General features: G+C 43.5%; 3 protein-coding genes and 2 pseudogenes across 3 annotated transcripts; 2 read left to right on the top strand and 3 right to left on the bottom strand.

The window, feature by feature from the left end:
* Positions 1-33,384: 33,384 nt before the first annotated feature.
* On the bottom strand, positions 33,385-34,842 carry LOC121145795 (zinc finger protein OZF-like). The gene has a single exon (XM_040964907.1). It carries the CDS (start codon positions 34,840-34,842, stop codon positions 33,385-33,387), a length of 1,458 nt encoding a protein of 485 aa, XP_040820841.1.
* Positions 34,843-42,907: 8,065 nt separating this feature from the next.
* Positions 42,908-43,655, top strand: LOC121145919 (annotated as a pseudogene).
* A 106,434-nt stretch (positions 43,656-150,089) lies between these two features.
* LOC121145773 lies at positions 150,090-150,854 on the bottom strand (annotated as a pseudogene).
* Positions 150,855-156,064: 5,210 nt separating this feature from the next.
* Positions 156,065-257,420, top strand: LOC121145794 (zinc finger protein 271-like). The gene is made up of 5 exons (XM_040964906.1): positions 156,065-156,149; positions 156,764-156,824; positions 158,074-159,499; positions 214,244-214,251; positions 256,346-257,420. Exons 1-5 carry the CDS (start codon positions 156,065-156,067, stop codon positions 257,418-257,420), a joined length of 2,655 nt encoding a protein of 884 aa, XP_040820840.1.
* Positions 217,074-217,668, bottom strand: LOC121145774 (small nuclear ribonucleoprotein Sm D1-like). The gene is given in 3 exon segments (XM_040964873.1): positions 217,074-217,198; positions 217,201-217,326; positions 217,587-217,668. Coding segments are annotated over 3 exon segments (333 nt in total).
* Positions 257,421-288,358: the final 30,938 nt, after the last annotated feature.

Below are 288,358 nucleotides of genomic sequence, written 5' to 3'. Positions count from 1 at the left end.
GCCAGGTATTCTGATGTGAAAATTCAAGTTTTTAAAGTATTGGGGAGATCGGCAAGATGGCAGCATAGGGTACAGACACGTTTGATAAGACGGAGAATCTTTAGACAGGGTGAAGTACCATAAGCAGCTTACAGGGAAGAAATAGGGTTCAGACAATAAGCAGGGCATACCTGGAGACCCCCTGGACACAAAGAAGCTGTGGTGATGGGACAGCAGTGTTGCAGTGGACAGAAAAACCCACCAGCAGTCTGTGTGCAGCAACTCAGACCCCAGCTATCCAGGCTCTGGTGATCCAGGATCCGGAACCCATTTCCAGTTCCAGTGCCATTTCAAGACATCCAGCAGTGGCCTCCACAGCTCTTGCGACCACCAGGTGGGAGCCTGGGTCCACATGATGAGCTAGAGAGGTGAGTACAGTCTGGGACCTGCCAATTGACTGGGGACTGGGACCAAACATAGGCAGAAGAACAGTAGGAGACTCAGGGCACCATCTTTTGTGGAGAGGCAGAACACAAAGTTGACAGAACAGCACAGAGGAAGCTTGTTTCTGGCTGATCACATGAAACTGATCCAAGTGGGGAGGGTAGTACCAGCTTCATTCCCTGCTGGGTCAGTGTGGTCCCTAGAACTAAAAGCCAGCAGCTGCAATTCTGTAGCAGTGTCCCGCCTGGTGCCATCTCATGTAGCAGGGCAGCAAGTGCGGACTTCAAGTGAAGGTCCAAACTGGGCTTGTTACTAGCTAATTGCACTGAGCGGAGCCCACAGCACCAATCTTGCAACCTGCAGGGTCTGTGTGGTTTCTCTTTTATATTTATTTATATAGATTTTTTTGGATGAAGGATCTATACAGAGAAGGAAAAGGAAAGAAAGAGAGAGAGAGAGATCTTCCAATTACTGGTTCATTCCCCAACTATCTGTCATGGCTGTTATTGAGCAGGTCTGAGCTAGAAGCCGGGGGCTCCTGGGTCTTACACTTGGTGGCAGAAGAAACCCAATGATCTAGGCAACCCTCTATCGCGTCCTCAGGCCACAAACAGGGAGCTAGATGGGAAGTAGAGCATCTGAGGCACAAACTGGTGCCCATATAGGATCAAGGAAAGGATTTAGCCACTGAACTATTGTGCCAGGCCCCAGTGGTAACATTTTAAAAGTATTGAGGTTGTATGTGTTGGCCAAACTGTGGGGGAAAGAGGTATCATGTACACATTCCTGCAGGCATGCAGGAGTACAAGAGAAAATCGCAGGTGGAGAAGTTTATAACATTGAATAATATGATATATGCATTGAGTATTAAGACAGAAAACAAGTTTAAATTAACGTGGTAGAACTAAACAGCAAATAGCAAAAAAAAATGCTCACACATACTTATTTGTAAGAATAAGTTGTTATAATGTGGCAAAGGTTATGCTCGAAATTGAAAACTGTATAGCTTTCAAAATTAAGATATCCGCATAAAAATACACAAAGTAATTATTATCCAGATGTAGTTTTAAAAACTGTGATGCCCTCTTTGAGGCACATAGTTTGAACATTTTTTGTAATTATTATTTCTATTTTTACTTTTATTATTCTTATGATATAGTTCCTTAGGCTCTGGGATTTCCCTTACCAACTTCACAAATCCCTTCCCTCTGCACACTGATTTCCCCTATACTATTACAATAATACAGTGCTTTGTAAATAGTCATAAGGTGTTCCAGAGGCAAAACTATGCCATCTGTGTCATTAACTTCAGATTCTATTAGGCTTACAAGCAGTGCTACCAGAAACCCTATTCTGTCACTTCTCTTCTAATGCCAATGGAGATTCTTTCCTCTATTTCATTAATTCTACTATTGAGATTTTAAATTAGTTTTTAGGGCCCGGTGCGGTGGCGCAAGTGGTTAAAGGTCCTCGCCTTGCACGCCCGGGATCCCATATGGGCGCAGGTTCTAATCCCGGCAGCCCCGCTTCCCTTCCAGCTCCCTGCCTGTGGCCTGGGAAAGCAGTCGAGGACAGTCCAAAGCTTTGGGAAAATGCACCCACGTGGGAGACCCGGAAGAGGTTCCTGGCTTCGGATCGGCATAGTATCGGCCTGTTGCGCTCACTTGGGGAGTGAATCATCGGACGGAAGATCTTCCTCTCTGTCTCTCCTCCTCTCTGTATATCCGCCTTTCCAATGAAAAAAAAATAATAAAAATAAATCTTTAAAAAAAATTAGTTTTTAATTTGCTCTATTGCATCCTTTATTTCCAATAATTCGGCTTGATTTTTTTCAGTGTTGTTATTTCCTGTGTGATATATTCCTTAAATTCCTTGAACTCCTGTATGTGCTTCTCATTGTTGATAAGAAAGTTCATAATGAGATTTCTGAGTTCTGTATTCCCATTTTCTCAATGCAGTCTTCAGTTAACTCATAGGTTGGCAAATGCATTTGTTTCTTTGCATGGGGAGTCTTCAGCAATATTTATTATGCTTCTGTCCTTTCTTTTGTTTTTGGTCAGTGTACATTTTTTTTCTCCTTAGGGCAGATTTCTAAGCTGTGTTACCCACTGGTATACACTTCAAATTTACTTATTGTGGTTGTTACCCAGTTCTTTGTTTCTGTAGCTTTTGCCATTCCCTCCAGTGAGTTTCAGATCAGGGCTCTTGTGTTAGGCTTCCACAATAGTCTCTGTAACTGCAGCTCTGGCATCAAAACTCTCCATCTCTGGTGATTCTGTGCTGAGGTTGTATCATTGTCTGTACAACCTTTCCCCCACTTCTGGTTCTGGCAGTTCCAAAGATTAGAGATACACCAGGTGTCCCAAATAACTAGGTTGGTGGTGGTAGTGATCTTGCTGGAACTGCTGGCCCTTAGGTCTGAGGGCCATCCAAACCTGCCCCTGGTTGAAGCAATCAAATCAGTGAAATGGCAGCTCTTTGCCTTGGTTCACCTCCTGAACTCCTGATGAATTCCACTCCTCCCCGCCCCCTGGCTGTTGGTGGAATTACAGCTACTAGTGGAGCTCAGATCACTGCTTACTGATTGTCACTAGATATCTGATCACCAAAACACCACACCATTGTCTCTGCTGCTTTCCCATGTCTTTTAGTCTCCATGTGCTCCTCTGTCACTGGCCTAGCCTCTCTTAATTCCTGAAATGTACCTTCTCTGCTTCACCCTAGCTTATGATTCTCCAACAGTTTAAACATCTCCTTACCCTAATCATCTATTTTGTTTCTCCATAGTTTGAATTTTTAAACAAAAGGAAATTGTATGATAGTATTTTTGACAACATGAAGGGAAATAGAATATGCGTAATTATGTATAATTCCATTACTTATTGCTGCAACAAGAAATGAAAGGAGTGTAAACTTGGCCATGACTTGAATATTTTGCTCTTGGGGTGAGTGAATAGCACAAAGAGATTAGCAAGCTGCTTTGAGTATAATTTTTTGTTTTAAAAAGTTACTTAAAAAACAGAGTGATAGTTAGAAATCAAGGAAGAAACAGGAGAGAAAAGGTGGGGTGAATGGAGAGAAGAAATAGAGAGAGGATGAAAGAGCCATAAAATGCTGGCTCACTCCTACAGCCAGGCTGAAACCAGAAGTGAGAAACTGGCTTCACTACGTAAGACTAAGGGCCCAAGTACTTAGGCTGTCATCTGCTTGCCTTCCCAGCATGCCAAAGTTGTGGTCTGGGAGAGGGCAGGCCAAGGATGCCATTGGTCCCAGGCATGCTGCACCAACTCACACCAAGGCACAAGTCTGGGAATGGGCAGACCAGGTTGTAGCAACAAGGCCCTAGGTAGGCCACACCCTCAATGCACCACTGAGATTGGCCACGGGTTTAAGAACAGAGTCCTGAGGTGGGTACACTGATGACCTTTGGCAGCACGGATATCAGACAGGCTCTTGGAAGACCCTGGCCATTGCATGGCACTGTGTTGGTTTGGGAAGTGCAAAATTGTGACATGGCAGCTTCTAGGCAGATGAAATTGTGATAGACCAGGGCCTGATGATCGAGAGCTGGAGGACATTCACACTATGGCCATTGGAATTGCCAAGAAATCTTAGCTTTTCTACTCTCTATGGCTCATAAGATGGATTCATTAGATGAGATAGGGACATATTTCTGAACCCAGGACATGTTAAGGCTTATAGCTCTACTTAGCAGGAAGTAGCTTCAGAAGATGAAAAGAAACTGCATCCTTCAGCAACTCTGAAGGACAATGGCTGGGAATTTCAGTAGGCAGTGAAATGGGACAAGCAGATAACAAGTTTGGAATCACAAAATGAAGCCAAATCTCCCCCATGCTATGTAATACAGTCTGCCAGCTTGTCAATCACATGACCCCTTCCCCAGGTGGCACTCCCCCCTTAGTAGAAACTAGACAGTCATGTAACTGCTCTCATTCCTAGGCTCATGAAAGGTCAGGCAATGGGGAGGGGCATCCTCTCTTTCCCCATGTACACAAAATGAATACAGAAACAATTCTAACTTTTGGCCCATCTACACACCCTACCACTCATTGTGTTTGTGTGATTTCCTCACCTTTTAAATTTTAAATTTTTCTCATAAAAAAATTGTCTTATGATACTGTTCCGCAGATTTGGGGATTTCCCTCTCCCTTATTATGGCTTCCCCTCAATTGCTTTCTGCTATTATACTATAATAGTATAACCCTCAATAGCAGTCAAAAGTTCATCATTTTGATATGTAAGTATACTGTGCAACTGTAGGTACAGACAATGTTAGAAAATCCAGCATGCAATTGTCAAGATATATGTAACAGTTTCATTTGAAAGTCCATATTTTATCCAGAAAGAGAGATGCATACTGCAATGTATCTCCAATTCAGGTATACTTACCAACACTATACAAAGCCTCTGGATAAATACATGCATATATGTGCTTACCTACACATCTATTCATGCCATATTTTACAGGAAGGTTGTCCTACATCACAGAGAACATATGATATTTGTCCTTTGGGATTGGCTTATTTCGTTTATTTCGTTATTTCTCTAGTTGGAACGATTTGGTTGCAAATGCAAAATTTCATTCTTTTTAATGGCTAAATAACATTCCATACAGATGTACCACCGTTTCTTTATCCATTCCTCTTTGTACAGGAATCTGGTTTTTTCCATGTCTTTGATATTGCAGATTGTGCTGCTGCAAATATAGGATTACTTTCTCATATGTGGATTTCATTTCTTTTAGATATATTTTGAGGCAGAAGGATAGCTGGGGCATATGGAAAATCAATGTTCAGTTGTTGTCTTAGCAGTCTTTATGCTGACTTCCACAGTGTTTACACTAGCCTATACCCCCACCAATAGTGAAGGATGTTACATTTCTTCTCATATTCACAGCAACAAGTTTTATTAGTTCTGAATGTAGGCCAGTCTCACAGGAGTAAGGTGGAAATTCAATGTAGCCGATATGAAATGGCCAAGCCTGGCTTGCCCCAGAACTGAGCCAAGGTAACTGTGGGTACCATAATCTGGCCTTTCTTGGTTCTTGCGCTCTCTTGCAGGGCTTTTGCCCTGTTAGAAGAACTGTTATTAGAGCATCTCCCAATACCATATCTTGCGTATGCCAGTGGGTTTATATGCCTGAACCATTGAGTCTACCTCCTGTTCTAGCAGGAACAGCAGCCTTTCATGTCCAACCTCCATACATTCTGATTCTATTGGATGCTATAGCCCAACCAAGCATGGTCCACAACCAGACATGGTTCATTCACAGCTCAGCAGGGACAAAGGCCTTGCCCAGACAGTCCTAGCCCCATGTTGATTCTCATAATAATCAGAAGTTGCTGGAGTCTAGCCCTGATTTCATGCCCTATACCCAGTCCATATAAATGCTAAGGGAGATTGCATTCATGTCCAGGCTAGACATGGCCCCTGTGCTCACAGGTTGGCATAGCCAATCCTCTGTCTTAGCCTTTACATTGAGATGCTGCAGACTGATTTGGCCCACCCAGCCAAAAGTCCCAATTTTTGGTGGGTGCTGTACATGGCTCTGTTCCATCTCTCATATCTGGGGCTTATGCAAAGCGGTAGATGTGGCAGCCTAGCTCAGAAGGACCTACACTTCCTGCTGTTTTCTGAACTTGCCAGTGAGCTATGGTTTGCTCAACCCCACCCTGGCCACTCCCAGACCCAGATCTTACACATGCCAGCAGGTGTTTGGCCCTTACATGGCATAAGCTGCCTCATCAATCCTAGCCTTTGTATGAGCCAGTGTTGTCTAGCCCACCCCACACCCTGTTTCAGGGTTCTAATGTTGGTGCTGCAGCCTGGCCCTGCCATGTTTGTTTCCAGCACCAATACAAGTGAATATTGGTGAGTTCCATTGTTTCACCTAGTTCAGCCAATTTTTCCAAACTCTCAAGCTAACCAGCAGGACTTGTTGTTCCATAGGGTTGAGCCCACATATCTCACTACATAATTCAATATCTGTAGGAGGCAAGATGGTGGTATAGGGTACAGACATGTTTGATAAAATAGAGAATCTTTAGGCAGGAAGAAGTACAATAAGTAGATTATAGGGAAAATATAGGGCTTGGTAGTAATCAGGAGGTACCTGGAAACATCCCCCCCACCACCGGGCACAGAGAAGCTGTGGAAATGAGACAGCAGTGTTGTAGTGGACTTAAGATAACCACCAGCAGTCGGCAAGCAGCAACTCAGACCACGGCGATCCAGGCTCCAGCGATCCATTTTCAGCACCAACCAGACATCCAGCAGTAGCCTCCACACAGATGTTATGACCGCCAGGTGAGAGCCTGAGTCCACGTGGGGAGCTAGAAAAGCAAGTATAGTTTGAGAGCAGACAATCAAGCTGAGTGACTGGAACCAGCCACAGGTGGAGTGAGTAGGGGACTCAGGGCATCATCTTTTGTGGAGAGGAAGAATACAGAATTGACAGAGAAGCACAGAGGCTCATCTCTGGCAGTTCACATGGAACTGATCCAAGTGGGGAGGGTAGCACCAGCTTCCCCCCCGGCTGGGTCAGTGTGGTCCCTGGAGCTGAAAGCCAGCAGCTTCAATTTTCTGCCTGGCACCATCTCTAGTAGAAGGGCAGCAAGTGTGGACCCCAAGCGAAGATCGAGAGTGGACATGTTACTAGTTAATTGCACTGAGCTGAGCCCACAGCACGAGACTTGCAACCTGTAGGGTCTGTGTGGTCCCTGGAGCTGATGGCTGACAGTCCCCTGATCTTTGTTGGTGTCACTACAGAAACCATATTGGACACTGAGGCAAGTGCTCTGAAAACTGACAAACTGCAAGAGGAGGAGTGGTAAACTGCGCATGCGCTAATTTGGCAGCTCTCTGATAACAGTGTCACGGGACCAGGCACTGTTACACTGAAGAAAGGACAGCTGAGCTGCCCAAGAACTGACTTAGGGACAAAAATACCACAATCTTAGAGCACTGCACAGGCTCCACAGGGAAAACAGCCCCTAAAAGGCACACTACCAACTCCACACAAAATAACCCCAGGAGGTAATCAGACTTATTGGCCAATAGGGGGCAACAAGCTCAGTGCTGCCTACAAAATCAGTACTTCTGACAAAGCAATTATTCAGGACAGCTATGTTTCCCAAATCCAGGGCACTGATTGAACATAAAAATCAACTTGTAGACCTGTAGGTAATACACGTTAGAGATGATTTCGTCAAACAGATTGGCAACTATTAAAGGTAAAAGAAAAGACAAAAGCGCTATGAATGTTACTGAAGACTCTCCAACAGAGGAGCAAAAGCTTCACCCACTCTCAGAGTTAAATGAGGAAGACAATGAGAAAATGGGGGACAAAGAATTCAGAAAACTTGTTATAAAGCTGCTGATCAACAATGAGAAGTACAAACATGAATTCAAAGAAGAAATAGCAGTAATACATCAAATTAAGGCTAATATATCAGAAATTAAGAACACAGTAGAGCAAATTAAAAATACAGTGAAGACTCTCAACAACAGAATGAGTGAGGCAGAAGAAAGAATTTCAGAATTAGAAGATATTTCCTGTCACCATGAAGAAACAAGCAAAAAGCTGGAAGCAGAACTAGGTCAAGGTAAAAAATATATATATACCCAAGAATTAAAAGATATGATGAAAAGGTCCAACATAAGACTTATGGAAGTTCCAGAAGCTGCAGAAAGAGAAGTTGGGATCAGAGGTGTATTCAAAGAAATAATAAAGGGAAATTTTCCTAATCTAGGCAAAGAAATGGAAAATAACATACAGGAGGGCTACAGAACTCCAAACCGAGTTGACCAAAAACGAACTTCACCATGACACATGATAATCAAGTTTCTTCAGTTCAACAAAAAGAAAAAAATCCTTAAATGTGCACGTTAAAAAAAAAAATCAAGTGACATATAAAGGAACCCCAATCAAATTCACAGCTGACCTTTCAGAGGAAACATTACAGGCCAGAAGAGACTGGAGTGACATATTCCAGATTCTAAAAGAGAAAAATTTTCAGCCCAGAATAACTTACCCTGCAAAGCTCTCCTTTGTCTTTGAAAAAGAAATAAAATTCTTAAACAATAAAGAAAATGTCAAGATTTTGTCTCATCTAAACCTGCCCTACAAATGATACTCAAGGATGTTCCCAAGAAAGAAAAAAGAAATAGTAACCACCAGAAACAATGGCAAATCTGGAGAACATCCCACTAAAAACTAACAGAAGACTCAATCATAGAACAACACATCACCAAAATGACAGGACCAAACTGCCCCTTATTCATAATAATGCTGAATGTAAACAGCTTAAACTCATCAGCCAAATGCCATCGATTGGAGGATTGGATCAAAAAACAAAACCCAACTATCTGCTGCTTACAGGAGACACATCTCACCAACAAAGATCAGAAAAAATTGAAAGAGAAAGGATGGAAAAAGATATTCCAAGCAAATGGTAAGGAAAGAAAAGCATCTGTTATATCAGATGACATAGATTTAATGTAACGAGCTGCAAAAGAGATGAAGAAGGATACAACATAATGATCAAAAAATGCATACAGGAAGAAGAGATCAGAATAATAAATGTTCACGTTCCAAATGCCAAAGCATCTAGCTACTTGAAACAAATATTAATGGGTGTAAAGGGAGAAATAGACTCTAATAAGATCATAGTGGGAGACCTGAATACCCTATTAACATCAATGGACAGATTTAAAAAAAAAAAAAACTTCAGCAAAGAAACAACAAAACTCATCCAAACTCTAGAGCAAATGGACTTAGTTAACATTTATCAAGGGCCCGGCGCAGTGGCGCAAGTGGTTAAGGTCCTCGCCTTGCACGCCCAGAATCCCATATGGGTGCCAGTTCTATCCTGGCAGCCCTGCTTCCCTTCCAGCTCCCTGCCTGTGGCCCAGGAAAGCAATCGAGGATGGCCCAAGGCTTTGGGACCCTGCACCTGGGTGGGAGACCTGGAAGAGGCTCCTGGCTTCGGATCAGCATAGCATCGGCTGTTGTGCTCACTTAGGGAGTGAATCATCAGATGGAAGATCTTCCTCTCTGTCTCTTCTCTCTGTATATCTGCCTTTCCAATAAAAAAATAACAAAAATAAATCTTAAAAATAATAAAATAAAATAATAAAAAACAAGAAAAAAAAAATTTATCAAACCTTTCATCCTACACATAGAGAATACACATTTTTTCATCAGTACTTGGATCTTTCTCCAGAATTGATCATGTTATAGGCCATAAAACAAGTCTCAGCAAATTTAAATCAATGGAAATCATACAATGCTTCTTCACAGACCACTAAGGAGTGAAGCTAGACACCAAGAAGTCGAAACACCAAGGAAGAATTACAAACTTATGGAGACTGAATGAGCAAGGTGTTAGAGAGGAAATCCAAGGGGAAAGTCAGTGCTAAGAGGAAAGTTCAACTCAATCAGTGTTTATGTCAAGAAACTAGAAAAACACCAAGTAAATCAGCTAACCTTATAGCTGAAAGAACTAGAAAAGCAGCAACAAAGCAATCCTAAGATTAGTAGGAAAAAAGAAATCATCAAAATAAGGGAGGAAATAAACATAATAGAGACCAAGGGAACTATACACAAGGTAAATCAAAGAGTTGGTTCTTTGAGAAAATCAACAAAATAGACTCCCCATGAGTTCAACTAATTAAAAAAATAAGGGAGAAAATACACATCGATAGCATAAGAGATGAGAAAAGAAATATAACAACAGATACCTCAGAAATACAAAGAATCATCAGTAACTATTACAAGCAAATATGCAAACAAATTGGAAAACCTGGAGGAGATGGAATAGATTTTTGGACACATACAATCCAGCAAAATTGAATCAAGAAGCAATTAACAATCTAAACAGCCCAATAACATGCACTGAGATTGAATCAGTAATTAAAGCCCTCCCAACCAAGAAAAGAGCTGGACCAGTTGTATTCACTGCTGAATTCTACCAAACAGTTCAAGAGGAATTTACCCCAATTTTATACAAGCTTTTTCAAACAATACAAAGAGAAGCAATCCTTCAAAGCTCTTTCTATGAAGCTAATTTCACCTTAATACCAAAGCCAAAGAGAGAAACAACAGAAAAAGAGAACTACAGACAGATATGCAAAGATCATCAATAAAATACTAGCCAACAGGATCCAACAACACATCAGGCAGATCATTCACCTGGACCAAGTGGGATTCATCCCAGGCATGCAGGGATGGTTCAACATTTGCAAAACAATAAATGTGATACATCACATCAAAAAATTGAAAAATAAAAAACATATGATCCTCTCAATAGATGCAGAGAAGGCATTTGATAAAATCCAACACCACTTCATGCTAAAAACCCTAAGCAACATAGGCATAGAAGGAACATTCTACAACACAATCAAAGCAATTTATGAAAAACCCAATGCCAGCATCATACTAAATGGGGAAAGATTGGAAGCCTTCCCACTAAAATCTGAAGCTAGACAGGGAGGTCCACTATCACCACTACTCTTCAATGTAGTATTGGAAGTCCTTGCCAGAGCTATTAGGCAAGAAAAGGCAATTAAAGGAATATAAGAGACTATTGGAACTCATAAAAGGCTTTGGCAGAGTAGCAGGATACAAAATTAATGAACGCAAATCGACGGCAGTAGAGTACACAACTAATTCCTTGGATGAGATAGAAATTGTAAGTACAGTCCCCTTTAAAATAGAGGAGAGGAATCTTAACTACCTAGGAATTAAGCTAACTAAATATGTGAAAGTCCTCTATGATGAAAACTATGAAACATTTAAAAAGGAAATAGAAGAATATCTTGAGAAATGGAGAACCTTCTCATGTTCCTGGATTGGCAGGATCAACATTATCAAAATGACCATATTACCAAAAACAATATGCAGATTATGTGAAATCCCAATCAAAATCACAACAACATTCTTCTCAGAAATAGAAAAGATGATACGAAAGTTCATCTGGAATCACAAAAGACCATGAATAGCTAAAGCTATCCTGAAAAATAGAAACCAAACTGGAAGAATCACAATTCCAGACCTCAAGACATACTACAGAGCAGTGGTTACCAAAACAGTCTGGTACTGGTACAGAAACAGAGAAGATCAGTGGAACAGAATAGAAACTCCAGAAGAGAATCCACACATGTACAGTCAACTAATCTTTGACACAAAAATGAAAACAATCCTGGTAAACACACACACACACACACACACACACACACACAAAGCAAGAAACAAAACAAAACAAAACAAAACAAAACAAAACAAAACCCTGGTCTATTCAACAAATGCTGTTGGGACAACTGGATAGCAGCTTGCAGAACAAAGAAGCAAGAGCTGTACCTTATACAAAATCAGCTCTAAGTGGCTCAAGGACCTAAATCTACATCAAGAAACCATCAAACTATTAAAGGAAAACATAGGAAGCACACTCCAAGATATAGGAACAGGGCAAGACTTCTTAGAAAAGATTCCTAAAGCAAAAGCAGTCAAAGTCAAAATGAAGAAATGGGACTACATCAAACTTAAAAGCTTCTGTACAGCAAAGGAAACAATTAACAAAGTGAAGAATCAATTGACAGAATGGGAGAAAATTTTTGCACATTACACAAGTGATAGGGGACTAATATCCAGGATCTAAAAAGAGCTTCAGAAACTCAGGGACAGAAAAAAAAAATGCTCACGCTCCCTAGCCATTAGAGAGATACAAATGAAAACTACGTTGAGGTACCACCTAACTTCAATGAGACTGGCCTACATTCAGAAATCGAATTACAACACTTGCTGGTGTGGATGTCGGGAGAAAGGCACCCTCCTTCATTGGTCGTGGGAGTGTAGGCTAGTACAACCACTCTGGAAATCAGTAGGGAGAGTGCTTGGAAAATTGGAAATAAACCTGCCATATAACCCAGCTATCCCACTCCTAGGAATATATCCAAAAGGAGTGTAATCTGCATGTGAGAAGGGGATCTGTAATCCTATATTTACAGCAGCACAATCTACAATAGCAAAGACATGGAAGCAAACCAGATGCGCGTCCAAGGAAGAGTGGTTAAAGAAACTGTGGTACATCTACTCCATGGAATATTATTCAGCTATTAAGAAAAATGAAAAAAAACTGGGCCTGGCATGATAGCGTAATGCTTAAGGTCCTCGCGTTGAACACTGCCAGGATCCCATATGGGCACCAATTCTATTCCTGGCAGCTCCACATCCCATCCAGCCCCCTGCTTGTGTCCTGGGAAAGCAGTTGAGGACAGCCCAAACCCTTGAGACCCTACACCTATGTGGGAGACCCAGAAATAAATTCCCTGGCTCCTGACTTCAGATCGTCCCAGCACCAGCTGTTGCAGCCACTTGGGGAGAGAATTATCTGATAGAAGATCTTCCTCTCTGTACATCTGCCTTTCCAATAAAAATACATTTTTAAAAAAAATCGTAACTAAATAAATAAAAAAGAAAAATGAAATTATTCTATTTACAACCATGTGGTAACAACTAGAAACCATTTTGCTCAGTGAAATGAGTCAATCGCAAAAGAACAAATACCATATATTTTCTTTGATATAAGGAAGCCAACATGGAAAGTGTAACTCCAACATTCCAATCTATACTGGTTTTTGTATTGTTTATTTGCTTTTTTGATTGAATCTCCTGTGTTTTGATGTTTTTATTTCAGTTTTGTTGCTTCCAAATAATCTCTTTTCTCTAGTAGAATTCATCACGTGCTCATGAAATATCTGATGGCATCATTTTCCCCAAGAGACTTCTGTGTTCCCTTTTTGTCACACATATGTTGGTTACTTAGTGGTGCATTATTTTACAGGGGGATATAATTTGTTGGTGATGCTTTTGTTGTTGTTGTTGATGATGATGTGGCTGTTAATAAATGATGGCAATCCAAAAAAGGGTAATATTATTTCTGTATCTCATGCAATAAGATATTGTGAAGTAACCAAGGAACCAACAATCGATATGAGTCAGACTGCTACTGATCTACATCAAAGAATTGTAAAACCTAATACAGTTGTAAGGTTCTATGTTACTCGGAAATGGGGAGGGAGATCAGAGAATTTCTACATCACCCTAGAAGGTGTGAGGAAGACGGGAAGTGTAACCTATCAGGATCATAACTGGTAGCTCATAGAAAATAGACTCAAGTCAGCATTAGACAATAACGAAACTACAAAGGCATATGGGGGGAATCAGGAGCGATCCTTACAGCCTCTTAACAGGAGCTAATATGTACAGAGCAAGAGAGACCCCAGAGTGGAGCAGGCAGACAGGAGGAGGCTTGTGTCCCAACACTGAAGATTCCCAGATCCTCACCATGGACTATCAGTATGAGCACCAAGGTCTACATCCCAACCGCCAAGGAGACCATGAGGAATTGGAGTGTCTTCAGAGGCTGAGAACTGTGAGGTCACCCACCTCCATTTGGATCTACCACGTGGGATGGAAGAAGCCCATACCCTGCCTTGCAGGATCCAAGGTCGTCAGAACAACAACCAGGAGCACTGAGCAGTCCGCAGAAACAGAAGAACAGTAAACTTTCTTCAGGACTAGGGAGAGGAGTTTTCTCTGGTCCTTGCCTGGTTCCAACTTTGGGTCCCCACCCTCTCTTGTAATGACCATCAGAAACTCTCCAGAAACCCCTCAAAACAAACAAACAAACAAACAAACAAACAAAAAGTCTAGAACAGATAGAGAACAACAAGGAATGCTTGGAACAAGACAGGAAATGGTCAGTAGGGATGCACTTATACCTCACTTGGTGGGACACAAAGATTAGTTACTCCTCACTGGGGTATTGAAGATTTCTCTGCACACCCCTTTTAAAACTGTTCACCTAAACTGTTGACATATGTCTTGTTAGAATTATAGAGTTGGACTACCCAAAAATCAGCTAGTTTCAGCAAAATCATGCCTCAATGCTATAAACTGCTAAATACTAAAATTAAAATAGACATGAAACAGCTGAATAGTAGTTTACATCCATTTTAAGGTGCATAGAACCTGGTTGTATATAAACTACTAATTGTAATGTCAATGTAAAAGTCACAGGATGTGGTTCAGAACTTGCATTTGTTTTTCTTCTCTCTCTCTTTTAACATATTGATTACTCAATACTATCTCAGCTAATAATTCCATAATGTTATAAATTGTTGCTGATGTAATATCAGGGGCATTTAATTGATTGGGATGATACTGTGCTCTCCCCAAGAAACCATTGAACTTATCTCGACAATAAGATGGTGGACTTTATGCTTGGTAGATACTTGCAATGAGTGAATCTCAACTGAATTTGAACTGTGGTAATGCAACAAAGTGGGGGAATCCACCACGGGGAGGGGGTATTGGGGAGGGATGGGGGAATCCCAGTGCCTATAAGACTTTGTCTTATAATGCAATGTAATCAATTAAAAAAAAAAGAATTCAATACCTAATCTGGTTCTTTTGCCTGCTGCTTGGTGTCATGGCCCAGTTTGATGTGATCCATCACCTTATCTGACATTCACTGTCAAGCACTAGGATTTAGCACTGACAGACAGGCCCCCAGCTGTAGCTTTCATGTTGGCTGGTGTGTGGTGGTCAGTCATGTTGCATCCTAACAAGACCAACCTAGGTCTTCCATGTAGGCTGGTGTATCAGTCTTACCCATTAAGATTTTCAGGCCTCTCCTCTCCAAACCACCAGGTATTGGTCCCCTCACTTACCTGCAAGTACAATAGTCCTGTTGTTGGGTATCCCTTAGGAGTCATTCTTCACCTACACATACAGTGGTCTTATCCATGGATGTCCCTAGGGAGAAATGCCATAACCCCAAGAACCCAGAGCTTGCCACCAGGTGAAGAGCTGATAGAGATCAGCACCAGTTGGCTCCCTGGCAGCCCACAAGCCCAGGACTATTCTCCTGCCTAGTAGCAGTGCATGGGGAAGCTAGATTTCCCAGCAGGAATCCAGACCAGAACGTGTAAGCCCCAGCCATAGCCACATTGATGGCATATCCTATCCCTAGCACTGCTATTCAGACTTACCTGGATTCTGTCCACTAACATGGCAATGGTGAGTGGAGCCATCATCCTGAGCATATGAAGAATTGTCCAAGATCCGTCCCCTGTATGGTCGCTGTGGGCAGAGGAAATCTCCAAATCACAAGGTCTTTGTCCCATCACTTAACAGCAAGTAGACTGGCTCTGTCATTTGGTGTCTCTCAGGAATCATTCCTCACCTGCACATACATTGGCCTTAACCATCAATGTCCTAAGGTCATAATTCCATACCCACAAGACTCCAGAATGCTTCCCTGAGTGGATAGCAGGCAGAGCCTGATGCCAATTGGAACTCTGATCACCCTCAAGCCAAGGATTCAGTCACTGCTTGGCAGTGGTGACTTTGGCTAGAGCCGAAATTAGTCCAACCTGGCTCAGGCACTCCAAGTAGCTTACACACTAATGGCAGCTTCAACCATTCAGCCCTAAGGTCCTACCCTCATATCCTTAAAAAAAAAAAAAAAAGAAGAGTAGACAACTATGCAGGCACATTGGTATAGTTAACACATATTTGGCATAAATCAAGACCAGGAAGCCCATCAAGTATTAGCTGCTTTTCTCCCAGCTGTGTGACACTTACCTAGGTACAATGAAGCCTAGGCAGTTGCCTCCTTTTCCATCTCTTTATTGTTTTTCACACTAAAGTCACTAGGATCTAAGAATGGTTGCATCAGCTTGCTTCTCCTTTGCATTAGCCTGGAGTCCCCTTTTACATCTGTTCATCTGCAGTTACTGCGTATCTTCTTTGCTGAGATGTTTCTTCGGCAGACAGCAGATGGATGGGTTTTATTTTTTCATCCAGTCCACTAATCTTGGTTGTTTGGTTGATAAGTTTAACAGATTTACACTCATACTTAATATTGATAAATTATAATTTGGTCCTGTCATCTTAGTAACAGGTTGCTTATTATTTGACTTAGTTTTTTTTTTTTTTTTTGTCATTTTATTGGGTTGTTCTCCACATTTGTCTGGTTTTGGTGAGTGTGTTATTTCTTTTCTCTGTCAATGGGACATCATTTAGTAGCATTTGCAGGTCAGGTCTGCAAAAGGTGAATTCTTTGGGTTTGGGTTTTTTTTTTTTTTTTTTTTGCTGTGGAAGTCTTTTCTTTCATTTTCAAAGAGGAAACCTTTTTCTGGAAAAATAATCTGGGCTGACACATTTTTCCTTTTATAATCTGGAATATTTCACCCCATTCTTTTCTGGACTGTAGTGTTTCCTCGGAGAAGTCAGCTGTAAGTGTGATTGGGATTTCTATAACACCGAAATGATTTTTTTCCACATGCATATTTAAGGATGCTTCCTTGTATTCAACTAAAAAGAGCTTGATTATGCTTTGTTATTGCAAACATTATTTTTGGTTGACCCTCTTTGGATTTCTGTGCGAATTCTGCATATAGTTTCTTAATATTTTCTCCATACCAGTAAAGCTCTCAATTATTGTTTCACTGAATACATCTTTAAACCCAGCTTCTCTCCCTCTGCCTTCTAGAATTCCCATACATGTTGTATTTGATCTATTGATGGTGTCATTCAATTCACACATACTATTCTTAGCTTGACTCAGCTCCTCATTCAGGGTTTGGGCGGTTTCTTTGTTATTGCATGAGATGTCTTCTAATTCTGAGATTATTTCTTCTGCCTCACAGATTCTATCATTGTGGCTTTCCACTAAATTTTGTTTTGTTCCATTGTGTTCTTCATTTCAAGTAATTCAGCTTGATTTTTGCTTCGGTGTTGCTCTTTCCTGTGCAATATATTTCTTAAATTCCTTGAACACCTGTAGATGCTTCACATTATAATGAAGTCCACAACTAAGAAAAAAAAAAAAAAAGCTTATTAAGCTTATTATCCCCCAGTGCTTCAATATCTTCCTGGGAAAATCATGATGTTGACAAAGCTTTTAATCCTTTGTGAGCTGGAGACATCAGTAATATTTATTGTGTTTTCTGCCTTTGTTTTGTTTCTTGCCATCTCAAGTTTGATTCACAGATTCCTCTCCTTTTGAATGGTTTTTCAATTGTGTTGCCCACAGGTCGACAGGTTGACTTTCCTGATGCTGTTCAGTACCTCATCCTTTTGCAGTCACTCATTCACTCCCTGCAGCAAGTTTCCATCCCAGGCTCTTAAGCCAGGTTTCTGTCACAGACTCCATAGCCCTAGATTCTGTCTAACCTCTCTCCATCCAATGTGATCTCATGCTGTGGATGCAGCAATCCCTCTTCAGTCTTGTTCCTCTTCCCACTTTGAGCAGCACCTGGGGTTGTGGAGAAAGAAGTTGTCCTAAGTAAGAGGGTTTTCATTGGTGCTCATGTAAAATCCTTTTGCCTTACTCTGTTTGTTTGAGCATGCTGACCATTAGGTCTAGGAGCCACACAGACATATTTCAGATAGAATTAACAATATCTTTTGAGATTACAGGCAGTGACCCCATGGTTCCATCACTGAAGGCTTGATGGAGCAGAGAATATATGGGGCATTATCAGCTTGATCTTGTCTATGCAACCAAGAGCTCCCCGTGCCCATCCCCAGTAAGAATCTGAAAAGGACATAGTATCAGAGGGATAGGGGAAATTAGAGTCCACAGGTTTGGACAATTGTTCTTGATTTTCTACCTATTTCCTGGTGGGTATGACATAGAACTTACCACCCCATGACCAAGGAAAAGCTTCCAGGTCAACATGTGGAGTGTGGCCAACAACATGACTAAAAGGTCAAGGGAAATACACGTGGAGCATGATCTCTGACATAATTGAAAGATTAAGGGAAATAGAGTTGTCTTCTAGCCAGTTGCTGTGTCTTTGATGGGTGAGGGTCTGCTATAAGACAACCTCCTGCCCTCCCCTTCCTTAAGCTTTAAAATTTGTAACTTGTGCATAATAAAGTGGGCGTTCCTTACTAGCTTGTCTCCAGTGGTTCTTATGGAAAAAGAACACTGTTGCCTCACCCATGGTGATATTGGGGCGAGCTGGCAGGTATAAACCATGAACACATGAACATGTTTGGTTTGTGTGTTTTTTATTGTTTGTTAAGTAGATGAATAATGAGTTTTTCATCTTAAATATCTATTGCAGATTGATTCCTTGATTGGCCATAATACAGGGAGAGAGCAGACAGAGTGAGAGAAAGAGAGAGAGAGAGACAGACAGACAGACAGAGAGACAGAGCAAGAGCAAATGTGAGAGATGAATTTGACATTCTGTGCTTTAGGATCAAATGGCTGTATGAGAAGAGCTGAACCAACACAGCCAGGAATAAGAAGATTCTCCCAAGTTTTCCACTGGAGCCTGCATTGGATTCCAACTCTGCAAGATTCACCATTATGTGACAAATCATGTTTCCTCCAGAGACTTGTAAGTGAGGTGCTTGTGCCTCTGGATATTACCAGGGATACTGCTGGGTGGCTATGACATGGGTTTTCCACAGCAATGTATCTTCACCTTAAGGTATCAAACTAGAGAGGCAGAGAAACTCAATGTTTGCAATAAACACTATGGCTTCATTTGGTGGCCAAATCTCAGTGCAGAATGTGTGGAGACCATGGACTCTAGGGGTACCTGAAGGCAGAAAATGAGATTTGGAGTATTGCCTGGCTCTCAATCTGCCCCAAGGTGGTCCTGTCTGCCCCATTCTCTCCTGTCCCCTGTGGAACATAAGACTCCACTTGCAGTCCCCGGGCTATTTTGAATGTGATGCATCTTAGCTGCTTCCACAGCCTCTGGGTTACATGTGTCAAGTACTAAGAGGCATCAGCAGCTTAGAGTGCTCACTCTCTGCTGAGAAGCAATAGGGTGAATTGTCTGTGAAGACTGAAATGTATCCTATATATGGGGAAAATGGCCATTTTCCTAGTCCATGAGGATTAATGCTGTTTGAAATTACATCATTGGAAGAGCTTCAGGATGGTCAATCATGGAAGACAAGAATATTGGGACAGCATGCAGCCAAGCAGATAGCTGAAAGAATAGAGTTGTTGTGTTAAGTGTCTGAATCCTAATGGGTTCCACCAGAGTGAGGCAGGCAAGGAAAAGCCACTGAAAATGCTTAAGACTGTAACCTGCAGCCTCAGAAAGTGAATGTGGACTCCATCCAGGGCAAATAGTGACTCCTTTGAAGCCTGGGACTATTGAATGAATGCAGAGAGATTCTAGATCAGAGTCTTCATCTTCCCAAAGGAAACAGATGGAGGTGGAAGAACAAATAGGACAGAACACTGGTGAAAGAAAGCAAACCAGGGATGAAATACACAGACACTGAACAAGGTGACCCCTTTCTGGGAGATCCCACTGGGGAGATGGCAGTTAGGAACTGGACCATCTAAAACAGAGACACTTGGGACAAGATCAGACTCCACCTGTACCTGAAAGTTCTAAATCCTGAGCCTCTCAGAGTGATACCAGAATCATCCAAGAGGGAGATGCAGGATCCGTTGGGGTCAGAGGATCTCTCAGACACCAAGTGGGGAAAGTGTGGCTCCCAAGAGTGAACAAAATGGTGACAGAAGCCAATTTCAGGCTTCATTTAACTGTCAAGGGTGGGGAAAGGTGAGGGGCCTGACTGCAAGTATTAAGTGGCAGAGAATATGCATGCTGGTCACCCATAAAGCAGTAGCACATAGTAAACATTCTCGTTGTTTGACTGGCAAGTGAGAAATGAAAAGCATCGTGGCTCATTTGCTACCTTAGCAAGGCAAGTCAGAGAGATGTCCTTATTCCCCTTCGAAGCAGGGACACAACATATTTTCCTCTGTCTTAGCAGCCTCCAGGATGTCAGACAGGTACATCCCAGAAAACTGTAGCAACACACCAGAGGCTAAAGGCACAAAGTGACAAGGAAGCTTACAGGTATGGCAATAGGTAGAAGAAAAGGAAATACCACATATGAAGGAGCCAGTGCTTCCCCGGCAAGTTGATCAAATGATCACATCAATCTCAGAGCTCAAGATGAATGCAGTGAGGAACTTCCAGATACAGAATACCAAAAAAAAAAAATATATCTTTACAGACAATGAAAAAAGTTTGAAAGAACTCAAAGAATTTAAGAATTACATCTTCACAGAAACAGATTCAACAAAAGAGATCCAAAATGAAATGCTTGGGCCTAAGGCACAGTAGAAAGAATAACCAACAGATTGGATGCTGCAGAGGAAAAAAATATCAGAAATATAAGATAACCAATATGAGAGCACACAATCAATTAAACATCTAGAAGAAAATCAGAACAAAACCAAGACATCTATCCAAGAAATAAATTACACCATCAAAAGGCAAATATCAGAATTATATGAATTGCAGAAGGAATGGAAAGAGATGCAGGATTTCAGGAGGAATCCAAAGAAATTACAAAGAACTTCCCACATACTGTGGACATTAGTGGGAGTTAAATTCAGGAAAGTCAGAGAACCAAAAACAGATTCAATCCAAGAAGATGCTCACTCATACACATCATTATCAAGCTTCCCTCAAATGAACATTAAGAAAGAATGCTGAAAAAAGCACAGCAAGAGACCAGATAACATTTATAGGAAAACCAATCAGAATCACTGCTGACGTCTCAGAAGAGACCCTTGAGGCAAGAAGAGAATGTAGCAGCATTTTTCAGATCCTAAAACAGAAAAATTCTCAGCCAAGGATAATATACACAGCAAAGTTGTGACTCATATATGATAATGAAATAAAATATTTCCACAGTAAATAGAAGAAGCTAGAAGAGTATGCCAACAATAAGCCAGCTTTAGAAACGCTCTTCAGAAATGTGCTAAAGTCAGAAAGAAAGGTAGCAAGTCATAATCAATGATGGCAAAGGGGAAGATATCCTCATTAAAACCCATAAAGAAAACAAAATTAAACACACACACACACACACACACACACACAAACACGATAGGACTAAAATCAATATCAACTCTCAATATCAGCTCTGAACACAAATGCCCTAAAGGTATCAATCACAAGATATAGATTAACAGAATGGATTTTAAAGCAGGAACCAACTATCTGTTGCTTAAAAGAGACATATTTAATCCACAAAGATGCCAAAAAGCAGAAATGGAAAGGATGGAAAAATAGTTTTCATGCTAACAGAAATGAAAAAAAGAGCTGATGTAGCCATTCCTTTTTTTTTTTTTTAACAATCTGGACATAATTAGGATAAAAAGTTCAAGCACTACAGGAAGATGGGCAAGACAATTAGTTCCATATTGTTTCCTTAAGTTATCTGATGTAAAAGGAGATTTTACGGGAGAAGCCCTACCTAGTCTCCCACCCACCCCAGGTCCCAGATGTGGGGCATGCTCCGAGGGTCTCGCTCAAGTGGTTTCAATAATTCAAAAGTTCTCAACTGCTGCCACTCTCACCACCCCAAGCACGATGAGGTTTTTGGAGACTCCACTGATCGACATAGTCCATCATAGCCTCTCCATCCATCCTGTATTTTCACTGCCAACATATAGCTGAGGTGGTTAATTGATTTGTTCTGTCCTGTTGTTTGATGGGTAGTGTTCTGAGTCTAAAAGCTCACTTGGGGGGATCCCCAAAGAATCATTGTCTGAGGTGTTCCCAGACCAGATTCTTGTATGCGCCAGCAAGAACACGGCCCAGTACAATACATCGCCCTGATCAGCTGGTGGTTACAGTTGCTGGGCTGGCTCTGATTCCATCACTGCCTTCCTCTGGAAACAATTGGTGCTGCAGTCCAGCCTGGTTCCACCCAGCGCACACCCGGCCCCCACATAAACCAGTGGGAGCTGCACACAGTAACCCACAGTAACCCCAACCAGCCCTGTCCTCTACCCTGGTTTGCCAGGATGTGTGGCAGACTAATTCAGTTTGTCCCACATTCCCTTCTGCTCTCATATATGTCGATGGGTATTAAAACCTTGTTCCATCTAACCAGCTCAACTGTCCAGCCTTCACGGATGTTGTTGAGTGTCTGTCTAGCCACCACTGCCCCTATCCTGCTTTTTGTGCCCTCCTGTTGGGGGTGGAATCCCAAGAGGAAGGAGCCCACTATTTTGCTCCCAGAACACTCTCATTTCCAGATTATGCTCTCTCCAGGTGGTTCTGACTCTCACTTCCAGATTATGCACTCTTCAGGTGGTTCTGTTGTTTAACTTGACAGAACTAGCCCCCAGCGCCAGCTTCTGCCAGCTGATTTTGTGGCTAAGCCCCGACAATTGAACCAGTAGGAATAATCAGCCCAGCCTGGTTATTCGCTGATCTGGTCCACATGAGGCACACAGGTGACACAGCCCTGCCTAGTCTGGTCTACCCCCATCCCAGCCCATGCTCTCCAGTGGGAGTAGCTGATTAGCAAGAGGACACTCCCTTATTTATCCTGCCAGCTCCGCCCCCTCCCTTCTTGGTTCTCATGCGTGTGCTGGTTGGGTGCTGCGGTCACATCTGGTACAGGCAACCCACCTTGGCATTCCATATTGTGCACTGGTTTTTGTCACGACTGAACCTGGCTCGACCCACACTCTGTTCTGGCCTTCAGATTTGCCAGTGGATGATGTGAACTGATTCAGCTTGGTCTGCCCCTGACCTATGTAAAATCTATGCCAGTGGGACACTTTCCATGACCTCTTGGCTGTTTCTTTCCATGCTTCTTGTGCTTACCTGCAGGGTGTGTGTCCTGCCAGAGGAGTTGCCCAGCTCCTCCATCAGAACCCCTCCAAGTGCCAGCTTTCGTGCATACCAGTGGGTCTGTGAGCCAGTACTACTCAGTTCATCTCTTGTCCTAGCAGAAACAGTGGCTTTTCTTGACTGACTGTCAACCCATTCTGGTTCTTGCTGTAGGATGGTTCAGCCCAGCCACTGCTCATGCATACTCACATGCAGCTCACATAAGGCTCAGTAGGGGTTGAGACCTTGCCTAGTCCATCCCACATCTACCCTGGTCCTCCAGAACACCAGTAGGTGTTGTGGTCTGGCCCAGCCTGGTGTGTCTTGTCCCAGTCCACACTAGTGCCAAGGGAGACTACAACTGTATCCTGACCAGAACACAACCCCATTCCAGCTCTTGCTCCTCTTGGTGGGAACCTCCACCCAGTTTGGGTGTCCCCTTAGCCCCCCAACTGGGCCTTTTTCCAGACTTAAATTGCATACATGCCGGTGGTTGCTCTGACTTAGCTTGGCACAGCCCCTCACCTGTCTTGACCCCTGCTTTAGACACTGTGACTCAGCATCTGTGGCTCATGCACACCAGTTGGTATAAAAACCTAGCTCGGCATGTCCTATGTTCCACCCTGGTTTCCAGTCTTACTTGTGGGCTTAGGTTTGCTCAGTACTGCCCTGTGTACCCGTTCCGTTGCCTTTTCACATGTTGACATGCCATTGGTGTACTTTGTCCAACCTGTCCAACCCCCAGGTCCGGACCACCTGTTCACCAGAGGGAGCTATAACTCAGCAGGGGAGCTATAACTCAGCAGGGGAGCTTCCCAAGTTTCTTCCCTTGATCTCCCCAAGACCTAGTTCTCATACATGCCCCTGGGCTTTAGACCAGTGCATGGCACAATGTGGCCTTTCCCTTGACTTTGCATGAGCTGGCCAACGTTGCAGTCCAGCCCACCCTACACACCCCTCAGGATGCACACTCGAGTGCTGCTGCCCCAACTAGTCTAGACTGCCATCGGTTCTCCAATCTGTGCTGAATGGCAGGCTCTCTGGTCACACCTAGCTTAGTCCACAGGGCAACTCCATCTCTTGAAGTAACCTATGAGGCTAGAATTTCCATAGGGTTTGGCGCACACATCCCCCACAGAATCTTTCCCAGGGTATGGTTCTCTAGTGTGTTTATTAGTGTCATGGCCCTGCTGAATGTGACCAGTCTCCGCTGAGTCAGTTCTGTTTTGAGCCTTGTTGTCCACTTGGACCAATGGGTATTGTGGTCCAGCCTGAGCTTACCCACTTCATACTTGGTCCTCACGTAAACCAGTGGGAGCTGCAGCTCAGCTGGGGTGACACTCCATAACCCCCACTTGCTCCATAACCAAGTTCCTATGCACGTGAGTGTGTACGGCAGGCTTATTCAGTCTGTCCCTAGTCCCTTGCCACCCCAACCTACGAACTAACCTGCGGGACCTTCATTTCCACAGGGTTAGGCCCACACTTCCCCCATAGAGCTTACTCCTGGAACAAATTCTGTCGCTTGCTAGTAAGTGTCTTCACCCTGCCAAATGTGGCCAGTCCACTGTTCCACCACCCAGTCAAGTGATTGTGCCCAGCTAGACAGGCCCCCATCCATAGCTTTGGTGTGGACTTGTGTGTGCCAGTCAGTGAACTCTACACTAATAGCCATTCTCAGGGTTCCTAATTTGGCTGGTGTTTCAGTTTGGCTCAAGTAGATCTTATGGGAGCCTCCCTCCAAACCTTCAGGTCTCAGTCCCATGCTTGTCCTAAAGTTTCATGCCCCTGTTCCTGGGAATCACCAGGAATTCATGTCTCACCTACACTAAAGCCGGCCTTATTCATGGCAGCTATTTCATATCATAAAAACCCCAAAGCTCGCCACTGGGTGGCCAGCAGGCAGAGCCTGGCACCATTTGGTGCAGTGGCCGCCCAAAGCCAAGGACTCAGCCACCGCCTTGCAGTGGTAACTTTGACCTGAGTCCCCAGTCAGATTCCACCTGACCAAGGCGCCTCCCACAAGTGCCACCCTATAGGTGGTTTCAGACGAGCCCCCGGCCCCAAGACTGAAATCCAACTGGCTTGTCCTCCCACCAGATTTTGGTGGCAGGGCAGAGCTAGGACGTTAATCCAGCTATCCAGTTTCCCTCATGGCTACTCACCCTGAGGGGATGGTTGCTCCTGCGCCAGAAGAAGCCAGGGACTCAGCCATCACCTTGTGGCAGTAGCTTTGGCCTTGATGTAGCCATTCTAATATCAGATGATATATACTTCACCATGAGAAACATTAAAAGGGATAAAGAGGGACACTAAATAATGATAAAGGGAACCATCTACCAAGAGTATGAAATAATTATAGACAGACTTAAGAGGAGACATAGATGCCAAGACAATAATAGTGGGGTAGCTTAACACCCCATTAACACCGATAGATCAATGGGACAGAAACTCAGCAAAGAAAAAAAGAGCTCACACAGACAATAAAACAAATGGACAGTTTTAAGAGGTAATTTTACTGTGATTGCTGTTTACATCAAGAAACAAGAAAAACGCCAGATAAACCAGCTAAGTATACTTCTGAAAGAACTAGAAAAATAATCAAAATAATCCCAAAAACAACAGAAAGTAAGAAATAATCAAAATAACCAAAATAGGAGAAAACAAGAATTAATAGTGTCTGAGATGAAAAAGTAAACATAATAGATACCATAGCCATACAGAGAATAATGAGAAATTAATACAAACAGCTATATGCATGAAATCAGAAAGCATCCATGAAATGGATCCATTCCTGGACTCTTATCATCTTCCAAAGTTAGTCATGAGGCAATAGAAAACCTAAACAAACTTATAGTGGAGGACAAGATCAAATCAGTATTTAAAGCCTCCCATCCAAAACAAAGAAAAGCCTGGGCACAGATGGTTTCACTGTAGAACTCTACAAAGCATTCTAGTAATATTGACTCCAATTCTCCATTAAATTTTCAAAACAATAGAAGGTAAGGCAATCCTTCCAAAGTTGGTGTATGAGGCCAATGCCACCTTAATACCAAAACCAAATACAGATACGAGAGAGAAAGAAAACTATAGACTGATATTCTTGATGAATATTTACAAAGTTCTTCAACAAAATATGAGCCAACACAATTAATAAAATGCATCATATTGTTAATTGTGCCAGGTGGGATTCATTCCTGGCATGCAGGGTTGATTTACATATGCAAATCTATAAATGTGATACATCACATCAAGAAACTGAAGAACAAAAACAATATGATAATTTCAATAGATGCAGAGAAAGCATTTGATAAAATCCAACACCATTTCTGTAAAAAAAAAAAAAAACTCTCAGCAAGATAGGCATAGATGGAACAATTCACAATATAAAGAAACCTATGAAAACACTTTGTCAGCATCACAAGGAATGGGGAAAGATTGGAAGCCTACCCAGTAAGATCTAGAACTAGACAAGAATGCCCACTATCACCACTGGTATATGACATAGTACTGGAAGTACTCACAAATGCTATTACACAAGAAAAAAAAAAATCAAAAACATTCAAATTGGAAATGAGAAAGTCAAGATATCTCTGTTTGAAGATGACATGACTCTATACATAAGACAACAAAGAGACTCAATAAAGAGACTGTTAGGACGTATATGAGAGGTTGCTAAAGTGGCAGGGAACAAAATAAATGGAGAGAAATCAACAGCCTTAGTGAATGCAAACAACTCCAATACTAAAGAATAACAGAGACGAAAATGAAATACCTGGGAATAAATCCAGCTGAAGATATGGAAGATCTCTGTGAGGAAAATCGCAAAACATTAAAAAGAGAACTAGAAGTAGAGAAATGTACCATGTTTCTGAATGGGCAGTCAATATTATCAAAATGTTCATATTACTAAAAGCAATATGTAAATTCAAGGCGATTCTAATCAAAATACCAAGAACATTCTTCATAGGGCTGTAAAAGCTGATACAAAGGTTCATCTGGAAACATGAAAAATCCTGAATAGCCAGGATTATTATAAAGAATATGAACCAAGACGGAAGGATTCCAATCCTAGATGTTCAAACATGTTATAGGGTGGTAGTAATCAAACCAACCTGGTACTGGCAGAGAAAGAGAGAGGAAGACAAAAGAAGTAGGCTAGAAACATCAGAAGGGATCTCAGACATGTAGAGCCATCTAATCTTTGACAAGAGAATAAGAAACAACTCAGAGAAGAAGATCCTTGAATAAATGCTATTTGGACAATTGGACAGCAACCTGAAGAAATAAGGGATAAATCTACACCTTTAAACATACAAAAGACCAAATCTAAATGGATAAAGGATCTAAACCTACATCCAGGAACCATCAAATCTTTGGAAGAAAACATTGGAAATACGCTATAAGATATAGCTGCAAGCACAGATCTTCTAGGAAAACCATGTAAAGTAAAAGAAATCAAGGCCAGAATTATAAATGGGACTAACTTAAGCTAAGAAGCTTCTGCACAGCAATTGAAACAATTAACAAAGTTAAAATATAACCAAAAATATGGGATAAAATATTTTCACAATATAAAGTGAATAGGGGGCTAACACACAGAATATACAAACAATTCAGATCAACGATACAATAAAACAAACAAACCAGTCAAGAAATGGGCAAATTAAAAGGGCAGACACTTTCCAATGGAACAAATCCAAATAGCTAACAGGCATATGAAAAAATTCACAAGTTCCCCAGCAGTAAGGGAAATTCAAATAAAGACAATACTGAGATTCCATTTAACTCCAGTGAGAATGGCCCACATACAGTAAATATCAACAATATTGCTGGTAAAAATGTGGGGGAAAAGGGACCGTACTCCATTGTTGGTGGGAATGCACGCTGTTGCAGCCACTATGGAACTCAGTATGGAGAATACTCAGATAAACTGAAAATTAATCTACCCATTAATGTCCATTAACAGAGGACTGGATAAAAGAACTGTGCCTCATCTACTTATTGGAATAACACTCAAACTATTATGTTAAGTGAAATGAGTCAATCCCCAAAGCTCACATATCATGGGTTTGCTGTAATATCAGATGACATCCATTAAAACTGAACAAGAACAACAAAAAGAGGAGAACAAAATAATACATGTAACACCACATTTGAACGATGTAAGAAAGACTAAACAGACTATGTGGAATCAGGGGATATCAACGGAATGCACTTCTACTAAGGAATGCAGAGATAGATAGATAGATAGATAGATAGATAGATAGATAGATAGATAGATAGATAGATAGATATAACTTTAAGAGATTGTGCCCTGACGATGCTCAATGCTCACATGACTTGGAAGTTTTGCACATCATCTCAGGGAATGGGTCTTTCTTGTTTCAATCCGCAGTATTGATGTCAAATCTAAGAATTTTCTCGGTTCTCACTTCATACTATTTGTTACTTTCCCAATAAGATCTTCTGATGTGATACATTAATTAATCATTCTTCAGATTGATTGCTTGTAAACACCTGCGATTGTTAATGTCTCTTTTTTCACTATTATTGTTACTTCTCATGAGTAATGATATTCTAAACTTTATTATAATTTCTTTAGTATTGCATTGGTTACACGCTGACATCTATTATTATATGAAGATTCTTGATGCTCTTTTTCATCACAATAGCAACTCATTGGTATTTTTGTTGCATGTTGTAAGCTGCATGTGGATAAAAGCTCTATCTTTCTCCCCATTGTGGACTGTGTACACTGGTTCTGTATTTAAAGGAAAGCATAATGAAAGTGTAGTGGAAAATGGTATATTCAGAGGTAGAGACAGAGAATGGCATATCTCTATGCATACAGTAGAAGAATGGACTCCAGTGAAATGGCTGATAATGTCCTGACAATTGAATGTTGAGCTATCCAAAATTGTGCATGCCTATATTGTTGGGAAAAACTTCATTGGCAGTATAATGGAATTATGAAAGTTTATGAAAGACACCAATGGTAAAAACAGAGAGGAAATTGGTGGGGAGGAATATTGGGGATGGGGATTTAAAACCCCAGTGCTTATTAAGCAATATAATAAAGCAAAGTAATTTTTTAAATGAAAAAGGAAATTAAATCAATAGAGGAAATAGTTTACTTTGGTATTAAATTATCAAATAAACACATATATCAGCAAGGAAATAATAAAATATAATGCAGCAAATGAATATATACAAGAATTGAAATATGTTTTTGCTACGTGCGCTGTCCTGAATACTTGGACATGAGACATTACTTGTCTTCTCAGAATATGGAGCCACAGGAGTATAGCCTCTATGTTGTCCTTGTGCACATGGGCTTGAGTTGTCACAGAGGACATTACTTGTGCTACATCAAAGCTGGTAATGGCCGTTGGTATCAGATGGATGATGCGAAGGTCTGCTACTGGGTCCTGACATTGGCCTTGAAATGCCTATGTGATCTTTTATATGCTCAAGGGTGGATGAGACAGGATCAATCCTGACCATCACTAGGCCAGGGAGCACCAGTATACCAGGAGAGCCTGAAAACCATTCCAATCTGGGAGCCAAAGAAAGCCAACAGGACTTGGGGCAGAGAACTCAGAAACTCAGCTTAGATGAGTGGAAATACCTGCTAGAAATCAAGAGTGCCTTCAACCTCAGGAAAATGGAGCCCAGCCTGCTGACCACAGCAGTCCTGATTCATCAGGCATGATCTAGCATGCAGCTGAGCAGCCATCTTCCAAAACACAAAAGCTCCCAGCAGTGCAGATCAGCTGGACACCTACACATCAGCTGCTCAACAACTCTAGCCAACTCCCTGGTCTGGCAAGCAGAGGCAGAGCCAGAGCTCCCAAAAGGAAGCACAAATATGCAAATAGCCCAGTTCTGCATATCTAGTCATTTTCCTACAGGACTATTTCAAATACTTTGTTTGGTGGGAGGGAGTGTACAGCCTCATGGGGTTGGTGAATACCGGCAAAGAGATTGTGGGTGATGACCTCATCTCTCAAGGAAGGACATGCTTTTCATTCTTTTCATTCTTTCATGCATTAATAAGGAGAGACTCTTGGTTTGTGTGTTTGTTTACTGATTTCTTGGTGGATTGAACACACATACATAGCTTTGGTTGGGCCCGCTTGAGCTCTAAAGGGCATTACAAATATTTTATTGAGTGTACAGGCTTGGATCCCCACAGCTCCATCACTGAAAGCCTGATGGAGCTGAGAATATATAGGAACACTCACTGGTTCCTGTCTTTGGAACCAAGGACTTCCCATGCACATACACAGTGGGAAGTGGAAAATGACAAGTTGTGAAGGAGATGAAAGGAAATCAGTGGTAGAAGGGATTTGCAAATGGGAGGGCATGTGAAATTCCTGCTTCTGAGGAGCTGTGTCAATGCATGAATGAATCAATAAATTGATATTTTAAAATAATAATAATCAAAAAATAACCATGACTCATTTCTAAGTCAGAGTGAAGATTAGTGTTTCACTTTGATCATTTATTGATTGAGTGATGGATTCAACATTAACAGGGAGACAGAGTCAGAAACAGAGAAAAACATGGAGACATGGAGTCTCCCAGACACTGGCTCACTTGCCATATCCCATCACCAGCTGAAGCCAAATGGCACTGAAGCCTCAGCCAGGATCTTCTGGGTGTCCTACCTGGTTTCCGGGAGCCAAAGCTTTGGACCATTTTTCATTGCTTTCCCAGGCCAAAGGCAGGGTGCTGTGTGGAAAGATGATTAGTCAGGATATAAACCAGCACCTGTGTGGGAAACCAGCCATGGAAGGCAGAGGATTTGCTAGTTCATTGATAGTGCTAGCCCTCAAACCCTAATAAATGGATCTTCAGCACGAGATGTTAACCCCTTTTGGTGCGACTTGAATGGAATCAATTCCTCCAAAATTTGCATATCTCCAAACACTCTCTATGTCCCATTTGCTCTCTTTGTCACACACTCACACACATGCACGTGCAAATAATGGTCTGATGCCAACAATATTTTAACTACCCTGGTAGTATTTGTTAGGGATCAATAATTTGTAAATGTTTCGTAACACCAAACATTCTTCTTACACACATACACACATATATGTGGCCACATCTACATTAACCACACACATATAGGCACTGATGTGAATTTCCACACAAGCAGACTGGAGAGATTTTAAAAATTAGAGAATAAATCACACATTACAGAGTAATGCTTCAAGAATACAAAGTTTAATTTATTCTTTCCCGAGTTTTTCCCTAATATTGTCATAAAACATCATTGTCTCAACCAGTTTTCAAGGGGAGCATTTCTGCCCAGACTTTCCTTGAATGGCACAGCAGACAGAAAGGAGTTATTAGTTCCACTCTACTCCTCTTCCCCATGAGGTCTCCATTTTACAAGGCTGACATCACACCATCAGATCTCAGGCACTTGTTGCCAGTAAAATTCCAATAAAAACCACATTTAATTTGAAAAATTGCAAGTTGTGATAACTGTGTCTTCTTTCAGAATATTCTGAGGCTCAAAGAATGCTCTTATTTTAATCAACACATGAAGACATTCTGTGTCAATAGGCATTGCCTGCTCCTTGCCTCTTTCCCTTGCCTAGATAGATCACCATGCCCAAGTCACCTTAGAGTAGAGCCTGAGTTTTCCCTGTTTTTGTGTCTCACTCACAGTCACTCTGCTCAGTTATACATTTTTAGGTCCAAGTATAGAACAGTAAGTGGAAATTGGAAACAGCAAATCTCTTCTCTGGCCTGGGAGTGTTTTGAGAAAGATTCAGAATGTGAGTAAACTGTTGTAGTAGCCCAACCATGGTTTGAGTACTCCAATGGTTACTATACAATCAATCATGTGAAGATCATTCTGAAAGAGGAATAGCTTCAGACATATTGGTGTGGTTGGCCGTGAATGGCAGCACACGACTGGAAAGCATTTTGGTGAGGTCTGGTGCTTGGTGGCTGCATGTCAGTCTCGAACTTTTGGGCTGGTGGGCCCTGTGTGTGAAATGTTCCTTCCATGTACTGTTACAATTGGTAGTGTCTGCAAAGTCTGTATTTTCCCTCGCTCAGAGGTCTGAGTTGTCTTCTGAGGAATTTCAAAGGGGCTGTCCTGTTGCTTTAGCTGTATTGTCAGGTATGGATGGCATTTTTACTAATTCATTTTCCTGAGTGCTACTGCCAAGTTTGGAATCTGTACTCCCTTTCAGTTCTTCAGAATGTAGACCTGACTGAGGTTGAACTTTAGAAAACCTCATTTGTCCCTGACAGCTTCACATTTGGCTTAGGTCAATGTATTGTGAAGATCTTGTAATAAGGCTGGACCATCAGGACTGTGATCTGACTCACATAGGAAGTGGAGTCCCAGCCAAATAAATTCAGTCTAGGCTAGATTTTGTCAGTGTTACTTTACTCTTGGCATTTCTTCTGGTGAAATCTTGAGAAAGAATCACAGTGAAGTGTTATGAAGGAAAATGTAGGGTCCAGGGGCAGATTGCAGGAGTAGTGGCTGTCTTTTAAATACAGGATATTTTAGACCAAGGTTTGCAAGCTGTGTTTCAGGCCACATGCAATTAGGTCAAGATAATATATCACCTGGAATGAAAGTTATACACTGGGGCATGTTCATTAGATATGACTGGTAAACAGGATGAGGGTGGCATTTAAGTACTTATTAGGGAAGTTGTTCCACAGCTTCTCCAAGGACAGAGATTGGGGCATGCCCAACATTCTAGCTGCATGCACAGTGAACAAGTCAGGTTGGAGTCTCAGTTAGCCAATACTATTGTCATGGGATTCTCCAGGGACACGGTATGGTTATGGACTTCTGCATAATTTAAGCTGGCAGAGATACAGGGGTGATGTCCTACACTACAGTGTTAAAAAAGACAGAAGCCAAATGGGATCCACATTTCGCCAAATGACACGAGAATCTTCACTTCGGAAGATTCATCCTTCACAGCTGAATCTTTGGGGCAATTGACACATGCTTCATTGTCTCTTATTCCAATATTCATTTGTAACAGATTGTGGAACTTTGAGATTCTAAAAATGCTGTAGTAGATAAATGTGTAAATGATAACCACAGAATACCAAACAATTGCTATGCACTAAACATTGATTATCAACATTAAGATCTGAACGCAGAACTCATTCACATTTTTCACCTCACAATAGAACATGAAATCACATTTGAATTATTTTAGCAACACATGTTTATCATTTGACACTTGCTCACTTTTCCTAGGTGTGGATCCTCTGATGTGAATTGAGACCTGAACGTCTGGCAAAAACTTTTCCGCACTTACTACATTCATATGGTTTTTCTCTTGTGTGGATTCTCTGATGTGTTGTAAGACTTGACTTTTGGGTAAAAGCTTTTCCACACTGGCTACATTCATAAGGTCTTACCCCTGTGTGGATTCTCTTATGAGTTATGAGATATGAACTGTAAGCAAATGCTTTCCCACACTGGCTACATTGATAAGGTTTTTCCCCTGTGTGGATTCTTTTATGTGTTCTGAGACATGAGCTTTGCATAAAAGATTTTCCACATTCACTACATTCATATGGTTTTTCCCCTGTGTGGATTCTCTGATGTGTTATGAGACATGACTGGTGGGAAAAAGTTTTTCCACACTGGGTACATCCATAAGGTCTTTCTCCAGTGTGGATTCTCTGATGTATGATTAGGTGTGACTTCGCAGAAAATGCTTTTCCACACTCACTACATTCATAAGGTTTTTCCCTGGTGTGGAGTCTCTGATGTACAGTCAGACCTGAGTGGCTGGCATAGGTTTTTCCACACTCGGCACATTCATAAGATTTTTCCCCTGTGTGGATTCGTTGATGCCTGATTAGGTGTGATTTTTGAGAGAAAGCTTTTCCACACTCACGACACTCATAAGGTTTTTCCCCTGTGTGAATTCTCTGATGCTCGATTAGGTGTGACTTCACAGAAAAAGCTTTTCCACACTCACTACAATCATAAGGTTTTTCCCCTGTGTGAATTCTTTGATGCTGGGTTAGGTGTGACTTCTGAGAAAAAGCTTTTCCACAGTCTCTACATTCATAAGTTTTCCTCCCTGTGTGAATTCTCTCAGGTCTCTTGATAAACAATTGCTCATCAAAAGCTTCTCCAGACTTATTGCATTCATATTGCTTCTCTTCAGTGAGAAGGATCTGATCTCTTCTAAGTTCTGGCTTCTGGTACATGTTTTCTTTACATTCATTACACACATAGAAACGTTCTCCTGTGTCAGTTCTCTGCTGGGTGGAAAGGCAAGATTTACAACTAAAAGATTTTGTACAGTAGCTGCACTTATAGTAACTTTTTGCTGTCTGGCTTATCTGATTTGTGTTGACATTTGTTTTATACATAAGAGATTTCTCATTATTGCAATGTCCATGGAGTTTCCCTCTTGATTGTGTTTCCTGATTCTTGCCAAAATGATTGTTGTGGAACATTTTCTTCTCAACCTGAACTGTTTCTCCCACATTGACAGGTTGCTGATTACATGGCTCTTTAGTATAAACTGGCCCACACATAAGGGATATCTTCTTCCCACTGAACGCTTTTTCTTTCCCATCATGTTCAAAAGACTTTAGACAAATGTCTGTCTTGTCCTGCTGAGTGAGACTTTCTTCACTCTGGAGGCTATTCTCAGGGACATTAGAAGCATGCTTTTTCCAAAATAGCATTTCATTAGGCTTCCTATAGAAAAAAAAAAAAAAAAAGAAAGAAATTATGGAGTCTCTCCCTCTCTCCTTTCAAGAGTCACCTCTCTCTGAGCTCCCTCCTGGGAGCTGCTTTTCCAATCCCTTTTCCAAGTTCACCTGTTCATTTAGCAATTAAAACGTCTGTCTACAATGATTCCTACGTTCTCTGTCTATAAGATCATGAGAGAAAAACTGAGTGTTCCTGGTAACACTTGCTGGAGTGTACAACATGGCATATGAAAAAGACTTTGTTTCTTAGACCACAGATATGTGGCTTGACTCAGCAGGAAGAGAAGACTGCGCAAGGTTGGTAACCCATCAGGTGGGACTGAACCTGTAAAAATGACCCTTGGCACCCCATGGCTCTGCATAAACCTGCAGAATGCACCCACACACTCACCCACACAACCACTACCACTGCTAAAACTTCAGATGGATTGTACTTTCAGGTGGGTGCAGATAGGAAGCAGAGCAATTTAAGACTTAAGACGCTGTAATCAACAACTACTGGGTCTCCCAAGAATGTGCCAGGTTAAAATGTTTTGGGATGTTTGACTGCTTTCCTGGGCCATAAACAGTGAGCTGGGTGTTAAGTAGGGCCACTAGGATGTGAATCAAAGCTGATAAGAGATCCCAGCAAGTGCAAGGTGGAGATTTACCTGCTAGGCTACCATGCGATGCTCTTGGGTGTGATCTTTTGCAATGACTTATTTGTGCCTTTGCGTTATACCCACTACACTTCCTAGATGAATTGAGAAAAAAACAGTCTCTTTACTTTCTCTTCTGTCTCAATTTGATCACACACATGGCTTCCAATCTTAGAGACCCAAACAGCCATAGCATTACAAGTGTACATTTTGAGATGTGTATCAGGAGCTATTTCCTGGCTGGTTGAACAAATGGGAAATGTCTTACGAACAGGTTCTTGCCTAGACAAGGAAGGATCAGGGACACTTAAAAGCCTCATTCAAGAGGCACAACATCTCCTGGGTCTCTCCCAATAAATGTTATTCGATTCTCTCTGCTTTATACATTCAGTTGGTCACTTTGCAAATAAAACTTCTATCTGCAAATATGCATAAATAGAAACAATGAAATCATTTCTCAAGTTGTTTTTTTTTTTAATGTACAATTTTCCTTTCAGTTCATGTTTCAGTTACGGCCAGAGATAATACTAAGCATCTTTGGAAATGACTTTTTCTTTGGAATTATTATGTCATTTTTGTGATTACACCTTACCTGAGGAATATTTCTTGACTTTTCTGATTAGCTCCAAGCAGCTCATTCTTTCTGTAGGCATCTGAAATGAGGAAAACAGTAGCCATATGCATGAATCACACCAAAGTGTTTCTTTTCCAATGCTCAAGGAAAGTCAAAGACACTTGTTGCCATTGTAGATACAGCAGATTTTAATATTAGTAAAATGTGGACATTTATGAGCATTATTTATGAGTATTACATCTTTTTATTAATGCATTCATAAAATAACTTTTTAAAAAAATTCAAGTATTTGGATTTGTGTGGTATTAGTTGATACAGGACAATACAGAAAATGTGGTAGATAAATTCACAATAAAGTTTGGGTATCTTATATCCCATAACAGTGCCAATTTTTCTCATCTTGGCTATTCTGCTTCAAATAAAACTTCTTGAAAATGTATCTTGGGAGATGGCAGATGATAATTTAAATGCTTGGGATCATTGAAAAGACCAATATATAGTTCCAGCTTTATGGTTATAGACTGGCAAAGTTTGAAAGGTACTGCTAGAAAAAATCTAAATATGGAGACTGTAGAATGTCTATGTCTCCTCAGCTGTCCTTTAGGAATCACAGAGAATCACAGAGAATCACAATCAACGTGTACTGAGCTATGTGTCAATTTCCTGCCCACTATGTGCTGACCTACCTGAAAGTCCCTGGTTGACAGATTTTTCCACCATCTCTGGTGCTGATTCCTGCTCCAACTTGAGGATCACATCAGGCTTTGTCATGTGGTACCCTGTTCATGGAAAATAATGTAAACATTGTGAAATGACTACCAGTCCCACCAACTACTAAACTTGATACACTCTTCTTTCATTTGTCATCTATGCAGAAGTATTCTGCTTGGGCAGGACAGAATTTCACTCACCCACAGACAGCAGATTGTTATAGGTCTCAAGCATCACCTCTCTGTACAGGGTCCGCTGAGCACTGTCCATATTCTGCCATTCCTCCTGGGTAAAGTCCACAGCCACATCTTCAAATGACACCAACACCTGTAACAGCACATGTCTCCTCAGTTCTGGATCACTAAATAGAAATACTGACAGTGCTTTGTATATATATTTAATTTGCAACTCTTATGGATGTAACTTAAATCACAATCAATACAGCATCGTAGAGTAACAAATTGAAAACATCTTGTCCTGTATTACTTTTGCAATTCCAATACTTCAATGGAACATTCCTTATCCTCTTAAAGGTTGATTTCTCTAAACATTCAGATTCTAATGAATTGTTGAAGGCACTGCTAGAATACACCTTCAACCAATTCTATTTAGAAAGTCATCTAGATTGTTTCCAAGTCTACTACTGTACATTGTATTGCTGTAAATATAGGATTACAGATACCATCTCATATGCAGTTTTCATGTCCTTTGGGTATATTCTAGGAACAAGATAGCTGGGTCATATGGTCACATGGCAGGGTTATTAGCAATTCTCTAAGTACTCTCCATACTGATTTCCACAGTGGTTATACTAGCCTGCACTCACACCAAGGTTTGGGAATTTGGGGAATGATCCCAGACTATAATAATTGTACCATAAAATTGAAATTGAAAAAAAAAAATATGAAAAAAACAATACACTTTTTTTTTAGATTTATTTGTTTATTGGAAAATCAGATATACAGGGAGGAGGAGAGACAGAGAGGAAGATCTTCCATCCGATAATTCACTCCCCAAGTGAGCACAACGGCCAATGTTGTGACGATTCGAAACCAGGATCCAGGAACTTCTTCCAGGTATCCCACACAGGTGCAGGGTCCCAAGGCTTTGGGGCATCACTGCTTGCCCAGGCCACAAGCAGGGAGCTGGATGGGAAGTGGAGCTGCCAGGATTAGAACTGGCGCCCATATGGGATCCCGACGCATTCAAGGTGAGGACTTTAGACGGTAGGCCACGCCATGGGCCCAAGGATACACTTTCATGTGAACACATTACTCTCAGCTTGTCCCTATTATTGCCATTCTGCTTTTTAACTAAATTAAAATAATCATAAACACTGAGGCAAAATACTAACTCAGGAACTGTAATAGTAAACTGAGTGTAATTCTTCTGTGTGCAACTTCTATAGATGCAGTCTAATTTACAACCTGTATAGCAACATAGAGTAAAAACTAAATAAAATATCTTGCTCTGTACTATTTTCACAATTATGAAGTTACAATTCCCTTATTATTCTGTAACAGATTATTTTCTGTAATAATTATGAGTTCACTGTAATCTGTAGACATATATAAACGCATAAGCTAAATAACATGTCAGATAAGAAAGACACATATTTAATATTGCACAGAAGAATGAGGAAATCTTTGAATAATTTATGAGTGTTTTTCTCACACATCCAGATATTTAAAAATCATATCAAGCAATAATGCAATCCAATTTTGTTATTCCAACATGAAGTGATAAAATATTGGAAATATTTTTAACTGATTTTGCATAAATAAGTATATATTTCTTACAACTCAGAACTTTATATATATATGTATCCAGTAATTTAAAAATACATATATAAGTATCCCATAATCCTTTTTAAATTTTGAGTCTGTACATACAAAAATTCATTCTACTTTCTATTTTCCTTTTTACAGCTGGAGAGTTCTGGGGGTTTGGGTCGTTGAATCGCTGTTTAGGTAGTTCCAGTTAGAACCCACCGTGCTTCTAGGATGTGAGTCAATCCTATAGATTCCCAATGACAGTAACTACTTTTTTGAAGAACTTGGAATCGCATATCAATTCTGAACACCGAACACCAGTTAATGCAAAAGCTAAAGGTTGGGGCTTGTCCAGCAGGATATCCTATTACCTGATATGATGATGGATCAGCAGATGCTTCACATTAGGCATTAGGCAGGGCCATGACATTAACTAGCACTCGAGAACTATATCCATGGGCGATATGTGGGCCACACCCTGTGGAAATTCTAGCCCTACTTGTTAGCTCAAGAGATTGGGTGGTGATGGACTAAGCTAGGTGTGACCAAGGAGCTTGCCATCAATTACAGGTAAAGGACCCCGCAACAGTCTGGACTGGTCAAGGCAGGAGCACCTGAATGTGCATCCTGATCAGGGTGTAGGGTGTTCCAGGCTACAGTATTCACCTGCTCATACACAGCCAAATGGAAGGCCAGACTGTGCCAAGCACTGCCCTAAAACCCCATTGGCATGTATGAGAACTGGATCGGAGAGTGGATCAAGTGGAGGAATTTGCGAAACTCCCTTGGCGAGTCATAGCTCCCACTGGTGAACATGTGGTCCAGACCTGGGAGTCAGACAAGCTGGGCTAAGCAGCTCCAACAGTTGGCTAATGTGTTAATTGGTAATGGAACAGGATGTACTGGGCAGGAATGAGCAAACTTTAGCCTACAAGCGAAACTAGAAACCAGCATGGTGCACAGATCATGCCGAGTTAGGCTCTTGCACCAACTGGTCTGCATGAGCCAGGAATGCTAAGCCACAGTGTCTAAGGCAGAGGCCGGGACTGGTGAGGGGCAGTGACAAGCTGAGTCAGAGCAACCACTGGCGTGCGCATAATGTATAGCTGGGTACAGGCCCAGTTGGGGAGCTAAGGGGACACCCAAACTGAGTTGAGATTCCCATCAAGGGGGCGCATGTGCCGGAATGGGGCTGCATTCTAACCAGGAAATGGTTGTGGACTGGACTGGATGCAGTGGGCCGGGCCAGACCCCAACACCATCTGGTGTCCTGGAGGACCAGGTTAGATGTGGGATGGAGTAGGCTAGGCCTCAACCCCTACTGAGCCATGTGTGAGCCATATGTGGGTATGGATTAGCAATGGCTGGGCTGAAATACCCAACAGTAAGAACCAGTTTGGGTTAAAGGCCATTCAGGAAAAGCCACTGTTCCTGCTAGGACAGGGGGTGAATTAAGTAGTTCTGGCTCATGGACCCCCCCTGGTATGTGCAAAATCTGGCACTGGGAGAGGTTCTGATGCAGGAGCCTGGGCAATTCCTCTGGCAGGACACAGTCCCTGCAGGTAAGTGCAAGAAGCATAATAGGAAGCAGCCCAGAATAGGCCATTGAAAGTTTCCCACTGGCATACATTTGGCATAGGTTGGGGGCAGAACAAGCTGAATCAATTCACATCATCGATTGGCAAATACAAGCACCAGAACAGAGTGTGGGTTGAGCCAGGTTCAGTTGCGACACATACCAGTGCACAATATTGAACGCCAAGGTGAGGTTGCTTGTATTGGATGTGACCGCAGAACCCAAGCAGCTCACGCATGAGAACCAGGAAGGGAGGGGTCAGGGCTGGCAGGAGATATAAGGGAGGGTCCCCTAACCAGACAGCTACTTGCACTGGAGAGTGTGGGCTGGGAAGGGAAGACCAGACTAAAAGCAGGGCTACAACACCTGTGCGTCTCATGTGGACAACATTAGGGAAAAGTCAGGCTGGGCGTTTTTGATCCTACTGATGCAAACATAAATTAGAGTGGTCGAGGACTGTTTGGGTTTAGCTGCAGCATCAGCTGGCAGAAGCTGGCACTGGGTGCTAACTCTGTCAAGTCAAACTACAGAACCACCTGAAGAGTGCATAATGCAGGAGAGAGAGAGACCTGGGAGCAAAACAGTGGGCTCCTTCCTCTTGGGTTACCACTCCCTCAGGAGGGCACAAGTAGGATGGGGGATGGGGTGACTAGACAGAGAGGCACTCAATAACATCTGTGAGGGCTGCATTATTGAGCCAGTTAGATGGAACTAATCTTCAATACCAATGGAGATGTACGACAGCCAAAAGGGATGTGGGACAGACTGGACTAGTCTGCTACATATTCTGGCAAACCAGGGTAGGGGGAGGGCCTGGTAAGGGTTAATGTGGGTCACTCCAACTAGGCTGCAGCTCCCACTGGTTTATGTGAGGGCCGAGTTTGTGCTGGGCAGAACCAGGCTGGACTGCAACACCCATTGGTTCCAGTGGAAGTCGGGGCTGAAAACAGAATAGACCCAGCAACTGCAACCACCAGCTGATCAGGGTGATGGACTGTGCTGGGCCCCGTGTTTGCTAGAACACACAGGAATCTGGTCTGGGAATACCTCAACGTTTCTCTGGGGATCTCCCCAATTGAAATGCCAGACTCAGAACCCTAACCAGGAAAAGAAGACAGAACAAATCAATCAACCACCCAGCTATATGTTGGCAGTGAAATACTCGGAAAAGGAGACTCTGATGGACTCTGTCAATCAGTGGATTCTTCAACGACCTCATTGTGCTTAGAGTTACAAGATTGGCAGTGATTCATAACTGGTGAACTATCAAAACCACTGAGCAAATGTCTCAGAGCATTCCCACATCAGGGACTTGGGGTGGGTGGAAAAATGGGTGGGGCTTCTCCCTCAATATCCCCCTTTACCTCAGATACATGAAGGAAACAATATGGAAATAAGCCTTACTCACTTCCCTATAGCCCTTGAACCTTTTTACTCTAATTAACCATGTAAAGATGTCAAAAAAAATAGTAAAAAAATCAATACACATTAAAAAACATTAAACGAAAATTTTAATTACTACATAGAGAACTACAGCATAGCAAGGAAACAAACTGCAATCTCATACAGAGCTATCTTTTTATAAGCAGCAGGGAATATCACACAGTCACAGCCTGCCCGTTGAACAGAAAATATACACATAAGGCAAATGCCACAATGTAACAGATCTGTTTTTTTAAATGTGTTTTAGAAATCCTTTAGGATTAACCACTTCTCTGGTTTTTCTTGTCTTTTTGCCTAGTTACTTATATACTGATTTTAATATAAAAACAGAATTAATGTAGCCAATATACACAATTATACTTCTTTTGTATCTTCTATTTTTTCCTGTGTAACAGGAAAAAAATGTAATTTTTAAACATTTATGTTTTAAATGCACATTGCAGTCAAGAACTTAATTTTTCATTAAATGATTCAAACAAATGTAAAATGATGAGTTTAATAGGTAAGGGCTACAAATATGAAATGAAAAGATATGTTTCAATCATATAGTTTACAAACATAGATCATTAAAATGAGAGTAGAATATCATCCTTCACCATTTGTTTGACAAAGATATAAATCAAAGAAATCAGATCCGCTTTGCATCAATAGTGAAAGACACCATAGTTTCTTCCTGTTTTGTTTTTGTTGCTTGTGATTCTTTAAGCTACTTTGCATAATGGAATATCATATCTGTATATCTGCAGCTAAGATATTTCATTAACAGCTTGCCCTCTAGTTACACCAATTTTGATGAAATCCACAGAATTTTATTTTTCATAGCTGAGTAACATTCTACTGTATATATATATCATGTTATATATTGTACATATATACTATGTTATATAATGTAGATATATACTATGTTTTTGTCATCTAATGATTGACAGCTTGATTCAGTACTATAAACAAGATAGTATAAATAAATCGGTTATAGGTATCTCTTTCACATCATATGTTCATAACTTTCAGAACATACAACTAGCACTTAGATTGCTCAATCATATACCAAGCTAATTTTTAATCATCTAAGAAGTTTTATACTATTTCCCACACTTACTGAATTAATTTATAATCCTACCAACACTGTACATAAGTTCCTATTTTCTACATCATCACCGGCATTTGTTACCTTTCCTCGAAATATTAATAGCCATTCTTTAGGATTGAGACACTTCATGGCTACTTTCTGAGAACTATCTACGGAGGCCCTTTGGTCATTGCTCTCTAAAACTGGGGAGTTTTAGGTTGTAAAGGTCACATGGACTTGCCCTCAGCCGCCAAGATGTCCAAAGGGAAGAAAGCCAAGGGCAGGAAGGTGGCCCTGGCCCCCACTGCAGTGAAGAAACAGGGAGCCAAGGAGGTGATAGACCCGCTGTTTGAGAAGAGGCCCAAGAACTTTGGCATCAGACAGGACATGCAGCCCAAGAGGCAACTCACGCGTTTCATCAAGTGGTCCTGCTACATCTGCCTGTGGCAGCACGCCATCCTCTACAAGCAGCTCAAGGTGCCTCCAGCCATCAGTAAGTTCACACAGGCACTGGACCAGCAGAGGGACACACAGCTGCTCAAGCTGGCCCGTAAGTAGGCTGAAGACAGAGCAATGGAATAAGCAGCAGCTGCTGGCCCGTGCAGAAAAGAAGGTGGCCAGCAAGGGAGACATGACGACCAAGCGCCTGCTGGTGCTGCAGACAGGCATAAACACAGTGACCATGCTGGTGGAGAACAAGAAGGTGCAGCTGGTGGTGATTGCACGAGACATGGACCCCATCGGGTTAGTCCTCTTCCTGCCTGCCCTCTCTAGCAAGATGGGTGTCCCCTACTGCATCATCAAGGGCAAGGCCCACCTGGGCCACCTGGCCCACTGTAAGACTACACCACCGTGGCCTTCACACAGGTCAACTCTGAGGAGCTGTTGAAGCCATCCGGACCCACAACAACGAGATCTGCCGCCACTGCGAAGTCAATGTGCTGGGCCCAAGTCCAAGCTGGAGAAGGCCAAGGCCAAGGTGCTGGCCATGAAGCTGGGATGAGCGTGTGGCCTGGTCCTTTGTACATCATCATCATCATCATCATCATCACAATATAATGTCGCAAAAAAAAAAAAAAAAAGGTCACATGGAGATTGAAAGATCAAACTGTCAATTTGAACACATGGAACTTCTTGTGTCATGATATTTGACCAATTTTTCAGTGCACTGTAGAATCTGAAATCAAAGATCAAAAGGGGTGAATACTAGAATGAGATTTCATTTCATCTGGTTTAGAGTCCAAAACTGTGCTTTTGGAAAGGACTCCATTAATATGATACACTCTGATGAAGCACTGGAGATTCAGTGACATGTACAGTGCTAGCAAATAGCTTGAAATAATGTGTAATTGCAAACTTCAGTGGAAATTTAAGACTGTGAAAACCAAATACTCCCCAAGCTAGCTAATGCTATACTCCTACTAATCCAAGAAGCATATACTACAAGCACAATCTCTTTAAGAAAAACAAATAATATTACCTAATGAAATATGACTTCCTTTCAGATTTGTGGATTTTCTGTCTTCCTGTTTTTGACAGATTTCTTATTGAAAATCACAGACAGAAAGTTGGAGAAGTGGGCCAAGCACAGTAGCCTAATGGATAAAGTCTTCACCTTGCATGCACTGGGATCCCATAGAGACACCAGTTCATTTCTCAGCTAATCCACTTCCTATACAGCTCCCTTCCTGTAGCCTGGGAAAGTGGTAGAGGACCGTCCAAAGTCTTGGAATGCTCCAACTATGCGAAAAACCCAGAAGAAGCTCCTGGCTTCTGACTTCTGATCAACTTGGCTCCAGCCATTGCAGCTACATTGGGAATGAATCAGCAAATGGAGAATCTTTCTTTCTGTATCCCCTTCTCTCTATATACTTGTCTTTCCAATAAAAATATAAATCTAACTATATGAGCTTTTTCATTTTTATTTTTGATGATGGTTACATAGACGATCAGGATGGGAACATTCAAGGGTTGGGGAAAAGTGGGTGTGGTCTTCAATTCCAAATTTTTCTATTTCTTCTTCCTGTAGAATCCTTAAAAAAGTTTCAGGCGCGTGCACATGAAGACTACAAGACCTTTTAAAAGCCAAAATACTAAAAATCATTAGGTAGCATCTCTGTTCACATGGGATTAAGTTAGAAACCATTTACAAAAATAAATTTAGTGGATTGCATTATAGCCTATCAGCTAAAGGAGACACAAAAGAGGCTCCGGGCTTTGCTGGGATACCATATGGGCACTAGATCATATCCTGGCTGTTAACTTCCCTTCCAGCTCACTATTTGTTGCCTGGGAAAGCAGCAGAGGTTGGTCCAATACCTTAGGAACCTGCATCTGTGTGAGAAACCTGGAAGAAGCTCTTAGCTAATGGCTTCAAACTGGCTTGTCTCTGACAGCTCCTTTTTTGTGGCCACTTGAGGGGTGAACCAGTGCATACAAGATCTTTATCTCTCCTCTCTGTAAATACAACTTTCCAATCAACACAAATTTAACAAGTTATATCTTAACAATGGCATTATAAGTCAATTTGTAGTCATCAAAATTTCACTCCTATTTATTTACACATTACAACACTTTCAGTGTGGGTTGGTTTTAGGAATTGCTTCACCAACACTAAACAGAGTTGGGACATAGAAAAAATTATTAAGGTCAATGGATGGTAGAGTTGCAGGACAATCTCTAATTTATGCATCAGTTGCAAATTAAATCGTAACTGTGTATTACAATATAAGTACAATTGTCAACTTAAATGCTACCCGGTGGGCGTGACTAACAGTCTACCTGCCAGTGACGTGAGGCATGGCTTGCAGCTTTGCATTCAAAACTTGACCTGTGAAATGATGTGAGGGTATAAAGGAATAGACATTCCTTCTACTCAATTACAGTGTCACTGCTGGGTGGGAGGGCTGTTGAGGACTGCTCCTCTGCTCTCTCTTTGGTAGTCCATAAGAGTTGTGCTCACTTTATGAAAATGGACATGTCCCCAGTGGTTCCTGCAGCCAAAGAACACTGACGCTTCATCCCTCATTGGTCTCATTGGTCTCATCCCCTCATTGGTAGCATGAGAACATTCTCAAGCATGGTTTATCATTAAGTGAACGGAAACAGCAATTACAATGAGATTCCACTGTATATGAATTGCATTGTTTTTCACTAAAAAGTGTTCACAAAGACAAACTGAAATTAGGCATTACTGATCTAAGTGCAAAATGATGAAACTAATATTAGAAATGGCACTACAGAACTGCTTATGTTGTTAACCTTCTCACAAACTTTGGAACCAGTACAGGGTATCATCTGGAAGAAGCAGGGAACAGGTCAGTGTTTTCATGGTCTGCCTGTATTTCCTTTTAAAGCTGTTAGTATTTCTGAACTAAATGCTGGCAAGGTGGGCCGAGCTTCCCATATGTGTGCAGTTGATGTCCCGAGTATTCCACTTTAAATCCAGGTTCCTGATTTAGCCCCAGGAAAGCAAGACACGATGGCTCAAGTCTTCTCACACCTGTACCCATGTGGGAGACCCAAAAGAGGCTCCTGGCTGTAGGTTGGCATAGGTCTTCCCATTGCAGCTGTGTGGGCAATAAAGTTACAGATGTAAGATCTCTTTTTCACTCTCCCAACTTTCCTCTGCAACTTTGCTTTTCAAATAAAAACCAAAGAGAATGCAAAGGTGGCCCAGCCCTGTGCAAATAAGAACATGGGCATCCCATATGGACACTGGCCCATATGCTGTACGTTCCACTTCAGATCCAACTCCCTGATCACAGGACTGGAAAGGAATTGGAGGATGGCTCAAGCAAGTTGGAGACCTGGATAATGCTCCTGACAAATGGCTTCAGACTTGCTCACCTCTGTTCATTCTGGTTGTTTAAGGAGCGAACCAGAAGATGGGAGATGTCTCTCCATCTCTCTTTCTTAGAAGCTCTGCTTTAGAAATTAAAAAAATCTTACAAAAGAAAAACAAACAAACAAAAACACCCTGCAATAAGAAATGGCACAGTGGCATAGCAAACTAAGCTGCCCTCTGCCTCACTTCCAATCCAGCTATAAGTCAACGTAAATTGGAAACACTGGAAGATGGCTCAAGCCCTTGAGTGGGAAGCTCAGATGGAGCTCGTGGTTATTCTCTGACATGATGCAGCACTGACCACTGTGATCACTGGTGAATCTATCAGCATGTAGCACACATGTCTGTCTCTGTCACTCTCCTTCCCTTTCTGCCAGTTTGTCTCTAAAATAAGTAAATAAATAGATTCATTTAAATCTTTAATAAACAAACAGGTAGTATATATCACCCTGCACACATTCCTCTAGCAGCTCATGAATACAGAACAGGCTGCAAATGCTATTGAGTATCACGCTATTTCAGCAATTTCAATAAAGCAAAACTAGAAAGTTAAAAGTATTATTTTTCATATATTTGAAACTCTTACTACTCCAAAATGTTGAGTGGTCAATTTCAGTTAGGTATGAAATAAGTTTCATTTTATCATGTATAACATCAGTAAATACCATTTCAATGCTGATACCGTACAATCATTAGCAAATTTTTCATTTCAATATGAATCATGTAATAATAATCATGCCTTGTTGTCACATCAGAAAACATGGAAAGTTTCAAATGGCGTTTACAGGTCCAATGTCTTTTTTTACTTTCTTTCTCTCATACTTACTTTTTCACTGTAGTTTAAAAACCATCATAAAATTCATAACGTTCAATGTAAAGCAATCTGGGAAGTAAAGAACTTACTGAAGGTGCTTTTGTGTTCTCCAGCCTGGGAAGCATGTGGCAGGCTGCAGGGCTACACCTGCAAGAGAAGGTGGAGAGAAGGAGTTATGAATTGGTCTTGCTTGTCCCTAGTCTCCGGAATGGTTCTTACTGGCCTAAACAATGTCAAGACAGGAGCCAGACACAATGGCTGGAGACACAAAAGCCATCAGCTTCCCTGGGTGAGAACAGTGCTTCACCAGTGTCAGGAAGGCTAGCCTTGAACAGTAGCAACAATGTCAATGACTGGCAGTAGTTATGTTCAAGTTCCATTTGGTTAGTGCAAACAACTACTACTTAGATTTAAATAATATTACTGGGTCTGGCAGCATAGCCTGGTAGCTAAAATCCTCACCTTGTATATGCTGGGATCCCATATGGGTGCTGATTCATATCCAGGCATCTGCATTTCCACTCCAGCATCCTGTTTAGGACTGGGAAAATAGTCAAGAATGGCCCACTGCCTTGGGACCCTGCATCTGCATGGGACTTGGAAGAACCTTCTGGATCCTGACATCAGACTGACTCAGCTCCGGTCATTGTGGCTATCGGAGTGAACCAGCTGATGGAAAAGCTTTGTCTCTATCCTCTCTTTAAACCTGACTTTCCAATGAAAATAATAACAATAAAGTTACTGCCAAGTCCTAACTTACTTTTTCAACAGCTATTCTTCAAAAAGGAAAATATCATAGAAAAATATTACATGTCACTAAAATTTATGCCACAGAAAAATGCTTGCATGGTATTAAGGAATCTCTATTTCTACAGATGTGTAGGACTACATGTAAGGCCTCACATTAAAACAATTCTTGTGACCCGGCGCCGTGGCCTAGCGGCTAGGGTTCTCGCCTTGAATGTGCCCAGGAGACCATATGGGTGCCGGTTCTACTTCTGGCAGCTGCACTTCCCATCCAGCTCCCTGCTTGTGGCCTGGGAAAGCACTCCAGGATGGCCCAAAGCCTTGGGACTCTGCACCCATGTGCGAGACCTGGAAGAATTTCCTGAACCCTGGCATTGAATTGGCATAGCACCGGCCATTGTGCTCACTTGGAGAGTGAACATCGGACGGAGGATCTTTTTCTCCTCTGTCTCTCCTCCTCTCTGGATATCTGACTTTACAATAAAAATAAAACAAATCTTTAATGAAGAGAAAAAAAAAAAGACACTTCTTGCTATTAACACTAAAGATGCTATAGAAGGCACAGAACTTTTAATCAGAGTAATTTTGTCTGAATCTACATGTGAAAAATGAATATAAATGCACATTTATTCTATAGAGCTTTCCAATAATTGATCTAAAGAAAAGTTCTTCAGACTTCAATGACACTTCCCAGTTCCTAATCCTTCAATGACACTTCACTTTGCTATTTTACTTGCTTTAGCCCATAGAACATTCATACATATGACAGCAACAGTTTTTTTAACAAGAGTTTTCACTTTACATCATTAAATAGCTGTGTTATGGAAGCAGCCAGAGAAAACCACCAGACATGGAAGAGTGAACATCATGATACAGGAGGTTGGGCTGCTGCTTGGGAGCCATCACGTCTGATCCCCAAATGCCTTGATTATGTCGACTGGCTGTTTACCACTTCCAATGCAGTATCCTGCTAGTATAGCTGGAATGCAGTGGGTGGGTTGCAGGAAGCCCCTGTGAAACCTAGATGAATTCTTGTTACTGAACTAAGCATGGCAGAGCTCTGACATCTTGGGAGTGAATCTCATGGAAACAGCTCATGGAACATCTCTCTCCTCCCTGCAATCTGCCTTTCAAACAAATATCATATTTCTAAAAATGATTACAAAAAATACACTGTATTTAAAACTACATATTTTACCTGGATTTGTGGAAGCATCTTGGTAATACAGAATTAAATTTCAAATTAAATTAAGAGAACTTCAAAAAGGCACTTTTACAATTCATATTTCTGCAGGCATTTTGGCACTCTACTTCCTCCCCCCACTGTCATTTGTAATTTTATGATAAAATTCCATGGGATTGGTGATTTCCTTTACCGCCTGCAAGAGCTACAGCAGTATGCCAACAGCTGTCTAACACACTATACTACAATGCAAGCCCCAAACGTTAGTCTTTTTGACTCATTAGTACCAAGAATATTCTTGTGTACCTTTGGTGTTTGACTGTAACTTTTTAAAAAAATTAATTCATATTATAATCCCAGTCTTAAAAGAAAAACACATGATATCACCTTCCTCCAAAACTCTTGGACCTGAAACAATCATTGGAATTCAGGTCATTTACCTGTGACCAACCCTTATTGTTACATTTGTATTCATATCAATGTATAAATATGTAAAATAGCCTATACAAGAAAATTAAGTTTGGTGCGGAGTTTGGCATATTAAATACAACTGAAATTTGTGAAATAATTCATTGTATCATTGTACAATGCCAAAAATCATTTAAGAACTCACCAGAAAATTTATAAATTAAACCCATTGTGTTTGCATTATGATCATCACCACCATCAACTTTCAATTATTTCTATCTTCTAGAAATGGTTATAATGACCATAGTCATAAAGTTTCTGTTTGTGATCAATGCAACCCTGAGTGGTTTGAATCAATCACCACACCTGATCCAATTAGACTTGTATGAATCCTGATATGGCACTCTGCTTTTTTTTTTTTTTTAAGATTGATTTATTTTTGTGGGAATGTTAGATATGTAGAGGAGAGACAGAGAGGAAGATCTTCCATCCACTGATTCACTCCCCAAGTGGTGTCAATGGCCAGAGCTACACCGATCCTGCTGCAGGGTGCCAGAGAGATCACTCTGACCCAAGTGTAGGATGTCAGCAGGGGTCTGTATTTCCGTTGCTTTGTGACAGTTGTTCCCACTACACTCCAGGAACTACGGCATTGAACGGGGAAAGTTAAGAGTTTTAAAACTCTCATCCTCCAATCAGATTGAGAGCCGCATGGCACAAGCACAGTTTTAAGCAGGAAGGGAGTTACCAGAGCCCAAACTTTGTTAACTTAGGTAGCACAAGAGGCGGCAGCAGCGGCCAGGTGAGCAGAATCTAGGGAGTAATTTCTTGGGTGAGGTGCACCTTTCTTGCCTTCAAATAAATTCAATGGGACTGTCTGCTGTCAACTAACCTGATTAACAGGTGTGAGCCATCAATGGCAGCACCACATTACAATCCGAAGTCAGAGGACAGGAGCTTCTTGGGGGACTCCCTTGCGGGGGGCAGGGTCCCAAGGCTTTGGGCTTTCCCTGACTACTTTCCCAGGCCACAAGAGGGAGCTGGATGGGAAGCCAGGATTCTGGGGTTAGAACAAGTACACATGAAATCCAGATGAGTCCAAGAGGTGGACGACTTTAGCTCTCTTGAAAGCAAACACGGGTATCCAAATCTCTTGCTAAACTTGCTCTGCTGCCATATCTGCCTCATTACCTCCCAGCTTTAACCTAGCCTAGTGTGCAACAAGAAATTGGGTAGTGAACCACCTTCTGAGAGTATTCTCTCTCTCCATGCTCTATGTCCTTGCCTGTATACCAAAACACATAAACAGATGGCATTAGCATCCTGTGGCTAAGCATCCACCATCAGTGCTGGCATCCCATATGGGTGCTGCTTTGAGTTTGGCTGCTCCACTTAAAATCCAGCTCTCTGCTAATGGCTAGGAAGGCAACAAAGGATGGTCCAAGTCCTTGTTCCTCTGGACTCATGTCAGAGCACTAAGAGAAGCTCCAAGCTCCTAACTAGGTCCAGCCCACTTTCAGCTAATGAGGACATTTAGGGAGTGAACCACCGGATGGAAGATTCCTCTCTGTCTCTGCTTCTTTCCCTGTACTGCTACCTTTGAAAAGAGAAAAAAATACATTTTAAAAGAATTTATTTCAAAAAGTGCAAAAAACAAAGTATAGAGACCCAGTCCTCTCTGAACTTCTCCCTAATACCTTTAATACTTTCAGTCCAAAATCACTGCAGGTGTGTGCTTCTTTAGAGATTCATCCACAGTGGACACTGCATATGGTCAAGATGAGATCTAGGCGTCCTCATTTTCAACAAAGAGCCTCATCACCCTTGTAGGCTCAGGACCCATATCTCTCAGCACCACTCAGCAAGAGAGTGGTTCTGGCAACAGGCAACTGAGGACAAAAAAAGCAGAGATCTGCTGGCAGTGAGCAGGAGGTAGAGATCTGTGTTCTCAGCTGCCGTTGCCTGGAGTGCAGTTCAGACATGTCCTGGTCATGATGGCGGAAGGAAGCACCTATTCCAGTTTCAAATAACATGAGTCTCCCTGCCTTGATCAAATCTTGATTTTCTTCAAATACGTCTCCATTCGCTATCTCACTGACACCATTTTGAGAAACTTCATAGGACTTTTCTTAAGAAATCTTGTTTTTAAAATCATGGTTGTCACTGAAACACAACAGGTGGCGCCCTGGAGTTGTAATGCTGACATCCTGTTGTCAGAGCACCAGTTTCTGTTCCAGCCATTCTTCTGTTCAATTTTTGAATAATATGCTTGAAATGGCAGCAAATGATGCCAGGGATCAGGACCCTGATACTACATGAGAGACCCAAATGCTATTCCTTATTCCTCAGTTGAACCTGGCCAAACCTGGAACTGGAGACCATGGGATGCTGGAGGGCATGAACTGGTAAATGGAGGGTCATTTTGTCCTTTCCACTCTCTCATGGGTTCTTGCATACTGAGAATGTACATGTCTCTATTTGCCACCCAAGTAGGACACACTAACTAAAAAAGGATTAACATCAACGATATGTTTTCCATTAACGACCCACATTACTTGTCTTTTCACAGGCTTTGGATATATTCAAACTATAATTTTTGTTATTTTTCTTTGAAAATTTGAAAAATTGAGCATTTTGCTTACTAAAGAGTTTAAAACCAGCTTTGATTTTACATTGGATTTGTTTAGTAGAAAATGTAAGAAAACAGGCAACATTAGTTAAAATGGTGCTACGGTGGGTTTAGGTTTATTGTTTTGGAAATGCATCAGTCCATGTTACATTTAGTCTCAAGTACTACCTTCCAAGAACTGTGATTTAACATGTCAACAAACATAGGGAAACATTCATCATGCTGACTGTTCATTACGACAGTAATGTATGGGTTTTGCATTCCTTAAGTTCTCAAATTTCAGTTTGTATCTTAGAAACCACAAATACTGGATAGCACATACGTTCATTTTGATCATGATTTCTACTTCATTTGTCTTATGCATTGCCATTTGATTACCTGCACACAAGCATCAATCCTTTTCATAATGGTATATATATGAATATACAGGTGTTCTTTTTGTGTCTAGGGGTATGCAGTGATCATATTTAAAATGAAACTAAGAGGTTCTGGCATGTGCCAGTATCCCAGTGGGCACTGGTCCATATCCCAGCTGTTCCAACTCCCTGCTTCTGGCTAATGAAAGCAGTAGAGGATAGCCCAAAGTCTTGGCACCCTACACCCACATGGAAGAAGTTCCTGACTCCTGGCATCCGGCATTGGATCAGCTCAGCTCCAGCTATTGTTGCCACTTGGGAAGTGAATAAGGAGATGAATGATCTTTCTCTTTGTCTCCCCTTCTCTCTGCAAGTATGACTTTACAAAAACAACAAAAACAACAAAATGTTAAAAAAAAAAAAAAACAAGAAATGTACATAAATAAATAAATGAAATAAAACTAAGGGCAATCATAGCACTAATTTAAAACCACAGTCTCCTCAGAGATGGTCGTTGTCTTCGAGGCAGATCACCGCGTCTCTTCGAACTGCTATGGACAGAAGTGCATCTCCCCATATTTTCTATCATAAAAGGTAGATCTCCAATGTGACTCTATAGTAGGACAACACTTTTAAGAAGATAATTAGCTGGGTCTGGTGTGCTAGCCTAATCGCTAAAGTCCTTGTCTTGCATGAACTGGGATCCCATGTGGGTGGTGGATATTGTCCAAATTGTCCCATTTCCATTCTAGCTCCGAGCTTGTTGTCTGGGAAAGCAGTAGACATGGACCAGGTCCTTGGGACCCTGCACCTACAAGGGAGACCCAGACGAACCTCTATGCTGCTGGCTTTAGAATTACTAGGGTTTGGCTGTGGCGACAACTTGGGGAGTGAACCAGCAACTAAAACATCTTTCACTCTGCTCTCCTTCTCTGTAAATCTGACTTGCCAATAATAATAAAAAAAAGAAAGAAAGAAAAAGAAAAAGAAAAGAAGGCAATTAGCAATAAGAAATACCCTGACTGTGAAGCCCTACAGCAAACTGACTTGGTTTGCTTAGGAAAGAATGCACAGAACAAAGAAAACACAATGTGAGGGTACAGAAAGATGGAGGCTGTGAGTTGGCCAGGGAGAGACACCTCAGATGAAACCACGTCTATTATCAGCTTGCTTTTAAACCTTGAATCATTAGAACCATAACATGGGTGCCTGGAACCCTCCACCTCTGAACTTCACCAAGGAAAGTGGGCTTGTGTGGGCCTGGATGAGCAGGCTTGCAAGTGACAGAGGTCGACACTGGTGGGGGATTATGCCCATGCAGACAGAGCAATCCTGGGGATTTTCTCATGTGCCTGGTCCCAGGAGCTGTGGAGCAGGGGAAGAGAGAGCCCTGGTTAGCATGCTGGCATGGTCTGCTGGTGGACTGGGTCTGAAGAACTTTCAGTGGGCTTGGATCTTGGTTTGGTGGAAAGGCAAGGTCTCAGGTCAGCACACATGCCAGGAGCTTGGAACCCTACTGGGTGTGCAGAACTCCAGGAGCGAACACCACCCACTGGTAGACTGGCCTTCAGAAGAGTAGGCTATGGAACCCATGCACTCCCATGTGCAGGGACTGTGGGTTGCTCAGGGAGGGGAGAAGGGGACTGTGGAATGCAGGACCACTGAAGGAATATGTCGCAGGTGAGGAATGACTTCTGAAGCAGTTATACTCACAAAGCCACTGTATTTGCAGGAAAAGGTGGGGGTGAACACCTAGCTTCTTGGATCAGGCAACTGAGGATCTTTCTGGGTCAGCCCAGTGCACCCACCCCTGTGGGAGACCTGACCTGGGCTGGTTAACATGAATTACCACTAACCACCATCCACCAGTGCACAGTAGGGCTAGGGCTGGGGGCCTGTCTGGCAGGGACAGAATACACTACCTGTCAGTGAGTTTCATAGAAGGGGCAGATAATGGCAGGCTGGGCCATGATACAGACAAACATGCAAAAGAACCCAATCTGGGGGCAGATTCTGTGGGGCACATGTGGATGTGCCTTGTGGAACTGCAACTTCCACTGGTTTGCTCAAGAGCTGGGAGCTGTAAAGAACTGAACTAGACATGACCATGGAGCCCTCTGACACTTGTGGCATTTGGAGTGTGAACAGGACACACTGGTCCAGGTTGCAGCATAGAGCAGTCTGCCTCACACACAACAACAACACACAGGAACCATGGTGAGGGGCAGGCTTAGAAGGGGTTACTGGGTGTCACTGTGATTGGGATGCACTTCCCAACTGGTGTATGTGAGGGCTGACTGTAGGGAGGGCATGGTTGGAGTCCTCCACAGCATCCATTGGTTTGCATAAGAGATGGGACTGGAGACAAAACTGATCCAGCAATTGCAACCACCAGTGTGTGCACAGCTGATGTGGGTGACTGAGCCGGACCCTGTACTGCCAAGTGCACACAAGGGTCAAGTCTCGGAGTACCGCAGACTAAATTTTATTAGGGATCCATTCAACTGAACCGATGTACTCAGAACTCCAACCGTGGGGAGAAATATGAGATCTGTGCTCTGACCTTGGAGTGCATGTGTCAGAACTGAGCCTCCACAGTTGCTGAAGATGGAGCAGTACACAGCACGCTCAGATGCAATGGGGGATATGGCAGTCCATTGGGACCTGCAGAGGACAACTATTATCACAGCAGATGATGGAGGGCAGAAAAAATTGGACAGCTACACCAGCCAAGTAATGCTGGAAAGATCTGGGTGAATGGAAACTACAATGTGGACTATGTCAACCAACAGACCTTGGAAGGATATTGTATGGAAACCACTTGAACAGAAACCTCAGAGCACGCTCTACCACGGGGATCCTGGGAAATCAAATGGACATTCCCAGGGTTTAGAGGTGTTGGGGATGCTAAGAGTGAGTGCTCTTTCTTTCCCCATCCCATGGAAAGAAGAAGAAGAAATTTGGAAACAATAGTCTCAGCTACCTTCCCTGATTTCACGACCAGCATGCACCCTTCTCAACTGTGTAAACATCATCAAAATTAAATTTTAATGAGAACCATAAGAAATGAATTACTGTGATTCAAAGCACATATTCAACAGTATAATTTTATGGTAACCAAAACACACTCTTATTTTCAACTATACTTTCTTTTGCCAAAGAGAAAGAACTGATCATCATTGCAGAAATGTAGAAATCAAAAATTCTCACTTAAGACTGTCAACACCTAAACAACAACAGCAGCAAAAATATCCAGTAAGCAACCTAAGCACTAATTTGCAAGTCACTGAAAAACAAGAAGCCGAATCTGGGAGTAGCAAAAGGAAATTCAACATAAAAATCAGTAAAGATGGAATAAAAACTATGCCAAGCAATGCGGAAGATAAATTACTCATTTTTCTTAAAAGAAAAACAAAATTAATAAATCTTCTGCTAGATTAAAAAAGTGGCCTCAAGTACATAACATCAAAAAGAAGAGGAACATATGAAAACTGCTGTCACAGAAGTACAGTGGATCAGGGCTGTCTGTGACAAAGTGGGTTCCGCCACTGCTTGTGACAGGAAATTCCTGTGTAGATGTTACCTCAACTCCTGCTTGCTGTATTTCTCTATTTTTTTTAACAAAGATTTATTTACTTTTATTGTAAAGTCAGATATAAAAAGAAAGGAGAGGATGATCTTATATCGACTGATTCACTCCCCAACTGGCCACAGCAGCCAGAGCTGAGCTGATTTGAAGCCAGGAACCCAGAGCTTCTTCTGGTTGGGTCTCCCACACAGGTACAGGGTCCCAAGGCTTGGGGCAGTCCCCCATTGCTTTCTCAGGTCACAAGCAGGAAGCTGGATGGGGGCTGCTTGGCTTAGAACGGCCATCCATATAAAATCCTGGCACATGCAAGGCAAGGACTTTAGCCACTAGGCTACTGTGCCAGGCCCAGCTGCTTTATTTCTGGTCCAGTTCCTTCCTAGTGCACGTGGGAATGCAGAAGTCCCAAGTGTTTGATTCCCTGTACTGATGTGGGAAAACTGGAAGAAGCTACTGACTCCTGGCTTCACCCTGGTGCTGCTTTAGCCATTGTGGTCACTTTGAGAGGGATAAAGCAGATGGACATCTCTCTTTCTGACTCTCCCTCTTTCTCTATAACTCTGCCTTCTGTAGAGATTAAATCAATCTTTACTGAAAAAAATAAATAAAAACAGGAAATGCAATGGCTCACTAGGGACTACCAACAGTAATTATAAACAGTAAGTTGCTAGAAAAGCTGAATTTATGGATACTTAGTATCAGACTACCAAACTGAATCAGAAAGGCACAAATACCTGACAAAACCAAGAGTAGGTTACAATAACTCAGGAATAAAATCTCTTCAAACCAAATGTCAACACCAGGTATCGTCACTATTAAATTCTAAAACAATTTTTTCTAGAATTATTGTAAAAAATTAAAAGGGGGAAAATAGTTCCAAATTTATGCTGACCCTAACAATACATAAATTCCTAAACTAGACTGAAACAACAGTTGGGAAATACTCATCTATATCTGTTTAAAATAGAAAAAAAAAAAAAAAAAAAAAAGACAGGGGAATTACTCAGTAAAAATGCAATTTCCACTGCTGGACATTTGGATTTCTGCATGTTCTTTTTAAATGTTTCTTCCAAAACAATTTTTCATATTCCAGAAATCTAGTTAAAAAATCATTACCAAATCACAGACCATAGGGCCTGGTTCAGTAGCCTAGTTGCTAACATTTTAACTTTGTACATGCTGGGAACCCAGAGGAGCACTGGTTCTAATCCTGATAGCCCTGCTGCTCATCCAGCTCCCTGCTGTGACCTGTGAAGGCAGTGGATGTCACAAAGCCTTGGGACCCTGCACCCGCATGGGAGACCTGTAAGAGGATTCAGGATGTGGGTTTCTTTTTTTTTTTTTTTTAAAGATTTATTTATTTATTGGAAAGTCAGATATACAGAGAGGAAGAGAGAGATAGAGGAAGATCTTCTGTCCGATGATTCACTCCCCAAGTGAGTGCAATGGCCGATGCTATGCTGAGCCAAAGCCAGAATCCATGAACTTCTTCCAGGTATCCCACACGGGTCCAGGGTCCCAAAGCTTTGGGCCATCCTCGACTGCTTTCCCAGGCCACAAGCAGGGAGCTGGATGGGAAGTGGAGCTGCCGGAACTAGAATCGGCGCCCATATGGGATCCTGGCGCGTTCAAGGAGAGGACTTTAGCAAGTAGGTTGCCACGCCACCGGAACCCACGCTGTGGGTTCATACATGCACAGTTTCGGCTCTTGTGGCAGCCAGGGGGAGTGATTCAACAGAAAAGAAAAAAAACTTAGCCTCTCTGTCTCTCCTCCTCTTTGCATATCTGACTTTCCAATGAAAAATAAAATTATTAAAAAAAAATATTGACCAATATACCTGATAAAAACAAATGTAAAATCATTAGCATAACACATGTAAAACAAATGCAAAACATCAATAAACCCAAACAAAATAGCCAAGCTGCACCTAACCTGGATAGTGGAGCTGGTTGAGTTGGACTATGTTTCATTGCCAACTGACATGTATGAAAGCCGTATGGGATGCGGGACAGAATGGAATAGTCTGCTGCACATAATGACAAGCATGTGAACCATGAAAGGGGCGTGCCTGGTGGGGGTTGCTGTGGGTCACTCTGACTAGGCTGCAGCTCCCACTGGTTTATCTGAGGGCCGAGTGTGTGCAGGGAAGAATCAGGCTGGACTGCAACATCCATTGGTTCCAGTGGAAGACAGGGCTAGAAACAGAACCAACCTAGCAAATGCAACCACCAGCTGACTGAGGGGATGGACAGCACCTGGCCCTGTACTTGCAAATACACACAAGAACCTGGTCTAAGTTCACTTCAGACAAAGTTTCATTAGGGATCCCCTCAATCAAACTGCCAGACTCAGATCCCTAGTCATGAAAACACAGAACACAGAACAAATCAATCAGCTACCTCAGCCATATGCCAGCAGTGAAAAACTAACTGAAAACTCTAAGATGGACTATGCCAACCAGTGGATTCTGCAACATGTTCTATGTGCTTGGAATGGCGAGATTGGCAGCAATTCATAACTATTGAACTAGCAAAATCACCTGAGCAAGACCCTTGGAGCATGACCAACATCAGAAACCTGGGATGGGTGGGAAACTAGGTGGGGCTTCTCCCTTTACCTCCCCCTTTACCGCAGATACAGAAAAAAAAATGTGTGGAAATCATAGTCTTTCTTGCTTTCCTGTAACCCTTCAACCTTTATTTCTTAATTAACTATGTAAAGATTGCCAACAATATAATAAAAAAATGGCAAAAAAAATGTAGAGCTCTCACCCAGCTGAATGACAAAAAAACCAAAAGCATTTCTTCTAAGATATGAAGCCAAATTAGAATGACTACTTTTTACTGTTACGTAATTTGATATATATCCATGTGAAGTAGGCAAGGGAAGGAAATAAAAGACACAGAAGTAAAAGTGAAGATTCTCCATTCTTTTTGATCCTAGATTTCATTTGTTTCTCCTGATTTCATTAATAGTGAACCATAATGAATGCCAAGAGACTGCATTCAGCCATTAAAAAGAATAAAGTACTGTTATTTGCTACAAAATAGATGAAACTAGATGTAATAAAATGAAATAAGGCAAGCAGAGAAAAAATCCAACATGTTATCATATGTAAGTGTGTAAAAACAGTTGCAGATTTACAATTGTGATGCTACAGGTTGGTAAGAGTGAAGACCGGGGATAGGAAGGAGGTAGAAGAGGTAGCAAAGAAAGTGAGAGAGAAGGAACAAGATCCTGTGCTCCATCCCAGTGTGTGTGACTACAGTTCACAACAGGGTAAGCTTATGCAGGACACTGGAATGCAGGACTGGGTGTGCTGTAAAAGCACACACACATGGAAAGCCTGCGCACCTGATTTACTCAGCTTATGCTGTATGTGTACTCAAAAACCACACTGTACCTTATAATAGTATTCAAGTACATGGGGATCAAAATTCTCTAGAATTTAAAAAATCAGAATCATCCCTTGACACAACAATGATCTATTTAGTAGAAATTTAACAGTCACTCTTGTACAGATCATACTTTTTTCTGTTTATTTGCTTACGAGAGAGAATTATAGAGCAAGAGTCAAAGCCAGCCAACCAGAGAGAGCTTCCCTCCACTTCTTTACTTCCTAGGTGGCTACAAGAGGCAGCAAGGTCCAGGCCAAAATCAGGAGCCTCAACTCCATTCAGGTCCTCCACAGGGGTGCAGGTGACTAAAGACCTGGGACAGTTTGCGCTATCTTCCAAGTACACCAGCAGGGAACTAGATCAGAAATGAACACCAGGGACTTTAACTGGTCCTTATGTGGAATGCTGGCATTGCATGCAGAAGTGAAACATGTTATCTCAGAACATGTCACAAGGATTGTTTAAATTACAAATCTGGCAATCAAAAGTCAGGCTTGCTTTTCCCATCGAGCCTCCTGCTCATCCCATATATGATTTACAATGATGTTACCTGGCATTTCGCATGAAGTTATCTGACATCTTGTAAATACCACTGCTGGAAAATTGACCTTGAACCTAGATAGAAAGATAGTTACACTGCGTTAATTACAATGTCTCTATTCACTTGAAAGGACTAATGACAGAAATACAGATGTTTCATTCACTGGCTTATTTCTGAACGCCTTTACTAGCTGTGGCTGTGTCACACTGACTCCAGGTGCCCCTCTTGCATCTCCCATGTGGGTGGGAGATATGCAAGCACTTATGCCACCACCAGATGCTTCTCAGATGCATCAGTAGGAGGCTGGAATGAAAGAGCAGAGTAGCCAGGACTTGAATTATGTGCATTGAAATGAAATACATTCATTCAAGCATACACATACTCCCCAACACTGCTTTATTCATTTTAATACTGCTGGCAAATTACAGGCAACATATTCAAACTCGGATCAATGTACCTCAGTTAACAACAGTGACAAAACAACACATGATGAGTGTTAGCCTAGCACTTAAGAAACTTCCAGCTTCCACTGGAGAAACTGGGCTCCAATCCTAGTTATTACCCTGATTCCAGTTTCCTCTTAATGCACACCTTGGGACGCAGTGGTGATGCCTTAAGGCACTGGGGTTCTGCTACCCATAGGAAAACCTGCATCGAGTTCTCAGCTCCCAGCCTATGACCCGGCACACACTTGCAGGTCGTGGATATTTGGGAGGTGAACCAGTGAATTAGAATTCTCGTTTTCTATCACATTATCTTATACAAATAATGGACAAATTAGTCAAAAAATACAATGTGATTTAGGATGTCAGATTATTGAAAGAAAAGTGTTTGACATCACATGAGAGTACAAACATTCAGTTTCTCTGTTCCCATATAATTTGACATATAAGTCACTTTCAAAGTGATGGTACCAACAATGAACGAACTGATACAAGTTACAATAAATAAAAGAAATCACAAAAATGATATACAGGATGGGTAAAAAAGAAACTCTGACTGTAACATACCTGGGCTTCTTACAAAATAGTACAGTGTTATTTAAAATTGAGATTAAGACCAGGAACGGTAGCCTAATGTTTGAGGTCCTCACCTTGCACACACTGAGATCACAATATAATTACCAGTTCATATCCCAGCTGCTCCACTTCCCAAATCACCTACCTGTTTGTGGCCCAAGAAAGCAGTAGAGAATAGCCCAAAGTCTTGGGGCCTTGTACCCATGTAGAAGACCTAGAAGAAGCTCCTGGCTCCTGTCTTCAGATCACTTCAGCTGTGGCCATCGAGTCCACTAGGGGAGTGAATCCGTGAAAGGAAGATCTTTCTGTCTCTCCTGTAAATCTGACTTTCCAACAAAAATAAGTAAATCATTAAAATTTGTTTTGGATTATTTGCAAACATTCATTGCAGACACTAGAGAACCTACCCAAACAAAAATTTAGGAGACACATATCCTTGGTATCTTAATCAAGGACAGAAATGCAATCCGATAAGATATTCAGTAAACATGAGGAAGTGTGGGCATCTGGGGGAGTGGCTGAGAAACTGCTTAGGAAACTGTCACCCTACACGGGACTTCCGGTGTGTTTGCTAGGGCTCCACAACAAATTCCATCTTGCTGCCAATGCACTCCCTCCCTGGAGGCAGGCAGAAAACATCTCAAGTATGAGAGTCTTTGCAACTGCTACCATGGACACAGATTTAATTCCCGGCTCCTGTTTTTGGCCAGATCTTGTCACAATCTTGCAGGACTTTAAGGAATTAACCACCTGATGGCAGATCACTCTGTCTCTATGACTTGTAAAAATAAAATAAATTAATAAAAATTCTTTTTAATAAGATAAGAGGAAAAGAAATATTTTAAAAAGCAAGAATTGGAAAGGATGTTTGGTGCATCTTTTCACACACAATTTTGAGGACCACATGCTTCTTCACAGTGTTTCTTAATAGAGCACCACATTATGTGAAGGAAAATCTTACAGAACAGCAAGGGAAGTTACACACCCACAGGCCAGTCATAACTGGGACAAGTTAATGCTGCAGTGTCAGTGTCCAGCCAGTGGGAACTGCTACTTAGCAATGTGATCAGAGATCTCAGTGAACACTAGATGAAGAAAATAAAGTCAATCCAAGTCCTAGAGAATCAAAAAATAAATAAGTGCACATGGAGGAAATGTTACACTGCAATCCTTCTACCCTACCATCACCTCATATACCATCAGAAAGTATCCACAATTTGTAACCTAAGAATACTGTCCCATAAGTGAAACACTTGCCACAAATTAGTGTATGAAAATTAAAAAGCAAGAAAAAAATACTGTTACCCGCATCAAAAACTAAAGCAAAGGCCAGCATACTGGTTTATAAAATTTAAAGGTGCCAATTGAACCACAAGCACCTCATATGGAATCAGCTGTTCCACTTTCAACCCAGCTTTTTGTTAACCTCCTGGCAAAAGTAGTGGAAGATCATCCAAGTGTCTGGGCCTTGATCACTCACACACATGGAAGACCTGGAGGAAGCTGCAGGCTCCAGCACTGGTCATTTTAGCTATCTGGTAGTGAGCCAATGGGCACAAGATCTCTGTCTCTTATGTTTAAACTCTCACTTGAATATAAACAAATACCACAGACAACAAATAATAGATAGAGATTTTTAAGGTTTATGTATTTATTTGAAGGCAGGGAGAAAGAGATCCACCTTCTGCTTCACTCCATACATGGCAGCACTTTCTGGGCCAAAGGAAAGCAAGGAAATTCGAGCTTCTGGGTGTCCCACAGAGGGGCAGGAACCCAAGCATTTGGTACATGTAAGGATGTTTTCTCAGATTTCCTAGTGAGGAGCAGAATTGTAAGTGAAGCAGCCAGATCTTGAACCCATATGCAGATATCAGCTTGATTTAATGTGATATCACGTTACTGAAAAATACAGATTAATGAATCACAAACTTCAGTCATCAGGCAGTTCTGGGATTTAGTACTTCCATCTGGGAGCGGAAGACCAAAGAGACCAAGACCTGAATTGGCAAAGGCTTTTTCCTCAATAGGTATAAAGTTTATATTCTTTGGTCTTACTGAAATTTGGCAGAAAATAAAGTTGTTAAGAATTTACTTTTGTTTCTCTGAGACCATTGCATAAACTCAGCTTCCATGCAAGAGAACAAAGCTGTAACATCAAAATCAGGGCACAGCATTCCTGCATAAGTGAGCAAACTCTGCATCAAAGCACCAGGACATGACAGAGAATGAGCTCTGGGAAGCAGCCTGCTTACACTTCACAGGGAGACCCACACTCAGCAGCTTCCACACGTTCCCAGGCCTTGGGGACCATTTTCATTGAGGACACAGTGCCCAGGGGGCTCACTGCACTGATGGAGAGAATCCTAAGCAGACAGAAATGTGCCAGTGTGGACCTGGGAACTCCTCACAGCCTGCAGTGTCTCCTCCAGAATCTCAGCTCTCTGCGGCAGCCACACAGCCTAAATCAAGTGAAGGTTGTGGCCTCTGTGACTTTGTTTAACACCAGATATGTTAGGTTTGTTAAACACCAATTTATTACTAAGAACTAATCACAAAACAATTCAATTATCTCATCATCTGCAGGTAGTAGAGGACTCAGGGCCAAGGCTCCCTCTCTATACACAAGTACAGGTTCATTCAGTGGATGGCAGGTGTCAGATCTTTCTGGTCTTTAGTCCCCATTAAGAAATTATCTGGGTGCCCAGCACAGCGTCCTGGCAGGCAAAATTCTCCCTTGCAATGGCCAGGATCCCATGTAGGTGCCAGTTCTATTCCCAGCAACCCTGCTTCCCATTCAACTCCCTGCATGTCGCCTGGGTAACAGTTGAGGACAGCCCAAAGCCTTGGCACATTGCACCCATGTGGGAGACACAGAAGAGGATCTGGGCTGCTGGCTTTGGGTTGACATAGTTCAGGCTGTTGCAGTCACTTGGGGAGTGAAACAATGAACAGAAGATCTCACAAGTTCACTTACACTCACAGGTTTTAAGTGCTCCAGCCACCAAAATTTTACCTTCACAATGATTCTTTGCTGGTACAAATTATTCTCTGACTAAATCAACTTCTAGGTGCAAAATGAAAGCTGCTCTATCCCAAACACACTATCCCTGGATCTACCCTGGCCATTCCGAAAGTTTTACTCCTTAGCAGCCAAGGCTGAGAGGAACCACAGTGCATCCATCATTCCTTTAGGTGATATAAATATGGCACCAAGGAATGGAGCTCTGGATGGATAAAGAAAATATTAGGGGCCCGGCGTGATGGCGCAGTGGTTAAGGTCCTCGCCTTGCACACCCAGGATCCCATATGGGTGCTGGTTCTATTCCCGTTCTATCACCGGCAGCCCCACTTCCATTCCAGCTCCCTGACTGTGGCCCGGGAAAGCAGTCCAGGATGGCCCAAAGACTTGGGACCTTGCACCCGCGTGGGAGACCCGGAAGAGTCTCCTGGTTTCAGATCTGCATAGTACCGGCCGTTGCGCTCACTTGGGGATTGAATCATCGGACGGAAGATCTTCCTCTCTGTCTCTCCTCTCTGTATATCTGCCTTTCCAATAAAAAAAAATATATATATTAAAAAAAAAAAGAAAATATTCATGCTCCAAGGTTAGCAATATAAAACAGATGGAACACAAGAGATGCCCTCAGGCTTTAGAGCAGCAGCTGCCACTCCGATGGCAACACCCATTCTACTGCTCTTTTTCAGGGTGAATGAGTGAGCCAGAGGATAAGTTAGTCATATTTGTTTGTTACAAAGTGTTTTGAAACTCAGAGAAACAAAAACAGTGTATTGAGGACCATTTAAATGTTTCAATGGGGTGTAACAAGTTGAGGACTTTAGAACAAAATGCATGCACTTAAGTTAGGTAAAAGAGGATCTACTAAGACTTTTGAGGCTTAACTTATTTGTTTTTTAATTTTTTTTTTTAAACTGGGCAGACCTTTTCATCCACATACCTGCAACAGCCTCGAGACCAAAACTAAGTCAGGTTTTCCACACTGATACCCAAGCCTCCCAGCCTGGGCATTAGCTGCACACTGCATTTGCACAGAACTGAAACCCAGGCATTCTGATGGAGACACAGGAGTCCCAATGTCATCGGAACCACTGTCACACACCCACACAGGGCAGTGACTCCTTCCTGTGCTGTGTCAGGTGGGCATTCACTGCTTTCCTGCCCATGCCTACTGTTCGCATCAAACAGTTCTTTTAAAGTGCTAATGCTGATTTTCTGACAGAAAAAAAAAAAAAAAAAGACAACTTACTGAATTGTATCTTGGAGGAAACAGTGGTTGGTGTGGTGATTTTCCAGGGCAGAGAGCAGCACTCGGCACTGAGGTGAGAGTTTTGAAAGGTCAGGGGTTTATTCCCTGCCTTTATGCTCTCTGTTGAACCTGACTTATTCCCCCCACAATTCATGGGGACATTGAATCCCAATTATGACAGTTAAGGCAACGGGTGACAACATACCAGAAGCCATCAGGATAAATCAGTAATGCTGCCTTAACAGCTCCTTTGTCAGGTTCTTCTAGAGAAGCCCCTTCATCTGAGTCCCCATGCACTCTCTTCGCTCGTGTGCAAGGGCGCTGTGCCACCCCAGGCCTCTGCCAAGCACAACGCCAGCACCACATGCTGCCCCTCAACCTGGCAGCAAAGCTGTGAGGGAAACAAGGCTGTGTTTTCTAACTGCTGGAGCCTGCGCTGCTCTGGCGTCAGCAACAAGAAAACTGCCCCAGACCCTCAGGAGGAGCGTCACTGCGGACTGCGCTGGGGGCTGGAGACGCTGTGTCTCAACTCAAGAAAATCAGGCCAACTTAAAACCTCAAGGTGGGGGCCCGGCGCGGTGGCGCAAGTGGTTAAAGGTCCTCACCTTGCACGCCCGGGATCCCATATGGGCGCCGGTTCTAATCCCGGCAGCCCCGCTTCCCTTCCAGCTCCCTGCCTGTGGCCCAGGAAAGCAGTCGAGGACGGCCCAAAGCTTTGGGAACCTGCACCCGTGTGGGAGACCCGGAAGAGGCTCCTGGCTTCGGATCGGCATAGTATCGGCCCGTTGCGCTCACTTGGGGAGTGAATCATCGGATGGAAGATCTTCCTCTCTGTCTCTCCTCTCTGTATATCCGCCTTTCCAATGAAAAAATAATAAAAATAAATCTTTAAAAAAAAAAAAAAATCTCTTTAAAAAAAAAAAAAAAAAAAACCTCAAGGTGGAACGGTCCCCGGCACTCTCCCCTCCTCGCTGCACAATGTGTCGAAATGTGAGTCTTAGTGTTCAAGGCCAGCGCTGCAGGGTGAGGACCCCAAGGTGCCGCCACCAGCGCCCTCCCGCCCCGGGGCCTGACGAGATGCTCGCACACTCACCCTTCCAGCTCCTGAGGGGTCGGGCGTCCTCCAGGGGCTCCAGCGGGGAGGGAGCTCACAGGGCAGCACCGGCTCAGCCACCTGCACCTTCCCGGGAACTGAACCAGCGACGCGGCAATGGCGGCGCTGGAAAAGAACTTCCCGCGTGCTTCCACAGGCTTCCCAGGGCGCGCGTGATTGGACCGCTCGCACAGACCTGGTATGACGTCAGAGAATGCGCAGCCAATCAGAAGTGCAAGGAGTAAGGGGCTGGGCTTCACCTCAATCTGGGCGCGGCCTCCTCTGTTGCAGTTTGAGCCTTCCAACAGCAGGGGCCGCTGCTGCCTCTCCCGTAAGTCCATCGTCCCCTGGCCTCTGCTGTCTGCTTCATGTTCAAGTCTGGAAACAAAGAAATTGAGTCTCCAGTTACACTGAAAATAAAAGTAAATATAAGTTAAATAATAGTTAAAATAAGAGTCTAGAGTTACAGTTCACTGGATGTTCAATAGATTCTCGGACTGTTCTTATATCGTATTTCGATATACGATTTTAATTAATATTTTCAATCTTCATTTCTCTTGGTTACCTTGTCTGCATTTTTGTTTTCATATTGTTCCATATCTGTTTCTTATTAGCACGTAGTAATTTGTATATATTGATCTCCTGCCCAGAATTCGTGCTTGATTCTCTCATCAGTTTTTGGTTTTCCACAAAAGGGAAAACCAAAGTGTTTTTTCTAACTGCTGGAATCTGCACTGCTCTGGCGTCAGCAACAAGAAAACTGCCCCAGACCCTTAGGAGGAGCGTCACTGCGGACTGCGCTGGGGGCTGGAGACGCTGTGTCTCAACTCAAGAAAATCAGGCCAACTTAAAACAAAACCTCAAGGTGGAACGGTCCCGGCACTCTCCCCTCCTCACTGCACAATGTGTAGAAATGTGAGTCTGTGTACATTGATAGTTTTGATGCTTAAAACTTGATCGTTCTGCTATAGTTTCCTTCCTGTGTTTAATCTCATGATTACACATTCACAACAGTGTGTCAGAGACAAAGTGACAAGAGGGCTGTCCAGATTCAACCTAGAGGAAAAATTTGTTGTGTTATATGTTATAGATATATATTTATATTTCCTATGTTATGCAATATATGTATTTCTGTAACTTGGTTTCCATAGCTTGTGGCTTTTGGTTTCCACAGCCTGTGGCTTTTGCTTTCTGCTTCAAAGCATCCCTTTTTTAAGGATTTTGAAAAATTTTCTATTGGAAAGTCACATATACAGAGAGAAGGAAAGACAGAGAGGAAGATGTTCTGTCTACTGATCCAATCCCCAAGTGGCCACAATGCCCAAAGCTGTGCCAGTCGACGTCAGGAGCCCAGAGCCTTTTTCAGGTCTTCTCACTGCAGCAATGTCCCATGGTATTGGTGTGTCCTCAACATCTTTCCCATGCGACCAGCATGGTGTTGGATGTGAAGTAGGGCTGCCGGGATTAGAACTGGTGCCCATAAGGGATCCCAGCGTGTGCAAATCTATGAGTTATGTCACTAGCCTACTGCATCAGGTCCTGTTTTAGAACATCATACTCCTAAGTATTTCAGAAAATCCTCTCACAAGCTCATAAAAAATTAAAAATTTTATAAAGGATGATATTTATATTTCTGGAATTGATTATATATGTAGTATTTTCTCTTATTGACTTTTCCTATTTGTTATTTTGATATTTATTTTTTTATTGGAATGAGAGATTTACAGAGAGAAGGAGAGACAGAAAAATATCTTCCTTCCATCTGCTGGTTCCCTTCACAAGTGGACCCCGTAGCCTGAACTGAGTTGATCTGAAGCCAAGAGCCTCATCCAGGCATTCCATGTGTGTGCAGGGTCCCAAGGATTGTGCCATCATCTGCTGCTTTCCCAGGCTTTAAGCAGGGAGCAAGATGGGAAGTGGAGCAGCTCGCACTTAAATTGGCGCTCATATGGGATCCCAGCACATGCAAGCTGAGGATTTAGTCACTGAGCCATCATGCCAGACCCCTAATTGTTGTTAATTTTGTTAATGGATTGCCACAGTGGCTGATTTTTAGTATACACAAACACTCACTTGAGGCTATAAATGGATCCCCAGTTCCTGGGCTGGTTTATCAGATATCTATATTTCATCCTGTGTTTTAGAAACTTATAGAAGCTTTGTCTGTCTCCTCATGTCTCAAGCCCTATATGTCTTTTCCTAGGCCTGATTTTGTATAGCTCTGATGTTGTTCCTGGGGCTATAGGTTATCTGCAGTTTCAAAACCTCATATGAGTGTAGCCCATATTCATCCTTGCATTTTGTCATTATAGAAAAAAATCTGTCATTTGGGCCTGGCACGGTAGCCTAGTGGCTAAAAGTCCTTGCCTTACATGAGCCAGGATCCAATTTGAGCAGTGATTCCTGTCCTGGTGGCCCTGCTTCCCATCCAACTTCCTGCTTTGGGCCTGGGAACACAGTGGAGGATGGTCCAAAGCTTTGCAGCTCTTATCCACATTGGAAACTTGGAAGAAGTCCCTGGAGCCTGTGTTGAGATCAGCTCAGCTCTGGCTGTTGCAGCCACTTGAATATTCCCTGTGCCTACAGCATAAGCCAACTGCCTGTAATGCAACACTATTCACTCAGATCAACAATCACTATTTCCATCCACTCCCTCCACCCCCTAAATCACACTGTACTCCTCGTACTTCTCACATCTCACTCCTTCCTTCACCCTCCTCTGTGTGAAGTTCCCTAGCTAGCTTTACTTAGTGGGAATCTGAGCTGCCACAATCACTTCTCCCCCCCAGTCCTCCTTTTTCTTTCTCTGCCTGAAACTGCAGTATTTCCAAGGTTTAAGCTTTTTATTTATTAATTTATTGTCAACTTCACCCACCCCCACCACTAATCCAAAGGGATGGGATACTGGATAAGCTAAGTAACAGCTACTTACAAACAAAACAGAACAAAAAGATACTTGCCAAACATGTTCAGTAACTTGCTATAACAGAGCTCCCAGTAGCAATGAGTGTTCAAGCAGAGATTTCTACGCCTTACATTTTGATGTAAGTGAGATAAATATTTTCTAAATATAAACTTAGGAATACCTAGTTTTGTATCCTATGAACAATGTTTGTGTCTGATTAAATACAACTCTTGATATGATCTCTAAGAGTAGCCATTTTGTCAAGGATATAGAATTAAAATCTAGGTATAAAATTAAAATCTAATCCAGTGTCTGGCCATGGGGCTGGGGCAAATGGAGTCTCCTAAAGCTGTGTGCTGCAGAGGGTACCCAAGACAGGCTGGACTCAATGATGGGGACTCAGGCCATGATCACTGCTGTCAGTGGTGATGAAGTCCTAGGTGAATCTAGGCAATCTCCCTTGGCACAAGTCTGAACTGGGGATGGGAGCACCTAACCAGGCTAGACTCTAGCACCATCTCATAGTACATCTACCCAGATTCTCCAGAGCAGATGTAAGACAAACTAGGCTAGGTCTTTGACCTTACTGAGTCATGTGTGAACAGTGTCTGGGTATGGGCAAGGCTTGGCTGGGCTGAAACATCCAATGGTATGAACTGGAAGGGATTGAAGGCCAGCAAGGAATGACCACTGTTCCTGCCAGCATAGGAAGTAAGCTAAGTAGGGCTGGCCCATGGCCATACCAATATGTGCAAGATCTGGAATAGGGAGAGGTTTTGATGGAGTTGCTTGGGAAACTCCTCTGTTGAGACACCATCCCTGCAGGTGAACATAAGAACCACAACAGGGAACAACCCGGGCCAGAGAAAGGTACCCACTGCCACACATTTGGCATAGTTCATGAGGAGACCAGCCTGAACCAGTTTACATCACCTGGTGGTGAAACTAAGCACCAAAACAGAGTGTGGGTCGGGCCAGGTTTGCTCACAACACATACCAGTGCATATTACGGAATGCCAAGATGAGATGAGCTGTACCAGATGTGACCACAATGGCCAACTAGCATACATGGGAACCAGATTGGGAAGGAGCAAAGCTGGTAGGGGAATATGGGCTCCCCTACTGGACAGCTTTCCCACTGGAAAGCACAAGTTGGATATGGGCAGACCAGACCAGGCTGTGCTACAATATCTGTGGGCCTCATGTTCGCTAGATCAGGGAAAAGTCAGACTGGGCTGACTGTTCTGACTGGTGGAAACAGAAATTAGAGTGGGTCACCGTTGGTTGGGCTTTGCCACAGCATCAGCTGGAAGAAGCTGGCATTGGAGGCTAATCTGTCAAGGTAAACTCCAGAACCACCTGGAGAGTGCATAATCCTGGAGTGGGAGTGGCCTAGTAGTGAAACCATTTGCACCTCCCACTTGGGTTCCCACTCCCACTAAAGAGCATGAAAACCAGGACAGGACAGGGGTGGCTAGACAGAAGGGCACCTGCCAGTATGTGTGTGGACTGGATAGGAGGGCTGGTTGGGTTGATCTAGGCTTCAATGGCCATTGACATGTAGGAGAGATTTAAATGGGATGTGGGACAGACTGAACAAGTCTGTGGTACATGCTGGCAAGCATGGGAACCAGGGTAGGGGGTTAGGCTTGGTGGGGGTTATGGGAATCATCCACACTAAGCTGCAGCTCCCACTAGTTTCTTCAGGGCTGAGTATAAAGCAGGCCAGATAGGAGCAGACTGTAAAAACCATTGATTTGCGTGAAAGACAGGGCTGGAAACAGAACTGACCCAGCAATTGCAATGACCAGCATGTGCATAAACTGATTGGGCGATGGACTGTGCCTGACCCTGTACTCACAAACACACACAAGAATCAGGTCTTGGATCGCCTCAGACAAGGTTTCTTTGCAGATCCCTCCAACTAAACTGCTGATCTCAGAATTCCAACCATGAAGAGATTATGTCAGCCAGTGGATTCTGAAGAGATTTCATAGTGCTTGGAATGGCGAAATTGGCAGCAATTCAGAATTGTTGGACTATCAAAACTGCTTGAATAGGACCCTCGGAGCATGCCCCACATCGGGGACCAAGGATGGGTGAGAGACTGTGTACGGTTTCTCCCTTTGTTACTCCTCTTACCCGAAATACAGAAAAAAGATAATATTAGTGTTCAAACAATGGTCTTACCCACTTTTCTGTAACCCTTGACCATTTGTACTCTAATCAACTATGTAAGATTATCAAAATTAAAAAAAACTATATTAAAAAAATACAATCCACTGTTACATTGTTTCAAGGTAAGAGGGTTTCCATGCTCTCTACCTTCTAGATTTTATATTAGCATGCAAAATGGTTGATTACAAACATGTACATGTATTGTTGATGAGGAAGATTGTGAAATAAAAATCTATACATAATACAATTGATCATAGTCCTTAAGGTATAACTCACAGCATTTTCTAAAGATTTATCACTGATATATGGGATTGAAAACAGGTCATCTGATAAATAAGCTAAGTTGTACAATGTACATGTAATTTTTTATCTTTATTGTTATTTCAAAATCAGTTAAAAGGACAGGAGAAGAAATAGGAAGATCTTCCCTCCGAAAATTCACTCCTCAAAGAACCCCAATGACATGAGCTGAGCCAACCTGAAGCCAGGAGCCAGGAGCTTTATCCTGGCTTCTTACGTGGGAGCAGGAAACCAAGGCATTGGACCAACATCAAATGCTTTCCCAGGCCACAAGTATGGGAAGTGGAAATGCCAAGACTAGAACTGGAACCCATAGGGGATCTTGGCACGTACAAGGCATGGACTTTAGCCACTAGGCCGCTGTGCCAGGCCTGTAAAATGTACATACTATTGTAACATCTCATTTTGAATGCTCTTCATCTAAGAACTAACCTTTCCAGCCAGCCCCAAGTAAATTTGATTCCCAATATTGAATTGTCTCAAAATAAGAGATTAGTTAAAGTACTACCTCTCATCAGAGTTTTTTTTTTACATCTTAACATAATTTTATGTTTTCTTTCATTAAGTTTTCATTACTTAAGTTCAGCAAAGGTTAAGCATTTGTTTTAAAAGTATTTGGTTTTTTTATTGTTAATTTTTTTTCACATTTTATTATTATTGCCATCATTTTACAATACAATTCCATATTCCCTTATCCCCTCCCCAATTCTCTCCCACCCATCTAGTTCCTTTATATCATTACTAAAATATAGTTCTTCATACTCAATCATATGTTCATCATTGCAGGCACGGACAATGGCAGAGAGTCCAGAATCCTGTTGTCAAAACACAATATACACAGTTTCACTGTAAATCCATCTTTGTCTGGAAACAGAGATGCCGACCACACTGCATCCTTACATCTGGTTGTTGGTCTCCATTACATAACTACTGTACATTCCCTTAAATGAAAAGTCATGATACAAAATCAACAATAGAAACAAAAATAGAAATTTACAATGCCATGAAGTTAAATGACATGTTACTAGATACAATAGACTCCATTACACAACTACTATACCTTCCCTTAAATGAAGAGCCACAAAACAAAATCAACTTCCAGGGGGAAAAAAAAGAAATTAACAACACCAAGAATTTAAACAACAAGAACCTTCTTGAAGAAAATGATGCCACTGTATGATCTACGAGTCATTGAATGATTTAATCAGAAGAAAGTGTTTTGAAGAGATGAAACCAACAGAAAACAACAAAACCCATGTGATAGAGCTTCCACTAACCTTTGTTGTAGTGTGTCTCCTCTAGACAATAAACAGATGGGTTTGGTTTTTTAATCCAGTCTAATAGTCTATGATGTTTGATTGAGTTTAAGCCATTTACATTTAGAGTTAAATATACATAGGTGGTACTTTGGTCCTGTAATTTTAGGAATGAGTTGTTTATTGAATTAGTGTTCTGTTGTCATTTTACTGCGATGTTTTTCCCGTTTGCGTTTGGTTTTGGTAGGCGCTATTCCTCTGTCAAGAAATGAGCTCACTCCGTCTCAGAGCATGCTCAGTCCTTTCCCTTGCCCTTTCTTCCTTAGGCAATATGGCACCCAATTCAGCTCTAGAGGGCTGACTGGGCTATGAAATCCACCCTGTTCTCACACTGCCCGCCTGGGATCTGGCTCTGCCTCTGCTCCTGGTCAAATCAAACTGACCAGCAGGACAGACAGTTTCCCTTCTGGATTCACCTCCCAAGCTCCCAGTGAAAGTCCCTTCCCACCTGGTTGCTGTGCTGGAATATCATTCACTGCAACACCACACTGCTGTGCCCGCTACTTTCATGTGTCTGTCAGTGTCCAGGTACCCCTCTGCTGTTGTTCTGTCCTTTCGTATTTCCTGAAATATGTCCTCTCTGCTTCATTCTGGTTAAATGCTTCTCCGTCCATTTAAACGTGTCCTTACCCTCTTCTGCCATCTTGATTCTCCTGTTTTAAAAGTATTTGAGTGATCACTTTATGTCAATAATTAAACCTGATCTATATTGTATTATGCAAACAGGTTCTATTTCAACCAGATAATTTGAGCCTTCATGTCATCTTTGATAGACACTCAGAAACTTAAAAGTTTCAAATTCTGGTACTTAATATTTAACTTTTTTATGAGATGAATTGTGGGATTAGGAATTATAAGAATCATTTTTGAGTGAGGTGTGGTGCCTAGTAGCAGAAGTCCTTTATTTGCGCACTTGCTGAGAACCTGTATGGGTATCAGTCCATGTCCCAGCTGTTCCACTTCACTACCAGCTTCTTGCTTGTGGCCTGGGAAAACAATGGTTCCTAAAGCCTTGGAACCGTGTACACAAATGCGAGACCTGGAGGAGGCTCCTGGCTGCTGGCTTTGTATAGGCTCAGTTCTAGCTGATTTGCCACTTGGGGAGCGATCCAGCAGATGGAAGAACTTCCACTCTGTCTCTCCTTTTATCTGAAATCTGACTTTCTACTAGTAAGTAAATAAAGCTTTTTAAGAAATAAACTTTTTGGGGCCCGGCGCGGTGGCGCAAGTGGTTAAAGGTCCTCGCCTTGCACGCCCGGGATCCCATGTGGGCGCCGGTTCTGATCCCGGCAGCCCCGCTTCCCTTCCAGCTCCCTGCCTGTGGCCTGGGAAAGCAGTCGAGGACAGCCCAAAGCTTTGGGAACCTGCACCCGCGTGGGAGACCCGGAAGAGGCTCCTGGCTTCGGATCGGCATAGTATCGGCCCGTTGCGCTCACTTGGGGAGTGAATCATTGGACGGAAGATCTTCCTCTCTGTCTCTCCTCTCTGTATATCCGCCTTTCCAATAAAAAAATAATAAAAATAAATCTTTAAAAAAAAAAAAAAGTAAAAGAAATAAACTTTTTATGGTGTACCTTAAAAGGACTTTGAAGTATTTGCAAATATCTGTGATGCTGGAAACATGTGAAACAAAAATGTGTACATGCATAAAATACATAAATAGACTCAAATAGGTGAAATAATATAGACATTTATTCAGTGTAAATTCTAAAAGATTTATTGACAGGTACACTTTCAGTCAAGTATAATGAGTCTGAATAAAGCAAGCAGAAACAAAATCATGTTGTTCTCAGTGCTGACTGAATGGCTGGGCTAATTCTCAACTCCAACTGATAAGTATGGCTGTGGCTATGACAGTACCCAGTATTAGCTAATAGCACTGCTATGGAAGAAGTCAGCACCCAGCTGGGTCAAGGAACCAGGTGCTGCCATGCCCACATCTTACCACTAATGCTGAACAAGCAAGGCACTGGCCCAACGATGGCCAGTCAAGTGAAAGGCCAGGAGCGGGGAGGAGGGGAATCCAGGATATCCCCAACACTGATGGAATTGGAAGCTCAGACATCCTTTCCTGGATGTGAACTTCATGACAAATGATACAAAGTGAGCATAGGGTTCATTTGTTGAAAAGGTTTCTGTTGCGGAGAATCAAGATGGCAGAAGAGGGTAAGGACACGTTTAAATGGACGGAGAAGCATTTAACCAGAATGAAGCAGAGAGGACATATTTCAGGAAATACGAAAGGACAGAACAACAGCAGAGGGGTACCTGGACACTGACAGACACATGAAAGTAGCGGGCACAGCAGTGTGGTGTTGCAGTGAATGATATTCCAGCACAGCAACCAGGTGGGAAGGGACTTTCACTGGGAGCTTGGGAGGTGAATCCAGAAGGGAAACTGTCTGTCCTGCTGGTCAGTTTGATTTGACCAGGAGCAGAGGCAGAGCCAGATCCCAGGCGGGCAGTGTGAGAACAGGGTGGATTTCATAGCCCAGTCAGCCCTCTAGAGCTGAATTGGGTGCCATATTGCCTAAGGAAGAAAGGGCAAGGGAAAGGACTGAGCATGCTCTGAGACGGAGTGAGCTCATTTCTGACTCGGTGAACTGCAACGACGTGGCATCGTGGCAATCTACGGGTTCCAATTGGGGCAGGTCTGGGTAACCCTCGGATCTGACAGCCAGCAGATCAAGAACTGTTCTGGTAGCATGTTGGGCGCCATTTTGCACACTCTGGCAATAGCTTTGGGACTGCAGGGGACAACAGTGAACTGCGTATGTGCTGAGATCAGGAGAATTCGCTGAGATCCCGCAGGAAAATGATAACAACTGTGGCATCCTACCGGTCAAAACAGGTCCGTGTGGCACCCAGACCTAATATCCAACAAGTTCGGACAAGATCAGCGCCACCAACAACCTAACTAGATAGGACAGCTGGTGTCTCTCTAATCCTGGAACCCACTCCAACCAGAAGAGGAAGAAAGGTTGCAGAGACAACAGTGCAGCCTCAGCATGGAGGTGGAGAGTGATGAGCCAAGAGCTGAGGCTGTGGAGACCACAGTGGATATCTGACATAAGAAGGAAGACCTGGAACTCGCTGGAGGTGGTGGCACAAGTGGCTGCCAGCAAAAAGTTGTGTACCAACTGCAATAAGTAAAATCGCATTGGAGACCTGTGGGTTTCACAGCTTAGAACTCTGCCCCAAGGAGAAGACTTTGCTAACCAGAAGTACAATGATCAAGAACAAAAGAAGAGACAAAGGCACAATGAATATTACTGAAAACTCCCCTGCAAAGGAGCAAAACCCTATGCCAACCTCGGAGTTAACTGAGGAAGACATCGAGAAAATGGGGGACACAGAATCCATAAGACTCATTTTAAAGATTCTGGTCAAAAATGAGAAGCTCATGCAAGAGTTCAAAGAATTTAAGGAAGCAGTAAAGCAAATCTAGGCTGGAATATCAGAAATTAAGAACACAGTAGACCAAATTACAAGTACAGTGGAGAGTCTCCAAAATAGAATGAAGCAAGCAGAAGAAAAAATCTCAGAATTGGCAGGTATTTGCTGTCACCAGGGGGAAGCAAACAGAAAGCTGGAAGCAGAGCTGGATCAGGCCAAAAAAAAAAAGTATTTAAGAATTGGAAGACACTATTAAGAGTCCAAATATGAGTTATGGGAGTCCCGAAAGGCGCAGAAAGAGAAGCTGAGTTTGCAAATGTGTTTAATGAAATAATAAAGAAAAATATCTCTAATCTGGAGAAAGAATTGGGAAATAAGATCCAGGAGGGACACAGAACTCCCAACAGGCTTGATCAAAAGTGATCTTCACCAAGACATATGATTATCAAGCTCTCTTCAATTGAACATAAGGAAAAGATGCTTAAATGTGCACGTGAAAAACATCAATTGACATATAAAGGAAGGCCAATTAAGCTCACAGGAGATGTCTCACAGGAAACTCTACAGGCAAGAAGAGAATGGAGCAACATATTCCAGATTCTAAAAGAAAAAAAATTGTCGGCCTAGGATAACATACCCAGCAAAGCTTTCCTTTGTCTTTGAAAATGAAATAAACTTCTTCCAGAGTTAAGAAAAGCTAAAAGAATTTGCCTCTCCCAAACCTGCCTTACAAATGATGCGTCAAGATGTTCTCTTGACAGAGAAGAGGAATAGCGCCTACCAAAACCAAAGGTAAACGGGAAAAACATCGCAGTAAAATGACAATAGAAGACTAATTCAATGAATAACTCATTCCTAAAATTACAGGACCAAAGTACCACCTATGTATATTTAACTTTAAATGTAAATTGCTTAAACTCAATCAAACATCATAGATTATTAGACTGGATTAAAAAACCAAACCCATCTGTCTATTGTCTGGAGGAGACACACTACATCAAAGGTTAGCGGAAGCTCTATCACATGGGTTTTGTTGTTTTCTGTTGGTTTCATCTCTTCAAAACACTTTCTTCTGATTAAATCATTCAATGACTCGTAGATCATACAGTGGCATCATTTTCTTCAAGAAGGTTCTTGATTTTCACTTCTTCAGCTACACGTTATACATTTAATAGCATGTTGTTTAAATTCTTGGTGTTGTTAATTTCTTCTTTTTCCCCCGAAGTTGATTTTGTTTTGTGGCTCTTCATTTAAGGGAAGGTATAGTAGTTGTGTAATGGAGTCTATCGTATCTAGTAACATGTCATTTAACTTCATGGCATTGTAAATTTCTATTTTTGCTTCTATTGTTGACTTTGTATCATGACTTTTCATTTAAGGGAATGTACAGTAGTTATGTAATGGAGACCAACAACCAGATGCGAGGATGCAGTGTGGTCGGCATCTCTGTTTCCAGACAAAGATGGACTTACAGTGAAACTGTGTATATTGTGTTTTGACAATAGGATTCTGGACTCTCCGCCATTGTCCATGCCCGCAATGATGAACATATGATTGAGTATTAAGAACTATATGTTAGTAATGATATAAAGGAACTGAGTGGGGGAGGGAATTGGGGAGGGGATAAGGGAATATGGAATTGTATTGTAAAATGATAGCAATAATAATAAAATGTGAAAAAATTTAAAAAAATAAAAAAAAGAAAAGGTTTCTGTTGTCACAAAATAGGAGCCTGAGATAACACACTGTGATTCTACCTGGGCCCGGTGCTGTGGCTGGAAAAGAGGCTATGAGTGTGAAGAAGCTGGTGGCTGTCTCCGCCTGGCCCTAGAGCTGCAGCCCAGGAGGGCATGCTACATGCTCAATGTGGATGGGACAGGGGCTGGGCACAGCCTAATGGCCTGGTGCTGGAGCACCAGGCAGGTTATCAGGATGTATCTGTTTGTATAGCAGGTTACTCTGACCAATCCGAACTGGACTTAGAGCAGCCTGTGTGGTGAAAGGGTAGGATAAGTGGCATAGTGAATGCTGGCAAAGCTACCTTGGCCATGGAACAGGTGATGGCGGCTGTGAGCATATGGCATCTCTAACACGATGCGTTCTTCCCCAATTACCAAATCAAGGACAAGGCTCAGTGAGCCAGCACCAACATGCCTCTAGCCCAGGAGCATGGCCACACCATCCACGGTCTGCAGCTCAAGGACCAGTTCAGGCTTAGCCAGTGATCCTGCTCCCTCAGCAGGCAGTGTGCTTCCCAGCTGCTTCAGGGCTGGGCTCCTTCTAACAATGACCCTAGCCCCAGCCTGCATGCCTTGATTTCCTAGAACCACAACAAGCCCACCCCACTGCCTCACCTGACCCTCCAGTGTCATCTCCCACACCCCTGGCCTGCTTGGAAGTTCCTCCAGGATCAGGAGAGCTCAGTCCCACAACACTCATTTCTAAACTGCCCACCCCCGTAGCTGTAGTACAAAGTGAGCTAGTGTGGTAGGGAATTCAACGAGAAACACTGCAACGACCTATTTTCTGTCTCACAAAAAGATGTTCATGTAGACAACTCTAGTTTGCAAAGCAGAGTTTACTTAAGAAGCAGAAGGAAGGTGGCCTGTCCTAGTGGCAGGAGGGGGCCCAAGGGAGGAGAAGATGGAAATTGAATTATGCACCATCTCAAGGAGAGGTTCACATGAGTCAACCTGAGGACAGAGAGAAATGTATTCACAATATGCAGTAATGTCTACCATCTTGCCCAGAAAAAAAAGAGCTTTCTTCTCGCATTGTGGTTTGGTAAGGAGCAAGTTCAGGGCCACAAGCTTGGAAGCCACACCCCTCCCCACCACCTAGGTGTTCCCTCCTGCCCACCTATCATCACCTGAAACCTGAAAGGGGGCGGTGTTGCATTGTTGTGTAACCACTCTCCTCTCAAGCCCCCATCATGGCCCTTGATAGCAGGGCCTGGCTCCCTTGATCACTGGCTTCCTGGCTCTGGCACTCCTACCCTTGGTCTCCCTAGTAGCTGGTTGATCTCTGGCTTCCTGCAGACAGACTCTGAGGCCAGGTAGCCCCTCAGCATGGCCCCTGTATGTCTGCATTCCTCACTCTGTTCACTGATTGGGTGGGACAGTAAAGATGTTAGTTCTAGGATGCCTTACATTTCTAACTTGTGTGCTTTCAAGAGTTCCAGGAGAGATGAGGCCTGGCAGTAATGGAATGTGGGCGGAGAAACCAGAGAAAGCTGGATGTCTGCAGCTTGAGCCTGTCTTCAAGAAGTGCAGCCCTGGGCCTGGCCCCTTCCGCCTGTGACCCTGTGGCTGCAGCCTGTTTTCTAAACAGCAAAGTTTACAGAAGAGGCAGGTGAACAGACCAATCATCCTGCATTAGCTCTCCCTTTTTTCAGAGAGTGACGTCAACATGAGAATTAGATGGGTTTTTATGGAAAGAGTGAGTTATATAGCCAAAGGGACCAGGTGAGTTTGACAGACACAGGAGGCTGCCATGTTGACAATGGGTGGACAATGGGTGAGGTACAGCACTGCAGGAGGCAGGTTGGTCTAGGCTGGCTCTGCCAGGGATATTGCCACCCATGCCCTCCATGCTGTTGCTCAGGGCTAGGCTCACTCTCCCTGGTTCAAAGCACCTTTAGCATTTCAGCTTTGGCTTTTGCAGCAAGCACAGGTCTTATGGTGCAGCCAAACCTATGCTTCTAGCCCACTTGTAATGCATCCCCCTCAGTCTACTGCAGGAGCTCCTCTTGCTCTTCCTGACTCTCGAGGGAAGACTGGCTTGACCAGAGTAGCACACCTTGCCGCACACCCAACCCTCCGTCCAGCCTTGGCATTGCCAGGTCAGTTGGGACAAGGTGCACTTCCTGTGCCCCCAGCCTGCTCACGAAACCCTCCAAGATTCGGAACACTCAGCCGCAAATCTATCAAATCCACACATGCCCTTTCTGCCTGCCATTCTCCTCAATTCAAGTGCCAGGTTGGATCAGCCAGAAACCTGCTGCCTCTGACAGCCGATGACCCACAAGCCACATTTGAACCTGGGAAGTCTTTGCTACTGCTCTCTTTGCACCCTGTGCTTCTGGCTGCCAGCCCAGCCACCATACTCACTGCTCTAGTGCCAGGAAAGATCAGCTCACCCAGCACAGAAGCACTCCATCCCACAGGCACCATGCTCTGCCTGCAACTCTAGGATCAGCCTTGCTTGCCCTGCAACCACAGTGCCTCTAGCATTCCTGACAGTGCGTCTAGCAAGCCCCCATGAGGCCCCTCCAGTGGCATGCCAGTTCCCCCATACTCCCATCCAGGCTGACCCTGGCCAACTGCTCCAAGGCCACATTGACTCTTCCAGCATCCCCACACACCCAGCAAAAACATCCTGCTGGCCTGCTTGTTGCTGCAGAATCAAGCCAGCTTGGAGGGCAACCCCAGGTCCCAGCCTGCCTGCCATCCACTCTGGGGCCAGACGTGCCTAGTCAGCCATGTCTCTCCAGCACTCAACACTGTTTCAGTACCTTCAGGGCCTCAATGGCACCCCTCATCATTGAGCCAGTTAGCCCTTCCTCCCTGCTGGCTGCCCCAGAGTCAGGTGTGCTTGTGCTCTGGCCAACCTGCCACTTCCCCTTTGTCACCCACACATCGAGCTTGCCCGCCCTGCCTATTGCTATAAGGACAGGCTGCCTTGCACTAGTACCCCAGGACTCTATCCTACCCACTCCACTGTGAGAGCCTCTGTTCCAGGATCAGGCTGAATTGAGTGGTTCTTCCTCTGATCTCGACTTCAGGGCCAGGCCAGCTCACTAACACTAATAAATCCCCCAACCCAACTAACCCCAAGTTCCTACCCTACCTGCAAGCCACTCCAGGGTCAGGCAGCCTTAGCTCATGCCCAGTCCACTGCTCTAGGGCCAGACCAGTTCCAAGGGTGCTCCACTAGCCCCCAGCATGCACTACATCTGCTTTAGGACCAGGGGGCACAGTTGGGGTCTCAGTACCTCTAGTCTTTCCACCACCTTGCCAGGTGCTCTAGAACCATGCAGGCATGGCCAGTTGCATGGTGTCTGCATCATACCATTCGCCTACCTACAGCACCAGAGCCAGTTCCACTTGCCCTGCACCCACCATGCATGCCTACCTCACTGCTGTTCCAGAGTTAATTCGGGGGTGGTGTTTTTCCAAGGCTGTATCCTTCTTCTAACCACCCTTATCCTGGATGAGGGACTGGTCTTCCAGGGTCCCTGCTGTTTCCCTCCCTCCTTTCCCCTACCCCTCTCTCCCAGCCCCTGCATGTCAGTGCTATAATCTTTTTTTTAAAGATTTATTATTATTATTATTATTATTATTATTATTATTATTATTTTATTGGAAAGGCGGATATACAGAGAGGAGAGACAGAGAGGAAGATCTTCTGTCCGATGATTCACTCCCCAAGTGAGCCACAATGGGCCAATACTATGCCAATCCCGAAGCCAGGAGCCTCTTCCGGGTCTCCCATGCGGATGCAGGGTTCCAAAGCTTTGGGCCGTCCTCGACTGCTTTCCCAGGTCACAGGCAGGGAGCTGGAAGGGAAGCGGGGCTGCCGGGATTAGAACCGGCGCCCATATGGGATCCCGGGCGTGCAAGGCGAGGACCTTTAACCACTTGCGCCACCGTGCCGGGCCCAGTGCTATAATCTTAAAACATGGATCCAGCTTCCCTGTGGGTATTTTCCTGTGTTTTTGCTCCATGCTCCCCTCCCCATTGCCTTTGCTGCCTCTGTGCATGACTGGATGTGGAGATTTGTCATCCTTACTCTGTTGGTGTTTGCAAGATGGACTCCTGGTGCCATTTCCTTCATGACTTCATCCCACAACCTGCTGTGACCCAGCACAGGGTTTGATCCAGAGCCAGCTGCATGCTCCTCACTGCATGTTTCAGGCCATGTAGGTGGGCAACTGCATCTTCCTGGAGACTGCAGTACAGGGAACAAAGGATCCTCCACTGAAGACATGGCAGTATTATTGATTGGAAAATCAGAGTAACAGAGGGAAAGAGATCTTTCATCAGCTGATTTTACTCCCTGGTTGACCAGGACAGTCAGGTTAGGCTAGGCTAAAGTGAGGAACCAGGTGCTTCATCAAGGTCTCCTACATGGGTGCATTATCAGTGAGTTGGACTGGAGGTGGAGCAGCCAGGACTCAAACCAGTGCTTTGATGTGGGATGTCGGCGTTTTAGGCATTGGCTTGAACCAGGGCACCAGAATTCCAGCACAACATCTTAGTGGAGGAAAAATGAGCAAGATTTTCTTAATCATTTATTTTTATATTTTCTAAAAATTATTAGAATCGCATATTAGATCTTGATAATCTGGAAAGAAGTGTGGATTTTTACACTTTTTTTTTTTCAATGTAAGAGATACTTTGAAAAGTGCTGTTGCAAAATTTTCTAGTCTATCTGTGTGGTCAGATGGAGCAGAGTTTTCCCCCAATGCATTCAGGGCACTCTCTGACTGTAACTCATAATGGATCATTTCCTTGTGTGCTTCCTCAAGTAGTTTTCATTATTCCTCAAGATATACTGTTTAGGACCCAACATGGTAACATAGTACCTAATGTATTCAATTTGCATGTGCTGGTCTATGTTTCAGCTGCTGGATTTCACATCCAGTTCCCTACTTGTGGTTTTGGAAGGCAGTTAAGGATGGCACAAGGTCTTGCAATTCTGAACCCATATGGAGACCTGGAAATTGTTCGTGGCTCCTGGCTTGGATAGGTTCAGTTCTGGCCATTGCAGCTGCTTAATGATTAAGAAAAAATCATGAAAAGTGAAGATTTCTGGGATATCTTCATAGTGGAACAAATACCATTACACTGATTGACACAGTGAAAGATAATAGCATGGGCCCAGCACAATAACTAAGTAGCTTAATCATTCCCTGGCATGCCTGGAAACCAATATCTGTGCCAGTTCATATCCCTGCTGCTCCATATCCCTTCGAGCCCCTAGCTTATGGTCTGAGAAAGAAGTAGAGGATGGCCAAATACCTTGAAACTCTGCACTAACTTGAGAGACCTGGAATAGGCTCCGGGCTCTGGCTTCATATCAGCTCAGCTTTGGCTGTTGTAGCTACTTGAGGAGTGAACCAGAAGATAGAAGACCTTCCTCTTTGTCTTTGCCAAATATGTCTTTCCAATAAAACTAAATAAATCACTCTTTTAATAAGACATCACCTTTTGTGTTTGAATATATAAATAATGCTGATTATAAGCAACTTTACAAGCTCCTCACAGACTTTGAAGTCCAGTTTCCTGATTATGAGCTACTTACAGCTCTGGATTACAGCCACCACAAGAGAATCATGCACAGGGATATGAAACCTCATCATGACATGATAGAGCCCCAATAAAAGAGCCACGGCTGATAGACTGGGACCTGGGTGAGTTCTATCATCCTTCTCAGGAATATGTTGTCTGCCATTCCTTGTAGATTATCAGATGGACACCTAGCTGCATGGTGGCAAGCATAATCTTCTGAAAGGAGCCTTTCCTCCAGGAGCAAGATATCTGTGGCCAGCTTACTCATATTGTGCTGGGCATAAATGAAGTGTATGGCTATCTGAATTACCATGTAGACCTAGATTCACACTTCAATCACATTCATGGAAATGCTGGGAGAACTCGACCATAGTAAAAACAGACACCTTGCCAGCACAGTCTGAGTTGGCTCAGTGAATTCCCACAGTTCCTTTCTGCTGGATTATCAAGCAGGTTAACAATAATAGTCATTAACTCTTCCAGTGGATCCCAGACCTTCTCAGCAACTGATGACTCATTCTCTAATAAAAGGTGAGCAGTCTGGGCCTCCTGCTGTGTTCTCTCCTTAACCTGCACAGACTGCAACGTTATCAGTCATCTGTGAGTAAGGGGCTGAGTCTCCAGGTAGCAGAGTGTCTAACAGGGGAGGATGCTCTATCCCTGCTACTCCATTTTGTTGGAGACTCACTGTTAACTTTCATGAGGTTTCCATCTCGTTAATGACTCCATATCATTCCAAAGGTTCTGGATGAGATGCCACTGGAGCAGGGATTTTTGCCCATCCATTTCCTTTGGAAGTGAACCCTTTTCTTTGGAGGTGCAGTTGCCTTTGTTGGAGCAGCTATTGATTGTTTGGCTCCTTAATACTGCTCAGTGAATTTCCCATTTCTGTCCCCTCCTACTCTCAGCAAAAATGCAATTAAGGCAGCCTGGAATCCCACTGAAATCCCAACCTTGGCTTCATTGGATTTGATGCACATTTTAAAGCATTAGTTCAGTAAACCCTCCAGTTTTTCCTATCCCTGCCTCAGTCTCTTCCAGGCATTGCCATCCAGACAACCATCTTACAGGCTCAGAGATGCAACAAGACAGATTAAAAGCATCTCACTTCAGCTCATAAATCATTTGATTTAAAAGCAGACAGAAACCAGATTGGCTGCAGCAGTTCTCTGTCTCCAAATAGGAGGTAATTGGAGAAGTGCCCTGAGTAACACAAACAGAAAACCAAAGGGAGCTGTAAAAGAAGGGAGCGGAGGAAACTGAGGGAATGGGTGGGTGTAAGAATAAGAAGAGAAGAGTGGATAACAGAAGGGGCCAAGTGAGAAGGCAACATGGAGGAAGGAGAAGAGCAATATCAGGGGGACTAAGCAACCAGCTCGCGTGGTACCAACCAGCAGAGGAAGAGAAGGGCCAAGAAGAACCAGGGCAAAGATGCAAAATAATGACTGCACTAAGTTGTTCAAAAAGCAAATATCAAACATGTTACATATTTCGTAATGTTTTAAGTTGGATGACAATGCATTTATTAAAATCAAGTAGTAATCAGAGAAGAGAGCAGAACATGCTGCTAGTGCTTAAGGAAAGGAACACAGCCTTTGCTAGTCTCCTGTATCATTTATTCCACTTCTTTTAAATAAATAAACAAATAAATAAATACGTAAATGATGTTCACTCTGCAGGCAATAAGATATTGGAAAACCTTGAGATCGGTTTCAGGTGTAGCATGTGAGAAATTGATATCAAAGACAGCACTTGCAAATACAACAGAGAAACAGGGTCTGCAATGAACAATAGTGGACAGAATTGACCATCAGTGATTCCTGCACCTGCTGTGGATATCTAACATTTTCCACACATATATGTGCCAAGGTCTATGTGCTATTATATGACTTAACTCATTTAATGCAATAAGTTCCTGAAATTGAAGCTGTATTTTACATTAGAAAAACAGAATTTGAGGCATCTGACACCTCCAAAATGTGTCCACATCCCATATTGTAGAGCTTAGTTTGACTACATGCTCTGATTCTAGCTTCTTGCTATCACACACCCTGGGGAGGCAGACCCAGTGTTCAAAATATTAGCTGGTGGACCACTCACTGAGATTAGTTCTTGATCAACTCTGGCCAGCTCTGGCATGGCAGTCACTTAAAATGTGAGCCAGCAGGTGAGGATTCCATTGTATTATCTCTTTTCTCCTATCATGTAAATATGTAACAGATTTAAGAAAGATTAGTAATGTGCCCAAGGTTATTTATTCAGTAAATGGTAATGTGAGATGAACTTACACTATTAAAATTTCATTTTATTCCAGTATCTACAGTACTTTCTAATCACTGAAGGAATGAAAACAGTAACATAAAGCAAAAAGGCATCACCAACACACACACATGGCTGTTATGAAGGAACATCCAGACTACACAGATCAAGAGGTCAAACAACAAGGTGGGAGATCCCGAGGGGTGCGCATCTCCTGGTTTCTGGAGTCAGATCACCTCAGCTCTGGGTGTTGCTGCCACTTGGGTAGTGAACTAGTGGATAAAAGATTTTTTTGGTCTCTCTCTCTCTCTCCTTCTCTCTGTAAATCTGACTTTCCAATTAAAACAAAAATAAATATTTTTTAAAAAAATCATGTACACAAAAACTTGTGATGTGTGATGTCACTAGAATGCTCCCCTAACACACACACACACACACACACTCTCTCTCTCTCTCTCTCTCTCTCTTTTCTTTCACTCTCTATTTATTTATATATTTAGTAAGGAGTTTGACTGAAAGAAAACACTTTGATCCAAAGAGCTTGAATGGAATGGGAGAAGAGTTACTTGTATTTCTTCCCTGTTGTAGATGTGCATATCATAAAGATCCAGACTGGACAGCACCAAGTGGCCCTTGAAGTCTACAGTAATGGTGGGTAGTGCTGTGCCAATGCAACGGCCAACACAGAACCCGATTCCTTAGAGTTGACTGCAAAGCTGCAACACCATCTGGTGGCCATTATAAGTCATAGGAAAAAAGAAGAGGAGAGGTTGTATGGGAGAGAATCTCAGATTGTGGCAAATCACTTAATCAGCGAAGTATCTGATGCTAGAATACTCCATACTCTAGGCAGCCACTAGGCTCCACTCCCTCAGTGAAGAAAACTGTAACTCAGCTACACACTTTAGGACCTGGACTTAACAAAACACACACAAGCCAAACTCCTTAACTGGTTCAAGAAGAGACAAGAGACAATTACTTAACAGGACTATTATTGCTATAGAGTTTCTCTAAGAAAACAGAGAGGACTTAGCAGGGTTTGCTGCTGTTGTAAGCTCAATCTTTTTTAAATATCTGCATGTGCGAAACAAATGATGCTTCACATCCTTCTGCAGCAGAGCAAAACTAGACCAAGGGAAGGAATTAATATTTCAGTAAGGTGCATTGAGGTCCAAATTCCCAGCTCTAATAATGTACAAATCAGTTATCTAGTTGCTAGGCAATTCTGTTTCTTTAATTATCAATTAGGGGTACCATCAAATATTTAATGTGGTTATGGATAGAGTGAATGGAATGATACCAATAAAGTACTTGGCTTGCTGCCTGCTTTGAATTAAGTTCTTTTTCATCTAATTTATTATTCGTGCCTCCAGGGACATGCACTATGGCACACCGCGTAAAGATGCTGGCTGCTTGTGGCACCGATTTTCCATATGAGCACCTGTTCAAGTTCTGGACGTTCCATATTTGATGTAGCTCTCTACTGGTGTGTCTAAGGAAGCAGTGGAGAATGGTCAAGAGCTTAGGCACCTGCACCCATGTGGAAGACCAGAAGAAGCTCCTGAATCTTGGTGCTGGACCAGCCCTGTTTCAGCCACTACAGCTACTTGGGGAGTGAGCCAGCATATGGAAGACCCCTTTCTTTATCCCTACCTTCATGTTTCAAGTACAAAACAAATTTTGAAATTTCAAAATATGTAAACTCTAAAAGGGCTCTTTTAGAGGAATTGAAATCCATGCACAGTTTTTCATAATACCCATTTCCATAAAAATTTGAAGACCCCTCATATGTATTCACTTAAAATTAAAATCAGCTTATAATTTCCTTCTTCACAAACATATACTATATTACTACATACCATATTATTTTTGTTGACAAAGAACTAAGGAAACTTGATATATTCCAAGGTCCAAAGTATTAGAGGCTATTTCCACTATTTAAGAAATCACAGGACTGGGCTCTAAGCAGGTGGCCTGCTGTCTCTAAGGAGGACAGGATTTTGGAGTCCACCTATTCCTCTTGTTTTTCCTTTTTTCCCAGTTAACTCTTCAATGCCCGTAGTTCTCCACACAGACAGAATAAATGACTACAAAATGAAACAAGTTCATTCATTCATTCCCTACACAAACTATAAATCTTTGAATACACCTTGAAGTGAGTTTTCACAAAGCCAAGAAACAAGAATTTTTATCATTTACCCTCAGGGTACCTCAAAATAAGTTGGTCTGTGTCTTATGTTCTTCATCGAATTAACAGATATATACACACACACACACACACACACACACATAGCTCACAGAATTAAGATCAAATTCATGAAATAAGAATAAAAATAAGCTGTAAGCCCTCTTAAAAATTGTAGCAAATTGCTACTAAAAAGTGCTGGATTGTTGCAATCTCAATGCACTCCATCCCTCTGTGCTACACAGGCTTGATTCCTCTCACTGTCCTGAAATTGCAGTCCAGCTGTAAAGTCTCGTTCCACAGCTACTTCACTCAACACTAGTGCTCAGCCAACATTTGAGCATTTGAAGAATGTATTTTTTATGCATACTAAAGCCACAGAAGACACCTTTCCCCACCTGCTGAGGTGACAACATAAAGACAGACAACCAATGTCAACAAGGATGTGGAAAAGCAGAAATCCTTACATATTGTTGGTAGGAATGCCCAATATTCCAGTCACTTTGGAAGACAATTTTGCCATTTCTTAAATATAAGCATGTCATGCAACTCAGAAATTTCATTGCTAGAGACATATGCAAGATAAATGAAAATGTACATCCACATAAATACTGCCCCAAAATATCCATATCGACATTATTTGTGAAGGTCAGATTCACTTGCTGCCTTCAACACCAACATCACATATTGGAGGGTTGCTTTGAGTCCTGCTCCACTTTCTGTACAGGAAAAGTAGTAAATGTTTTAACTATTTGGACACCTGTTACCCTTGTGTGGGGGGGTATCATGACTGTAGGCCACCCACCAAGGTAACATGATGAGGTCAGTGCCTTCTCAATGGAGTGATACTAGAGACAGTCATGGTGAACTTGTTTTTTTATTGATTACCAACCACAAGTATTTATAAGAAGTGTCCAGGGGAATGGGCCTAAGGGTAGTAGCAATATTTTTATTGGATATATGCATCTATTTCATATTATAAGCCAAGCCAATCAGCACGAATGCCATATACTTTGCCAAATGACACTGTGTAGTCCACCACAACATACTTAACCCACCCACAACCTGCACTTTTTCACATGACTATCACAAGTTTACCACCAGATGGATATGGGCTGGGGTAGGCAGGGTGTGGAGGCAACCAAGCTACTGGAAAGTACCCAAATTACTGGAAGAGGATGAGGAGGAGAGAAATACCAGGATGGCCTTGGGCCTCTTGCCAACACTATGGGTTCTCAGGGGTCACAAGGTGCCCTTGAAACAGAAGAAGGATCTCAAGGCTTTTGCCAAAGCAAAGAGGAGGGGCAGGGTTCGGTATCTTGAGTCTACACATGCATCCCAACCTTGTTCCCACTACACCTTGCATTGATTAAATAAGCCAAGACCCATCCCAGCACCTGCTAACCCACTCATGTGGGAGACCAGAATGGAGTTCTATTTTACCAACCTTGGCCTGTTCATTGCCGTCATGTGGGGAGTGAAGTGGTAGGTACCAGATTTATTTCTCAGCTTCAGATGAGGTTCCAAAGTTTTAGAACCCTTACTGGCATTGGAAGCTTAGATGAAGCTCCTGTCTCCTGGCTTTGGATCAACTCAGCTCGAGCCTTTAGAGCCATTTGAGGAGTGAACAAACAGACAGAAGATCTTTCCCTCTCCTTCTCTCGGCAAATCTGACTTTCCAATAAGAATATGTAAATCTTTGAAAAAAAACACTTGTTTCTTTCTTTTTGAGATAAATCAGTTTTAAAAACAATATTCCTGATAGTCAAACAACGAAAATGCTCCATATTTCCATATACCACTGCATAAAAATATATGAGATAGGGCCTGGTAGCATGGCCTAGTGGCTAAAGTCCTTGCCTTGAACGCCCTGGGATCCCATATGGGCATTGGTTCTAATCCTGGCAACTCCACTTCCCATCCAGCTCCCTGCTTGTGGCGTGAGAAAGCAGTTGAGGACTGCCCAAGGCTTTGGGACCCTGCACCCACGTGGGATACCCAGAAGAAGTCCCTGGATCCTGGCTTCGGCTCAGTATAGCATCAGCCGTTGCGCTCACTTGGGGAGTGAATCAGCAGATGGAAGATCTTCCTCTCTGTCTCTCCTCCTCTCTGTATATCTGACTTTCCAATAAATAAATAAATCTTTAAAAAATATTTATGAGATATCTATAAAACATTACTATTCAGCAATAAAAAGAGTAAACTGCTGATGCAAACTACAGCATGAATCTTAAAGTAATGCAAGGCAAAATAAGTCAGATATAAAAGACTGTACATCATATCTATTACAATATGTATTACATGAAATATCCAGAGTAGGTGAATGTATAGAGATAAAAAATAGATGAATGGTTCCCTGAGGTCTGTGATGAATGAAGAACAACTATAAGTGGGTAAAATAGACCTGATTAGGATGATAAAATTTTCAAAGCCAGATGTGGGTTTTAATTGCATGTCTCAGTAAAACCATTGAATTTTGAGGGTCCTCCCAACTGAAGTACTAGACTCAGAGCTCCAATCATGGGGAGAATGGCAGGATCTGTAATCTGACACTAGAGTGCATGTGCCTGAATGGGGTCACCACAGTTACTGAGGATGGTGCAGTGGAAAGCATGCCCAGATGCACAAAGAGGGTTAGACACGTCATTGGAGCCTGCAAGGGACTGTAGGTACTGTAGCAGAGAAAGGAGAGCAGAACAAATTCCTCAACTACCACAGAGAAGCTAAGCAGCAAATTTCCAGTTGAATGAATCATCCAGGATGAACTGTGTCCACCCATGGTCCTTTGATGGAGTGCCTCATCCTTGGATTCTTGAGATTGAGCACATGTCAGAACTATCAAAAACACTTGAGAAGAACCCCCAGACCATGCTCCACATCAGGGACCCTGGGGTGACATTGGGCAGCTCTCCCCCATCCCTGGTTATTGGGACAGTTGGGAGGCTGGGTGTGCTTCTCCGCTTGTCTCGCTCTTCCACCCAGAAATAGAAGCTAAGGAATGTGAGGAAATATTGGTCTTGCCTGCTTTCCCCTAGTCCTCGACTCTTCCCACCTGAATCAAATATGTAAACACCATCAAAAATGAAATTTAAAATAAATAAAGTCATTGAATTGTACAGTAAGATGGATTAATAGTATGGTATTAAGTCTCAAGGAAATATTTTCTAAAGATATGTACTTTTTCCTAAACAGCAATGATAAGCAAAGAGACATTTTAATTGAAATATAGGTAAAAGGAACATAGGATGGATAGTATGCATAAAAATTTTAATGGCATTTTTGATGATGTATACACAGTTGGAAGGAATGAATGCTCATGTGAGCCACCTATTAGGGTGGGAAGTGTCAAGGATTAGGTGAAAGTGGGTAAGACATTTTTTCTAAATTTTCTTTGCTGTATCTGGGGGAAGAGTGGAGAGAAGGCAGGGAGACACATCCAGCATCACAGCCATGTGGTCGATCTCACGAATCCAAGCATAAGGATCTTCTTGCAAGGCCCATTAACTGACATAGAGCATCCATGCCAGTGCAGGGTCTCAAGGCTTTGGTCTCTCCTCTACTGCTTTCCCAGGTCACAAGCAGGGAGGTGGGAGGCATGTGGAGCAGACAGAGTATGAACCAGTGCCCATTTGGGATCACTGTACATGCAAGGCAAAGGTTTTCACCACTAGGCTACCATACAGAGCCTCATGCTAATTTTTTAAAGAAAGAGCAAGATAAAAAGAACATTTTCCTGACAAAGTTGTCCAGTGCAGAAAATGTCCCAATACTCCCACCTCTGTTGTAGCAAAGTTTTCATTAACTAATTATTTTATTTATTCTACTTGAAAGATGGGGAGGGAGAGACGGAGAGACTTTTCATCTTCTACTTTATTTCACAAATGGCCAGAATGACCAAAATTGAGCTAGTCCAAATGTGGGAGCCAATAGCTTCTTATAGGTCTCCCAATTTGGTACAAGGGCCCAAGGCTTGAGGCCATCCCACTGATTCCTCAGGCCATTATCAGGGAGCTGGATCAAAGGTGGAGCAGCACAATTTTAATTGGTGCCCATATGGAATGCCAGTGCTCACCCACAAGTGGAGATATAGCCTGGTAAGTCACTGTGCAAGTTCTCTTTTTTTTTTCTTTTTTAAGATTTGTGTATTTTTATTGGGAAGTCGGATATACAAATAGAAGGAGAGACAGAGCGGAAGATCTTCTATCCACTGATTCACTCTCCAAGCTTTTGCAACATCCAGAGCTGAGCCACTCCTAAGAGAAGAGCCAAGAGCCTCTTCCAGATCTTTCATGTGGATGCAGGATCTCAAGGTTTTGGAACACCCTTGACTACTTTCCCAGACCACAAACACAGAGGTGAGTAGAAAGCGGGGCAACAGGGACATGAACTGGTGCCCGTATGTAATTCTATCATGTTCAAGGCAAAGACTTTAGCCACTAGGCTACTGACTGGGTCCCACATTGCCAGTTCTTATGTTTCCCATTTTAAATGAAAGTCAGTTGTTGCCAGGATAGCAGGGGACATAGTAGGTAAATTCTTAGCTCATGCTTATGATTCTAACACTGGGCTTTCCATCAGGTAAGTTTGTGGTGAAAGCTTTCTCCTAAATCCTTCCCTGTCCAAAAGGATTCCAAGAGAGCAACTCTGGTCTTAGAAAAACTCAATCAGTTCTTATTCTTGACCTTTAGGGAATCCTCACCAAATAAATGCTCCTTGGTATCCCTATGCCAAAAGCTTGCTAAGGTCACCCTGTGATTCTGCAAAAATACTTCGCCATTGCTCTTACCTACAATGCCAGGATACACTTAAATATCAGAATGACGAACTTATGACTGTTTTTGCAGGACTATACTATTGCAATAATGTAGAGGACATCAGTGAGAAGAGGTGGGGTTTAGGAAAGGTGAAACAGAGGAAGGAAGAAAGGAAGACCTGTGCTGTGATTTTTTGAGTGTTAAGGAATCCAGCACATCTGCTGTTCTACCTTCGGTCAATAGGTGGCGCTAACTCCGCACACTGACCTCATATGTGGATTCAGTGCCTTGAGTTCTTTCCCCACCTGCTGAGGGAGCACTACCTCTACTTTAGCCTGGGTTAAACGTTACTTGAAATAACTATATCTATGAAAACAGGACTCTTTCATTCCAACAGCAACCCAGACTTTGAAAAGTTTGGCTTTTTCAGAAAGGGAGAGTTGAGATGGCAACAGGAAGGCCAAATAATCGTGTAAATACTCTTTCAGAGGCCATTGCTACAACACTGTGCTTATCAGCACAATTATAACCCTGCTAGCTATGCTGTTACAACTTACGAGGCTGCTGAAATCATTAAAAATTATTTAAAAGAAAAAGAAGCCAGGCCCGGCACAGGGCGCAGTGGTTAAGGTCCTCGCCTTGCACGCCCGGGATCCCATATGGGCGCTGGTTCTAATCCTGGCAGCCCTTCTTCCCATCCAGCTCCCTGCCTGTGGCCTGGGAAAGCAGTAGAGGACGGCCCAAAGCTTTGGGACCCTGCACCCGCGTGGGAGACCCGGAAGAGGCTCCTGGCTTCGGATCGGCATAGCATCGACCGTTGCGCTCACTTGGGGAATGAATCATTGGATGGAAGATCTTCCTCTCTGTCTCTCCTCTCTGTATATCCGCCTTTCCAATAAAAATAAAATAAATCTTTTTTAAAAAAAGGAAAAAGAAGCCATTTTTTCTGCTTTTCCATTTGTAAAACAACTTATCAAGATCTAAGGGTATATAAGAATATATATGCCTGGTCCCTGGCATTCTACTGGGCCTTCCTTCCCTGCAGAAGGCAAGACTCGTTTTTTTTTTTTTTTTTAAGATTTATTTATTTTATTTGAAAGTCAGATATACAGAGAGGTGGAGAGACAGAGAGGAAGATCTTCTGTCCGATGATTCACTCCCCAAGTGACCGCAATGGCTGATGCTATGCCAGTCTGAAGCCGGGAACTAGGAACCTCCTCCAGGTATCCCACATGGGTGCAGGGTCTCAAAGCCTTGGGCCGTCCTCAATTGCTTTCTCACACCACGAGCAGGGAGCTGGATGGGAAGTGGAGTTGCCAGGATTAGAACCGGTGCCCATATGGGATCCCAGGGCGTTCAAGGCGAGTACTTTAGCCACTAGGCCACGCCGCCGGACCCAAGACTCTTAACATATCCTTAGGATTTGAGAACTTGTCCTATGCATTGGATGCCATAAGCTATTCTGGGACCTAAGCCTCAGTTATGGGTATATAATATTTGTAAAAGTCTACCTCTAGGATTGTTTGTGGCTCTAACATTTATTATTCCAAAATATCTGAACTATAAGCATGTTATAGGGAGTCAGATATATATTATTAGACAGCCCAATGAGACAGTTTTGGAAACAGCCACTTGGAAATGCTATACTATTTCTAATATTCATTGGTCCACTTGCAGAGCATGAATAGGAACAGTTTCCATTCATGCAGGATATAAATTTGTTGATTGAGTACATCATGATGTCTTTGTTACAAACTGTATTGATAACTCTCAGCTATTACACTGCAATGTTGATACTGTCTCATTTAACATCTCTAATTTGAATTTTTGGAAGAAGGACACAGAACTTCTTGTGTGGCATGGTGTGAGGCTTGCCCCAGGTAGGCCATAAGCAGTCTTTTATAAATGACTTCTTGGACCTGAAAAAGGCATCTTTGGATACGCCTACAGTTTATCTCCACCTGGACAGAAGCAACCTCAGTGTGGACACTGACAAATTATACTTTTCCTCAATATTATACCAAATATTTACAAGCCTGTGTAAAACTACCCTGTGTTATAGCTGTTGGTCAGGTGAAGTTAAACCTTACTCTTAACAGTCTGAATTGTTATAATTGTTGCCTTTCTACCTGTCTTAATGCTTCTGTGCCTGTTGGTTTCACTTTTGATACACTTTTTTCTCCTAAAGAGTACTTGGGATTTGGCTGCCAGTAAACCTTGTCAATCCTTGGGAGGAGGGCCCCATGGCAAGACTCACATAACATATCACAGTAAATTATTTTTTGAATGAATTATTTTGGTACTAACTGCATTTTTTGCTATTAGGGTGAAGGCTTTTGGCTATTAGGGTGATCCCTTGAGTGGCACTTCATTTATTGATTCAGAAACATCAATTTGTGAAACAATAGCAAAAGGACTCTCATGCAATATGGACACATGTAGGCTCGTATTGACAAGCAGATAGAATCAAAGTTTCGGGATGTTCAAACCACCGTACAGTGGTTGGGAGAACAAGTCTTAGATTTACAAAAACAGGTATCATTGTGAAGTGATTGGAATGTGATATCTTACTGTGTTACCCCTGCTCTTTATACCATAGCCAATATGCCTGAGAAATGTTTAAGTATTATTTCCAGGACCTTTGAGAGAATTTATCCTTCAATGTCCATTTCTTGCAGAAAGAGATATTTCAAACATTTGTAAAACAACTTCCTGCCATAACAAGCCAGGGGTTGGCTGATAACATTGCTAATGCCCTTCAAGGGATAAATCCTAAAGACTTGGTTGCAAAGTGTTACTCATGGTTTCTTTGCAGCTATTGTAGCTGTTCATATTTGTCTCCGCTTTCTGTTTATAGGATGCAGATGGTTCCAAAGATGAGTAATTTCTCAGAATGTTGACAGATTGGACACCACACTGATGTTGATGTCATTAAAAAAATACAAAAGAGTGAATGTTGGAATACAGCCAACTGTACACATTGGACAGCAGAAGTCTAAGTGATTCTGTTCAGAAGCAGCATCATTGCTGCTTTTTAAAATTTTTTTAAGATCATATTCATTTATTTGTATATATTTATTTATTTTGAATTTTTGTATTATTGTGGTACACTTTTGTATAGATTGGAATTTCCCCACAAACTCCCACCCCCCAACAGATTTTTCCCCATTTTACTACAGTGAATAATCCTTCATAAGGAATCATAATTCCATCAGTCTCTTATATAAGTGTACCTCAACATTGCTGGTACAAACAATGTCAGACAGTCCAGCATTCCATTGTCTACACAACTCCAACATTTTCATTGATCCTGGTGCCTTTTTAGCTTTCCTGGAACTCCCTGCTTATACACATGTGACACGTGTTATATATCAAACCTGATCATTGTAACAGATGTCTGAGCTGAGCTACGTTTGAAGTGCTGTTTCCAGAATGTATATAAACTGGAAGAGTGGAAATAAGCTTTGTCAGTTGCCCAAGAAAGCACCTGTCCCTCCATTTCTTTTCAGTCACATCTCTTCCCCAGAAACTCCCAAGGTAAACTTGCAGCAATTATGTTCATGGAAATTCCAAGTGCACATCTTTCTTGTTGCCTGTAGACATTTGGCCCTGCAGGTAAGCTGCTTCTTAGAATATCAGCATCACGTGTTGGGATGCATGGATTCCCTCCACTTTCCATCTCAGCTTTCTGCTAATGTGCATGTAGGCAGGAAGCAGAAGGCAACAGAAATACTTGGGTCTCTTCCACTCACATTCCAGATTCCAACTGAGTTCCTCCTTCCTGGATTCAACCCTGCCCTATTGTGGGCACTGGGAGAGAACACGAGAAAATGGGAGGGATCTTTTTCTCTGCATTCAAAATATGTAAAATAAGGTGAAATATGAGAGAGGACATTGGGAAAGGGACAACTTCAACTTGAGAGAAAAAAAAATAGATACTATATGCTTTTTTTGGCATTGCTCTTTCATATAAGTAATCTTTTTTTTTAAAGATTTATTTTTATTATTTTTTCATTGGAAAGGCAGATATACAGAGAGGAGAGACAGAGAAGATCTTCCGTCCAATGATTCACTCCCCAAGTGAGCGCAATGGCCGATACTATGCTGGTCCAAAGCTAGGAGCCTCTTCCGGGTCTCCCACGTGGGTGCAGGGTCCCAAAGCTTTGGGCCGTCCTTGTCTGCTTTCCCAGGCCACAGGCAGGGAGCTGGAAGGGAAGCAGGGCTGCCGGGATTAGAACCGGCGCCCATATGGGATCCCGGGTGTGCAAGGCGAGGACCTTAACCTCTGTACCACCGCACTGGGCCCCATATAAGGAATCTTATCTGGCCCTCTCCTTTGGTGATTTCCTCTTTAGCTGTCCAACATCTCGTCTCCACTACATTCATTTTCATCCTGATTTTTTTTTTTCCTGTCAATGTCCTAAGATAGGTTTCTAACACCTAGTGTATTCCTTCATTATATATACCTGTACCATCCAAGTGTCAGATTTAGAGACATATACACATCTGCTTTGTTTTTTCCCAGCATTTTCATCTTAATGCTATCATAATTTTTTTTCAATTATTTTAGGGAGCTAAAGAGCATTTTAAAAGCAAAAAATTAATAGTAAGGACACATAAGCCATTATTGCAATGGTGAGTGTCATGGATGTAAACTATCACAATCCAAATCAGCGTTCAGCAATGAAACCAGTTATTACTCTACTGCTCATTACCCTAAATATGTGTTAACTGACATTAAGCACTTTAAAGGTCAAAATCTGTAGTTTGAATTTAATGAGAAATAACTGATTTAAAAGCTACAATTTGAGATCATCATATTGCACTATTGCATAAGTATAATGCTGTACCCAAGCAAGCCAATGCAGAAAAATATTGATAAGATTTGAACATCTTTTATTGCCAGCAGTGGAGAGTGAAATCATGTCCCAATGACTTCTGGATTCTGACCTACAGTACAGCAGGGTTCATAAAGACAAAAGCCCCAACCCAGAGGCTGGTTCAGGAAGACTGAACTAACACTGGACTCCCTTAGGTATGAATAATTCCTAACTTTGAAATTTTTATTCTGAGCCAAGTGAATCCCATTTTTCTCCCAGTAATGTTTGCATTGCTTAGCCAGAGATTTGAGCATTTTTGCCATGCTAAATACGGTTCTCTCACCTGGGCAATAGTCTCTTAGATGTGGCCATGTAGGAGGGAAACCTCACCTAAGATGGAGCCCAGATCAACATGGTTGCCCCCATGTGAAACCCTTTATTTCAATATTATTCAAATACATAGTGCTTAAAGCGTACTGAAGCCTTCAAAATTAATTTGATAGCTCTGTAATTGGGATATCAAAAGATGAAATAGCCAAGCTTGTGGCAAATAATAGACTATCACTGAATGATTGGTTAGTTTGAGATTTCTATGTATGGAAATCAATGTAAGGATAAAGACAGGCAAGCCACTCATAACCTTTTCTGATTCCCAATGCATAAATCTCAGGCTCAAGAGGATTCCTTTGAATAAGGTGATTTGGGAGAAGATTCCACACACAGCCCCATATTTACTCAACATTTACCTTGCAGAGAAAACAAACTCTTTGTCTCCAAGCAATGTGGGAAATGAAGCAGTGGCCAGTCACATCGCAATTGCCAGAAAGGAAAACAAAGCAGAGGTCATTCTTATGTGTATCAGCTCAATTGGAAATCCTTCAGCAGCTGCTTTAGCCTCAGACAGCATGAGATGGCTCACACCTACCAGAAACCTATGTGTGCCCTCTGTGTCTTAGCCTTTATTCAAAGATCTGATCTTAACAAGTACAATCTAAGTCACACTGGAGATAAGCCATGTGAATGTGAGCTATGGGGCAGGGCCTTCACTCAGTCTTCTAACCTCAGACAGCATGAGAGAATCGATACCGGTGAGAGGCCATACGTGTGCTGAACATGTGGGAAGGCCTTCAGCAAAACTTTCCTCCCCAGGCCAGGCATGACAGCTTAGCAGATAAAGTCCTTGCCTTGACTTTACCAGGTTCCCATATGGGCACCGGTTCTAATCAGGTGGCCCTGCTTTCCATCCAGTACCCTGATTGAGGCCTGAGAAAACAGTCAAGGACTGCCCAAAGCATTGGGATCCTGCACCCTCATGCAAGAACCGGAAGAAGCTCCTGGCTTCTGGTTTCAGATTGACACAGCTCCAATTTTTGCAGCTACTTGGTAAGTGAACCAATGGACAGATCTTCCTCTCTGTCACTCCTCCTCTCTGTATATCTGTCTTTCAATTAAAGTAAAATAATAAACAAACCTTTTCTCTCTGAAGACATGAGAGGACTCAACTTGGAGCCTCCACATGATGTCCTCTTTGTGCAATGCTCCCATGTTCATCCTGCCTGAGACAGGAAGGACACCATGTGCACTAAACATTGGTAACACCTTCAGTCATTCTTCTCGCCTGATGACATGTGCTAGCAATGCAATTTCTGTTTTGTTCATGTATATTTTCCTAATTTGAAAATAAACAATTTGATAAGGCTTTACATTCACCAGTAGTCTTTCCATGCTACTTAGGCCTACTTATTGTGGCAAAGGAAAGATCTTAAACATATACAAACATATGTAAAAGCACATGTATATATAAAAACATGAAGTATGCTTTATAAAAAATATACTTTGTTGGAGGTATTTCCCGCAATTTCTAAATGTCATACCACAGCAGTTTTCTGATTTAAAATGTTGTTATCCTTGTGTGTGGATATAATTTCAAGTTCAGACTAGCGGCAAAGGCAGGAGTGGCATTCAAAATGGAGGTGTTTGCCATAGCACAGAATTGATGACAGAAGCTAAAACACAAAGAGAAAGAAGAGTCCTCTATTAGCAATACTGAAATGCTGTGCTAAGACCAAGGAATCCATGCTAGCAGCAGCTGCAATTCAGGGATCTGAGTGTTCATCAGTGGCACCTGCCTCTCCCCAACAAATTTTGAAGGAAATTTTTTTACCATTCCTCTAAGTTCCACCTATAGGTTAAGTTAGGTGACAGGTGTCATGGGAGAAAGTGATTGCCACCACTTCTGTGACTGGAAATATCAGGAAAGGCAGGGAGGGCACCCCAACAGATCAAGACAACCTATCAAAGAAATAAATTATACATCCAGAGAGAGGTGTGTCTTCAAGAGACTCTCAATCTTCCCTTTACCATTAATACACTAACTCATTGCTTGCACATGAAGAACAGATTGAGAGAAAAGGGAAGTAATGGTCCCAATACATATTAAGAGTGAGTTTCTGGGATTCTTCATGGGCTTCTCTTCTATTCCTCTGATTCTCACAGTTGTTTAGGCTAGTTATGTCCACCGGCTCCATGTTGATGGTGACAGAGGTTCAGGAAAGAGCTGTCAGGTCAACTGGGATCCAAGCAGATGCTGGGGCTGACAGACACTGCCCATCTCCCTCAGCTGCCCCACCCCCCGAGTGTGAGGCCTCCTGGGTTCTTGAGGTGCCCATGAGGATAGTAAAACTGCCTCAGAGATATGTGTACTCATGAGGTACTCTGGGAAAACCTGGAGCATGTTTTCAAATGGGAAAAAAATGCCACGGATAGGGACTCCTTGGAGCAAACTCACACACCGGCTGGTGTTTGTTTGCTCTCTCTCTCTCTTCTAATTTCATTTTTTGAACACTGTTTCATAAGCACTGGGATTCCCTCAACCCCTCCCTTTGCCTCTCCCCCATATTGAATTCCTCCATATTGTTACAGTAGTACAGTTCATAACCAGTCATGATTCCTTCATTATGGGCATGGACCATGCAGAGAATCCAGCATTTTATTGTCCAGATAAACTCAACAGTTTCAGTGGGAGACCTTCCTTGGACTGAAAATAGAACTAGAAGTATATCATCCCCTCTAATGAAAAGCTACATCACAACTGCAACAACAGGAAGAAACATGGAAATTTACAACATTATGAAGTTTAATTAACATGGTACTGAGTGACCAATAAGTTAGAAAATGGAAGTTCTTAACCACATCCTGTAACTAACTCATTGACATCTCAATTTTAGTATATACACACCGGCTGCTATAAACTGTAAAATAGTTATAGGGTACTATTCAGTTGTTTTGTATCTATTTTCACTTTTATATGGAGCAGCTTATAGCATTCAAGCATGATTCTTACTGAACTTGGTGAATTTTAGGATAGTCCAAACAGGTTTATAACTCTAACAAGCCATATGTTAACAATTGAGGAGCAGAACAATTTTAGGAGGGACAGCCTGGTACTGGCACATAGATGTAGAGGAGATCAATGGAGTAGAATAGAAGCAGCGCAAGGGAACCCATACAGATACAGCGAAATAAACTTCGACAAAAAAAAAAAAAAAAGATGACAATCCAGGAAAATTGGAAGGTCTCTTCAATAAACGCTGTTGGGACAATTGATTGATAGACTACAGAAACAAGAAGTTAGACCCACATTTTTCACCATATACTAAGATCAAATCTAAATGGATAAAAGACCTAAAGCTACATCATGAAACCTTCAAACTTTTGGAAGAAAATGTTGGAACCACCCTGCAAGATTTAGGTGTAGTCCCTGACTTCCTGAAAAAAAAAAAAAAAAAGCATACCTATAGTAATCAAAACCAAAATGAACAAACGGTACTACATCAAACTAAGAAGCTTCTGTTCAGCAAAAGAAACAATACAATCAACAAAGTAAAAAAGCAACCCACAGAATGGGATGATATTTTTGCACACTACATAGGAGCTAAGGGGATAATCTCCAGAATATACAAAGATCTCCAGAACAACCAAAACAACAAAACAAACAAACCACTCATTAAATGGTCATGGGAAATGGGCAGACATTTCACAAAGGAACAAACCCAAATGGCAAACAAACTATGAAAAAATGCTGAAGCTCTCTTCAGCAATAAGGGCAATAAGGGAATAAGGGAAATAAGGAAATAAGGGAAATCCAAATCAAGACATCACTGAGGTACCACCTAATGCCGGTAAGAATGGCTCAAATACGAAAAACCATCAACAACACTTGCTGGTGAGGATGAGGAGAAAAGGGAACCCTACTCCACTGTTGGTAGGAATACATGCTGGTGCAGCCTCTATCGAAATCAGTGTAGAGAACACTCAAACAACTCAAAATCTGCATACTATAAGATCCAGCAATAGTACTTCTAGGAATATATCCAAAACACCTGTTACACGAGAAACCAACATGCACCCCTATGTTCATAGCAGCACAATCAATAATTGAAAAACTTGGAAGCAACCAAAATGCCCATCAGCATAAGACTGGAAAAGAAAGTTATGGTTCATCTACTCCATGGAATACTACTCAGCAATTTAAAAAACCCAAAAAACAAACAAACAAAAAATGAAATGATTTTTTTCATGGCCAAATGGGCCCAATTAGAAGCCATTATGCTAAGGGAAATGAGCTAATCCTAAAATGTTAGACACCACATGTTTGCCGTAATTTAAGAGGAAATGATGTCAATCCTAAGAATAATACCTGTAAATTATAACATTATTACACCCTCAAATAGCCTGTATCACACACAATAAGATTGTGATGTAACCAGTGAACCAATAATCAATGAGAGACAGACTGCTTATGAGCTACATCAAAGAACTGAAAAGTCTGATAATATGCTTTTAATACCCTATGTTATTCTGCAGTGGGTTGGGAGAGCAGAGAAATAATCCACTTTCCTATAGTGTGTGAGGAAGATGTTAAGTATAATGTATCAAGATTGTAACAGGTAACTTACAGACAGCAGACATGAATCTGCATTTGGCATTAGCAAAAACTATAAAGACATACAGTGGGACCCAAGAGCAATCCTGACAGCCTCTTAACAGGAGGTCATATGCACAGAGTAGGAGGGGACCCAATAGTGAAACAGGAGGACAGGAAGAGGCTTATATGTTAACCCTGGAGATTCCCGGTACCTCACCAAGGACTATCAGTATGGGCACCAAGGACCATATCCCAACTACTTTCTCTTTTTAAAAAAGATTTATTTTTATTGGAAATGTATATTTACCAAGAGAAGAGAGACGGGTTGAGAAAAAGCTCCTCTCCACTTGATCACACCCGAAGTAGCCACAGCAACTGGTGCTTAGCCTATTTGACGCCAAGAGCCAGAAATTTTTTCCAAGGTCTCTCACATTGGTGCAGAGTGTCAAGGCTTTGGCCTATCCTCCACTTTTTTCCCATGCCACAAGCAGGGGTGCTGGATGGGAAGTGGAGCAGCTGGGACATGAACCAGTGTCCCCAATGGGACCAGGTAGTCGCAAAGTGAAGATTATTAGCCAATTCAGCCAGCACACCAGGCACAGAGGTGTACTTTATATATATATATATATATATATATACACTTTATATATATACTTTATATATATATATATTTTGACAATCTTTACATAGTTAATTTGGGTAAAAAGGTTTAAGGGCCACAGGAAAGTGGGTAAGATTATCATTTCCATATTGTTTCCTTCATGTATCTGAGGTAAAGGGGGATATTGAGGGAGAAGCCCCACCCGGTTTCCCATCCACCCCAAGGCTCACATGTGCGGCATGCTCTGAGATACTCGCTCAAGTGGTTTCGATAGTTCACCATTTATGAATCGCTGCCAATCTCACCTCTCCAAACACGATGAGGTCATTGAAGAATCCACTGATTAACATTGTCCATCACAGTATCTCTATTTGCCCGGTATTTTGTTGCCAACCTATACCTGGGGTGGTTGATTCACTTGTTCCATTTTCTGTCCTTTCATGGTTAGGGTTCTGAGTCTGGCATTTCAATCGGGGAGATCCCCAAAGAAACTTCGTCTGAGGTGTTCCCAGGCCAGATTCTTGTATGCACAAGCAAGTACAGGGTCCGGCACAGTCCATCACCTCAATCAGCTGGTAGTTGCAATTGCTGGGTCAGTTCTGTTTTCAGCTCTGATTTCCACTGGAACCAATGGATGTTGCAGTCCAGACTGGTTCTGCATAGCGCATACTTAGCCCTCACCTAAATCAGTGGGAGCTGCAGCCTGCCCAGAGCGATCCACAATAACCCCCACCAGGTCTGCCCCCTATCCTGGTTTGCCAGTATGTGAAGTAAACCAGCCAAGTCTGTCCCACATCCCCCTTGGCTCTCATACATGGCAATAGGCATTGTAGCTTAGATCAATCTAACCAGCTCAACGATCAAGCCCTCATGCATGTTGTTGAGTGCCTCTCTGTCTAGCCACTCCAGCCCCTGTCCTAGTTTTTGTGCCCTCCTGTGGGAGTGTAACCAAAAAGGGATGAGCCCACTATTTCCCTGCCAGGTTTCTCACTCCCAGATTGTGCACTTTCCAGGTGGTTCTGCAGTTTAACCTGACAGAATTAGCATCCAGTGCCAGTTTCTGCCAGCTGATGCTGCGGCTACACCCAAACAACTCTCACCCACTCTAATAGTACGTTGTACCAGTAGGAATAATCAGCCAAGCCTGGCTTTTCCCTGATCTGGTCCACATGAGGTGTTCAAGTGTTGTAGCCTTGCCTAGTCTGGTATGTCCCATCCCAGTTCATGCTCTTCAGTGGGAGTAGCTGTCCAGCAGGGGAACCCTCCCTTATTTCACTGCTGGCTCTGTCCCCTCCCTTCCTAGTTCTCATGTGTGCTGAATGGGGACTGCAGTCACATCCGGTACGGACAACCTCATCCTGGCATTCTGTACTGTGGACTAGTTTTTATCGTGACTGAACCTGGCTCGACCCTCACTCTGTTCTGGTGCTCGGATTTGCCAGTGATGATGTAAACTGATTCAGCCTGGTCTGCCCCCAATCCATGCCTAATGTATGCCAGTGGGAAACTTCTTGGGGCCTCCTCTGGGCTGTTTCCATTCAACAGCATGTGTAGTGTTGAAGGCAGAAATTGGTGAATGCTTTCCTGAATGTAAACAAGTGTTGTGTCTGGGAAGAGAAAATGCTGGGGTACTTTATTGTAAGTGGTCCTCATATGCCTTGTCCTGGCATGACAGGTCTTTCTGAGCTGCCATTCATGTCAGAATGACAACAGCTGTCACAAAGACCACTGGCTTCTTCTCTGCCTCTGTACTGTGAGAAAAACTAAGCTTCCGTCCACTTCGCTCAAGATCTTAGTGTCCTCCAGCACTGGTACTCCCAGTGCAGGCTAGGGACACCTGAATAGACAACAGTGCCCTGAGCCCTCAAACTGCAGGGAGATCCATTGTGCCCCTGGTGCAGCCATATAGGTTTCCAGGATTCACTAACCACTGGGCATTAGGGTGGTGTCCAGTTAGCTGGAAATGAACATTAAAATCAGGGTCTTGAAAAAATAAATCAGGGCCTTGAATGCAACTTGTAGATAAATGGCTAAACTGTCAGCATGGACTATAAGTTTAAAAGAGCTGCTAAAAAGGCGTATTCAATATAACAGCCCATATTTTTATATATCTGTAAATGTTTATGTATAGATATGATTTACCAGCAGTATTGTTGTATCTATACAACTTAATCAAGTTTTAGAGTCACACAGAACATGACAAGAGATTGTATTTCATCATAAACATTAGCATAAAAGTGGGTAAGTTTGGAAATAAACTTTAAAAAATAAGAATTTACTTAGGGTTGGGTGCTGTAGCCTAACAGCTAACGCCCTCAACTTGTACACGCTGGAATCCCATATGGGTGCCGGTTCTAACTCCAGCAGCCCTGCTTTCCATCCAGCTCCCTGTTTGTGGTCTGCAAAGGAATAGAGAATGGCCCAAAGCCTTGGGAACTTGCACCCACATGGGAGATCCAGAAAATCCTCCTGGCTCCTGTCTGAGATCAGCTCAACTCTGGCTGTTGTGGCTACTTGAGGAGTATCCAGCTGATAGATCTTTACTTCCTTCACTCTGAAGATCTCCACTTCCAATATAAACATATAACTTTTTTTAAAAGTAACTTTTGCTGTAATATACATGCTTAACAGATTTCCATAAGATGAAACCTCTGCAAATGCATACTGAGGAGGAAGGTGATGAGAGGTGCACCTCACTCCCTAAAGTGGTCCATTCAAACTCCTCCACCACTATACCTGCAACACTAAGCCTAACCCTAACCCTAGACCTAACACTATCCCTAACCCCAACCCTAATCCTAGCTTGAACCCCAACCATAGCTGCTTCACCTTGCAGATATCTACAAAGAATCAGAAGCTTCTTTTGGGACTCCCACATGGCTGAGGCAGACCACAAATGGAACAGCCAGGACTAGTACCATATGTGATGCTGCCACCCTAGATGGAGGCTTAACTAGCTAATCATAGCACTAGCCCAACACAGGTTCTTATGTAAGGTGCCCCTTCTGGGCACTGATGTCTCCTCCAGAGAATAAAGCTGAGCTCTGAGGTCACACAGCAAGCTGTGTATCCCTTGCATCTGCTTATACACCAGTGCTTCAGTTTAAAACATATTTTCCAGCAGCAATCAAGCCATACATTAAAATTTAAGTATTGGAAATTAGTGTACTTTAACAAATGCTCCATCTTTTCTTTTTTAGCCAAAGGGATTCCCACAGTGTCTGAGAACATCTTGAGTTTTATAAAAATTATTTCTGAAACAGCAGTGTGGCACATGATTGTGGCTGGGGTACCCATGCCAGCCCAGGCTTCCTGCAGAGGAACCTAGCTCCCTATGTGATGCTACTATAATGGGGAGGGTCCTGGGCTTGTCCAAACCTGGGGTCAGAGAATTTCCTCCATCCACACAGACCATGCTAGGGATGGACCATGGACAGGTCTGGGCATGCCAGGGACATGGTTCTGCCTACTGCCACCATCTCAGTGGACAGAGATTAGCAAAAGTAATTTGATATAGAGTGGTCCAAATCTACTGTTAAATTAACCTAAAACATGAGATGAACCTATGTGTGCTTGCTTTACAAAATATCTCCAGGTTAAAGTATTCTGAAGAAGAGGTTGAAAGTCACAACAGGTTTGAGAGTTATGTGTCCCTGTTCTGGCATGTTTAGTGTTTGTTTGTTTTATCAATATTGTTGGTGTTCTATTATTTTTGTCCGGACAAAAACTGAATTTTGTTTTAATACTCTTTCTCCAGTTGTGTCTTTGTCTTGAATTGTTAAGTTGTTCTTGTTCTGAATTGGGTATGCGTGTGGCTGACTGACAGACGAAATGGGATGGACCACGGCTAACCCCCCTTTTTCTCTCCTGGTAAATAATTTTAGAGAGATCTAATAAATTTAACAGGACCTGACCAGACCAGACTCCCCATCTCCACTGGAGAAAGGTTCGTGTGTCATTTTCTTACTGTTTGGTCTTCAGTTTACAGTGTTGTTCTGGCATTGATTAGGTCTAACATATAATATTCGTTAATATGTTCAGTTAAATTCTAAAGGTACTTTTTGTTCTGTTTAACTCATTTCGACCTCTAAATTCTTTAGAGTTCTAAACCAAGTCTCATGACTTTGAAGGTTCTAGCAGGATCCCTGGAACTCTCAAAGATTGAGACAAAATCTGAATAATGTACTTGTCATTTAAAATAATTTGGATTATAATCTCACAATATTATAAAAGTCTGCTAAATTTGTTGCATCATATATGCTATTAAAGTAAATGAGTATTTATGCTGATTGGTTGAAATGTTCCCTACTCATAAAATTGATCCAGATTCTAAATTACTTGTGTTCTTATTTACAAGGAAGTATGTGAGATTTTGCCTTGCAGGAGAACAAATTATTTGAAGATGTATAGTAAAATTGGTCATAATGTGTATGTTTTCTGGATGTTTGCCTCTAAAATAATGGAATAGAAGTCTGATTCCTTGTGAAAAACAAAAGTATTTTAAATCTCCTTTTAAGTTTTTTTAATCTTATTAATAGCTAAACCTATTAACTAACTTCAGTAAATTCCAAGGTAGTCTCTCAAGATAACAGCCAAATTGAAGTTATTTTGGCTCTCTTGACTTTAATAAAGCAAAAGCTAAAGAGAAGCCCCAGGCCCATCAGCCATAAAACAAGGAAAAAGCAAGCTTGGAGTCTGCCCTTTGAAGAATTTGGGACTTTGTACCGGTTGTGGTGATTCTTATCTGCCTTCATTTTAAAAAGGGAAAATTCCCAAATCAGGTAGAAAAAGGTTGTTTGAAAAACCTTCTCTTTCCTGGTTTTGAGGCGGATTTGTGCTAAAATGTGTTTCCATCAATTAGGAGAAATGGTTGAAAATTGCTTAAAGCATTGTGTTTAAAAGTTGGTATGCTTTTATTTAGAAAATGTCTTAAGAAAATTTGAGGAATGAATCTTGTAAGCTTTACATATAATTGGCTATAATTTTAAAAACACTATTACAACATTGTTTAAGTCTTTAACATTAATACCTAATACATGCTGATGTTAGAATTGGTATCTGTTCAAAAAGTTTTTGAAGTGTGCATACATAGAAACACTGGTAAATATCCAAAAATAAAAATATCTCCAATTTTGAAAACTGTTAAAAAATTGAAGCACTGAACTTTGGATAGTCTCTGTTTAATTGGTGACTATCCAGCTTCAGTAACCTCTATTCTTGTTCCAAGCTTCAAATTTGTTAAAGTTCTTAAAAAGTTATGAGATGATTTTATGCACTAATTCCTGTTTAAGGTTATATTTCCCTTTTGAAGAGTAATTAAGAAAATATACATTATGCCTTTCAGTTAGGTAATCCCTTGCATTCTGTATATTGTCTTTGTTAAATTCTCATGACTTAAAAGATCTGTGTTTAAGGGTATTTTCTGGTATGTATTTAATTTGAAATGTTTGGGTGATCATTTATAAGTGCTAAAAATTTTTGATCTGTTACTGTTTGAATGAGTCTGACTAAATGAATGGATATTATAATGAAGAATCTTTGATCAGATACGTTATGGCCTCTTGGCATATTTAATAGGCTTAACTCTTGTGGTTCTGAATTTCTAAAAAGGTCCCTAGTAGTCTCAAACTCAGAAGAATGTGTTTCAAAGGCTGTATCTTTCAGTTAGTGAAATTAATTGTAGGACAGACAATTGATTAGATCTGTAAAAAAAAAAAAATGGGGGAAGGGGGAATTGCAAAAAAGACATTGGGAAATCTTGCCAGTGAGGAACCTTGCCAGTGGGGAGCCAGGACTAGATGCAATCCTTCTGGAAAGGCTAGGTCTAAAAAGTATAAGAGCATGTAAAATTCTACACACTGGTATCACAGCACTAAACACAGATACTTTGTTTTTTAGGGTTCCAGCAGACCTATTGTATCCATTAAAGCTAAAGTTTAATTGTAAACTATAGGTATGGTTTATTCAGACTACTAAGAGCAAAAAAAAAAAAAATTTCTAAAAAATTTGTGATTTTAACACACTTAAGAGAATTCCCAAGTATCTGTTACAAAAGCTGTTTTGTTTTATGTGTGTTACCTGATATGTATGTGCATATTTATGAATAAGAATCACTAAGCTAAATCCTTTTTGCATAATTGAACTCTTATAGAGCAATGTCTATTACTGTTTTCTCAGGACCTACAAGATCTGTTCAGCTCAATAGTTCTACATTATTTCAAATGCATTTACTACTAGGGTACAGTTTCAAGATTGGCCATGGGAGCCCAAATCCCATAAGCTAAATGGAAAATATATGGGTATATGTATGTAAGTGTTTAATGATAACTCAGATCTCAGAAAATGTTAAAATGCTCCAACATGGGAAGCAAATCTTACAGCAGATTCATAGACTGACACTGAGTAGCACTCAGTGGCCTCAGAATCAGCTCAAAGGCATTCTGGTCTGACAGGAAAGCCAGCAAGAGAGCAAACATATCAGGTGTGGAATGCCGGGACACTGGTGCTAAGAGTGTCCCCTCCATGAAAGACCTCAGTGGTCCACGCCCCAGTGCAAAGAAGCAGCCATTGAGGGCGGTTGTGCTCTTCTCTCAATGGAGGAGAGAACTTCCACTTTGTGACCAGGACTAATGGGGTTGTTTTTGATTCAAAAGGATTCCACAGGATAAGTACCACATGTCTGGAACCTCAGGTGATCATGGACATCACACATAAGAGTGCTAATTTGTTAAATCCACTAGAGTCACTGTGTACACTGTCTTTCAATGCAGGACTGTATATTCAGAGTCATAGTAAATTTAATAGTACACCTTGCTGTATTTTAGCATAAAGATTTATCATCTCAGTTTTGATTATGTCTGAATATTTCATTCTTTTGCTCTAAGAAGTCAGCTTGCATTTATCTGTCCTGTAATGGGCTTATATCCTAATGCTGTATGCTAATCCTTGTATTGTTACTGTGCCTTCTGATTGATCTAGGTTAGCAATTTTATGCAGCTCAAAAGATGTTTCATGTGTTCCATTGAGCCCATTGAGTATGTTTCAAAATTTGAGACTTAAAGAAGTTAATTTAGACAGATGTAAATTTAGTCCATAGTCTTAAGTTTACTCTGATAAAGATTGAAAACCTAACAATTCTTTTACATCTAAGTCTGAAGCTCAAGTATTCAAATGGCTAACCGAACTCACAAACTGCTAGGCTGGGAAGAGTTATACCTATGTTATATTTTGTTATTTACACACCAACAAAGAGAAACCTCAAGTGCCAGGATGTACATCAAATACCTGATAACTTCTGCCTTCTATCAGGAACCACTAGATGGACCCCATACTGCTGCTGCTACCCAACGGCGCCCCCTCTCAACAGGAAGTAGCTAAGAGCAGATGACTATGTCCCTTTTCCCTAAAAACAGTTGGGGTTAATTTCTCTGTTTGGAAATGTAAGAGCCAGATGGAATGATAGGCAGTTAGGGTCTCTGGTTCCTGGCAAAACTGTCTTGTATACATGTAACATCTTAGCACTACGAAATTCTGGAATGTTAGTATTTTCAACAATACCTGTACATTGTTAAGTATGTCTTTTTGAATCTCACCAGCCAGCTGCTTCCCAATATACCATCATATATGTGTCACCCCAGTAAAAGTTCACAGTATTTCAGCCAGAGTGATAAAAATCAATCAATACCTCTGGGGACAATGGTCTAGCACCTTCCTAAATTTCACCAGTTAACCACCAGTATAATTAAAGTAAATGAGACCCAAGTGCCCCCCATGTTGAGGAAAGTTATTCAAAATGGCATTAAGCTGGCAGCTTGCATGTTCAAGAAATGGAGCAGGGTTATGGCCTTAAAATCCTTGACGGTTGCTGCGATGGCTCCGGCTCCCCAAATGATAACCTCCCATATCATGCTGCGAGGCTCCAGTCTTCAAAGAGGCTAATCTAATATAATGAGACATGGCCTTTGCTGGATAAGCATTTAGCCAATGACAGGCACCTTTCTGATACCCCACCAACCTAAGACAGGGAGCTCTGGATTACTGGCAGGGCCACCCAGAGACGGATAAGTGTTGAGGGTCCCTCAGAATGAACCTAAGACAGGCAGTGCTTATCTTGCCTCAACGGACCTTTTTGTTTTCACCGCTTTCATTGATATATAAAAAAAGGGAGAGATGTCAGGAGCTGTGTACTATAGCCACACTGAAGCCATTTTGAATATAGAACTATGGGCCAGTGGAAAACCCCCGGCTGGCTAGATGCTTGGGAAAGAAGTTATGAAACTAATCACACGCTTAGCTTCAATTGTTTCTAGCAACTATTTCAGAATGTGATTTATGCTGTATCTGCCAACATCCTGTTACTGGTTACCTACACTATTGTTGATATGTTGGTTACTATTGTTGATATGGTGGCTGCTCAAGAACAATCAGTCTTGAGACCATGGTTTGCATCCCAGTTTCTCCTTTCCACCCTGAGCCTTAGTTACTGAAGAACATAAAAACCCTCCATTAAAATCAATAAATTGACAGCTTGATCAGGCATCCTGTCTTGCTGTCCATTCTTCGTGTCTCTTGTCTCCTTCATTCTCTCCTAGGTGGATGCGACCCCCATTGACTGTCCTGCTGGATGGGACAAACACCTGTTAGCTTCATGTGGGCTGAATCAGGGGAAAGTCAGATTGGGTTCAGTGTTCCTACTGGGGCATGCATATTTCACAGTGAGGGTGTGTTGCTTGGCCTTTGCTGTAGCATCAGCTGGCAGATGATGGCACAGGGGAAAAACTATTAATTTGAATTGCAGAACCACCTGGAGAGTGCAAGATCCAGGAGCGGGTCCAGTAGAGAAATATTGGGCATCTCCCACTTGGGTCTCCATTCTAACTGGTGAGAATGAGAGCCAAGACTGGGGCAGGCAAACCAGAGACTGGCATCTGCCAGCTCATGTGTGGGCTAGATAGTGGGGCTGTTTGGGTTGAACTAGGCTTCAATGCCTATTGACATGTATGAGAGCTGAATGGGATGTGGCACAGAGTGGACCAGTTAGCTGCAAATACTGGCATGCACAGGAATCAGGATAAGGACAGGAGGCAGGCCTGGTGGAGGTTATTTGGAATCACTCAGAGTAGGCTGCAGTTCCCACTAGTGTCTGTGGAGGCCATATGTGTGGGCAGATTTGGGCTGGGCTGCAACAACTATTGTTTTATGTAGAAGACAGGGCTGGAGACAGAACTGACCCAGCAATAGCAACCACCAGCACTGCATAAACTGATTGGGGTGACAGACTGTGCAGGATCCTGTATTAGCAAGCACACTCAAGAATCAGATATGGGATCTCCTTAACTGAATTGGTGGACTCAGAACCCCAGCCATGGAGAGAATTGCTGGTTCCATGGTCTGACTGGGAAATGCATATGTCAGACTTGGGCCTCTTCAGTGGCTTAGATGGACCAGTGGACAGCATATCCAGGTGCACATGAAGATATGGCAGTACAATGGAGTCTGCAGACGACACCAGGTACCACAACAGAGGATGGAGGACAGAACAAATAGATCAACTAACCAGTTCAAATGTTGGCAGTGAGTTTCCTGGGCAAACGGAGACTCTAAGGTAGAATATGTCAACCAATGGATTATGGAGAGATTTCATCATGCTTGTTATTCTGGCAGTAATTCAGAGCTGTTGAACTATCAAAACCTCATGAGCAGGACCATCAGAGTGTGCTGGGGTCCGTGCAGTAGGTTTGGATGACACGAAGGTGTGAAGAGAACAACTCCCTGCTTGGCGGGGCCTGGGGAGCTTCCAACTGTTTGGCAGAGCCCGGCGATTTCTCTCTGACCACCTTGACACAGTCTCACCCCCTGTTTGCATGGACACTCAAGTACCCCACTAAGAATTCTGTAATCTATTGAGGCATTGTTTGCCCCTGTGAGATGGCTTTGGCAACTACTGTGAGCTTAAGAGTTAATGTTATTGATGTCTTGGTGAGTGGGCCTTTAACTGTGCATAGGAGTACATTTAAACCCATGCCATTTCTGGACACCTTATTGTGTGTATACCCATTGCCCTGAAATTGGGCCCAGACATGAAGCATGCCTTCTGGGAAACGGCTTAACAAGAATTTTACAAACTAATGGAAATGATGAGAGTACAAGCTGAAACTGCTATGGCAAAAATATAGTTACTGTGACCTTAAAGGTTAACCTGTCCTTGCAACTCTTTAGAGCATAGAAAATGTAGCTGCTTTAGCCACTTTCATAATCTTTTAACTAGAGGAAATATAGGATGATTTTATTAACATCACAGAGATATACTTTTGATTATTGTTTGATTGCTTATGAGACTGTAGAGCCTGCAGTTGTAGGGGTATTTAATGTTTGAAACTTTTTGTCTTAGATCCTTATATTTTTTCTCTTTTGATGTATTTCTCCCATTATGTGATAGATAAAGTTGTAAAAATAAAATGTAGTAGGAATGTTTTATTAATTAGTAGGTAACCATCTGTGCCTTGGCCTTGCAGTTCTGGCTGTCACCTAGTGGCCACTTCTGAAGAATGAATAACGGCTTGCTTTAAAGAAACTGATTATAGTAACTTACAGAATTATCTTTAAGAGCACCTGGTTGACCATGAAGTAAAAATTAATTGAACATCTGTGCATGTTGTCTTAGTTCTAAAGTAAAAGATAAAAAATCAAACATTTGTGCAGAGGTTTATGATGTGTCTAAGAAAATTAAAAAGGACAGCTTCTTTTTGAAAAAGCAGCAAGCAGGCAGAAAAAACACAACAAGTGTCTGTGTCCATGTCTTTCTTTATCGCCGACTCCACGCACCCTTCCCGAGCTCCGAACTCAGCTGGAGCTGGACTCCGGCAAGAGCGTGTCTCACCCTGGAGGCCCTGGGGTGCTGTTGGATGGCTGCCCTCCATCCCAGAGTTCAGAGGGAGACATAGTGTGGCTTCTCCCCTTGTCCCCCTTCCTCTCCACCCACCCTCCTCCCCAGATACAGGAAAGAAAAAAAAGAAAATGCGGAAGTTGTGATCTCACCCACCTTCCTGTACCCTTTGACCATAAGCACCCTATGTAAAAATCATGTAAAAACTATGTAAAAATCATCAAAGATAAAAACAAATATTAAAAAGAAGAAATAATGAGTTATACAGCCATAAAAATTGGGTGAGTTGGACAGCCAGAGGAGGCTACCATGGAAATAATGTGTGGAGAGTGTGTAGGCTATAGCAACCACAGGACGCTGCCATGGGGAAAATGCGTGGGTTCGGGTAGCCACAGGTGGTGGTCATAGGAACAATGAGTGAATAAATCATACAGTATTGATTCCTGGAAATAAGAGTTGCTAACAGGGCATGTGAGTGTAGTGATCTGGTCCCAAAAGCAGGAAACTGGCAAAGCATTTTGTACAGAAGCATAAAGAGCAGGTTAGCAAAGTTACACAGGCCTCAACCAAAGTGAGTTCATTTTGTGACTGGATTTTACACTGTCAATCCTTGGTCAGGAGAGTTGTCCAATTTGTGTTTTGTTTTATGGCACTAGACATCCTCTGCAGGCCTCACTGAGCTGTAATATTCCCCATGTGCACCTGGGCATGCCATCCACTACACAGGCTTTAGCAACTGATGAGGTCCAGTTCTGAGAAATCCTGTGATTTTCCTCATCATTGGAGTTTTTTTTTTTTGTCCCCCCAAAGGTCTAGTTATGGAGGGTGTCCTCAGAGAAACCTTACCAGAAGTGACCCAGACCTGACTCTTGTGTGTGCTGGCCAGTGCTGGTTTTGGTTGAGTTTTTCTCCTACATCAGTCTATACACATATTGGTATTTGCAATTGCCCAGTTGGTTCTGTCTCCAGCTCCATCGCATAGGTGAACCTATGGATGCTGTAGCTCAGCCTAACCTTACCCACCTTGCATTTGATCCTTATGCACACTGGTGGAAACTATAGCCCAGTTGGAGTGAGCCCTCAGTAACCTCCACTGAACCTGTCCCAAACCCTGGTTCCTGTGCATGCTGGGATGTGCAGCAGAATGTACTAGTTAGTCCTGCATTCCATTCAGCTCTCATATACATCAATGTGTGATGTAGCCTGCCATATCCCATCAAACCCACTATTGAGCCCACACTTATGCCTGGAAAATACAACATATTCTGCTAGGCCCATCCACAGCCCTGCATCTCGTTCTCATTGGTGGGAGCTTCAGCCCTTCAGAGAGGTGCCCATAATTTCCCGATCAGGCCTAATTGCAGCCCTAGATCTTGCACATTCCGGGTGGTCTTGCAGTCTAGGACTGGACTTGCCCCCTGTACCACCACTTGTCTGGTGTTGCTGAAACAAATCCTAACCAGTATGTACTTATTCTGGCTCATGCATGTAGAGGTGCATACAGTCACTTAGCTTACACTCCCCCTAACCCACCTTGCATGCACCCAGTGGGTTTGTAGCCATGCACAGCCTGGTCTGCCCTCAGTCCCTGCTCTCATACTTACCAGTGGAAACAGTGGTCCAACAGGGGAACGTCCCAAGCCCCCTACTGGGTTCACTCTCATTTTAGGTTGTGATGTGTGCTAGTGGGTACTGTGGTCCAGTATGGCATGGCCCACCTCACTTTAGCATTTGCCAGCGGGTGCTACAGCCTGGCTTGTGTCCTTAGTCCTGGCCATAACATGAACTGGCTGGTGTTTCAGCCCAATCTGGTATGTCCAACACTTGTCCTGGTTCTCACATTTGTCAATGGGTGCTACAAACTGACCCAACCTGGCCTGATCCCAGACTCCAGACCTGAGCTTCATATGTGCCAGTGGGTAATATAGCCTGGCCTGTCTGGGCTATTCCTTGCCTTGGTTCTCACACTTACCTGGGAGGACTACATCCTTATAGAGGAGTCTCTCAAGCTCCTCTATCAGGACTCCTCCCAATTGTAGGTCATGCACACAATGCTGGGTTCTTGGCTCAGTCTGACTTGGCTTATCTCCTGTCCTGGTAGGTACAGCAGCCTTACCTAGCCAGCCCACATCAATTCTGGTTCTTACTGGTGAATACTACAGCCCAGCCCCGCCTGGCACACCCCAACCAGGTTCTCACATGACTCAGTCAGTGGCAAGACCTATCCCAGCTTGTTCTACACCCACTCTGGCCTCACCCCCAACAATATCTCTCACCAATCCCTGGGAGGACTAATGGGGTAGCACCCCCAACACAGCATGGTCACCACACAGAGCCAACCTAAAACCAGTGGGAGGGACATCACAGCGGGCTGTTTCAGGTCGTGACTGCTTGCTACCCACGTGCACTGACCCAATGGAGCATGAAGGCATGAGATGGGCCAAAGTCCAGCCCGGCCACTCAAACAACCCTGTTGGGGTAGGAGAGTGGAAGCCAGGCACAGAGGATGTAGCAGAGGGTGCACCGGCACCAAGGGCACCAAACACTAGACCACACTGTGGTCTCAAGAATCCCTTTCTCCATCTGGACTGGCTAGCAAGAGGCAAGCACTCATGGAGGAAAGGGGGCAAAGGGGCTAAGCCCAGAGCCCGGGCCTACAGTATTCCCCACACACAAAGCTTGCAGAGTGATGCCAAAACACTTACAACTTCATAACAGTAACAATCCTGAGGAGCCAGCCAACTGCAGCCTCAAGAATGGCCCTCTCACAGGCACCACCTGGTCTGGGAAGACCACCATAGCTGCCACTAGGAAGAAGGTGGGAGGGGAGTGCACACCAACCACCTTGCCGGCCCCACCAATCTCACCAACATCACACACAAACACATGCCACTTTAACAAGCAGACCCATGGTATCACCACCACCCACCGCCTGATCATGCAAGGTTGTACGACAAACAGAAGGGGTCCAAGTGTCCCCACAACAGTCACAGTGGGACCCAGGGTACAAAACACAATGGGGTCATGAGCCCAGGACTGGGAAGCAGACAAAGAGACAGAGAAGAAATGGAGGCACAGCAGTTGCTTGGCGAGCAAGGAAGGCATGAGGAAGGGTGGCACTGGCAACTAAGTACTAGCAAACCCCAGCACAAAGGGGCATTGGAAAGGAGGGCTTCCTTGTCATGGACAAATGAACTAGATGGCAGCCAGGCGACATACCACCCTCCACCACATGGGGTCTCATTGCCAGCACTGATCCCCGACAAGCTCTCACCAGCATGCCCAGTGACACAAAACCACAGTGGACACTAAGAGGGATATATATGGGGGGAGGAGGGCTACATTGGGCCATGAAGAAGAGGCACCAGAAGTGCAATGTGGAGCCGTGAGGGAACATCTTGGGTGAACGAAAGCCTGGACTACCCAGAAAATGGACATAGGATAACACCACTGCACACTTAGGTGGTCCTGTGAAGCCTGGGACACTGGAGCCCACATCTAGTGACTTCACATGTTCCCCAACACGGACCTGAGGGTCCCTCTGCCAGGACCCCCCCACACACACACCAGCAATGCTCACACACCGAGTGTGTGCCATTACCAGCTCTCAGCCTCCATGCACCAACGTCCAAGCCCCCAGAGCCGAGGGCCATTAACCCCATGTGAACACCCCCAAGGATGACACAGCTGGTGAGAGGCACAACAGTCCCAAAGCCTTAGCCCCACCACAGCCCTCACCAGCAATGACCAGCCAGTGAGCCGCAACAGCCCAAGGAAAGGAACCAGGCAGAGAGACCCTGCACCAGGGCCACACACCAGCATCAGTCAATTCCCACACTCACCTCCAAGCCCTGGGAGGCATACAAAAGGTCACACACTAAAGGTACACATGCACACAGGCACATGCAAACAACTGCAGGACCCCATGCCTGGCACAGCCAAATGGGACCCTTCCCCAGCACAGAGTGGGGAGGCAAACCCAAAGATGGGTGGAGGGGTCTGTGGTAGAGGTAAGGAAGCCACTCTGTCCCCAAGGATGCAGGGGGACAAACCTGGCAAACCACAGGCAGAGGCAGCAGCCTCCCTCTCTAAGAGTGAGGTGCTGCCCCATACCTCCTCTTCTTTACCACCATGAGCCCCCAAAGAAGACCCTCATGGAGCAGGCAGGACACACAGGTGGGCTGCAGTGGCACACCCAAGAGAGAGCACTGTGGGAGTAAGGGAGTGACCACCATTTAGTTTCAGGAGCATGAAAGGTGAGCGACCCGGACTGCTCCAGCAGCATCGCAGAGAGGCAAGCAGAGGCAAATTCTGCCGAACAAGCCCCACCAGCACCATGGGAGGTGGCCCACCCACACAATGACAATCCAACATGGCAAAGGACAAAGGATGTCTGCCATGTCTAAGGTCCCCCACCTGGACCCCACCAGTGCTTCCAGGCAGCAGAAGACAGAGAGAGTGGAGATTGAACAGGCTTCTGCATCCCTGGCCTTTACCACCATGTCGAGGCAGGGAAAAGCGGGACCAGGAGCCTGCAAGACAGAATGAGCAGCTTGGCAGTATTCGACATGAATGGCCATCCCTCATGTGTAGCAGTTTAGGCCCTGGCCCACGAGAGTGCCACATCACCGCATCCATCAGTTGGTCTAGGGCTATGACATCACTCAAGGCACAGAGGGTCATTCCTGACTAGGACAGCTGCCAGAGAGGGTCCGTTGCAGTCTTGCCAGCTCCTTGCCTGTTAAGAGCGGTGGTCAACCCCAGTGGAAGGATGCCTGACACGAACGTGCCATGAAGCCACTTCATCACTGCCACTGATCTGATTCTGAAAAGGTTTGTTGGCCACTACTACTCAATGGGACACCTGCAGCAGGGAGTGCACGCTGGTATAGGACTCAGCGCCTGACTTCACCTCTGCTGCTCTCAGAGCAACCATAATCAAGAGATAACAGCACCATCGCAGGACAACAAGGACGCACACCAAGCTGCTGAACGAACCCAGGAGGGGAGACGCAGTCCATCGTCAGGCCATGGGCAGCCCATCACACTGCCCCCTGTCCTCCAGACAGGCTTCCAGGAGCCCAGCCCTTCTGGTGACAATCACCAAGAGACAGCATGTCAGAACCGACCTGCAGATCCAAAATGGCAACCGTAGGAGTAGAAATGTCCTCCCAGGGGACAATGTAAGGGACACAGCTGCCCCTGAGATGGGGGCCCTGGACACAAGTTTGCAGAAAGACACCCATCTCTCATACGACATGCTTCTGTGGCCATCTGGTTGATCCCAGGAGCCTGTTGGGAGGGTGTCTGGGCAACAATGGATGACACACTATCATTGCCATCCGCCTCCATTCTGGAGTCTATTTTTCTGGAGCTATACTAGCATTAAAGAGGTTTATTAAAAAAAAAAAAAAGGAAAGCAAAAAAGACACGTTTGATGGTTCCCCAAAGAGGGACAGGGGTCAAGGGCAGCAAGAAGGAATGATTTCCACAGGAGGTTTGGTAGCAGTGACAGGACTTGGTAAGCCTCACACTATGGTCACTGTCCCCATCTGGTCCCCTAGTGTGGTGGCAGGGATATAGAAGTGCTGGTTGACCCCATGCACTCCAGGTCACATTTAGCCACAGCGAGCTGACACCTACCTACCCCTGCAACAGCCTGCGTGGTCACTTGAAAGCCTTCAGGCCCAATCTCTCACCAAGCAAGCGAAATACCAAGGTCCCAGGGCAGAGACTCTTGGGGAGCTTGTCACACCTTGCCTCGTGCTCTTCACTCATTTGCTTCTCTTGGCAGCTCTGGAGCACTTTACCGCTACAGCAAGGCTGCTACCAGGTGGCAGGTGCCACGTGGTGCTCAGCCAGCACCAAGGAACAAAGGGACAGCCTGCTGGATGCAGCCAGGCAGTGAATACAAGATAAACAGCCAATGTATGTCATTTCCTCACTTCCCTTGTAGGCCATTGTGGATTGCCACACTCTGGTAAGGGGTGTTGGTCCAGGCTGGCAGGTCGGTTGCCTTGTCTCTCATTCACGATCTAACTGTGTTGTGACTGTCACTGATGGAATGTTAACATTCTGTTTTAGTGGATAAAGTGGATGCAACAGCAGATCGCGTGGCTCAGCCTCAAGTGCCAAAAGCCTTCCCACCATGTCTCCCAGGTCTTCCCTGGCCAAGGACAGTGTGTTTTTCTGGTTTGTGACTGGGAGAGAGGAGGAGTGCTGGGGAGGGAAGGACAGGTGTGGTGGGTTGGGAATGTGGGCAGGAGTGAGTGTATATGGGAGAGTGGTCTGATTCTCTGATAGCACCGATCACATGTATATCACAACATCACAGAAACCAATATCCTCAGCATGGGGCCAGTGTGGTGGTCCAACAGGCAAGCACTGGCATCTCCTGTGAGTACCAATCGAATGAGCCCTGATCGGCTCATGTCCCAGGTACTCCATTTCTGATCTCACTCTTCTTATGGTTTGGATTGGGGAAAATCATGTTGTGGTAGTGACCATGCCTCTGGTGTGACCCAGATAAATCTGACCTATCAGTACCTTTTTGGGAAAGGAGGTACTTGGTCACACAAAGGTAAAGAAGAAACCAGACAGAAAATAAAAAGAAAGCATCAACACTGGAACAAAGTGAAAAGGGAGAGAGAAATCAAAGAGGGAGAGAGAGAGAGAGAACAAGAATGGAAAGGAAGACAAAGCTAAGAAAACAAAAAAACACATGAAGACAAAAACAGTAAGAAGGAAAAAAAAAGACAAAAGACAAAAACTAAAGAAAAAGAAAAAACAATGTAAACGGAGGAAATGGAAACATTAGGAAAAAATAGACATGAAAAAGTAGATGAGGGAAGATTGTGGACAGCACAAATCCTTGGGACATTGCTCCAGCATGGAGACCTGAAAGAGGCTCTGGGCTCCTGGATTCAGACTGGCGCACCTCCGGGCATTGTGGCCCCATGGGGATTGGATCAGTAGACAGAAATCTTCCTCTCTGTCTTTCTTTCTCTCTGTATATCTGACTTTTCAAAAGAAAATTTTCAAATCATCAAAAAAGGGATGTTTGGGAACAGAAACCTAAAGCCAGAAACTATGGAAACCAAAAGCCACAAACTATGGAAACCAAGTTACAGAAATACATATATTGCATAACATAGGAAATATTAATATCATATCTATAACATAACACAGCAAGTTTTTCCTCTAGGTTGAATCTGGGCAAGCCCTCTTGTCACTTTGTCTCTGACACACTGTTGTGAATGTGTAATCATGAGATTAAGCACAGGAAGGAAACTGTAGCAGAATGCTCAAGTTTTAAGCAGCAAAACTATCAATGTACACTAATAGCCCTTTTGTGGAAAACCAAAGAAACTGATGAGAGATTCAAGCACGAATTCTGGGCAGGAGATCAATATATACAATCAAATTACTATGTGCTAATAAGAAACAGATATGGAACAATATAAAAAATTTATATAGACAAGGTAATGGATATCACTAAGAGAAATGATGACTGAAAAGATTAATTTATATCATATTATCAAAATATTCTTCAGTTCTGCGTTTTAAAGTCAAATGAACTGATGGGAAAAAATCCAATGCAAAGAAAAACAGACGCAAAATCTATTGAACATTCAGTGAATTCTAACTGGACACTCTTCTCATATATTTCTCTGTTTCCACACTTGAACAGGAAGCAGAGGGAAGAGAGGCCAGAAGGTGGACTTCTGTGAGGCGACAGCGGCCCCTGCTGTTGGAAGGCTCAAGCTGCAACAGAGGAGACCGCGCCCAGCCTGAAGTGAAGCCCCGCCCCTTACTCCCCCTCCTTCCGGAAATCCTAGGAACAGCCCAGCACGCATTGCGCTTCTGATTGGCTGCGCATTCTCTGACGTCATACCAGGTATGTGCGAGCGGTCCAATCACGCGCGCCCTGGAAAGCCTGTGGAAGCACGCGGGAAGTTCTTTTCCAGCGCCGCCATTGCCGCGTTGCTGGTTCAGCTCCCGGGAAGGCGCAGGTGGCTGAGCCCGTGCTGCCCTGTGAGCTCCCTCCCCGCTGGAGCCCCTGGAGGACGCCCGACCCCTCAGGAGCCGGAAGGGTGAGTGTGCGAGCATCTCGTCAGGCCCCGGGGCGGGGGGACGCTGGTGGCGGCACCTTGGGGTCCTCACCCTGCAGCGCTGGCCTTGAACACTAAGACTCACATTTTAACACGTTGTGCAGTGAGGAGGGGAGAGTGCCGGGGACCGTTCGACCTTGAGGTTTTAAGTTGGCCTGATTTTCTTGAGTTGAGACACAGCGTCTCCAGCCCCAGCGCAGTCCGCAGTGACGCTCCTCCTAAGGGTCTCGGGCAGTTTTCTTGTTGCTGACGCCAGAGCAGCGCAGGCTCCAGCAGTTAGAAAACACAGCCTTGTTTCCCTCACAGCTTTGCTGCCAGGTTGAGGGGCAGCATGTGGTGCTGGCGTTGTGCTTGGCAGAGGCCTGGGGTGACACAGTGCCCTTGCACACGAGTGAAGAGAGTGCATGGGGACTCAGGCGAAGGGGCTTCTCTAGAAGAACCTGACAAAGGAGCTGTTAAGGCAGCATTACTGATTTATCCTGATGGCTTCTGGTATGTTGTCACCCGTTTCCTTAACTGTCATAATTTGGATTCAATGTCCCCATGAATTGTGGGGGGAATAAGTCAGGTTCAAAAGAGAGCATTAAGGCAGGGAATAAACCCCTGACTTTCCAGAACTCTCACCTCAGTGCCGAGTGCTGCTCTCTGCCCTGGAAAATCACCACACTAACCACTGTTTCCTCCAAGATACAATTCAGTAAGTTGTCTTTTTTTTTTTTTTTTCTATCAGAAAATCAGCAATAGCACTTTAAAAGAACTGTTTGATGCGAACAGTAGGCACGGGCAGGAAAGCAGTGAATGCCCACCTGACACAGCACAGGAAGGAGTCACTGCCCTGTGTGGGTGTGTGACAGTGGTTCCGATGACATTGGGACTCCTGTGTCTCCATCAGAATGCCTGGGTTTCAGTTCTGTGCAAATGCAGTGTGCAGCTAATGCTCAGGCTGGGAGGCAGCAGACAGTGGCTTGGGTACCAGTGTGGAAAACCTGACTTAGTTTTGGTCTCGAGGCTGTTGCAGGTATGTGGGAAGTGAGAGAGTGGATGAAAAGTATGCCCAGCAAATAAATAAATAAATAATAATAAAAATCAACTAAGCTTCTTAGTACATCCACTTTTACCTAACTTAAGTGCATGCATTTTGTTCTAAAGTCCTCAACTTGTTACACCCCATTGAAACATTTAAATGGTCCTCAATACACTGTTTTTGTTTCTGAGTTTCAAAACATTTTGTAACAAACAAATATGACTAACTTATCCTCTGGCTCACTCATTCACCCTGAAGGATAGCAATAGAATGGGGGTTGCCATCGGAGTGGCAGCTGCTGCTCTAAAGCCGAAGGGCATCTCTTGTGTTCCATCTTCGCTAGCCTTGGAGTATGAATATTTTCTTTATCCATCCAGAACTCTATTCCTTGGTGACATATTTATATCATCTAAAGGAATGATGGATGCACTGTGGGTCCTCTCAGGCTTGGCTGCCAGCGAGTAAAACCTTGGGAATGGCCCAGGTAGATCCTAGGACAGTGTGGGATACAGAGCAGTTTCGTTTTGCACCGACAAATTGGTTTAGTCAGAGGATAATTTGTACCAGCAAAGAATATTTGTCAAGATAAAATTTTGGTGGCTTGAGCACTTATAAATCTGTGAGTGTGTTTGTGCCTGGTTTCAGAAGTTGTTTCAGGGAATATTTGTGGTGATCCAACTCTGCTGGTAAAAAGAGTAAAAAAAAAAAAAAATTGAGTGTGACTGGTTTAATAAAAAGTATCATTTGTGCTCAATATCTGGGACAAAGGTGTTTTTAAAAAAGTGTTATTTAATTTGTAGGAAGGTAGATATACAGAGAAGAGACAAAGAGGGTGATCTTCTGTTCATTGTTTCACTCCCCAAGTGACTGCAAAGGCCTGAGCTGTGTGGATCCAAAGCCAGGAGCTCAGAGCCTCTTCTGGGTCTCCCACATGGGTGCAATGTGCCAAGGCTTTGGGCTGTCCTCAGCTGCTTCGCAGGCCACAGGCAGAAAGTTGAATGGGAAGCAGGGCTGCTGGAGTTAGAACTGGCACCTACATGGAATCCTGACCCTTGCAAGGAAGGATTTTACCTGCCAGGACACTGTGCTGGGCACCCAGATAATTTCTTAATGGGGACCAAAGACCAGAGAGATCTGACACCTGCCATCCACTAACATGAACCTGCACCTGTGTATAGAGAGGGAGCCTTGGCCCTGACGCCTCTACTACCTGCAGATGATGAGATAATTGAATTGTTTTGTGATTAGTTGGTGATAATAAATTGATGTTAAGTAAAAATAACACATCTGGTATTAAAAAAAAAAAAAATCACAGAGGCCACAACCTTCACTTGGTTTAGGCTGTGTGGCTGCCGCAGAGAGCTGAGATTCTGGAGGAGACACTGCAGGCTGTGAGGAGTTCCCAGGTCCACACTGGCACATTTCTGTCTGCTTAGGATTCCCTCCATCAGTGCAGTGAGCCCCCTGGGCACTGTGTCCTCAGTGAGAATGGTCCCCAAGGCCTGGGAACATGGGGAAGCTGCTGAGTGTGGGTCTCCCTGTGAAGTGTAAGCAGGCTGCTTCCCAGAGCTCATTCTCTGTCATGTCCTGGTACTTTGATGCAGAGTTTGCTCACTTATGCAGGAATGCTGTGCCCTGATTTTGATGTTACAGCTTTGTTCTCTTGCATGGAAGCTGAGTTTATGCAATGGTCTCAGAGAAACAAAAGTAAATTCTTGACAACTTTATTTTCTGCCAAGTTTCAATAAGAATGTTAGCAGTATAAACTTCATACCTATTGAGAAAAAAGCCTGTGCCAGTTCAGGTCTTGGTCTCTTTGGTCTTCCATTCCCAGTTGGAAGTACTAAATCCCAGAACTGCCTGATGACTGAAGTTTGTGATTGCTTAATCTGTATTTTTCAGTAATGTGACATGACAGTAAGTCAAGCCTCTATCTGCATATGGGTTCAAGATCTGTCTGCTTTACTTACAATTTTGCTCTTGACTAGGAAATCTGGGAAAGCAGCCTTACATGTCCCAAATGCTTGGGCTCCTGGGACACCCAGAAGCTCAAATTTCCTTGCTTTCCTTTGGCCCAGAAAGTGCTGCCACATATGCAGTGAAGAAGAGGTGGATCTCTTTTTTCCCTGCCTTCAAATAGATAAATAAACCATTAAAAGATCTATTTGTTTATTATTAGTATTATGATGATTTGTTGTTGTTGTTTGTGGTATTTGTTTATATTCAAGTGAGAGTTTAAACATAAGAGACAGAGATCTTCTGCCCATTGGCTCACTACCAGATGACTAAAATGACCAGTGCTGGACCAAGCTGAGTCCTGGAGCCTGCAGCATCCTCCAGGTCTTCCATGTGGGTGAACAGGGCCCAGGCACTTGCATGATCTTCTACTACTTTTGCCAGGAGGTTAACAGAGAGCTGGGTTGGAAGTGGAACAGCTGATTCCATATGAGGTGCTTGTGTTGCAATTGGCACCTTTACATATTATATACCACAATGCTGGCCTTTGCTTTCGGCTTTTTTTTTTTTTTAAGATTTATTTATTTATTTATTGGAAAATCAGATAGACAGAGAGGAGAAGAGACAGAGAGGAACATCTTCCGTCCGATGTAAGCGCAACAGCCGATGCTATGCCAATCTGAAGTCAGGATCCAGTAACTTCCTTCGGATCTCCCACACGGGTGCAGGGTCCCAAAGCTTTGGGCCGTCCTCGACCTCATTACCCGGCCACAAGCAGGGAGCTGGAAGGGAAGTAGAGCAGCCGGGATTACAGCTGGTGCCCATATGGGATCCCGGGCGTTCAAGGCTAGGACGTTAGCCGCTAGGCCATGCTGCTGGGCACTTTGCTTTAGTTTTTGATGCTGGTAACAATTTTTTCTTGCTTTTTATTTCCCATATGCTAATTCATGGCAAGTGTTTTACATTTGGGGCAATATTCTTAGGTTACAAATTGTGGATCGATTCTGATGATGTATGAGGTGTTGGTGGGGTAGAAGGATTGCAGTCTAACATTTCCTCCATGTGCACTTACTTATTTTGTGATTCTCAAGGACTTGGTTTGACTTTATTTTCTTCATCTAGTGTTCACCGAGATCTCTGATCACATTGCTAAATAGCAGTTCCCACTGGCTGGGCACTGACACTGCAGCATTAACTTGCCCCGGTTACGGCTGGCCAGGGGGTGTGTACCTTCCCTTGCTGTTCTGTGAGATTTTCCTTCACATAATGTGCTGCTCTATTTAGAACCACTGTGAAGAAGCATGTGGTCGTGAAAGTTGTGTGTGAAAAGATGCACCAAACATCCATGCCAATTCTTGTTTTTAAATCATTTCTCTCTTTTAAAAAAGAATTTTTATTAATTTATTTTATTTTCACAAGTCATAGAGACAGAGTGATCTATCATCAGGTGGTTAATTTCTCAAAGTCCTGCAAGATTGTGACAAGGTCTGGCCAAAAACAGGAGCCAGGAACTAAATCTGTGTCCATGGTAGCAGTTGCAAAGACTCTCATACTTGAGATGCTTCCTGCCTGCCTCCAGGGAGTGCATTGGCAGCAAGATGGAATTTGTTGTGGAGCCCTAGCAAACACACCGGAAGTCCCGTGTAGGGTGACAGTTTCCTAAACAGTTTCTCAGCCACTCCCCCAGATGCCCACACTTCCTCATGTTTACTGAATATCTTATCGGATTGCAGTTCTGTCCTTGATTAAGATACCAAGGATATGTGTCTCCTAAATTTTTGTTTGGGTTGTTTCCCTAGTGTCTGAATGAATGTTTGCAAATAATCCAAAACAAATTTTAATGATTTACTTATTTTTGTTAGAAAATCAGATTTACAGGAGAGACTGAAACATCTTCCTTTCACGGATTCACTCCCCTCGTGGACTCGATGGCCACAGCTGAAGTGATCTGAAGACAGGAGCGAGAAGCTTCTTCTAGGTCTCCTACATGGGTACAAGGCCCCAAGACTTTGGGCTATTCTCTACTGCTTTCTTGGGCCACAAACAGGTAGGTGACTTGGGAAGTGGAGCAGCTGGGATATGAACTGGTAGCTATATTGTGATCTCAGTGTGTGCAAGGTGAGGTCCTCAGCCATTAGGCTGCCGTTTCTGCCCCTAATCTCAATTTTAAATAACACTGTACTATTTTGTAAGAAGCTCAGGTATGTTACAGTCAGAGTTTTTTTTTACCCATCCTGTATATCATTTTTGTCATTTCTTTTATTTATTGTAACTTGTATCAGTTCTGTTCATTGTTGGTACCATCGTTTTGAAAGTGACTTATATGTTAAATTATATGGGAACAGCGAAACTGAATGTAATCTCATGTGATGTCAAAGACGTTACTTTTGATAATCTGACATCCAAAATCACGTTGTACTTTTTGATTAATTTCTCCATTATTTGTATGCGAGAGAAAATCAGAATTCCAATTCACTGGTTCACCTCCCAAATATCCACGACCTGCAAGTGTGTGCCGCGTCATAGGCTGGGAGCTGAAACTCAATGCAGGTTTTGCTGTGGGTAGCAGAACCCCAGTGCCTTAAGGCATCACCACTGCGTCCCAAGGTGTGCATTAAGAGGAAACTGGAATCAGGAGCCCAGGTTCTCCAATGGAAGCTAGAAGTTTCTTAAGTGCTAGGCTAACATTCATCATGTGTTGTTTTGTCACTGTTGTTAACTGAGGTACATTGATCCGAATTTGAATACATTGCCTGTAATTTGCCAGCAGTATTCGAAAATGAATAAAGCAGTGTCGGGGAGTATGTGTATGCTTGAATGAATGTATCTCATTTCAGTGCACATAATTCAAGTCCTGGCTACTCTGCTCTTTCATTCCAGCCTCCTACTGATGCATCTGAGAAGCATCTGGTGGTGGCATAAGCACTTGCATATCTCCCTCCCACATGGGAGATGCAAGAGGGGCACCTGGAGTCAGTGTGACACAGCCACAGCTAGTAAAGGTGTTCAGAAATAAACCAGTGAATGAAACATCTGTATTTCTGTCTTTAGTCCTTTCAAGTGAATGGAGACATTGTAACTAAAGCAGTGTAACTATCTTTCTATCTAGGCTCAAGGTCAATTTTCCAGCAGTGGTATTTACAAGATGCCAGATAACTTCATGCGAAATGCCAGGTAACATCATTGTAAATCATATATGGGATGAGTAGGAGGTTCAATGGAAAAAGCAAACCTGACTTTTGATTGCCAGATTTGTACATTTAAACAATCCTTGTGACATGTTCTGAGATAACATGTTTCACTTCTGCATGCAATGCCAGCATTTCACATAAGGACCAGTTAAAGTCCCTGGTGTTCATTTCTGATCTAGTTCCCTGCTGGTGTGCTTGGAAGATAGCATAAAATGTCCCAGTTCTTTAGTCACCTGCACCCCTGTGGAGGACCTGAATGGAGATGAGGCTCCTGGTTTTGGCCTGGACCTTGCTGCCTCTTGTAGCCACCTAGGAAGTAAAGAAGTGGAGGGAAGCTCTCTCTGGTTGGCTGGCTTTGACTCTTGCTCTATAATTCTCTGTCGTAAGCAAATAAATTAAAAAGAAAAATGTATGATCTGTGGAAGTGAGACTGTTAAATTGCTTCTAAATAGATCATTGTTAGTGTCAAGGGATGATTCTGATTTTTTAAATTCTAGAGAATTTTGATCCCCATGTACTTGAATACTATTATAAGGTACAGTGTGGTGTTTGAGTACACATACAGCATAAGCTGAGTAAATCAGGTGTGCAGGCTTTCCATGTGTGTGTGCTTTTACAGCACACCCAGTCCTGCATTCCAGTGTCCTGCATAAGCTTACCCTGTTGTGAACTGTAGTCACACACACTGGGATGGAGCACAGGATCTTGTTCCTTCTCTCTCACTTTCTTTGCTACCTCTTCTACCTCCTTCCTATCCCCGGTCTTCACTCTTACCAACCTGTAGCATCACAATTGTAAATGTGCAGCTGTTTTTACACACTTACATATGATAACATGTTGGATTTTTTTCTCTGCCTGCCTTATTTCATTTTATTACATCCAGTTTCATCTATTTTGTAGCAAATAACAGTACTTTATTCTTTTTAATGGCTGAATGCAGTCTCTTGGCATTCATTATGGTTCACTATTAATGAAATCAGGAGAAACAAATGAAATCTAGGATCAAAAAGAATGGAGAATCTTCATTTTTACTTCTGTGTCTTTTATTTCCTTCCCTTGCCTACTTCACATGGATAATTATTAAACTACATAACAGTAAAAAGTAGTCATTCTAATTTGGTTACATATCTTAGAGGAAGTACTTTTTGTTTTTTGTCATTCAGCCGTGTGACGGCTCTACATAATTTTTTCCATTTTTTATTATATTTTTGGCAATCTTTACATAGTTAATGGGGCATAAAGGTTGAAGGGTTACAGGAAAGTGAGAAAGACTATGATTTTCACACATTTTTTTTTCTATATCTGCGGTAAAGGGGGAGGTAAAGGGAGAAGCCCCACCTAGTCTCCCACCCATCCCAGGTCCTTGATGTGAGGTGTGCTGCAAGGGTCTTGCTCAGGTGGTTTTCCTAGTTCAACAGTTATGAATTGCTGCCAATCTCGCCATTCCAAGCACAAAGAAAATGTTGCAGAATCCACTGGTTGACATAGTCCAGCTTAGAATTTTCAGTTAGAGTTTTCATTTAGTTTTTCACTGCTGACATATGGCTGGTAGCTGATTGATTTGTTCTGGGTTCTGTGTTTTCATGACTAGGGATCTGAGTCTGGCAGTTCGATTGAGGGATCCCTAATGAAACTTTGTCTGAGGTGAACCCAGACCGGGTGTTTGAGTGTACTTGCAAGTACAGGGCATGGTACATTTCATCGCCTTGATCAGCTGGTGGTTGCAGTTGCTAGGTTGGTTCTGTTTTCAGCTCTGTCTCCCGCTGGAACCAATGGGTGTTGCAGTTCAACCTGGTTCTGGCCAGCACCCACTCGGCCCTCACATAAACCAATGGGAGCTGCAGCCTAGTTGGCGAGACCCACAACAACCCCCACCAGACCCATTCCTATCCTTGTTCCTGTGCTTCTCATTATGTGTAGCAGACTAGTCCAGTCTGTCCCACATCCCATTCGGCTCTCATACATGTCAATGGGCATTAAAGCCTACTTCAACCCAACCAGCTCCACTATCTAGCCCTCACACATGCTTTTAGATGCCCTTTTGTCTAGCTACCCCTGTCCTGGTTCTTGTGTCTTCCAGTGTGAGTGGTAACCCAAGAGGGAGGAGCTCACCATTTCCTTTCTAGGTCACTCCCACTCCCAGATTATGCACTCTCCAGGTGGTTCTGGAGTTTAACTTGACAAATTTAGCATCCAATGCCAGCTTCTGCTATTTGATGCTTAAGCAAAATGCAGCCAACCCTCACCCACTCTATTTTATGCTTGCACCAGGTGGAACAATCTACCCCGCCTGGCTTTACCCTGATCTAGCTCACATGAGGTGTACAGGTGTTGCCGCCCTATCTAATCTGGTCTACTCCCATCCCAGCACACACTCTCTAGTGGGAATAGCTGGCCAGCAGGGCAGCCCCCACAATTCCTCCTGTCGGAGTCCCCCCCCTTCTTCCTTGTTTTCACGTGTGCTTTTGGGCATTGTGGCCGCATCCAGTACAAGTCATCTCACCTTAGCATTGTGTAATGTGCACTGGTTTTTGTCGTGTCCGACTTGGCTCAACCCACACTCTCTTCTGATGCTCAGATTCACCAGCGGATAATGTGAACTGGTTCAGCCTGGTCTGCCCCCGACTCATGCCAAATGTATGCCAGTCGAACACTTCCCATGGCCTGTTGTGGGCTGTTTCCTATCAGGCGTCTTGCACTTACTGCTGGTGCTGTGTCCTGCCAGAGGAGTAGCCCACATTCCTCCTTAAGAACCTCTCCCAATGGACAGTTCTATTTTTGTCATCTGTAGATACTATTTTATTCAGGCCTATTTCTGGGTACCTCAATTGAGGTATATTGGAGTATAATTCTGCATTTCTAGGTTGGCTCAACTTATATATATGGAAGTTATTACGGAATAAATGTAGAATTTCACTGAGTGTTTTTTTTTTAAGATTTATTTTTATTATTTTTTTTATTGGAAAGGCAGATATACAGAGAGGAGAGACAGAGAGGAAGATCTTCCTTCCGATGATTCACTCCCCAAGTGAGCGCAACGGCCAATGCTATGCCGATCCAAAGCCAGGAGCCTCTTCCGGGTCTCCCGCGCGGGTGCAGGGTCCCAGAGCTTTGGGCCGTCCTCGACTGCTTCCCTGGGCCACAGGCAGGGAGCTGGAAGGGAAGCAGGGCTGCCGGGATAGAACCGGCGCCCATATGGGATCCCGGGCGTGCAAGGCGAGGACCTTAACCACTGAGCCACTGCGCCAGGCCCGAGTGTTTTCTACAACATAATTTTAATAATGCTTGTTCTTCATCGTGTTTATTTGTTTTGTTGATTTACATTTATTGGGCCATTTTATAATCCTCAGGTTAGGTGCAGCTTGGCTATTATGTTTGGGTTTATTGATGTATTGCATTTATTTTACATGTATTATGATAATGATTTTACATCTGTTTTTAGCAGGTATACTGGGCAGTGATTTTTTTTTAATATTCATTTTATTTTTTATTGGAAAATTAGATATACAGAGAAGATGAGAGACAGAGAGGCTAAGTTTTCTTTCTGTTGAATCACTCCCCCAAGCTCCCACAACAGCCGGAATTGCATGTTTATGAAGCCCACAGCCTGGATCCTCTTCCAGGTCTCCCACACTGGTGCAGGGTCCCAAGGCTTTGTGACACCCACTGCCTTCACAGGTCAAGGCAAGGAGCTGGATGAGCAGCAGGGCTGCCAGGATTAGAACAGATGCTCAGCTGGGTTCCCAGCATGTGCAAAGTGAAGATGTTAGCAACTAGGCTACTGCACCGGGCCCAGGTAAACTGGTCTATGATTTGGTAATGATTTTTTAGCTAGATTTCTGGAGTATGAAAAATATTTTGGAAAAAGCATTTAAAAAGAAGATGCAAAAATCCAGTTATCCAGCAATGGAAATTGCATTTTTACTGAGCAATTCCATTGTGTTTTTGTTTGTTTGTTTTTCTATTTTAAACAGATATAGATGAATATCTTCCAACTGTTAGGCTGAGCATAAATTTGGAACTATTTTCTCCTTTTCAGTTTTTTACAATAATTCTAGAAAATTTTGTGTTAGAATTTTCGTAGAATTTAGTTGGGAAGATACCTGGTGTTGACATTTGGTTTGAAGAGATTTTATTCCTGATTTATCATAATGTACTCTTGGTTTTGTCAGTAATTTGTGTCTTTAATACTAATTATCCAGAAATTCAGCTTTTCTAGCAACTTACTGTTTATAATTATTGTTGGTAGTCCCTAGTGAGCCATTGCATTTCTTGGTTTTTTTTTTTTTTTTTGTTTGTTTGTTTGTTTTTTCAGTAAAGATCGATTTAATCTCTACAGAAGGCAGAGTTATAGAGAAAGAGGGAGAGTCAGAAAGAGAGATGTCCATCTGCTTTATGCCTCTCCAAGTGACCACAATGGCTAAAGCAGCACCAGGGTGAAGCCAGGAGTCAGTAGCTTCTTCCAGTTTTTCCCATATCAGTACAGGGAATCAAGCACTTGGGACTGAGAGCTGGATCAGAAATAAAGCAGCTGGACCTGGTGCAATAGCCTAGTGGCTAAAGTCCTTGCCTTGCATGTGCCAGGATTTTATATGGATGCCTGTTCTAAGCCAAGCAGCCCCCATCCAGCTTCCTACTTGTGGCCTGAGAAAGCAGTGGGGGACAGCCCAAGCCTTGGGACCCTGTACCTGTGTGGGAGACCCAACCGGAAGAAGCTGTGGGTTCCTGGCTTCAAATCAGCTCAGCTCTGGCCGCTGTGGCCCCTTTGGGAGTGAATCAGTCGATATAAGATCATCCTCTCCTTTCTTTTTATATCTGACTTTACAATAAAAGTAAATAAATCTTTATTAAAAAAAATAGAGAAATACAGCAGGCAGGAGTTGAGGTGGCATCTACATGGGAAAGTCATATCACAAGCAGTGACGGAACCCACTTTGTCACAGACAGCCCTGATCCACTGTACTTCTGTGACAGCAGTTTTCATATGTTCCTCTTCTTTTTGATGTTATGTACTTGAGGCCACTTTTTTAATCTAGCAGAAAATCTATTAATTTTGTTTTTCTTTTAAGAAAAATGAGTATTTTATCTTCAGCATTGCTTGGCATAGGTTTTATTCATTTCTTCACTAATTTTTATGTTGAATTCTCTTTTGCTACTTTCAGACTTAGCTTCTTATTTTTCTGTAATTTGCAGATTAGTGCTTAGGTTGCTTATTTGATATTTTTGCAGCTGCTGTTGTCTAGGTGTTGACAGTCTTAGGTGAGAATTTTTGATTTCTACATTTCTGCAATGATGGTCAGTTCTTTCTCTTTGGCAATAGAAAGTGTAGTTGAAAATAAGAGTGTGTTTTGGTTGCCATAAAGTTATACGGTTATGTGTTTTGAATCACAGTAATTCATTTCTTATGGTTCTCATTAAAATTTAATTTTGATGATGTTTACACAGTTGAGAAGGGTGCATGCACATGTGGACACAGATTAAGCTAGGAAGGATCATGAGATCAGGGAAAGTGGATGAGACCTTTGTTTCCAAATTTTCTTGTTCCTCTGTCTAGGGGATGGGGAAAAAAGGAGAGCGGTCACTCCCAGCATCCCCAACACCTCTAAACCCTGGGAATGTCCACCTGATTTCCTAGGGTCCCTGTGGTAGAGCGTGCTCTGAGGTTTCTGTTCAAGTGGTTTCTGTAAAATATCCTTCCAAGGTCCATTGGTTGACATAGTCCACATTGTAGTTTCCATTCATCCAGATCTTTCCAACAGTACTTGGCTGGTGTAGCTGTCCAATTTGTTCTGCCCTCCGTCATCTGCTGTGATAATAGTTGTCCTCTGCAGGCCCCAATGGACTGCCATATCCCCCATGTGCATCTGAGCATGCTGTGCACTGCTCCATCTTCAGCAACTGTGGAGGCTCTGTTCTGACACATGCACTCCAAGGTCAGAGCACAGATCTCACATTTCTCCCCATGCTTGCAGTTCTGAGTACGTCGGTTCAGTTGAAAGGATCCCTAATAAAATTTAGTCTGCGGTACTCCGAGACTTGACCCTTGTGTGCACTTGGCAGTACAGGGTCCGGCTCAGTCACCCACATCAGCCTGTGCACACACTGGTGGTTGCAATTGCTGGATCAGTTTTGTCCCAGTCCCATCTCATATGCAAACCAATGGATGCTGTGGAGGACTCCAACCATGCCCTCCCTACAGTCAGCCCTCACATACACCAGTTGGGAAGTGCATCCCAATCACAGTGACACCAAATAACCACTACTAGGCCTGCCCCTCACCATGGTTCCTGTGTGTTGTTGCTTGTGTGGCAGACTGCTCTGTGCTGCAACCTGGACCAGTGTGTCCTGTTCACACTCCAAATGCCACAAGTGTCAGAGGGTTCCATGGTCACGTCTAGCTCAGTCCTTTACAGCTCCCAGCTCTTGAGCAAACCAGTGGAAGTTGCAGTTCCACAAGACTCATCCACATGTGCCCCACAGAATCTGCCCCCAGACTTGGTTCTTTTGCATGCTTGTCTGTATCATGGCCCAGCCTGCCATTATCTGCTCCTTCTATGAAACTCACTGACAGGTAGTGTATTCTGTCCCTGCCAGACAGGCCCCCAGCCCTAGCCCTACTGTGCACTGGTGGATGGTGGTTAGTGGTAACTCATGTTAACCAGCCCAGTTCAGGTCTCCTACGTGGGTGGAGGCAATGGTCTGACCAAGAAAAATCCTTGGTTGCCCAATCCAAGAAGCTAGGTGTTCACCCCCTCCTTTTCCTGCAAATACAGTGGCTTTGTGAGTAGAAGTCCTTCAGAAGTCATTCCTGACCTGCAACATATTCCTTCACTGGTCCTGCCTTCCATACATCCCCTTCTTCCCTTCCCTGAGCAATCCACAGTCCCTGTACCTGGGAGTGCATGGGTTCCACAGCCAAGTCTTCTGAAGGCCAGTCTACCAGTGGGGTGGTGTTGTCACCTGAAGTTCTCCCTACCCAGAAGAGTTCCAAGCTCCTGGCATGTGTGCTGGTCTGGGACCTTGCCTTTCCACCAAACCAAGGTCCCAGCCCACTCAAATTTCTTCAGAACCAGTCCACCAGCAGACCATGCCAGCATGCTAACCAGGGCTCTCTCCTCCCCACCTCTTCAGCACCTGGGACTATGCACATGAGAAAATCCCCAGGATTCCTCTGCATGGGCATAATCCCCCCAGCAGTGTCGACCTCTGTCACTTGCAAGCCTGCTCATCCTGACCCCCACAAGCCCACCTTCCCTAGTGAAGTTCAGAAGTGGAGGGTTCCAGGCACCGATGTTATGGTTCTAATGATTCAGGGTTTAAAAGCAAGATGATAGACGTGGTTTCATCTGAGGTGTCTCTCCCTGGCCAACTTACACCCTCCATCTTTCTGTACCCTCACATTGTGTTTTCTTTGTTCTGTGCATTCTTTTCTAAAGGAAACCAAGTCAGTTTGCTGTAGGGCTTCACAGTCAGGGTATTATTTATTGCTACTTGACCTTTTTTATTTTTTTTCATTTTTTATTGGCAAGTCAGATTTACGGAGAAGGAGAGCAGAGTGAAAGATGTTTTAGTTGCTGGTTCACTCCCCAAGTGGTCGCAACAGCCAGACCCTAGTAATTCCAAAGCTAGGAGCACAGAGGTTCTTCTGGGTCCCCTTTGCAGGTGCAGCTCCCAAGGACCTGAGCCATCCTCTACAGCTTTCCTAGGCCACAAGCTGGGAGCTAGAATGGAAATGGGACAATTGAGACAATATCCACCACCCACATGGGATCCCAGCTCATGCAAGACAAGGACGTTAGCGACTAGGGTACCACAGTATACCCAGCCAATTACCTTCTTAAAAGTGTTGTCCTACTGTAGAGTCACATTGGAGATCTACCTTTTATGATAGAAAATATGGGGAGATGCACTTCTGTCCATAGCAATTAGAAGAGACGCGGTGATCTGCCTCGAAGACAACCACCATCTCTGAGGAGACTGTGGTTTCAAATTAATGCTGTGAGTGCCCTTAGTTTTATTTCATTTATTTATTTATGTACATTTCTTGGTTTTTTTTTTTTTTTAACATTTTTTTGTTGTTGTGTTGTAAAGTCAGACTTGCAGAGAGAAGTTGAGACAAAGAGAAAGATCTTTCATCTGCTTGTTCTCTCCCCAAGTGGCAACACTAGCTGGAGCTGAGCTGATCCAATGCCAGGTGCCAGGAGTCAGGAACTTCTTCCATGTGGGTATAGGGTCCCAAGTCTTTGGGCTATCCTCTAGTGCTTTCATTGGTCACAAGCAGGGAGTTGGAGGGGCTGGAATATGGACCAGTGCCCATTGGGATACTGGCACATGCAAGATGAGGACTCTAGTCACTAGGCTACCATGCCAGAACCTCTTAGTTTCATTTTAAATATGATCACTGCATACCCATAGACACAAAAAGAACACCTGTATACTCATATATATATACCATTATGAAAAGGATTGATGACTGTGTGCAGGTAATCAAATGGCAATGCATAAGACAAATGAAGCAGAAATCGTGATCAAAATGAACATATGTGCTATCCAGTATTTGTGGTTTCTAAGATACAAACTGAAATTTGAGAACTTAAGGAATGCAAAATCCATACATTACTATCGTAATGAACAGTCAGCATGATGAATGCTTCATTATGTTTGTTGACACTTTAAATCACAGTTCTTGGAAGGTAGTACTTGAGACTAAATGTAACATGGACTGATGTATTTCCAAAACAATAAACCTAAACCCACCGTAGCACAATTTTAGCTAATGTTGCCTGCTTTCTTACATTTTCTACTAAACTAACCCAATGTAAAATCAAAGCTGGTTTTAAGTTCTTTAGTTTGCAAAATGGTCAATTGTTCAAATTTGTCGTAGGTTTATTAGTCAGTATGCATTGATATTACCAGATTAGTGAACTGGGGGTAACATTTACAAGATCTATAAAGAAAAATAACAATCATTATAGTTTGAATATATTCAAAGCCTGTGAAAAGACAAGTAATGTGGGTCGTTAATGGAAAACATCATTGATGTTAATCCTTTTTTAGTTAGTGTGTCCTACTTGGGTGGCAATTAGAGACATGTAAATTCTCAGTATGCAAGCACCCATGAGAGAGTGGAAAGGACAAAATGACCCTCCATTCACCAATTCACTCCCTCCAGGATCCCATGGTCTCCAGTTTCAGGTTTGGCCAGGTCCAACTGAGCAGCAAAGAATCCCGATGGGTCTCCCATGTAGTATCAGGGTCCCGATCCCTGGCGTCATTTACTGCCATTTCAGGCATATTATTGGAAAGTTGATCAGAAGAATGGCTGGAATGGAAACTGATGCTCTGATAATAGGATGTCAGCATTACAACTCCAGGGCTCAAGCTCTTGTGTTTCAGTGACAACCATGATTTTAAAAAGAACATTTCTTAAGAAAACTCCTATGAAGTTTCTCAAAATGTCGTCAGTGAGACAGCAAATGGAGACATATTTGAAGAAAATCAAGATTTGATCAAGGCAGGGAGACTCATGTTATTTGAAACTGGAATAGGTACTTCCCTCCCCCATCATGACCAGGTCATGTGGGAACTGCACTCCAGGCAACTGCTGCTGAGAACACAGACCTCCACCTCCTGCTCACTGCCAGCAGATCTCTGCTGCTTTTTTTGTGCTCAGTTGCCTGTTGCCAGAACCACACTCTGGCTGAGTGGTGCTGAGAGATATGGGTCCTGGGCCTACAAGGGTGATGAGGCTCTTTATTGAGCATGATGACACCTAGATTCCTTCTTGAGCATATGCAGTGTCCCCTGTCGGTGAATCTCTATAGAAGCACACACTTGCAGTGACTTTGGACTGAAAGTATTAAAGGTATCAGGGAGAAGTTCAGAGAGGACTGGGTCTCTATGCTTTCTATTTTGCATTTTTTGAAATAATTCTTTTAAAATGTATTTTTTTCTCTTTTCAAAGGTAGCAGTGCAGAGCAAGAAGCAGAGACAGAGAGGAATCTTCCATCTGCTGGTTCATTCCCTAAATGTCCTCATTAGCTGAAGGTGGGCTGGACCTAGTTAGGAGTTTGGAGCTTCTCTTAGTGCTCTGACATGAGTCCAGAGGACCAAGGACTTAGACCATCCTTTGTTGCTATCTTAGCCATTAGCAGAGAGCTGGATTGTAAGTAGAGCAGCCAAACTCAAAGCAGCACCCATATGGGATGCCAGCACTGATGGTGGATGCTTAGCCACAGGATGCTGATGCCATCTGTGTGTGGTTTGGTATAGAGGCAAGGACAATAGAGCATGGAGAGACAATACTCTCAGAAGGTCGTTCACTACCCAATTTCTTGTTGCACGCTAGGCTATGCCTAACATGGGAGCTAGTGAGGCAGATATGGCAGCAGAGCAAGTTTAGCAGGAGATTTGGATAACCTTATTTACTTTCAAGTGGGCTAAAGTCGTCCACCTCTTGGACTCACCTGGATTTCATGTGTGCTGGTTCTGACCCCAGAAGCCTCGCTTCCCATCCAGATCCCTCTTGTGGCTTAGGAAAGCAGTCAAGGAAAACCCAAAGCCTTGGGACCCTGCACCTACATGGAAGTCCCGGAAGAAGCTCCTATTTATCTGGCTTTGGATTGTAATGTGGTGCCACCATTGATGGTTCACACCTGGTGATCAGGTTAATTGACAGTAGACAGCCCCATTCAAGTTATTTGAAGGCGAGAAAGTTGCACCTCCCCCTAAAAATTACTCCCTAGGTTCCACACACCTGGCCCCTCCTGTCGCCTGTTGTACTAGCTAAGTTAACAAACGTTGAGCTCTGGAAACTCCCTTCCTAGTTAAAACTGTGCTTGTACCATGTGGCTCTCAATCTGATTGGAGGATGAGAGCTTAAACACTCATGACATTCTCCATTGCATGCCATAGTTCCTGGAATGTAGTCAGAGCAGCTGTCATGAAGCAACGGAAATACAGACCCCTCCTGACATCCTACACTTGGGTCAGAGTGATTTCTCTGGCACCCTGCAGCAGGATCGGTGCAGCTCTGGCCATTGTCACCACTTGGGGAGTGAATCAGTGGATGGAAGATCCTTCTTCTCTGTCTCTCCTTTTTATATCTAACTCTCCCACAAAAATAAGTAAATCTTTAAAAAAAAAAAGCAGAGTGCCATATCAGGATTCAATCAGCTATAAATTGGATCAGGTGTTCACCGTGGTTGATTCAAACCAGACACTCAGGGTTGCATTGATTACAAGCAGAAACTTTACCACTATGATCATTACAATCATTTTTAGAAGATAAAAATAATTGAAAGTTGATGGTGGTGATGATCATAATAAAAACACAATGAGTTTAATTTATAAATTTTCTGGTGAGTTCTTAGATGATTTTTGGCATTGTACAATGATACAATGAATTACTTCACAAATTTCAAGTGTATTTATATGTCAAACACCACACCCAAATTAATTTTCTTGTATAGGCTATGTTACATATTTACACATTGACATGAATACAAATGTAACAGTAAGGGATGGTCATACGTAAATGACCTGAATTCCAATGATTGCTTCAGGTCCAAGAGTTTTGGGGCGAAAGTAATATCATGCATTTTTCCTTTTAAGACTAGGATTATAATATGAATTAATTAAAAAAAAAAAGTTATGGTCAGACACCAAAGGTACACAAGAGTATTCTTGGTAGTAATGAGTCAAAAGGACTAACGTTTGGGGCTTGCATTGTAGTATAGTGTGTTAGATCGCTGATGGCATACTGCTGTAGCTGTTGCAGGGGGTAAAGGAAATCACCAATCCTATGGAATTTTATCATAAAATTACAAATGACAGTGGGGGGAGGAAGTAGAGTGCCCAAGTGCCTGCAGAAATATCAGTTGTAGAAGTGTCTTTGTGAAGTTCTCTTAATTGAATTTGAAATTTAATTCTGTATTACCAAGATGCTTCCACAAATCCAGGTAAAATTTTTAGTTTTAGATACAGTGTATTTTTTGTAATCATTTTTATAAATATGATATTTGTTTGAAAGGCAAATTGCAGGGAGGAGAGAGATGTTCCATGAGCTGTTTCCATGAGATTCGCTCCCAAGATGTCAGGACTCTGTCATGCCTAGTTCAGTAACAGGAATTCATCTAGGTTTCACAGGGGCTTCCTGCAACCCACCCACTGCATTCCAGCTACACTAGCAGGATACTGCATTGGAAGTGGTAAACAGCCAGTCGACATAATCAAGGACTTTAGGGATCAGATGTGATATATCCCAAGCAGCAGCCCAACCTCCTGTATCATGACATGCGTTCCTCCGAGGCTGATGGTTTTCTCTGGCTGCTTCCATAACACAGCTGTTTAATGATGTGAAGTAAAAATTCTTGTTAAACTGTTGCTGTCATATGTATGAATGTTCTAGGGGCTAAAGCAAGTAAAATAGCAAAGTGAAGTGTCATTGAAGGTTTAGGATCTTGGAAGTGTAATCGAAGTCTGAAGAACTTTCCTTTAGATCAGTTATTGGAAAGCTGTATAGAAAAAATGTGTATTGATATTCATTTTTCATACATAGATTCAGACAAAATTACTCTGATTAAAAGTTCTGTGCCTTCTATAGCATCTTTAGTGTTAATAGCAAGAAGTGTCTTTTTATTTCTCTTCATTAAAGATTTGTGTTATTTTTATTGTAAAGTCAGATATCCAGAGAGGAGGAGAGACAGAGGAGAAAAAGATCCTCCGTCTGATGATTCACTCCCCAAGTGAGCACAACGGCTGATGCTTTGCCGATCCAATGCCAGGATCCTGGAACTTCTTCCATGTCTCTCACCTGGGTGCAGAGTCCCAAGGCTTTGGGCCATCCTCGACCGCTTTCCCAGGCCACAAGCAGGAAGCTTCATGGGAAGTGGAGCTGCCGGGACTAGAACCCATGCTCACATGGGATCCCGGCGAATTCAATGTGAGAACCCTAGCCTCTAGGCCATGGCGCCGGATCACAAGAATTGTTTTAATGTGAGGCCTTACATGTAGTCCTACACATCTGTAGAAATATAGAATCCTAAATACCATGCAAGCATTTTTCTGTAGCATATATTTTAGTGACATAATATTTTTTCTATGATATCTTAGAATTTGAAGAATAGCTGTTGAAAATGTAGTTAGGACTTGGCAGTAACTTTATTGTTATTATTTTCATTGGAAAGTCAGGTTTAAAGAGAGGATAGAGAGAAAGCGTTTCTATCAGCTGGTTCACTCCGATAGTCACAATGACCGGAGCTGAGTCAGTCTGATATCAGGATCCAGGAGCTTCTTCCAAGTCCCATGCAAGACACTGGGACATCCTTGATTACTTTTCCAGTCCTAAGCAGGGTGCTGGAATGGAAATTCAGATTCCAGGATATGAATCAGCACCCATATGGGATCCCAGCATATACAAGGTGAGGATTTTAGCTACCAGGCTAGGCTGCCAGACCCAGTAATATTATTTAAATCTAAGTAGTAGTTGTTTGCACTAACCAAATGGAACTTGAACATAACTACTGCCAGTCATTGACATTGTTGCTACTGTTCAAGGCTAGCCTTCCTGACACTCACAAAGCACTGTTCTTACCCAGGGAAGCTGATGGCTTTTGTGTCTCCAGCCATTGTGTCTGGCTCCTGTCTTGACATTGTTTAGGCCAGTAAGAACCATTTCAGAGACTAGGAACAAGCAAGACCAGTTCATAACTCCCTCTCTCCACCTTCTCTTGCAGGTGTAGCCCTGCAGCGCGCTGCATCCTTCCCAGACTGGAGAACACAAAAGCACCTTCAGTAAGTTCTTTACTTCCCAGATTGCTTTACATTGAACGTTATGAATTTTATGATGGTTTTTAAACTACAGTGAAAAAGCAAGTATGCGAGAAAGAAGGTAAAAGAAGACATTGGAGCTGTAAACACCATTTGAAACTTTCTTTTCATGTTTTCTGATGTGACAACAAGGCATGATTATTATTACATGGTATTTACTGATGCTATGCATGATAAAATGAAACTCATTTCATATGTAACTGAAATTGACCACTCAACATTTTGGAGTAGTATGAGTTTCCAAATATATGAAAAATAATATTTATTAACTTTCTAGTTTTGCTTTATTGAAATTGCTGAAATAGTGTGATACTCAATAGCATTTGCAGCCTGTACTGTATTCATGAACTGCTAGAGGAATGTGTGCAGGGCGATATATACTACCTGTTTATTAAAGATTTAAATGAATTTATTTATTTTAGAGACTGACTGGCAGAAAGTGAAGGAGAGTGACAGAGACAGACATGTGTGCTACATGCTGATAGATTCACCAGTGATCCCAGTGGTCAGTGCTGCATCATGTCAGAGAATAACCACGAGCTCCATCTGAGCTTCCCACTCAAGGACTTGAGCCATCTTCCAGTGTTTCCAATTTACATTGACTTATAGCTGGATTGGAAGTGAGGCAGAGGGCAGCTTAGCTTGCTATGCCACTGTGCCATTTCCTTTTGCAGGGTGTTTTTGTTTGTTTTTCTTTTTTTAAGATTTTTTTTTTAATTTGTAAAGCAGAGCTTCTAAGAAAGAGAGATGGAGAGACATCTCCCATCTTCTGGTTCGCTCCTTAAACAACCAGAATGAACAGAGGTGAGCAAGTCTGAAGCCATTTGTCAGGAGCATTATCCAGGTCTCCAACTTGCTTGAGCCATCCTCCAGTTCCTTTCCAGGCCTGTGATCAGGGAGTTGGATCTGAAGTGGAACATACAGCATATGAGCCAGTGTCCATATGGGATGCCCATGTCCTTATTTGCTAAAGCACAGGGCTGGACCGCTATTGCATTCTCTTTGGTTTTTATTTGAAATGCAAAGTTGCAGAGGAAAGTTGGGAGCGTGAAAAAGAGATCTTCCATCTGTAACTTTACTGCCTACACGGCTGCAATGGGAAAAGCTATGCCAACCTACAGCCAGGAGCCTCTTTTGGGTCTCCCACATGGGTACAGGTGTGAGAGGACTTGAGCCATCGTGTCTTGCTTTCCTGGAGCTAAATCAGGAACCTGGATTGAAAGTGGAACACTCAGGACATCAACTGTGCACATATGGGAAGCTCGGCCCACCTTGCCAGAGTTTAGTTTAGAAATATTAACAGTTGCTCTCAGCAGCAGGTGGGTCGTGGGACAGGGCGTCTCATGCCCGGATCCCACACACCCGCCATCATGGGCACATGGTGAGCTGGGCCAGGGGTGCCTGGGCTCCAGGACTGCTCCCTTCGGGGTGAAGACGAATATGTGCTGTGCAGAACCAGGCTGGACTGCAACACCCATTGGTTCCAGTAGAAGGCGGGGCTGAAAACAGAACCAACCCAGCAATTGCAACTACCAGCTGACCGGGTGATGGACTCTGCTGGGCCCTGTGCTTGCTGGTGCATACAAGTATCTGGCCTGGAAACACCTCAGACGAAGTTTCTTTGGTGATCTCTGCAATTGAAATGCCAGACTCAAAACCCTAACCATGAAGGGACAGAAGATGGAACAAGTTAATCAACCACCTCAGCTATAGGTTGGCAACAAAATACCGGGCAAATAGAGACACTATGATGGACAATGTCAATTAATGGATTTTTCAACAACCTCATCGTGTTTGGAGAGGCAAAATTGGCAGCAATTTCAAAACTGGTGAGCTATTGAAACCACTTCAACGAGTATCTCGGAGCATGCCCCACATGCAGGACTTGGGGTGGGTGGGAAACTGGGTGGGCTTCTCCCTCAATATCCCCCTCTACCTCAGAAACATGAAGGAAACAATATAGAAATAATAATCTTACCCAATTTCCTGTAGCCCTTAAACCTTTTAACCCAAATGAACTATGTAATGATTGTCAAAATAAAAGAAAAAATTAAAAAAAAAAAAATACTAACAGCTTTAAAAGGAAACAGAGGCAAACTATGAAAACACTGACCTGTTCCCTGATTCTTCCGGATGATACCCTGTACTGGTTCCAAAGTTTGTGAGAAGGTTAACAACATACACAGTTCTGTAGTGCCATTTCTAATATTAGTTTCATCATTTTGCACTTAGATCAGTAATGTCTTTTCAGTTTGTCTTTGTGAACAATTTTTAATGGAAAACAATGCAATTCATATACAGTGGAATCTCGTTGTGGTTGCTGTTTCCGTTCACTTAATGATAAACCATGCTTGACAATGTTCTCATGCAACTTAACCTTTTGTTTATCTTTGTAGAGGTATCTGTCTAGTCGTTGTGTTTGTCTATGTTGGAATCTGTTTTTATTGCTTTTGAGTCTCCTGTGAACAGGCACTGAGACCAATGAGCGGGTGAAGCGTCAGTGTTCCTTGGCTGCAGGAACCACTGGGGACATGTCCATTTACCATAAAGTGAGCACAACTCTCATGGACTAGGAAAAGGGAGAGCAGAGGAGCAGTCCTCAACAGCCCTCCAAACCCAGCAATGACACTGTAATTGAGTAGAAGGAATGTCTATTCCTTTATTTTTTTTTTATTTTAAATTGTTTTAAATTGATTACATTGCTTTATGACGCAGTTTTATAGGCACTGGGATTCCACCCTCCCTTACCTAAAACCTGACCCTCCCCATGGTGGATTCTTCCACCTTGTTGCATTACCACAGTTCAAATTCATTTGAGATTCATTCATTGCAAGCATCTACAAAGCATAGAGTCCAGCATCTTATTATCCAGCTAAGTTCAACGGTTTCTTAGGGAGACCATCTCTGGTCTGAAGGTAGAGCTGGCAGAGTATCATCCAATCAATTAAAAGCCTCAGCATTACATCAGTAACAATTTATAATGTAATGGAATTAGTTAACATTTTATTGTGTAACCAGCATGTTAAAAGAGAGGGGAGAGGAAAAAAAAAAGAAGAGTGCAAGTTCTGAACCACATCTTATGACTTCTACATTGAAATTACAATTAGTAGTTTATATACAACCAGGTTCTATACACCTTAAAATGGCTGTAGATTCAGCTGTCTCATGTCTATTTTAATTTTAGTATTTCGCAGTTTATACCATTGAGGCATGATTTTGCTGAACCTAGCTGTTTTGGGGTAGGCTAACTCTATAACTCTAACAAGACATATGTCAACAATTTAGGTGAACAGTTTTAGAAGGGGTGTGCAGAGAAATCTTCAATACCCCAATGAGCAGTAACTAATTTTTGTGTCCCACCCAGTGAGTTATACGTGCATCTCCACTGACCATTTCCTGTCTGCTTCCAAGCCTTCCTTGTTGTTCTCTGTCTATCTGTTCTAGATTTTTGGTTTGTTTGCTTTGAGGAGGTTTCTGGAGTGATCCTGATGGTCATTTAGTGAGAGGGACCCAAAGTCGGAACCAGGCAAGGACCAGAGAAAGCTCCTCTCCCTGGTCCTGAAGAAAGTTTACTGTTCTGTTTCTGCGGACCACTCAGGGCTCCTGGTTCTCATTCCGATGATCTTGGATCCTGCTAGGTAGGATTTGGACTTCTTCCATCCCATGTGGTAGATCCAAATGGGGATGGGTGACCTCACAGTTCTCGGCCTCCGAAGGCACTCCAATTCCTCATTGTCTCCTTGGCAGTTGGAATGTAGACCTAGGTGCTTGTAGTGATAGTCCATGGTGAGGATCTGTGAATCTTCAGGGTTGGGATACAAGCCTCCTCCTGTCTGCCTGCTCCACTCTGGGGTCCCTCCTGGTCTGTGCATATGAGCTTCTGTTAAGAGGTTTTTAGGATTGCTCCTGATACCCCCCATATGCCTTTGTAGTTTTATTATTGTCTAATGCTGATTTGAGTCTATTGTCTATGAGTTACCAGTTATGATCCTGATAGGTTATACTTCCCGTCTTCCTCACATCTTCTAGGGTGATGTAAGATTTATCTGATCTCCTAACCCATTTTTGAGTAGCATAGAACCTTACAAGTATATTAGGTTTTACAATTCTTTGATGTTGATCAGAAGCAGTCTGACTCATATTGATTGTTGGTTCATTGGTTACTTCACATTATCTTATTGCATGAGATACAGGCTGTTTGGGGTCGAAATAATATTACTGTTTTTCGGATTGACATTTCATAACAGCCACATCATCATCAACAACAAATTATAACACCCTGAAAAATAATGCGCCAATGAGTAGCAAACACATGTGTGACAAAAAGGAAACACAGAAGTCTCTTGAGAAAAATAATGCCATTGTATACTTGATGAGCACGTGATGAATTCTACTAGAGAAAAGAGATTATTCAGAAGCAAACAAACTACATCAAAACACATGGGATACAACCAGAAGAGCAAACAATTTTAAAAAAAAAGTATAGATTGGACTGCTGGAGTTACACTTTCCATGTTGGCTTCCTTATATGAGAGAGAATATATGGTATTTGTTCTTTTGTGATTGACTCATTTCACTCAGAATAATGGTTTCTAGTTGGGACCACCTGGTTGTAAATAGAATCATTTCATTCTTCTTAATAGCTGAATGTATTCCATAGAGTAGATGTACCACAGTTTATTTAATTAATTAATTAATTTATTTATTTATTTTATTTATTTATTTAATTAATTTGTTTATTCTTCCTTGGACTCACATCTGGTTTGTTTCCATGTTTTTGCTATTGTAGATTGTGGTGCTGCAAATATAGGATTCCAGATCCGCTTCTCACATGCAGATTTCACTCCTTTTGAGTATATTCCTATGAGTGAGATAGCTGGGTCATATGGCAGGTTTATTAGCAATTTTCCAAGCATTCTCCATACTGATTTCCAGAGTGGTTGTACTAGCCTACACTGCCACCACCAGTGAAGAAGGGTGCCTTTCTCCCCACATCCACACCAGCAGGTGTTGTTATTCGAGTTCTGAATGTAGGCCAGTCTAGCTGGAGTTAGGTGGTACCTCAAGGTGGTTTTCATTTGTATCTCTCTGATGGCTAGGGAGCCTGAGCATCTTTTCATATGTCTGTTAGCCATTTGAAACTGTTTTTCTGAGAAATGTCTGTTCATTTTTATTGCCCATTTTGTTACAGGGTTGTTGTTTTTTCTGTGCCTGGGTTTCTGAATCTCTTTGTAGATCTTGGATATTAGTCCCCTATCACTTGTTCAGTACGCAAAAAATGTCTCCCATTCTGTTGCTTGCTTCTTCACTTTCTTTACTGTTTCTTTTGCTGTACAGAAGCTTTTTAGTTTGATGTAATCCCCTTTGTTTATTGTGGCTTTGATTGCCTTTGCTTTAGGTGTCCTTTCTAAGAAGTCTTTCTATGTTCCTATATCTTGGAGTGTGTTTCCTATATTTTCCTTTAATAGTTTGATGGTTTCTTGGTGTAAATTTAGGTCCTTGAGCCAGTTAGAGCTGATTTTTGTATAATGCGACAGGTGCGGGTCTTGCTTCTTAATTCTGCACAATGCTATCCAGTTGTCCCAACAGCATTATCAGCATTATCAGAATAAATCATTTTTTTTTTTTACTTGGAGTGTTTTCATTTTCTTGTCAAAGATTAGGTGAGTATACATGTGTGGATTCTCTTGTGGTGTTTGTATTCTGTTCCACTGATCTTCTACTCTGTTTCTGTACCAGTACCAGACTGTTTTTGATAACCACTGCTCTGTAGTATGTCTTGAGGCTATTCCTTTAGAACCTCCAATCAATTTACAGGTTAAGTCCTGAATGCACAGCTGGAAGCCATGCCTCAGGTCATTGGCAGGTAGACTGTTAGTCACGCCCACCAGGTAGCATTTAAGTTGACAATTGTACTTATATTGTAATACACAGTTAAGATTTAATTTACAACTACTGCACAAATTAGATATTGTCCTGCAACTCTACCAGCCATTGACCTTAATATCTTTTTCAACATCCCAACTTGTTTGATGTTGGTGAAGCAATTCCTAAAACCAGCCCACACTGAATGTGCTGTAATCTGTGAATAGGAGTGAATTTTTGATGACTACAAATTGACTTCTAATGCTATTATTAAGATACAACTGTTAAATTTATTTTCCCGTTTGTTTTAATTGGAAAGTCATATTTACAGAGAAGAGAGACAGAGAATTTGTATGCACTGGTTCACCCCTCAAGTGGCCACAAAAGAGGAACTGTCAGAGCCGGGCCAATTTGAAGCCATTAGCTAAGAGCTTCAGCCATGTTTCTCACACAGATGCAGGGTCCTAAGGTATTGGACCACCCTCTACTGCTTTCCCAGACGACAAATAGTGAGCTGGAAGGGAAGGGAACACCCAGAATATGAACTAGTGCCCATATGGGATCCCAGTAAAGCCCGGAGCCTCTTTTGAGTCTCCTTTAGCTACTAGGCTATAATGCAAGCCACTAAATTTATTGTTTTAAATGGTTTCTAACTTAATTCCTTGAGACCAGAGATGCTACCTAATGATTTTTAGTATTTTGGCTTTTAGGTCTTGTAGTCTTCATGTGTATGTGCCTGAAACTTTTTTAAGGATTCTACAGGAAGAAGAAATAGAAAATATGGAATCAAAGAACACACCCACTTTTTTAACCCTTGAAGCTTCCCACCATGATCATCTATGTAAACATCATTAAAAATAAAAATGAAAAACTCATATAAGAAGATTTTTTTTTATTGGATACAGAGAGAAATATTATCCATTTGCTAATTCATTCCCAATGTAGCTGCAATGGCTGGAGCTGAGTCAATCAGGAGCCAGGAGCTTCTGGGTTTTTCGCATAGATGCAGCATTCCAAGGCTTTGGACAGTCCTCTACCACTTTCCCAGGCTACTACAGGCAGGGAGCTGTATAGGCAGTGGATTAGCTGAAACATGAACTAGTGCCTCTATGGGATCCCAGTGCATGCAAGGTGAAGACTTTTCTCCCTTAGGCTTCTGTGCTGGACCCACTTCTCCAACTTCTCTGTCTGTGATTTTCAAGTAAGAAATCTGCCAAAAACAGGAAGACAGACAATGCACAAATTTGAAGAGAAGTCATACTTCATTAGGAAGTTTTATTTTTTTTCCTAAAGAGATTGTGCTTGTAGTATATGCTTCTTGGATTAGTAGGAGTATAGCATTAGCTAGCTTGGGGAGTATTTGGTTTTCACAGTCTTGAATCTCCACTGAAGTTTGCAATTACACGTATTTCAAGCTACTTGCTAGCATCGCATATGTCACTGAATCTCCAGTGCTTCCATCAGAGTGTATCATATTAATGGAGTCCTTTCCAAAAGCACAGTTTTGGATTGTCAACCAGATGAAATGAAATCTCATTCTAGTATTCACCCCTTTTGATCTTTGATTTCAGATTCTACAATGTACTGAAAAATTGGTCAAATATCATGACACAAGAAGTTCCATGTATTGTTCAAATTGACAATTTTATCTTTCAATCTCCATGTGATCTTTGCTTTTTTTTTTTTTTGAGGCAGGCTTTATCATTATTATTATTATCGTCATCATCATTATGTAGAAAGGACCCAGCCACATGCTCATCCCAGCTTCGTGGCCAGTGGCTTGTCCTTGGCCTTCTCCAGCTTGGACTTGGGTCCAGCACATTGCCTCCCCAGTGGCAGCAGATCTCGTTGTTGTGGGTCCGGATGGCTTCCAACAGTTTAGTAAGGGCACCCTTGTCTCCAAGTTGACCTGTGTGAAGGCCACAGTGTTGTAGTCTTAAGTGGGCTAGGTGACCCAGGCGGGCCTTGCCCTTGATGATGCAGTAGGGGACACCCATCTTGCTAGAGAGGGCAGGCAGGAAGAGGACTAACCCGATGGGGTCCACGTCTCGTGCAATCACCACCAGCTGCACCTTCTTGTTCTCCACCAGCGTGGTCACTGTGTTTATGCCTGTCTGCAGCACCAGCAGGCGCTTGGTCATCACGTCTCCCTTGCTGGCCACCTTCTTTTCTGCACGGGCCAGCAGCTGCTGCTTATTCCATTGCTCTGTCTTCAGCCTACTTACGGGCCAGCTTGAGCAGCTGTGTGTCCCTCTGCTGGTCCAGTGCCTGTGTGAACTTACTGATGGCTGGAGGCACCTTGAGCTGCTTGTAGAGGATGGCGTGCTGCCACAGGCAGATGTAGCAGGACCACTTGATGAAACGCGTGAGTTGCCTCTTGGGCTGCATGTCCTGTCTGATGCCAAAGTTCTTGGGCCTCTTCTCAAACAGCGGGTCTATCACCTCCTTGGCTCCCTGTTTCTTCACTGCAGTGGGGGCCAGGGCCACCTTCCTGCCCTTGGCTTTCTTCCCTTTGGGCATCTTGGCGGCTGAGGGCAAGTCCATGTGACCTTTACAACTTACAACTCCCCAGTTTTAGAGAGCAATGACCAAAGGGCCTCCGTAGATAGTTCTCAGAAAGTAGCCATGAAGTGTCTCAATCCTAAAGAATGGCTATTAATATTTCGAGGAAAGGTAACAAATGCCGGTGATGATGTAGAAAATAGGAACTTATGTACAGTGTTGGTAGGATTATAAATTAATTCAGTAAGTGTGGGAAATAGTATAAAACTTCTTAGATGATTAAAAATTAGCTTGGTATATGATTGAGCAATCTAAGTGCTACTTGTATGTTCTGAAAGTTATGAACATATGATGTGAAAGAGATACCTATAACCGATTTATTTATACTATCTTGTTTATAGTACTGAATCAAGCTGTCGATCATTAGATGACAAAAACATAGTATATATCTACATTATATAACATAGTATATATGTGCAATATATAATATGATATATATGTACAGTAGAATGTTACTCAGCTGTGAAAAATAAAATTCTGTGGATTTCATCAAAATTGGTGAAGCTGTTAATGAAATATCTTAGCTGCAGATATACAGATATGATATTCCATTATGCAAAGTAGCTTAAAGAATCACAAGCAACAAAAACAAAACAGGAGAAACTATGGTGTCTTTCACTATTGATGCAAAGCGGATCTGATTTCTTTGATTTATATGATTTCATATTTGTAGCCCTTACCTATTAAACTCATCATTTTACATTTGTTTGAATCATTTAATGAAAAATTAAGTTCTTGACTGCAATGTGCATTTAAAACATAAATGTTTAAAAATTACATTTTTTTCCTGTTACACAGGAAAAAATAGAAGATACAAAAGAATTATAATTGTGTATATTGGCTACATTAATTCTGTTTTTATATTAAAATCAGTATATAAGTAACTAGGCAAAAAGACAAGAAAAACCAGAGAAGTGGTTAATCCTAAAGGATTTCTAAAACACATTTAAAAAAACAGATCTGTTACAATGTGGCATTTGCCTTATGTGTATATTTTCTGTTCAACGGGCAGGCTGTGACTGTGTGATATTACCTGCTGCTTATAAAAAGATAGCTCTGTATGAGATTGCAGTTTGTTTCCTTGCTATGCTGTAGTTCTCTATGTAGTAATTAAAATTTTTGTTTAATGATTTTTATTGTGTATTGATTTTTTACTGTTTTTTGACATCTTTACATGGTTAATTAGAGTAAAAAGGTTCAAGGGCTATAGGGAAGTGGGTAAGGCTTATTTCCATATTGTTTCCTTCATGTATCTGAGGTAAAAGGGGATATTGAGGGAGAAGCCCTACCCATTTTTCCACCCACCCCAAGTCCCTGATGTGGGAATGCTCTGAGACATTTGCTCAAGTGGTTTTGATAGTTCACCAGTTATGAATCACTGCCAATCTTGTAACTCTAACCACGATAAGGTCGTTGAAGAATCCAATGATTGACATAGTCCATCATAGAGTCTCCTTTGCCGAGTATTTCACTGCCAACATATAGCTGGGTGGTTGATTGATTTGTTCTGTCTTCTTTTCCTGGTTAGGGTTCTGAGTCTGGCATTTCGATTGGGGAGATCCCCAGAGAAACGTTGAGGTATTCCCAGACCAGATTCCTATGTGTTCTAGCAAACACAGGGCCCAGCACAGTCCATCGCCCTGATCAGCTGGTGGTTGCAGTTGCTGGGTCTATTCTGTTTTCAGCCCCGACTTCCACTGGAACCAATGGGTGTTGCAGTCCAGCCTGGTTCTGCCCAGCACAAACTCGGCCCTTACATAAACCAGTGGGAGCTGCAGCCTAGTCGGAGTGACCCACATTAACCCCCACCAGGCCCTCCCCCTACCCTGGTTTGCCAGAATATGTAGCAGACTAGTCCAGTCTGTCCCACATCCCTTTTGGCTGTCGTACATCTCCATTGGTATTGAAGATTAGTTCCATCTAACTGGCTCAATAATGCAGCCCTCACAGATGTTATTGAGTGCCTCTCTGTCTAGTCACCCCATCCCCCATCCTACTTGTGCCCTCCTGAGGGAGTCGTAACCCAAGAGGAAGGAGCCCACTGTTTTGCTCCCAGATCTCTCTCACTCCTGCATTATGCACTCTTCAGGTGGTTCTGTAGTTTGACTTGACAAGCACCCAGTGCCAGCTTCTGCCAGCTGATGCTGCAGCTAAGCCCAAACAATCCTAGACCACTCTAATTTATGTTTGCATCAGTAGGATCAAAAACGCCCAGCCTGACTTTTCCCTAATGTTGTCCACATGAGACGCACAGGTGTTGTAGCCCTGCTTTTAGTCTGGTCTTCCCTTCCCAGCCCACACTCTCCAGTGCAAGTAGCTGTCTGGTTAGGGGACCCTCCCTTATATCTCCTGCCAGCCCTGACCCCTCCCTTCCTGGTTCTCATGCGTGAGCTGCTTGGGTTCTGCGGTCACATCCAGTACAAGCAACCTCACCTTGGCGTTCAATATTGTGCACTGGTATGTGTCGCAGCTGAACCTGGCTCAACCCACACTCTGTTCTGTTGCTTGGCTTTGCCAATCGATGATGTGAATTGATTCAGCTTGTTCTGCCCCCAACCCATGCCAAATGTATGCCAGTGGGAAACTTTCAATGGCCTATTCTGGGCTGCTTCCTATTATGCTTCTTGCACTTACCTGCAGGGACTGTGTCCTGCCAGAGGAATTGCCCAGGCTCCTGCATTAGAACCTCTCCCAGTGCCAGATTTTGCACATACCAGGGGGGTCCATGAGCCAGAACTACTTAATTCACCCCCTGTCCTAGCAGGAACAGTGGCTTTTCCTGAATGGCCTTCAACCCAAACTGGTTCTTACTGTTGGGTATTTCAGCCCAGCGATTGCTCATCCATACCCACATATGGCTCACACATGGCTCAGTAGGGGTTGAGGCCTAGCCTACTCCATCCCACATCTAACCTGGTCCTCCAGGACACCAGATGGTGTTGGGGTCTGGCCCGGCCCACTGCATCCAGTCCAGTCCACAACCATTTCCTGGTTAGAATGCAGCCCCATTCCAGCACACGCGCCCCCTTGATGGGAATCTCAACTCAGTTTGGGTGTCCCCTTAGCTCCCCAACTGGGCCTGTACTGAGCTGTAGATTATGCGCACGCCAGTGGTTGTTCTGACTCAGCTTGTCACTGCCCCTCACCAGTCCTGGCCTCTGCCTTAGACACTGTGGCTTAGCATTCCTGGCTCATGCAGACCAGTTGGTGCAAGAGCCTAACTTGGCATGATCTGTGCACCGTGCTGGTTTCTAGTTTCGTTTGTAGGCTAAAGTTTGCTCATTCCTGCCCAGTACATCCTGTTCCATTACCAATTAACACATTAGCCAACTGTTGGAGCTGCTTAGTCCAGCTTGTCTGACCCCCAGGTCTGGACCACATGTTCACCAGTGGGAGCTATGACTCGCCAAGGGAGTTTCGCAAATTCCTCCACTTGATCCACTCCCCGATCCAGTTCTCATACATGCCAATGGGGTTTTAGGGCAGTGCTTGGCACAGTCTGGCCTTCCATTTGGCCGTGTATGAGCAGGTGAATATTGTAGCCTGGCCCACCCCAGACCCTGATCAGGATGCACATTCAGGTGCTCCTGCCTTGACCAGTCCAGACTGTTGCGGGGTCCTTTACCTGTAATTGATGGCAAGCTCCTTGGTCACACCTAGCTTAGTCCATCACCACCCAATCTCTTGAGCTAACAAGTAGGGCTAGAATATCCACAGGGTGTGGCCCACATATCGCCCGTGGATATAGTTCTCGAGTGCTAGTTAATGTCATGGCCCTGCCTAATGTGAAGCATCTGCTGATCCATCATCATATCAGGTAATAGGATATCCTGCTGGACAAGCCCCAACCTTTAGCTTTTGCATTAACTGGTGTTCGGTGCTCAGAATTGTTATGCGATTCCAAGTTCTTCAAAAAAGTAGTTACTGTCATTGGGAATCTATAGGATTGACTCACATCCCAGAATCACAGTGGGTTCTAACTGGAACTACCTAAACAGCGATTCAAAGACCCAAACCCCCAGAACTCTCCAGCCGTAAAAAGGAAAATAGAAAGTAGAATGAATTTTTGTATGTACAGACTCAAAATTTAAAAAGGATTATGGGATACTTATACATATATTTTTAAATTACTGGATACATATATATATATAAAGTTCTGAGTTATAAGAAATATATACTTATTTATTCAAAATCAGTTAAAAATATTTCCAATATTTTATCACTTCATGTTGGAATAACAAAATTGGATTGCATTATTGCTTAATATGATTTTTAAATATCTGGATGTGTGAGAAAAACACTCATAAATTATTCAAAGATTTCCTCATTCTTCTGTGCAATATTAAATATGCGTCTTTCTTATCTGACATGTTATTTAGCTTATGCGTTTATATATGTCTACAGATTACAGTGAACTCATAATTATTACAGAAAACAATCTGTTACAGAATAATAAGGGAATTGTAACTTCATAATTGCAAAAATAGTACAGAGCAAGATATTTTATTTAGTTTTTACTCTATGTTGCTATACAGGTTGTAAATTAGGCTGCATCTATAGAAGTTGCACACAGAATTACACTCAGTTTACTATTACAGTTCCTGAGTTAGTATTTTGCCTCAGTGTTTGGTTGAAGGTGTATTCTAGCAGTGCCTTCAACAATTCATTAGAATCTGAATGTTTAGAGAAATCAACCTTTAAGAGGATAAGGAATGTTCCATTGAAGTATTGGAATTGCAAAAGTAATACAGGACAAGATGTTTTCAATTTGTTACTCTACGATGCTGTATTGATTGTGATTTAAGTTACATCCATAAGAGTTGCAAATTAAATATATATACAAAGCACTGTCAGTATTTCTATTTAATGATCCAGAACTGAGGAGACATGTGCTGTTACAGGTGTTGGTGTCATTTGAGGATGTGGCTGTGGATATTACCCAGGAGGAATGGCAGAATATGGACAGTGCTCAGCGGACCCTGTACAGAGAGGTGATGCTTGAGACCTATAACAATCTGCTGTCTGTGGGTGAGTGAAATTCTGTCCTGCCCAAGCAGAATACTTCTGCATAGATGACAAATGAAAGAAGAGTGTATCAAGTTTAGTAGTTGGTGGGACTGGTAGTCATTTCACAATGTTTACATTATTTTCCATGAACAGGGTACCACATGACAAAGCCTGATGTGATCCTCAAGTTGGAGCAGGAATCAGCACCAGAGATGGTGGAAAAATCTGTCAACCAGGGACTTTCAGGTAGGTCAGCACATAGTGGGCAGGAAATTGACACATAGCTCAGTACATGTTGATTGTGATTCTCTGCGATTTTTTTTTTTAAGTTTCTTCCTAAAGGACAGCTGAGGAGACATAGACATTCTACAGTCTCCATATTTAGATTTTTTCTAGCAGTACCTTTCAAACTTTGCCAGTCTATAACCATAAAGCTGGAACTATATATTGGTCTTTTCAATGATCCCAAGCATTTAAATTATCATCTGCCATCTCCCAAGATACATTTTCAAGAAGTTTTATTTGAAGCAGAATAGCCAAGATGAGAAAAATTGGCACTGTTATGGGATATAAGATACCCAAACTTTATTGTGAATTTATCTACCACATTTTCTGTATTGTGCTGTATCAACTAAAAGCACACAAATCCAAATACTTGAATTTTTTTAAAAGTTATTTTATGAATGCATTAATAAAAAGATGTAATACTCATAAATAATGCTCATAAATGTCCACATTTTACTAATATTAAAATCTGCTGTATCTACAATGGCAACAAATGTATTTGACTTTCCTTGAGCATTGGAAAAGAAACACTTTGGTGTGATTCATGCATATGGCTACTGTTTTCCTCATTTCAGATGCCTACAGAAAGAATGAGCTGCTTGGAGCTAATCAGAAAAGTCAAGAAATATTCCTCAGGTAAGGTGTAATCACAAAAATGACATAATAATTCCAAAGAAAAAGTCATTACCAAAGATGCTTAGTATTAGCTCTGGCCGTAACTGAAACATGAACTGAAAGGAAAATTGTACATTAAAAAAAAAAAAAAACTTGAGAAATGATTTCATTGTTTCTATTTATGCATATTTGCAGATAGAAGTTTTATTTGCAAAGTGACCAACTGAATGTATAAAGCAGAGAGAATCGAATAACATTTATTGGGAGAGACCCAGGAGATGTTGTGCCTCTTGAATGAGGCTTTTAAGTGTCCCTGATCCTTCCTTGTCTAGGCAAGAACCTGTTCGTAAGACATTTCCCATTTGTTCAACCAGCCAGGAAATAGCTCCTGTTACACATCTCAAAATGTACACTTGTAATGCTATGGCTGTTTGGGTCTCTAAGATTGGAAGCCATGTGTGTGATCAAATTGAGACAGAAGAGAAAACAAAGAGACTGTTTTTTTCTCAATTCATCTAGGAAGTGTAGTGGGTGTAACGCAAAGGCACAAATAGGTCATTGCAAAAGATCACACCCAAGAGCATGCCATGGTAGCCTAGCAGGTAAATCTCCACCTTGCACTTGCTGGGATCTCTTATCAGCTTTGATTCACATCCTAGTGGCCCTACTTAACACCCAGGTCACTGTTTATGGCCCAGGAAAGCAGTCAAACATCCCAAAACATTTTAACCTGGCACATTCTTGGGAGACCCAGAAGAAGGTAGTTGGTGATTACAGCGTCTTAAGTCTTAAATTGCTCTGCTTCCTATCTGCACCCACCTGAAAGTACAATCCATCTGAAGTTTTAGCAGTGGTAGTGGTTGTGTGGGTGAGTGTGTGGGTGCATTCTGCAGGTTTATGCAGAGCCATAGGGTGCCAAGGGTCATTTTTACAGGTTCAGTTCCACCTGATGGGTTACCAACCTTGTGCAGTCTTCTCTTCCTGCTGAGTCAAGCCACATATCTGTGGTCTAAGAAACAAAGTCTTTTTCATATGCCATGTTGTACACTCCAGCAAGTGTTACCAGGAACACTCAGTTTTTCTCTCATGAACTTATAGACAGAGAAAGTAGGAATCATTGTAGACAGAAGTTTTAAATGCTAAATGAACAGGTGAACTTGGAAAAGGGATTGGAAAAGCAGCTCCCAGGAGGGAGCTCAGAGATGAGGTGACTCTTGAAAGGAGAGAGGGAGAGACTCCATAATTTCTTTCTTTTTTTTTTTTTCTATAGGAAGCCTAATGAAATGCTATTTTGGAAAAAGCATGCTTCTAATGTCCCCGAGAATAGCCTCCAGAGTGAAGAAAGTCTCACTCAGCAGGACAAGACAGACATTTGTCTAAAGTCTTTTGAACATGATGGGAAAGAAAAAGCGTTCAGTGGGAAGAAGATATCCCTTATGTGTGGGCCAGTTTATACTAAAGAGCCATGTAATCAGCAACCTGTCAATGTGGGAGAAACAGTTCAGGTTGAGAAGACAATGTTCCACAACAATCATTTTGGCAAGAATCAGGAAACACAATCAAGAGGGAGACTCCATGGACATTGCAAGAATGAGAAATCTCTTATGTATAAAACAAATGTCAACACAAATCAGATAAGCCAGACAGCAAAAAGTTACTATAAGTGCAGCTACTGTACAAAATCTTTTAGTTGTAAATCTTGCCTTTCCACCAAGCAGAGAACTGACACAGGAGAACGTTTCTATGTGTGTAATGAATGTAAAGAAAACATGTACCAGAAGTCAGAACTTAGAAGAGATCAGATCCTTCTCACTGAAGAGAAGCGATATGAATGCAATAAGTCTGGAGAAGCTTTTGATGAGCAATTGTTTATCAAGAGACCTGAGAGAATTCACACAGGGAGGAAAACTTATGAATGTAGAGACTGTGGAAAAGCTTTTTCTCAGAAGTCACACCTAACCCAGCATCAAAGAATTCACACAGGGGAAAAACCTTATGAGTGTCGTGAGTGTGGAAAAGCTTTTTCTGTGAAGTCACACCTAATCGAGCATCAGAGAATTCACACAGGGGAAAAACCTTATGAGTGTCGTGAGTGTGGAAAAGCTTTCTCTAAAAAATCACACCTAATCAGGCATCAACGAATCCACACAGGGGAAAAATCTTATGAATGTGCTGAGTGTGGAAAAACTTATGCCAGACACTCAGGTCTGACTGTACATCAGAGACTCCACACCAGGGAAAAACCTTATGAATGTAGTGAGTGTAGAAAAGCATTTTCTGTGAAGTCACACCTAATCATACATCAGAGAATCCACACTGGAGAAAGACCTTATGGATGTACCCAGTGTGGAAAAACTTTTTCCCACCAGTCACGTCTCATAACACATCAGAGAATCCACACAGGGGAAAAACCATATGAATGTAGTGAATGTGGAAAATCTTTTATCCAAAGCTCATGTCTCAGAACACATAAAAGAATCCACACAGGGGAAAAACCTTATCAATGTAGCCAGTGTGGGAAAGCATTTGCTTACAGGTCATATCTCATAACTCATAAGAGAATCCACACAGGGGTAAGACCTTATGAATGTAGCCAGTGTGGAAAAGCTTTTACCCAAAAGTCAAGTCTTACAACACATCAAAGAATCCACACAAGAGAAAAACCATATGAATGTAGTAAGTGCGGAAAAGTTTTTGCCAGACGTTCAGGTCTCAATTCACATCAGAGGATCCACACCTAAGAAAATTTTAGGAATATAATCTTTACTTCCAGTTAGGTCTCATTTTACAACAGCAAATTCACAAAGATGGAACATGAGTATGGCAAAAGATTCACAGTATAAATTTATGACCATTGTGTAAAAATTCAAACAAAACTACATCTTGAGTGTAGTAGAAAGTGTAAGCATATCAATACTGACATACCTGCAGAAATGAATAAAATATCACATCACTGAATGAAAACTCACATTTCTGATGTCAATATTCAGCAGAACCACGAAGCTCAGACATAGCATGTGAACAGAAAACAAGTTACCACAAACCAGTTGTCATGGTCTGTTGGAACTTAGAAAGTGAATGAAACAAGCATCAGCAAAAGCATAAATGAACACCACTGCAAAAGTGCAATATATGTGGAAAAGTCTAAGCAAGTGTTAAATGATAAACATGCGGAATGAGTACATTTTATAACACTGGCTATGTGTTGCTAAAATAATTCAAATGTGATTTCATGATCTATTGTTGTGAGGTGAAAACTGAATGAATTCTGCATTCAGATATTAATCTTGATAATAAATGTTTAGTGCATAGCACTTGTTTGGTATTCTGTGGTTATCATTTACACATTTATCTACTACAGCATTTTTAGAATCTCAACTTTCCACAATCTGTTACAAATATTGGAATAAGAGACAATGAAGCATGTGTCAATTGCCCTAAAGATCCAGCTGTGGAGGACGAATCTTTTCTGAAGTGAAGATTCTCATGTCATTTGGTGAAATGTGGATCCCATTTGGCCTCTGTCTCCTTTAACACTGTGGTGTAGGTCACCCTTGTATCTCTGCCTGCTGAAATGATGCAGGAATCCATAAGCATACCGTGTCCCTGGAGAATCCCCTGACAATAGTCTTGGCTAACTGAGACTCCAACCTGACTTGTTCACTGTGCATGCAGCTAGAGTGTTGGGCGTGCCCCAATCTCTGTCCTTGGAGAAGCTGTGGAAGAATCTCCCTGATAAGTACTTAAATGCCACCCTCATCCTGTTTACCAGTCATATGTAATAAATATGCTCCAAGGTATACCTTTCATTCCAGGTGGTATGTTATCTTGACCTAACTGCATGTGACCTGAAACACAGCTTGCAAACCTTGGTCTCAAATATCCTGTATTTAAAAGACAGCCACTACTCCTGCAATCTGCCCCAGGACCCTAAATTTTCCTTCATAACACTTCACTGTGATTCTTTCTCAAGATTTGATCAGAAGAAATGCCAAGAATAAAGTAACACTGACAAAATCTAGCCTAGACTGAATTTATTTGGCTGGGACTCCACTTCCTACGTGGGTCAGATCACAGACCTAATAGTCCAGCCTTATTACAAGATCTTCACAATACATTGACCTAAACCAAACATGAAGCGATCAGGGACAAATGAGGTTTTCTGAAGTTCAACCTCAGGTCTACATTCTGAAGAACTGAAAGGGAGTACAGACTCAAAACTCAGCAGTAGCACTCAGGAAAATGAATTAGTAAAAATGCCATCCACACCTGACAATACAGCTAAAGCAACAGGACAGCCCCTTTGAAATTCCTCAGAAGACAACTCAGACCTCTGAGCGAGGGAAAATACAGACTTTGCAGACACTACCAATTATAACAGTACATGGAAGGAACATTTCACACACACGGCCCACCAGCCCAAAAGTTCGAGACTGACATGCAGCCACCAAGCACCAGACCTCGCCAAAATAGTCTCCAATCCTGTGCTGCCTTTCATGGCCAACCACACCAATATGTCTGAAGCTATTCCTCTTTCAGAATGATCTTCACATAATTGATTGTATAGTAACAATTGGAGTACTCAAACCATGGTTGGGCTACTACAACAGTTTACTCATATTCTGAATCCTTCTCAAAACACTCCCAGGCGAGAGAAGAGATTTGCTGTTTCCAATTTCCACTTACTGTTCTATATTCAGACCTAAAAAGGTATAACTGAGCAGAGTGACTGTGAGTGAGACACCAAAACAAGAAAACTCAGGCTCTCCTCTAAGGTGACTTGGGCATGGTGATCTGTCTAGGCACAGGAAAGAGGCAAGGAGTAGGCAGTGCCTGTTGACACAGAATGTCTTCATGTGCTGATTAAAATAAGAGCATTCTTTGAGCCTCAGAATATTCTGAAAGAAGACACAGTTATCACAACTTGCAATTTTTTTCAAGATTAAATGTGGTTTTTATTGGAATTTTACTGGCAACAAGTGCCTGAGATCTGATGGTGTGATGTCAGCCTTGTAAAATGGAGACCTCATGGGGAAGAGGAGTAGAGTGGAACTAATAACTCCTTTCTGTCTGCTGTGCCATTCAAGGAAAGTCTGGGCAGAAATGCTCCCCTTGAAACTGGTTGAGACAATGATGTTTTATGACTGAATATTAGGGAAAAACTCGGGAAAGAATAAATTAAACTTTGTATTCTTGAAGCATTACTCTGTAATGTGTGATTTATTCTCTAATTTTTAAAATCTCTCCAGTCTGCTTGTGTGGAAATTCACATCAGTGCCTATATGTGTGTGGTTAGTGTAGATGTGGCCACATATATGTGTGCATGTATGTAAGAAGAATGTTTGGTGTTACAAAACATTTACAAATTATTGATCCCTAACAAATACTACCAGGCTAGTTAAAATATTGTTGGCATCAGACCATTATTTGTACATGCATGTGTGTGAGTGTGTGACAAAGAAAGCAAATGGGACATAGAGTGAGTGTTTGGAGACATGCAAATTTGGGAGGAATTGGTTCCATTCAAGTCGCACCAACAGGGGTTAACATCGCATGCTGCAGATCCATTTATTAGGGTTTGAGGGCTAGCACTATCAATAAACCAGCAAATCCTCTGCCTTCCATGGCTGGTTTCCCACACAGGTGCTGGTTTATATCCTGACTAATCATCTTTCCACCCAGCTCCCTGCCTGTGGCCTGGGAAAGCAGTGAAAAATGGCCTAAAGCATTGGCTCCCCAAAACCAGCTAAGACACCTAGAAGATCCTGGCTGAGGCTTCAGTGCCACTTGGCTTCAGCTGGTGATGGGATCTGGCAGTGTCTGGGAGACTCCATGTCTCCTTGTTTTTCTCTGTTTCTGACTCTGTCTCCCTGTTAATGTTGAATCCATCACTCAATGAACAAATGACCAAAGTGAAATATTAATTTTCACTCTGACTTAGAAATGAGTCATGGTTATTTTTTGATTGTTATTATTTTAAAATATCAATTTATTCATTCATTCATGGATTGACACAGCTCCCCAGAAGCAGGAATTTCATCTGCCATCCCATTTGCAAATCCCTTCCCCCACTGATTTTCTTTCATCTCCTTCACAACTTGTCATTTTCCACTTCCCACTGTGTATGTGCATGGGAAGTCCTTGGTTCCAAAGACAGGAACCAGTGAGTGTTCCCATATATTCTCAGCTCCATCAGGCTTTCAGTGATGGAGCTGTGGGGATCCAAGCCTGTACACTCAATAAAATATTTGTAATGCCCTTTAGAGCTCAAGCAGGCCCAACCAAAGCTATGTATGTTCAATCCACCAAGAAATCAGTAAACAAACACACAAACCAAGAGTCTCTCCTTATTAATGCATGAAAGAATGAAAAGCATGTCCTTCCTTGAGAGATGAGATCATCACCTACAATCTCTTTGCAGGTGCTCACCAACCCCATGAGGCCGTACACTACCCTCCCACCAAACAAAGTATATGAAAAAGGCCTGTAGGAAAATGACTAGATATGCAGGACCAGCCTCTTTGCATATCTGTGTTTCCTCTTGGGAGCTCTGGCTCTGCCTCTGCTTGCCAGACCAGGGAGCTGGCTGGAGTTGTCAAGCAGCTAATGTATAGGTGTCCAGCTGATCTGCACTGCTGGGAGCTTTTGTGTTTTGGAAGATGGCTGCTCAGCTGCATGCTAGATCATGCCTGATGAATCAGGACTGCTGTGGTCAGCAGGCTGCGCCCCATTTTCCTGAGGTTGAAGGCACTCTTGATTTCTAGCAGGTATTTCCACTCATCTAAGCTGAGTTCCTGAGTTCTCTGCTCCAAGTCATGTTGGCTTCTTTGGCTTCCATATTTGAATGCTTTTCAGGCTCTCCTGGTATACTGGTGCTCCCTGGCCCAGTGATGGTCAGGATTGGACTCGTCTCATCCACTCTTGTGCACATAAAAGATCACATAGGCATTTTGCACATAGGCATTTCAAGGCCAATGTCAGGACCCAGGAGCAGACCTTTGCATCATCCATCTGATACCAGTGGTCATTACCAGCTTTGATGTAGCACAAGTAATGTCCTCTGTGAAGACTCAAGCCCATGAGCAAAAGGACAGCATAGAGGCTGTACTCCTGTGGCCTCATATTGTGATGAGACAAGTAACATCTCATGTCCAGTCATTCAGGATAGTGCACGGATTTAGCCATTTTGTCATGCATGAAGTCAGAAAAGCATTTCAAGACCAAGATGAGAACATCACCACACATGTGCAAGGTGAGTGTGCTAGAGACAGGTGCCTTCTTGATAATCAAAGTAAAATATTAATTATCACTCTAACTCAGGAAACAAGTCTTTTTTACTTAAATTATCAATGTTTTGACTTATTGATGGTTTTGCAAAATTCCCTAAGTATTGGGATTTCTGTGCACTTTGCTACCAAGTTGGGATTCTGGCTTTATTGTTACCAAAAGTTTCACAAACAGATCCATCTAATAGTGATGAATATTTGACATCATTAAAATGGATTTGAGTGTCATGTAATGTATTTGTGTGCATTTATGGTTTTGGTTGTTGTTTTTTGTGTGATTTTGAGATATAAATATGAGCCTGAAAGTCAGAGAAAGAGACACAAAAGATGAATATTCTTAAAGTTTAAATTTGCACTTGAGAGTACATAAATTTTAACATCAGTTGTTACAATATCCTCATCCTTCAGAATGACTTTTAAAAGTGTTAGTTTAAAAGTTTGCCAGCCGTGTTCTCAACTCGCAAATATTACACCTTGTTTGATAATGTCTCATTTCCTTCAGCTCCCTGCTTTTGGTTTTGGAAATTCAAGGGAGAATGGCCAAAGCCTTGGGTCCCTGTATGCCTCTAGAAGATACACTAGGAGCTCCAGACTTTTGATCCTTTCTGTTTCTACTGCACTAGACATTTCCCAAGAAAAGAGTGCCTCCCCATTTCTCTCTCTCTCTCACTTTTGCTCTGATTCTCTCACACTCTCTGCCTCTCCATTTTGTAAATCTGCTTATCCAACTAAAATAGAGCATTTTTTAAGGAAAAAAAATAGGACTTAAGTACATTGTAGCTCACAGTCTGGGGCTGTTTTTCAACAGGTGAATAATCTTCAACCCTAAAAGCCATCATTCCATATGGACATGGATCCATAAGCTGGCAATTCTTGACCTCCAGCACCTGGCATGTATCCAGGAAAGCAAACGAGGATGGCTCAAGCCCTTAAGATCCTGCAGGCATAGAGAAGGCTCCATGGAATCTTCTGCCTTCTTGCTTCTGATCTCTCAGCTTTCACTGATGCATGCAATTTGGGGAGTGATCCATCAGATGTTAGACATTTGTCTCTTCTGCTCTCTGAAATAACCCTCCCAATAAAAAACAGCAATTTATACATAGCAAAACATATTTTGATTCTTGTGTATATTCACTTGCTGCATTAGATTTTATTATTGCCTTACTGGTGTATGTATTTGTTTATTTGATAATTTATTTAATTTATTTAATACCAAAGTAAACCATTGCCTCTATTGATTTAATTTCCTTTTTAATTTTAAAAAATTGCTTTGTTTTATTACATTGCTTAATAAGCACTGGGGTTTTAAATCCCCGTCCCCAAGCTTCCTTCCCACCAATTTCCCCTCTGTTTTTACCATTGGTGTCTTTCATAAACTTTCATAATTCCATTATACTGCCAATGAAGTTTTTCCCAACAATATAGGCATGCTTAATTTTGGATAGCTCAACATTCAATTGTCAGGACATTATCAGCCATTTCACTGGAGTCCATTCTTCTACTGTATGCATAGAGATATGCCATTCTCTGTCTCTACCTATGAATATACCATTTTCCACTACACTTTCATTATGCTTTCCTTTAAATACAGAATCAGTGTACACAGTCCACAATGGGGAGAAAGATAGAGCTTTTATCCACATGCAGCTTACAACATGCAACAAAAATACCAATGAGTTGCTAGTGTGATGAAAAAGAGCATCAAGAATCTTCATATAATAATAGATGTCAGCTTGTAACCAATGTAATACTAAAGAAATTATAATAAAGTTTAGAATATCATTACTCATGAGAAGTAACAATAATAGTGAAAAAAGAGACATTAACAATCTCTGGTGTTTACAAGCAATCAATCCGAAGAATGATTATCACATCAGATCTTATTGGGAAAGTAACAAATAATATGAAGTGTGAAGCGAGAAAATTCTTAGATTTGACATCACAATACTGTTAATTGAAACAAGAAAGACCCATTCCCTGAGATGATGTGCGAAACTTCCAAGTCATGTGAGCATTGAGCATCGTCAGGCACAATCTCTTAAAGTTATATCTATCTATCTATCTATCTATCTATCTATCTATCTATCTATCTATCTATCTAACTAATCTATCTCTGCATTCCTTAGTAGAAATGCATTCCATTGATGTTCCTTGATTCCACATAATGTGTCTAGTCTTTTTTACATCCTTCAATTGTGGTGTTACATATATTGGTTTGTTCTCCTCTTTTTATTGTTCTTGATCATTTTTAATGGATGTCATCTGATATTACAGCAAACTCACGATATGTGAGTTTTGGGAATTGGCTCATTTAGCTTAGCATAATAGTCTGAGTGTTATTCCAATAAGTAGATGAGGCACCGTTCTTTTATCCAGTCCTCTGTTAATGGACATTAATGGGTAGATTAATTTTCAGTTGTCTGAGTATTCTCCATACTGAGTTCCGTAGTGGCTGCAGCAGCATGCATTCCCATCAACAATGGAGTATGGTCCCTTTTCCCCCACATTTTTACCAGCAATATTGTTGGTATTTACTGTATGTGGGCCATTCTCACTGGAGTTAAGTGGAATCTCAGTATTGTCTTTATTTGAATTTTCCTTACTGCTGGGGACCATGTGCATTTTTTTCATATGCCTGTTAGCTATTTGGATTTGTTCCATTGGAAAGTGTCTGCCCATTTAATTTGCCCATTTCTTGACTGGTTTGTTTGTTTTATTGTATGGTTGGTCTGAATTGTTTGTATATTCTGTGTGTTAGCCCCCTATTCACTTTATAGTGTAAAAATATTTTATCCTATACTTTTGGCTATATTTTAAATTTGTTAATTGTTTCAATTGCTGTGCAGAAGCTTCTTAGCTTAAGGTAGACCCAGTTGTAATTCTAGCCTTGATTTCTTTTTCGGGAAACAGGGGTGGAAGTGGTGTGAGGGATGGAAGAGTGTGACTGTGAGGTGGGAATTTGGGTGGTGGAATTTTAGAGTTGGTGTGGGGGAATGGTTGGTTGGGTGTGTGAAGGGTGAATGGTTGGTGGGGTGAGGGGGGGTGGGGGTTTGGGGTGTGGGATAAAGTGGGAGGAAGGGTGAGGAAATGGGGGAAATTTTTGATGGGTTGGATAGGTTAGGATGATAGGTGGGGGTGAGAGGGAAGAGGTATTAGTTTTGGGGAGAGTATGGTATGAGTGAAAGGATGTTGGGTGAGTTACGTAGAAGGTTGGAGGAAGATAGAGGTATAGGAAAGTTAAGGGGGGGGGTGTTATTAAATAAAGATGTTATTGGGGTGTAAGGAGTGGGGGATTGAAGTACTGAGGGGGGTGAGGTGGATGTGTTTAGTATGGAGTGATGTTATGTTGTAAGGTGGGATCGTGGTAAATTGGAGGGGGGTGGAAAGGAGAGTTGAATGTATATGTTATGGGTAGTGGGTTTGGGATGAGAAGGGTATTTTAAATATCGCTTGGTGGGGATGATGTAAAGTGTTGGTATGGTAGGGTAGATGAACTTGACTGTTAATATGGGTTATATTGGTCTCTACGTCTAGTTTTCATCTTTTTAGGGGTTTGGTGATGTTTCCTCACAGGTGATCTTCTTAGCCTCACGGGTTTATTCCAGGTTATTCATTTTCTTCTCTGTTATTCTTTAGTATTGGAGTTGTTTGCATTCACTAAGGCTGCTGATTTCTCTTCATTTATTTTGTTCCCTGCCACTTTACAAGCTCTCATATATGTTCTAACAGTCTCTTTATTGAGTCTCTTTGTTCTCTTATGTATAGAGTCATGTCATCTTCAACAAGGATATCTTGACTTTCTCATTTCCAATTTGAATTCTTTTGATTTATTTTCTTGTGTGATAACATTTGTGAGTACTTCCAGTACTATGTTATATAGCAGTGGTGATAGTGGGCATTCTTGTCTAGTTCTAGATCTTACTGGGTAGGCTTCCAATCTTTCCCCATTCCTTGTGATGCTGACAAAGTGTTTTCATAGGTTTCTTTATATTGTGAATTGTTCCATCTATGCCTACCTTGCTGAGAGTTTTTTTTTTTTTTTACATGAAATGGTGTTGGATTTTATCAAATGCTTTCTCTGCATCTATTGAAATTATCTTACGGTTTTTGTTCTTCAGTTTCTTGATGTGATGTATCACATTTATAGATTTGTGTGTGGAAATCATCCCTGCATGCCAGGAATGAATCCCACCTGGCACAATGAACAATATGATATATATTTTTTTTATTCTGTTGGCTCATATTTTGTTGAAGAACTTTGTCAATATTCATCAAGAATATCAGTCTATAGTTTTCTTTTTCTGTCGTGTCTGGTATTTAGTTTTGTTTTTAAGGTGGCATTGGCCTCATGCACCAACTTTGGAAGAATTGCCTTCCGTCCTATTGTTTTGAAAAGTTAATGGAGACTTGGATTCAATTTTACCAGAATGCTTTGTAGAGTTCAACAGTGAAACCATCTGGGCTCAGGCTTTTCTTTGTTTTGGGTTGGAGGCTTTAAATACTCATTTGATCTTGGCCTCCAATATAGGTTTGTTTAGGTTTTCTATTGCCTCATGACTAACTTTGGAAGATGTTAAGAGTCCAGGAATGGATCCATTTCATGGAGGCTTTCTGATTTATTGCATATAGCTGTTTGTATTAATTTCTCATTATTCTCTGTAAGACTATGGTATCTGTTACATTTACTTTTTCATCTCAGATACTATTAATTCCTGGCTTCTACTATTTTGGTTATTTTGATTATTTCTTATTTTTTGTTGTTTCTGGGATTATTTTGTAGTTATTTTTCTAGTTCCTTCAGACATATAATTAGCTGGTTTATCTAGCATTTTTCTTGTTTTTTGATATGAATAGCAATTACAGTAAAATTACCTCTTAAAACTGTCCATTTACTCTATTGTCTGTGTGAACTCTTTTTTTCTTTGCTGAGTTGCTGTCTCATTGATCTATCTGTTGGTCGTAATGGAGTGATGAGGTTCCCCACTATTATTGTCTTGGCATCTATGTCTCCCCTAAGTCTTTCTATAATTATTTCATACAGCTAGATGCTCTTGTGTTTGTCATGTAAACATTTATTACTGTTATTCTTGGTGGATGGTCCCTTTATCATTATTTAGTGTCCCTCTTTATCCCTTTTAATGTTTCTCATGGTGAAGTATATATCATCTGATATTAGAATGGCTACATCAACTGTTTTTTCATTTCTGTTAACATGAAAACTCTTTTTCCATCCTTTCCATTTCTGCTTCTTTGCATTTTTGTGGATTAGATATGTCTTTTTTAAGCAACAAACAGTTGGTTCCTGCTTTAAAATCCATTCTGTTAATCTATGTCTTTTAATTTATGCCTTTAGGCCTTTTGTGTTCAGAGTTGATATTGAGAGTTCACGATTTTAGTCCTGTCGTGTGTGTGTGTGTGTGTGTGTGTGTGTGTGTGTGTGTGTGTGTGTGTGTTTAATTTTGTTTTGTTTATGGGTTTTAATGAGGATATCTTCCCCTTTGCCATCATTGATTATGACTTACTGCCTTTCTCTCTGATTTTACAACATTTCTGAAGAGTGTTTCTAAAGCCGGCTTAGTGTTGGCATATTCATCTAGCTTCTTCTATTTACTGTGGAAATATTTTATTTCATTATCATATATGAGTCACAGCTTTACTGGATATATTATCCTTGGTTAGGAATTTTTCTGTTTTAGGATTTGAAAAATGCTGCTACATTCTCTTCTTGCTTCAAGGGTGTTCTCTGAGAAGTCAGCAGTGATTCTGATTGGTTTTCCTGTAAATGTTATCTGGTCTTTTGCTGTACTTTTTTCAGCATTCTTAATGTTCATTTAAGGGAAGCTAGACAATCTGTTTTGGGTTCTGACCTTCCTGAATTTAACTTCCCCTAATGTTCCCAATATGTGGGAATTTCTTTATAATTTCTTTGAATGCCTCTGAAATCCTGCATCTCTTTCCATTCTTTCTGGAATTCATATAATTCCGATATTTGCCTTTTGATGGCGTCATTTACTTCTTGGATAGATGTCTTGGTTTTGTTCCGATTTTCTTCTAGATGTTTAATTGATTGTGTGCTCTCATATTGGTTATCTTATATTTCTGATATTTTTTTCCTCTGCAGCATCCAATCTGTTGGTTATTCTTTCTACTGTGCCTTAGGCCCAAGCATTTCATTTTGGACTGCTTTTATTGAATCTGTTTCTGTGAAGATGTAATTATTGAATTCTTTGAGTTCTTTCAAGCTTTTTCATTGTCTGTGAAGAGTTTCTTTTTCTTTTTCTTTTTCTTTTTTTTTTTTGTATTCTGTATCTGGAAGTTCTTCACTGTATTCATCTTGCAGCTCTGAGATTGATGTGATCATTTGATCAACTTGCAGAGGAAGCACGAGTTCATTCATATGTGGTGTTTCCTTTTCTTCTACCTATTGCCATATCTGTAAGCTTTCTCGTCACTTTGAGCCTTTAGCCTCTGGTGTGTTGCTAGAGTCTGTACCTGTTTGACATCCTGGAAGCTGCTAAGACAGGGGAAAATATGTTGTGTCCCTGCTTTGAAGGGGAATAAGGACATCTCTCTAACTTGCCTTGTTAAGGCAGCAGATGAGCCACGATGCTTTTCATTTCTCACTTGCCAGTCAAACAACGAGAATGTTTACTATGTGCTACTGCTTTATGGGTGACCAGCATGCATATTCTCTGCCACTTAATACTTGCAGTCAGGCCCCTCACCTTTCCCCACCCTTGACAGTTAAATGAAGCCTGAAATTGGCTTCTGTCACCATTTTGTTCACTCTTGGGAGCCACACTTTCCCCACTTGGTGTCTGAGAGAATCCTCTGACCCCAACGGATCCTGCATCTCCCTCTTGGATGATTCTGGTATCACTCTGAGAGGTTCAGGATTTAGAACTTTCAGGTACAGGTGGAGTCTGATCTTGTCCCATGTGTCTCTGTTTTAGATGGTCCAGTTCCTAACTGCCATCTCCCCAGTGGGATCTCCCAGAAAGGGGTCACCTTGTTCAGTGTCTGTGTATTTCATCCCTGGTTTGCTTTCTTTCACCAGTGTTCTGTCCTATTTGTTCTTCCACCTCCATCTGTTTCCTTTGGGAAGATGAAGACTCTGATCTAGAATCTCTCTGCATTCATTCAATAGTCCCAGGCTTCAAAGGAGTCACTATTTGCCCTAGATGGAGTCCACATTCACTTTCTCAGGCTGCAGGTTACAGTCTTAAGCACTTTCAGTGGCTTTTCCTTGCCTGCCTCACTCTGGTGGAACCCATTGGGATTCAGACACTTAACACAACAACTCTATTCTTTCAGCTATCTGCTTGGCTGCATGCTGTCCCAATATTCTTGTCTTCCATGATTGACCATCCTGAAGCTCTTCCAATGATGTAATTTCAAACAGCATTAATCCTCATGGACTAGGAAAATTGCCATTTTCCCCATATATAGACACATTTCAGTCTTCACAGACAATTCACCCTATTGCTTCTCAGCAGAGAGTGAGCACTCTAAGCTGCTGATGCCTCTTAGTACTTGACACATGTAACCCAGAGGCTGTGGAAGCAGCTAAGATGCATCACATTCAAAGTAGCCCGGGGACTGCAAGTGGAGTCTTATGTTCCACGGGGGACAGGAGAGAATGGGGCAGACAGGACCACCTTGGGGCAGATTGAGAGCCAGGCAATGCTCCAAATCTCATTTTCTGCCTTCAGGTACCCCTAGAGTCCATGGTCTCCACATATTCTGCACTGATATTTGGCCACCAAATGAAGCCATAGTGTTTATTGCAAACATTGAGTTTCTCTGCCTCTCTAGTTTGATACCTTAAGGTGAAGATACATTGCTGTGGAAAACCCATGTCATAGCCACCCAGCAGTATCCCTGGTAATATCCAGAGGCACAAGCACCTCACTTACAAGTCTCTGGAGGAAACATGATTTGTCACATAATGGTGAATCTTGCAGAGTTGGAATCCAATGCAGGCTCCAGTGGAAAACTTGGGAGAATCTTCTTATTCCTGGCTGTGTTGGTTCAGCTCTTCTCATACAGCCATTTGATCCTAAAGCACAGAATGTCAAATTCATCTCTCACATTTGCTCTTGCTCTCTCTCTCTCTCTCTCTCTCTCTCTCTCTCTCTCACTCTGTCTGCTCTCTCCCTGTATTATGGCCAATCAAGCAATCAATCTGCAATAGATAATTAAGATGAGAAACTCATTATTCATCTACTTCACAAACAATGAATCTTAAACACACAAACCAAACATGTTCACGTGTCTCATGGTTTATCCCAACCAGCTAACCCCAATATCATCATGGGTGAGGCAACAGTGTTCTTTGTCCATAAGAACCACTGGAGACAAGCTGGTAAGGAACGCCCACTTTATTATGCACAAGTTACAAATTTTAAAGCTTAAGGAAGGGGAGGGCAGGAGGTTGTCTTATAGCAGACCCTCACCCATCAAAGACACAGCAACTGGCTAGGAGACAACTCTATTTCCCTTAACCTTTCAATTATGTCAGAGATCATGCTCCACATGTTTTCCCCTTGACCTTCTAGTTATGTTGGTGGCCACACTCCACATGTTGACCTGGAAGCTTTTTCTCAGTCATATTAAGGTAAGTTCTATGTCATACCCACCAGGTAGAAAATCAAGAGCAATTGTCCAAACCTGTGGATTCTAATTTCCCCTATCCCTCTGATACTATGTCCTTTTCAGGTTCCTACTGGGGATGGGCGTGGGGAGTTCTTGGTTGCAAAGACAAGATCAAGCTGATAATGCCCCATATATTCTCTGCTACATCAAGCCTTCAGTAATGGAGCCATGGGGTCACTGTCTGTAATCTCAAAAAGCCCTTTTTGATATTTTTCAAAACTCAAGTGTGTCCATCCAACATTGTGTGCTTTTAAAAATAAATAAAAACAGTCTCTGGTCTCACCAGTACTGAGAAGATATTGTTAATTCTATCTGAAATAGGTCTGTGTGGCTCCTAGACCTAATGGTCAGCATGTTCAAACAAACAGAGTAAGGCAAAAAGATTTTACATGAGCACCAGTGAAAACCCTGTTACTAAGGACAACTTCTTTCTCCACAACCACAGGTGCTGCTCAAAGAGGGAAGAAGAACAAGACTGAAGAGGAATTGCTGCATCCACAGCATGATGGAGAACAGTTAGGCAAGATCTAGGGCTATGGGGCCTATGACAGAAGCCTGGCATAAGAACCTGGGATGGAAACTTGCTGCAGGAAGTGAATGAGTGACTGCAAAAGAATGAGGTACTGAACAGGATCAGGAAAGTCAACCTGTCGACCTGTGGGCAACACAATTGAAAAACCAGTCAAAAGGAGAGGAATCTGTGAATCAAACTAGCAAGGACAAGAGCAAAAAAAAAAAAAGCAGAAACACAATAAATATTACTGATGTCTCCAGCTCACAAAGGATTAAAAGCTTTGTCAACATCATGATTTTCCCAGGAAGATATTGAAGCACTGGGGGATAATAAGCTTAATAAGCTTTTTTTTTTTAAGTTGTGAACTTCATTACAATGTGAAGCATCTACAGGCATTCAAGGAGTTTAAGAAATATATTGCACAGGAAACAGCAACATTGAAACAAAAATGAAACTGAATTACTTGAAATGAAGAACACAATGGAACAAATCCAATTTAGTGGAAAGCCACAATGATAGAATCTGTGAGGCAGAAGAAATAATCTCAGCATTAGAACATATCTTATGCAATAACAAGGAAATAGCCAAAACCCTGAAAGAGGAACTGAGTCAAGCTAAGAATAGTATGCATGAATTAAAGGACACCATCAATAGATCAAATATAACATGTATGGGAATTCCAGAAGGCACAGGGAGAGAAGCTGGGTTTAAAGATGTATTCAGTGAAACAATAATTGAGAGCTCTCCTGGTATGGAGAAAGTATTGAGAAACTACATGCAATTTTGGCACAGAAAACCAAAGAGGGTCAATCAAAAAAAAAAAAAAATGTTTCACACAACAAACCATAATCAAGTTCCCTTTAGTTGAACATAAGGAAACATCCTTAAGTATGCATGTGTAAAAATATCAATTCGGTGTTATAGAAATCCCAATCAAACTTACAGCTGACTTCTCAGAGGAAACTACAGACCAGAAAATAATGGGGTGAAATATTCCAGATTATAAAAGAAAAATGTATCAGCTCAGAATAATTTTTCCAGAAAAGATTTCCTCTTTGAAAATGAAACAAGGGCCCGGCGACGTGGCCTAGCAGCTAAAGTCCTCGCCTTGAATACGCCATTATCCCATACGGGCGCCGGTTCTAATCCTGGCAGCCCCACTTCCCATCCAGCTCCCTGCTTGTGGCCTGCGAAAGCAGTCGAGGATGGCCCAAAGCCTTGGGACTCTGCACCCATGTGGGATACCCAGAAGAAGTTTCTGGATCCTGGCTTTGGATCAGCAACACATCAGCCACTGTACTCACTTGGGAAGTGAATTCTTGGATGGAAGATCTTCCTGTTTCTCCCCCTCTCTGTATATCTGACTTTCCAATAAATAAATAAATCTTAAAAAAAAAAAAGAAAAAGAAAAAGAAAGAAAAGACTTTCACAGCATAGAAAAACTCAAAGTATTCACCTCTTCCAGACCTGACCTACAAATGCTACTAAATAATGTCCCATTCACAGGGAAAAGAAATAACACACTCACCAAAACCATACAAATGTGGAGAACAACCCAATAAAATGACAAAAAAAAAAAGAAGGAAAGAAAACTAAATCAATAAGCAACCTGTTACTAAGATGACAGGACCAAATTATAATTTATCAATATTAAGTATGAGTGTAAATGTCTTAAACTTATGAACCAAACAACCAAGATTAGTGGACTGGATGAAAAAATAAAACCCATCCATCTGTTGCCTGAAGAAGAAATACCTTAGCAAAGAATATACATGAAAACCGCAGCTGAACAGACATAAAAGGGTACTCAAGGCTAATGCAAAGGAGAAGCAAGCTGATGCAACCATTCTTAGATCATAGAGACTTTAGTGTAAGAAACGTTAAAGAGTTGGAAATGGAGGCAACTGCCTATGCTTCAATGCTTCATTGTACCTAGGTAAGTGTTACACAGTTGGGAGAAAAGACAAATATATGTTAACTATACCAATGTGCCTGCATAGTTGCCTACTCTTTTTTTTTTTTTTTTTTTTTTAGGATATGAGGGGAGGACCTTAGGGCTGAATGGTTGAAGCTGCCATTAGTGTGTAAGCTACTTGGAGTGCCTGAGCCAGGCTGGACTGATTTGGTCCCTAGCCAAAGTCACCACTGCCAAGCGGTGACTGAATCCTGGGCTTGAGGGTGATCAGAGTTCCAATTGCCTGCTATCCACTCAGGGAAGCATTCTGGAGTCTTGTGGGTATGGATTTATGACCTTAGGACATTGATGGTTAAGGCCAATGTATGTGCAGGTGAGGAATGATTCCTGAGAGACACCAAATGACAGGGCCAGTCTATTTGCTGTTAAGTGATGGGACAAAGACCTTGTGATTTGGAGATTTTCTCTGCCCACAATGACCATACAGTGGACGGATCTTGGACAACACTTCATATGTTCAAAATGATGGCTCCACTCACCATTGCCACGCTAGTGGACAGAATCCAGGTAAGTCTGAATAGCAGTGCTAGGGATAGGATACCCCATCAATGTGGCTATGGTTAGGGCTTGTATGTTCTGGCCTGGATTCCTGCTGGGAAATCTAGCTCCCCATGCACTGCTACTAGGCAGGAGAATAGTCCTGGGCTTGTGGGCTGCCAGGGAGCCAACTGGTTCTGATCTCTGTCAGCTCTTCACCTGGTGGCTAGCTCTGGGTTCTTGGGGTTATGGCATTTCTCCCTAGGGACATCCATGGATAAGACAACTGTATGTGTAAGTGAAGAATGACTCCTAAGGGATACCCAACAACAGGACTACTGTACTTGCAGGTAAGTGAGGGAACCAATACCTAGTGGTTTGGAGAGGAGAGGCCTAAAGATCTTAATGGGTAAGACTGATACACCAGACCACATGGAAGACCTAGGTTGGTATTGTTAGCATGGAACATGGCTGACCACCACACACCAGCAAAACATGCAAGCTATAGCTGGAGACCTGTCTGCAAGGGATAAATCTTAGAACTTGACAGTGAATGTAAGACCAGGATGATGGAACACATCAAACTGGGCCATGACACCAAGCAGCAGGCAAAAGAATGAGGTCAGGTATTGAATTCTTTTTTTTTTATTATTGATTACATTGCATTATGTGACACAGTTTTATAAGTACTGCGATTCTACATATCCCTGCCCAATGCCCGTCCATGGTAGATTCCTCCACCTTGTTGCATTACCACAGTTCAAATTCAGTTGAGATTCTCTCATTGCAAGCATCTACTGAGCATAAATCCACCATCTTGTTGTCCAGATAAGTTCAACGGTTTCTTGGGGAGACCATCTCTGGTCTGAAGGTAGAGCCTGCAGAGTATCATCCCAATCAATTAAAAGCCGTGATATTACATCAGTAACAATTTATAACGTTATGGAATTAGTAGCTGACATAGTATTGAGTAACCAATATGTTAAGATAGATAGATAGAAAGAGAGAAAGAGAGAGTGAGACAGAGAGAGAAAGAATGCAAGTTCTGAACCATATCCTGTGACTTCTACATTGACATTTCACATATTAGTTTATATACAAAGGGTTCTATATGCCTTAAAATGGCTGTAGATTACTATTCAGCTGTCTCATGTCTATTTTAATTTTAGTATTTAGCAGTTTATACCATTGAAGCATGATTTTCAGAACCTAGCTGTTTTTGGGAAGTCTAACTCTAAAACTTTAACAAGACATATGTCAACAGTTTAGGTGAACAGTTTTAGAAGGGGTGTGCAGAGAAATCTTCAATACCCCAATGAGCAGTAACTAATCTTTGTGTCCCACCCAGTGAGTTATAAGTGCATCCCTGCTGATCATTTCCTGTCTGCTTCCAAGCCTTCCTTGTTGTTCTTTGTCTATCTGTTCTAGATTTTTGGTTTGTTTGCTTTGAGGAGGTTTCTGGAGTGATCCTGATGGTCATTTAGTGAGAGGGACCCAAAGTCGGAACCAGGCAAGGACCAGAGAAAGCTCCTCTCCCTAGTCCTGAAGAAAGTTTACTGTTCTGTTTCTGCAGACCGCTCAGGGCTCCTGGTTCTCATTCCGATGATCTTGGATCCTGCTAGGTAGGATTTGGACTTCTTCCATCCCATGTGGTAGATCCAAATGGGGATGGGTGACCTCAGAGTTCTCGGCCTCCGAAGGCACTCCAATTCCTCATTGTCTCCTTGGCAATTGGTATGTAGACCTAGGTGCTTGTACTGATAGTTCATGGTGAGGATCTGTGAATCTTCAGGGTTGGGATAAAAGCCTCCTCCTGTCTGCCTGCTCCATTCTGGGGTCCCTCCTGCTCTGTGCATATGAGCTCCTGTTAAGAGGTTTTTAGGGGCCCGGCGCTGTGGCGCAAGTGGTTAAAGGTCCTTGCCTTGCACGCCCGGGATCCCATATGGGTGCCGGTTCTAATCCCGGCAGCCCCGCTTCCCTTCCAGCTCCCTGCCTGTGGCCCAGGAAAGCAGTCAAGGACGGCCCAAAGCTTTGGGAACCTGCACCCATTGGGAGACCCGGAAGAGTCTCCTGGCTTTGGATCGGCATAGTATTGGCCCGTTGCGCTCACTTGGGGAGTGAATCATCGGATGGAAGATCTTCCTCTCTGTCTCTCCTCTCTGTATATCTGCCTTTCCAATAAAAAAATAATAAAAATAAATCTTTAAAAAAAAAAAAAGAGGTTGTTAGGGTTGCTCCTGACACCCCCCATATGCCTTTGTAGTTTGTTATTGTCTAATGTTGATTTGAGTCTATTGTCTATGAGTTAGCAGTTATGATCCTGATAGGTTATACTTCCCGTCTTCCTCACATCTTCTAGGGTGATGTAAGATTTATCTGATCTCCTGACCCATTTTTGAGTAGCATAGAGCCTTACAAGTATATTAGGTTTTACAATTCTTTGATGTTGATCAGAAGCAGTCTGACTCATATTGATTGTTGGTTCATTGGTTACTTCACAATATCTTATTGCATGAGATACAGGCTGTTTGGGGTCGAAATAATATTACCCTTTTTCGAATTGACATTTCATAACAGCCACATCATCATCAACAACAAGTTATAACACCCTGAAAAATAATGCGCCAATGAGTAAACAACATATGCCTGACAAAAAGGGAACACAGAAATCTCTTGGGAAAAATGATGCCATCGTATACTTCATGAGCACGTGATGAATTCTACTAGAGAAAAGAGATTATTCAGAAGCAACCAAACTACATCAAAACACATGGGATACAACCAGAAGAGCAAACAATTAAAAAAAAAAAAGTATAGATTGGACTGCTGGAGTTAAACTTTCCATGTTGGCTTCCTTATATGAGAGAGAATATATGGTATTTGTTCTTTTGTGATTGACTCATTTCACTCAGCATAATGGTTTCTAGTTGGGACCACCTGGTTGTAAATAGAATCATTTCATTCTTCTTAATAGCTGAATAATGTTCCATGGAGTAGATGTACCATAGTTTATTTAACCACTCTTCTTTCGACGCACATCTGGTTTGTTTCCATGTCTTTGCTATTGTAGATTGTGGTGCTGCAAATATAGAATTACAGCTTCCCTTCTTCCATACAAATTTCACTCCTTTTGGATATATTCCTATGAGTGAGATAGTTGTGTCATATGGCAGGTTTATTAGCAATTTTCCAAGCATTCTCCATACTGATTTCTACAATGGTTGTACTAGCCTACACTGCCACCACCAGTGAAGAAGGGTGCCTTTCTCCCCACATCCACACCAGCAGGTGTTGTTATTCGAGTTCTGAATGTAGGCCAGTCTAGCTGGAGTTAGGTGGTACCTCAAGGTGGTTTTCATTTGTATCTCTCTGATGGCTAGGGAGCCTGAGCATCTTTTCATATGTCTGTTAGCCATTTGAAACTGTTCTTCTGAGAAATGTCTGTTCATTTCTATTGCCCATTTTGTTAAAGGACTGTTTTGTTTTCTGTCCCTGGGTTTCTGAAGCTCTTTGTAGATCTTGGATATTAGTCCCCTATCACTTGTTCAGTACACAAAAAATGTCTCCCATTCTGTTGCTTGCTTCTTCACTTTCTTTATTGTTTCTTTTGCTGTACAGAAGCTTTTTAGTTTGATGTAATCTGCTTTGTTTATTGTGGCTTTGATTGCCATTGCTTTAGGTGTCTTTTCTAAGAAGTCTTTCTATGTTCCTATATCTTGGAGTGTGTTTCCTATGTTTTCCTTTAATAGTTTGATGGTTTCTGGGTGTAAATTTAGGTCCTTGAGCCAGTTAGAGCTGATTTTTGTATAATGCGACAGGTGCGGGTCTTGCTTCTTAATTCTGCACAATGCTATCCAGTTGTCCCAACAGCATTATCAGAATAAATCAGTTTTTTTTTACTTGGAGTGTTTTCAATTTCTAGTCAAAGATTAGGTGAGTACACATGTGTGGATTCTCTTGTGGTGTTTGTATTCTGTTCCACCGATCTCTTTCTCTGTTTATGTACCAGTACCATACTGTCTTGATAACCATTACCTTGCTGCATGTGTTGAGGTCTGAAATTGTGGTTCTTCCAGTTTGGTTTCTATTTTTCAGGATAGTGTTAGCTATTCATGGTCTTTTGAGATTCCAGATAAACTTTTATGTGATCTTTTCTATTTCTGAGAAGAATGTTGTTGGGTTTTTGATTGGGATTGCATTGAATCTGTACATTGCTTTTAGTGGTATGGTCCCCCCACCACTGCCATCCCCTTTCTCTTGCAAGCCTGCTCACCCAGGCCCCCACAACACCAACTTCCTTGGTGAAAGTCCAGACGTGGAGTGTTCCAGCCATCCATCTTATGGTACTAATGATTGACAATATAAGAGCAAGGTGATAAGAGGTGTGGTTTCATTTGAGGTGTCTCTCCCTGGCCAACTCACAGCCTCCATCTTTCTGTACCCTCACATTGTGTTTTCTTTGTTCTGTGCATTCTTTTCTAAAGGGAACCAAGTCAGTTTGCTGTAGGGCTTCACAGTCAGGGTATTTCTTATTGCTAATTGCCTTCTTTTCTTTTTCTTTTTCTTTCTTTCTTTTTTTTTTTTATTATTATTGGCAAGTCAGATTTACAAAGAATGAGGGCAGAGTGAAAGATGTTTTAGTTGCTGGTTCACTCCCCAAGTTGTCGCCACAGCCAAACCCTAGTAATTCTAAAGCCAGCAGCATAGAGTTTCTTCTGGGTCTCCATTGCAAGTGCAGGTTCCCAAGGACCTGGTCCATGTCTACTGCTTTCCCAGACAACAAGCTCGGAGCTAGAATGGAAATGGGACAATTTGGACAATATCCACCACCCACATGGGATCCCAGTTCATGCAAGACAAGGACTTTAGCGATTAGGCTAGCACACCAGACCCAGCTAATTATCTTCTTAAAAGTGTTGTCCTACTGTAGAGTCACATTGGAGATCTACCTTTTATGATAGAAAATATGGGGAGATGCACTTCTGTCAATAGCAGTTAGAAGAGACGCGGTGATCTGCCTCGAAGACAACGACCATCTCTGAGGAGACTGTGGTTTTAAATTAGTGCTATGATTGCCCTTAGTTTTATTTCATTTATTTATTTATGTACATTTCTTGGTTTTTTTTAACATTTTTTTGTTGTTGTTTTTGTAGAGTCAGACTTGCAGAGAGAAGGGGAGACAAAGAGAAAGATCTTTCATCTGCTTATTCAATTCCCAAGTGGCAACACTAGCTGGAGCTGAGCTGATCCAATGCCAGGTGCCAGGAGTCAGGAACTTCTTCCATGTGGGTATAGGGTCCCAAGGCTTTGGGCTATCCTCTAGTGCTTTCATTGGTCACAAGCAGGGAGTTGGAGGGGCTGGGATATGGACCAGTGCCCATTGGGATACTGGCACATGCAAGATGAGGACTCTTGTCACTAGGCTACCATGCCAGAACCTCTTAGTTTCATTTTAAATATGATCACTGCATACCCATAGACACAAAAAGAACACCTGTATATTCATATATACACCATTATGAAAAGGATTGATGATTGTGTGCAGGTAATCAAATGGCGATGCATAAAACAAATGAAGCAGAAACCGTGATCAAAATGAACATATGTGCTATCCAGTATTTGTGGTTTCTAAGATACAAACTGAAATTTGAGAACTTAAGGAATGCAAAACCCATACATTACTATCGTAATGAACAGTCAGCATGATGAATGTTTCCCTATGTTTGTTGACACTTTAAATCACAGTTCTTGGAAGGTAGTACTTGAGACTAAATGTAACATGGACTGATGCATTTCCAAAACAATAAACCTAAACCCACCGTAGCACAATTTTAGCTAATGTTGCCTGTTTTCTTACATTTTCTACTAAACTAACACAATGTAAAATCAAAGCTGGTTTTAAGCTCTTTGGTTTGCAAAATGGTCAATTTTTCAAATTTGTTGTAGGTTTATTAGTCAGTATGCATTGATATTACCAGATTAGTGAACTGGGGGTAACATTTACAAGATCTATAAAGAAAAATAACAATCATTATAGTTTGAATATATTCAAAGCCTCTGAAACCACAAGTAATGTGTGTCGTTAATGGAAAACATATCATTGATGTTAATCCTTTTTTAGTTAGTGTGTCCTACTTGGGTGGCAATTAGAGACATGTAAATTCTCAGTATGCCAGCACCCATGAGAGAGTGGAAAGGACAAAATGACCCTCCATTCACCAATTCACTCCCTCCAGGATCCCATGGTCTCCAGTTTCAGGTTTGGCCAGGTCCAACTGAGCAGCAAAGAATCCCGAAGGGTCTTCCATGTAGTATCAGGGTCCCGATCCCTGGCGTCATTTACTGCCATTTCTGGCATATTATTGGAAAGTTGATCAGAAGAAGAATGGCTGGAACAGAAACTCGTGCTCTGATAACAGGATGTCAGAATTGCAACTCCGGTCTTAACCTGTTGTGTTTCAGTGACAACCATGATTTTAAAAAGAACATTTCTTAAGAAAATTCCTATGAAGTTTCTCAAAATGGTGTCGGTGAGACAGCAAATGGAGACATATTTGTAGAAAATTCAAGATTTGATCAAGGCAGGAAGACACAGGTACTTCCTTCCGCCATCATGACCAGGTCTCTGGGAACTGCACTCCAGGCAAAGACTTCCACATTCTGCTCACTGCCAGCAGATCTCTGCTTTTTTTGTGCTCAGTTGCCTGTTGCCAGAACCACACTCTGGCTGAGTGGTGCTGAGAGATATGGGTCCTGGGCCTACAAGGCTGATGAGGCTCTTTATTGAGCATGACCACTCATAGATTCCTTCTTGAGCATAAACAGTGTCCCCTGTGGGTGAATCTCTACAGAAACAGCACATTTCTACAGCCATACCACCCTGAACGCGCCTGATCTTGTCTGATCTCGGAAGAAACAGCAAATTTGCAGTGACTTTGGACTGAAAGTATTAAAGGTATTTGGGAGAAGTTCAGAGAGGACTGGGTCTCTATGCTTTCTATTTTGCATTTTTTGAAATAATTCTTTTAAAATGTATTTTTTTCTCTTTTCAAAGGTAGCAGTGCAGAGCAAGAAGCAGAGACAGAGAGGAATCTTCCATCTGCTGGTTCATTCCCTAAATGTCCTCATTAGCTGAAGGTGGGCTGGACCTAGTTAGGAGTTTGGAGCTTCTCTTAGTGCTCTGACATGAGTCCAGAGGACCAAGGACTTAGACCATCCTTTGTTGCTATCTTAGCCATTAGCAGAGAGCTAATGTAACTGAGATTATAAGTGGATTAGCCAAACTCAAAGCAACACCCATATGGGATGCCAGCACTGAGGGTGGATGCTTAGCCACAGGATGCTGATGCCATCTGTGTGTGGTTTGGTATAGAGGCAAGGACAATAGAGCATGGAGAGACAATACTCTCAGAAGGTCGTTCACTACCCAATTTCTTGTTGCACATTAGGCTATGTCTAACGTGGGAGCTAGTGAGGCAGATATGGCAGCAGAGCAAGTTTAGCAGGAGATTTGGATACCTATATTTTCTTTCAAGTGGGCTAAAGTCGTCCACCTCTTGGACTCACCTGGATTTCATGTGTGCTGGTTCTGACCCCAGAAGCCTGGCTTTCCATCCAGATCCCTCTTGTGGCCTGGGAAAGTAGTCAGGGAAAGCCCAAAGCCTTGGGACCCTGCACCTACATGGAAGTCCCGGAAGAAGCTTCTGTTGTCTGGCTTCGGATTGTAATGTGGTGCTGCCATTTATGGCTTGCACCTGGTGATCAGGTTAATTGACAGCAGACAGCCCCATTCAAGTTAAAATGAAGGCAAGAAAGTTGCACCTCACCCTAGAAACTACCCCCTAGGTTCCACACACCTGGCCCCTCCTGCCGCCTGTTGTACTAGCTAAGTTAACAAATGTTGGGCTCTGGTAATTCCCTTCCTGCTTAAAACTGTGCTTGTACCATGTGGCTCTCAATCTGATTGGAGAATGAGAGTTTTAAAACTTTTAACTTTCCCCGTTCAATGCCGTAGTTCCTGGAGTGTAGTGGGCACAACTGTCACAAAGCAACGGAAATACAGACCCCTCCTTACATCCTACACTTGGGTCAGAGTGATTTCTCTGGCACCCTGCAGCAGGATCAGTGTAGCTCTGGCCATTGACACAACTTGGGGAGTGAATCAGTGGATGGAAGATCTTCTTCTTTGTCTCTCCTCTTTATATCTAACTTTCCCACAAAAATAAGTAAATATTAAAAAAAAAAAAAAGCAGAGTGCCATATCAGGATTCAATCAGCTATAAATTGGATCAGGTGTTCACCGTGGTTGATTCAAACCAGACACTCAGGGTTGCATTGATTACAAGCAGAAACTTTACCACTATGATCATTACAATCATTTTTAGAAGATTAAAATAATTGAAAGTTGATGGTGGTTATGGCATAAAAGAAACATAGTAAGTTTAATTTATAAATTTTCTGGTGATTTCTTAGATGATTTTTGGCATTGTACAATGATACGATCAATGATTTCAAAAATTTTAAGTATACTTATTATGTCAAACTCCACTCCACATCGAACTTAATTTTCTGTCTTTTTTTTAATGGACAAAATATTTTTATTTCTGAGAATTGGCATACAAATGGCAAATTGGGAAGGGAAGGAATAAGCAAGCATGGCCTGAAGTTGATGTCAGCTTAGTGGCCTCAAAGTCCATTAGGAATGTCCGGGTACCGGACAGTGAGAGGAACCCCCAATTAGAAAGAAAAAAAAAAAGATAGATATAAAGCAGTGCACTCCCCGCTCCCACAATTAGGTATCACCACCTGATATATTTACTCTATCTCTTCCCCATTCCCTTTCATAAATGAGGCAATTTAAAAAAAAAATTTAAAAACTACCCCTGAAAACTATCCAAGACAACTGGGAGTCCTATCCTCCAAAACAGGCTAACATGCGCCAAGCTCCTGCAGTAGGCTCTATATCATAGAAGTGGAGAAGCCAGGACGGGGTCCAGTGGCAAGGTGCTAACACCAGAGGGCGCTCAGGCCCCCTGAACACACACTGTCTTGCCCCTTCCTGCCCCTCCAGTGGATTCTGAAAGATGGGAGGCTTAGGTGCCCTGTGTACATTCCCTGGGCCTTGGCTCACCTCCCTTCCCCACAGACGCTAAGTCCTCCAGCACAATGGATTCATTGGTGCTGGCAAGATGTGGTGGGATGGAGAGAATCACAGGAGACAGTACTGCAATCAATGTGGGCTTCAACTTCAAGGACAGGTTGAGCCTGCAGACAGCTTAAATTTCTTCTATAGGCTATGTTACATATTTATACATTGACATGAATACAAATGTAAGAGTAAGGGATTATCACACCTAAATGACCTGAATTCCAATGATTGTTTCAGATCCAAGAGTTTTGGGGGGAGGTGATATCATGTGTGTTTTTTCTTTTTTTTTAAGACTGGGATTATAATATGAATTAATTAAAAAAAAAAAAGTATGGTCAAACACCAAATGGAAGAGGGTGGAAAGAAGGAAGTAGAGTGCCCAAGTGCCTGCAGAAATATCAGTTGTAGAAGTGTCTTTGTGAAGTTCTCCTAATTGAATTTGAAATTTAATTCTGTATTACCAAGATGCTTCCACAAATCCAGGTAAAAATTTTAGTTTTAGATACAGTGTATTTTTTTGTAATCATTTTTATAAATATGATGTTTTTTAAAAAGGCAGATTGCAGGGAGGAGAGAGATGTTCCATGAGCTGTTTCCATGAGATTCACTCCCAAGATGTCAGGACTCTGTCATGCCTAGTTCAGTAACAGGAATTCATCTAGGTTTCACAGGGGCTTCCTGCAACCCACCCACTGCATTCCAGCTACACTAGCAGGATACTGCATTGGAAGTGGTCTACAGCCAGTCGACATAATCAAGGACTTTGGGGATCAGATGTGATGTATCCCAAGCCGCAGCCCAACCTCCTGTATCATGACATGCGTTCCTCTGAGGCTGATGGTTTTCTCTGGCTGTTTCCATAATGCAGCTATTTTATGATGTAAAGTGAAAACACTTGTCAAACTAAGTTGCTATCATATTTATGCATGTCCTAGGGGCTAAGGCAAATAAAATGGCAAAGTCAAGTGTCATTGAAGATTTAGGAACTGGGAAGTGTCATTGAAGTCTGAAGAACTTCCCTTGGAACAATTACTAGAAAGCTGTATAGAATAAATGTATATTATATCCATTTTTCATACATAAGTTTAGACAAAATTACTCTGATTAAAAGATATTTGCCTTCTATAGAGTTTTTAGGGTTAACAGCAAGAAGTGTTTTAATGGAAGTCCTTACATGGAGGCCTACACATCTGTAGAAATAGAGAATCCTTAATACCACGCAAGCATTTTTCTGTGGCATAAATTTTAGTGACAATATGATATTTTTTCTATGATATTTTGTAATTTGAACAATAGTTGTTGAAAAAATAAGTTAGTGGGCCCGGCGCAGTGGTGCAAGTGGTTAAGTCCTCGCCTTGCACGCCCGGGATCCCATATGGGCGCCGGTTCTATCCCGGCAGCCCTGCTTCCCTTCCAGCTCCCTGCCTGTGGCCTGGGAAAGCAGTCGAGGACAGCCCAAGGCTTTGGGACCTTGCACCTGCGTGGGAGACCCAGAAGAGGCTCCTGGCTTTGGATTGGCATAGCATCGGCCGTTGCGCTCACTTGGGGAGTGAATCATAGAATGGAAGATCTTCCTCTCTGTCTCTCCTCTCTGTATATCCGCCTTTCCAATAAAAACATAATAAAAATAAATCTTTAAAAAAAAAAGAAAAAATAATTTAGTGCTTAGCAATATTATTATTAATAATATTTTGTTTGGAAAGTCAGGTTTAAAGAGAGGATAGAGAGAAAGCTTTTCCATCAACTGGTTTACTCCCGATAGCCACAATGACTGGAGCCGAGTCAGTTTGACATCAGGATCCAGGAACTTTTTCCAAGTCCCAGGCAGATGCAGTATACCAAGGCAGTGAGCAATCCTTGACTGCTTTCCCAGGTCTAAGCAGAGTGTTGGAAAGGAAATGTAGCAGCCAGGATATGAATCAGGACCCATATGGGATCCTGGCAAATAAAAGGTGAGGATTTTAGCAGCTAGGCTATAGTGCAAGACCCAGTAGCATTATTTCAAACTATGTAGTAGTTGTTTGCACTAACCAAATGAAACTTGAACATACCCACTGCCAGTCATTGACATTGTTGCTACTGTTCAAGGCTAGCTCTCCTGACACTCACAAAGCACTGTTCTCACCCAGGGAAGCTGATGGCTTTTGTGTCTCCAGCCATTCTGTCTGGCTCCTGTTTTGACATTGTTTAGGCCAGTAAGAACCATTTCGGAGACTAGGGACAAGCAAGACCAATTCATAACTCCCTCTCTCCACCTTCTCTTGCAGGTGTATCCCTGCAGCCTGCTGCATCCTTCCCAGACTGGAGAATACAAAGGTAGCTTCATTAAGTTCTTTACCTCCCAGCTTACGTTACATTGTATTTTAGGAGTTTTCTGATGGTTGTTAAACTACAGTGAAAAAGCAAGTATGAGAGAAAGAAGGTAAAATTGTTATAACTAAGATATTGGAGCTGTAAATGCTGTTTGAAATTTTCTTTCTATCTTTTCTGGTGCCATTACAAGGCATGATTATTATTACATGACCCAAATTGAAATGAAGAATTTGCTAATGATTGTAGGATATCAAAGTTTGAAATGGTATTTACTGATGATATGCATGATAAAATTAAACTTATTTAATACCTCACTGAAATTGATCACTCAACATTTTGGAGTAGCAGGAGTTTCCAAATATACAAAATAAATAAATAAATAAACTTATTAACTTAATCATTTTTGCTTTAATGGAATTGCTGAAATAGTGTGATGCTTCATACCATTTGGAAGCTGCTCTATATTCATGAGCTGCTAGAGTAATGTGTGGAGAGCGATAGATATACTACTAGATTGAATTCTAGGCTTTCTCCAGGCCCTAGAGAGCTCTTTCCTCAGCTTTAGTACAACATGAGGGAAACTTGGGAACTGGATCTGGATTTTAGGTCATGGGTGCAACCTGCCACTAACGTCTTGCAACAGGAAGAGTTTGGCTGGGGTTCAGCAGTGTGGTTGGGGCAAAAGCAGCTCCTGACAGTGTGATGATTGTGGGGAGAGCCCCAGCCAGGCCAGATCCAATGCTGGGGACTCAGCCCAAACTCACTGCTGCCATGTGGTGAACGAGTCCTAGGCTTTGGGCAGCCAGTGCAACAAGTGGTGCCAGGCTCTGCCTGCTGGCCACCTAGTGGAAAACTCTCAGGTTTTTAGGGCATGTAAATGCTTCCTAGGGACATCCATGGATAACGCCAATGAGAGTGTAAGTGAGGGATGACATCTGCGTGAATCCAGCGACAGGGCCACAAAACTTGCTGGCAAACATGGGGACTGAGACCTGGTGGTTTGGAGGGGAAAGTCCATAAGATTTATTTGGACCAGACTGATTCACCTGAACAAATGGGAATCATGACATGAGCCATCACTGACTGCCACACACCAGTCCACACAAAAGCCATGGATGGGGGCCTGTCTGGCAGGGCTAGATATCAGTGTGTGACTGAGTAGTGGAACAGGGGATGAGTCACACTTGGCAGAGTTAAGACACTAATCGGTATGTGAGAGAACCATGTCCGGGGGGTAATTCTGTGGCTGAAGTATGGGTCCAGCCCTATAGAAACACAAGTCTTGCTGGTTTTCTCATGAGTTGGGATGGTGATGGGCTGAGCTAGGCGTGACCATGAAACCTGACATCATGCATGGGTAAAGGAACTGACAACAGTCTGGGCAGGTCAAGGCAGCAGCACCTGAATGTGCACCATCAAATTAGATGTAGGGTGGGCTGAGCTGGAACTGGAAGTGGGAGGACTGGGCAGGGCCGAGCAAACCTTAACTCACAAGGAAGAACAGAATTCAGGATGGAGCACAGGTCATGCCAAACTAGGCTCTTACTCTAAGGGCCTACATGAGCCAGGGATTCTAGGATCAGAACGACCCGTGGCACACATATAATCTAGGACTGGTAATAGGTTCAGCTGGGGAGTCATGAGAGTACACCCTTGCTGTGTTTTGGTTCCCACAGGAGAGTGGGGCTGTGTTCTGGTTTGGAAATGGCTGCAGTCTCCCTTGCGTAAGTGTGAACTGGGCTTAATGCACCTAACTGGCCTAGACACCAGCACCATTGGGTGCTCGGGAGATCCTGGGTTTATGTAGGATGAACTAGGCTAGGACTCTGCCCCTACTGAGTCATTTGTGAGCAGTGTCTGGGTATGGATGAGCTTTAGCTTGGCTGAAACATCCAACACTAAGAACTGGAATGGGGTGAAGGCCAGCAAGAAAGGCTGGCCCATGGAGACTGGTATGTGCAAGATTTGATATAGGGAGAGGTTCTGATGCAGAAACTTGGGAAACTCCTCTGTTAGAACCCAGTCACCCCGCAAGTTAGCAGATCCCTGTCTCTGCAGGGAGCAGCCCCGACCAGGCCAGGAAAAGATAACCACCAGCATATATTTGGCATAGGTTGGGGCAGACCAGGCGGAACCAGCTCACATCACACACTGGTGAATCTAAGCACTATAACCAAGTGCGGGACGGGCCATGTTTGGTCACATCACATACTAGAGTACATTACAGAATGGCAAGCTGAGAGAAGCTATACCAGATATGGCTGCAGCAGCCAAACAGCACATACAGAAATGAGGCAGGAAGGGGGCAAAGCCAATAAGAGGAATGTGGGCTCCCTTGTTGGACAACCACTCCCAGTGCAAAGCATTTGTTAAAATGCAGACCTACCAGACCAGGCAGGGCTACAACACCTGTGGGCCTCATGTGAGCTAGATCAGGGAAAAGCCAGGCTGGGCTAACTGTTCTGACTGGTGCAAGCAGAAATTAGAGTAGGTGAGGGTTGTTTGGGCTTAGCCACCACAGCATCAGATGGCAGAAGCTGGCACTAGAGGCTAAATCTGTGAAAGTAAACTCCAGAACTACCTAGAGAGTGCACAATCTGGGAGTGGGAGTGGCCTATTAGTGAAAATGTGGGCACCCCTCTCTTGGGTTACCACTCCCACTGGAGAACATGAAAACCAGGAAAGGAGCAGGCATGGCTAGGCAGAAAGGCACCTGGCAGTCTGCGTGAGGGCTGGATTGTAAGGTTGGTTGGGTTGAACTAGGTTTCAATGGCCATTGACATGTATGAGAGCTAAATGGGATGTGAGACAGATTGAACAAGTCTGTGGTACATATTTGCAAGCATGGGAACCAGGATAGGGGGCAGGCCTGGTGGGGTTATTGTGAATCACCCAAAGTGAGCTGCAGCTTCCACTGGTTTGCGTGAGGGCTGAGTATGAAGTGGGCAGGATTGGGCTGGACTGCAACAACCATCATTTCATCTGGAAGTCAGGGCTGGAAACAGAACTGACCCAGCATGTATATAAACTGATTGGGTCGATTGACTGTGCTGAACCCTCTACTCGCAAGCACACACAAGAGTCAGGTCTGGGATCACATCAGACAAAGTTTCTTTAGGGATCCCTCCACTGAACTGCTAATCTCAGAACCCCAATCACGAAGACTATGCCAGCCAGTGGATTTTGAAGAGAGTTCATCGTGCTTGGAGTGGTGAGATTGGCAGCAATTAGGAACTGTTGAACTATCTAAACTGCTTGAGCAAGACCCTGGGATGGAACAGACTGACTTGTAGAAGTAGAAGGAGAAAGACAGAGACAGACATGTCTACTATCTGCTGATTGATTATTGCATTGGTCACAGTGGTCATGCTGGACCATGTCAGAGAATAACCAGGAGGTCCATCTGAGTCTCCCACCCAAATGCTTGAACCATCTTCCAGTGTTTCCTGTTCAGATTGACTAATAGCTGGATTGGAAGTGAGGCAGAAAACAGCCTACTTTGCTATGCCACTATGCCATTTCCTATTGCAGGGTGCTTTGTTGCTTTGTTTTTGTTTTTTTTTAAGATTTATTAATTTCAAAAGCAGAACTCCTAAGAAAGAGAGATGGAGAGACATCTCCCATCTACTGGTTCACTCCTCAAATAATCAGAATGAGCAGAGGTGAGCAAGTCTGAAACCATGAGTCAAGAGTATTATCCTGGTCTCCACTTGATTACAGGAACCCAAGTGAATGAGCCATCCTCTACTTCCTTTACAGGTCTGTTATCAGGGTGTTGGATCTAAAGTGGAACATACAGCATATAAGCCAATGTCCATATGGGATGCCAGTGTCTTTATTTGCTAAAGCACAGGGCTGCATTCTCTTTGGTTTTCATTTGAAATACAAAGTTGCAGAGAAAAGTTGAAAGATGAAAAAGATATCTTCCATCTGTATCTTTATTGCCCACATGGCTGCAATGGGAAGAGCTATGCCAACCTAAAGTCAGGAGTCTGTTTTGGGTCTCACACATTGGTACAGGTGTGCAAAGAACTGAGCCATCCTCTCTTGCTTTCCCGGGGCTAAATCAGGAACCTGGATTGAAAGTGGAACACTCAGGACATGAACTGCGCACATATGGGAAGCTCAACCCAATTTGCCACAGTTCAGTTCAGAAATGCTTACAGCTTTAAAAGGAAACAGAGGCAGACTATGAAAACACTGACCTGTTCCCTGATTCTTCCAGGTGATACCCTGTACTGGTTCCAAAGTTTGTGAGAAGGTTAACAACATACACAGTTCTGTAGTGCCATTTCTAACATTGGTTTCATCATTTTAGCTAATCTTTGTGAACACTTTTTATTTTAATCTAAAAGTTCTATATTTCTTTTTCTGTATATTTTTCAATTTTTTGAGAATCTTTACATAATTAATTAGGGTAAAAATGTTCAAGGGCTACAGAAAGATGGTAAGACTATTTTTTCCGTATTGTTTCCTCCATGTATCTGAGGTAAAAGGGGATGTTGAGGAAGAAGCCCCACCCAGTTTTCCACCCACTCCAGGTCCCAGATGTTGGGTATGCTCCTAGATTCTTTTTTTTTTTAAGATTTATTTTTAGTTTTTTATTGGAAAGGCGAATATACAGAGAGGAGAGACAGAGAGGAAGATCTTCCATCCGATGATTCATTCCCCAAGCGAGCGCAATGGCCGATGCCATGCCAATCTGAAGCCAGGAGCTTCTTCTGGGTATCCCACGCGGGTGTAGGGTCCCAAAGCTTTGGGCCATCCTCGACTGCTTTCCCAGGCCACAGGCAGGGAGCTGGATGGGAAGCGGGGCTGCCAGGATTAGAACTGGTGCCCATATGGGCTCCCGGGTGTGCAAGGCGAGGACCTCAGCCACTGTGTCATCATGCCAGGCTCAGCTCCTAGATTCTTGCTCAAGTGGTTTTGATAGTTCACCCGTTATGAATTGCTGCCAATCTTGGCACTCCAAATGTGATAAGGACATTGAAGAATCCACTGACTGACCTAGTCCATCACAGTATAGTGTGTCCGTTTGTCCAGTATTTCGCTGCCAAGATATAGCTGAAGTGGTTGATTGTCTTTTTCTGTCTTGTTTTTTTTTTACATATTATTATTATTATCATCATTTTATGATACAGTTCCATATTCTCTTAACACCTCCCCAATTCCCTCCCCTGCCACCTTGTTCCTCATACTGAGTCATATGTCCATCATTGCGGCCATGGACAATGGCAGAGAGTCCAGAATCCTATTGTCAAGATATAACAGATAGTTTCGTTCTAAGTCCATCTTTGTCTGGAAGCAGAAATGCATACTACACTGCATCCTCACATCTGGATGTTAGTCTCCGTTTCACAGCTAATGTACATCCCCTTAAATGAAGAGCAACAGAACAAAATCAACATCAGGGAGAAAAAAGAAATTAACAACACCAGGAAGTTAAACAACACGCTATTAAATGACTAACTTGTAGCTGAAGAATTGAAAATCAAGAACCTTGAAGATAATGATGCCACAGCATGATCAATGAGTCATTGAATGATTTAGTCAGAAGAAAATGTTTTGAAGTGATGAAACCAACCGAAAAAAAAGAAAACGCATGTGATATAGTTTCCGCTGATCTTTGCTGAAGTGTGTCTCCTTCAGTCAATAAACAAATGGGTTGGGCCCAGCGGCGTGGTCTAGCACTGAGGTCCTTCCCTTGAACAAGCCAGGATCCCATATGGGAGCCGGTTCTAGTCCTGGAAGCTCCACATCCCATCCAGCTCCCTTCCTGTGGCCTGCGAAAGCAGTCAAGGACGGCTCAAGGCTTTGGGACCCTGCACCCCTGTGGGATACCCAGAAGAAGATCCTGTGTCCTGGCTTCAGATTGGCATAGCATCAGCCGATGTGTTCACTTGGGGAGTGAATCATTGGATGGAAGATCTTCCTCTCTGTCTCTTCTCCTCTCTGTATATCTAACTTTCCAATAAATAAATAAATCTTAAAAAAAATAAACAGTTGGGTTTTATGTTTTAATCCAGTCTACTAATCTATGACGTTTGATTGAGCTTAAGCCATTTACATTCAGAGTTAAATATACATGGATGGTGCTTTGGTCCTGTCATTTTAGGAATGGGTTGTTCATTGATTTAGTCTTCTGTTGTCATTTTACTGGGATGTTCTTCCCATTTGCCTTTGGTTTTGGTAGGCATTATTCCTCTTGTCTGTTAAGAAAACATCTTACTGATTCAATCTCTGCCTCCAGTATAGGTTAGTTTAGGCTTTCTGTTGCCTCACGATGAACTTTGGTAGATGGTAAGAGTCCACAAATGTATCCACCTCATGGAGGTTGTCTAATTTGTTGCAAACAGTTGTTTGTAGTAATTTCTGATTATTCTCTGTATGGCTACAATATCAGTTGTCTTGTTCCCTTTTTCTTTTTCTTTTTTCACCTTACAATACTTTTATTTTTATAATTGTTACAAAATTGCTTCAGGCACAAAGGTCAAGGGATACATTAAAGTGATTAAGAGCATTGTTTCCACGCTAGTATAATTTTTTTTTCTATCTGGGGTAAAAGGATAGACAGAGAGAGAAGTCCCACCCACCTACCACCCATCTCAGTTTCCCAATGTGTGGCATGCTCTGAAATCTTGCTCAAGTAGTTTTCTTAATTCAAAAGTTCTCACATGGACCTACTGGTTATTCTCTGAGATGGTCCAGCACTGACCATTGTGACTAATGCAATAATCAATCAGCAAATAGTAGACATGTCTGTCTCTGTCTTTCTCCTTCTACTTCTACAAGTCAGTCTTTAACATCCCAGGTTCCTGATGTGAGGCATGCTCTGAGGTTCCTATTCAAGCAGTTTAGATAGTTCAACACTTCCTAATTGCTGCCAATCTCACCACTCCAAGCACTATGAACTCTCTTCAAAATCCACTGGCTGACATAGTTTCTTCATGATTTGGATTCTGAGATCAGTAGTTCAGTTGGAGAGATCCCTAAAGAAACTTTGTCTGATGTGATCCCAGACCTGACTCTTGTGTGTGCTTGCGAGTAGAGGGTCTGACACTGTCTGTCCTGCCAATCAGTTTATGCACATGCTGGTCATTGCAATTGCTGGGTCAGTTCTGTTTCCAGCCCTGACTTCCAGACAAAATGATGGTTGTTGCAGTCCAGCCCGATCCTGCCCACTTCATACTCAGCCCTCACGCAAACCAGTGGAAGCTGCAGCTCACTTTGGGTGATTCACAATAACCCCACCAGGCCTGCCCCCTATCCTGGTTCCCATGCTTGCAAATATGTACCACAGATTTGTTCAATCTGTCTCACATCCCATTTAGCTCTCATACATGTCAATGGCCATTGAAACCTAGTTCAACCCAACCAACCTTACAATCCAGCCCTCACACAGACTGCCAGGTGCCTTTCTGCCTAGCCATGCCTGCTCCTTTCCTGGTTTTCATGTTCTCCAGTGGGAGTGGTAACCCAAGAGAGGGGTGCCCACATTTTCACTAATAGGCCACTCCCACTCCCAGATTGTGCACTCTCTAGGTGGTTCTGGAGTTTACTTTCACAGATTTAGCCTCTAGTGCCAGCTTCTGCCATCTGATGCTGTGGTGGCTAAGCCCAAACAACCCTCACCTACTCTAATTTCTGCTTGCACCAGTCAGAACAGTTAGCCCAGCCTGGCTTTTCCCTGATCTAGCTCACATGAGGCCCACAGGTGTTGTAGCCCTGCCTGGTCTGGTAGGTCTGCATTTTAACAAATGCTTTCCACTGGGAGTGGCTGTCCAGCAGTCAAGTCCTTCACATTTCCCCTAACGGAGTTGCCTCTTTCTTCCTTAGTTTTCACGTGTACTGGTTCAGCTGTGTGATTAAGTCTAGTATAGCCCACCTCATCTTGGCATTTTCCAATGTGTGTTGTAGACTGGCCCAGCTGAGCCCACTCCCCAATTTCAGCTGATGTTGGTGAGTGTTACAGCCTAGTCCAGTCTAGCAGAATCTAATCCCAGCCATAAGGTACCCTGAAGCATGTTGTGACCAAACCTGGCCAAGCTCACACTCTGTTCTGGTGCTCAGATTTGCTAGTGTGTGATGTGAACTTGTTCCGCCTGGTCTGCCCCAACCTATGCCAAATGTATACTGGTGGGTATCTTTCTCTAGCCTTGACTGGGTTTTCCCTATCGTGATTCTTGCACTCACCTGCAGGGATTGTGTACCAACAGAGGAGTTTCCCAAGCTCCTGCATCTCCCTATACCAGATCTTGCACATAGGGGTGATTCCATGGGCCAGCCCTCTTAGTCCACCTCCTGTCCTGGCAGGAACAATGGCCTTTCTCAATTGGTCTTCAATCCATCCCAGCACTTAGTGTTGAATGTTTCAGCCAAGCTAAAGCTCATCCATACCCAGACACTGCTCACAAATGACTCAGTAGGGGCAGAGTCCTAGCCTAGTTCATCCTACATAAACCCAGGATCTCCCGAGCACCAGATGGTGCTGGTGTCTAGGCCAGTTAGGTGCATCAAGCCCCAGTTCACACTGTTGCAAGGGAGACTGCAACTATCTCCAAACCAGAACACAGCTAACACTCCAACCCCCACACTCTCCCATGGGAACCACAACCCAGTAAGGGTGTACTCTCATGACTCCCCAACTGAACCTATTACCAGTCCTAGATTATATGTGTGCCACGGGTCGTTCTGATCCATTTGGCTTAGCCCCTCACCTGTCTCAGCCTTTGCCTTCAATGATGTGGCCTAGAATCCCTGGCTCATGCAGACCAGTTGGAGTAAGAGCCTAGTTTGGCATGACCTGTGCTCCATCCTGAATTCTGTTCTTCCTTGTGAGTTAAGGTTTGCTCGGCCCTGCCCAGTCCTCCCACTTCCAGTTCCAGCTCAGCCCACCCTACATCTAATTTGATGGTGCACATTCAGGTGCTGCTGCCTTGACCTGCCCAGACTGTTGTCAGTTCCTTTACCCATGCATGATGTCAGGTTTCATGGTCACGCCTAGCTCAGCCCATCACCATCCCAACTCATGAGAAAACCAGCAAGACTTGTGTTTCTATAGGGATGGACCTATACTTCAGCCACAGAATCTACCCCCGGACATGGTTCTCTCACATGCCGGTTAGTGTCTTAACTCTGCCAAGTGTGACTCATCCCCTGTTCCACTACTCAGTCACACACTGATATCTAGCCCTGCCAGACAGGCCCCCATCCATGGCTTTTGTGTGGACTGGTGTGTGGCAGTCAGTGATGGCTCATGTCATGATTCCCATTTGTTCAGGTGAATCAGTCTGGTCCAAATAAATCTTATGGACTTTCCCCTCCAAACCACCAGGTCTCAGTCCCCATGTTTGCCAGCAAGTTTTGTGGCCCTGTCGCTGGAGTCACACAGATGTCATCCCTCACTTACACTCTCATTGGCGTTATCCATGGATGTCCCTAGGAAGCATTTACATGCCCTAAAAACCTGAGAGTTTTCCACTAGGTGGCCAGCAGGCAGAGCCTGGCACCACTTGTTGCACTGGCTGCCCAAAGCCTAGGACTCGTTCACCACATGGCAGCAGTGACCATGGTCTGAGTCTTAAGTATTGGATCTGGCCTGAATCAGGCACCTCCCTGCTGCAGGAGGCTTCTTTTGCCCCAGCCGCATAGCCAAACACTGCACTGGCTCTTCCTACTGCAAGATGGTGATCACATGACACAACTCTATTCTTGTTTCCAAGATTCTTTCATGGTCTACTAAATCTCATAGTCCTGGGAATTGCTAGGACTTGGTCACCATGTTGTAGCTGTGACCATGGCCTGAGTCCCAAGCATTGAGTCTGGCCTAGTTCGGACAACCCCAGAGTAGCCACGCTGTAGGGGCCTCCTTTTTCCCAGCCCCACGGCTGAATCTTTGTTCCCTTTTTCATCTCAGATGCTATTGATTCTTGCCTATTCTTCCTTTTTTTTTTTTAATTTTTTTTTGCCAGTTGCACTTGTGGCGTGTCAATACTGTTTATTTTCCCAAAGAACCAATTTTTTCTTACAGTGATTTTGTGTCTTGTTCTTTTTTGCTGTATTTTATTTATTTATTCTCTTATTTTGATTATTTTCATTATCTCCTGTTTTCTGTTGTATCTGGAATTATTTTGCAGTTGTTTTTCTAGTTCCTTCAGATGTATACTTAGCTTGTATATTTGTTGTCTTTCTTGTCTCTTGATGTAAACAATTGCAGTATATTTATTTCTTAACACGGCCTTGGTGGTATCCCACAAATTTTGGAATGTAGTGTTTGAGTTTTCATTGGTTTCAAGAAATTTTTTATTTCTTTAATTTTTTCCCCAACCCATTGTTCATTCATAAGCAAGTTGTTCATCTTCCGAGACTTTACAAATTTCCTTGGGTATTTTGACTTATTGATCTCTAGTTTCGCCCCATTGTCGTCTGAAAAGATTCATTGTATAATTCAATTTTTGAAGTCCGTGAGACTTGTTTTGTGACCAATCATGTGGTTGATCCTGGAGAAGTTTCAATTGTACAATTGGAAAAAAAAAAGCATATTCCATATCCATGGAAAAGACATCTTGTATAGATGTATTGGACTTGTTCAGATTTTCTTCCAGATGTTTAATTGATTGTGTGTTCTCATATTGGTTATCTTGTATTTCTGATATTCTTTCCTTGCAGCATCCATTCTTTTGGTTAACTTTTTAGCCCAAGCATTTCATTTTGGAGCTGTTTTATTGAATCTATTTCTATAATGATGTAATTCTTGAAATCCTTGAGTTCTTCCAAACTTTTTTCATTGTCTGTGAAGAGTTTCATGATTTTTTTTTTATTCCCTAACTGGAAGTTCCTCAATGCATTCATCTTGCAGCTCTAAGATTCATATGATCTTTTGATCACCTTAGGGGGAAGCATTAGCTCCTTCATCTGTTTTATTTCCTTTTCTTCTACCTCTCCCCATATCTGTAAGCTTTCTTTTCACTTTGAGCCTTTAGCCTCTGATTAGTTGCTATCGTTTTCTGGGATGTCTTTGCCTGTCTGATGTCCTGGACACTGCTGAGATGGAGGGAAATATGTTGTGTCCCTGCTTTGGAGGTGAAGCAGGGTTTCTCTCTGATTTGTCCTTCTTCAGGGAACAGATGAGCCACGACAATGCTTTTCATTTCTCACTCCCCAGTCAGACAAGCAATGAGAATGTTTACTACCTGATACTGCTTTGTGGGATACTGGCCCTTACACTCTCCACCACTTAATACTTGGAGTCTGAGGACCCTCACCTTCACCTGTGTTCAACAGTTAAGTGACAATAGGAATGCCCTTCAACCACTGTTTTGTCTATTCCCAGAAGCCACACTTTCTCCACTCAGTGTCTGAGAGAATCCTCTGACCCAAAGGGTTTCTGCATCCCCCTTCTGAATGATTCTGGTATCACTCTCAGAGGCTCAGGGCTCAGAACTTTCCGGTTCAGGTGGGTTTTGATCTTGCCCCACGTGTCTCTGTCTCAGGTGGTCCACTCCCCAGCTTCCCTCTCCCCAGTGATGTCTCTTCCTCCGAAAAGGGTCATCTGGTTCCATGCCCGCGGATTTCTTCTCTGGTTTGTTTTCTTACACCAGTGTTCTGTTCTATTTGCTTTTCCACCTCCATCTGTCTCCTTTGGGAAGATGAAGACTTTCATCTAGAGTCTCCTTGTATTGGCTTGACACTCACCAGGCTTTGTTCAAGTCTCTCTATTTGCCCTGGATGGATTCCACATTGACCTTCTCAGGCTGTAGGTTACACTCTTAAGCATTTTCAGTGGCTGCATGTGACCTGTCTCACTCTGATGGACTCCAGGGAGGTTCAGACACTTAACCCAACAACTCTATTATTTTAACTCTGCTCTGCTGGATCCTGTCCTATATTCTTGCATACTCAGCTACACCAGCCTTCCGTGATTGACCATCTTGAAGCTCCTCCATTGATGAAATTTCAATGAGCATTAATCCCTATGGACTAGAAAAATGACCATTTTCCCCATATACAGGACACATTTCAGTCTTCACAGACCATTCACTCTTGCATCTCAGGTGACCGAGAGCACTCTAAGCAGCTGATGCCTTTTAGTACTTGATACACTTAACCCAGAGGCAGTAGAAGCAGCTGTTTAGCATTCAAAGCAGCCTGGGGACTGCAAGTAGGGTCTTGTTATCTAACAGGAACAGGAGAGAACTGGGACAGACGGGACAACCTTGGGGCAGACTGAAAGCCAGGCAATGCTCCAAAACTCATTTTCTTCATTCTGGAGTCCATGATTTCCACACATGCTGCAATGAGATGTGGCCACCAGAGGGAGCCATTGTGTTTACTGCAAACATTGAGCTGCTCTGCTTTTCTAGTTTTGGTGCCTTATGAGGGAGATAAATAGCTAGGGAAAACCTATCTCATACCCCCCTCCAGACTGACATTCAAGCAACAATCTCCTTAGTAAGTATCCACAGGCACATTCACCTTGCTTACAAGCCTCTGAAGGAAGCTGATGCTGTCACATAATGGTGAAATCTGCAGAGCTGGAATCCAATGCAGGCTCCAGTGGAAAACTGGAGGTTCTGTTTATTCCTGGCTGTGATGCTTCAGTTCTTCTCATACAGTGATTGGACCATAAACCACAGAATGCCAGACCCATATCTCACTCTTGCTCTTTCTCTCACTATCTCTCTGCCGTCTGCTCTCTCCCTGTATTATGGGCCAACCAAGCAATCAATCAGCAATAGATAATCAAAATGGGAAATGAATTATTTATCTAATTCACAAGCATTAAATCATAAGCACAAAAAAACCAGGCAGGTTCCCATGTCTCAGAGTTTAAACATGTCAGCAGTCCCCAACGCCACCAAGCCTGAAGCAATGGTATTCTTTGGACATAAGAACCACCGGAGACAAGCTGGTGAGGAATGTCCACTTTATTATGCAAAAGTTATGAATTTTAAAGGTTACAGAAGGGGAGGACATGAGGGTCTCTTCAAGCAGGCAACCCCATTACCAAAGACATTGTAACTGGCTAGAAGACAAGCCTATTTTCCTTGACCTTTCAATCATGTCAGAGATCATGTTCCACATGTATTTCCTTTGACCTTTCGGTCATGTTGAAGGTTATGCTCCACATATAGGCCTGGAAGCTTTTTCTTGGTCATGGGGAAGCTATCTGAAGAATTGGGACCAAACTCCCAAGAGGGTTAAACAGAAATGATGTTTGCCACAAGAAATCATAAGCAAGCTCCGTTTAGTTGAACATAAGGAAAATTCCTTAAATAACCATGTGGAAAAAAAATCAATTCAGCTGTAGAGAAACTCCAATCAGACTCACAGCCAAGGTTGTTGGTAACCACCAGGGCCAGGTAAGAAGTTCGAGCGTGGAGGTAATTGCTGCCACGTGTGTTCCAAGGAAGCGGCAGGAAAAGGAGATCCCACCGACCTCCTGTTCTGCGTCTCTGTTCCCTTATCTGCAGCTTCCCCTCTGGCCCAGGAGAGGCACTTCCTGCTGTCTGCCTGGTGGGTTCTCAGGGTCCCCTACTTTTACTCCTCAGAACCCTAAGTCATCCTTGACTTAGGCATCCTTGAGTATGCCTGTGTCCTAACATCTCCCTAGGAATTCTGTATCCACGGCGTCAGGGAACCATCCCAAGTCCTATGAAACAAGTTTGCTTCATCAAACTATGGGAATAAGTCACTAAAGCTCCTAGAAATCAGAATTAAGATGAGGTCCCCTTCTTGCAGAAAAAAAGGGGGATATCCATGCATACTTTCTCCATGATCTCTCATATATGGTATACATCATATACTTTATTTATTATCCACAGTTTGTTGCCCTTATTATCCCCAACTCTCTGCAGCTGGGATTGTGACCTCAGGGAAGAGCCAGGATTTGAGCCACATCTGTTTGTTCTCCAAATTCAGAACCTCTCAGCTAGAACCTAGGAGCCATATGTGCCCCTGAAAGTATGTGCTAAGTGGTTTGAGGTCAAGTTTAAGCAGCCTTTACTTGGCCTTTAGTCCCAAAGGAGGCCTTAGTGACAGCACAGGGTTATTTTAGGAAGGAAGGACTAGGGCAGATGGGGCACCCCCACCCCTGGCCTCCTGAACTGCAGGAGGGGACCTGTGCAAGCTCTGACTCCCAATCTACTGGGCCAGACCCTCACTAGCACCTGAAATGGCTTTGACAGTCACACTGTCTCAGGGGTCCCAGTTTCACCCTGTATTTTAAAAAAAAAAAAAACTGATGTGCATATGAAATGTCAGCTCTGCTCCTCTGTGGTGTTTAGTGCAGGGCTCACTCAACTCCTGGAAATTCTAGGAGCCTGGTGCAGAAAAGGCCATTGTGGCTTTCACTTAGCATCAGATTGCTGGGATCCTAGGGCCTTTCCAGACTGTGGCATTTGTCACAGGATCTCTGAGTCTTTTTCTTCCTGCTCTCAAGCTACTGTTCCTAGGGAGGCCACCCTTCCACAACAGTCATGCACATTGCAGGGAAGGCCACCAATCTTTCCTTCTGCTCAGCTCAGGCTTGGCTTTGCCAAGGCTGCAGCTCTGTGGCAGACACTGCCTCAATGGGCTCTGAAGCAAGAGGAACCAGGATTCTCTCAACCACCTCTTGCACTCTGCAGGAACAGCTGCTCTCTCCTCTGCAGGCAGAACTGAAAGCCTCTCCCTGCGCCTCAGCATCACCTGCCTGTGTGGCCTCCATCGCTAGGCATCACCTCCAGTGCCCTCAGCCTTCGAGTAAGGAGAACCCCTGTGTTCAGAGAAGAAGGAGGGAGGGTAAGGGGAGTTGGGTATCCCTGTCTCGGGGAGAAGCTGGAAAAATCCTTCACCTGAAGACCATGAGTGCCCAAGGCTACAGCAGAGAGGAGCCAGGAGAAGGGAGCTCCAAGGAACTCTAGCTCATACCTGCCTTGAGAGCTGAGCAAGTCCTTATCTGGCAGACCCACACTGCCTAGTTCCAGCCACTGCTGCTATTGCCCTTCCCCAGGGAGCTCACATTTGAGCTCATCACCCTACAACTTCAGTCCATTCTCCCCAAGGTGTCAGGGTGAGTCGCCCTGTTCTGAGGAGCTTGAACTGACACCCTGAGGTAGGGCATTTCCTGGTCAGTGAACAAGAGAGTTCACCCATCTCAAGGACCCCTGCACTGGCCATCAGTATGGAGGTGTCCAACTGGGCACAGTGGCCTTATCCATGATGCTCTTCCCAACAAAAAGTGGGTCAGGCAGGGAGCCAGGCAACCATGCCTCCAGGCTGAGGGGCAGGGTTTCAGTACCATCTCTGTTGCCACACAGACCCAGCTCTGCCCTGGCTGGGTGGCATCCCTGGCATGCATGGTCTTTCCTAGTCTTATATTCTTTGGCCTTTGCAGCAGCCTGAACATCAGCATGTGACTATGGCCATGTCCCACTGGAATACTCAGAGGCAACCTGAGACTCACACCAAGCACAAACTATGAGATAACTTGGGGCAAAGATGCAGCACCTCGTCTCAACTGTTCCGTACTGGGGAGATGGGGGTCAAGGAGGTTACTGGAAAAAAACCCACAACAGTTTGACTTTGTGAAGATCAAACTCAGATCAGGCCTACCCTCTTTGACTTTGCTAAGTGCAAGAGGATGATGCTGTCCCTGGGGAGCACCGCCACCCTCATCGTGTTTTGACCACAACCACCAGGGATGTTCCCAGCAAGTAAACCGGGAGCCAAGTTCAAAACACACAGAAGGCTGTCGCAGGAATAAATGAGGTGATGTTTGTGCACCTACTTGAAACTCAGAGCTGCCATTGCCACACAGCACACGATTGTGAAAGAAGCTAGGGAGCTACGGGGACTGTGGAGATGTGAGCTCCTCTTGGTTTGGCCAGTCCCTCAGGTTCCAAACACTGTCCGTCATGCATGGTGCTGGGCAGAGAGGAGGATCACATAGGGCCTTGCGTTTTCACAGCTGTCTGAGCTGTGCCTGGGAGTATGGAATTGGAGAGCCATGAAAGGCTCTAAAAGAAGGGACTTCCCCTTAACTACAAAGCTCCTGGATCATACAAGTACTCCTCCTCACCACGACATGTGCAGATCGTGTTTCTTCCTGAGGCCACAGAGTGGCAGAGAGGTTAAGGAATCTACTCAGACACCCACAGGGCAAATATCTGAGCAGAACCTGCAACTCCACAATGTCGGTGTGGATATCCGTCACAACGCAGCTGTCTTCTCACCTTGGGTTCCCTTGTGATCCCCAGCAGTGTCCTCCTGGACAGCAGTCAAACCCTTGCTGTTCTGGCTATGCCTTCTGCCTTTTGGGCTACTTCTCAGACAGCAACCCTGGCTGCCGGTCCTGCCTCATGGGTGAAACTGGGCAGGGGACAGGATGGCATCTGGAAGACCTGAACCACTGGGTGGGCTGAAAAGGACCTGGGGACATACCTTTATGCAGCTTCCCATTGCTGCAACAAAATCCCTGAGGCCTGGGGGAAAAAATCTATATATTAAAGGGGTATGTTTAGCTCACAGTTTGGGAGATTAAAAGCCCAAAATTTGGAAGCCCCAATGGCATCTCAGTTGCAGACCATGCAAGAGAGATCACAGGATAACACAGGAGCCAGAGAGCAACACAGGGAATGCTGTGAGCTTCTCTCTCTCTCTCTCTCTCTCTCTCTCTTTCTCCTGTGACCTAGCTGGAGTCCCACAACTCCATATAATCCTTGCCCAGTAAGCTTCTAAAGAAAGTCCAAAGGCAACCAAGGTTATTCAGCCTAGAACGGTAGAAAAAACACAAGACTAAAAAGAAATGTGTGCCTTGAAATGAAATAAGTCTGTAGGATGCCCTTCCTGGAGCTGGCAAGAGCAGGGAAAAAGCTTAGATAGCCCAAGCCAGGCACATCCCAGACACAGGGTCCAGGCCAACTGGGCACTCAAGGTGGATGGGCCTGCCTGTGTACACAGGAACCTGCTTTGACACTGAGGGTCCTACAGCCTCACCTCTGTCAGACACTTGGCCTGTGAGGGCAGAACCTGCAAAATCAGGCACAAAAGCAGCAGCCAGGGCAGGAGCATGAGGTGTGGAAACATGAGTTGGTATAAGCTGGGCAGCCTGACCTTACCCCTCTGCCAGGGTATGTTGGTGGTGAAACTGGTGTCCTTGGTTTACCAGGTGCCCTGTGCTAACATAACTTTGCCACCCTGGGATTTATAGTCAGTCCCCACTGTCAATCTGGGAACAGGTGTTGCTGTGACACGGTTTTACAGATGGGAAAATAGGACTTCGAAAAACTGGGGCAGTTCCCATCATAGTCACCCCTGGACTGTTCTGAGCGAGGCTACACCAATTGCAGGGTTTGGAGGCTGCACAGCATGGGATCCAGCCACAGTTCTGCACCTGGACCCCTTCCTGACACTAAGGCTCAAGCCTCTGCTACCATCAGGACTGGGAGGGTTATGGTGGAGGTCTAGCCTGGGGCCCCAGAATCTTCTCCAGAGCAGCAGAGCCTGTCTCAGGGTCCCTCTCTCCGGAGACAACCTGGAACTCTCCTGGCTTTGTCCGTAAGGAGCAGCTACTCAGAGACCCGGGCACTGAGCAAAGCCTGCCGCAGGCCCAGTAAGGCATTGCCATGGCTCTCACGAGGCCAAACTGTGCCTAGTGAGCAATGGCCTCCTCCTCCCCGGCTGTCGTAGGTGTGCATGGCATGCTGCCTCCTCCAATCCCCAGTCTCCCCTTCATGCCTGCCCACCTGGGACCTTCAGCACCCACAGTGAGCGCCATATGAAACCTGCCCCATGGGACGGGACTGTCCTGCAGGTGAGTGAGAGGAATGGATATTGGGCCTCGAGAACTCTGCCTCTAGATGAAGCCCAGCGTGAGCCAAGAAAACAGCCCATAGCCTATCGGACTTCATGGATTCTGTTATCTGTAAAAAAAAACACCATCCACATCCTATGTGCGCATGGCAATCTGAGTTCTTACCTGTTGCCCAGGTGAAATAGCCTTGGGAGTGGGAGGAGCTGCTGACCCCAACATCCTCATCTGAGGCACAGTTCCAGCCCCTTTTCCCTCCTATCTGCCAGAAAATGTGACTGGAGCAAGGCAACCAAATCCTGGTCTAGCCCAGAGCTGTGTTTACAGGAACTTGCTGGTTCCCCATGCTCTGCCCATCTGGTCATTACTACCCCCCGGGTACCAAGAAGCCCACCCACTTCCAGTGTCCACCAGGTACCTGGAGCAATCGGACAGGACTGACCAGGAGCCAGGAGTGGCAGCCCTGCCCCAAGGGCTGGTTCTGTGTCAGCGGAGCCCAGGCACCCTCGGGGAGATGCAGAGCTGAGCATTACTATCCTAAAGGTGGGTGAGGGATGCAGACTATAACCTGGCAAGATTACCAGCAAGTGCCAAAATGGCAGAGGGAAATGCTGTTGGTGGGTCTCCTGTGCAGTGAACAAAGCCAAAGAGACCCCAGGAACAACAGGAGGGATTAAGGCCTCCTGGGAGGCAGAGGGCTGGAGGTCTTCTGAAGGCTGAAGCAGGAGGGGCCAGTTCAGCTGCTGAGTGTCTGAAGGGCTGAGCATTCCAATGGAATCCATGTGACCCCTTAGGGGTCGAGGGTGGGTCCTAAGAATGGGTCCAGGGCAGCAGCCCCCAGCTCCCCGCCCATCTCCCTGCCACTCCGAGGCACCCAGGGAGCAGGGGAACACAGAGCTGAACCCACACTCTCCTCTGACATTTCTTCTCACTGAAACAGGCACACAGTGGGGTGCCCAGTTCCCCTGCCCAGCGGGTACTTATGGCATCCAGGCAGGCAATAGTGAGCTAGAGAATTGTGCATCCTGCCCCCCCCCCCCAGGGGCCTTCTGCCCCAGCAGAATGCCAGAGCCTGTGCTCTGTCCACGGTAAGGGAGCCCAGGCACTGCAGCTATGCTGGAGACTCAATGCTCACCATTTCTTACAACACTGTCACAGCCCAGCTCTGCTTGAAACCTGTGACAAAGGTACACACAGACTGCCTGGAGGGCACAGCAGGCGGTGGAGGCAGGACTCCCGGTCCAGCAGGTGATGGATTTGCCCATGACCCAGACACAGAAGGAACTAGAACTTGCCCTGGGCCGGGGAACTGAGAAGCCACTAGGCTCAGAGACGTCTTTAGAGAGGAGCAGATCAGGCTGAGTGGAAAGGAAATCCTCAAGCTTACCTTGTCCACCTGCCTGTCTGACAATGACACTGTCTTGCAGCTGCCAGCCCAGAAGCCAACTGGGGTCTGGGGGAGGCTGGGAGCAGGGAGGGCCCCTGATCTTATAGAGGTGGTAATAACAGTGTCAGGGCTCTCCAATAAGGCTGTAGCACAAGAGTCTCTCTGGTCCTTCTCCAGGGGAGCCTACTGCCAAGGAGCAGGTGCAAGAACTGCTGCCACCTATGCCCCATGCCTCATGGGTCATTCCTGCCCTAATCCAAGAACCACCACATCACAGTCATGCTCTGCTGGAAGCTTCTCTGTGTTTCCAAGGTCACTCCAACCACAGGAAGCCCAAAGAGAGGGAGCCCTGAACAGCCCAAATCGGGGAGACCACAGCCCTACATGGCAAGCAACTGGGGACTGTTGCCTCGAGACAGGACCCAAGTGCTGGGCGGACTCCCAACTGTTTCCTCCAGCACAGGAGGTGCAGGGCAGGGAGGGAAAACAGATGTGGAATCTCTTCCGAGGCCAGCCTGGGCTCCACTGCGGATTTGTAGGAGAAAACGTCCCTCCCGGGAAGGAGAGGAAGGACTGGATTGGCTGCGGGGATCCCTCCATTTCACCCAGCATCAGTGGCTCTGGTACAGAGGCATGGCCACTGTCTTCCCAAGAATGGTGCTGTCGGAAGAGGCTCCTGGCTTCGGATTGGCATAGCATCAGCTGTTGTGTTCACTTGGGGAATGAATCATCGGACGGAAGATCTTCCTCTCTGTCTCTCCTCTCTGTATATCCGCCTTTCCAATAAAAAATAAAATAAATCTTTAAAAAAAAAAAAAAAAGAATGGTGCTGTCATTAGACTCCACTTCCCACCACATCCCACCCCACCCACTGGCAGACAGCGACAGGAAGGTGGGTTCTGATGGGACCAGAGCCCTCCAGAGAGCTTGTTCACAGCTTCCTGGGCTGACTCCTGCATCCCAGGCAGAGGGCCCGCCCTCAGTCCTGGCTGGGGCAGGCATCACCACTGTCTTCAGGAAGCTGCAGGAAATAGGGGTAATCAAACCTTCACTTCATTCCCTGCCCCCCTGGTAAGCAAGAGCAGGTACCTATTGCATACAGATCTGGAGTGCCGGAGTCCAGCTCCAGCTGAGTTCGGAACTCGTGAAGGGTGCGTGGATGAGGCGCAAAGAGAGAGAGGGAGCACTAGTAACTCTTCATCATCATAATGGACCACGCACAAAAGCTGTCCGCTTTATTTATACAAAATCAGTCAAACTCTGGCTCAGACTTTTTACGTCATGGTCAAGTGGGTGTTTCCAAAGATAACTCTGCCATTTGTTTCACCTAAGGCTAGGTTGCTATTCACCTGGCACCTGGCGCCTGGCTAGGAAAAGGTTTTCAATAGATGATGCATATCAGTCAGTAGCACATTCCTACCACAATTACTTTACAGCTAGGTCTTGAGACAGTCAAGGAAGGAAGGGGCCTAAAAGATCAAAGAAAGAGGGAAAGAATGGATTCCCACTACTCCTGAAGACAGAACACCCTTGATTAGCATAGGATCAAAAGGGGGAGTTAACACTCTTGATTAACATATTGCCACAGGATGCAGCCCTAACAGCGACAATAGCTCTTTGGCTAAAAACGGCACCAGCAACATTAGCTTCTAAGTTCCTATTGATATTTAACAGTAACTCCGCAGAGGCAGGCAATGCCTAAATAAATTACAGAAATCTCGATGGGGTTGTCCATGCAAAGCGAGGTGGAGCTGCATTCAGGTGTTGTAGAGACATCCGCCGGGCCTTGCCACACAGCGGGAAGTTCCTTGCGGCCTTGCCTGCAATAGAACAATACTCTTCACACCTTCCTGTCTTCCACACCCATCACACGGACCCCAGCACTGGAGCACTTCCTCACATGCTCCCCGCCCCATCTGCATCTGCCTCCTGCTCACCGGGCTGAGAGCTCCAGCATTTCCAGCACTGCATTCACCCTCACTGCTCTGCTAGCACCCTCCTACCCAGCTTCTCTTCATCGGGGTGCCTGATTATTCAATGATCTGAGTTCGAGGAGACTACATGGAAGCTAGTTCTGTCACAAACCCAGGTCTCCCTCCTCCAAGCAACAACAACCACCCTTGGCTGGGCTGGGTGCTCAGACAGCACCTGGTTTCTCCAGCCTCTGCCCTCAGCAGGTGGGAGGAAAACGCACAGAACCCAGGGCTGACCATCAGGGCTCAGCTCAGATCCATGCCTTCCTGAGGCTCTGTCACCTCCCAGACCTTATGAGGGAGTCAGAAATGAATAAAGAATCTGACCTTGAAGGCTAACCCCTTTCCAGGTTCCAGGAGGTCTCTAGCACCAGGGGTGTTCAGAAAGAAACCTTTGCAGACAAGGCTGGCATACCCCAAGGTGTAGGAGAAAACGTCCCTCCTTGTTGTGGGCTAAGGAGTTGATTAGCATTTGTTAAGCTTGGCTCCTGCAGGAAATGGGCTTGATGGCTAGTGGCACCTTGTCTGTCAGACTCATTAGCATCCGATTGTTCTGCTAGAGGCTTGGGGGAAAGGTATATATGGCTGAATAAAGGGAGGCCAGAGAGAGACCTCTTCCACCACTACTGTTCTCCTGTCGGTGTCTGATTCCCTGACCCTCGCTGTGTCCATGCTACTGGCTCTGCTGGTCGGAACACTTTCAGGGGAGAAGGAATGGGTGGCTGGTATGGCAACAGAGCTCTGTGAGGTCACAGAGGGGCAGCCAATCAGGATGCTCTACTGCCAAGCCCAGGCTCTGCCATCTGTGCTTTGCCCCAAGGTGAGACCCTCTCCTAGACCCTACACCTGGATCTGGGCTTCTACGCAGGGAAAGCTCTATAGCCATCAGCTGTGCCTCCCTCTGCTGGGACATGGCCACACCCAGCTCCACTTGCACCCTCATTCGCTGGTTTTTTGAGAGATAGCTGGACCCGTAGATCTTAACAGCAGTGTAAGCCATGGCTGTGGAAGGTGGGGAAAAGGGTGACCGAGGGCATCAGGAGCTGAAACACCAGGTAAAGTTCCCAGCATGGAGCAACCTCCGCAGCCATGATTCTCCTCCTTTCCCTGTGACCTGGCCCCTGCAGTCAGGCCTTGTTGGACAGCAGTTGCAGTCACAGCAATCCTCAGGGGATGGATATCTTGCAGTCAAGCACTCAGGATCTATGGGAAAATCAGTCTTCCTCTAGTTTTGTGGGTCATTGGGTCAGTCCTTGGGCAGGACTAACCATCTCCTCCACTACCAGTTCCACTCTGACCTCAGGATCTTGGTGGTATCTTCTTTCTGTTCAGGTCACTTTCCAGCAGGCTCCCAGAGCTGCCCCCATGAAGGACTGCCAACCATGCCTCCCTGGGGTCTTCTGCAATAGAGCTGGCCTGGCCAAGCCTCAGGGGCTATGCCACCCTGGCTATCACTGTGGGCATGGCTCAGAACTATATCCTCAGGGAGTACAAGCTCTGCCTGGTGGAGACATAGCACCCTGGCCAAATGAAAGGAAATCTTGTCAAAACTGAGCAGGTAGAAATGCAGGCTGCCAATGTGGGTAATGGAAGCTAAAATGAGTGCAGGCTTCACCAGAAAGGGGCTGAACACTTATGCCATCTTGCTAGGAAAATGCTACATTGGTACCACATGCACTCACTAACCACCAAATGTTGAGGCAAATGCTGATACCTACCACAGCACCAACACCGGGCAGAGCGCTGACCCCTACAGCAGCCCAAGGCCTGAATTTCCTTACAAAAGTCTCAGGTAGTTTGTATGCATTGACATAATAATTTTCCAACATGGGAAAACTTGAAAGAGGAGATATTAAACATATTAAACATATTACATATTTTCATAAAGAAAGCAAAACCACAGAAGCCTAGTAATAGAGAAATATCCTGGCAGAGATGTGGCATAGCACCCTAGAGTATGTTGAGTTATTATCATAGCAGGTGCGTATGCTAAGTGCTACATAGATGGTTGGTAGAAGATAAAAAGCAGATAGGAAAATTGATTACCTAGTAGATGATTGATGGTGGATGATAGATAAATTTATTAATTGACAACTATGGATGAATGATAATGAATGATTGAGAGATAGATAGATAGATAGATAGATAGATAGATAGATAGATAGACAGATCATCTACCACAATTAAAGCTGTATATTAGGACAAATAGCAAATAGTCAGAGAGATTGGATTGTTTCGGCTATTTAACATTTTTTTTTACATTTTTTTCTGAAAAGTTAAGTTTCTAGAACAGCCCTCAAAGGGACACTGGCCAGGCTGAGCCTGAGTCCCATCAGCTTCCTTAGAGCGGCCGCGAGTGGAAGTCCACGGAGCACATAGCCCACCCCCAGCTGTTAAGCCTAGACTGATCGCTCTTCCTCCAGGAGGGGCTCCCCTTTGGTGAGCTGTCCCTTCTGGCCATTTCTGCCCTGCTGGCACCTCAGACTCCAGGCAGTTGCCCTGCCCAGCTGGCACCTGGAATGCAAGGAGAGGAGCTTGAGACATGAGCTGGTGCCTTCCTTGTCCACATGGGCTGTTCTATGCTTTGGAAGGCCAAGCTGTCCCTGGGAGGCCCAGTGCACCAGGTGAAGGTACCTTGGGAAGGTCTCCAGTATCCATAAAATCCTCGGTCCTGAGGGGAGGAGGTATGTGGAGCAAGCCCAGGGCCCATGTGCCTGGTCACTGTGGCCAGACATGAGTGAATGTGATGGAAGGCAGATGAGAGATCAAGCAGGGTGGGGAAGAGTCTGACACAGCAGCCCCCTGTTGCAGCCACCCTGGTGCCCTGGGCTAGGGGGCTAAGGAAGAGATTGTGTCCTGCTCATCCCAGGGAAGCCCACCACCTGCAGGGACCACACTTGGCCTGGGCTTTGAGGAAAGAGCTGAGGATCTCCTGAGACCTCCATGCTACAGCATCCCACACACAGCAGGTGCCTCTGGGGCCAGAGACGAGAAAAGGACCATATCCCATGTCCTCTGCCCTCCTGCATCTGCTCACCCTTCTTAGCACACAGGGGCTCTGTGTGATGAGTGCCTTGGCAACCCCAGAGCCTGTTCACATCCCTGCTCACAAAGATGCCATAGGTACTGGGTGCTGTAAGGTTGGACCCAACTTCCTGCCTGAGAAGCTGCTAGTCTAGGTGAATCCTCTTCCCAGGATTCCACTGCCCAGAAGGGACACTCACCCCAAGACCATCCAGAGGGCCATGGGGAAACCTGGAACTCTGCTTGGAGGCCACAGTCCAGATGGACATGGAGCACAGCAAGGACACAGCAACAAGCTGGCCCAGGAGCTTGCAAACTTGACATTGAAACATGGTGTGCCCTGGTTGGGTGGGGCCTTGGGTGAGTGCCTCTTTTCTCCAGATCAAGAGATCCACCAGGATTAGATGTACTCAACTGGTCATTACTTTCCCCAGGGCATGTCCATTCCCAGGAGCCCCAAGGCCAAGGCCAGGGCTGCCCACCACGTTCTGCATGTCCTGTAGGTGTGACAATGGAGAGGTCTCCTAGGGAAAACAGCCTGAGGAAAGGGATTGCTCAGAAACCTGCTGCTGCCAGTCCTGGAGGGCAAGGGTGGGACTTTTGGGTGTGAGAGGGCAGAATCAGCCACATGACTGTGAGAGGTCACTCACTCAGCCATCCTGAGGCTTCCTTCCTTCTAGATCCCAAGGTGGGTGACACATGAGAGGAAATACAGAGGGCAACAAATAAGTACTTTTCCTGCCGGACAGGGAGGAGGAGAGTGACCTGGGCGACCTTGGCTGTGGAAGTTGCTATCTTGGCAGCCTTCCAACTCTGCCCTTTTCTGGGATGGTCTTAGAGCACACAAGGTGAGGAGGGGAGACTGGCATAGAGAAGGCCACTTTGTGATTCATCCTCTCCTATGGGGCAGGAACTAAAGTCACCCACCCTGATGGAGGTATCCCCAAGACTGGGGCGGGAGAACTCTGCCCTCTAGGTCATTCCTGTCCAGTGGGCATGGGGTGTCCCTCCCTTGCCCAGTGAGCACCTTCTCAGATCAGTGAGTGTTACTACCCAAATGCAGCCCTGGCCCAGGGCCGGTTCCCTCCTGACTCTGCTCTCACCAACCAACCATGTCCCCTGGAAACACACAGTATAGCATAGAATGAGTGAGCCAGAGTGAGGGCCATTCATGTGGTCCACGGGGGCCTGGGAAACCAAAGTCATAAGAGAGCAGACCCCACCTCTTCAACGTTAGGACCCTCTCAGCCTCCAAGAGAGAACAACCATAGCAAGTAAAGAGCCCTGGTGTTGAAGGTTGCAAGGGTCTTTGGATGTTCAGGTTGTAGATGCCCATTCCCACGGTCTGCAACCCAGGACAGCCTGAGTGTGAACTAGGGGTTAAGATAGAAAAGAAAAGCTGTAGCATCTGGCAGCATGGCCTAGTGGCTAAAGTCCTCACCCTGAACGCACCAGGATCCCATATGGACGCCGGTTCTAATCCCAGAAGCTCCACATCCCATCCAACTCCCTCCCTGCTTGTGGCCTGGGAAAAAACAGTCCAGGACGGCCCAAGGCCTTGGGTTCCTGCGCCCGTGTGGGAGACCTGGGAGAAGTTCCTGACTCCTGGTTCTGGATTGGCACAGAACCGACCATTGCGCTCACTTGGGGAGTGAACCATCGGACAGAAGATCTTCCTCTCTGTCTCTCCTCCTCTCTGTATATCTGCCTTTCCCATAAAAATTAATAAATCTTTAAAAATTAATTAAATAAATAAATCTTTAAAAAAAAAGTAAAAAGAAAAAAATAGCTGTAACCAGGTGCCTGTCTCAAGGCAGACAGAGATGGTGACAGAGGAAGGAACTGACCATATTTCCTTCTGAGCATCTGTAGGGAGCTCACTGGATCCACTGAAGCAGCAGGAGCAGCAGGAAGCTTAAAGGAGAAGAGATGGAAGGGAAACTCTGCCAGGATCCGGCTTCCCCACCTTCCCATCACCTACCGCTCCCTGGTCCAAGTCCTAGGTTTCTTTTTTTCTTTTAGGATGCATTTACTCATAAGAAAAGCAGAATGGAGGAGTGAGGAGAGAGAAAGATTCCATCAGCTGGATCACTCCCTGAACGGCTACCATAACCAGGAAAGCTGGGTGCTGGGGACTCCATCCGGGTCTCCCACAGATTCAGAGGCACAAGTACCTGAACCATCATCCATTGCTTTCCGCCACTGCCCCCCCCCCCCCCCCCCCCCGCCCCCCGGACCCCGCCACTTTTGCAGGGAGCTGGCTCGTATGCAGAGCAGCCCAGACTCAATCCAGCACTCACATATGCTAAGTCAGCTTCACAACAGTGAGTTAACCTGCTGTGCCACAGTGCCAGCCCTTCTTTATGTGCTCTAGGATGATCCTGTCCATCGTCTCTGAGTGCCTGCCCTGCCCCCTGGCCACTTCTGTGCTGTCTTCAGCATCACTACACCCTCGTGACTCTGCTTCCCCGGCTACTTCTGTCTGACAGGGTCTCCTCCCCAACCCCAACAGGTAGGGAGGGATCTCTCAGGGCAGCTATCCCCTGTGCTGGCCAGAAGATGCCTGCAGTTGGGCGGACCCCAGCAGAGGTGGTTTGAACGCTGGGATGTTAGGTGGTGTGAGAACAGAGGGAGTTGGGTAAGCACAGTGGGGGGTGACCTGGACCAGCAGGCCCAGAGGTTTAGTGCTATTCCTGGGCTGCCTGCTCTTATCCTCAGTAGCGGGGCTTGCTGCCTCGCCAACCCAGGGTCGTCTTTGCAGCTCCCAGAGCCTCTCACCAATCCAGAGCTCTGCCAGGAGGTGAGCCCCAATGGGGCCTACAGTGGCGCCCCGAAGCCACCCAGAGGCTGAGGCGAACACGGGCCTCATTCTGTGGAACCAATCTGCCCTTTGTGAGGGGATGAAGTCCATGGCCAAAGCCCCAGGGCGGGACTCCCGGAGAACAGGGATTGTGAATGTCTCTCCTGGAGGCCACGTCCAGAATCTCCGGCTCCCTCTAGTGGCCACAGGCGTCTTCTGGCGATGGCTCCTTGCACAGCCCTCTCTGGTCAACAGGAGTCGCCAAGTAGAGTCTGATCTGTGAGATGCTGTGCAGGTTAGAGCATTGTTCCTGAAATTCTGACAAGTCGGCCCTAGCCCCAGCTTGCTCTCGCTGTGGTCTGTACCCTCACTTGGTGTCCTCCCTCTCTCAGGCCATTCAGAACAAGGTGGCCCCTGTCCCAGAGGTAACTTCTGTCCCCTGGGTACCAGCTTGCCGCAGCCCTGCCCTGCTGGCTCCTACAACTCCCTGCCTGGCCAAACCTCCTGTTCCCCTACCCTGCTGGCCACTATGGCCCTGAGAGCACCAGCCACTACAGTGGGCTCCCCTGTCCCGCTGGCTTCTACTGCCCCTAAGGTAAGTGACAGAACCACATGCCCAGGCTGGGCAGCAGGGTAGACAGGTGCACTGTCTCAGCAGGGCACATGGACTCAGCTCTATAAACTGACCTGGCAACTACAGATGGTATGGATGTGTCCTCTGCTGCGGGGACATTCCCACCCCGCACCTGAAGACCAGGGGAGCACTGGTTCTGCAGGGTCTGTGCCCAAACAGCAAACCATGGGCACCAAATTGCTGGATTTTAATTTGCATGCAACTTATATACTGTATCCCACAATTATCCATATTGGTTGGAAAATACCTTGTAAAGGACTCCAATGCAATGTTACAGGATTTCCTCATGGTGTACTCACCATGGGGAGAGGGGAGAAATCTCTGTCTCTGGCCTCCCAGTAGCCAGGATTTTGTCACCTTGTGGCTGTGGTGCCCATGGGCCGAGCCCATTTGGCCCTGGAGTGATTTGCCGGCAATCCGGGAATATAGGGGTTGGAGATGGGTTTGTAATGAAGTGGACAGCAGGCAGGCTGGGGACGCAATGGACACTGGCTGAACAGGCCAGTCCTCATAGCAGTGGTCTATGAGCTGTTTGCGCAGGCCAAGCCACCTTGACCTGGAGCTGCAGGTGGACAAGCAGCCTGATTGAAGCACTGGATGGCTGGCTGAGCCAGCCTGGTTCTGGAGCAGCAAGTGAAACAGCCGGACAGGTGTGCTGGTTGGTGGGGGTGGAGGGAGGTTGTGCAGTCCCCAGCCAGAGTGGGGCTGGACCTGGCCCTGGCCCTGGAGCAGCGGGTGTAGTGGCAGGGCTAGAGGTGCAGGGGTCCACTGCTTTGTCACTGTGGCTCTGCATCAGATGACAGGCAGGCTAGGGGAGAAAGGGCTCAGTCCCAGCTGGCCTGGCCCTGGAGCGGTCATCATGGGGGGCCGTGGTGCTAGAGGTTCAGAATGGGTACATCACCTGCAGCCACCTGCTGCACAGAGCAAGCGAGCTAGAAATTTAGAGTCTCCCACCAAGCAGGCTTGTCCCTGCTGCTGGAGGAAGGGCAGGAGTGCCAGAGGCATTGAAGGCACTAGGTGGGCGGGTCTGGCCCTGGACCAGCAGAGTGTGGTGCGTGAGGGCTGGAATTCATGTTCGCTGGACCAGGCAGCCCGGCCCCAACCTGGATCAGCAGGCATGGTGGTGGGTCTGGGAAACCAGAGGCCCTGGGGGATAAAAGCGAAGCACACCCTACCCAGGAATGGCTGGTGAGTGAGCGACTGTCTGAGCGAACAAGTTAGAGGATGATCACACCTCATCCTAGAGTTGTGGATGGGCCTGCACATTACAGGCTCATTGTGGTTGGGAGAGAGGGGGAACGCGCAGCCTGTGTGGCCTGGCCCTAGAATGCCAGGCAGGTTGACAGGATAACTTCTAGTGCAATTTATCTATCTATCTATCTATCTATCTATCTATCTATCTATCTATATCTATCTATCTATCTTCCTTCCTTCCTTTCTTTCTTTCTTTTCTTTCTTTTTTCTAGACTTTCTTTTTTTGGAAAGTCAGATATACAGAGAGGAGGAGAAACAGAGAGGAAGCTCTTTTGTCTGCTGGTTCTCTCCTTTAGTGGACACAACAGCTAGAGCTGAGCTGATCCAAAATTAGGAACCAGGAGCCTCCTTCAGATCTACCCCGCAGGTATAGGGCCCCAAGGTTTTGAGCCATCCTTGACTGCTTTCCCAGGCCACAAGCAGGGAGCTGGATGGAAGGCAGGGAAGCCAGGATTAGAACCGGCACCCATATGGGATCCTGGTGCATGGAAGGCAAGGACTTTAACCACTAGGTTACCGCACTGGGCACTGAAGTTATTTAAATATATATTTTATACATGTGTGTATTTTTGTTTCACATGCTTCCAGCATGTCAGAGATTTGTAAATACTTCTAAGTCCTTCTAAGATGCATCATGAAAAGATTATTATAAAACCTAATTAGGCAACTGATCCCCTAAGAGAAGTTAAGTACCACCATTGCTTTGGAGATGGGCAGATCACCCAGAGATAGTTCTTTTATAAATGCAGATCGTGCCTTATGGAAATTAAGTAGTTTCCAATAGAAAAAAAAAATGATACTTTAACTATCTATATAACAGCATTCAGTGGAATAATGCTTCTTCATGTCATTTGTGACTTCTTTGAACTTGGGATGCTCTGTTTTCATTTTGTGTTTTGATAAATGTTCCTTTCAAATCTTTTTTTTTCCCAACACTTAACGTTTATTAAAAAGTGGCAAACAGCAACAACAACAACAAAAACCTGCACAAAAATATGTAGAATCATTCATCTCTCTGAAACAGTAATCATGAGAGCCACTATCTCCTGGGACCCCCTCGTCCTCTGCCACGGTCAAGTCTTCTTCCTCTGACTCTTCCTGCGACAGCTTCTGCTTTCTTAGATTTCACCTTGGGTTCAACATCCACAAGTAATGTGTCCAGAGTAAGCTGTCTGGCAGAATAAAATATCAAATGTTATTTCCTCGGATACTCAGGGTTTCCAGCTGTACGGGTTCTCTGTTCTTCTGGGTCATTTTCACAGCTTTAAGATGTGTATTTATGTTGACATCTGCTCTGGCCAGCAGAACCAGTAATATGGACACAGAGAGGGTCTGGGGATGAAGCACCGACAGGAGACCAGTGATGGTAGAAGTCTCTACGACTCTCGCTTTATTGCTCCTTCACCTCTCCTTATATACTCTTCCCCCACATCCTCATGTAGCAGAATATTGGATACAGATGAATTCAATTAGTCTAGGTGTTTTTAGCCCCAAGCCCAGTGCCTGTTCTTGTCCAGTCCAATGAGCACTAATCAACTCCTCAGCCCACAACAGACATCGACACATGGGATAGTTCCAGGGACCTGTGTTCTATTCTTCAAGTCAATGGTTACAGTATCATGACTCAATTTCATCAGAATCCCATGAGCTTCATCCTGGCAGCCTAACTACCCTTTTTCTGGTCAGTAATGCAGAGGAGGTGCCAAGCCAGGACCGACCGGTGCCGATGAATCTCAAAAATTTAGAAATGTAAAATAACATGATTTTGATTGCCCTCGGCTCATCAATGATTAGCAGTGAATCCTGCCTGCAGTGTTGGCCTCCTCACTCTGTTCTCACCCCAAGCCACTTTTGCTGGCAGCATTGGCAAAAAGGTTGAAGACATGCCTCTGGACTGCCAGTGACCCAAAATGAGCCAATGAATGAGTTGGTTGTTGGAAAAATGTTGATATAAAATCTCATCTCGGGGTTTTTGGCACTCAAGAAGAAAGAAAAGAAAAGGAAACTGAATTTGCTGAGTGTCTACCAGAGGTTGATGACTCCCAGGTCCTGTGTAGGCAGACAACTAGTTGGGTCAATAGGTCCAGTTTACAGAACAAGGGTGTGGGAACAATTGATGGAATCTGCAGATATAATCATGGGAATTCCCATAATTGTTATGTAAATTCCTCAAATCCTCCTCCCTTATTCTCTGTGACCCTTAGTCTATAAACGCCTGATAATACTAATAAACTCAGACTATTGGTGACCATTCAGTAGTCCATTCTCAGCTGCGTGCACCAAGTCCATCACTGAGGGCATCAAACACTCATGGGTCATGGAAGCAATTGGTTCTCTGCCAAGCCTTTTCCCTTTTATTATTAGTGAGCTCTGCTATATTCAGGTAACCCACTCTAATTCTGAGTATCAGTTGAAAACAAGGTGGTGGAGAGATGTGTATACTTAGGACATGCAGGGCAATGTGATGTTAGAATTGTATTTTCCAGGTCCATTGTGGTGGCCTAGCAGCTAAAGTCCTAGCCTTGAAAGCGCCAGGGATCCCATATGGGCACAGGTTCTAATCCCGGCGGCCCTGCTTCTCATCCAGCTCTCTGCTTGTGACCTTGGAAAGCAGTCAAGGATGGCTCAAAAACCAAAGACTCAGGACACTGCATCCATGTGGGAGACCCAGAAATGCTCCTGGCTCCTGGCTTTGGATCAGCACAGCTCAGACTGTTGTGGTCACTTGGGGGTAAATCATCGGACAAAAGATCTTCCTCTCTATCTCTCCTCTTCTCTATATGTATCTGACTTTGAAATGTAAAATAAATACATCTTTTTAAAATTTTTTTACTTTCCACTTTCACTTCTCTCTTGGTGGAAGAAATATTGATTACTGTCCAGCCTCTTATAAATGACACGAATAATCCCATACTCACATATTCTGTTATGGAGTAATCAAGTCATTCAGCTTTGAAGTGTTTAGTAAACGAAGTTTCCAGTCTTCAGAGTGTGATGCACTGGACTAACTAGGTCTTCTGGTTGAACAGGGGAAAAAAGTACTTGAGGAAACTGGACTATTCTAAAACAATGTTTCAGGACAATTTGAGATTTTAAAATTCAACACAGCTGTGTGCTTTTGAATTTAGTATTGCTGAAAGCCATGTTGGAAGCACAGGAGGGGCAGCTGGTGGAGGCTGGTGCTGTCTTCTAGGCTCTTACCCAGATCTGGGCAGGGCGGCCTCTTTTTATTATTCAGGATTTAGCTACAATGCTCTTGTCTCACAATGCCTTCCCAAAGCACACTTCCTTGGCCCTACATCAGAGGCTGATCCTATTCCCCCCCCCTTTTGTTTAAATAATGTCTAGGCTGTGTTTACTTACCCTCTGGAAGAAGACAAACTCATTGAGGGCAGAAATTGTGTTTTGTAATGGTATCACAGACCCCCAAGGTAATCTAGACACGTTGAAGAGACTGATGGACAACTTGAAGAGACAAAATAAGGGTCCAGTGCAGTTGCTTAGCATCTAAAGTCCTCGCCTTGCATGCACCTGGAGTCTCATATGGGTACTATTTGTAATCCTGGCTGCACTGCCTCCCCTCCAGCTCCCTGCTTGTGGCATGGGAAGACAGTTGAGAATAGCCTTGGGACCCTGCACCCACCTGGGATACCCAGAAGAAGTTCCTGGCTCCTGGCTTTGGATCAGCTCTGCTCCAGCTGTTGCGATCAGTTGGGGAGTGAATCCATGGACAGAAGACCTTCCTGTCTGTCCTTTCTATATATCTGATTCTGCAAGAAAAATAAATGTTAAATAAAAAAAAAAAGATGAAATCAATGCTTAGTTCCAAACCAGGGGCCTCAAGATTTTCTAATCTGGGCCTAGAGCAGTAGCCTAGTAGCTAATTTCCTTGCCTTATATGTGCTGGAATTTCATATGTGTGCCAGTTCATTTCCCAGCTGCCCCTCTTCTCATGCAGCTCCTTGCTGTGTCCTGGGAAAGCAGTAGAGGATGGTAGAAACTATGGGCTTCAGATCAGCTCAACTCTGGCTACTGCGGCCACTTGGGAAGTGAATCAGCAGACGGAAGATTGCCTTCTCCCTGTAAATCTGCCTTAACAATAAAAACATATAAATCCTTAAAAAAAATTTCCTAGCGCCATCCATGCCATTGGCAGTGTTAAGTCATTCAATAGCGTAGTTTCATTCTTCATTTACAATAGTGCATGGTCCCTAAGGGTTAAGGCTCACCTAGACCCTGTGTTCCCAGGTGGGAGGCCGTAGCTAATTGTGGAGCTACTGCGCCAGGCCCTGCACAAGCAGGCAGTCATAAAGAAATGCTACAGAGGGTCCCTACCAGTTAAGCTACACATTATTGAGACAGCCCTTTCAAGAAGAGCTTGGACATCTATGCTTATGCTCTATACTTGATTCACAATGCTTAAGCAGTCCAAATCCCATTCATGCTGGTGCCATTGCAAAAAGATTTTTTTTTTCTTTTTTAATGTTTTTTTTTTAAGATTTATTTATTTTTATTGGAAAGTTAAATATTCACAAAGGAGAAACAGAGAAGAAGATCACCTGTCCGATGATTCTTTCCCCAAGCAGCCACCAGGAGCCTCTTCTGGGTCTCCCACATGGGTGCAGGGTCCCATTATAGACTGCTTTTCCAAGCCACAAGCATAGAGCTGGATGGGAAGTGGGGTTGCCGGGATTAATACCAGTGCCTATATGGGATCCTGGTGTGTCCAAGGAAAACGTTTTAGCCATTAGGCTACTGCGCCAGGCCCTGCACAAAGTTTTTGTGTTGTCTTAGGTCAACCTAATCTGGGAGCTGCCGTGCCCCTCCCCAACTTTAATTTTTTCACCAATTCTCTTGTTTATTTTTCTTTCATTGTCACTTGCTTCTTCTTTCTTTCAGCTCTGCCTACTTCATTTTTCATTACTTTCTCCTCCTGTCTCCCATTCCTGGGAAAATTCCTTTCTTTCTTTCTTTCTTTCTTTCTTTCTTTCTTTCTTTCTTTCTTTCTTTCTTTCTTTCTTTCTTTCTTTCTTTCTTTCTTCCTTCCTTCCTTCCTTCCTTCCTTCCTTCCTTCCTTCCTTCCTTCCTTCCTTCCTTTCTTTTCTTTCTGATTTGAAGCCGTGAACAAGGTTCTTCTAGATGTCCCATGGGCGTACAGGGTCCCAGTGCTTTGGACAGTGCTCTACTGCCTTCTCAGGCCACAAACAGGGAGCTGGAAGTAGGTGGAGCTGCCGGGACATGAAGAGGTGCCCATGTGGGATCCTGGCACATGCAAAGTGAGGACTTTAGCCACTAAGCTACTGCACCAGGAGGGACTATTTCTTGTAATGAGATCCAGCTATTGAAGATTTTGCTAATGTTTTCTCCTTATTAGTTCTTTTCCTTTCCTTGTTCATTTCACTTCTATTTCTCCCCCCCCCCCTTTTCCTTTCTTTCATTTTTATTGTTGCACATCCTTGAAAGGAACCTTGGCCAACTCCATGACTCCAGTTGGCACCCCCACCCCTGCTGCCTCCACACCCTTCACTGGAGCAAAGGTGGTGATCCACACCTTCCACAAGCCCTAAGAGTTCCGATGTCTGAGGCAGCTCTGCGGTGCCCTGCCCAAACCTCAGCCAAGTGGAATGCCTCTGCCCAACCTTGCCGTGTGCTATCCACAGATAGATGTGTGCCACGTGTCTGAGCATCAGCGGTGGCCTCATGGGAGTTAGAGCGAGCACCTTACACAGGTCAGAGGACTTATCCATCTCTATCCCTGGGGCCACATGCTAGGAGGGGCTGTGCCAGGCATGTAGGGTGATGCGTGAATAGATCAGTGTATACACCACATCTAGCCCCAGCAGAAAAGCCCGGACAATGCCCTATAGCTGTAGATCTGGGCGGTCTCGCAGGGAGTGGGCTGTGAAGGCTCTGGCTTCCTTTCCCACTTCCTCCTCACCCTGTGGTGCAGGACACTGGGGCGGCTGCAGAGGGTCTGTGAGGATCTTTGCAACTGTATGCCTCCATTCTGTTAAGAGCAAATCCATGAGAGGGGCTCTGGCCAATTGGTGTGCCATGGAAGTGTTGCAGCCACACCACAGGGGCAGCAGTGTGCCTCAGGACTGGCTGCCATCACACCACAAGCCTGCAGGTCCACTATGCAAGTATGTTCTATTGGGAATGAGTGGAGGTGACTCCTGCTGTCTGCCAAGGTCAAGCAGACACTCCCATCCAGGAATGTTTGGAATTCTGTCTGTGCAGAAGATCAACACCTGCATGATATGTTTGCCTAACTGAGGAGCTATTGACCTCCCCCCACCCTCCACACCTAAGATAGATACAAGCCCAGTGCTGTAGCATGGGTGGTCATCTTCCTCACATGGCTACCCTGACATGTGGAGGTAATCCCGGACTGTCTCACTCAGGGAGCAGTTCATCAGACTCTTCCTCACAGCCACCTTTCTCACTTGAATAAAGACCTCCTGTGTGACTCGCTGCATCTGGCACGTGGGTTTGTGGCAAAAATTCCTAAGATACTTCATGATAGCCACCACAGTCCTCCTGACCTTGTTTGGGACATGAGCATACCCATCATGCATATTCCTGAGTCTCCACAGCTCCTCAGATGTCCCAGGAGTGGTTTTAGACCTGTGGCCACCTGGTTTTCTGTTTTCAACATGGGCCTTCTGGCCCCATTTAACACTTAGACCAAGGTTAGTCAGTGATATCTGTGCATGGAAGTATTAGGAGGCAGGGATGCCTTTTTCAAAGGCAGCAGGGTCCTGGATGCCTGAGTGATGGACAGCCAGTGAGGAAGCTGTGAGGAAGCTATGTTCTGCCTACTCTGTACAGCTGCTCACTGTTGCTGCTGGCTCCCTAGGGACCATCCAGCAGAGTCTCACACAGTACCTACAGTTCGTAATCATCAAGAGTGATCCAAATATTTGAAAACATTTAAATTGTGAACCTATTGATGAGGACTATTTATAAATACTGATCCTAGGCCTGTACTTATCTCCACATGTTAGTAATATTGACTCTAATCCAAAATAAGGAGACCACTGAGGGCTCAGCATCAATTGTCCTATACTGTGCACATTTTAGAGCTTCATTCATAGAATCAGTACCATGTTTGTGTCCATTATGGTGAACTACATGAGTCGGTATGGCTGCCACTGTTGTCACATTCAATGAAGATCTCATGCTCAGAACATGGTGTGAGGCCAAAAGTGTGGAAACTAAAAATGACCTATTTTTATGTACAACATTTCTACTCATCAGTTTTTTAAGATTTATTTTTATTACAAAGTCAGATATACAGAGTGGAGGAGAGACAGAAAGATCCTCCATCCAATGGTTCACTCCCCAAGTGGCTGCAATGGCTGCAGCTGAGCCAATCTGAAGCTAGGAGCCCGTCGCATCCTCAGGATCTCACACATGGGTGCCGTGTCCCAAGGCTTGGGCCATTCTTGACTGCCTTGCCAGGCCACAAGCAGAGAGCTGGTTGGGAAGCAAGACAGCCTGGATTAGAACTGGCACCCATGGATGGACAGCCAGTGGTGCTGGGATCCCCAGCACATTCAAAGCAAGGACTTTAGCCACTAGGCCAACACACTGGGCCTTATTCTTCAGTTATTATTACGCTTTCTAATCTCCTCAACTCCCCCCCACACACACAAAAAAGAAGTTAGGAGCTTCTCCTCTTTACTACAAAATGTTACAAATTGACAGCAAAGAACCTGTTTTAGATCATTTCTAGTGCTATTTTTCTCTCTTTTTTCTTTCTTCCTTTCAAGATTTATATTCTTGTTGCAAAGTCAGATATACAGAAAGGAGGAAAGACAGAGAGGAAGATCTTCCATCTGTTGATTCACTCTCCAAGCAGCCAAAAATGTCCAGAGATGAGCCAATCTGAAGCCAGGAGTCAGATGCTTCCTCTGGGTCTCTCATGCAGGTCCAAGGTCCCAAGGCTTTGGGCCATCTTCAATACTTTCCCAGGCCACAAGCAGGGAGCTGGATGGGAAGTGGGGCAGCCAGGATTAGAGCCAGTGCCCATATGGGATCCTAGTGCATGCAAGGCAAGGACTTTAGCCACTAGACCACTATACTGGGCCTCTATGCTTTTTGAGTTTTTGTTTGTTTTAGTACACAATGTTTACATAGTTGATCAGGGTGGGAAGAATCAAAGGTTAGGGAAAAGCAGGTGTGATCATTGTTTCTAAACTTTGTATTTCTTGTTCCTGTTTCTCTGGGGGAGAAAGATAAGGTGAGAAGTCATAGCCAGCTTCCCTACTGCCCAGTACCCAGTCCTGAGTATCTACCACCTGATATCTACCCAGGGTCCTGATATGGCGCCCACTCTGAGGGTTCTGCCCAGGTTGTTTCAATAGTTCTGAAATGTTGTCAGTCTCAAGGATGAGGGAACCCTTTCAATGAACAATGAGCATTAGAGACTCCATTCATCAGATATTTGCTGTCATCATTTGGCTGGGATAGCTGTCATTTTGTTCTGCCCTCCTTCTTCTGGCATGATACTAGGTGTCCCCTATCGGGAAGTCAATGACTCTTTGAGACTGTGCTGGAATGACTATCTGATCGGGACTTGGAACTGGAAAAAATATGTGTCTGAATCCTGATTCAAATGCTTGCTGATTATAAGACTCTGGGTAGAATATTTAACTTGTGTGAGAATGAATTTCTTAACTTGTTAAGAAGGGATAATGGAGCATAACTTCTAAGAAGTGTGAAAACCAGTAAACTAATATGTGTAAATAAGATGGTATGTGATAACATTCTCCATATTGTGTGATCTCATTGTATTTCCTAATATACACAATAAAGCTGGCACCTTAGACATTCAGGAAATACAAATAGTCCTGTTGTTCCCTAGTAAAATGTGCTGTGAAATCCTGATTTTCACCCTTCCTCTCTTCCCCTCTGTTTCCATCTCACTCATTCTTAAACTCTACAAGTGGATTACTTATGAGTAAAGATGAGAGATTGGGAGAATGGAAAGAGAAGTGCTAAGAGACCTGTTAGAGAAGAGTTTCCTGGTGGGATCAGCTATTGAAGTACTCCAAGTACAGGCATGGACAACTCATTTAATTTGTTGAATGTGACAATATAAAGATTATAAATGTGCCAATGAAAAGATTTTTAAAAGAAGGACACTTTCAGCTTGCCATCATCCTGAACTCCATTCTGCACTGACAAATGCCAAACACGGATCCGGCGCAGTGGCCTACTGCCTAAAATCCTTGCGTTGAACTCGCCGGGATCCCATATGGGTGCTGATTCTAACCTCGGAAGCCCTGCTTTCCATCCAGCTCCCTGCTTGTTGCCTGAGAAAGCAGTCAAGGAGTGCCCAAAACCTTGGGACCCTTTACGCACACAGAAGACCTGGAGGAAATTCCTGGCTGCTAGCTTCGGACCAGCGCAATACTGGCCATTATGGGCACTTGGGGATTGAATCATCAGAGGGAAGATCTTCCTCTTGTCTCTCCTTCACTCTGTATATCTGACTTTGCAATAAAAATAAATAAATCTTAAAAAAAAGAAAAAAGCCAAGCCCACGTTTTGTCTTCTGCTTTGGGAGAAAGTGACATTGCTTTCCTTATTCAGGAATGAGGGTGACAGAATGTTAAGTTTGTTCTCTTAGGAAACAGCTGAGAAAACAGTCAAAATGATTCCATTTGACTAACATGATTTTCTGGTTGGTTTTTCAAAGTCTGAGTCCCTTTTGTGTTATATCTAAATCTAGAAATAAGATCATGCTCAGGAAGAAAGAGTCAACATCAAACTTTTGGTAAGCACTATAATTTCTGACACCTTTTTCATCTACCACCTGTGTTTCACAGAGCCTCTCAAGTCTACCACATACCATCATTTAAGAACTTCTCAGTCAAAACAAAACAAGAACAAAAACAAAACAAAACAAAACAAACAAAAAACCCCCAAGCCCTACTCTTGCTATTTTTTTTCTGAAACTGTTCTTGCCAGCAATTAAGAACCCCTCAATTAAAAATAAAACTAAACAAAACAAAAACACCCTACTCTGGCTATTTTTTCTGAAACTCTTCTTTCTGAATATTAGACTTCTACTCATTTCCACAATTCTCCTTTCCTTAAATCTATCCTCTTTTAATTTTTGCCAGTTTCATCATACAGCCCAAGGTTGTAAATAGAGGAAACCATCAAATTCATTCATTGTATTGCTTCCGGATAATTTGTGATGTGTTAGATTGTCCTGTAATAGGATGACTTAAGGCATGAAGCTCATTGTTACCCAACACTGGATGGGTTATAACTCAACAGTGGGTTATAATTGCTAGAGGCACAATACCTTCCTCTGTTTAATATTCAATGATCTTTCAACAAATGCCTCATGTTCCAAATATGCAAAGAAATCAATTATTCTTTCAAGAAGTAGATTTTCTTGATGATGTGCTAAATGCATGTAGATCATTAATTGGGGAAATAATTTCTTTTTTATTTCTTTCTTTTCATTTTTATTGGAAATTCAGATATACAGAGAGGAGAGACAGAGAGGAAGATCTTTCATCCGAAGATTCACTCCCCAAGTGAGCGCAACGGCTGGTGCTGTGCTGATCCGAAGCATGTGCTGATCCGAAGCTATGATATCATAGCAGCTAAAGTCCTCGCTTGAAGGCACTGGAATCCCATATGGGTGCCGGTTCTAATCCTGGCAGTCCTGCTTCCCATCCAGCTTCCTGCTTGTGGCCTGGGAAAGCAGTTGAGGACAGCCTAAAACCTTAGGACCTTGCACCCACGTGGGAAATCGGGATGAATCTCCTGCCTCCTGGCTTCAGATTGGCTCAGCTTCAGCCATTTCAGCCACTTGGAGAGTGGAACCATCGGATGCAAGATCTTCCTCTCTATCTGACTCTATATATATCTGACTTTCCAATAAAAAGAAATAAACCTTAAAAAAAGATGATCTTTTCTCTGTGTGTGTGGATCTGCCTTTCCAATGACCATAAGTTTGTTTAAAATGTAAATATTTGTTTATTTATTTGAAAGAGTTACACATACACGGATACATGTGGGGGATAGTCCATCCTCTTTCTCATACCCCCACATGAATACCATGGCTATGGATAGGCCAGTCCAAAGTTGGAACCAGCAGCTTTTCCCAGGTCTTCCATATCAGTATCAAGGACCTGCTCACCGGAGCCATTTTCTGCTCATTTTCGCAGGTCATTAATAGGAACCTGAAATAGAAGTGGAGCAGTTGGTACATGAACTGGAGTCCATTTGAGTAACAGACGTGGTTGATACTATTATTTGCTATGCCAGAAAGCTGGACCCTAGCAAACGTTTCTGAGCAGCTCTGATGAATACACACTGTGAGAGACTGGGGGCCACCATGATGGCTTTTGTGAAGGTTGCACACTAATGCAATAGAAACACACTTATATAGAGCTCCTTCAGGGAATATAGAAGTAAGATTACAATAAGGGAAGAGGGCATGCTTCCCTATATAACCATGGAATTCTGCTCAAACTGGAAGAGACTGGGAAAGATTTCTCCACCAAACAGACTGTTTCTTGAGGTTGTGAAGGATTAATGCGTATTAGTAAAATTCAGTGTTAAATAGTTTTGCCACAAACCCAAGAGCCCAGACACAGCAAGTGAGTCCGAGAAGAGGCCCTTTGTTTCAGCAGGGGAAATAGCTATGGGGCAGAGAGAAAGTGGGAGCGGAGAGAAACCAAGATACAGACAAAGAGCAGAGTAGAGGCAGAACGAGGGGGGTGGGTAGAGGCACCTTTATAGCCTATATGAGGGTATTGGCAGAGGTGGCTGTACGTGGACACCAGGGATAAATGCCTCAGGGGATCAGTGGAGAAGGGATGTCAGGTTTGGGGACCACAAAGCACAGGGTTTTGCAGAGAGGACAGTTTAAGCCCAAAGGTCACGAAGCTTACTTAGGCTCCTGGCTTTGGATCGGCTCAGCATTGGCCATTCGTCCACTTGGGGTGTGAATCATCAGATGAAGATATTCCTCTCTGTCTCTCCTCCTCTCTGTACATCTGCCTTTCCAATAAAAGAAATAAATCTTCAAACAAAGAATAAATTAATTTAAAAAAAGATTTTTCAAAAAAAGATCTTTAAGGGCCTGGTGCTGTGGCCTAGCAGATTGAGTACTTACCTTGAACATGCCAGGATCCCATGTTGGCGCCGGTTCTAATCCCGGAAGTCCCGGTTTTCATCCAGCTTACTGATTGTGGCATGGCAAAGCATGCAGGGATGGCTCAAAGCCTTAAGACCCTGCAGCTACATGGGAGACCTGGAAGAAGTTTCTGGATCCTGGCTTTGGATCTGTGCAGTACCAGTCATTGTGGTCACTTGGCGAGTGTATCAAAGGCCAGAAAATCTTACTCTCTGTCTCTGCTCATCTCTTTATATCGGACATTGAAATAAAAATAAAATAAATCTTAAAAAAAGCTTTGCAAGGGCCTGGCGGCGTGGCCTAGTGGCTAGCGTCCTCACCTAGAACGCGCCGGGATCCCATATGGGCCTGGCTCTAATGCCGGCAGCCCCACCCCTGCTTGTGGCCTGGGAAAGCAGTCGAGGATGGCCCAAAGCTTTGGGACTCTGCACCCATGTGCGGAACAGGTTCCTTGATCCTGGCTTTGGATCGGCATAGCATCGGCCATTGCACCCACGTGGGGAGTGAATCTTCGAATGGAAGAACTTCCTCTCTGTCTCTCCTCCTCTCTGTATATCTGCCTTTCCATTAAAAAAATAAATAAATCTTTAAAAAAAAAAAAGCTTTGTAAAAGAATACACTAATATTCTAAGCAAATATTATTGCTAAGCTAACTATGGAAACAGAAGAAATCAGCAACAAACAGGATATGCAAAGAAGGTGCAAAGGTAGCTAACATACCAAATGGAAGGCAGATGTAAAAAAAAAAAAAAAAAAAAAAGACCACTAAAGTTAAATGTAAAAATTTTTCATAGGGTGCCTGGCGTGATAGCGTAATGGTTAAGGTCCTCACTTTGATGCCAGGATCCCATTTGGGTGCCGGTTCTAATCCCGGCAGCTCCACTTCCCATCCAGCTCCCTGCCTGTGGCCTGGGAAAGCAGTCGAGGACGGTCCAAGACTTTGGGAACCTGCACCCACGTGGGAGACCCAGAGGAGTCTCCTGGCTTCGGATTGGCTCAACAACAGCCATTGTGGCCATTGGGGAGTGCACCATCGGAAGAAAGATCTTTCTCTCTGTCTCTCCTCTCTGTATATCCGCCTTTCCAATAAAAAATAAATAAATCTCTTTTAAAAAGTTTTTAATAAAATTCAGCTTTGAATGAAGGAAACTGTTAGCAGAATAGCAGAAAATAGCTATTTCCTCATTATAATTCAGATATGATACAAGGCATCTATATGATACAAGGCATCTATAATGACCAGTATTGCTGGCATACAACACTGATAATTTTCCCTGGAGTAACCCTGGATAAGGTTTCTTCTTCTCTTTATTTTTATTATTATTATTATTATTTTTATTGGAAAGGCGGATATACAGAGAGGAAGATCTTCCTTCCGATGATTCACTCCCCAAATGAGCGCAACGGCCGATGCTATGCCGATCCGAAGCCAGGAGCCTCTTCCGGGTCTCCCACGCGGGTGCAGGGTCCCAAAGCTTTGGGCCATCCTTGACTGCTTTCCCAGGCCACAGGCAGGGAGCTGGAAGGGAAGCGGGGCTGCCGGGATTAGAACCGGCGCCCATATGGGATCCTGGGCGTGCAAGGCGAGGACCTTAACCACTTGTGCCACCGTGCCGGGCCTCTCTCTTTGTCTCTTAAACATTGTCGTGAATGTGTAATCAAGATTTAAGCACAGAATAGAAATTTAGGCAACAGAACTATGAATCTACACTAATGGCCCTTTGACATACAGAGATAATCCAACAAAATGGAAACCAAAACAAGCTGATGAGAGAATTAGGGAACATTTCTGGGTGGAGAACAGTACATAGAATCAAGTTACAATGTACCAATCAGATACAGAAATATGTTATATATGTATATATAATATATACTTGAGATTCCTGACTTGGATTTATTTGCTTTAGGGAACACTAAGTTAAAGGTCGGAAGGGCTCCATATTACATGAATGCTTAAAAATTGACTTGCTTAATCACAAACGGTGAAATCCTAACAATGCAAAAACCAAGTAGCCACAATGGCACCTGGAGGACAAGACCCACAGCTCACCCTATACCTTCCAGGAATGCTTCAGCCCCCCCAAAGCTCCTCTCCCCAGACATAAGGCCAAGTTAAGCCAAACTAGCTATTATCTGTATTTACACTCTATTGCCATGGGACATGTAGGAAGAGCCCATATTTTCCACTCAAATTTAAGAGGCCAGCAGGAGCCATTCAGACTTGGGCAAATATTGGTTACTTTGAGAAATGTCTTACTTCCAGATAGTATAGAGTGATTTTCAAAGCATGAGCCATGCATAACACCTAAAGACATCCCTAACATTCTAACCTGAATATGAATGGACCAAGGCCACAGGACCTACTGAGGCACACAGAACCAAAGCAGCACTCAGGAACCATGACAGGCCTGGCTTCTGCATGGAGCAGGATGAGCCAGCAAGGACTCCTGGGAAATCCACCATGCTATCTCTTAGATCTTCACACACAGCAGGCTGGGAAGAGCTCACTCAACCTGGGTCACTGGCAACTCCACCCCCACCCACCCCCTGACATCACCCCTCAGCTCCTCAGGCTTGAAGCTGCCAGCACTTGGCCTTGAGACTGCCCTGGACATCTCAGACCACACTACCTGGGCTGGACCAGGAGCCGTGGGAACAAAACCAGAACCACCTTCTCTGTAGCATCAAACTAGGAGCGTACAGGGCTACCTTGCAGTTGATCAAGAACAATTCATTGAAGAAAGAAAGTGTTAGAAATCACATCCTTCAGGGAAATTCCACTGATTCTAGTCACTTATTAATTCCTGAATTGGCTCCCAATGGTGGTAAACACAAGATTCTGTACTTTGTAGAAACCAAACGAAGGGGGCTTTCCCCCCTCCCAGACAGTACAATGTTTGTATGCAAAGTGCTAATTATATACAAACCAGTTATGTGAACCCTAAACTGTGCTTCGAAACTGTGAAGCTGACATCTCCAATGCTCATTGCACTGTGCTCACCTTGTGCAAGAACCAAAGTGACCGCTGTCAGTGCCAGGGTGAGGTCACAGGCAGGCGGCTGGACTGTGCCCGGAAGGCGACCACAGCCAAGCCCTCTCCCAAGCGTCCCAGGAACTTTCCCTGATGTTCTCTCGAGTGACAAACAGCCCACTGAGTTAGCCACACACACACCCCTGAGAGACCATACACCAACACTTGGGACAATTCATGGGGTCGTTTGGTAATACTTTCAGCTCATGTTTTTTAGATGGAAGGGTAAAGAAATCAGTCATCAGAGTGCCTCTTCACAGTTCATCTAGAAGCCTGTGTCCAAGGTGAAAGAGTTTTCCCACAACTCAAAGTCACTCCCATCCTCTGGTACTCGCCTACCCGCTTTTTTTTAAAACATTTTTTTAAAGATTTATTTTATTTTCATTACAAAGTCAGATATACAGAGAGGAGGAGAGACAGAGAGGAAGATCTTCCATCTGATGATTCACTCCCCAGGTGAGCGCAATGGCCGGTGCTGTGCCCATCCGAAGCCAGGATCCAGGAATCTCTTTCAGATTTCCCGCATGGGTGCAGAGTACCAAAGCCTTGGGCCATCCTCGACTGCTTTCCCAGGCCACAAGCAGGGAGCTGGATGGGAAGTGGAGCTACTAGGATTAGAACCGGCACCCATATGAGATTCCGGTTCGTAGAAGGCGAGGACTTTGGCAGCTAGGCCAAGCCGCTAGGCCAAGCCGCCGGGCCTAACCTACCCGCTTTTTAAAGAAGTTCATCTTCCCGGCGCGGTGGTGCAAGTGGTTAAGTCCTCGCCTTGCAGGCCCGGGATCTAATCCCGGCAGCCCCGCTTCCCTTCCAGTCGAGGACGGCTCAGGGCTTTGGGACCCTGCACCCGCGTGGGAGACCCGGAAGAGGCTCCTGGCTTCGGTTGGGCATAGTATCGGCCGTTGTGCTCACTTGGGGAGTGAGTGAGTTATCGGACGGAAGATCTTCCTCTCTGTCTCTCCTCTCTGTATATCCGCCTTTCCAATAAAAAAAAAATAAAAATAAATCTTTAAAAAAAAAAAAGTTCATCTTGCGGAAGCTGTGTTCCAGCAGCAGCTGTCTGTCACCAACTCAATGTACTGCTTCATCAGAGCGCAGTGCATGCCAAAGAGCTTGACAGGCAGGGCCTCTGTGAGGAACTCCAGCTGAATTCACAGTGGAAGTGTTAGGATTAGGGTGGAGATCGAGATACAATCAAATTACAATACCTATAAGAAACAGATAAAGAACATTGTCAAGTCAACAAAGGCAGACCAGGGGGCCAGGCCCTGCACCCGTGTGGGATAACCAGAAGAACTTCCTGGGATCCTGGATTCGGATCGGCATAGCATTGGCCATTGTGCTCACTTGGGGAGTAAATCATCTGATAGAAGGACTTCTTCTCTGTCTCTCCTCCTCTCTGTATATCTGATTTATCAATAAATAAATAACTCTAAAAAAAATACAGACCAGGAAATTAACATCAGTAACATAAATGAGAGTGAAAATATTTATTTTTACTGTATTTTCTTTATTTAAGATTTACTTTTATTGAAAGATTTTCCGGGAGAAGGAGAGAAAGACCTTCCATCTGCTGGTTCACGCTTTAAGTGGCCACAATAGCTGGAGCTGAGCTGCCCTGAAGCCAAGAACCAGGAGCCTTTTCTGGGCATCCCTTGCAGGTGCAGGGTCCCCAGGCTTTTGGCTGTCCTGCACTGTTTTCTCGGGCCACAAGCAGGCAGCTGGAAGAGGGGTGGAGCAGCCAGGATACGAACCGACGCCCATATGGAATCCTAGCATATGCAAAACAAGGCTATAGTGCAGGACCCTTATTGATACTGTATTTTCAAACATCTTCAGTTCTGTATTTTCAAAGCAGAATGATCTAAATGCAGAAAACCAATACTAAGAGGAGCAGTCCCAGAACGTATTGAACATTGAGCAAATTGTAACTCACTTTTGCGGTTGTCACACATTTTTGGGATTCCAGACTTGAAGAGCACCAGGAACCAGAGAGAAAAGGAGAGCCCAGCAGGTGGATTATCTGACAGGTGACAGCGTCCCCTGCTGGTGGGAGGCTCCACCTGCAGAAGAGCAGGCCTCTTCAGACCCGAGTAGAAGCCCCGCCCCACTCCCCTCCCTCCAGAAACCCAAGTGTCCGCCCTCTTCCCCATCGTAGCTCTGATTGGCTGCGCCTGCTCTGACGCCTTGGGTTCAATCAGGCGCGCCCAGGGAACACTACAGAAACCGCGGGGTCTTCTTTCCTTCTCAGGCGCCGCCATATCCCTGGTTCTGCTCCCGAGAAGGCCAGGTGGCTGAGCCGGTGCTGCCCTGTGAGCTCCCTCGTGGCAGGAGCCCCTGGAGGACGCCCGACCCCTCAGGAGCTGGAAGGGTGAGTGTGCGAGCATCTCCTCAGGCCCCGGGGCGGAAGGGGACAGCAGGGGACCTCACTCTGCGCCACTGACCTTGAACAATAGGTCTGACATTTTAACACATTGCGCAGTGAGGAGGGGAGAGCGCCCAGGCACAGTTCCACCTTGATTTGGGGCCTGATTCTCTCTCCCTCTTTTTTAACTTTACCTATTTTTTCCCTACTGTTTAAAAGATATATTTACTTTTTAGTGGAAAGGCATGTTTTACAGAGAGGATGAGAGACAGAGAAAGCTCCTCCGTCGGCTGGTTCACTCCCCAAGTGACCCCAATGGCCGGAGCTGAGCCGTTCGGAAGCCAAGAGCCTGGATCTTCTTCCGCGTCTCCCACTCGGATACAGGGTCCTGAGGCTTTGTCCCGTCCTCCACTGCTTTCCCAGGCCACAGGCAGGGAGCTGGATGGTTCCTGGGGCTGCCGGGATTGTTCCGGTAGCCATTTGGGATCCCGGCGCACGCAAGGAAAGGACTTTAGACACTAAGCTGCCTCACCAGGCCCAACATTATCTGTTTAAGAGAACTGTTTTCTGTATACAATAGATGTGAGAGAAAAGCAATGAATGCCATCTGACACAGCACAGGAAGGGGTCACTGCCCTGTGGGTGTGTGTGACAGTGGTTCAGATCACATTGGGACTCCTGTGACTCCATCAGAATGCCTGGGTTTCAGTTCTGTGCAAATGCAGTGTGCAGCTAATGCCCAGGCTGGGAGGGAGCAGACGTGGCTTGGGTACCAGTATGGAAAACCTGACTTATTTTCAGCCTTGCACCATTTGCAGGCATGAGGGAAGTGAGACGGTGGATGAAAAGGTCTGCCTTTCTATGCACAGTAAATAAACAGAACTAAGTTGCTTTCAAAGTCTTAGTACATCTCCTTTTACCTAACTTAAGTTGCAAATGTTTTACCAGAATGTCCTCAGTTTGTGAGATCCCCTTGGATAATTTATGTGATCCTCAGTACACTCTTTCCTTTTTGTTTTGTAGTTTCAAAATTGTAGCAAACGCCCAACTTATCCTGCCTCTCTCATTCCCCTGAAGGATAGCAGTAGACTGGGGTTGCCAGGCCCTACACAGTGGCCTAACGGCCAAAGTCCTCGCCTTGAGCCGGAGGGGATCCCACATGGGTGCCTGTTCTAAACCCGGCAGCCATGCTTCCCATCCAGCTCCCTGCTTGTGTCCTGGGAAAGCAGTCGAGGACGGCCCAAAGTCTTGGGACCCTGCACCCATGTGGAATACCTGGAGGAAGTTCCTGGCTCCTAGTTTCAGATTGGCACAGCACTGGCCGTTGTAGTCACTTGCGGAGTGAATCATTGGACAAAGACCTTCCTCTCTGTCTCTCCTCCTCTCTGTAAAATATGTCTTTACAATAAAGAAAAAAAAAATCTTAAAAAGAAAGAATGGGGGTTGCCATTTAGAGTGGCAGCAATGCCCTGAAACTGGAGGGCATCACGTATTCCCTCTATTTTATAAGCTAATTGATTACCCCTTGGATCATTAATATTTTCTATACCTACCCACCCCCTCATTCCTAGGTGACATATTAGTATCAAATAATTAGAAGCTGATATGTAAAGGGCAATGCAGAAATGATTGATGCATTCTGGGTTCTCAGCTTCGCCTACCTAGGGAGTAAAACCTTTGCAAGGCCCAGGCAAAACCTTAGAGTATGTTCTTGGGGCACACGGGAGTTTCATTTTGCATCCAGAAGTAGGTTCAGTCAGAGGCGAGCTTGTACCAACAAAGAATCTTTGCCAAGGTAAAATTCTGGTGGCTTAGAGCACTTAGAAATTTGTGAGTGTGTTAGCAATTGGTTGAATAAGTTATTTCAGAGAATACTTGCAGTGGTCCAATTCCAATGATGGAGAGGTTACAAATGTGTAAGTGTATTTGAAAGGTTTAGTAAAAACTTACTTTTGTGCCCAATATCTGGCCCAAGGGTCTTAAGACCCTGGGGAATTTACTGAGACACAACAGCCCTGTCTCTGTGGAACTTGAACCTGTCAGACCCTAGATAAGCTTCTGCTAAGGAGATAGCTCTGGGTGGGGTCCCTGGGTAACTGCTTAAAGGACACAACAACCAGAGTTAAGACCTGTCATCCACCAACATTAACTTGCTCATGGGCATAGAGTTTGAACCTTGACCCTGAGGCCTCTACTAACTCTGGATTGTGGAAGAATGGAATTGCTTTGTAATTGGCTGTTGATGGTAAATTGGTATTAAACAGACATAACACAGCTGGTGCTAGAGGTGATGAAAGAAAATCCCAGTGATCACAACTTTTAACTTTGGAACCTGTGGCTGCAGAAGAGAACTCAGATGCTGGAGGAGGCAGGCCAGGCTGGGAGGAGTTCCCAGGTCCACTCTGTCACATTTCTGGCTACTTAGAATTCCCTCAGTCAGTGAGGTGGACCCCCTGTGGCCTCTGTGTCCTCAGTGAGTGATCCCCAAGGCCTGGGAACGTGGGGATGATGCTGAGTGTGGGGTTCCCTGTGAAGTGTAAGCAGGCTGAATCCCAGAGCTCATTCTCTGTCATGTCCTGGTGCCTTGATGCACAGGGACATGTATTATGGGTTGATCATGTGCCCCGATTTGGGTATTACATCTTTGATTACTTTCATGGAGCCTTGAGCTTACTCAGTGATCTCAAAGCAAGAAAAGAAAAAATCTTGGGAATTTTATTTTTTGCCGTTTCAGTAAGACAGAAAGCAATGTAAACTGAATGCTTACGTGAGAAAAAAAACCTCTGTCCGTTCAGTTCTCGGTCTCTTACCGCTGTTCACAGAGGTGACTGCACCCTGCCTCTCTGATGTCTGATGCTTTTGATTGCTTAAAATTTATTTCTTTGTTAATGTAGCACAGCCAATCAAGCTGCTACCTGCATGTGGGTACCATTTCAAGATCTGGCTGCTTCACTTACAGTTCTGCTCCTCACTGATATGTCCAGGAAAGCAGCCTAAGGTGTCACAGGTGCTTGGGTCTCTGTTCCCTGTGGGGCACAAAGGAAGCTCTAATTCTTTTGCTTTTTCCTGGCCCAGCAAGTGTTACTATATATGGAGTGAACCAGCAAAAAAGATTTCTCGTTCTCTCTCTGCCTTTCAGGTAAAAAAAAAAAAAAAATAGCCTTAAAAATGTACATCGCCATATTTTCAAGTGAAAGTTAACAAAATCAAAGAGAGGGATCTTCTACCCAATGGCTCTCTCCCCAGATGGCCCAAATGAGCAATCCTGCACCAAGCTGAGTCCTGGAGCCTGCAACTTCCTCCAGGTGTTGCATGTGGGTGATGAGGGCCCAGGCCCTTGGATGATCTTCCACTGCTTTTCCCAGGTGATTACAGAGAGCTGGGTCGGAAGTGGAACAGGTGACTCCATAGGGGATGCTGGTGTTGCAGTTGGCAGCTTTACATATTACACCACAGTGCTGGCCTTTGTCTTTGATGCTGGTGACAATATTTTGCTTGCTTTTTGTTTCTCATATGCTAATTCTTATCAGGTGTTTTACATATGGGACAATATTCTTAGGTTGCGACTCGTGCATAAGTTCTGCTGCTGCTTGAGTTATTGACAGGGTAGAATGAAGTCTAACATTTATTTCCTGTGCACTTAACTTATTCTGTGCTTCTCTGGGACTTGGTTTGACTTTATTTTCTTCATGTGGTGTGAGCTGATATCTGTGTGATCACATTGCTGGGCACCGATACTGCGGCATTGACTTGTCCTGATTACTGCCAGTCGGTGTGGAGTGCTGCTTGCTGTCCTCTGAGATTTCCCTTCACATAATGCACTGCTCTGTATAGGGTCATGAAATGATGAAGCAGGTGGCCCTCAAAATTTTGCATGAATGTCTACACAAAGCATCCAGGCCAATTCTTGTTTTCAAATTGTTTCTTTTCTTTTTCTTATTTTTAAAAACAATTTTTATTTATGTGTTTTATGTATAAAAATCATGGAGACAGAGTGATCTACCATCTGCGGGCTGACTCCTTAATTTGCTGCAAGATTGACAAGGTCTGATCAAAACCTGGAGCCAAAAACTCAGTGTGTGTCCATGATATCAGTTGCAAAGACGCATTTACATTTAAAAATTTCCTGCCTGCTTTCAGGGAGTACATTAGTAGCAAGATGGAGTTTGTTGTGGAGCCATGACCCAAACCCAGGTTTTTCCTGAGGATAGCAGAACCCCAGTGCCTTAAGCCATTGCCACCGCTTCCCAAGGTTTACCTGAACACAAAGCTGGAATCAAGATCAGAACTAGGAATGGAACCTAGGTACTGTAGGGTAAGATGGAAGATCCTTACCTGCTAGGCTAAGCGCTCATCTTGTATTTTATTGTTGTTGTTTTTTTTGGGGGGGGGGAGGGGAGATTTGTTTATTTTTATTGCAAAGACAGATACAAAGAGGAGAGACAGAGAGGAAGATCCTCTGCCCGATGATTTACTCCCCCAGGTGACCACAATGATCAGTGCTGTGCCAACCCGAAGCCAGGAGCCAGAACCTTCCCCCAAGTTCCACCCTAGGCTTTGGCTGTCTTCAACTGCTTTCCCAGGCCATAAACTGGGAGTTAATGGGAAGTAGAGCTGCTGTGATTAGAACCAGCACCTATGTGGGATCCCGGCGTGATCAAGGCAAGGACTTTAGCTGCATGGCCACTGCACCGAGCCTGTCATTGCTGTTTTACTGAGATACATTGATTTAAAATTGATTCAATTTTGAATGCCTTACCTGTAGTTTTAAGTATGGGTATGGTGGAATGAATTCATCTCACGTCAGTGCTCCTACTTCTAATCCTGGCAACTCCACCCTTCCAATCCATCTTCCTATCACTAATGCATCTGAGAAGCATCTGGTGGTGGCATAAGTACTTGGATATCTGCCACCCACATGTGAGTTGCAAGAGGGGGACCTGGAGTCAGTGTGACACAGCCACAGCAATTAAAGGCATTCAGAATGAAAGAAAGGAAAAAAAAAATTGTGCAAAACATCTGTTTTTCTGTGATTCTCCTTTCAGGTGGATAGACAGTGTAAGTAAAGCAGTATGACTATCTTCCCATCTAGGTTGAAGGTTGGATTTCCAGCAGTAGCTTATACAACATCACTGTAAACCATGTACCAGGTGAGCAAGAGGTTCAATGGGAAAAGCAGCACTGACTTTTGATGACAAGGTTTTGTATATTTGAATAATCCGTAGGATCAATGTTGTGACATAACATGTCACACTGCTGCATGCAATGCCAACATTCCGTATAGGACCAGTTCTGGTCTCTGGTGTTCACATTCTGATCTGGTTCCCTGCTAATGTGCTTTGAAAATAGCATAATATGCGCCTTTTTCTTGGATGGCTGCACTCCTGTGGAGGACCTGAGTGGAGTTCCAGGCTCCTGGTTTGAGCCTGGATCTAGTTGATTGTTGTGGCCACATGGACAATAAACAAGTGCAGGAAAGTACCTTCAGTTATGTGATGACTATGGGTTTGTCATGTGTAGATCCTATTTGATTGAGTATATGTCTACATATCCAAATTGAGGTATATCCATGTATATCTACAAATAATCATAGGTTTGCACAACTTACAGATATGCAAGGCATACAGAATAAATGTAGAATTTTATTGAAAGTTGGGCCTGGTGCGGTGGCCTAGTGGCTAAAGTCCTCTCCTTGAACGTGCTAGGATCCCATCTGGGCGCTGATTCTAATCCCTGCAGCTCCACTTCCCATCCAACTCCCTCCCTGCTTGTGGCCTGGGAAAGCAGTCAAGGATGGCCCAATGCTTTCAGATCCTGTACCCATGTGGGAGACCTGGAGGAAGTTCCTGGCTCCTGGTGTCGGATTGGCACACCACTGGCCCTTGCGTTCACTTGGGGAGGGAATCATTGGACAGATGATTAACCTCTTTATCTCTCCTCCTCTGTGTATATCTGACTTTGTAATAAAAATAAAATAAATCTTTAGCCAAAAAAAGTAATTTTATTGAAAGCTGTCTATAAGATGGTTTTAATAATGCTTAACCTTCATCCTGTTTATATACAATATTTGGGTTGTTGCTTGGCATTCATTGCACCACTGTCTGTATCCTGAGGTTAGATGCACCTTGATTATCATGTATAAGTTTATTGAAGTTTTGTTGGATTCATTTTGCATGTGTTAGAATTTTGCATGTATTTTTATCATGTATACTAGTCTATGATTTTTTTTAACTAGAATGCTTGGATATGAAAAGTTATTTCAGCAGAAGCATGAAGAAATAGATAGAAAACCAACTGTGCAGCAATGGAGATAGCTTTTTTACTCAGCCATTCCATTGTGTTTTTCAAATTAAAACACAGTTGGGTGTAAATTAAGATCTCCCAACTGCTGATTCAGTGTAGTTTTGGAAGCTAAGTATTGTTAGTCTCAGCATAAGTTTGGAAGTGTTTTCTCTCTTTCAGATTTTTCCAAAAATTCAAGGCATTTGGTGTAAATTTGGTAGAATTTAGTAGTGAAGACACTTGGTGTTGACATCTTGTTTGAGTTTTTATTTCTAATTCAATTTTGTTATTTACCTATTGTTTTTGTAAGAGGTTTTTTTTTTTTTTTTTTTAAATTCATTCCTGAACATTGGCTATAGCTGAGCCGAATTGGCTGTAGCTGAGCTGATCCGAAGCCAGGAGCCCAAGGAACATCTTTCAGGTCTCCCACACAGGCGTAGGGTCTCAAGACTCTGGGCCATCCTCTACTGCTTTCCCAGGCCACAAGCAGGGAGCTGCATGGGAAGCAGGGCTGCCAGGATTAAAACCAGCATTCATGTGGGATCCTGGTGTGTTGAAGGCAAGGAGAGTAGCTGCTGAGTTACTACACAGGCCCTGTAAAGTTTGTAAAGGCTTTCTGATTCAGATGGTAGGCTAGTAGGTATCCAGGAAATTAACCATCTCTAACAGTTTTTTGTTTATAATTACTGTTGGTAGTCTGTAGTGATCCATTGCATTCCTTCAACTTTTTTTTTTCAGTATAGATTCATTTTATTTCTAGGGAAGACAGAGTTATAGAGAAAAAGGGAGAGTTAAGAAAGAGAGATCTCCATCAGCTTTATCCCTTTCCAAGTGATCGCAATCACTAATGCAGGAGCAGGCTAAGCTAGGGGTCAGTGGATTCTTCCAATTCTTCCACATCAGTACAGGGACTCAAGCACTTGGGCCTTATTCTGCATTCCCACATGCATTATCAGGGAGCTGGATGAGAAATGAAGCAGCCAGGACTTGAAATGGCATCCACATGGGATGGTCACACCACAAGCACTGTCAGAACCCACTCTGTCACAGCCAGCCCTGGTGCATTTTACTTCTGTGAGAGCAATTTTTTTATGTTTATTTTTCTGTTTGATTTTATGTACTTAAGTCTACTTTTTTCTTGATCTAGCCAATGGCTTATTAAATTTGTTTTTCTGTTTAAAAATTAATGCTTCCTTTATCTCAGTTCGCCTAATTTGAGTTTATTGATTTCCTCACCAATATTCATTTTGGATTTTCTTTTACTGTTCCTGGATTTGGGTTTTTATTTTCTGGGACTTGGAGATCAGTATTTAGGTTGTGTATTTGATATTTTGTTGTTGTTTAGGTGTTGGGCATCGGAAGTAGTAGCATTTAGTAGCATTTTTATTTTATGGTATCAGCTTCAATGTGTGTTTTATTTTCAGTAAATGGACATTTGATGATACTGATCATGCCAGTCTGGGAAATGATAAATTTCTCTATCTTTTAATGTGTCCTTCATTTTCTTTTTTAATGTTCTGTAATTTTTCATCTTTGGATAGATTGTTCTGTGCTATTTTAAAGGGGACAGTACTTTATAAGTTCATTCTTAGCCATGCAGTTTTTGATAAATATTACAATAATTGCTTTATGTTCATTGATTTTTGTATCCGGCAACACTGTGAAAATCTCTAATGAGCATTGTAGAAGGACATTGTGAATCTTTTGCCATGCAAGCCCTCCAGAAGGCTCCAGGAGCAGTTCGTATGAAGATGAATGGACAGGAAACCTCCTGGTGCACAGGTTTAGATAAAGGACCTGCTGCAGCAACAAGTTGTGTATTGGGAGACTGCCCCTTGCTGATGGAATATAAATGGCTCAAGCTCCTCCTGCCTGGATGCCTACATCACAACCTTCTTTAAAAAGTCTGATGCTGTTGGTAAACTTTGGCTGTTGACCATCTGTCAGTAGTCTGCTGGTGCCATTATCATCTCTGTGTACCAAGTCATTGCTGCAGGACAGCAAACAGCTCCAATAATCTCTGCAGTGAGTCTTTTTAATCTTTGCTTTTTGATGCAGTGTGTCATGTCTATGGATTTGTGTATGTTGAACCATCACTACATTCTAGGGCAAATCCCTTCTGGTGTTGGTTAAGTGATTTGTCTGATACACTGTTGGATTCAGTTGACTATTATTTTATGTAGGAATTTTGCATCTGTCTATTCATCAGAAATTTTAGTTTGTACTTATCAGTTGTATCTCTCTCTGGCTTTAGTATTAAAGTGATATTGGCTATATAGGAAGAGTTTGGAAGGATTGTCTCCCTTTGTGTTGTTTTGAGTAGATTATGGAGGATTGGTGTCATTTCTTCTTGAAGCCATCTGGTCCAATACCTAACTGGGATGGATTTAATTACTGTTTCAATCTCCATCCTTATGATATGTGTATCTACATTATTAATTGTGTCATGATTCAATTTTTGGTAGATTGTAGTAGATGTCCAAAGATCTGTCCATTTCTTCTAAGTCTTCCAGTTGGTTGGTGTGCAGTTGTTTGTAATAGTTCTTGATTATTCTAGGCATGTTTGAAGTATCCATTGCTATAGTTCCTTTGTCACTGATTCTATTGATTTGCATATTTTCTCTCTTTTTTGATTAGTTGGGTTAATAGGCAATCTATTTGGGTGATTTTTGTCAAAGAACTTGCTTTTATATCCATTGATCTTACATATTGGTTTTTTTTTTTGTCTCTTTTTGGTTAATTCTTATTTTTGTTATTGTTTGTTCTTGCAAATTTGGGATTGTTTTTGCTGTTTTTTCCTATATCCTTCAGAAGTACTATTAACTCATTTACTTGATGCGTTATTAATTTCTTGACATAGGCATTGAATGAAACTTCTGTCTTAACACTGCTTTGATCCTGTCCCATATGTTTTAACATGCTGTGTTTATGACTTCATCCATTTCAAATTTTTAATTCTTCAATTTCTTTCGTAACATATTATCCATCCTCCAAGTATTTGCATATCTTCTGGTTTGTTTTGACTTGTTCTCCAGTTTCACTCCATGATGGTCTAAGAAGGTGCATGTTGTAATATTGATTTTTTTTTTTAAGATTTATCTATTTTTATTACAAAGACAGATATACAGAGAGAGGAGAGACAGAGAATATCTTCTGTCCGACAATTCACTCCCCAAGTGAGCGAAACGGCCAGTGCTGTGCCGATCTGAAGCCAGGAGCCAAGAACCTTCTCCGGGTCTCCCATGTGGGTGCAATGTCTCAAAGCTTTGGTCCATTTTCAACTGCTTTCCAAGGCCACAAGGAAGTAGAGCTGCTGGGATTAGAACCGGTGCCCATATGGGATCTTGGTGAGTTCAAGGCGAGGACTTTAGCTGCTAGGCCACGCCACTGGGCCTGTGACATTGATTTGTAAAAATCTGCTGAAGTTTGCTATGTTATTTTTGGCAATTTTTTTTTAAATTTATGATACAATTATGTGTAGTCTGGGATTTCCCTACCCCTATTTTCCAACCCCCATTCCATATGAAAACATATGGTATTTCCCTTTTTTGTGATTGACTTATTTCACTGAGCATACTGGTCTCTAGCTGGGACCATGTAGTTGCAAATTGTATAATTTCATTCTTTTTAATCACCGAATTATATTCCATTAAGTAGATGTACCACAGTATTTTTTTTAAATATACACTAATATTTGTTTCACATAGCTTAGTGCCTTTAGCATTTGGTGCATATACATATTGTTGTTATCTTTTTTTCTTGCTAAATGCTGAATGAATCCTTTGATCATTATGTCGTGTCCTTCTTTATCTCTTGATTTTTCATATCCAAGTATTTTTATCTGATATGAGAATGGCGAAACCAGCTCATTGTCATTTCCACTCACCTGGAATATCCATATTTTTTTCTTTCACTTTCAGCTTCTGCATATCTTTATGGGTGAGATGTGTCTCCATTAGGCAGCAGATAGATAGGCTTTGTTTGTAAATCCATTTTGCGAAGCTATGATATTTGATTGTTGAGTGTAAGGCGTTTACATTTTGTATTACTATTCATAGGTAGCATTTTAGTCCTGTCATTTAGCAGTGATTTCCAATTGTGTGATTTAGGCTTTTTTATCATTGTGTTGGGATGTTCTCCAAGTTTACCTTTTTGTTTATGTAGCTGCAATTCCTTTTCTATGTGTGTAGGACACCTTTAAGGACCATGTATAGAGCAGGTCTGGTAGAGATGAATTCTTTGAGTTGGTTTTTTTTTTTGTTTTTTTTTTTTTGTTTTTTTTTTTGTAGTGCTCATTGTTTTTACATTCTCTTTATTCCTTCCTGTATCTGGTGGGAGGGAAGAGTTAGGGGGAGAATCCATACCCAGCATCCCAACAATCCCAGGGCATGTTCCGAGGGTTCTGCTCAAGTGATTTTGATAGTTCAGCAGTTCTGTATTGCTGCCAATCTTGCCCCTCCAATCATGAAGAAATCTGTTGAGAATCCATCAGCTAACATAGTCCTCTTTAGAGTCTTTTTGCCCAGGTATTCACTGCCATCTCTTGACTGGAATAGTTGATTGATTTGTTCTGTCCTCTGTTACAGTACCAGGTGTCCTCTGGAAGTTCCTATAGACTACCATATCCTCTACGTGCACCTCAATATTTTGTCACTGCTCCATCCGAGCCTCTGAGGAGGCTCCTGCAATTGTCAACATGGTTGGGATTCTGAGATCAGCAGTTCAGTTGGAGGAATCCCCAAAGAAACTTCATCTGAGATGATCCCAGTCCTGATTCTTTTGTGTGCATGCAAATACAGGGCACAGTCTATAGCCTAAATCGGCCTGTGTGCACACTGTTAGTTGAAATTGTTGGGTCATTTGTCTCCAACTACGTGAACTAATGGGTGTTGCAACCCAGCCCGATCCTGCCCCATTATCCAGCCCACACATGTACTGGCGGGTGCCCTTCCCTCCCATGCCCCGTGCCAGCATATGCTAGCTGATGCTGCAGCAAAGCCCAACCAACCCTTACCCAGTCTAGTTTATGCATGTACCAGCAGGTACAGTCTACCCAGCCTGGTTTGTCCCTGATCAAGCTTACATGCAGGCAAACAGGTTTTGTAGCCCTGCCCTGCCTGGTCTGCTCCCAATCCTAGCTCTCCTGCTCTCCAGTGGGAATAGTGGTCCAGCAGGGTATCTCTCTGCAGCACACCCCCCTGGGTTCATCCACTCTTCTCCCAGACCAGCACAGATGGCCCAGCCACAGCCACATGGCTAGGAGACCCAGACACCCCTACTGTCTCTGCTCAGATCGAACTGGACTCCGCCCAGGCTTTTTCTTATTTTTTTTTTTCCACTAAAGAATCTGAAATGAGTCACTTCTGCTGTGTAAATTTTGCTCTGAGAGAATAGCTATGAGACTGACTGGGGTTCGTCTATTAAGTAAATTGATTTTTTAAATATTTATCTTTTCCTTAATTCAACTGAAAAGAGCTTGATGATGATGTGTCATAGTGAAGATCACTTTTGGTTGACCCTATTCGGAGTATGTGTCCCTCCTAATTTTTTTTTCCAGTTTATTCTCCAGATCATGGAAGAACTCAAACATTGTGTTATCTGTTTTAGCCAAACTCTTCTTTTTGAAATTTCTGACACTCCCAAAAATCTTATATGTAGTCTTTTAATGATGTTCTTTCATTTAGGATGTTTTTCTTACCTTGACACTGTCAATTCTTTTCACTTTTCCACTTTTTTAGTTATTGCAGATGTTATTCAATTCGGAGATTGCCTCTTCTGCCTCACTCAATCTGCTATTAAGGTTTTCCTTTGAATTTTTTTCTTTTAATTTTATGTTTTGATGTTTACCTAGTTAATTAGGTTGGCAAGTGTGGAGGGTCAGGGGAAAATAGGTGGTGCCATTGTTTCCACATTTTCTTTTTCTTCCTCCTGTAGGAAGAAGGGGAATAAGAGAAGTCACACCCACTCTCCTAACTGCCTCCGTACCTTGGTGTGGGGAATGGACACCATGTGTCATCTCATTCCAGGGTCTCCTGTATGGAGCATGTGCCAAGGGTCCTGCTCAAATGGTATCAGTAGTTCAGTTCTGAAATGCTGTTGATTTTGCTGATCCAAGGATGAGAAAATCTGTCCAAGGTTCATTGGCTGATATACTTCACCTCAGAATCTCCATTCAGATATTTGCTGCCAACACTTGGCTGGGGTAGTTGACCAACTTGTTCTGTCCTCCCTCCTTTGTAATAGTACCAGATGAGCTCTGCAGGCTTGAAAGGACTGCCATATTCTCGATTTGCATCTGAGTATCTAGGTCACTGATGAGGCCCAGTTCTGACACATGCACTCCACGATCAGACCACAGATACTGCAGTTCTCCCCGTGGTTGTGGTTATGTGTCTAGTGATTCAGTTTGTAGAGGATCCTCAAAGAGAATTCATCTGAAGTGATCCAAGACCTGACTCCTGTTTGTGCTTGCCAGTATGGGGTCTGACTCTTTCTGTCCCCCACATCAACTTATGCACACCCTAGTAGCTGCCATCGTTGGCTTAGTTCTGTCTCCAGCCCTGTCTTTTACATAAACCAGTGGATGCTGTGGCCAGCCCAATTCTTCCAACCACACACTTGGCACTCACATATACCAGAGCTGCAGCCTAGACAGAATGACTTCCAGTCATCCCACTGCCCAACCTCCCCAGCTGTGGTTCCTGTGCTTGCCAGTGTGCAGCAAGCTGACCCAGTCTTTCCCACATCCCATTCATTTCTCATACATGTCAATGGCCATTGGAGCCTAGCTCATACCAGCCATCCCTGCTATCTAGCTCACATTGTAGCAACAGGTGTCTGTCACCACCTGTCTAGTAGGCTCTTCTGCAGGTTTGGTTCTCATCCTTGCCAATGGGACCCATCAGAGGGGTGCCCACAGTTTCCCTACATGGCCCACTCCTAGCCCCAGATATCGCACTTCACAGGTGGTTCTGCAGTCTAGCTCGACAGGATTGGTCTCAGGTCCTAACACTTTTCAGCTGCGGCTGCAGCAAAGCCCAAACAGCTTGCACTTACTCTGGCTGATGCATATACCGAAGGGCACACTCAGTTAGCCCAGCCTGGCTCTTGCCCTAACCCAAATGCTAACCCAAATGCTAGCCAACAGATGCTGTAGCCCTGCCCAACATGGTCTGTCCCTGCCACAGCTCTCTTATTCACCACTGGGAGCAGTGTCCTTGAAGGAGCGCCCCCAAAGTCCCCACACTAAGCTCACACCTCAACCCCGACCCAGATCACGTGTTCTGGTTCAGGCTGCACCCCAGTCTGGCATGGCCCACCTCATCACGGCATCAGCCATTGGGTGCTGTATCCTAATCAGTCCTGACCCCTGTTCTACCTCATGCTGGTGGGTGCTGCAGCCTAGCCCAGCCAGCTGCAAGTCCCAGTCCCATGTGAACTGGCCGGTGTTGTAGTCTGAACTGACTTTTCGTGCACACGTTCTGGTTTTCAGATTTGTTACTGTGTGATTATGAACTGGCAAAGCTCCAGACCTGACCCTCATGTATGTCGGCAGCCTGCTTGCCAGTCTTGGTTCTTGGCACTCACCTGCAGGGACTGCATGCTGACAAAGGAGTTTCCCAACCTCCTCTGTCAGGTCTCTTCCCAGGGGGAGATCTTGCATTCACCAGTGGATCTTTGGCACAGCCTGACTTAACCCACCCCCGATCCTGGCAGGAACAGTTGCACTGCCCAACCAGTCTATACTAATTCTGATTCTTACTGTCGGTTGCTACAGCATAGCCACAGCTGGACAATTAACTTGTTATAACACTTTGCCAAGCCTTGAATGTCCTTTATTAGTAGGTAGTTGAGAGAAGGGTCTTGCTAGAACTCTTTTAATTATGTATCTTGTAGTGTGTGTGTGTGTGTGCATGCATACTCTTTTAAAAATGTATTTATTTTGATTGGAAAGTCAGATATGTAGACAGGAGGAGAGACAGAGGGAAGATTTTCTCATGCATTGGTTTACTCTCCAAGAGGCTACATGGCTGGAGTTGTTCCAATCTGAAGCCAGGAACCTGGAGTCCCTTCCAAGTCTCCCATGTGCATGCAAAAAGCGAAGTCTATGAGCCATCCTCAGCTGCCTTTCCAGGCCACATGCAGGGAGTTGAATGGGTAACAAGTGCCCATATGGGATCCTGGCACATGCAAGGTCAGGTCTTTAGCTGCTAGGCTATTTCATCGGGCCATATATACGTTAACAGAAAGAAAAAAAGAGAGATTGCCCATAAGCTGGATTGCTCCCAAAATCACTGCACTGGCTGTAGCTGAGCCAGTTAGAATCCAGGAGCTTCCTCCAGGTCTCCTATGTGGGTGCAGAGGCCTGAGGAACAGAGAGGTGAATCAAATAAATAGAGCAGCTGGGACTAGAACCAGCATCCCATGTGATTCCAGGGCTACAGATGGAGGACTATCTTGAGCACCACACTGGCCCCAAGAAAGAATTCTTGAGACCAAAGTTTGGGACATGAGGGTTTATAAAGACAAAAACTGCAAACTGTAAAGGTTTCATCTTTAGCTAAGGCTTTTGGCTAAATTTAAAACTACCTTATAGATAGAAAAGTATTAACTTAGTAAGTAACCTCTTCTGTCTTAGGCAGAACTCATTTGTTCCTCTAGTGACGGTTGAGCAACTTCCCTAGTGGGTTCAAATATTCTGCCAAAAAGAATGTGATTTTCTTATTATTCTGGCTTGATTGCAGTTCATGGGTAGAGTTACACCTGATCTAAGATGGGGTCCCTAATATCAGGTTTATTACTTCACTATCGGATATTATGACACTTTGATATTTTTCATGTTACCATGGGTCATTCGAGATCACTTTTTATTATTATTATTATTTTTATTGGAAAGGCAGATATACAGAGAGGGAGACAGGAAGATCTTCCGTCCCGATGATTCACTCCCCAAGTGAGCGCAACGGCCGATGCTATGCCGGTCCGAAGCCAGGAGCCTCTTCCGGTTCTCCCACGCGGGTGCAGGGTCCCAAAGCCTTGGGCCGTCCTCGACTGCTCTCCCGGGCCACAGACAGGGAGCTGGAAGGGAAGCGGGGCTGCCAGGATAGAACCGGCACCCATATGGGATCCCAGGCGTGCAAGGCGAGGACCTTAACCACTTGCGCCACCACGCCGGGCCCGGAGATCACTTTTTAAAAAAAAATTATTAATTACATTGTATTATGTGACACAGTTTTATAGGTACTGGGATTCCCCCCACCCCAACTCTAACCCTCCCCCCATGGTGGATTCCTCCACCTTGTTGCGTAACCACAGTTCAAGTTCAGTTGAGAATCCTTCATTGCAAGGATATACCAAGCATAGAATCCAGCATCTTGTTGTCCAGATAAGTTCAACGGCTTCTTGGGGAGACCTTCTCTGGTCCATGTTCAGCTGGTAGTTGCAATTGCTGGGTTGATTCCGTCTTGAGCCTCGACTTCCACTGGAATCAATGGGTATTGTAGTCCGTCCTGGTTCTGCTCCTCATGTGCTTGACCATCACACCAATCACTGGGAGCTGCAGCCTAGTGGGAGCGATCCCAATAACACCCCCCCAGTCCGCCCCTGCCCTAATTTGCCAGCATATGTAGCAGCCTAGTTCAGTCTGCCCCATATCCCATTGGGCTCTCGTAAATGTCGAAGTGTGTTGGAGCTTAGTTCCATCCAACCAGCTCAACTGTCCAGCCCTCACGGATGTTGTTGAGTGCCTCTCTGTCTAGCCACCCCAGCCCCTGTCCTAGTTGTTGTACCCTCCCGTGGGAGTGTTGACCCAAGAGGGGAGAACCCACTATTTCCCTCCCAAGTCACTCTCTCGGTTGTGCTCTCTCCAGGTGGCACTGTGGTTGGCCGTATCAGTAATGGCCTCTAGTACCAGCTTCTGCTACAGCTAAGCTCCGACAGCTCTCACCCCCTCCCTTTTTGTTAACACTAGTATGAAGAGTCTGCCCATCCCGACTCTTCCCTGATCTGGTCCATATGAGGCGCACAGGTGCTGCAGCCCTACCTAGTCTGGTCCCAGCTCATGCTCTGCAGTGGGAGTAGCTATCCAGCACAGGAAGCACCCCTTATTCCCCTGTTGGCTCTGCTGCTCCTTACTGATTCTCATGTGTGTTGGTTGGGTGCTGCAGTCTCATCTGACACAGGCAGCCTCACCTTGGCTTTCTGTGTTGTATCCTGCTTTTGTCATGACCAAACCTGGCTCGGCCCACACTCTGCTCTGGCGTTCGGATCTGCCAGTGGACGACACGAACTGACTCAGCCTAGTCCGCCCCCAACCCATGCCAAATGTGTGCCAGTGGTGCACTTTTTCCAGGCTGTTTCCTTCTGTGCTTCCTGTACTTTTTTGAAAGATTCATGTCCTGTCAGAGGAGTTGTCTGAGGACTCCTCCCTCAGAACCCCTCCTGGTGCCAGCTTTCACGCATACCAGTGGGTCCATGGGCCGGCACCACTCAGTTCATCTCCTGTCCTAGCAGGAGCAATGGCTTTTTTTTTTTTTATTGGCCTTCAACCCATTCTGGTTCTTGCTGCTGGTTGTTTCAGCCCAGCCACAGCTCGTGCATACCCACATAAAGCACATGCATGGCTCAGTTGGGGTTGAAATCCAGCCTAGTCCGTCCCACATCTACCCTGGTCCTCCACAACACCAGAAAGTGTTACAGTCTGACCCGGCCCGGTCCAAGTCCCAGTCCACACTTGTACCAAGGGAGGCTACAACTGTGTCCCGACCAGAATGCAGCCCCATTCCAGCATGTGTGCCCCTGTTGGGAACCTTCACCTAGCCAGGGTCTTCCCCAAGCTCCCCAACCAGGCCTGATCACAGCTAGTGCTAAGCGTGCCAGTAGTTGCTCTGGCTCAGCTCAGCACAGCCTGTCGCCTGATGCAATCCCTGCCCTAGACACTGTGGCTAAGCTCCTTGGTCTCACCCAGCTTAGACTGACACCATCCCCTCTCCTAAGACTCCCAGTGGGGTTAGAATTTCCACAGGGTGTGGCCCACACACACCCCCATACACTCCACCCCCAAATATGGTTCTCGAGTGTTAGTTAATGTCACGGCCCTGCCCACTGTGACCCGTCTGCTGATCCATCATCATGGCAGGTAATGGGGACATCCTGCTGGGCATGCCCGGAGTCTGAGCTTTTGAATGAACTGGTATTTGGTGCTCAGCATTATTACATAATTACAGGTTCTTCGGAGGAAGATTTACTGTCATTGGGAATCTTTAGAGTTGATTCACGGCTCCACAGCACTGTGGGTTCAGCATGGAGCTACCTAAGCAGCGCATCACAACCAAAATCCCAGAGCTCCCCTGCCCGGGAGCAGCTCACCATGTGCACATGGTGGCTGGCTCCTATGAAGTAGGCATGAGGCGAGCAGTAGGTGGAGTCAGACCTACCTAATAAAGCTCGGAGGCCCCCCTGAGAGGTCCGCTCCTGTAGCATTGTCAGGCAAGCCTGGGAGTGGCTCACCATGTCCACGTGGTAGCTGGCTCATATGAAGTAGGCATGAGGCGACCGTCTTGCCTGGCGGCCTCCGCAGCAGACGGCTGCCAGAGGTTAAGAGGAGATCACTTTTTACTTTTGAGATTCCTTTCAGGAAGCTAAGTCAATTTAGAAAAAGACCCACTGTTTTAGGCCACGTTCTTGAACATTACTAATCTTTTCCTTTTCCAATACTTGGATTGTGTGAATACAATATGCTCGTAATGCAGTTTTTCCTCATTTAATGGCAGTTGCTCATTAATGCCAATCAGAAGCACTGCAGGTTTTAGAATGAATCCATCTCAATGATTTTTAAGATATTTAAATAATTTTACTACTGATAGTTTCTTAATATGAACAAAACAAACCAGAGCTCAATTATATGTAAAAAAAAATCAATAATAGAAATGTCTTTTTGAAGTTTTTTCAATTGAATTTGAAATGCTATTATTTTTGACTTAACAAGATGTATCCACAATTAACCTAGAATATATTTGTTTGTAATTATTTTATAAATACTATGCTTACTTGAAGGCTAGATTACAGAGAGCAGGGAGATGTTCCATCAGCTGCTTGATTCACTCACAAGATGTCACGGCTCTGCCATGCTTAGTTTGGCCATAGGAATCCATCCAGGTTTCCCAGGGGATTCTTGGAACGCACCCACTGTGTTCCAGGCACAATTGCATGATACTGCACTGGGAGAGTTAAATAGCCAGTAGACACAAACAAGGCATTTGGGGATCAGATATGATCTGTCCCAAGCAGCAGCCCAACCTCCTGTGTCAGTACCTTCACAGTCTGATGGTTTTCTCTGGCTGCTGCCTTAATGTAGCTATTTAATGAGGTAAAGTAAAAGCACTCTTAAAACTTTGTTGCTGTCATATTTAAGGGTGTCCTATGGGCTAAAGCAAAGGAAGTGGCAAAGTCAAGTGTCATTGAGGGTTTAGGAACTGGGAAGTCTGTGTGAGGTCTTGGGAAATTTTATTTGGAAAAATTGTTGGAAAGCTGTATAGAATAAATGTGTAGTATATGCATTTTCATGTGTACTTATATGCAAAATTACTCTGATTGAAACATATTTGCGTTGTACAGAGCTTTTACTATTAACAGCAAGATGTGTTCTAATGGAAGTCCTTACAGAGTCCTATGCAGCTCATCTGTATAGATAGAGAAGTACTTACTATCACCCAATTCTTTTTTGTAGTATAAATTTTAATGACACTATGATATTTTTCCTATGGTTGATTGTGTTTGGCAGTAACGTTATTTTTAAATAAGTAGTGGTTGTTTACATTAACCTGATGATACCTTCAGTTTAATTACTACCAATTATTGAAACTGTTGATACTGTTTCCAGGAAGCATTCCTGGCACTTGTCATCTGTAAAGCACCATTCCTGCCCAGGGAAGCTGTTTGTTTCTCCAGGCACTGTGTCTGCTTCCTGTCTTGACATGACTGACTTAGCACAGTAGGAGCCACCAAGGAGACTGAAAAACAAGTAAGCCTGATTCATAACTTCCTCTCTCCACCTTCTCTTGCAGGTGTATCCAAGCATCCCACTACACGCTTACAAGGCTGGAGAACACAGACACACCTTCAGTAAGTTGTTGGTTTACTTCTCAGCTGGTTGCACAATGTATTTGATGAGCTTCATGATGATTTTTACACTAAAATGAAAAACCAAGTATGAGAGAAAGAGGGTAAAATTGTCCTAAGACCTTGGAGCTGTCAAAGCTGATTGAAACTTTCTCTCCAGGTTTTCAGATGCCATAACAAAACATGGCAGTTATTACATGATTCAAAATGAAACTAAGAATTTGTTAATGATTGTAAGATATCCACTTTGAAATGGCATTTTTTAAAAAAATTATTTGTATTGCAAAGTTGGATATATATATATATATATATATGTATATATATAAAGGAGGAGAGACAGAGAGGAAGATCTTTTTCCATCCAATAATTCACTCACCAAGCGGCCGCAAGAGCCAGTGTTGTGCCGATCCAAAACCAGGAGCCAGAAAGTTCAAGGACTCCCACGCAGGTGCAGAGTCCCAAAGCTTTGGGTCGTCCTCGACTGCTTTCCCAGGTCACAGGCACAGAGCTGGATGGCAAGCACAGCTACCAGGACACTAACTGGTGCCCATATGGGGTCCTGGTGTGTTCCAGGCAAGTACTTTAGCAGTTAGGCCACCACACCAGGCACCACATGGTATTTTTTTGTACTTACAGATGATATAATGAAAATCATTGAGTACCTTCTGCAAATTAACGCTCAACATTTTGAAGTGGTAGGAGTTTCCAAGTAAAAAAAAAAAATTGTTTATTAATAGGATATGAACCAATGTCCATGTGGGATGCCAGTGGCTTTATTTGCTATACCACAGGGCTAGGTCCCTGTTGCATTATGTTTGGTTTTTATTTGAAATACAAGGTTGCAGAGAAAAAGATAATATGGAGAATGAGAGAGAGACAGATAGAGACTGGTCATCCATCTGTAACTTTACTCCCCACATGGGTGCAATGGCAAGAGCTAAGCCAATCCAAAGACAGAAGCCTCTTTTGGGGTCCCACATAGGTACATGTGCCCAAGGACCTGATCCATCCTCTTCCTTTCCCAGGACAACAGCAGGGCAAAAGTCCACAGCTTTAAAAGTCCACTTACAGCTTTAATGACACAGGGGCAGACCATTCCCTGCTTCTTCAAAGGGATAACCTGGACTGGTTCCAAAGTTGGTGAGAAAGTTAGCAATGTAGGCTTGAGTACCATTTTTAGTATTAGTTTCATCATTTTGCACTTCAGTCAGTCATGCTTAACTTCAGTGTCTCTTTGTGAACATTTTTGAATGAAGAGCATTGCAATGGATATAAAGGGGTATCTCGTTGGGGTTGCTATTTCATTCACCTAATGACAAACCATTGTGAGCATCTTCTTTGTAGAAATGTCTGTTTAGTTATTTGTCCAGTTTGGAATTGTTCTTACTGCTTCTGAGTCTTACTGCTTTTATTTTTTCATTGGAAAGACAGATACACAGGAGATTGAGAGAACGAGCTGCTTAGAGCTAATCAGAAGAGTGAAGAAATAAACTTCAGGCAAGTTGTAATTACAAAAGTTATGTAATGACCCAAAAGAGAGTTGCATTGCCAAAGAGGCTTAATACTAACTCTGGCCATAACTGACACACGGTATGAAAGGGAAATTATACAGGAAGGAAAGTTGAGAAGTGTGATTTTTTTTTTTTTTCCAATTGTAGGCAGAAGTTTTATTTATTATTTTTTGAAGATTTATTTTTATTTTCATTACAAAGTCAGATATACAGAGAAGAGGAGAGACAGAGAGGAAGATTTTTCAGTCTGATGGTTCACTCCCAAAGTGAACACAATGGCCAGTGCTATGCTGATCCTAAGCCAGGAGCCAGGAACTTCTTTGGGGTCTCCCACACGGGTGCAGGGTCCAAAGGCTTTGAGCCGTCCTTAACTGCTTTCCCAAGCAGCAAGAAGGGAGCTGGATGGGAAGTGGAGTTGCTGGGATTAGAACCTGCACTCATATGGGATTCCAGTGCTTTCAAGGCAAGCACTTTAACAGCTAGGTAATGGTGCTGGGCCCAGAAGTTTTATTTCTTAAACTGACCAGGTAGATGCAGAGGGCAGACGGAAATGAATAGCATTTCTTGGTAGAGAGCCAGGGCATGGTGTGCCTCTTAATGGAAAGAGGTAGAATCACTAAAATTTTTCAAAGGGTTCTTAGGTTTTTCAGTGTGCCCTGACCTTTCATTGTCTGGGCTGGTATGTGTGGGTAAGACATTTCCCATTGGTTGTCTCTCAAGCAGCCAGGAAATAGCTCTTACTGTGGCGCTCCAGATATACCACTGCCATTCTGTGGTTGTTCAGGTATCATAGGTAGGAAGCCACTTGAGTGATCACATCGGGACAGGAGACAAAATAAAGAAACTGGGCTATTCTCAATTCAACTACATTGAAAGGCCCACCCCACACAGGTCATTTCAAAAGATCAAACACAAGGGCCTGGCCTATTAACCTAGTGGCTAAAGTGGTTTTCTTGCACACCTGGGGTCCCATATCAGCACTGATTTAATCTAAGCAGTCCTTGTGACTCTACACCTGTGTGGGAAACTGGGAAGAAGTTCCTGGCTCCTGGCTTTGGTTCGGCTCAGCTCCAGCTGTTGCAGCCACTTGCAAAGTTGAATCGGCACACGGAGGATCTTCCTCTCTGTCTCTCCTGCTCTCTGTATATCAGACTTTCCAACAAAAATAAATAAGTCTTAATCAAAAAAAAAAGAAAAAAGCAAGCAGAATACTTGGGCATTCCAGGAGTCTCATCACTCCTCCAACATAGATAAACCAACCTGAAACATGAAAAAGGAGCCCCGAACTTGGGTATCATGTCCAGCGGTTGGCATTCAGAATGTACTGAGGGAGTTTTACTTGCTAAGTCACCAGGTGAACTTGGAAAAGTGGAGGGGTAAAGCACATCCCATGAGGGAGTGCAGACACAGAGTGCCTTTTGAAAAGAGAGAGCAAAGGGCCATCCATCCATGGCTTATTTGAAATCTTTTTCTTTTTTTCTTTTCCCTCTAGGAAGCCTGGTAAAATGCCATTTGAGAAAAAGGATACCTTTAATATTCTTGACAATAACCTCCAGAATGTGGAAGATGTCATTCAGCATGACAAGATGCACATTTGTCAGCAGTCTTTTGAACACAGTGAGGAAACAGAAACTTTAACTGGGAACAAAATGTTCCTTATGTGTGAGAAGGATTATACCGAAGACTCATGTACTGAGTCACTTGGCAATATAGAAGAAGCAATTCAGATTGAAAAGAAAATATTCGAAAACGATCCTTACTTTTGCAATTATCAGCAAACACAATCAGGAGAGAAACTCCATGAACATTTCAGTAGTGAGAAATCTCTTTCTAGATCTGATCTTAAAGTAAATCAGATAACCCAAACAGCAAAAAGTCACTATATGTGCTGCTACTGTGAAAACATTTTTAGCAGTAAGTCTTGCATTAAGATCAAGCAGAGAATTGACACAGGAGAAAATTACTATGTGTGCAATGAATGTGAAGACGTTTTTTACAAGCAGTCACAACTCACAGGAGATCAGATCGTAAACACTGCAGAGAAGCCATATGAATGCAGTGAACTTGAAAAAGCCATTTACCAGCAGTTATCTCTCATTACATATCAGAGAATTAACACAGGGGAAAAACCTTATGGATGTACTGAGTGTGGAAAAACGTTTTCTCGTAAGTCAAACTTGATCATGCATTGGAGAATCCACACTGGCGAAAAACCTTATGAATGTGGTGAATGCGGGCGAACCTTTGCCAAACAGTCAGGTCTCATTGTACATCAGAGAACCCACACTGGGGAAAAACCTTATGAATGTAATGAGTGTGGAAAAGCATTTATGAGCCAGTCAGACCTCATAAGACATCAACGAACCCACACAGGGGAGAAACCTTATGAGTGTATTGAGTGTAGAAAAGCTTTTTCTCAGAAATATCAGCTAAGTTTACATCATAGAATCCACACTGGGGAAAAACCTTATGAATGCAGTGAGTGTGGAAAAGCCTTTAGATGCCAGTCAGATCTCTTTCGACATCACATAATCCACACTGGGGAAAAACCTTATCAATGTAATGAGTGTGAAAAGGCCTTTAACAATCAGTCAGGTCTCATTAGACATCGGAGAACCCACACAGGGGAAAAACCTTATGAATGTAACGAGTGTCAAAGAGCCTTTTCCAACCAGGCAGATCTCATTAAACATCATAGAACCCACACAGGGGAAAGACCTTATGAATGTAATGAGTGTGGAAAAGCCTTTACCAACCAGTCAGGTCTCGCTAGACATCGGAGAACCCACAGAAGGGAAAAACCTTATAAATGTAGTGAATGTCAGAAAGCCTTTGCCAGCCAGTCAGGTCTCATTGGACATCAGAGAGTCCACACTGAGAAAACCCTTATGAATATAGTGAATATGTAAAGCATTTTCTCATAAGTCAAACCTAATCGTACCTCAGAGAATCCACACTGGAGAAAAACTACAAAAGTAATTTGTGTGGAAAAGTCTTTACCGACACTCAGGTCTCATTTTACATCAGCAAATTCACAAAGAAATTTGGTGAATAATGAGTGTGGAAAAACTTTTTTTTTCTTTTTTTTTTTTTTTTAGTATTTCTGCTCTAATGTGGAAAAATTCATACACAAACACATTTTGTGTGCAATAGAAGTATCACTGCATTGACTTTAAAAATCCTTTTCTGAAGTCAGTATTCAGCAGAACAGCAGAGCTTAGGAAAACAAAACCATGTACATGGAAAGATGAGCTACCACAAACCTGCTCTCATGGTTTCTCAGAGCTTACAAAGTGAGTGAAGCCACCATTAGCAAAAGTGCAAATAGAAAACACTGTAAAAGTGCAATGGATGGGGGAGAAACACTTTGAAAATCTCAGCAAATTTGTACATAATCCTTTGTTTTGAGAGGGAAAACGTGAATGAGTTCTGCTTTCAGATTTTAATTTTGCCAGTAAATGTTCCGTTCATGACACATGTTTGAAATCCGTCCTTATCTTTTCCACACATATCTAAGGTAGCTTTTTCAGAATCTCAAATTTCCACAATTTGTTATGACTGATCTTGGAATCCCAGCTAACTGATGCATATGGCAATTGTAATGATAAAGATTCAGTTTTACAGGATGACTCTTGTGACATCTGGCCAAGTGTGGATCCTGTACAGCCATTGTCTCTCCTTGAATACTCTACTGTGGGAGATTGCCCATGGATCTCTGCCTGCTCATTCATGTGGAAAGCCATAGGCACGTGGCTCTTTTCCTTTCCTCTGGGGAATTTCCTGACAGTAGTCTGAGACTCCTACCTGGCCTGTGCACTGGGCATGTAGCCAGAGCTGTGGGTTGCACCCCAGTTTCTCTGTCAATGGAGGAGCGGCGCTAGAATTTCCCTGACAAGCAACTCTAAGAAGTTAAATGCAATCCTCATCCTGTTGTGTGGAAGTACTGTTGAGACCACCCTTCTCGCTTCCCCCTTTTTGCTGTATAAAAGCTTTCACATTCTCCCCAATAAATGGACATCCCACACCAGGGTCTCTGATGGTTGTGCAGCTCAAGAACCCCAAAGCCTCACCCCTGAGTCGTCTTGGGGTCTGCTGGTCATGAAACCCCCCAAGGTGCTAGCAAGTATATCCCAGAGACATAAGAATTGTCTGGCATCAGACTCTTGACATTTATGTGTCCACTGCCACCACTACTGCTCAGATTCACATTGCTTTTGCGCATGATGGCTTTCCACATCAAGTTTTTTTTTTTTTGTTTTTTTTTTTTTTTTACCATTGGGTGAGCTAATTCACTAGATACCAGTCTGTGCTTGAGATCTTTCAACTGTGAAACTGAGCAGCAGGAGCAGCACTGTGGCATTGCAGGTTAGCTGTCTCTGAGGTGCTGGCATGCCAGATGGGCACCACTGGTTCACTTCCTAGTTGATCCACTTCTGGTCTTGCTTCTGGATTCTGACTTCACACCAGCTCAGATACTGCAGTTCAGCCATTTGGGATGGGAGTCAATGGAAGATATCTCCCTGCCTCTGGCTTTTTCATTATAACCCTGCCCTCAAATAAGGCACCCACCATGCAGCATTGCAAAGGCCCCAAGCCAGGTGAACTGACACCCAATGCACCCTTTGCTCCAGGGACTTGCAGACCCAATATGCACCTGTGTCTGTTCAAGGACCTAGGCCAGGTGACATAAACTCTGCCAGACATAGCTACTGGGGCTCATGCCCAAGTCCCTGGCCCAAGCTGCCAGGGTCCCACCAAACCTCCCCCACCCAGGGCACACGGGTCCAGCACCCACCTCGCCCTGAGTGGCATGACCTGCCTCATCATTCATCAGCATGTGCTGAGTCTAGCCTGTTTCCATTTGCAGGTCATGCTGCTGTATGCTGCAGCCTAGCCAATCCCAGCATGTTCCCTGTCTCAGGATCCCAATCCTATACCCCATCCAGGTTCTCGGATGTACTAGTGGATGTTATGAACTGACCCAACATGGCCCCTTTCTACAATAAGCTGATCTGAGCTTGGCACATAAGGCATAGGTGATTTTTATCACTCAGAGTGAATTGAACACCATGGTGGAGTCACCAGGCTTACATTTTTCAGATGGAAGAAGTCATTTCTAGGATGTGGGAATTCCTGTTAGAGTGGGAAATTGTGTGTGTGTGTTTCCAATCTACACCCCATCCAGTTTCTCAAACAGTGTGTGGTGAAGTAAAAGTCATTGCAACTTGTGGTATTAATCCCTGGGCATACAGTTAAATCATCATTCTGGACCTTTGTCCTCCCTTCTTAATAGTGAGAAGGTTGAACTTGAAGGCCCCTTGGAACTTTTTGTCTCTTCAGTCTTCTCCCTGCAACTTCCACTTTTTTTATTTTTCCCATGGTGAAAAAGGCTAGGGGTTCCAGGAATTTAGGACAAGTAGTGAAGCCAACCTGAAATATTTTTTAATTGAATAAAAATTTCAGAAAAGCTGGGTTCGTGTTAGAATTTTTTTTTCATTTTTTTTATTGTATTTTTGACAATCTTTACATAGTTTGGGTAAAAACTTTCAAGGGCTATAGGGAAGTAGGTAAGACTTTTGCTTCCATAATGTTTCCTTCATGTATCTGAGGTAAAGGGGGATATTGAGGGAGAAGCCCCACCCAGTTTCCCACCCACCCCAGCTCTCTGATGTTGGGCATGCTCTGAGGGTCTTACTCAAGTGGTTTTGATAGTTCACCAGTTATGAATCCAGTCTCGCCACTCAATGCATGATGAGGTCGTTGAAGAATCCACTGATTGACATAGTCCATCATAGATTCTCCATTTGCCCAGTATTTCGCTGCCAGCGTATAGCTGGGGTTGTTGATTGACTTTTCTGTCTTTGCTCTTTTCTTGGTTAGGGTTCTGAGTCCAGCATTTCGATTGCGGAGATCTCGAAAGAAAATTTGAGGTGTTCCCAGACCAGATTCTTGTATATACTAGCAAGCACAGGGCCAGGCACACTCCATTGCCCCAATCATCTGGTTGTTGCAATTGCTGGGTCCTGTTTTCAGCTCTGACTTCCACTGGAACCAATGGATGTTGTAGTCCAGCCTTGCATGCCAACTGTCATGTATGAAATCTGTGTATAGGATTGGGTCTAGTGGGGGAACTTGGGAAATTCCCCTAGTGTGTCACAACTCTCACTGGTGATCACATGGTCCAGGCCTCGCAAGCTGGGCAAAGTAGCTTAAATAGCTCCCTAATGTGTGGGTTGGTAATAGAATGGGGCAGATTGGGCAGGGCCAAGCAAACCTTAGCTCAACAGCAAGAAAAGAAACCAGGATGGAGCACAGGTGATGTCAAACTGGCTCTTTTACTTACTGGTCTGCGTGAACCAGGGATGCTAGGCCACAGCATAAACGGCAAAGGCCAAGACAGGTGAGTGGCTATGCCAAGCAAGGTCATAGCAACCACTGGTATGCACATAATCTAGGACTGGGAACAAGTCTGGTTGGGGAGCTAAGGGGACACCCTGGCTGTGTTGGAGGTCCCACTGGTGATTGTTGTGGCCAGAGTAGGGGCTGAGTTCTGGTCTGGATATGGCTGCAGTCTCCCTTGGAACAAGTGTGGAGCGGGGTGCACCAGATCCAGGCTGGACTCCAGCACCAACTTGTGCTTATGAAAACAGGAATAGATGTAGGACGAACTAGGATAGGTCTCTGCCCCTACTGAGCCATGTTTGAGCTGTGTCTGCATATGAATTAGCTTTGTCTGGGCTGAAACATCCAACAGTAAGAACTAGAATGGGTTGAAAACCAGTAAGGAAAGGCCGCTGTTCCTGCCTGGCCAGGAGGTGTACTGGCCCATGGATCCATGGGTATGTTCAAGATCTGGCCTTGGGAGAGGTTCTGATGGAGGAACTGATTGGGAAACTCCTCTATCAGGACATTGTCCTTGCAGGTGAGCGCAAGAATTATGATAGAAAGCAGCTGGAACCAGGCCAGGTAAACGTACTCACCAGTACACATTGGCATAGGTTGGAGGCAAGCAGGCTGACCCCGTTCACATCACCCACTGGTGAATCCAAACACCAGAACAGTGTGGGTCAGGCCAGGTTGGGTCGCAACACATACCTGTGAACATTTTGGCCAGGATGGGTGCTGGAAGACTAGGCCATGCTGTAACCCCCAGCAACATGAGCTGGAATTAGGGGTGGACTTGGATGAGCCAGGCTACAGCACCCACTGGCAAGTGCCGAGGTGAAGTAGGCCATGCCAGGGTGGGACATAGTGACTAACAAGCACATGTTAAAAAGAGGGAGGGTGGGGGAAAAGCTGGTAGGTGGAATGTGAAGTGCTCCCCTGCTGAACAGCCGCTTCCACTGGAGAGCATGATTTGGGATAGAGGCAGACCAGGTTGGGCACGGCTACAAAACCTGTGGGCCTCATGTGAGCTAGATCAGGAAAAAAAACAGGCTGGGCTTACTGTTAAGGACTGGTGCAAGCATAAATTAGAGTGGGTGAGGGTTGGTTGAGCTTTGCCGCAGCATCAGCTGGTGGAGGCTGACACTGGAGGCTAATTCTGTCAAGTTAAACTGCAGAACCTCCAGAAGAGTGTATGATCCAGGAGTGCTAGAGTCCAGCTACAGCCGAGTTCAGAACTCAAAAAGGGTGCGTGGATGAGGGGAAAAGAGGAAAGAAATGGACCACTACGATTTCATGATCATAATGGACAATGCAAGAAAGCTGTCCACTTTATTTATACAGAAACAGTCAAACTCTGGGTCAGACTTTTTATGTCATGGTCAAGTGGGTGTTTCCAAGGATAATCCTGCCATTTGTTTCACCTTAAACAGGATGTTATCTATCCTGACCCTGTGGTCAAGAAGTTGTCAATAGATGGTGCATATCAATCAGTAACACATTTCAACTACAATCCTCATTCTACAATTTAAGCTTGAATCAAGGAAGGAAATGAATCACAGAAGGAAGGACTTAAAGGTCAAGGGAAGAGGGAAAGAATAGATTCCCACTGCACCTGGGGACTTAGCACCCTTGATTACATATGGCCAATGGGGGCAGCCGAGACAGCAATAATAAAAGACCCTTTGGCTAAAACAGTATCAGCAACATCAACTTCCAAGCTCCTATTGGTAGTTAACATTAACTCAGCAGAGTCAGACAACGGCTAAATCGATTACAGAATTCTCAGCGGGTTTGTCCAGTGCTCATGCAAAGGGAGGTGGAGCTGCATTCACGTGGTTGTAGAGACAGATATCCGCTAGGCCCTGCCATGCAGCGGGAAATTTCTTGCAGCCCTGCCTGCAATGGAACAATACTCTTCACACCTTCCTGTCTTTCACACCCACTGCATGGAACCCCAGCATCCACAGGAGTGAGAGTCTGCCTGGGAGGGAAAATAGTGGGCACCTCCGTATGAGGTTATCACTCCCACCGGACAGCATCAAAACCAGGATTGAGGCAGCAGTGGCTAGAAAGAACAGCACCCACAAGCATATGTGTGTGCTGGATAGTGGGGCTGGTTGAGTTGAAGTAGGCTTCAATGCCTATAGACATTTGTAAGAGATAAATGGGGTGTGTGAACAGACTGGATCAATCTGCTGTGTATACTGGAAAGTATGGGAACCAGGGTAGAGTTCAGGCCTGGTGGGGGTTATTGCAGGTTATTCTAAGCTGCAGCACTCACTGGTTTGTGTGAGGTCCGATTGCTAAGTGAGCTCTACTGCAACACCCATCGATTGGTGTGGAATACAAGGCTGTGTTGGAGGCCAGCTCCTGCCGAGTTAGGAACATGAGAAGGGTGCGTGAAATAGTTGTAGAGAGAAAAGAAACAGACCACTACAATTTCATCATTGTAATGGTCAATGCCAGAAAGCTGCCCTCTTTGTTTATACAGAAGCAGTTACAGACTCTGTCACAGACCTTTTACGTCATGGTGCTGCATCCACTCGACTGCAGAGTGTGGACCTGAGCAGTACCATTACAAAGTTTTCTTTAAGGGCAGTTTGACGTAGCTTCCAAGGGGGCATAATTTACAACAGGTGAGTGAGGAAAGATTATGCATTCCTTGCTTATCTCAGCTTGCCATCCCCCACCTGCTCTCCTCAGGTCTAGGCTCTAATGTTGGCACCACCTGTGACAACAAGACCCCAATCTTGAATTATCTATGGGTATTATAAAATGATAACAATTAAAAAATAGTAAAAAAAATAATGCTAAGGGAAATGAGTGAATCCCAAAAGATTAGAAGCATGCATTTCGATGTTAGTACATTCATTCTTGAGCTCTTCAGCCAAAGGGCCATAAGAGCCATTGAGACAGCATACATTGTTAAAGGTTCTTTTACCAAGATGCTATCAGCAATATTGACTCACAAGCTCACATTGATTGTAAAAGCCATTTTGCAGGGGCAAACAAAAATGCCTCATTAGATCACAGAATTCTTACTGGGGAGGCTGGGTGTCCTTGCAAAGGAAGGTAGAATTGCATTCAGTTGGTTGCAGAGATCTCTGCTGGGCACTGCCAGGCAGTTGGAATCTTCCCCGGGCCAAACAGGGGAGCTGTTCTCTTCACACCTTCATGTCATCTACACCTGCTGCTTGGACCCTAGCAGGGCTGGAAACAGAACTGACCCAGCAATTGCAGTCACCATCATGTGCAAAGCTAATTGGGATGACAGACTGTGCCAGACCCTGTACTGGCATGCACACAGAAGAATCAGACCTGGGATCACCTAAAACAGTTTCTTTGGGGATCCTTCCACCTGAACTGCTGATCTCAGAACCCCAACCATGAGGAGAATTGCAGGTTTCATGGTCTGACCACGGAGTGCATGTGTCAAAGCTGAGCCTCCTTAGAGGCTCGGATGGAACAGTGACAACATAACGTGGAGGATATGGCTGACTATAGGTACCTGCAGAGGACACCTGGTACTACAACAGAGGCTGGAAGACAGAACAAATCAATCAACTATTCCAGTCAAGAGATGGCAATGAATACCTGGGCAAAAAGAGACTCTAAAGCAGACTATGTTAGCTGATGGATTCTGAAGCAATTTATTCATGATTGGAGGGGCAAGATTGGCAGCAATACAGAGCTGCTGAACTATCAAAACCATTTGAGCAGGACCCTTGGAGCATACTCCACTTTAGGGACCTGGGATGAATGGGAGGCTGGGTGGCACTTTGCCCTTGTTCTTTCCTTTTGCCCCAGATACAGAATAATAATAATGTTGAATCCATGTTCTTGCCCACTTTTCTGTAGCCCTTGACGCTTTGTGCCCTATTCAACTGTGTAAAGATTGTCAAAATAAAAGGATTACAAAATAATAAAAATGAAAGCTTAACTTTCTTAATCTCATCTTGATTGTCACAAATAAGCCCAGAGCATACAGCACAAGTAATATGGCATTATTGAAAATGTTTCCCCTGGGATTGGATGTAAATAAAGTTGCATTTTCTCTTGACCAGACAGACACCAGGTTTAGAGTGGATATTTGGTCATGGAAACCACCAACATACAGAAAATGCAAGGCCTAAGCATCTATTTGAAGCAAGAGCATATAAATAATTAATACTGTGAGGAATACTTTACATAATCCAAACCAAAAATGAAATAATAACCATGATGCTTGGGTCCAAAGGTGGAAGAAACACAATTCCCAGAATGATGCAATGCGCAAGGGCACCAAGAACAAACACAAAATGCTATTTCATGAAAAAAAAAAAAAAAAACCTAGAAAGGGAGTCTGCCTAAAAGTGAAACGCAATAAAAGAATATGTATATATGTAAGATCTGTAAGCATTACTTACAACAAGCTTGTAAATAACACCCATGACATAATGTGCAAAATGAGTGGAGAGTATGAAGAAAGTTCCAAAAGAAGGGTGTGGGATAACTGTTGTGGAAGTTACACTCATGTGATTTGTGGCTCAGCTGCCACAGGTGTGTCAAGCCCCAGATCACAGGAAGACTGTAAGGACTTTGCTAGATGAGTTGGACCAACAAGAAGATGGCAGTACACAAACTTTTTTGGTGGGCCATGAAGAAGTGAAAGGGCAAAGCTCCTGGCCTTGGCCTTCACTCTTACTTCACTCACATAACCCCTTGTGCCTGTCCTGGTGATAGGCAGCATTCTCAATGGCTTTATCTCTTTGACCTCACAGGGCTCCATGGCCATACAAGCTGTCCAACCAGCAGCTGCCTAGGTCATAACAGCCCAGAATCCTGCAGCCTCAGCCTTCTAGAAAAGCCATGGTGACACAGAGGCTTCTCTGCCTGGTGGAGAACGTGGGTGAGTGGCTCAAGCTCTGCTTTCTACAGCATACAGCACAAGTAATGTGGCATTAGTGAAAATGTTTCCACTGAGATTGGACGTAAATAAAGTTGCATTTTCTCCTGACAAGACAGACACCAGGTTTAGATTGGAAATTTGGTCATGGAAACAAACAACATACAGAAAATGCAAGGCCTAAGCATCTATATGAAGTATGAGCTTTTTTTTTTTTTTTTTTTCTCCACAGGTCCCAGCAGAGAGGATGCTCAGCCTCTGTCGAAGCTAGCAAATCGTGAGTATATGGGGCTGGGTGTCATTTGAGTTTGAGTGTGCAAATCCACTGAAAATGTAGTGAAACCTAGGGTTTTTCAACACTGCTACTATGGAAATATTATACATTTCCATTAACAACAATACTTGTATATCTTCAAGTAGCCAAATTGATCCTGGTTCTCCACTAGAGATGGTGTTTGGAAAAACACATGTCATGGAGATGAGCCAAGGCAAGCTGATTTCCATAAGCAGAGCACATCTCATTTCCTATCGTGTCTCTCAGTGGGATTTCCCTAATAGAATACAGTATCATGAAATATGATCACCATATTGTAAAAGTCGTCACTTGAGGGTGATGGTTAGGTTTAATGATGTGGTTGTGTGCAGGGTTAGGATTAGGCTCACCATTATTTCTGGGGATAATGTTGCTGGTAGACCAAAGCCTCGATTTAGGCTTAGGGCAACATTTATGGGTTAGGGTTAATTTTACGCTTATGATTTGGTTTTGCAGTGAAATAAGAGCTAGGATTAAGATTAGGTGTGGTGGGGCTTTTCCCTTTGTTTCTCCCCTGGCCCCAGATACAGGGGGAAAAAAATGATATTAGTGTGGAAACAATGGTATTACCTACTTTCCTGTAGCCCTTGACCCTTTCTACCATAACTAACTAAGATTATTTAAAAAAAAAAGTTCATAAAAAAAAAAAGATTAGATGTGGTGAGGGTTAGGGCTAATTGTTAAGGTTAGGGTTAGTGGTAAGGTTACTGTTAGAATTGAGAGTTATGGTTAGCTCTATGGTTAGGGTTAGGCTTAGACTTACAAATAGGATTATGTGCAATCCTAGCATTAGTGTTAGCATATGAAGTAGAATTGGTACTAAGATTAGTGTTAGGGGCAGATTAGTGTTTGAATTAATGCTAGATGTAGAGTTTGGGTTATATGTATGGTTTGGATTCAGTTTTAAGTTAGTGTTAAGTTATTGTGGGTTATTGTTGTAATTAGAGTAAGGGCTGTGTTTCATTAAAATAGAGTTAGGTTTGGGTCTGGCACAGCAGCCTAGTGGCTGAAGTGCTCACCTTGCACACATTGGGATGCCATGTGGGTACTGGTTCTAATCTTGGCAACCTCATTTCCCATCCAGCTCCCTGCTTGTGGCCTGGGAAAGCAGTCAAGGATGGTCCAAGGCCTTGGCCCTGCACCCACATGGGAGACTTGGAGGAAGCTCCAGGCTCCTGGCTTCGGATCAGTTCAGCTCTGTTGTGGCCACTTTGGGAGTGAATCATCAGACAAAGGATCTTCCTCTCTGTCTTTTCTCTCTGTATATCTGACATTGCATTAAAATAAGGTCTTAAAAAGAATAGAGTTAGGGTTATAGTTAATGTTAGGATTAAAGCTATGGCTACATTGAGGATTAAGATGTTTTGTGCTAATTTTTGTATATGGTTAGATTACAGCCAATGCTAGAATTATGCTTAGAGCTAGAGTTACTGTTCAGGTGAGGGCAAATGCTAGTGTTAAAGTTTCTCTAGGGTTAAGGTTAGGTCAAAAATCTAGTGTTAGGCTTATATTTAAGGTTTTGGCTACAGTTGGATTTAGGCTTAATGTTATAGTTAGGGTGATGATAAAGATAGCATTGAAATTAGGTTTAGAAATACGGCTAGGGTAAGCTTCAGTGTTAGGGCTAGGCTCAGTATTACAGTGATGGTTCCATCTGTGCTAGGGTTGGAGTCAGGGTGGGCCATGTCTTAGGTTGGGGTTAGGATTGGGATTACATTTTTTGGTTGGGGCTACAGCTGGAGCTAGTGTCGGCATGGGGAGTTAGCATTAGGGCAATGACTAAAGATCATCACTTCTGGATTAGGGTGTGCTCTAGGTTGTAATTAGTATTAAATTCAGGCTTCTAGTTATGGATTGGCTTAGTGCTGGGGCTAAGTTTAAGGTTATGTTAATGGCTAGAGTTTGAGCCGTGTCACAGCTAAAATTTTTTCATTATATTAGCCAACTTTTTTTTTAAGTTATTTATTTTATTGGAAAGGCAGATGTACAGAGAGGAGGAGAGACAGGAAGATCTTCTGTCTGGTGAATGAGTCCCCATATGGCCGCCATGGCCGGTGTTGCACCAATCCGAAGCCAGGAGCCAGGGACTTCTTTCTGGGTCTCCCACACGGATGCAGGGTCCCAAGGCTTTGGCCGTGCTCGACTGCTTTTCCATGCCCCAAGCAGAGAGCTGGATGGGAAGTGGAGCTGCCAGGATTAGAACCGGCACCCATATGGGATCCTGGGGTGTTCAAGGCGAGGTCTTTAACCATCACACCATTGCACCGGGCTCTATGCATTTGCAAACTTAACCTTGTACATCCCTTAAAATCTGCAAAAAATTTTAAGCAATCTAAAAATCATTTAGGAAAATTGGTAAGTCTACATAATGGGACACCATCCACTCCAGTAGCAAGGCTGGTTGCAGGAGGCAGCACGTGTAAGCACACAATAGTTTACAACATGTATGGACTGTGGACTGCCCTGCCCTCTGGTGGACTGCAATGGCGTTGCAGTTGTGCTTCCCTGTAGGCGGGGCGAACACAGCTAGATTTAATGCTAGAGTTAGTATTAGGTTTGGAACTAAATTTGAATTAAGATTAGAGTTATTTCAGGGTCAGTGTTAGGATTAAGGTTAACTTTATTCTAAGAATAGGGTTAGGGCCAAGGCTAGAGCAAGGGTTATGGCTATGGTTAGTGTTAGAGTTAAAATTATGGCTAATTCAGGTTGAAATTAGGACTAGGGTCAAGGTTAGACTTAGACTGGGGCCTACAGCCTGGCTGATGATTACAGCTATAAAAAGTTAAGAGATTGAGTCAGTGTCATAGTCAGGGTTAGGATGAGGAGTAATGCTAAGGTTGGGACCAGGTTTAGGGTTAGGGTTGTAAACAGATTTAAGGTTAGGATAAAGCCTAAGGCTGGGTTAGAGTTAGGGATAGGGTTAGTTAGGGATAGAGTTAGGGATAGGATTCCAAAATTTAAACCAAGCCCTGATTCTTAATCTAGTCCTAACCGTAGTAGTAACCCTTGCCCTAGTCCTGACTTAATCTTCTCTCCAACTGTAGCCCTACTGTAGATTTCATCCTAGCACTAACACAAAATCGCTTTCTAACCCTAACCCTAATAAGAATCATGCCCTAACCCAAACTAACCCAGCCCTAACCCCAAGCATAGACTTAACTCTAAGCATAGCTTTAACCATAATGCCAAATGAATTTTAGAACATAATCCTCATCCTGTCCTAACCCTGACACTTCCCCTAACATTAACCCTAGCTCTAAATACTGACACTAAACTTTGCCGTATTCATAATGCTAACCTTTCTCTAACTATAACCATTGACATATCCCTAACATTAACCTTAACATGAACACCAATTAGCCATAGTCCCAACTCTAATCTTAGCCTTCATCCTAGAACCTGTCCTAGCCCTAACTCAACCCTAAGAGTAATAGCAAACACAGCCTCAACCTTAACCTTAAGCCTAATACCAATATTCACTCTTGTCCTAAATTTAATTATAACCTTAACCTCAACCTTAGCACTTGCCTTAACACAAACCCTAATGCTAATACTGATCTTAATCCTAGTGCCAACTGTAGCAATATCCCACAGTTTAACACTAGCACATTCCTAACACTATAATTTTCCCTAACCCTAATGCTGATCAAATCTCTAGCTTTGATTCTAATGCTAGTACTAATTCTTGCTGTAAAACTAACCTTACTTCTAATCTTGTTTTTTAGTGTTTCAATGATTTTTGATGCTTTTTATATAGTTGATTAGGGTGTTAAGGGTCAATGGCTACAGTAAGTTTGGTGAGATCATCATTTCCACTTTCTCTCTCTCTCTCTCTCTTTTTTTTTTTTTTTCCTTCCTATATCTTGGGTAAGGGAGGAGCCTGTTTCTAATCTTAACCCTAACACTAATACCTAAATTAGGCCAATACTTTCTCTTTACCCTAGCCCAAACACTAACCCTAATCCTTGCCCATCCATGCTACTAGCCATAACCATATATTTCTTATGATTTTCCCCCTACTTTCTGAGTGTCTTAGAAATGAAGGTGTGCTTTTCTTCCTTAAGTATCTGGAAATTTCTGTAAGTCTGGGCATGCAGTTTTGCTTGGGGATTTTGTTTATTGGTTGATTTGATTTTTCAGTTGCTGGTTCAGTGTAGCTTATATGTTGTATCTTACAAAATATAAGTATTTTGATAAAATGGTTTTGACAATTTGGCAGTTTTGGTTTCTGCTTTAAAACATCTTATTTCTAAATATTTCAGGAAATCCTTCTGTGACCTTGTGAAAGCTTACAGATTTTGTGAAGGATGATGTTGATAAACAATTCCTAAAGGTGATTGTTTATGTCACATTTCTCATTTTTAATGATATTTGCTGATTTGTTTATTTAAAGATTTATTTTCTGGGTTCAGCACTACATGGATCATACACAACATGAAACAAAAAAAAAGTAAAATAAAAAGCTTTATGTGAGGGTACACAAGCATTTTAAATAAATATTAGTAAGCTACGTATGAAAACAAATGAAATCACCAACAATCAGGATATGGAAAGATGATGCAAAGGTGGTAAACATTCAAAAGTTGTCAAGTAAGTAATATTTGCCTTCAGGCAGAAGAGCGCAGATTTTAAAAAGACCACTAATATTAAATGTTAAAAAGAGTTTCTAAAATAAAATTGAGCTTCTAGTGACAATATGAAACTGCTAGTAGAATAATGGAAAATAGCAATTTCCTTACTCTTACAAAGGATACAATGCATCCATAATGACCAGCACTGCTAACATATAACAGTGAAACTTTTTCCCTTCCGTAAAACTAGATAGGGCTTTTTCTTGTCACCTTGTCTCTTAATTATTATTCTGGATATATAATCACAAAATTAGACAAAGAAAGGAAGTTGTATGCCTAGTGGTCAAGTTCTAAGCAGCAGAACTCTCAATCTGTACTAAAGATCAAATATGTATAGATAATCCAACAGAAGGGAAAATAAAAGTTAACCTGATGAGAGAATCAAGATTTCTATGAACTAATAAGAAACATATATGGAGCAATATGGCAATAAAAATACAGAACACAGGGCTCGGCATAGCATAGAGGTTACAGTCTTTGTCTTCAACGTGCTAGGATCCCATTTAGATGCGGGTTCTAATCCTGGCAGCCCTGTTTCCTATCCAGCTCCCTGCCTGTGGCCTGAGAAAGCAGTTGAGGACGGCCCAAAGCTTTGGGACACTACACGCATGTAAGCGACCAGGAAGAGTCTCCTGGCTCCTGGCTTTGGATCTGCACAGCTCCAGCCATTGTGGACATTTGGGGAGTGAATCATCGGACAGAAACTCTTTCTTTTTGTCTCTCCTCTGCTTAGCATATTTGCCTTTCCAATAAAAATAAATAAGTCTTTAAAAATATACAGAACAGAAAAAGAAAATTAGTAAGAAAAATGAGATTGAAAAGATTAATTTATGCTATATATTCAATTCTTCTTCAATTCTGTATTTTAAAAAATCAAATGACTTAACAGCAAAAGTCCCAGAATCAACTGAACATTCAATAAATTGGAAGTTATCGTCACACATTTTTGGGATTCCAGACTTGAACAGCACCAGGAACCAGAGAGGAAAGGAGAGCCCAGCAGGTGGATTATCTGACAGGTGACAGCGTCCCCTGCTGGTGGGAGGCTCCAGCTGCAGAAGAGCAGGCCTCTTCAGACCCGAGTAGAAGCCCCGCCCCACTCCCCTCCCTCCAGAAACCCAAGTGTCCGCCCTCTTCCCCATCGTAGCTCTGATTGGCTGCGCATGCTCTGATGCCTTGGGTTCAATCAGGCGCGCCCAGGGAACACTACAGAACACCGCGGGGTCTTCTTTCCTTCTCAGGCGCCGCCATATCCCTGGTTCTGCTCCCGGGAAGGCACAGTTGGCTGAGCCGGTGCTGCCCTGTGAGCTCCCTCGTGGCAGGAGCCCCTGGAGGACGCCCGACCCCTCAGGAGCTGGAAGGGTGAGTGTGCGAGCATCTCGTCAGGCCCCGGGGCGGGAGGGGACAGCAGGGGACCTCACTCTGCGCCACTGACCTTGAACAATAGGTCTGACATTTTAACACATTGCGCAGTGAGGAGGGGAGAGCGCCCAGGCACAGTTCCACCTTGATTTGGGGCCTGATTTTATTTATTTTTTGGGGGGGGGCGGTACAGCCACCTTGTGGACAAGTCGAGGGAATGCAGCAAGTATTAAAGCAAAGCGGCTTTTGTATTAGAACCTAAGCAATAAAACGTTAAGGCACCAGTTGTCTGAATTGATTACACCTGATGGCTTCTGATATGGTGCCACCTGTCCACACTGCTGAAATTCTCACAATTGTGGTTAAATCCCCTGATTGCTCCACTTCCTATCCATCTCCCTGCTTGTGACCTGGGAAAAATGTAGATGACAGCCCGACATCTTGGAGCCCTGCAGCTGCATGTTAGACCTGGAGGTGGCTCTTGGCTCTTGGCTCCAGATCAGCTCAGTTCTGGCTGTTGTGGCCACCTGAGGAGTGAACCAGTAGATGCCAAAAGAAAAGTACAGGAAAGAATTTAAGAAGCATCAACTGTGGTTTTTTTTTTTCATTTTTAATTATATTTTTGACAATCTTTACATAGTTAATTAGCGTAAAAAGGTTCAAGGGCTATAGGATAGTGGGTAAGACTATTACTTCCATATTGTTTCCTTCATGTATCTGAGGTAAAGGGGGATATTGAGGGAGATCAACTGTAGATTGGAATGGCTTTGTTTGCAGCCGTGATTTTTTGACATTTGTATATGTGATAACTTGTTAGGTTTATTTGTGCATTTGCCTTATATTATCATTTCCAATTTCATTTATTTTGCAGCAAATAGCAGTATTTTATTTTTAATGGCTAAATGCAGTCTTGGTATTTAATAGGTTTCATTATTAATAAAATCAGGGGTCACAAAATGTAAACCAAAAAGAATTTTATCTTCATTCCTGTTTCTTTGTCATTTATTTCCTTCCCTTGTCTACTTCTTTTGGAAAAATATTAAATTATGCAACAGTGAATCGGTGGCATTCTGGGTTATTTTGGTTTTGAAATTTTTTGTGCAACATTGTATAGCCTGGGAATCCCCTCCCCCTATTTTCCCACGCTCCCTCCTGCACCCGATTGATTTTTCCCATAATATCACAACTCTTCATAAGGAGTTACAATTGCATCGGTCTGCTATTTAAGTATGCCCCAACATTGATGGTACAGATGATGTCAGACAGTCCATCATCCCATTGTCTAGGTCTCTCCAACACTTTCGTTGGGAGTCCATCTTTTGTTTGGAAGCAGAGATGCATGTTGCATTGTGTCTTCTCTTCTGGATGTGGTAGTCTCCATTACTCTACCACTATACATTGCAATGTGTATGATGGATTCCTTGTATTAGAGAAAACATACGGTATTTCTCTTTTTGTGATTGACTTATTCCACTGAGCCTACTGGTCTCTAGTTGGGCCCATCTAGTTGCAAATTGTATAATTGCATTCTTTTTAATGGCTGAATAATATTCCATTGAGTAGATGTACCACCGTTTCTTTAGCTACTCCTGGTTGGATGGGCATCTGGGTTGTTTCCATGTTTTTGCTGTTGTAGATTGTGTTGCTATAAATATAGAATTACAGATTTCCTTCTCATAGGTAGTTTTAATTTCTTCTGGGTATATTCTTAGGAGTGGCTAGCTGGGTCATATAGCAGGTTGATTTGCAATTGTCTAAGCAGTCTCCATACTTTTTTACGTATTGGTTGTACTAGCCTGCACTCCCACCAGCAGTGAAGGAGGGTACCTTTCTCCCCACATCCAGGCCAGCAGGTGTTCTGAATGCAGGCCAGTCTGACTGGAGTTAGGTGGTACCTCAATGTGGTTTAAATTTGTATCTCTCTGATGGTTAGGGAGCCTGAACAACTTTTCTTTCTTTTTTTTTTTAAATAAAGATTTGTTTTATTTTTATTGGAAAGGCGGATATACAAAGAGGAGAGACAGAGAGGAAGAGCTTTCGTCCGATGATTCACTCCCCAAGTGAGCACAACGGACAATGCTAAGCCAGTCTGAAGCCAGGAGCCTCTTCTGGGTCTTCCGCGTGGGTGCAGGGTCCCAAAGCCTTGGGCCGTCCTCGACTGCTTTCACAGGCCACAGGCAGGGAGCTGGATGGGAAGCGGAGGCCGCCGGGATTAGAACTGGCGCCCATATGGGATCCCGGGCATGCAAGGCAAGGACTTTAACCACTGCGCCATCGCACCGGGCCTGTGAACATCTTTTCATATGTGTATTAGCCATTTGGATCTGTTCTTTTGAAACATGTTTGTTCATTTCTTTTGCCCATTTTTTAATTATTTATCTATGTATTTTAAAAGATTGATTTATTTATTGGAAAGTCAGATATACAGAGAGGAGGAGAGACAGAGAGGAAGATCTTCCATCCAAGAATTCACTCCCCAGGTGCGTGCAATGGCCGATGCTATGCTGATCCGGAGCTAGGATCCAGGAACTTCTTCTGGGTATCCCACATGGGTGCAGGGTCCCAAAGCTTTGGGCCATCCTCGACTGCCTTCCCAGGCCACAAGCAGGGAGCTGGATGGGAAGTGAAGCTGACGGGATTAGAAATGGTGGCCATATGGGATCCTGGTGCGTTCAAGGCGAGGACATTAGCCGCTAGGCCACACAGCCGGGCCCTCCTTTGCCCATTTTTGCACAGGTTCGTCCCGTCCTTCCTTCTGCTCTTTCTTTCTTTCTTTCTTTCTTACTCCTTTCTTTCTTTCTTTCTTTCTTTCTTTCTTTCTTTCTTTCTTTCTTTCTTTCTTTCTTTCTTTCTTTCTTTCTTTCTTTCTTTCTTTTTTCTTTCTTTCTTTCTTTCTTTTCTTTCTTTCTTTCTTTCTTTCTTTCTTTCTTTCTTTCTTTCTTTCTTTCTTTCTTTCTTTCTTTCTTTCTTTCTTTCTTTCTTTCTTTCTTTCTTTCTTTCTTTCTCCTCTTTCTTTTCTTTCAACTTTCCCTGGGTTTCTGAAGCTCTTTGTAAATCCCCTATTGCTTGTATAGTGTGCAAAAGCTTTCTTCCATTCTGTTGGCTGCTTCTTAACTTTGCTAATTGTTTCCTATGCTGTACAAAGGCTTTTTAGTTTGATGTAGTCCCAATTGTTCATTTTGGTTTTCACTGCCTGTTCTTTTGGCGTCTTTTCTAAGAATTCTTTCCCGATTACTGTTTCTTGAAGAGTGCTTCCTATGTTTTCCTTTAAAAGTTTGATGATTTCTGGTTGTAGATTTAGGTCCTTGATCCATTTAGAATTGATTTTTGTATACTGTAATGCCGAAGTCCAAATTTAATTGAGTTTGGAATACGAGAAGGGTCCGTGGATTAGGCATAAAGAGGAACAAACGGAACACTACAATTCCAGGATCATAATGGACAATGCAAGAAAGCTGTCTCCTTTCTTTATGCAGAAGCAGTCACAAACTCTGGCACAGAGTTTTTAGTCATGGGCAAGTGGGTGTTTCTAAGGATAGTTCTGCCAATCGTTTCACCTTCAGGCAGGATATCAGCCATTCTAATCCTGAGGTCAGGAAGTTCTCAATAGATGGCACATATTAATCAGTAACACATTGCTACTACGATCCCCATTCTACAGCTTAGTCTTGCATCAGTAAGGGAGGAAATGAATCACAGAAGGAAGGACTTAAAGATCAAGGAAAGCAGGAAAGAATAGACTCCCACTCCACCTGGGACTTAACTCCCTTGGTTAGCATATGGTCAATGGGGGAAGAAAACCCTAAGCATAGGTTCCTGCTACACCCTTGATTAGCATAGGATCAATGAGGGCAGCAAGAATAGTAAAAGGCCCTTTTGCTAAGACATTATCAGCAACATCAACTTCCAAGCTCACATTGGTAGTAAAGTCCAACTCTGCAGAGGCAGACAATGGCTAACTGGAGTACAGAAATCTCAGCGGGATTGTCTGGTGTCCATGCAAAGGGAGGTGGAGCTGCCTTCAGGTGGTTGTAGAGACATCCACCAGACCCTGCCATGCAGCGGGAAATTTCTTGCAGCCCTGCCTGCAAAGGAACAATACTCTTCACACCTTCCTGTCTTCCACACTCACTGCACAGACCCCAGCACTGTGATAGGTGTGGGTCTTGCTTTTTTATTCTGCAAGATGCTATCCAGTTGTCCCAGCAGGATTTGTTGAATAGACCAGGCCTTTTCCCTGGATTGTTTTCAGTTTTCTTGTCAAAGATTAGTTGACTATACATGCATGGGCTCCCTTCTGGTGTTTCTTTTTTGTTCCACTGATCTCTGTTTTGTGTACCAGTACTAGACTACACTGCTCTGTAGTATGTCTTGAAGTCTGGAAGTGTGATTCCTCCACCTTGATTTGTATATTTCGGGATCACACATTTCTTGTGTTTGCACTTGAACTTTTGTATCATCTTTTCTCTTTCTGAGAAGAATGTTGTAGGGATTTTGTTTGGGATTGCATTGAACCTGTATATTATTTTTGGTAATATGAACATTTTGATGATGTCGATCCTGCCAATCCGAGAACATGGTAAGTGTTTCTGTTTTTCAAGATCTTCTATTTCTTTTTAAAACATTTTATAGTTTTCATCATAGAGGTGTTTTAAATATTTAGTTAGCTAGGGATTATACTTACAGTTTTCAGCCATGGAATTATTTATGTATGCTAGTACCATCGATTTGTGTTCTTTAATTTTGTATCCTGCTACCCTGCCAAAGACTCTTATGAATTCCAGGAGTATCTTAACTGTTTTAATTCTCCTAGGTCAAGAATCATGTCATTTGCAAATAGAGATAATTTCAGTTCTTTGTTTCCAATTTGGATTCCTTTTTCTTGACTAATAGCTCTGGCAAGGACTTCCAATACTATATTGAAGAATAATGTTGACCGTGGACATCCCTGTGTAGTTCCAGATTTTACTGGTAAGGCTTCCAATGCTATATTGAAGTGTAGTGGTGACAGTGGACATCCCTGTCTAGTTTCAGATTTTAGCATAAAGGCTTCCAATCTTTTCCCATTTAGAATGATTTTGGCATTGGGTTTTTCGTAAATTGCTTTGATTGTAAAATGTTCCCTCTGTGTCTATCTTAGGATTTTCAACATGAAGTGGTGTTGGAATTTATCAGATGCCTTCTCTGCATCTATTGAGATGATCATATGGTTTTTATTTTTCATTTTGTAATGTAATGTATCACATGTATTGATTTGCAGATGTTGAACCATCCCTGGATGCCTGGGAGGAATCCCACCTGGTCCAGGTAAATGATCTGCCTGATGTACTGTTGTATCCTATCAGGTAGTATTTTGTTGAAAATATTGGTGTCGGGCCTGGCACTGTGGCGCAAGTAGTTAAGCTCCTCGCCTTGCACGCCCGGGAGCCCATATGGGTGCCGGTTCTATCCCGGCAGCCCCGCTTCCCTTCCAGCTCCCTGCCTGTGGCCCAGGAAAGCAGTCGAGGATGGCCCAAAGCTTTGGGATCCTGCACCCACGTGGAAGACCCAGAAGAGGCTCCTGGCTTCGGACCAGCATAGCATTGTCCGTTGTGTTCACTTGGGGAGTGAATCATCGGACGGAAGCTCTTCCTCTCTGTCTCTCCTCTCTGCATATCCACTTCTCCAATAAAAAAAAAATAAAAATAAATCTTTAAAAAAAAAAAAACAAAGCCACAATAGATGTGACTTTAAATAAAAAAAAAAAAATTTGTGTCTATGTTCATCAAGAATATCAGTCTGTAGTTTTCTTTTTCTCTTGTTTCTCTACCTATCTTTGGTGTTAAGGTGATATTAGCTTCATAGAAAGAGCTTGGAAGGATTGCCTCTTTTTCCTTGTTTGAAAAAGTTTGTGTAGGTTTGGGGTGAGTTCCTCTTGAAACATTTGGTAGAATTCAGTAGTGAAGCCACCTCTAGGACTTTTCTTGGTTGGGAGGGCTTTAATTACTGATTCAATCTCAGAGCATATTATAGGTCTATTTAGTTTGTTAATTGCTTCTTGATTCAATTTGATAGGTTGTATCTATCCAAAAATCTATCCATGTTCTTTAGCTCTTCTGATTTGTTCCCATATAGTTGCTTATAATAGTTCCTGATGATTCTTTGTATTCTGAGGTACCTGTTGTTTCCTTTCTCGTCCTTGATGCTACTGATTCACATCTTCTCTGGTCTTTTTTTGGGGGGTGGCAGGGCTAGTGGGGATTCTATTTTGTTACTTTTCAAAGAAACAGCTCTTTGATTCATTGTTCTTATGTATAGTTGTGTTGGTCTCTATTTGGTTTATTTTCTCCCTTATTTTGATGATTTCTCTTTTCCTACTAATCTTAAGATTGCTTTGCTGTTGTTTTTCTAGCTCCTTCAACTGTAAGGTTAGCTGATTTACTTGATGCTTTTCTAGTTTCTTGACATAATCACTGATCGAACTGAACTTTCCTCTTAGCACAGGCTTGATTGTGTCCTATAAGTTTTGATATGTTGTGTTGATGCCTTCAATTGTTTCAAGCAATTTTTAAATTTTCCCTTTGATTTCCTCTGTAATCCATCACTCATTTAGTAACATATTATTAAGTGTCCATGTGTTTGCAAGTCTTTCTTGGTGTTTTGGCTTCTTGTTCTTTAGCTTTACTCCATGATGGTCTGAGAAGATGCATGGTATGATTTCAACTTTTTAAAATTTGCTGAGGCATGTTTTGTGGCCTATAACATGGTCAGTTCTGGAGAATTTCCATGTACTGATGAAAAAAGAGTATTCTCTGTCTGTATTATGAAAGGTTCAATAGGTGTCAACTAAGTCCATCTGTTCCAGGGTTTGGGTGAGTTCTCTTGTTTCTTTGCTGAGTTTCTGTTTTTTTTTTTGATCTGTCCATTGATGTTAATGGAGTAATAATGCACCCCACGATGATTGTATTGGAGTTTATTTCCCCCGTTAAATCCATTAATATTTGTTTCATGTAGCTAAATGCCTTGGCGTTTGGTGGATATACATTTATTATGGTGGTCTCTTCCTGCTGAATGCATTCTTTGATCGTTTTGTGGTATCCTTCTTCATCTCTTTTGATGTTCTTCACATCAAAGTCTATATCCTCTGATGTAAGAATGGCTGCAGCTGCATGTTTTTACTTACCATTTGCTCAGAATATCTTTTTCCATTCTTTACTTTCAGTTTCCTCTGATCTTTGTTGGTGAGATATGTCTCCTGTAAGCAGCAGATAACTGGGTTTTGTTTTTTGATCCTGTCCTTTAATCTATGGTGTTTAATTGATGAGCTTAAGCCATTTACATTCAGAGTTATTATAAATAAGGGGCAGTTTTGTCCTTTCATTTCAGCGATATGTTGTTCTTTGATTGAGTCTTCTGTTAACATTTTAGTGTGATGTTCTCCACATTTGCCTTTGTTTTTGGTAGTTGCTATTTCTGTTGTCTTTCATGGAACATCTTTGAGTATCATTTGTAGGGAAGGCTTAAAAGAGGCAAATTCTTAAAATTTTTCTTTATTGTGGAAGAATTGTTTTTCATTTTCAAAGACAAAGGAGAGCTTTGCAGTGTACGTTATTCTGGGCTGAAAATTTTTCCCTTTTCAAGTCTGAAATGTCACTCCATTCTCTTCTGACCTGTAGTGTTTCCTCTGAAAGGTCTGCTGTGAGTTTGATTGGGGTTTGTCTATATGTCACTTGATTTTTTTTCATGTGCACATTTAAGTTTTTGTTGTTGTTGTTCTTGTTCAACTGAAGAGAGCTTGATTATCATGTGTCATGGTGAAGTTCGTTTTTGGCCAACCTTGTTGGATTCTGTGGCCCTCCTGTATGTTGTTTTCTTTCTCCCAATTAGGGAAATTTTCATTTATTATTTCATTGAATTCACTTTTAATCTCAGTTGCTCTTTCTGTGCCTTTTGGAACTCCCCCAAAAAATCTTATGTTTGGTCTTTTAATTATATCTTTTAATTTTTGGATACTTTTTTTTAGATTTAGGTATTTATTTTTATTTCAAAATCAGATATACAGAGAGGAGGAGAGACAGAGAGGAAGATCTTCCGTCTGATGATTCACTTCCCAAGTGACTGAATGGCTAGTGCTGCACAGAAACCAGGAGCCAGGAACTTCCTCCAGGTCTCCCCCATGGGTGCAGGGTCCCCAGGCTTTGGGCCATCCTTGACTGCCTTCCAAGCCACAAGCAGGGAGCTGGATGGGTAGTGGAGCTGCTGGGATTAAAACCAGCACCCATATGGGGTCCCGGCACATTCAAGGCGAAGACTTTAGCTGGTAGGCCACCACACAGGGCATGGATAATTTCTTTTAGCTTGATCCAGCTCTGCTTCAAGCCTTTTTGTTTGTTTGTTTCTTCATGGTGACAGGAAATGTCTTCCAATTCTGAAATTATTTCTTCTGCTTCATTCATTTTATTTTTGAGACTCTCCACTGTACTTTTAATTTGCTCCACTGCATTCTTAATTTCTTTCAAATCAGCCTTCATTTGATTCATTGCTGCTATTTCCTGTGTAACATATTTGTTAAATTCTTTGAACTCTTGTATGTGCTTCTCATTGTTGATTAGAAGCTTTATAATGAGTTTTCTGAATTCTGTGTTCCCCATTTTTTTGATGCCTTCCTCAGTTAACTCTCAGGATGGTTAAGGCTTTGACTCTTGCTGGAGAATCTTCAGTAACATTCATAGTACCACTGTCTCTCTTTTTTTTATTTTTTTTAAGATGTTTTCATTATTTTTATTGGAAAGGTGGGCATACAGAAAGAAGAGACAGAGAGGAAGATCCTCTATCCAATTTATTCCCCAAGTGGCTGTAACAGCCAATGCTGCACTGATCTGAACCCGGGAGCCAGGAGCCAGAAGCTCCTTCGGGTCTCCCATGTGGGTGCAGGATCACAAGACCTTGGGCCATCCTTGACTGCCTTCTCAGGCCACAAGCAGGGAGCAGGATGGGAAGTGTAGCAGTTGGGATTAGAATCGGTGCCCACATAGGATCCCGGCACGTTCAAGGCGAGGACTTTAACCACTATGTCATCATGCCAGGTCTGCCTCTGTTTTTTCTTTTACCTTTTGTCATTGCCATTCTGTTTGGCAGAATCTTCTCCTTAGTGCAGATTTCTGAGATGTATTTCCTGCAGGTCTATGTGTTGATATCTATGTTCAGTCAGTGCCCTGGATTAGGAAAATGCCAGTTGTCCTGAATAATTGCTTTTCAGCAGCACTGATCTTGTTGACACCTGCTGACTGAAAAGTCTGAGTGCCTCCTGGAGTTATTTGGGTGGATTTGGTAGTGTGCCTTGATGGGGTTGTTGTTTCTGCAGAACCTGTGAAGTGCTCTAAGATGGAGGTGATTTTGTTGCCAGCTTAGCGCTTTGGCAGCTCAGCTGTCCTCTCTTCAGTCTGACAGTGCCTGACCCCGTGACGCTGACATGTGAGCCCTACTGATTTAGCGCATGCACAGTTGACCCCTGCTCCTCCTGCAGTTTATCAGTGCTCCTAACCCTTGTGTGTCTGTGCAGGTTGCTGCCTGTAAGGGCACCAACAGATATCTGTGGCTGTCGGCTACCAGCTCCAGGGACCACACAGACCCTGCACTATGCAAGGCTGCTGCTGCTTTCTCCGTGGGCTCAGTTCACTGCAATTAGCTAGAAACAAGTCCACTCTGGGCTTTCACTTGAAGTCCACACTTGCTGCCCTGTTACACAAGATGGTGCCTGTTGGGGGACTGCTGGAGAATTGGGGCTGCTGGCTTTCAGCCCCACACAGACCCTGCAGGGAGCAAACCTGGTGCCACCCTCCCTGCTGGATCAGTTCTTTGTGATGAGCCAGAAATGAGCCCCCTCTGGACTGTCCCTCAACTCTGTACTCTACTTCTCCACATAAGTGGTGCCCAGAGTCCCTTATTTTTTCTCTGCTTGTGGGTGGCCCAAGCTATTCAGCGAGATTGACAGGTCTCAGGCTGCATTTGTCTCCTGAGCTCCCTGTGTGAACCCAAGCTCCCACCTGGCTGCCACAGGAGCCATGTGGAGGCCACTGCTATGTATCTGGCTGGTGCTGGAGCCCGGATTGCCAGAGTGGATGGCCGCTCGCTGGTGGGTTTTTCTGTCCACTACAACACTGCTCTGCTGGCACAAATGCTTCGCTTTGTCCAGGGGATCTCCAGGTACCCCGCCCCCCGCCTACTTCCTTATCCCTATTTCTTTCCTGTAATCTAGTTCTTGTGCTTCACCCTGTCTAAAGATACTCCATCACACTAAAAGTATCTCTACCTTAAGCCGACATCTTGCCTCTGCACTCCATGTATTTTAACTGATTTGAGTGTAATCATGCCTTTTTAATAATTGTACTTTTTAGGGTTTGCCCCTAATAAACAGATGCACACTCCATTCATTTTAACTGATTTGAGTTTCATGCGATTGTTGCCCTCCTGAAGTGACACAACAGAGCTGCTATTTCTAGTATATAATATAATGTTATGATCAAGCTGATCATTGCTACATTGAACACCTGTGTTCATGTGCCTTGGTTCATTTAGAAAAGAAGTGTTTTTTTTTGTTTTTGTTTTTTTTTTAGGTGGGGGGTGGGGAATGGATTCCTGGACTTGGAATTGCTGTGCTGTGTACTTTCCTACAATTTGCCTGTATTTTGGTAAGTTGCTCTCAGCAATGCTGTGTGATTACTTTCAGTGCTGTTTGACAGATGGCATGTTTGTACAGTGGATTGCTTGCTGTCTGGATCCTTCACTAAGATGCGAGCTTCACAATGGCAGGGATCCTGTCTGTCCTAATCTTTTAAATGGACATAGAATAGACATTCATTCATTGAATTGCTGTTTCATGAATTTGATCTTAAAGCTGTGAGGTACATAGACCACATATATAGGGTGTGATGGCCGTGTGTGTGTGTGTGTCTCCTTTAAATGAATAAACTATGACGCAGAACAACTGACTTTGGTCACACATCGTGATGGTAACTGAAAAAAAAAGTTCTTGATTCTTGGCTTTTTTTTTTTTTTTGTTATACTCCAAAACAAAGTTTATTTTTAAAGTTTCTAACGGCTCTGAGTCCAAACACACTTTGTTTTTTTTGTTGGTTTTTTTTTAATTAATTAATTTTTTTTATTTTGACAATCTTTACATAGTTAATTAGGGTAAAAAGGTTCAACGGCTACAGGAAAATGGATAAGACTAGTATTTTTTCCATATTGTTTCCTTCATGTTTAAAGGGGGGTATTAAGGGAGAAGGCCCACCCAGCTTCCCACTCTCCCTAGGTCCCACATGTAGGGCATGCTCTGAGGTTCTTGCTCAAGTGGTTTTGATATTTCAACAGTTATGAATCGCTGCTAATCTTGCCACTCCAAGCACTATGAGGTCTTTGAAAAATCCACTGATTGACATAGTCCATCATAGCTGAGATGGTTGGTTGACCTGTTCTGTCTTCTCTCTTTTCTTGGTTAGGGTTCTGAGTCCAGCATTTAGATTAGAAAGATCTCCAACAAAACTTTGTCTGAGGTGTTCTCAAACCAGATTCTTGTATGTGCTAGCAAGTACAGGGCCCAGCACAGTCCATCGCTCCAATCAGCTGGTGGTTGTATTTGCTGGGTTGGTTCTGTTTTCACTCCCGACTTCCACTGGAACCAATGGGTGTTGCAGTCCAGCCTGGTTCTGCCAAGCACATACTTGGCCCTCACATAAACCAGTAGGAGCTGCAGCCTAGCTGGAGCGACCCACAATAAACCCCACCAGGCCCACCCCCTACCCCTGGTTTGCCAGTAAGTGTAGCAGTAATCCAGTCTGTCCCACACTCCATTCCACCCCAGCTGCTGTCTTAGTTTTATGCCCTCCCATGGAAGTGGTAACCCAGGAGGGATGAGACCACTATTTCCCTCCCAGGCCTCTCCCACTCCCAGATTCCAGCTGATGCTGTGGCTAAGCCCAAACAACCCTCGCCCACTCTAATTTTGTTTGCACCAGTAGGAATAATCAGCCCAGCCCAGCTTTTCCCTGATCCAGTCCACATGAGGCACACAGGTGTGGTAGCTCTGCCTAGTCTGGTCTGCCCCCATCCTAGCCTACGCTCTCCTGCGGGAGTAGCTGTCTAGCAAAGAAACCCTCCCTTATTCCCCTGCCGGCTCTGCCCCCTCCCTTCCTCGTTCTCACGCTGGTTGGGCGCTGCGATCCCTTCCGGTACAGGCAACCTCACCTTGGCATTCCGTATTGTGCACTAGTCTTTGTTGAGACTGACCCCGGGTCGACCCACACTGGTGCTAGGATTTGCCAGTGGATGATGTGGACAGATTCAGCCTGGTCTTCCCCCAACCCACGCCAAATGTATGCCAGACGGAAGATTCACTCCCCAAGTGAGCGCAACAGCTGGTGCTATGCTGATCCAGAACCAGGAGCCAGGAACCTCCTCTAGGTCTCCCACGAGGGTGCAGGATCCCAAAGCATTTCGGCCATCCTCGACTGCTTTCCCAGGCCACAAGCAGGGAGCTGGATGGGAAGTGGAGCTGCCAGGATTTAAACTGGCGCCCATGTGGGATCCCGGCACGTTCAAGGCAAGGACTTTAGCCTCTAGGCCACGGCACTGGGTCCCCCAACCCAGTCTTCTATATATGTCAATGAATATTGGAGCCCATCCTGATCCTGCCCACCGCACATACTCAGCCCTCATAAAAACAAGTGGGAGATATAGCCTAGTTGGAGCAACACACAATAACCCCCACCAGGCCTGCCCAATGACCCGGTTCCCATGCTTGCCAGTATATACAGCAGACTGGTAAAGTCTGTCCCACATCCCATTCAGTTCTCATACATGTCAATGGGCATTGAAGCCTGGTTCAACCAAAACAGCCCCACCATTCAGCACACACATGTACCGGTGGATGCCATTTACTGTCTAACCATGCCTATCCCAATCCTGATTTTCATGTTCTCCAGTGGGAGTGATAATCCAAGAGGGAGGAGCCCACTATTTCCCTGCTGGGCCACTCCGGTTCTCGGATCATGCACTCTCCAGGTGGTTCTGCAGTTGAACTTGACAGAATTATCCCCTAGTGCCAGCATCTCCCAGCTGATGCTGCAGCAAAGACCAACCAATCGTCACCCATTCTGATTTATGCTTGCACCAGTCATGACAGAGCCTAGCTTGGTTTTTCCCTGATGTAGCTCACATGAGGCCCACAGGTTTAGTAACGCTGCCTGGTCTGGTCTGCTCCCATCCTGACTCATGCTCTCCATTGGGAGTGCTGATCTAGCAGGGGAACCCTCCACAATTCTAGCTCATGCTGGTGAGTTTTACAGCCTAACCCAGCCCAGCAGGCACCCAGTCCCAGCCATCATGTGTGCTAGCATGTATAGTGACTAAACCTAGCCCTATCCACACTTCATTCTGGTGCTCAAGTTGCCAGTTGGTGGGTGATGTGATCTGGCCCATGATCCACTAACATTTAGACTAAGCTAAATGTATGCCAGGGTGTACCATTGCCTGGCCTGGTCTGGACTGCCCCCTATCGTGGTTCTTGCACTCACCTGACAGACTGTGTGCCAAAAGAGGAGTTTCCCAAGCTCCTCCATTAGAATCTCTCCCAGTGCCAGCTCTTGTGCATACGGGTGTGTCCATGGTCCACCTCATGTCCTAGCAGGAACAGTAACCTAGCCTGACCAGCCTTCCACTCATTTCAGTTTTTATTGTTGGGTGTTACTGCCCAGCCAAGCCTGGTCTGTAAGCAGATTCAGTTAACATGTGGCTCAGCAGGGGCATAAACCTAGTAGAGCATCCTACAGCAACACTGGTTCTCACAAGCACCAGTGGGTACTGGAGTCTAGCCCAGTTCAGTGCACCCTAGACCCAGTCCACACTTGTGAAGAGGGGTACTGCAGCCACATCCAGACCAGACCATAGGTCCCACTCTGGCCCCCACACTCACCATGGAAACCATAACCCAGTCAGGACATTCCCCTTGGAGCTCAGTCGGGCTTGTTCCTGGCCATAGACCTTGTGCATGCCAGTGGTTGCTCTGACTCAGCTTGGCATATTTCCTCACCTTTATGGACTTTGCATTTGGATGCTGTAGCATGGCCTGCTCCAGCCTGCCCCAGTCCTGACTCACTGACAGTGTTGGCACATGACCCAGCTCAGTCTATTGCCATCCTTGGCTCATGTAAACTGGTAGATGTGACATTCTAGCCTGACATGACCTGTTGTCCAGCTTGGTTTCTGCTATTTCTGGTAAGCTAAGGTTGACTCAGCTCAGCCCAGTACACCCTTCCAAAACAAAGCCACACATTCGCTAACAGTTGGAGCTATCTTACCCAGCTTGCCTGACCCCAAGATCTGGACCATGTGATCATTAGCAGGAGCTATGACCGACTAAGGGATTTCCCCACATTCCCCCACTCAGCCCACTCTCAAATCCAAATCTCATGCATGCCAGTGGGTATTGGGCCCTTGCTCAGTATAGCCTGCCCCTCCATCTTGGCCTTGTATGAGCCGCTGAATGTTGCAGCCCAGTCTGCACCACATCCTTTGTTATGATGCACATGTAGGCACTGCAGCCTGGGTCTGCCTAGACTCTTCTCAGTCCCTGTACTTGTGAGTGACGGCAGGTTCCATGGTCACACAGCCCATCCCCACCCCAACTCCTAAGCTAACCATTGGGACTTGTATTTCCACAGGGTTGGGCCCACATATCTCCCACAGAATATACCCTTGGACCTGGTTCTCTCGCATGCTGGCTAGTGTCATGGCCTTTCCTAATGTGACCCATCCCCTAGTCCGACTTTTATTTAGGTACTGGGATCCAGCCCTAGACAGATCCTCAGCACTAGCTTTTACATGGACTGGCATGTGGTAGTCAGCAATGTTCCATGATAACAAGCCCTACTCAGGAATCACATGTAGGCTGGTATATCACTCTGATGCATGCAGATATTGCAGTCTCTTCCCTCCAAACCATTTGGTCTCAGTTCCCTTGCTTATCTGCATTACAGTGACCCTGTCATTGGGAGTCATGCAGGATTCATTTCTCACCTACATGCATAGTGGCCTTATCCATGGATGTACCTAGGCAGCAGTTCCACAGCCCCAACACCCTAAAGCCTACCACCGGGTGGTTGGAGGGTGGAACCTGACATTAGTTGGTGTACTGGCTGCACAGAAGCCCAGGACTAGCTCACTGCCTGGCAGCAGTGGCTGTGGCTGTGGTTCGGGCCCCATGCATTGAATCCAACCTGGCTCAGGTACCCCCAGCAGGCACCAGGCTGCTATAAACTTCCTCCACACAGGCTCCAATGTATAACTCCCCTAGGCCGCTTCTGCCACAAGATGGTAGCAGTGGGTGGAGCCAGGGATCAATCCTAGCTCCCAAGAAATCCCTTCATAGTGTACTTACTGCAAAGGGAGAAACCTCTCAGGTTCAGGGATGTGCAGGACTTGCTCACTGCTTGGCAGCAGTGACTGTGGCTAGGGCCCCAAGCATCGAGTTCCACCTGGCTCAGGTACCCCCAGCAGCCGCCAAGCAACTGGAAGTTCCCCCTAACAAAGCCCTGAGGATGAATTCTCTTATTCCCCACCCACTGAAAGATAGTTGGATTATTTGTTTTAAAAGGCAGTATTCAGAGAAGAGAGAGAGAAAAAGAGAGAGAGAGAGAAGGGACAGAGTCTTCCATGCACTAGTTCACTTCCCAAGTATATGCAATGGCTGGAGATGGTTCAGTCAGAATCCAGGAGCCAGGAGCAGGGAGCATCCATTAGATCTCCCCCATGGATGTAGGGATTCAAGGACATTTTTTCACTACATTCCTTCACTATTAGCAGGAACCTGGATTAGAAGTGGAACAGATGGGCCCAGTGTGGTAGCCTAGTGGCGAAAGTCCTTGCCTTTCACATGACAGGATTTCATATGGGCACTGGTTCTAACCCTAGTGGCTCCACTTCCTATCCAGCTCCCTGCTTGTGTCCTGGGAAGCAGCTGAAGATGGCCCAAAGTCTTGGGACCTTGCACCCATATGGGAGATCACAAAGAAGCTCCTGACTCCTGCTTTGGATAGGCTCAGCCCTGGCACTAAGGTCACTTGTGGAGTAAATCAAGTTTGTTAAGTAGAACAGCTGATAATTATATAGATGGATATAGGGGATGCCACACCTCAAGTGAAATCTTAGCTTGCTATTCCATGGTTCATGTCCCAAAATGACCTTTATGTCCTGATAGATTCTGAAAATGTCAGATTCTTTCTAAGCATGGG

The sequence above is a fragment of the Ochotona curzoniae genome, unplaced genomic scaffold (genome assembly GCF_017591425.1).
Source record: "Ochotona curzoniae isolate NIBS_2020 unplaced genomic scaffold, NIBS_Ocur_1.0 scaffold_3835, whole genome shotgun sequence".
NCBI lineage: Eukaryota > Metazoa > Chordata > Mammalia > Lagomorpha > Ochotonidae > Ochotona > Ochotona curzoniae.
The sequence above is the reverse complement of the archived record's forward strand: the minus strand, read 5'-3'. Positions and strand labels throughout refer to the sequence as shown.

Excerpts from the sequence above, each read along its gene's own strand:
- LOC121145795 (XM_040964907.1), bottom strand. The coding sequence starts at position 34,842 with ATGCTATTTTGGAAAAAGCATGCTTCTAATGTCCCTGAGAATAGCCTC.
- LOC121145794 (XM_040964906.1), top strand. The coding sequence starts at position 156,065 with ATGACAAAGCCTGATGTGATCCTCAAGTTGGAGCAGGAATCAGCACCA. Across the intron at positions 156,150-156,763 it reads TGTCAACCAGGGACTTTCAG|ATGCCTACAGAAAGAATGAG; the intron begins GTAGGTCAGCAC and ends TCCTCATTTCAG. Across the intron at positions 156,825-158,073 it reads AGTCAAGAAATATTCCTCAG|GAAGCCTAATGAAATGCTAT; the intron begins GTAAGGTGTAAT and ends TTTTTTCTATAG.